Source organism: Chelonia mydas, chromosome 12 (assembly GCF_015237465.2).
Source record: "Chelonia mydas isolate rCheMyd1 chromosome 12, rCheMyd1.pri.v2, whole genome shotgun sequence".
Classification (NCBI taxonomy): Eukaryota; Metazoa; Chordata; order Testudines; family Cheloniidae; genus Chelonia; species Chelonia mydas.
In genome coordinates, this window is record NC_051252.2 from 28,139,927 (window position 1) to 28,428,284 (window position 288,358).

Sequence of the window (288,358 nt, forward strand, 5' to 3'; positions counted from 1 at the left end):
GGTTTGCTCTCTTGGTTACTAGTTCATGTCAGGTTTCAGATCAAGAACAAGAATGCCCTTAGGTCAGTTCAGCCATTTATGTATACAGTTTGTGCTTTTGAACTCTGGCTTTCTGTAACAGGTCATCAGCAGGCAATGGTCTTCTCCTTAGGGGAAAGCTTCAAAAGACTGTGTTTTTGCATAACCAGAGTTGGAGAACATGCATGCCAGATTCTGCAGGAAAGCCACCCCCAGTCGGCCAAGAACACACAACTACACATCTCCTGTATTGATATACAGGGCTATGATTATTCCAAAGCCCATCTAATGTAATGGCTTTTTGAGGGTTTTATGCTTTAAACTTAAACTTAAAATACAATTTGGTCCTCAAAGATGCTGCATGTGGTTGCAATGTCTGTCAGAATCCTGATTTACACTAGCTGAGGATTGGCCTTTTTAGTATAGTTCAGATGATCTCATTGTCCTCTCTGAGGGCTTGATCCCGAGATCAGGACTGTGTGGGCAGACCCCTGCACCCATGGAAAGACACAGTGACTGCAGGCATGCTCCATGTGGGTATAAGGATCTTTGGGTGAGGCTCTGATGTCAGAGTCAGGGTCAAAATTTGTATGCATGAAACAAAATCTTTACAGCTGGCTAGTCACATAGTGTGAAGTTTTCAAAGGGCCAGGCATAAAGGGGAGTTTTGTCAGCTTCCAGTGAAAGGTGTCTGACTCCCACTCCCCTTTGCCCCCTTATTTGCTGCCTAGTTTACCCACACAAACCTATTTCGGTACACACATGCAGTGACTAAGATGGCTAAGTTTTCCATTAACAGGATTAAGAGCCACTCTGAAAATATGGCCCTATGCAGGATATTGCTAATATTTTATAATAGACTGACTGTTACACTGGAATGACAATGTAATTGAACAGTAAAGTCATATTTGATAGTACAGAAGTTAGTGTGTGCAGGGGCAAAGCCCAGCTTCAGAGCCAGAGCGTGAGATGGCAAGCTATTTAATGCAGTAGAAAAGGTTTACAGCTCTCCCATTTTGAAGCATAGATCAGTGGTGTATTGTGGAACTTTTAACACACAATGCTTTTTAGCGCCAGAGGTGACTAACCTTCTTTAAATGTTCTTCACAGAAGCAATCAGATACCGAATACACATCTTTACAAAAGCAGTCTGGCTCTTTCACAAAGCAAGCAATGTGCTTAAGAAGGAATGCTATAATAGCCTGCCTGCTAAGCCTTATACAACCTGTCTATTATTACTTGGGTCCTTTTCACTATAGGTATTTTAGCCTTTAAAAAGATACTATCAGTTTAATTAAAAACTTATCAAAGTTTCCTTTTTCTTCCACTGCTTAAATTCAGGAACTCAAAAAACAAACATCTTACAATGTAAATTAGATACTGAAAATATATCTAATTTGAGGTTTATTCATTATAAAAGGCCCAAACTTAGTGAACCAGTGAATGCATTGTTGTTGGAGCTGGAAATTTTCTTTGGCCTATCAGAGATTGAAAGCAAATTATCTCTTGAAGGTAGTGAGCTTAGGTTTCCAGGTTTACTGCTCCTTGCCTAGTAGCCTCAGCTGGTTTTATGGAAGATAACATTAATTATGGGCTAGGCCAGACCCAAAGATTGTTGAAGCCAACTAGAGTCTTTATACTGACTTAAGTGAACTTTGGATCAGGTTCCTAATGAGGCGATGAGTGCCCTCAACTCCTACTGACCTTTCAAAAAAAGCATTCAGTCCCTCTCAGGACCAGGTTCTGCCATATGCGCATGCATGCAAAACAGAGGACCAGACCCTACATTTCATTAAAACCTCTTTAAATTTAGAATGCATGCATGCGGGAAAAAAACCAAGTATTTCTTTTTGAACAGATTCTAGGTGAGGCCTAAGAGGCTCTCATACGGCCCGCTGCTTCATGCAGCTCCCATTGGCCAGGAACGGCGAACGGCAGTCACTGGGAGCTGCAGGGCCCCATACCTGCGGACCGTCAATGTCAGCAAAATGTCTCGTGGCCTGCAGTCAGATTACCCTGACGGGCCACAAGTTGCCCACCACAGCACCAGGTTTTCATTTCCCTTGTCACAGGTGCCTTGCCCCTTTAAGAGGGAACCACAGCAGCCCTCTGTGACTAATTAGCTGCCTCCCATTAGGGCCTATTTAGCTCATTTGGTTCCATCTGGAGACTGCTCTGTTTGTTGTCAGTCCCAGCAGGGAGTGGGTAGGAGCTTCTCATAAATAAAGGAGCTCAGGGTAAAGTAAAGAGGAAACTATAGTGGGAAAAGGGAATTTCTTGGTAGGATCACCTGTATTACAGAGGGGAAGCTGCCTACAGCAGGGAAGCTCAGGTAGGGTCAGCCATAAAGGATGCTAGAGTTCTCAAATGAAGAAAAGCTTAAGAGCACTTTGCTGCATGTTCCTGGGGAGCTGAGAGTTCCCTAGTAAAGGAACAAAAAAGTGCTGGTGGGAGAAACTGAGAAAAGCTCTGAGGAATTGCCCTGAAGTTTGCTGCTCCATCTGAGGGACTGAATAGTGGGGGTGGAGAGAAGCCCAGGTTAGATTTAAAGAGAGATGAGATAGATACTAATTATGTGGGACTATTTGCTAACCCCAGGACTACTTGTTTGGGTTTCTGAATTTATCAGGTGATGCTGGGAGAAATCCAGTGGTCCCTAATCAGAAGGGAGAGCTGTGAGAGAAGTAAGAAAAGACTGGGTGGACAGCAAATCACACGAGTCATGTGAGAACTTTTTAAATTATGCTATTTGGGCTTGACTTTAATGCTATAGTTGGGTGAGCTTGAATCCTGGCTATGGAAAAAAAGGAGGAGGTTTTGGAGTTGTTTGGTGATGGTCGTGTTGGTGAAAGAGCGACTTTGGAATGGCTGACGGGGGTCTGTTGGGGTATATTCCTGCCAGAAGGGTCTGTCAGGAGGCTCTGACCCATTTCACCTCCTTTTTAGAGAAGAAGGTTTATTCATGACTGGGATTTTCATTCAATTGATCTTCCTCAAAGCTGCCCTCTGGGTGATCTGGCCCAGAAACACTGCACACCCTTCCAAAGGGTAAGGGCAAAGTAAGATTGTATAACTTGTTTGTATTGTATTTCTGAGCAATGGCCTGTTTAGGGCAAGATTACAGGCTATGTTATATACTTTCAAGGGGGCATCATTTATAGGGCAATTCACGGGGCTGGTTTAGAGGCAGGTGTCCACGGCAGTTGCCCTAGGCACTGGCCCAGCCCCATTGCCGTGCAGCTTGGTCACTTTTTTCCATCTTGCTTGGCTGCTATAGTGGGGTAGGAGGGTGCAAAAAACACTTCCCTCCCAGATGTCTAGCCCTAGCTGTGTATTCATTTGTTAGTGACTGCCAGATTCTGGTATTCAAAAGTGGATCCCTTTGTGGACTCTACACAAGAATAACTTGGTGAAATTCTGTATACTGTATTCTACAGAAAGTCATACTAGATGATCTAATGAAATTCCTGACCTCAAAATCTCTGAATTGCTTCATTCTTGAAGCCAGGAGCAAGCTCTGACTCCTGATGACAGTTCATTCCCTGGTCTGCTCCTGGAGCTGTGTGCTGCCCTTGGTATGAGCTGAGATTAAAATCTCAACCTCACCATAAATAAGAATATTGAGTGTTAACTGTTTGAAACCTTAACAGATGAGAACTTTTCAGTGTAGGATCTGGCCCTGTGTCCTGAAAACAACGCAGAAAGATTTCCAAACTTATTTCTGGACAACCTAGTTTTAAATTTTAACCATGGTAATGGAAAACTTTCCAAAAGTAAGCAGAGTAATTCACCACAGTCCTGGTTGCCAAATCCTTAACAATGACTTCATTCCACTACTTACCTAGAATTGATTAACTATGTTTTTCTTTTTCATCTGAAGGAGGTGGCGGGGGAATAATTCTTATAGTATAGCAGAGAAACAGCACTAGAAAATGGAATCTAGCTCCAGATATACTTGAATATTATCATTATGCAAGGGTAAAGTACCAGTAGATTTGTCTGAATATAGATTATGCATGTACATACATAGCACAAGGGAAAACATTTATTTCCCTGAGAGTTCCATAGTGTTGATGACATGGGTGTAACCTAATGACTGAATACTAATTTGCATCTAGACTATTTCTTCTTCACTAGCTGAAGCAGTTTGGGTGGTCAACATTATCCTAAGCAGAAATCATTAGCAAGTTCAAAACCAGACTGCTGGGTTTTCTCCTGTATTCAGTATTGCTTTTTGAAATGTTTCTATTCTATTGCTATATAGTAAATTAACAAAAATGTTTGAAATACTAAATATCAGGGCAAATGTCCAAATTTAGCTGTATGGATTTTTACCCTGACTTTAATGAGTTGTGAATCTAAGCTGTCCCTTTACACACTGGCCCTTCCCTGCCTTTTCTTTTCCCTTCCCACCCCCAGCACTGGCAATCAGATAGGTAAGGTTAAGGGGTGAAATCCTGGCCTTTGTGAAGTCTTGGGAGGTTAGCCACTGACTTCACAAAGGCCAGGATTTCCCCCAAGCATCTATCATCTTGGCTTAAAAAGGTATTGTCTTGATCCACGACATCAGCATTATTGGTTCTATCCAGATTTTTTAAAAATACTACATTACCTCCTAGAGCACAGAGGTAATACTATATGTGCAATAATGGTACCTGATCTTTTAAAATAAAGTCTGTAGAGTCACTCTGGATTTTTATAAACCTTTTTAAAATTAACATTTCACTTACTAGTGTACGGACCAATTCTGTTGCCATTGAAGGTGATGGTGAAACGTACATTGAATTTAATGGAGGCCCAGTCTAGTCTAGAATATAAATTCACACTGACGCTGTAACCAAACATGTTTTTCAGGGTTGCAAGGAATCTTATCTTTTTACAGGATTCTAAATGTGTTACACTGTGTCAAGGTTCCTTCCCACTCTGAACTCTAGGGTACAGATGTGGGGACCTGCATGAAAACCCTCTAAGCTTACTTTTACCAGCTTAGGTTAAAACTTCCCCAAGGTACAAACTATTTTATCTTTTGCCCTTGGACTTTAGTCCTGCCACCACCAAGTGTCTAACATATATAACAGGGAAAGAGCCCGCTTGGAAATGTCTTTCCCCCCCCAAATCCTCCCCAAACCCTACATCTCCTTTCCTGAGGAAGGCTTGATAAAAATCCTCACCAATTTGCATAGGTGAACACAGACCCAAACCCTTGGATCTTAAGAACAATGAAAAAGCAATCAGGTTCTTAAAAGAAGAAGTTTAATTGAAGAATAAAAGTAAAAGGATCACCTCTGTAAAATCAGGATAGTAAATAGCTTACAGGGCAATCAGATTCAAAACATAGAGAATCCCTCTAGGCAAAACCTTAAGTTACAAAAAGACAAAAACAGGAATATGCATTCCATTCAGCACAGCTTATTTTCTCAGCCATTTAAACAAAACAGAATCTAACGCATATCTAGCTAGATTACTTACTAAGTTCTAAGACTCCATTCCTTTTCTGTTCCCGGCAAAAGCATCACACAGACAGAGAACCTTTGTTTCTCTCTCTCTTCCCCTCCCGCCAGCTTTGAAAGTATCTTGTCTCCACATTGGTCATTTTGGTCAGGTGCCAGCGAGGTTATCTTAGCTTCTTAACCCTTTACAGGTGAAAGGGTTTTTTCTCTGGCCAGGAAGGATTTTAAAGGTGTTTACACTTCCCTTTATATTTATGACACGCTGTGATCTCATGGAGCACAGTTCATATCATTAAAAAGGAAAACCTACTCATTATAACTTCCATTAAGCAACAAGGCAGTAAAAGCCTCATCCAAAGCCTACTGAAGTCAGAGGAAAGAACCAATCACTTCCGGTTTTCTTTTCCCCCCCGATCAATCTTCAATTGACATAACACCAGCTTCAAAATGGCATTCTCAAACTAAAAACTCAACTGGTGGTTCTAATGATTATCTGGCCTTGAAAATATCAAATTGATATGCACATGCCAATCAAATTTGAAGTGGCAGCTGGAAGTGCTGTTAAAGTAGAAGTCCATATTTTCCTATTTGTGCACACAAATGTTTGCATGCATACTTGTGGCAATTGTGGCCAGACAGTTTCAAAATTATTTGATAACCTTGGCCAGCATCATGATACCATATAATAGTCTTACAGCACCATGGGGAACTAACCTTGTTGTTGTTCTCTTATGTCAGTATGAAGGCGCATTAAAAGCATATTTGAATGTACATATTGCTGTGCTAGATTAATAATCAGTCTTCAAGCTTTGATAACTCTAGCTGATCTCTCTATTAAGGACTGACAACTAAGGCATATGTATTTGAATTCATACTGTGCTTTAGGCACCTGCAGTTGAAAATCTTGGCCTCTTTTATTGTTCAAGACGCTCTACAGTCTGAAGACAAAGATATTGTCACCCTGTCTGTACGTACTCAAACGTGTGAGCATATGCATACACACCTCTTCGTACAGCTGAAAAATATAGGGCTGCAATGAGAGGACTTCTGTAGCAAAGTACTATTTGGTAAGGGTAATATAACCTAGTCTCTAAAGAACAAAGAGTATAAATGTATGTAAACACATCTGTAGATATACACATACTTAGAACCAGATTTTCAATTGGTGTAAATCAGTGTAGCACCACTGAATTAAATTAAGCTGTAGTGATTTGCCTTACACAAAGATATAGCCCATAATTTCTTAAATGTGGTCTCCTGAGCTGAGAGGCTGGAAGATAGACCAAAAAACTTGTATATTCAAATTAAAAATGGAAATAACAAACCGACAGCTTTGGGGGCACTTGGTAAACACCAACATATGTAACCCTGTTCTGTATTTTTGCATCATTATAGGTCTTGCAGTCATGCCATAGTGTGAAATGTTCTGAAAGTGCATGTACAGCTTCCTCTCCCCCTTTTTGAGACTTCAAAAATATTGATTTCCCACCCCCAATATTATCACCAGTTATGTTAATAGGTGGAAACAATGTAATAGCTTCATGTAGTATTAATGCACTAATGGATACTGTTTGCTATACTCCTATTGTCATTCAAGCTCATAGTACATTTCATCTTTAATGGGTTAGAGTATATATTATCCTCAACTTCAAAGTTTACTACTACATATGTGCTCTGTTATATGTTGGTTTGATACTTGACTATACTAAAGAAAAAAAAAACCTGCTATGTAATGCAAAAATGGTGACTTACTGTTGATACAAAAATTGTAAGTGTCTTTCACATAGAGCTCAATACTATGCATTTCTTGTGCAGTGGAAACTAGCGTCAATATCAGCATTGTGATCAGTGATTCCAAGAGCTATGCAAGTCCACTGTCCAAAGCCCTGCAGAGAGTCCATTGCCCAGACCAGATGCTACAGTTTTTGTTTTTTTCAGTGGAGGGGCTCTTTAACTATTTGATGTTCTGGGTCTGAGTTGGGAAGGCAGAAGAAAAGTTCTTCACTGTAGAGCTAATCTGAATTGCTCTTAATGGGACCATTTGGGGCTACACAGAAGAGATAGACAGAGAAGGTTGAGAGTATGGATTTAAGTGAGCCTTTGGAGGTGTCTGAAATGTTCAGAGAAGTGTAGTTGCACTTCTGGTTTCCAGCTGGAATTGTGGAAATGCCATAAGGAAGGCTGCTTTTTGTACAACTTCCACCTTGGACAAGAAGTAAAATTGCAAGCAGTTTTAGGAGAGAGCCTGTTCTCATAAGAATTCCATCCTAACTAGGCAGATACTTATCTCAACTAAACCAGAATCCCAAATCATTAGATGTACTGAGCTCTGCCTCTACCCAAATCTTCAATTGAATGAGACCTGAATTGCAACTGGAGAGCGTGGCAATATTTGGTTTGCTTTCTTTCCATTTTTCACATTCTCTGGTCTTTCTCCTCAGGATATGAGGCGGACGTTCCCCAAAAGAGTGGACTTAGGAATTTCCAATATTTCCTGGAAACACCACAAGAGGTTCAGATAGGCCTCTAAACTTAACTCATTGCTCTTGAACTCTGAATACTTTGAGGTTGACCCATTTTGCTGTAATAGTTTAACGGCAAACTTCCACTCAGACAGCAAAATTGCTCATGGCGATCAAATCCTGAAGAAGGTCCAAGCACTTTCATGCTTGTAACAGTATTTCTGGGTGTGGCTTTTTTGCAGAGCAATTCATCCTGAGCCTGTATCCATATATTGACCTGACTGCTATTTAACTGTGGTCCTTTTAACATTGTGTGTGGAATTTTTAAAATAAGGATTTAGTGTTCCCTTCTGGGTGAATGGAAAGGGAGGCAAGAGGAAAGGATTTCCCTAATGGTACAACAAAAGCACTTAGTAAGTAATTGATCATCATCAAGTGCCAGCCTTATCTGAAACTCGGGCCTTTCTTCCATGATTCACCAGTGTTTGTGGTGACCTGCTACTCATACAGGAAAGGGGGCAGTGTAGTAAATCCAAACTGGTATTCTCCAGCCCCTGTTTCCTTTGTAAAGTACACATTAATAAATGTATTTCTATTCCAAGAATTAAAATGTCAGAATACTCTTCATTTCTGATTTTTGTATCTCTCTATTTGCATATGAATCAATAGCAGACTTTTTTACAAGTAACTGTAAGAAAGTGAATTTACTTATTGACTGAGATTATCAAGCCATCAGGCAGACACTACTGCAGATAGAATTGCCTTTTGTGTTGATGCCTGCCAGCCTTTAACAGAGAAAGTGGTGTGCTTTTTGCTAGTGAGAGCTAATACACAGGAAGGTAATGGGTTTTTAAAAATGTTGTAAACCTTAATGGTGTTAGATCAATAATATGAGTACTACAGGTAAAATGCTCTTACATATATTATTAAGACCTTCTTCAAAATGTAGCTTCTTGAAGGACTTTTTAGAATGTAAGAGTGGCATATCATCTCTACAGTAAAATGCTAATGGCTCCAAGTTTGAAAAAATGTGAATTGTCTGTCTTCAGTTTCAGAAATATGGGAACACGTTTTAAGAATACCTCTGCAGGATTTTCCACAGCAGCTCCCGACTATGGCTCTGTTAAGTCTAGTGTTCCTCATAGAGTATTATACCAGTATCTGATTCTTCAGGGGAAATTGAAACTCCTTTGTGGTTTAGCTAGTCAATTCTACAAGGCTGTATGGTTTGCTTGAGACACAACTCCTTCCTATTCCCTGTTGATTTATAGCCTGAAACAGTGTAGCTAAGCCTTACATGTTAATGTTCATTAAACATGTTCTTTTGGATCTCACCAGGCCTGTGATTTTTCTTATGTATGTTGTGTTAAGGTCAAAAGAGACCATGGGGCTCTTACTGTCTTCTAATGAAGTTAGGTTTTTGTGTTTTTTTTTTTTTTTTTTTTTAACCCTCTGCCTCATGTCTGTGTCCTTTGGGCTTTGAAATTTATTATGCCAAGTTTTAGCCTGGTATAAAAGTGGCTGAGATATAAATGAAATCTTGTGGGGTTGAGGACAGTGAGACAAGGTGGGGATCGGGAGGACCCTAGATCCAGAATACTTATTTCTGATAACTTTTGCATAAGCCATATACAGTTTTTAGCTGAATTTAACCTCAGACCCTTAGAGTTTCATCTATAACTAATCATTCCTTGCTGAAGGAAATACCCTGATTAGAACATGACATCTAATTTAATGGTGATGGCTACAATCACTGAAGATGTTACCTTATGCACTACCAGTGCAGAAAGCCCCTCAATACAATGTTTTTTCTTGTAGAGTGGTACCCAAACCAAAACCCTGGCTCCCAAATCCCTTGAATGTTAGGAAAGTTTCAGTTGGAGTCTGTGGCATGAACTCTGCTCTAGTTTCAGATTTGTCAAAGAAGCACATTACAATTTGGTATCCAAATATCAAGATTGATTTCTGCTTTGCTTTCACGTGCAACATACTGCACACTAAGCAGACTAATAGTAACTTTGGAACTAAGCCAAACCATAAACAGTTCTGGGTGTCCTGATTACATCTGTATTAAACATGTATTATTTGGCCATGATTTTGCATGTCCTCAGTGCAGTGTACACCTCATAAAATAGTTTTGTCTTACCATTGCATATGGTAATGCTAAAATTGAGCATTATCAGATTAACACATGGGAAATGAAATACTGTACCATAAGTATTGTCTATTTTCTAGTGCTGGACAGATGGGCAAAACTATCATTCCCTAAAGACTTAGCTTTGTGATTACATCACTTGTCACAGTAAATATAGGCACTGTTCCATAATATTGGCACAGTGTAACATTAACAAATATCACTTTGGAGAAGTAATCTAGTCCAGATTTTTTCTCAAATACTTTCAGGATATATGTATCCACATAACATGGATTTTAAAATTGAGTGTGTGTGTGTGGCAGGGAAACAATCCCTATAGGAAACTTGTGTATAAACATCCTTGTAAAATGAGGAGCATGTGGACTTCATCTTGTTCAAACCAATGATTGGCACAGATTTCCTGTATGAGGTGCCAGCAATTTTTCTTTGCTCTCCTGTTCAATTCCAGTTGGAAAGCATTAGTGAATGTGTCACCCTGTGTGGGTTTTAAACATAACCCTTTGTCTTACTTCACGTACTTAAGAGAATAGTAGCAGCTTCAGTTAAGTAAATCAAAAATATGGGGTATATTAAAGGTATAGAATTGAAGGATTCAGCCAATGAAAGGTTCTACCACCATCTATAAAAGACACAAATGCCAACTCCACCTGGCTTGAAGCTCACACTAATAAAATAGGCAGAATCACTTGTGACTTCTTACCTTCAGCCTATACATTTTTTCCAGAGTTTCACTATAGTGTTTTCTTTCTGTTATGGCAAGAAGCTAATCTGGGGATTAGCGCCAGGGCTACTTGATTTGCTTTGAATAGTTCCTTACTCCCTACACAATTCCATTGCTATCAACATTTTGAAGTAAGGTCTCAGTCAGAATAATTTACAATCTAAATAAAAATAAAGAGGGTAGAAAGGAAACATGGATTATGCTTCCGTTTCTAACAGCAAGTAAAGTCCTACTCCATCAAAGCACTTAAGCACATGGTTGACTACAGTGGTGCCATTCATATATTTACAGTTAAACACATGATTAAGTGCTTTGCTGGGATGGGGTTTAAGTGATTAAAGGGCTAGTCTACACTAAAGCACTACAGTGGTGCAGCTGTACCTCCTGAGTGACACAAATTATACTGACATAACCTGTAGTGTAGGCAAGCCCTTATTTGCTAAGGTCATACAGGGAGTCTGTGGCCCAGCAGGAGGTTGAACCCAAATCTCCTGAATCCCACTCCAGTCCCTTTTGCCACTGTCCTTTCTTGAGCTTTAGTTCTAATGCATCAACATTCATCACCAATTATAGCATCAGTGGGCTCTCAATGGTTTCCTCAGGTTCTGAGTGCATTCTCTATCGCTATTAAATTGTCCTTTGTCACTTTAAAAACTTATACAGACATACAGTTATGGGGACTGAATTACAATGGATTTCAGCAGTCCTAACACTAATTCTGCATAATGTAATGTGTCAATGTGCTGCAACTATGCGCAGACCACTGCACTGCATACAGACTTACTGCCCCTGATTCTCTAGTGCTTTGCACGCATTACACTCACCTTGCATGGGTGTTAAATGACTATACCTAGAGCTAGGCAGTGGAGGATCCTCAGCCCTAGTACAGTGTGGATCTTGTTCTTGTCCCTGACAGTGCAGCTTCATTAGATCTATTCCGCTTGGGACTCCTATGGTCACAGGCTAGATGGCCTTTAGAACACCAAAGTTATCCCACCATGGAACAGGGGAAATGTAAAGTGGTCTCCAGCTGTCCTGATCGTTCATGAAAAACCAATGGAACCTCTATCAAAAAGAAGAGGCAATGGAACAGAGGGCTGCTGTACAAGTGTAACATAGGAACTAGAATGAAAAGATGAAGGGATAAGTACTGAGAACTTACCTCTTGTCTAATTCTCTGCAGGACCCTTGGATAGTCTAACTTGTGAGACACAATTTACCATGAAGGCATAATTCTACATTAGGGCATGTAATAGAATTATTGGATGTAGAAGATGTACCAGTAATGTGGTGTATGATATATAGTATAAATCAAAAGGAGAGCTAGAAAAATAGCAGTGCATTTACTGACTAAAAAGATAAGTTTCATCCACTTCCAAGAAATGGATCCAACTGGGCTCCATTAGAGCTACATTAAAGTAGTGATAGCAGTAGCCTGTAGTGTCAGGTGTGACAAGCTAATGTCAATATGGAAAATGGAACAAAGATGGCAATGAGCAAAAAATGTCAAAATAGCACCTGCAATTGGCAGCTTACAAGACAGCGTTTTGTTGTTTTTTTTTCCATTTTGGATCAAAAGGATCAAACTTTCTTTGATAGAAGAACACCCACTGTTCTCTTTGTAACTTTAGGCCTTTTTAACTAAAATGAGTAAGAATATAGAACCTTCTCACCTAATGATCAACGCAACTCTCTTTTTCAAACAGTTTTTGTTTCATCAAACTAAGTATGGTGGAAGATGCTTTCTGAAAATAAGGATGTCAAATCCTTAATGCTACAGGATATTCAATGTTACCCTTAAAGGACCAGTGTTAACAGTTTTAAAAATTAAACAAAGATTGAGATTTGAAATTCTAAGAATTATTTTTGTTAGTCTCAACCAAAGCTTCTGTCTAAGATACTTACATGTCCCTGATTACCATAGTACCTGAGACCCTCACAAACTTTGTGTTTATCCTCCTAACACACCTGTAAAGAAGTGAAGTGCTACTATTCCTATTTCACAGATAGGGCAGTGAGGGATAGAGAGACTAAAGGCCAGATTCTTAAAGGTATTTTGGTGCCTAAAAATGCAGATAGGCAATAAGGCACTTTTGAAAATTCCACTAACCTAACTTCCAATTTCAAATGACTTGCTAAAGATCACACAGGAAGCCTGACAGAACAGGGAGTTAAAGCTTTGTTTCCTGAATCCCAGACTGGCACCCTAGACACTGGTGAATTCTTCCTTTCTTCTAACTCTTGATGTGACAGTTTCATTGAATATCATCCTGGTTCTGGTACTGGTGTTATTACTTTTAGATGTTTTTATTGCTTGTGCATCTTAATTACCATCTGCTTGTATTTTTCAGCTGACGCTCTTACCTTCCCATGTCTGATTGTTATGGAAAAATTGCACTTTCATAAATATGTACATATATTTCAAATGAAACATATTTTGCATAGAGCTATTTTCTTGTTTGTTGTTTTGACTTTTTTTTTTCCTCCACAAGGCATTTAGGTAGATGCTTAACTAAAAACAGTCAACAGTATCAAAAAGAAAAGGAGTACTTGTGGCACCTTAGAGACTAACCAATTTATTTGAGCATAAGCTTTCGTGAACTACAGCTCACTTCATCGGATGCATAAAGTGGAAAATTCAGTGAGGAGATTTATATACACACAGACCATGAAAAAATGGGTGTTTATCATACACACTGTAAGGAGAGTGATCACTTAAGATGAGCTATTACCAGCAGGAGAGTGGGGTGGGGGGGGAGAGAAAACCTTTTGAAGTGATAATCAAGGTGGGCCATTTCCAGCACATTTCCAGGAGTTAACAAGAACGTCTGAGGAACAGTGAGAGGGGATGGGGGAGGAATAAACAAGGGGAAAATAGTTTTACTTTGTATAATGATCATCTATCCTTGGAGGAGGACAGACTCAGACTAACATACTCTAAAGTACAGCTATGCAAATAACTGTTCATAGTTGGTCACTTGGTGAACCTAATAATAATAAACAACATTTTGGGTTGCTCCAGAGCAAAAAAAAATGTTTCAGCTAACTGAAACAATCAAAGATCAAGTCACTGCTCTGATTTGAAGCAGGAGCTAGAATCTGTGTCTAACAAATCCCAGCTGAATGCCCTAATCACCAGGCTACAGGATCAGTCTTTTCTGTTGAAGCTGTTTCACATAAATTGCTAAATGGACCAGAGAGAGACTGACTCTATCCTGGTGGTTAGGGCATTCAGCTGGGATGTGGGTGACCTAGGTTTAAGTGCCCTGCTCATTGGTCTATTGGCTATTTTGGGATGTTTCTCTTCCACTTTGAAAAGAAATTCCAGTCTGGCCCTGAGAAACCTTTTGTCAAAAGCAATACATTTTTGCAAAGAAGTTGTTGAGTTTTGCTTAATCAGCATTTTCAGGTGGAAAAGCATTTCACAAAAAAATTCCCAAACAGCTCTAGTTATGGCTTTTTTTTTCCTTCTGGTATATCAAGTTTTGTGTGTGTGAACTGTTATCTCAGAAAATAAGTTACAAAGACCTATTTGTAAACTGCTAAATGTAGGTTGGATTGTTAACCATTCAGATGCATGCTGTTCGGTATTCTGTACAGCACCATTTTCTTTTAGGGTCACTGGCTGATGTAACATTTTTCTTACATTTAAAAAAATCATAACCTGATAGCTCATTACATTCATTGGCATAATCATTACTTCTTCTGAAATCCTATCTCCTATTTGATCACTTACGAGCTTTCACTGATTTACGTTGTCTGTCTGGTAAAACTTTATCATAGTATTTCATTAGTACATAACATAAGAAAGGCCATACTGGGTCAGACTAAAGGTCCATCTAGCCCAGTATCCCATCTTCCAACAGTGACCAATGACAGGTGTCCCAGAGGGAATGAACAGAACAGGTAATCATCAAGTGATCCATCCCCTGTTGTCCATTCCCAGCTTTTGGTAAACAGAGGTTAGAAACACCATTCCTGGCTAATAGCCATTGATAGACCTATCCTCCATGAACTTACCTAGTTCTTTTTTGAACCCTGTTATAGTCTTGGCCTTCACAACATCCTCTGGCAAGGAGTTCCACAGGTTGACTGCACTGTGTGTGTGTGTGTGTGTGTGTGTGTGTGTGTGTGTGGGAAATACTTCCTTTTGTTTGTTTTAAATCATATATTAGTACACATATAGTTTAAAAAGCAAGGGATCTGGTCCCTTTTAATACACAAACATCACTGACACTTTTGGGGATGAGGAGGAAATAATTTGTGTCAAATAAGAATAACACTTTTTCCCTGTAAGAGAGGAAAACCTATTCAGCTGGTAAGAGTGAACGGTCATCCAATATGAACTTATTTTGCGATTGTCAGGGATCATTGAAATAGGAGGAAATTTCTATATTATAACTTGGGAACATTGGTCAGAGCTGAAATGAAATCTGGTTGATGACAAAAATTGTAAGGACCTTTCCAGAATGCTTGGAGGGTAGGGGGAAGGATGGTGTAATTTGTTTTTACTGTCTGGAAATTCCTAACTCATAAAATACTTACCTTTTCTATGCACTTTGTCCATTCACATAAAAACTACAAGGAAATATAATACCTTTTTATTTGTATTTTCTTAAACTTTAATACTGCGAAAAATGATGTATTCCTCCCTGCCAGGCACAATATGTTAATATTTCAAATTTCCTTCTGCAAAACATCTTGGAAAATCAGTGTATTCACCACAAAATCTGAGCATTTTATGCAAATCTGATCATGAATGTAGTCAGTTCCTTACTGAGTGGAATTTATATTCATAAATAAACATCCTCTGTTTCAAAGAAATCCTAGTTTAACTTTTTTTAAAGCGCGCAAACACAGATGTCTCCTAAGCTTTTTCTGTTACATGCAAATACATACCTATTAAAGAAAAATAGCACCAAATTCCATCCTAGCACACACAAGCCAGTCAGCCAACAAATGTGACCGAACCAAAACTTTCCTTCCTCCAACACCTTAGGTCTTTTAAAAATCATATTTCTCTCTACTGATCCCTGTGCAACTGAATTCCCGTGTTTTGTTCTAAAGCAACTTGCATATTCCTCATGCTTACATTGGGCTGCAATGCCCATGGGGGACCAAAAATGTAGCAAGGATCACCATCTGTATAGGCTCCCAGGCTTCAACACCTTTTCCGTGGTATACTGGCAGCAGGGAACTTGAATGGCATAAAAGTCTTTTCATTAGCTCTGTTCTGTGGGAGGATTTCCTCTACCCCCTTGTATGAATCTCCATGGACTAGCTAAACCACCTTTAAAGCCAGATCTCACTGACAGTACAGCACAAAATGGCTGCACTACAGTGAAGAATTTAGACCATAATCTTCAAGTGATCAAAGCGTAGGTCATGGTAGCGAGTGCTATTTCTTGAGCTTTCTCAAGATGTAGTCAACAGATTCAAAGCTACTGATCTTAATTTTCTTAATGGACAGAGGTCAACTGGTGGTTCCTTAAACACAGTCCATCAAAGCATATAAGTACATGCTTAAATTTAAGCATGTACTTATACCTTATTAAGTATGTTACTGGATTAGTCCTAAACTACAAAGGGATTTGAAACTTGTTTAGAGAAGGGTCTGCCCCTTAATCCCAAATTACTCCCACTCTTCACAACTTCAGAGGTCTTCATGTCTGTGTTTGAACTTCAGGACAAGGTCAAAAGAGACATTTAGTAGATTTAATTGGCAGTTATATATTTGTTATTCCTACATAATATTACTGAGGCTACTAAATAGTTCTATTCTCCTCCAGATAATTCTGGTGACTTATTGGACCTGCAAAACTATGCAATGTCAAAAGAACCATCCAAATCTAGTTTATAACTTGTTTGTTGGAATTGCTGATTTGCTTTGTCATAAAAGTGTTTTGCTGCTCTAAAACAGCCAAATGACTGACTGCTAACTTAAAATAACATTAAAGAAAAAAATTGGGTGCAACTCTTCACGTAAACAGGAGATGAAAACAAGTGACTTCACCTTCATAGAATGAGTTATAAATTTTGTAGTAGTTGACACTGAGCAATTCTGCTATCACAGATTACTGTTCGAGAAGCTCAGAAAGGTGCTCAAGGTCTGATTATTCAAAAAATTGCCTGTTGCCAGAATAACATGTCAGATTTAGTCTTTGAATTCAACATGCAAATACCCAAGGAAATGTAATGCTGTCTTTGAAAACATGCTTGATGTTCCTTTCAGAAATAACATCAGAATGATATAGATGTCAATCTATAAAGAAACATTTTAGGGGTATAATATCGGATGTTTAGACTACTTCAAGGGACAATATGGTTCATCATTGACCTTCTCTGGAAAAACACTGTGTATAAAAAGAAATAGTAGATACACTGAAGCTCAATGGAACAAGTTTACAGCATCTAGTTAGCATGCATTTATTGAGAATTATGTAGTAATTAATTTGTGAAATGGCTTATTTAAAGTGCAAGAACAAGCATGTCCTCTGGGATGGATGTTCTTAAACTACCACACTCAAAACTAGGGAGCAATGGAAAACTTAATTGCAATACAATTGTTTCCCTACATTATATTACATCCCACCATCAACCTCAGCCTGGACCAGTCCACACAAAAGATCCGCTTCCTGGACACTACGGTGCTAATAAGCGATGGTCACCTAAACACCACCCTATACTCGAAACCTACTGATCGCTGTGACTACCTACATGCCTCCAGCTTTCATCCACACCACACCACAAGATCCATTGTCTACAGCCAAGCTCTACGACACAACCGCATTTGTTCCAACCCCTCAGACAGAGACAAACGCCTACAAGATCTCTATCAAGCATTCTTACAACTACAATACCCACCTGCTGAAGTGAAGAAACAGACTGACAGAGCCAGAAGAGTACCCAAAAGTTACCTACTAAAGGACAGGCCCAACAAAGAAAATAACAGAATGCCACTAGCCATCACCTTCAGCCCTCAACTAAAACCTCTCCAGCGCATCATCAAGGATCTACAACCTATCCTGAAGGACGACACATCACTCTCACAGATCTTGGGAGATAGGCCATTCCTTGCTTACAGACAGCCCCCCAACCTGAAGCAAATAGTTACCAGCAACCACACACCACACAACAGAACTACTAACGCATGAACCTATCCTTGCAACAAAGCCCGTTGCCAACTGTGTCCACATATCTATTCAGGGGACACCATCATAGGGCCTAATCACATCAGCCACACTATCAGAGGCTCGTTCACCTGCACGTCTACCAATGTGATATATGCCATCATGTGCCAGCAATGCTCCTCTGCCATGTACATTGGCCAAACCGGACAGTCTCTACATAAAAGAATAAATGGACACAAATCAGACGTCAAGGATTATAACATCCAGCCCCCTCCCGCCCCCCTCCCGTTCCTCAGAAGTGAGCTGTAGCTCACGAAAGCTTATGCTCAAATAAATTGGTTAGTCTCTAAGGTGCCACAAGTACTCCTTTTCCATTGTTTAATGCAACTGTTTTTAATATTAAATACTTGAAAAGGTAAGCAGAGTGTGTCCTGGAAACGTGTCGCTAGCAACAGACTAGGCCATCATAATTGTGCAATTTTTCCCTTCTTTTAAAATATTTAAATATTAAGTATAACTCATTTTAGATGTTGCTTGATTACTGAGAAAATCTGCATTAGGCGGTGTTACTTGATTATTCTCTCTGTGGCCCACATGAAGTCTTAATTATTTTATTGGGTGAATGATTAGAAGTATTAATGGGTACTTTGTTAGTGAGAACTTTTTTTCTTCACGAGGCATTACCATTACTATAAATGCCTGATCCCACTGTGATGAGAACATAAGTGTTCTAGGTAAATATAGATAGTTCCCTTTCCTCTTGTTTGTGGTACTTGTTAAGTAAACACCACTGTTCCCTCTAAGCTGTGTGTGTGTGTGTGTGTGTGTGTGTGTGTGTGTGTGCGCATGCACACAGATCCTAAACCCCCCGCACACAGCGGAACACCAGACCCACAGAAATTTGCACAGAAGCACAACAATTTGCACAGAAGAAATTTCTTGTTCACATGGCCTGTCAAAAATTAGAGGGAACATTGGTAGACACTAACCATAATTTTCCAGAAGTGTTGTTATATTTTTTTTTCTTGCTATTAGATATTTTTATAGTTTGTCATTGGTCTTGTGGGGTGGGAATAACTTTTTGGTCCTGCAGGTATAATAAGTTTCACTGATGTTACTTTCAGGTTTTCTCTGTTCCTTTGCAACTAGTTGTAGTTTTCTTTTCTTTTCTCCTGTCCTCCCTCTGTGTGAAGGGCAGATGTGTGTCATCAGTGATGTGCATCAGCCTTAAACATGAAAATGCCTCAAAGTACAAATGAATGAAGAATATGGAAAGATAAAGTATTCTAATATTTCAATCTAGTTAAGTATGTTTATAATTCACTAACACATGGCAGAAAATCCATCAGACCGAAACAGAAAGATTGTCTAATGGCATGATGGGCACAGTTTTGAACTCAGATTGTGGAGGGAGTCAGCACCGCAATGGGAGTGTGGCATAGACTGGTTGGATATTTTGGGTTCGTGAGGCTAACAGGGCAGACTGTGGGTGGCAGAGAACTCTCATCTAACTTTTGCTTGAGGGCCCAACCAAATACATGACACTCCTGAAGTTAGATTCCTGAGTGGGATCTCTCTAATAAATGAGTTTAGCTAGGGAAAAGCATTATCATCTTGGATCTCTAGTTGGCATGGGATTCTAAATTTGTGGGGGAAAATGTGACATCCCTCTGCAGGTGAAAAGGCTCCTTCTTGTGGTTAGCTTTGAATGGGGAGGCAAATTTCCCTGCAATTCTGGCAGATGGTGGCTAGTTCTCAGAGAAGGGGAGGCTGGTGGATCAATATGCTTGGCTGGCCTGATCAGTTCTGTGATGAGAGTTGGGATTTGATGAAATATTTTATTGTGCATTTAAAAGTTACATGTTATAAGGATTTTCTTTAATAAAAAAGCCTTTTATTAGGTCTTTGTGGCCCACAATGACTTTCTGACAGGTTGCTAGGATTAGAATAGACTGATTTCACCATAATTACATAATAAACATAATTGCCGATCTGGAGGTAATGTGTATGGTAGTTCAGTGTGTCCAAGCAATTCTGTTTTGCATGATAGTGTGAGTGATGTTTTAGTCCCTGATTCTGCAGCCAGTGCCATGCGGGCAGAGTTATACCTGTATGGCGCTCCATTAAGGTCCATGGAGCTTCACGCTGGCACAGGGATCCACCTGCATAGGTCTGACTGCAGAAAAGGGCCCTAATCTGTATCCTGTGGTACATCTTCTAATTCTTTTCCTATGATGGTTTCAGTGTTTAACTTTGATAGATATTTTATTGAAACAGTTTTTGTATCCCCTGACTCATTTCTGGCTATGTTATGAGATACCAAGCATATTCACAAATTCATCTTTTGCTTAAATAATTGTAGATTTTATTTTAATATATTATTTCTAAAGAGGCAGAGATTTAATGAAAATGTAATTTTGCTCTCCATCCCCTCTCCCACACCCCTGTGGGAAGAATATCATGCAAAATACAAAGATGAGAGAGGCATTTGTTTTGGTATAATTTACCTTTCAAACCTTAAACCAGCATAACTGAATGGCATTTATGACTTTTATCTTGGATGGATGCAGTAGGCAAATGAGTTATTGTTGAGGATATGGAGGGGGAAGAATTACAGGAAATCCCAGAAAATGCATTTAGTTTTGCTGCTGGATGAAACTATAACCTAATTTAAGAATTACAGGTCTTCTGATACCAGTTCTGGATTTTTTTTTTAACTGTTAGTACAAGCACTGTATTTACATGGTCTGTAAATTTTCCTGGACTCATTGGTGACCATTTTCTGATATATCTTGCACAGGTATCCTACTCCAATTAAGATTTAGGTACTAATAATATGCTGCAGCTGCTTCTAGTTACGTGCTGCTTTCACTACAGCTGGGAGCAACTGAATTTCCCAGCAAGCAATGATTAGCATTTTGATCTTCACAAGCACTTTACTGTCTGAATACCAATGTCTCAGTGATTGTTGTCACCAGACAAGGCATAAGCATATAGCTTGTAGTTAGCTTTTGCTTACTGAAAACACTTGATCAAATACATATACACTCACATTTAAAAGTGTATTAGGAATAATTTCCTCTGATTTATAGCTCTACAAAATGATAGTTTTGCGTCTAAGTATGCCCAGTCAACTAATTCCAGTATGAAATGTGAGAAGTCTGAAAGAGCACTTAGTGTCAGGAGTCATGATCTAATATGTTTGTGGTGCTCCTAGCTACATGCAAATTGACAATATTCAAGTGTAACCAGACAGCATTTATAGTCTGCAGATGAGCATAGCCTGAGAAAAATCCAATTATCCTTTCCTTGGTTGTTTGCCCTCATTATATTTTGTTTCAGGGTAACTTTTGTTACATTTTTAGAATTATTTATAGAACTAATATCAATGGGTTTTACAAATGTAGTAGGCAATATTGTAAAGTCACCACCTGGTTGTATTTGAGAGACCACAGTTTCTCCCTGCTTTTTGCATAGGATATGTGCAAAATGAACTGTAGAACTAGTTGGATTTTTTAAATGGGTGACCACTTTATATTCTCTGTGTGTGATGTAGTGATTTTTTTGGATGGCTTAAATTTTTGATGCCCAATTTGATACACTTTAGAGTGGACTGGGTTTCAGAAAGCAGGCACTCAGCACTTTCAAAAAATCAGACCCTTTTAAGGTGCCTCTAGATAAGCATCCAAATTTAGCATTCTTTCACTATTAACTTTGAAAGTTTGAGGTAAATAGTTTTATATGTGTATGTACAGGTATATAGATATATATTTATCATTTGTATATATGTATTGATATGTACCTTATTACCGCAACTAACAACTCATATACAGCAACCTTAACTCTTCCCCCTCCCCTGGGATACCAGACTTTCATCACCCCTTTTACCAAATGATCTTCTCCCAGACCAACTCACGCATACATGAAACATCCACCATTTAGGAGTATTAAGAGGCTTGTTTGGTAAAGAGCTGTGTGGAAAAGGGAAGGTTTAGGGAGTAGAGTTAAGGTTAGGGTGTGTGGCCTGCGATGTATGGTAACTGTGGTTATGGAGAAGCGTGTGCCTGTGGATGAAAGGGAAGAGAGTATGTACATGAATCCATTTCCTTACTTACGTAGTTTGTCAGTGTTGGTGTGTGTGGGGTGGTGATTCTTTTTTTTTTGTTTGGTGTATATTTATAAACGGAAGGTATACCTGAAATACTGTCTGTTTTTCTTGTCCCCCTATCTCAGGAAGATATATTCGAAATAGAAGGGTTTGGGAGACAGGTGTCCCTTTGATTAGATGCATGAAGAGACTTTGTTTGAGGAGTGTCTGAAAAGATTAGGACAAAGATTTGTTTTTAGTTTGGAGAGGAGGCCTAGGATTTTGAAAGGACACTTATTTTCTCTTGAAAATCCCAGCTGCGATGAATAAGTGACTACGGTTGAGGTACATGGTGTAGCAATAAGAAACAGAAGGCAAATCAGTTGCTTCTGTTCAGTATTTCTCATGACACAAGAATAAAGAGACACTTCTGAAATTTGATACCTGTCATTACTGATAAAAGGAAATACTTTTTTTTTATTTCTGCTAAGCCCTTGGCCTCAATGATATGTTACAGTAGTGAGGTCCAGAGGCTAGTTATGTGTTGCGTCTTAAACAAAAAGTATTGCACACTTTATATGGATTGTGTAAATATCCACAGTTATGACTGAAAATTTAAAAAAGAGATATAACACTCAAGGGTCAGGCATAAGCTAGCCATTAATTGATAGGTAGTAGGATGAGGTTACTCATTTGAAAACAAATAGTATCCTTAGTACAGCAAAAGCCAGCAATGATGTGGTACAGTGGTTCTCCATCTGGGGTTCATGTCCCCTTTGGGGTATGCAAAGGTCTTCCAGGAGGTACATCAACTCATCTAGATGTGTAGACAGTTGTAAAACTAGGCAGGTAAAAAGCACTAGCAAAGTCAGTACAAACTAAAGTTTCATTCAGACAATGACCTGTTTATACAGTTCTGAATACTATACACTGAAATGTAAGTACAATATTTATTTTCCAATTGATTTATTTTATAATTATATGGTAAAATGAGAAAGTAAGCAATTTTTCAGTAAGAGTGTGCTATAACATTGTATTTTTATGTCAGATTTTGTAAGCTAGTAGTTTTTAAAGTGAAACTTGGGGTACACAAGACAAATCAGACTCGTGAAAGAGGTACAGTAGTTTTGAAAGGGTGAGAGCCACTGATGTAGTAGAATCAATGCTAAGGCACTAGAATAGACAATCCTTAGGTGTTTTTAGTGCCCTGCCACAGAAACCTACCCTGAGCTAAACTATTGCTGGTACTTGTTTTAATATGGATTCTAACTTTTCTAGTTTAGACAAGAACTTGGACAAGATGCTGGACTAGATATACCATTGATGTGATCTGGTATGGCAGTACCTATATTTCTATGACAATGAAATGAGGCAGTTAAGTTCCTATGTAAACCACAACAATTAACTAGAATTATAGCAGTCCTTGTTATTATTTAAATGAATTGTATTGATGTGCAGGTCAATATGAATTTGTCTGGATGCTGAAACAAATTTTCCAAAGGGAGCACACGTCTTGTGGTTGTGGACTCCCAGATTCTATTCTTGGCTTTTTGCACTCACTCAGTGTGTCATTTAACTTCTCTGACATAGTCTATCCATATATAAAATGAGCATATTGATACATTCGTTCCTTGCAAAAGTGTGAGGAGAATTTTAAATGATTGATGTTTGTACAGAGCTTTGAGATCTTTGGATGAAAGGTGATAGTTAAATGAGAAACATTATTATAAAGCAGGCCAATCTCAGGAAGTAATATTCACTGGTCAAACCAGTGGAGGTATGTTCAAGTGTACATATAAAGTACAGAGTTAATTCAATAACTTATATGAATTATCATAAAAGTTCACTAAATCATGCATCAAGTTAAGATCCTGGTCTCTTGCTATATTTGCAATTTTTATGAGTCAGCAGCTTTGTAACTGTTACCATCCGAATTTAAAATTATATATTTATATTTAACCCAGCTCCAGAATGCATAAGAAATTATACAAGGTCACCCTTGTGAAAAATTTAGAGAGAACTGTGCATTTGTAATTTGATATATGTAACCATCAGTTATATACCTCAAGTTTGTATTGTATGATTTCATAATGCAAAGTGTAGTGCAAATTTTATTTGCCTTGTTGCCAACAAAGTCATTGGGAATCATAGCTGTGACTCAAAGGTAGAGATCTAGTGCTTCAAGTAAATTCAGATGAGAAGATATGATTTGATGCAAATTACTTAACATCCATTTACAATATACATACCTCTTTCATACCTGATGGCTGGCTTCAGGTCAAAAAAGAATTCTGTCTTAAAATGTCATGCCCTTAATATTATTTTTAAGTCTTTTTTGCACTTGATGAAATATTAATCATTGGGGTCACTATAGAAGTAACACCTACACTCTCTGGAGAAAGACATCATACTGTTGAAGGCAAATAAGAGAAGCAGTCTTAGCCCATGTTGGGCTGTTAAAACTCATCCTATCTGGACACAGCATGGATAATATAAGATCTCACACCTTTAGGAAAGTTTGAAAATATAATGCCAGGATCCCAGCCTTGAAACACTTCTGAACTCCAGAAGTTTTTAGGTTTGTAAAATTATTATGGTCATTTAAAAAAACATCTTTAACTTAAAGGTTTCAGAGTAAAAAGAAAAGGAGTACTTGTGGCACCTTAGAGACTAACCAATTTATTTGAGCATAAGCTTTTGTGAGCTACAGCTCACCTATCTTTACCTTAAAGTAATTGCATAAATTGCAATTAGGAAATGAGCCTAGGAAATGCTCAAGGAAGTGAGACATTTCTTTTAATAAATGTAAGCAACAGCTGGTGTGTTATGACACTCAGAAACTGATTTATCTAGCTTGTGATGAGTCAGATTGTAGCCCTCACTCCATGCATAGAGCTGAGTGATTTATTAATTATTATTATTATTTATTATTGTTTTTGGTTAATAGTTTATTAATTGAAAAATGCAGATTCAGTTGACCCAAAACTATTGGCAAATTCTCAAAATAGTTTCAGACAGAAAACAAAATCAGGCTAGATGCACAAGGGGACTTTGATATACTCAAAACAGGAGGCGGAGGAGCCCCCATTATAGCTGTTAGGCCAGTGGCTAGGGTACTCACCCAGGATGTGTGAAATTGGTTGACCTTCCCTCTCTGCCTGATATGAAGCAGGGATTAGAATTTGGGGCTTCCCCCTACCAGGTGAGTGCCTTAACCACTAGACTAATGGTTATAAGGGGCTGGGGGCTCCTCCACCTCTGGTCGTGTGTCGGGCGCCAAAGTCCCTTTGTGAATCTAGCCTGAAAGTTGTGTCAGAGAATGGCACCCGAGTCCAGTGGCTCAGGCACTCAAGTGGGAGAGGGCAGACTCAAGTCCCTGCTCCACTGAATATTTAATTATTTATGCAAAGCAGAACCGCTTCAACCAGCTTGCTTGCTGGAGTCTAAAGATGATAATACCTCCATGCAGTGAAGCCAAATCTATTTGGGGAACTCCCTGTAATATGTCCCATGAGCCTTTTGTGAAACTCTATTCATAGACTACATTCTCTGCATAAAGCTTGAATTCAAGTGATATGATTCTAAGCTGAGATAGCTGGAAGTCCATTCCTGGATGTTCTCCCCCCCCCCCCCGCCCCCCGAGCTGTGTATTCTATATGCATATGATGGCACTTATAGTGGCTATGAAGAAAAGGCTCTGTAGCAAAATTGTGATGAGGAATGGAGAATGCCTTTGTAACTCTCTCAGACTAGACTGTGTTTTAATAAATGGCTAACAGTTACATGACGTGGTTGAACCATTTCAAATGCTGACTTTTTTTGCTAAAACTTCAGTGGGGGAGGGAGGGACTAATCCCTTTTTGTGACCAGCTGTATTTACTAATATAGTTATATTTTGGGCGGGGAATGAATTAATGGTTTTTATCAGTAGATAATTGTAGATAGTCTATGGAAATATTAATTGTTTCTTTCTAGTCTAAACCAGGAATATGCACAAGAACAAAAAAAATTGCAACTTTTTGAATTGTATATGCGTGTTGTGCAGAGTTACACAAGGGAAACAATGATTATTCTAAACACTAATCACTGTAAAAGTAATGCTTAAAGTAATTGTTCTTCCTGAGGATAATAAATGTCAGCTTTTGACAGAGATGTGAGAAAAGTATGGTTAGCCCTATATATCTGTGAGATTAAAAACTCTCCGATGGTTAAAAGGGGGCTCTCCTTTGGCAAATCATAGTTTCTTTTCAAAACAGGAATAAAAGAAGGCTATAAACAAACCTCTTATACTTTCCTGACTACAGCTATACAAATCCATTTCCAGTTCACACAATGTATCATGGACATTCTTTTCAGAAAGAAGAAAGGCTTCCTTTTAGAAACCTTATATCTAACCTTGCACATAGGGCATGAATTGCAAGGTTTAGGGCACAAATCAGCACTTTAAACACACAAGTGGTCAAATAGTGGGATTACTCACGTGTTTCATGTTACACGTGTATCTCTAGACTACATCCTAAATTTGTAAGTAGTTTGTATGCACAAAATCCTGTGCTTACCTTCACAAGTGCCCCAACTCCTTTACTAATCTGTTACATAAACCCTGCCTGTGAATTTGTATTTGCATGAATTTTCAAGATCCTACTGTTAAACTGTAGCCCACAAAATTAAAGCTGACTGTTACATGCACATAGACAGCACAGGATTGAAAGTGATCAAATCAGAGTTATAGAAAAAAAAATTAGGCTTTCTCCAAAACAGCGTGTTTCAGAGATTAAAATTTGATTTAGTGAAACACGGAATATGAAAAATAAAAACAATAGGAAACTTCAGGGGAAAAATGGGTCATTATGCCAATCACCTCATGTGAAGAAAACTTTTTACATATAAAGGAGAAGCCAAAAACGACTGCTGTTCTGTTACAAACAAAAGAGAAAAAGAATGTGTGTCATACGCTAACTGGCACTGTTGCTCGTAGAACATGCCATGTACTGAAGATCATCTTCTCTTGCTCATCCTGAAATAATACGTAGGGCTCAATCTGATGGGAGAAGAGCATTTTGGTTGGAGGAAATTCCCCTTGAAGAATTTTCATCTGGGTGGGTGAGGGAGTTTCTTATTAACAAGTGGAATTACATAAGGAGTGTGTCTAAAAATAGTACGTTACAGGCAAGATGGTGGCAGTCAGGCACTGGCCAAGTGGGGGCAGCACAGAGCCAGTGTTCCAAGAAGACCTGATTATTGCTGATCTTAAGTGCCCTGATAAACTTGCAGACTATAGCTTTGTTGGCTGTGTAGAAATCAAAATAAATAAGATAAAACTTTATACAAAGTATCTCTCACCCCATGGGCCCTGTCTGCATTCCAACTCTGCACCCAATGAGGCTATCACTGGTTCAACCTCCCTTGGTGTTAGTGATACTGGGAATCCTGGGGCAGATGAACTGCCTTATGCTGCAGACATTTTAACACCATATCGACTGGACCTGATGAGTTCTTTTTTTTTTTTTTTTTAGAAAACTTCCCTAGTGTAAACAGGATCATAGCAGGAAGATATTGTCTCAAACAGTGAGAACTGTCAGACTTGTACAACTCTTTGAGCATGTAAAGTGGTATGTAAGTGCTACATATTAATTATTAATTTCTATTTTATTAGATTACTGAGCATACTTCAAAAGGAAATGACGCAAGACCCATCACTTGAGACAATTATAACCAGACTGGATGAAGTATTAGAAAATGTAGCCTACATTTCATAATCCATTGTAATTTCAGAAGGATGGAATATATAACTTACTAGCAGAAGGTCTTTTCTAGCTCTTATTTCTATGAGACTATGAATGCTCCTTGGTCATCCTTCCAAGCAAATCTGTAAGGATTTTTTTTCCCCTCTAACTGTTTTGGCTCAGTCCTTCTATGTTTGGCAATTTCTCCCAATCAGCTGTGCTGTGCAAAATTCTTTTGCAATGGGCTGACCCAATGAGTGAGAAGACGTGTGAATTTGTATTTGAAGCAGCTCCTTTCCCCCCTCCCCCTGCAGGGGGAAAAAATCCATACTGTATAATGTGTAGCATATAGGCTATATTTTACAAGTCTTTTAGATATAATCCTAGAGCCTTAATTTTCCTCTTGTTCTGCGGGAAGACAATGTCTTTTGGGTTTTTTTAATGGAAATTTAGTAGTATTCAGTGGTTATTCAACTTGTGGGTAAGAAGATTCCTCCCCTGGCAAGGAGGAATTTTAATTCTCTAAGGTTGTCATTTCCTGACCCAATCAGACCATAGCGTACTAAAAGAATAACTTTTTAATATTCAAACTATCTGCTTATTGTCTTTGTGACATGGAGAATATAATTGTCTTTAATCTCCAAGGTTTAAATGGTGAGAAGACAGCATTTATCAAATAGGAGGCAAGGGCAAGGCGCGCACCATAAAAATAATAATAATTTTAAAAAAAGGTGGTAATTAGTTGCAAAGGAAATGTGATCTTACAGTATGCAGATAAGTTAGTGAAATCTTCTTTAAATGGCTATATCTTCACTAAGCAATCAAACGGTGCATTAATTTGATATTCAACTTGTTAAATCTAGCTGTATGCCTATTAAAAATATAAATATTACTTAAAAATTGAACAACCTATATGGAATGCTATTGTTGCTTAAGTAATCGTGGATTAATCACATGAGGATGTGATTATCTCCTTACTTTACAAATCTCTTGCTTTGATATAATCAAATCATAAATATTTAACACACTGGGCATGCTTTGTTGAAATAACTAATTACAAATGTTATCATATATTGAACTTCCTTTACTGGAAATTTAACAGATATATGTACTCCCAAGTAATTTGAACATAGGGTATGTTTGTATTTTTTAAAATTCCATCCAATAGAATACATTTTCTATTCTAATTAATGACAGGTTTCAGAGTAGCAGCCGTGTTAGTCTGTATTCGCAAAAAGAAAAGGAGTACTTGCTCAAATAAATTGGTTAGTTTCTAAGGTGCCACAAGTACTCTTTTTCTTTCAACTCTAATTGTTAACCTTTGAGAAATAGCATTTCAAGGAAAACCTTGCCTTTGGAATACCAAGGTTAGAGGCCAGCCTCCAATCATGGAAACAAGTTGCTAGATAACTCCTCTCCCCCCCCCCCCCAACCCACCCACCCAATCTAGTACCATATCTAATGCATTTTACTTTGTGCTATATCCCCAGAAAGATGTCATTGCTGCAGATAAATTATAGCAAATTTTAGTTGGAAGTCATCAATCCACTCCCCCATTTTCCAAAGTACTTTATGCACTATGTGATCAAAAAAGCGTATCTTATCAAACACACAAAATATATTAGCATTACGAAGTATATGATCCCTGACAGTGCCTTGCAAGCACAAGGTTAAAATCTTATGCAAGGCAACCAGTAACGCTACAGTAGGTCCCAGGAATGAGGTTAAATAGCATCAGGTAACTGATTTTCCTTGGAGGTGGATGATATGAACAAGTAGCAATAGAAGATCTAACAGAATGTTGAAACCAGAGGCTCCTGTTCTGACTTTGAGCTGCAGGAAGCTCATTTCTTCTTGGCCAAGCTAAAGAGTACTATCAGTTTTAGTGTCTGATGCTTCCTCTATCTGAGAGGTGGCCAAACTTACTGACCCTCTGAGCTGCATACAATACTCTTCAGGAGTTTGAGAGCCTCAAGAGACGCACAGCCTGTCCCCCCTTCACCCACAGGGCGACGCCTGCTGGGGCTTGGTGCTTTTGCCCCATGGGGCTGAAGCCCTGAGCTCTGGTGACCCCCTCCCATCCACCCCATGGGGCTAAAGCCCTGAGACCTCCCTCTCTGCAGGACAGAAGCCCTGAGCTCTTCCCCCTGCCCCCCAATCACTCTGGTAGGCAGAGAATGGGGGCAGTGGGGGGGGCTCTTTGAGCCACACTTTAACTGTAAAAGAGCTGAATGCAGCTTGCAGGCTGCAGTTTGGCCATGCCTGCTCTATCTGCTGAAGATTTCCCCTGAAGATCCAAGATGTCTCTAACTTCTATAATTTGATTTGGTTCTGAGTTCATACTGCTGGAGGATCATACCTTTAAAAATGGACTTTGTGGTTGAAAGTGGTAGTTCTTTCTGGACATGTGTGTGTATCAAACGTGCTTTCACTGAAGTTAAGGGATAGAACTTGTGTTTATTTATTCAGGATCAGGCTGAGAATCAAACACTACATGCCAGTTTGACTGCAGAGTTGCCTTTAACAATTTTGGGTGGGCCTGTGAAACAGTATTTATCTCCTGTCTCTCAGAGTAACCCAGTCTTGACCCCAGTACTATGCATAGGGCTTTAGAGTTTTGAGTACAATAAATGTGATAAGATGGGGCTATCCCAAAATTAAACTGTCTCCATTATACTAAAACTGGAGAGAAAGGATGTTCAGGTAACCACCAGACTCCTGCTGCAGGACAAGAGTCAACCTTCTTCTGATGTCCATACATAGATTCCTAGCTCTCAGATAGTTGTATTTGTGTTTTGATGAGTTTTACTATTTGTAATACTTTGGAAACTCTTTTTAGAGTAGCAGCCGTGTTAGTCTGTCTTTGCAAAAAGGAAACTCTGATCATCCCAATCCCAGTTGGGATCAGAAGCCCAGTTGAGAGGTTAGCAATACATTTTATCTCTCTTTTACAGATAAAGAAAATAGGGTAAATAACTTGACTAAAGTCAGAGGGAGTCAGTGTCAGATCTCGGATTGGACTGGTAAAAGTCCCTTGCTCTTAGTCCACTACACACAATAGCTCCTCAGGCTCTGAGCTAGAGAACTGTCTCAGCTGCAAGCAGGAAGCTGTGAGGAAACATTCATGGTGGTAGCGTTGGCAGCACCACCATTATAGCCTTACATTGGCCTGGGGTCTTTGTAGACATCAAGGGATTCCTGGTCATGGGTTTCATACGCCTGGAGCTGTGAGTTAATCATACTGAACCTGAAATTATTGAAGGATTCTTTGTGATTTTTCCTTTAACACTAATGATGGGTTCAAATTTTCAAGGTTCTGTCATAACAAAATGGACTAAACTTCACTCTTAAAAAAACAAAAACAAATTAGATTAAACTTGATACGATAGCTGCCTGCCCCCCAATCAGTAGCAGCTACTTGGCAGGCCTCTGAAATAGGCTCTGCTTAGCTGAAAAATACCACATCCTTTTTCAGTGTGACTAATGGTTCTTAGGGTACCCATATTTAATCCTTCTCAGTTCTGCCATTCTGCAAAAGAGCAAGCTAGGTCTCATAATTCAATTTATAAATAACCACATTAGAAACCACTCCTCCAAGTATAGCATGTGGTTGTGACCCAGGGACCCACTTGTGCCAGCAGGCAGAGGATAAGGGGTGAATAGAGTTTTACAGGGATCCTCTGAGTTGGATATTTGCATCATAGTTCACCAGAGGGTCTCATGTGACGTCTGTACCAAGAGCCAGTGGTCCACTGGTTGTCATAATCATTGCAAAATGTATGCACAGATAGTATTTAAAAAGTTATGTATCTATACTGAAAAATATGTTCTTAAAATCTTGGAGTTGAGGCAGCTCACCAAGAGGTAAATTACATCTATCTCCCTGTTTGGCCATTTGTGTACCTCACAAAGTATATCTATTTGTATACTGAGTCAGATGCAAATTAAGAGATTGCAAAATCTAAAAGAGAGGAAACCTACAGGAATAATCAGCTAGGAGGCGGGTCCTGGTTATGAATAAAGACAAAGGATTGGCCTGGTATATCTGGTAATACAAAAAGACACTGAATCTTTCACTTAGGAGGCAAACTGACAGCATGTTTGTTCTATGAAAGGAGCATCACAGCCCACCTGGCTGTAAAATGCTGCAAGGATTTGGGGTGAGCAATACTCTACAAGACATGAGTATCTTGTTAATTAGGTCTAGGCTCTAGAATGAGTGTTATAATTTTATTTTATATGTAACCACTTGTTTCCAATACTTTTACTTGAATCACAATGCTTTTGTTAATAAAACTATTCTTGAATTTACTGTAAACATATCGAAGTGCTGTGTATTAAGCAGAGTGATGGACTGAGGTGGAACTGGTAAGCTGGGGTGTACTGTTTTGTTGGAAGCAGTGTGTGACGGGTTGGATCACCCCCTGGGAGCTGCCACCTGATGTGCCAAGACTGCTCCTGCTTTCTTGCCCAGTCAGCTTAGGACTTCAGTGCCCTGCCTGGTTTGAGCCAGACCCACTAGCCTGCTGCAAACCCAGACCCAGGTCTGAACTACATCCCCTAACAGCTTTAGGCTTAACTGAAAGCAGCTTACAGAAGTGTTCCTGCCTTTGACACTCAGATGCCCATCTCCCAATGGGGTCCAAACCCTAAATAAATCCATTTTACCCTTTATAAAGCTTATACAGGGTAAACTCATAAATTGTTCTCCCTCTATAACACTGATAGAGATGCACAGCTGTTTGCATGCCCCCCACCCCCCCCCCGAAGGATTAATACATACTCTGGGTTAATTAATAAGTAAAAAGTGATTTTATTAAATACAGAAAGTAGGATTTAAGTAGTTCCAAGTAGTAACAGACAGAAAAAAGTGAATTACCAAGAAAAATAAAATAAAACATGCTAGTCTAAGTCTAGTACAGCAATAAAAACTGAATACAAATAAAATCTCACCCTTCGATGTTTCAAATGCAGTGCTGGAACAGTTTTTGGACTGGGGGTGCAGCACCCCTCTTATTCCTGTCTGTGCCCCTCACCACCCACTACACCTGGGATCAGGAGCAAGGCCATGGCTCCAGGAGGGGGGGAATGTAGACGGGGTAAGGCAGTGAAGACCTGGGCCACAGTTAGGGGTGGATGCAGAGCCCCAGGCATGGGGCCAGCAGCTAGGACCCTGCATGGTCCTGTCCAGCCGCAGGGGCATCAGAGCCCCCGGGGCCAGCAACTGAGCTAGATTCCAGGCCAGCTGTGAAGCCCCTGGGCATGCGGCTGGCAGCAGAGTGGAACTCGTGGCTGAGCAGGGCCAGTGGGAGGGGTGCAGGCTCGGCGGCTGGGCCCCGGGGTTCAAAACCTGGGGTGCTGTAGCACACCCCTACTTCCCGTACCTGTGGACTCGGATGGTTCAGGTAAGCACAGGACCAGATTAAAGCATAGCCACTATAGGCTTGTGCCTAGGGCTACAGCTCTTGGAGTCTCAGGATGAGATTAGAATCTCTCTCATTTAAAAATGTGTACATGTGTTTCTAGCTCTTATGGATGCAAGAAAAACCTTGAAAATATGACCCAGGTTTATGATACTTCCTTCTGGAATGTTTTGAAGAAACTGATGATCTAACCTTTGGGTAAAATTCTCCTCTACAGTCTTCATTACACTCAATCACATGTAGAAATCCCATTGTTCCTTTGTGAGATGAGTTCAGGATAGGCATCAGAAAGCCATTAGTACAATAACTTATGGTGTGAATTGGAAAGAAAAATATTAGTCTAGGAGTGAGTGAATTGTTTCATGTGCGATTTGAAGTTAGACAAAGCTCTATTGCATTTTTAATGCATCCAGCAATGTTATCTAAAAAGAATTATCATGCCCCTTCCACAACTTGGAACAAAGAGAATAATTCCTTTCAAAACTACTTGTGAATATGAAATAGTCTCTTTGTATAGGTATACAATAGGTGTAAACGATGCCTGTCTGTCTGAGGGTATGGGTACACTGTAATCAGAGGTATGATTTTAGTTTGGCATACCCATGCTAGCTTTAATCTAGCTACCAAGGCTAAAAATAGCATCTGAATGGATTGGAACCCTGTATATGTACTTACATTACTAGTCATAAGAATAGTCATACTGGGTCAGACCAATGGTCCATCTAGCCCAGCCCTTGTCTTCCAAGAGTGGCCAATGCTAAGGTATTTCAGAGGGAATGAACAGAACAGGTAATCATCAAGTGATCCATCTCCTGTCCCCCATTCCCAGCTTCTGGCAAACAGAGGTTGGGACACTTCAGAGGCATGGTTTTGCATCCCTGCCCATCCTGGCTAATAGCCACTGATGGGCCTATCCTCCATGAACTTATCTAGTTCTTTTTTTGAACCCTGTTATAGTCTTGGCCTTCACAACATCCTCCGGCAAAGAGTTCCACAGGTTGACTGTGCTGTGTGAAGAAATATTTCCTTTTGTTTTAAACCAGCTGCCTATTAATTACATTTGGTGACCCCTAGTTCTTGTGTTATGAGATGGAGTAAATAACACTTCCTTATTTTATTTTTTCCACACCAGTCATGATTTCATAGATTTCTATCATATCCCCCCTTAGTCATTTCTTTCCCCAGATGAAAAATCCCAGTTTTATTAATCTCTCCTCAAATGGACCCTGTTCCATACTCCTAATAATCTTTGTTGCCCTTTTTTGTACCTTTTCCAATTCCTATATATCTTTTTTTTTTTTTTAGATGAGTGATGAGATCTGCATGCAGTATTCAAGATGTGGTTGTACCATGGATTTAGATAGAGGCAATATGATATTTTCTATTTTATTATCTATCCCTTTCTTAATGATTCCCAACATTCTGTTCACTTTTTTTGACTACTGTTGCAGTTGCCATTGAGTGGATGTTTCAAGAGAACTATCCACAATGACTCCAAGATCTTTCTTGAGTGGCAACAGCTAATTTAGACCCAATCATTTTATATGTATAGTTGGGATTATGTTTTCCAATGTTCATTACTTTGCGTTTATCAACATTGAATTTCATCTGCCATTTTGTTGCTCAGTCATCCATTTTTGTGAGATCCCTTTGTATACCATGCCCAGGTGGATGGTGCCAATCTTCACTGCTATTTTTAGCTGTGCTAGCTTGATTAATGCTAGCACCATATACTTAGAGCTGCAATTATATCTCCAATTGCAGTTTAGATGTACCCTGCAGATGGTGTGAACTGCCTCATTCATCTTAACTCTGAAATCTGCTGCCAATCCAAGAAGCTTTGGGTGGAGCTTTGACAAAGTGGGGGACCAGGGAGGTTCAGCAGTTCAGGTGTGCTTAGGTCCCCAGAGTTTCTTAATTTGGCCCTGAGTAAGCATCCATGCTTTTGGGTGCTTATAGGAATCAAACCTTCTGAGGTTCATTTGCCATAACTAATCTTAATCCCTTCTCAGAATCAAAAGGCTGAATAAAAAAACAGAAACAAAAGCAAGTTACCATTAACTAGAGAATCTGCAAGTCTGAAGTGCTACTGTCCTAAACCGATTTAATTTAGAACTAATAAGGCAGTTGTGTGGAAATTAAATCCCAGTTGATTGTTGGAAGAGGTACCTATTGAGGTATAAGTATATAAAAGATAAATCTACTTTTCATATAATTAATTCAAATCTGAAGAACCAATAAGTGTGCAACTATATTCCTATTATTACATTACACTTGTGAGGAATGCTTAGCAATTTAATTAGCATTTAACCACACAAATACAAAAAATTAGATATTAAGCGTGCTAATTAACTTATGGATATTATATGGATTGCTTGTTAAATAAATCTTACATATCTAAATACTTTGTGCCAATAAAAAGTCTAAACACTCCTAAGGTTTAAAGCATTAAAAATAATATTTTTGTATTTAGGTACTGTGTCAACTCTGTTAATTTATTTATGATATACTATCACAGGGGGAAGACACTGCTTTTCACCAGTTTAATAGTATTATATATAACATTGTCTTCCCATTGTGATCGTCATGAGAACATCAAAACTGTGGTGATATTTTTTTAAGTTAAATCAGTCCAGAAAAACAACCAGTATCTAGGGTTGTGTTCTGCAATTATTACCGGCACACACCAGGATGCACACACATAAAAGGTCTGTAACTCTCAGCACTGGTTTCTCTTAGTAATGAAACATAATATGCATTGACCTCTCAGGTTTTCTGAATATCTTCCCAGCAATTTCATTTTCACTTAAGAGAGAAATCGCTGTGAAATGATACTTCCTTCTGGAATGTTTTGAAGCTCCATACCAATTAGTATGAAGCAAAGAAACTGATCTTCTAACCTTTGGGCAAAATTCTCCTCTACAGTCGTCATTACACTCAATCATGTGTAGAAGTCCTATTGTTCCTTTGCGAGATGAGTTCAGGATAGGCATCAGAAAGCCATAGTACAGATAACTTAGTGTGAATTGGAAAGAAAAATATTAGTCTAGGAGTGAGTGAATTGTTTCATGTACCATTCGTAAGTTGGAAAAAGCTCTATTGCATTTTTAATGCATCCAGCAATGTGTTTTCTAAACAAAAAAATTATCATGCCCCTTCCCTAACTTGGAAAAAAGAGAATAATTCCTTTCAAAACTACTTGTGAGTATGAAATAGACTTTTATATAGGTATACAATAAGCAAACAGATTCAATTCTGATATCTCTCCTTACCCCCGAGAATTGGTGCACACAACTTGGCTGGTTTGAAAAGTCCTTTTTAGAATCAACACTATTGTTGTATCAACCAGGCAAGGTACTAACAAGCTTCAACAGGACTTTATTTTCAAAGTGGAAACCTCTTTACCAAGCTGCTGTTGTACCCTCTGTAGCTTTCTCCCAGCCTCTCAACTCCTCTCCCCTCCTTCCTGTTTACTGTCCTTTCAGACTCCCAGCAGCCAGTGCTCTCAATTCTAATAATTACAAGCAACATCTAAACACCACATACCCTCCTCTCTTAAGAAACTCTCCCAATTAAAATAAACATTATTGTTCTAACCACAGGAACAAGTATGAAACAAGACTACTGCTGGCAGAAATATTACACTGAAAACACTGTAGATACTACATAACATAGTCTCTAGTCCAGACAGGTCATCTCTCAAGGCCTGATTCCAGTGCAATGTCTTGTTCTGTTGGTACTACGGTGAAGTCATCCAATGCAGACTGGGTGTTGGCATAATCTCCTCTTGGTGCATAGGCAGCTGCAAGATATGAAGCATTCTATACCCGCCCATCAGAAAGTCGACAGGTGTAAGGTCCCTTCTTCTCTATGATTTTAAGAGGAGCTGTGAATTTATGGTCCCCTTTGCATAAAATTCCAGGTTTTCGTATTCTAACGAAGGAACCACACTTAAACTTTGGTTCCTTAGCACCCCGCCGCTTGTCTGTGAAAGCCTGAGACTTTGCTTGGTTCTGTTCAACTGTTTTTCTCACATCATCCTCGTTTGGGGCATCAGGTAGTGCCTTTAACAATCCAGCAACGTTCAGTTTGTCTAAATTTGCATTTGGACCTATTGAGCTGGAGGCCTGCTGTGCTGACACAGTTTAGTACAGACTGCAGGTTATTGTCATGCTCCTCAGAAGTATTTCCAAACATGATAATATCATCCAGATAGCACTGATCTCCATGTTGATTCTTCAGAATCAATGACATCATTTTTTGAAAGGCACTTGGGGCAGATGCGAGAACATATGGAACACGTTTCAAATGAAATAGTCCCTTATGTGTAATAAATGTTGTGAGGTCTCTGCTATCTTCATGCAACATACCCTGGTGGTATGCGCTCTGCAAATCAAGAGTAGAAAACATCTTTGCTCCACGGAGTTCTGCAAATACTTCTTCTATGTGAGGAAGAAGATGGCTGTCAATCACAAAAGCTTTATTTGGCTCCCTTAAGTCCACACAAAGGCGAATGCCTCCACCCTTCTTCTGCATCACTACTATAGGTGAAACCCATTCAGGGGAGTCCATCTCTTCAATAATGTCCTTTTGAACAAGTTTTCTAATTTCCTCTGAAACAGCTTCCCTGACTGAAAATGGTAAGCACTGTAACTTCTGTCGTACAGGTGTCACATTATTCTGCATTTTAACTTTATGCAGAAACCCATAAGCACAGCTGAGTTTCTCCTCAACCTGGTGTTGGGTCCCAGCTGAAACTGGTGTGTGTACTGCAAGAGTGCTTTGCTGAGGAAGACCAATTCATCCATTAACTACCCTGAGATTTAAAGCAGCCAATAAATCTCTGTCAAGGATAGGAGTGCCTTTGTGGACAATGTAGAACTCTGCAGTTACACAGCAATCACCAAAAGTAACTATTGCTGGCGGGCAGCCATGTACTGGAATATGGTTTTTCAAATAGCACACCAAGTGAAGTTTGGGTTCAGTAAGAGGCACATCTTTAAAGTAATGCAGATAGATGGAATCAGGTAGTATAGCTACTGCTGAGCCAGTGTCCAACATTAGCTGAATAGAGTGTGATTTGCCTGAAGGTATGGCGGAAATGTTTACCATGCACTTTATTTGTTCTGGAATATGTGCAGTAGTGATTTTGTCCACGCTCAGCACAGTAACATCTGGTATTGTAACTGCATGCACCTGTTCATTGAAATGGCTACTGCGACATACTTTAGCAAAATGTCCAATCTTTTTGCAATGATTGCACTGAGCTACTTTTGCCAGACATCCTGTGTAGCTTGCAAGGTGTTGTGGGGATCCACAGAGAAAACATGCTTTTACTGTATTTTGAATTTGCTGATTCAGTGGTTTTTCATTAGTTTTCCTCTTGCAATTGTGTGTCTGCAGTGGTAGTGAACTTTTCTGCAAAGGAGTCACAGCCTGGACTGTGTGCCTCCTGTATCCATGCTCATTATTTTGGCTTCTGCTGTAGCTGACTCAATCTGAGTAGCAATGGTTATTGCTTTTTCCAGTGTAAGTTGTGGTTCTAGAAGTAAGCGTTCTCTTACATGAAGCATGGTTCTTTTCTCAATGAGCTGGTCTCTAATCATCTCATCTGCCATATTCCCAAAGTCACAAATTACAGTAAGACGACTCAGGAAAGCAATATACTGCATTATAGTTTCCCCTGGTTTCTGCTCATGCTGGCAAAATCTGTAGCAATTAGCTACTACATTCACTTTTGGCACAAAAAAATTCTTTAATGCAGTGAGTGCAGTCTCATATTTATCATCTGCAAGGGGAAAAGGGTAAAATATACACTGCCCTTCTGCTCCAAGGCAGTGGTTTAGCAGAGTACGCTTTCATAATTCAGAAATCTCTGTAGCATTGATTTCAAGCAGATAAGTCTCAAACATATGGATCCAGGTAGTAAAAGCAATTGGAGGCTCACCTGGGCTTTGCAGAAAGGGTGCAGGTGGCTTCAGAGGCAGAAGATCCATCCTCATCACCAAAATGTTGTATCAACCAGGCAAGGTACTAATAAGCTTCAACAGGACTTTATTTTCAAAGTGGAAACCTCTTTACCAAGCTGCTGCTGCACCCTCTATAGCTTTCTCCCAGCCTCTCAACTCCTCCCCCGTCCTTCCAGTTTCCTGTCCTTTCAGACTCCCAACAGCCAGTGCTCCCAATTCTAATAATTACAAGCAACACAACTATGCCATATAGAAAATCACTTTTCAGGAAAATTGTACTTCAAAAGTGCTAGATCTTTGGGAAGGATGCTACATTATCATTCCCAGAACCACCACCTTCGGAGGGTGCAAATTTCAAGGAATCTATTTGATATGGCTCAATTAGTCATCAGGTTTTTGGCCTATGGGTGGGATTTCATTAATTCACTGTTTTCTACTTGAATCTTCAACCTACATTTTTTAACAGGTGCATTTAAGATAGTTCTTGTAAATATCTGGTAAATATGTTACTATATTTATGGTATAATTTTGATCACACTAATGTGTAATGTATTTTGCTAGTCATTACTATCCTGGATATTGGTGCTTAAAATTGAGTTATTTCTAAGCATGAGTTAAATACTCTGAATGTCTAAAGTAACTGGCATCAAGAAACTGAACACATCAATATCTATAAAGAAATCATGCTTTGACTTGCTTTTGTAAAAGGCTAAAGATAAAAATAAATCCAGTGGGTATAGCTCACTAGAAAGGGTGACCGTGATAAGAGCAATGTTTACTGAAGTGTGCCAGCTGATTAATAGATGTGGGTATCAGATTAAATGAATACTTGACAGATGATAAAACCCCATAATGATATGCTAAACCATTTAGAAAATATTTGAGAACCTTTAATTCTAAGGATATTCAGAGGTGGTTCTTGTTACCAACAGATACGGTAGTTTAAACTAACGGTGAAATTCTGGCCCCACTGAAACTAGTATTACTGCTAAAAATTCTCATTCATATATGTGTGTGTGTGTGTGTGTGTAATGGAGTTGACTTTTTTTATGAACGCACACTTAGTAAAAAGAATATGGTACAGTGATAGCACCAAAGCATTGCATTATTGCTCTGGTAAGATGTGGAGCTTTCTACCACTACTCTAGAATATTGTAGCACTTCGTATTTATTTATTTAGGGCAGTTCTTGTTGACTGTAATGTGAATTCTGTACAACAGCTGATGAAAGTTTTCATCCCTTATGTGTTTTTCTGATTTATATAATTTCAATACCTGCAATGTATTTTAGGCAATGTGTTTATCTTGTTAATGATGGAATAAACAAATTAACAGGATAACTTGTATTCAAATATTTACAGGTTAAGAGACACAGCAAAGTTACCACCCACACAATCCATTATATTTTTATCCTGCCAGTACATTAATTTCCTGATGCTAAATTTACTTTTGCAGATTGATCTAGCTTATTGTAACGTTTCCATTTGCCGCAGATGTTGATCCAGAAACTGTGAAGATCTTGCAATGTCCCACCTACCTCTGGGATGGGATCTGGGGAGAGCTGATAAAATGGCTCTGGATATTTTCCACACTAAGAAAAAATATATTGTTGTAATGAGAACCTGAGTGTTGATTTAGTACAAATGGCACTGAGAGACAGAATCTTATAGTGCACCGAGTGCAATTTATTTCTAGGTTCCAGTGAAGCAAAGTGTCAACAGTTTGTCAGTAACACACAGAAGTCTATTCAGCAGTTGGAGTTCTGAAGAATGCTGCCAGCTGTTTAGACTACAGGGTATATTTTTTCCAGGTGGTATGTAGCTGATACTCACAGCAAATGAGTTATACTGGTCAGTAAAGATATTTAATCACACAAACCCTGTATGCAGCCTTCAAACCTGTGTTTATTCCTTACTAATAGCAGATCACCTCTTGTCCAGGCAAGAGCCTGTGAGTTTGGCAAGTAAACCCAGTGTCTGGAATCTGAAACCTTGACATTTTTGTCAGAAATTCATTAAGTTTGAAGAGCTAAACATGGAGCATTGCCAAAGCTGGTGGAGGGGAAGAGTGAAAGAGGTGACATGATCAGTTAAGTAGGATTGCTCACTTTGGCGAGGGGACAAGAGTGGGATTTGGGTAACAGATTTAATTAAATGATCCAAATACATTCAGTGTATTAATTTAATCTAGGTTAAAATGATTGTTTTATGTTTAATGAAATACCAATTTATTAAGGGAAAAACAGGGGCATTATACCTTTTTAATAAGTAAATGTGTACTGTGTAACTATTAATGCATGCTAAATCAATTTTAAAAACTCAATGCGTATTTAACATACAGAAGCGGTCTTGTTCATTGCAAATTAAACCCTATATTTTTTGATAATGAAGTCCTTATTCTCCTTTCTGTGCACAACCAGAATTCCCTGTTGAAGTCAGAGTCTTGGATGTGCAGGGATTGCAAGATTGGAAGTGGTGTCTGCTATCACGATTAGTCTTTGTAAAGGTAGTGAGATACTCCAGCAGTAAGTGTTGCAGGAACAACCCTCATTTCCTACCTTACAGGAGTGTGGAAAGGGTAAATACATTAAAGATTGTAATGGTGGCCATATAAGTACTTTAGATTCTTGTTGACTATAATGAGAATGGGGTTGGGCCTGAAGGGAGTATGAAGCTTGAGGTCATGTTTGGAGGTTCTAGGTGTCAAAGGTCAAATAGAACATTGCTCTTAAATATTCTGGGAAATGATATTGGGGAACCGCTCTGTGTTTGCTCGCACGAAGACCAAACAAACACTTTCCTTCAGTCGGACTTTTGTTTTGGATTAAGAAAACAACAAAACAAAAAGGAACAAATGTGAAGACACCATGAGAGTGGTGTGTGCGCATACATCCCCAGTGGCACACTGCACTGAACTCTGCCTGTTAAAAAGGTTGCCTGCACCTATTGCACTTCTAGACACTCACAGTTCCCAAAAGGTTTCAGAGTAGCAGCCGTGTTAGTCTGTATTCACAAAAAGAAAAAGAGTACCAGTGGCACCTTAGAGACTAACCAATTTATTTGAGCATAAGCTTCCGTGAGCTACAGCTCACTACATCGGATTTCCCAAAAGGCAAATCATGACATATGTACAATTTACCTCCATCCTGAGTATATGCATCCTGAGGATAAAGGCCTGGATGTACACATTACTAGCCAAAATATTTTGGCTTAAGACTGAAATTTTGGGATGAATTGCTAAGGCATTCAAGACTGCCTTGACTTTTACAATTTCTGTCAAGTGCAGCAGCCGTAAGTGTCTTAGCTGCAGGCAGTGCAAGGGGAAAGAAATGTTGTCTGTAGAGATTCCCTTTCAGGCAGGTCCAATGAGAACAGTCCTTAAATGCCATCATTGAGTGAATTCACACAAAGTAAGCAAAGTATAATTTCTCCCCTGAATGACAGAGGAACCCTGCAAGGGAAAGAGGAGAGGGGAAATGCATGCTGAGAAGAATATCTTAGATTTCTACTTTCCAAATGTTGTCAGGTATGCCTTTAAGTCAGATATATTGGGTCTCATTTTTCACTCACTAACACTACTTTTACACCAGTATAACTGTGTGGACTTCAGTGGTTTACAGCAAGATAAGTGAGAGGTTAATCAAACACCCTAATCCTCATGCTCTGGCTGTCTGTTAAGCACAAATGTAATGTACATTTAAACTGTTTGTTTTCTCATGGATGGGGTTTTCCTGTGGTCAGGTTCTTCAATCCCATACTCAAGCTTGGCCAGTTCTGTGGCCTTGAGACACCAGCAGCCTTCTTTCATTTACTCTGCATTTGTGATCTGTTTTTATAAGTTCCTTCCCCACTCTGAACTCTAGGGTACAGATGTGGGGACCTGCATGAAAACCTCCTAAGCTTACTTTTACCAGCTTAGGTTAAAACTTCCCCAAGGTACAGATTAATTTTACCCTTTGCCCTTGGAATTTCTACTGCCACCACCAAACTTTAACTGGGTTTACTGGGAAAATGTAGTTTGGACATGTCTTTCCCCCCAAAATCCTCCCAACCCTTGCACCCCACTTCCTGAGGAAGGTTTGGTAAAAATCCTCACCAATTTGCACAGGTGACCACAGACCCAAACCCTTGGATCTTAGAACAATGAAAAAACATTCAGTTTTCTTACAAGAAGACTTTTAATAGAAGTAAAGGAATCACCTCTGTAAAATCAGGATGGTAGATACCTTACAGGTTAATTAGATTCAAAACATAGAGAATCCCTCTAGGCAAAACCTTAAGTTACAAAAAAGACCCACAGACAGGAATAGTCATTCTATTCAGCACAGTTCTTTTCTCAGCCATTTAAAGAAATCATAATCTAACACATACCTAGCTAGATTACTTACTGACAGTTCTAAGACTCCATTCCTGTTCTATCCCCAGCAAAAGCAGCATACAGACAGACACAGACCCTTTGTTTTTCTCCCTCCTCCCAGGTTTTGAAAGAATCTTGTCTCCTCATTGGTCATTTTGGTCAGGTGCCAGTGAGGTTACCTTTAGCTTCTTAACCCTTTACAGGTGAGAGGATTTTTCCTCTGGCCAGGAGGGATTTTAAAGGGGTTTACCCTTCCCTTTATATTTATGACAGTAGCGCTGCAGGCTTCCCAGAAGCCTTTGAAGCTCTTCTCCTCCCATCACCCAAGTGATTTGTCTCTTTGCATTTTATTGTAACCTTTCAAAGCTACTCAGGATACAGGTTCTTTGGAAAAGCTGCTCCAGAGAACAGCTTCTATCTGGCTTTCCCCTTCCTATCTCCCATCTGCTCTGTTTTCAGCTTTGAAGTTTTAAACACCAGCTAATGGCACTTACTTTTTTATTCAGTGGAATCAATTCTCCTCTGCAGAGAACCCAGTAATACTACAGTAATCTTTGGAGATTCAGGAACAGATGACTGTCCCCCGTTCCCTCTACCACCCAGCCAGGCAGAAAAGAGAGACTGGCCAGTCAGGAAGAAGAAACATATACACTGACTCATGCATTCAGTCACCCATTTATGCTCCCCCACACCTTAAACTCTTTCTGTGTGAAAGTGTTTGGTTGTCACCCTCTCTGCATGCAAGTGAATACTGTTAATATGAATTTTCTGCTCTTGTGAAAATTCCAAGATGCGGGGGGGGGGGGGGGGGGGACTAATTTATCCTTGCACTAGTTCAAAGAGCTTTGGACCTGAGGGCTACCTTAACTTGTGCCCCTCATTGCAATGCTCGTCATGGACATTGTAGAGGACCCCCTCCATGTCTCTTCTGACTTAGAATTATAGAATCATAGACTTTAAGATCAGAAGGGACCATTATGATCATCTAGTCTGACCTCCTGCACAACGCAGGCCATAGAATCTCACCCACCCACTCCTGTAACAAACCCCTAACCTATGCCTGAGCTACTGAAGTCGTCAAATTGTGGTTTAAAGACTTGAAGGTGCAGAGAATCCCATGCCTTGACTTGCCCATGCTCTGTCCCAGAATGCCACATGTTCTCAGGGCTGTTGCAGGGCTGGTTTTCTGCTTTATTTATGTAGGTGCCCCCTGAACCAGGGTATTTGTCCAGTGAGGGAAGTTGTCATAAATATAAAGGGAAGGGTAAACACCTTTAAAATCCCTCCTGGCCAGAGGAAAAACCTTTTCACCTGTAAAGGGTTAAGAAGCTAGGATAACCTCGCTGGCACCTGACCAAAATGACCAATGAAGAGACAAGATACTTTCAAAAGCTGGGGGGGAGGGAGAAACAAAGCCTCTCTCTCTCTCTGTGATGCTGTTGCCGGGAACAGAACAGGAATGGAGTCTTAGAACTTAGTAAGTAATCTAGCTAGAGATGCGTTAGATTCTGTTTTCTTTAAATGGCTGAAAAAATAAGTTGTGCTGAATGGAATGTAGATTCCTATTTTTGTGTCTTTTTGTAACTTAATGTTTTGCCTAGAGGGATTCTCTATGTTTTGAATCTGATTACCCTGTAATGTATTTACCATCCTGATTTTACAGAGGTGATTCTTTTACTTTTTCTTCCATTAAAATTCTTCTTTTAAGAATCTGATTGCTTTTTCATTGTTCTTAAGATCCAAGGGTTTGGGTCTGTGTTCACCTATGCAAATTGGTGAGGATTTTTATCAAACCTTCCCCAGGAAAGGGGGTGTAGGGTTTGGGGAGGATTTTGGGGAGAAAGATGTTTCCAAGCGGGCTCTTTCCCTGTAATATATCTGTTAGATGTTTGGTGGTGGCAGTAATAAAGGACAAGGGCAAAAGGTGAAATAGTTTGTACCTTGGGGAAGTTTTAACCTAAGCTGGTAAAAATGAGCTTAGGAGGTTTTTATGCAGGTCCCCACATCTGTACCCTAGAGTTCAGAGTGGGGAAGGAACCTTGACAGAAGTGGACAACAGTATGGCTGCCCTATGCAATGGGAACCTATGGCAATAATGAATGTGGTCCAGATTTTGACCTAGTCGTATGGCTCATGGGCCTCAGAACATGCCCCAGGTGGATTTGCCATGAGACTTAAAAATGTTGGGGTGAGGAAGGAAGCTTTTTGCGATATAAAGCACTGCATGACTTGCTAATGTTATAGAAACACTTGGTTTCATTATTAGTTACAGGGTTGTGCATGAAGCTCAAGCAAGATGGTCGACACATGGTTACCATAATGGTAACTGAGTGTCAGCTCTGTGATCCGGCTTGGAAGGGTCAGATCATCAGTAAATGTTGATTTCACGATATACGCTCAAACTGATTACAAATATTTCCATGGATGATTATCAAAATGTACAGACAGGCAAAGTAAGAAAAATGCTGCTTGACAACTTAGTTTGATTTAAGGATTTTTACTTTGTATATTTTGTGTGGTGATTGATTTGTGTTTTAAAGGTTATAAAGCTTTAACAATTTGATTCTCAATGTCCACTGTCATTGAATCGTCGTCTGCCCTGCCCCCATAATTTCCTGCAATTGTAAAAATGTAAATTAATTAAAATAGAAAAAAACTCAAAACCCAGAATTTTGCACAATTGTGAAAATGTAAATAGAAAAAGCTTAAAATGAAAAGCAATAGCTATCAAAATTATTTTTTAAAAATTCAAATTCTGTCTGTGACTCGATTACATACAGGCACAAAGTTGAGTGTTTTTTTTTTTCTTTTGTTTGTTTTTCCTTTTTTCTGTTCATGCTCAGAAGGACTTTTGATTTCCTCTTACATTTCAGAGAAACAAAGCAAATTAGATTCCCAGAAAGAGTGGGTTCTTTGTTTTGTTGTTGTTTTGCTGTAAGGTTTAATAATATCATAGAACTACCAATGCAAGCTCTCTTTATTCTCTGCTATTTGCAATAACCCAGAAAGTCTTTAGCAGATATTTTGTTTTGTTTTTTCAAATGAGTACAGCACACCACATCTTGTACAAAGACAATACCTTTGAGCCTAGTAGTAATTAGACCATGTCACATGAAACAGTTTAATTTTCAGCTATTCTCTGTGTATTGATATTTCTCTTTCCCTTTTTATTTCCCCAACAAAGTCTGATAGGACAGAAAGCTAACCTCTGGTATACTGTCATAGCAGTATCTTCTTCTGGTTTAATAATAGTCAATTCCTACAAAATACTTCACTAGGGGAGGTACATCCTTTTGAAAGACTTGAATATGAATATGAGCTAAAGCAGGAACAAATATTATGGTATTTAGCTTCCTTGGAATAGATTTGAATAGAATCTATTGGAATAGACTTTCAGAGTTGCAGCAGGAGCCAGTCACTGATTGCCCTGGATAGGACAAAGGGTTAATTAAACAGCACCAGGCTGTATGTTTGCATAGGGCCCAGTGAAGAGTTAATCTGGCCTTTGTGACGTGGTCAGAGTATCAGGCTTGGGAAATTATCTTTGCAACAGCATTCTGAATGGACATGAGTGGGGCAAGATTGCTTTTGTGAAGGCCAGAGGGCAAGATGGGGATCTTGGGTAAGAGTTTTAGCCATGTGGACAGATATGACGGCTATATTTTAGAGAAATTATGCAGAAAGGATCAGCAAGACTTAGTTAGAGCTTGGATGTGAGGACCTAGAGAGAGAGGTCTAACTCAAAGATGATACCCAGGTCATGGTCCTAAGTGACAGGAAGTTCTCCACAGGTATTGAGAAAGGGGATTGTGAAGGGAGTTTTTTTCTTATTGCAGGAGGGGAGATTAGGAGCTCTGTTTTAGCCAGGTTTAGCTTGAGTTGGCAGCTAGATTTCCATGAGATGTCAGACAGGCCAAGATTTTTGTTTGTGTGCAGTGTAGTTGTAGCCATGTTGGTCCCAGAATATTAGAGAGACAAGGTGGGTGAGGTAACCTCTTTTATCGGAACAACTTCCATTGGAGACAGAGAGACAAGCCTTTGAGCTTACACTGAACTCTTTTTCAAGTCTGGGAAGGGTACTTGGAGTGTCACTGCTAGATACAAGGTGGAACAGATTGTTTAACGTAAGTAGTTAACACATATTTCAAAGGACTGTTCAAGGTGAAGCGGCTTGTAAATACTGCCCTGTGACTGGAGGGTGGTATTGGTCCCTTTATGTTTATGTTAACTATTTATGCAAAACAACGTGTTCGACCTTGCATTTCGCTGTGACACTCGGGCAACTTCAGTTAAGTCGACCTACAGCCACCACGGCAATTAAATCGGCTTTTAGTGTCCATGTTACCCTCTTTCTGCTGGTGGTACGAATCCTCACTAAGAGCACTCTTATCCTTTTTGATTGTTTTTGTTTCTTTGTGTTCTGTGATTTCTGAGGGGGACACACAGAATGCAATGAAGTGAAGCAGGAAAGATGCTCTCATGAAACAAAAGTAAAGAGGTCCGCTTACAAGTAATGTTTTGTGTTTCCCCAGCAGGAGCCAGTGGCATTACAAGCACTGAAAACAGGACAGTGGTCCTCATTTGGATCAGGTATATGTGATGTCACTAACTCTTGTTAGGGAAACACAAATCCTGATGCCTGATCTTGGCAGGCTGAGAGCTAATTAAAAAACATTTTAGTTTCAAAATGTTATGGTTTGTAATTGTAAATGCAGCTGCCTAGTGGGCTTGCTCCTTCTCCTGATGGGTTCCGTTGGAGATTGGTCATTGACTTCTGTAGGGGAAAGAACAGACCAGTTCTTTTCATTCTTTACCAAAAATAAACATTTTTAATAGTCTTTCTGGTTTGGCTTCAGTAGGAACAGTAAATATGCTGCTCTGCACCCACTAACATGAGTACTTACACCCAAGGAAATCTGTGGGGCAGAAATGATGGTAGCTGTGTTTTGCCTTTTTTTTTTTCTGATCATAAAAGAATACATCTACTTTTGTGTTTTAAATTTAACCAGTTTCTTTTATGTATTTTTCCAGTAGGGCCAGTAGACTGTCTTTGTAGTGTCTAGTAAACACTCAACTTGGTACGACACAAAAAGCAACACTATGTATATTCAGGATCACTCCTAAGATTTAACATTTGAAATCACTTTTCCATCTGTGTGCTTTAAAGCCTACGAGATGAATTAGAAAACCTGTGAAGATATCTGGAAGAGGTTTCAAAAACAAATTAAAAAATAATGACAAACAAAATCAAATTTCTTTTGTGGCTGATATTCTTTCACCTGCAGATAACTAGAAAAGCTGTCAAAGAAAAACACATTAGTTTCTAATTTAAAGTGACTTACTGTAGGAAAGTAATCACTAAGCCTCTAATGATATCTTTTTGACAACTTCCTAATCCTTACAAGTTGTTTGTAAGAGCTGCATCAAGCCATCTTATTATCAATGCAGGGCTCACCAGAATAATTCAAAGAAATGCACGACCTGTGATCATTTAGATGAAATTGTAACTTTTAAAAGCACATCTACAGATAGCTCCTTGCAGCTTAAAACAGAATCATACCTGCTGGCTTACTTCTGTCATAAACATCATATTGTGTCAATTGCCCAAAGACCATAAATAATAAACAGGCAAAAATAGCGGTGAACTAACTAAGTATTTCACTTGGAGCAATAACATACCCCATTTTACTGGATTCCTTGTTTGTTGTTTACCTCTGTGCAGTAATCAATGTCATAAATATGTCATAATAAAAAGGAATAAAAAGGCAGAGAAGAGTGTGTGGCATTAAGTAACATTGATGAGTTTCTACTAAGATATTGATAAGCATAACGACAACTCCTACCATTTTTCTCATTTAGCTAATATTTCCCAATGTACTTTACGATAAATAGGATGACAGTATAAGCAGTGGCCATATAAAGTCTTGCTAACTTTACCTAAGACAGATAAGTAGGTTTACTGCATTATTTGCAGTACTCCTTTGCATGTATTTGCTTATTATAGGAAATTGTGACTCTCAGAGCCCCTCCATGTCTGCTGGCAGAGGGCCCACTCTTCTGTAACTCCTGTTGGGCCTGACACACTCACTACACCTAATGCAAGGCGGCAAACATCTGTTTCTCCAGATGTCTTCTAAATGCCCAGCACATAGGGAATCTGATGCCAACTAAAGTAACATATTTCCAGTGATAATGGTTTTTGACTTGAGCTTATGAATTTGAGATGTCAGCCACCAGAAAGTGTCGCTGATCTTCTGAATTTCTCGTTGGATGAAAAGCTGCACCTGTAGGAATGGATTCTTTATTGTTCAGTGTAGTGAGGCAATTCTATATTATAGCTAACACCGAAGGCAGGAATTTTAATTTTCTATATGCAAACAAATGGGTGAGAGATATGTTTTCCTAATTTACTGAAAGAGGGTGAAATCTACAATTTGTGGCTGGAGGTATGAATATGGATTAATTAATCTGACCTGTAAAGAGATTTGTTTTCTCAGCCGCTCCCAACGTAACAAAACATCACAGGACATATCAGTCCTTCAATAAGTGCTATCTGGTAATATACAATGGAGTGGGTAGGTGAGGGAGGGGGAAATAGATGAGAAATCAGAAGCCCCAAAGGAGTTGGGTACCCAACTAGCACTGAAAGTCAAAAAGAGTTAAGTGCCTAACTCACTGGGGCACTTTTGATAAACCCACTCATATATAGGGTAGGATTTTCAAAAATAGTGTCTAGCAGTGTTAAAAACACAAGACCCCTCAACTTGTTCTCCTAAATCATTCAGGTGCTTTCAAAAATCCTCCTCATAATTCTTTTGGGCATACAGTGAGTAGACATGAGTGAATAATGGGGTTTTTCAGTTCAGAGGCTGCACTAAAAAATCTACCCAGAGACTCTGATTTGGTTGAAACTGAAACAAATCTTTTTTTTTTTTTCCCCTTAGCTTTTTGGTTGAACTGGAAAACTCAAACTTCATTTCAAATTGCCCAAAACATTTTGGGTAGACTCAACTTTTTTTTTTCTGGTTTTAATTTTGATTGATTCTGAGTATTTCACATATTTGTGTTGGCCACATTTGAAACTGAAACACTGAAAATAAAATGTTTTGAATCTCCTTAAATTTGTTTTCAACCAAAAGTACTTGCTGAAGGATCCCCCCCAAAATGCATTTTTTGATGGAAAAACAATTTGTTGAGAAAATTTCACCCACTCTAACAGTGATCTTGAGGAACGTTTGTCCCTGTGACATGAGGGGAGATATTCATCATGTATAACTATTAATATAACAAAAAATATAATCCCAATTGTCTGGTTTGTGTCTTTATAACATTTTATGTTTAACTGTGAACCTTTTTACATAGTTTTAATCAGGATCCTGCAAGAGATGGTGCTAGCCCATTGGAGGTCCTAAGCATGAATATTTTGGGGTGCCCCCCCAACATATACTAAAAAAGTGAATAGGAGGCCCCTTGAGCTGCTTGGGGTTGTAAGCAATTGTTTAGTCTGCTTATGCCTAGTGCCAGCTCTGCTGGTAAACACTGATGCATGTACCTAGAATTACTTATGTGAATGTTGCCGCTGAAATGCACATTAAGTGTTTGCAAGGTTGGGGACTTTGGCACCTGTTTGACATTTGACTTTGTTCATTAGTGGTGCTAGTCTAGAATGATGATGATTCTCTTTCCATAGGATTATTACAAGCAAGCATGTATTATCTAAATTATAACAAATAAAAGAATAGAAACAATAAAGAAAATAGGACTATTGGATGATATATAAATCACTTCTGAGATTAATTTACTTTGTAACAATGCCGCTTAAACTCATTGTTCATCTGGAGAAATTATAATTCAAGAGATGTGAATTTTAATTGGCATAGATTAAAGTGCTTTATTACCAAGTTAGCCAAAATGTAATGCCTCATGGGATTATTTAGATGATCATTAGGTTTAATAACTCAAGGAGTGAAATTATCAAGCATATATCAAGGGCTGCAATATAAATTAGTAAAGGCTAGATTCTGTTAGCTATTCCTCCGTAGTCCCATTGAAATCAATATATGGTCTTAAGTAACGGAGTTAAGAAAATATGAACAATTTGTGTAAGAGAGGCAGTTAGTGTGTATGTGCATTTGTCTGTGTGAATATATAAATGCTTTCTCCTCAAAGTAAATCCACATGCAGACCATGTGGAGATGAGACACTCACTTAAATTAGTGATATGCATACGAGTCACAACCTCTATAAAAGTATACAGAGAATGGAACTGGGTGAAATAGCTCAGAAATGCCGAGTCAGTCTGAACTCAGATAAAAAGCTGAATTTGCTTAGCACATATTGGTGCTCCTTTTGTTTTCATTTTCCATGAATATTCTAGTGAGTGACTTGACTGATGGAAAGAGTTTGTGGAAACATTACTACCGGATAATAAATTCTAAACTCCAATTTTGCCTTCATGAATGAGTATTTGGACTATAAACTTAATATTAGGAATTACTTTCATCCAATTAGGTAATGTAAACAATACTATCTGACTGCGTGGCATGTTTCTCATTCAAAACTAGTTAACACACCTTATTTTTACAAATTTTCAATAATTGCAACAAAATGCTAATACACTGCAGGGAACAGACTTTATACTGTGTATCAGTTTCTATATGATTTTCATACACCAATGGTGAAAGTAAACATAATTTTTAAAGTACCAGGGGGTAGCCGTGTTAATCTGTATCCACAAAAACAACAGTCTGGTGGCATCTTAAAGACGAACAGATTTATTAGGGCATAAGCTTTCGTGGGTAAAAATCCACTTCTTCAGATGCAGGAAGATGCATCTGAAGAAGTTTGTTATGCCCAAATAAATCTGTTCGTCTTTAAGGTGCCACCGGACTCCTTGTTATAATTTTTAAAAAAAAAATAGGTAAAAATAATTTATAAGAACACATACATAGGCAGAGGGTCTGGACAAGTATAGATCTCAACCTTACTTTTATCTCATTTCTAAGATATTGGCTGGATGTTAACAGGCTGTTGACTCAAACATTTGATCAATCCTACTTAAATGGAAGAAAAGTGTTTGTTTAGTTTCTTTTTAGCTCCAAAATCTTATTAAACCTTTACGAATGGCATTATGCTTATACCCAATGTATGCTGTTGACTTAACACTCTGGGAGGAGGGAATGCTACTTGTACAGAAATAGAAATGAACTGGTCCCTGATCCTACAAAAAACGTATACATCTGCTTAACTTTAGGCACAGTAAATAGTGTTATTGACTTCACCTTCCTTGGAGTCTTTCTCTCCTAGACAAAACGAAGGGTTTGTTTCGTTGTTTCTTTTCAGATGGTGATAATTGGTGCTGCTTTTAAAAAAAAAATCAGTTAAAAAGAAATCCAGGGAGGGGAATACCCAGTACAACTTTTTTTCAATCAGCCCTAGTGATGACAAAAGTTATTACAACTTTTCTATATTGTTTTAAATGCAAGAATGTGTGGTATTGGAACAAATTTTGGAAATATGGATCAATTAGTCCTAACAGCCTCCAAAAGCTGAAGTCTTCTTATTGCTACTTTATTTTTTAGAGTGTATTTTTCCATATATGTGAGAACATATATGAAAAACTATTGTCAATGTGGGTGTGAGCGTTGCACACTGCATACAACATTCTTGTAGCTTGAAATTCTAAATCCATTCAATTGTGAGTGGATTTTAAAATTTCTTAAGTCTTTCTCCAGCAGGAGATTGAGGGTTTTCTCTTTGCCCTTTCCATTTCCATTCAAAGTATGTAACTCTTTGAAGCTCATCATTCTTGTCATTGTTCTAATGTGACAGAGATCACTTGACTACAGAGAGGCTACAAATCCTTCACTGATTACATTCTAGATCACATGCTGTTGTTTTCCTCATTCAAAATATTATGAATATCAGAATGTCATGAACAATATTAACACTACAACTTAGTAATATTTTGTCATGAAGTTTGATTTGTCAATAGTTTGATTTCTATACAATAAATATACCTATAGCATTCCGCCGCCTGTGAAATTTGAAATGATGCAAATGTGTGATGAAAATCCCAGATCAAAGATGCAGAGGAAAATAGTTCACAAAATGACATGCAAAATTCAGAACTTTACCCTAAATAACATTTTCTATCAAACTAGTTTCATAATTGTCTCTAATGTATATATTCTATAATGCTAAAATGGAGAGCACCAGCTTACTGTTACAGGGATAAATTTGGTCATAGATGAGAGATGTAAATTTTAGAGGGGAGGAAAGGAGCTGTAATTATTGGTGGTGATGGACGTGGCAAATTTGGAAAGTTTAGTTGAAGGTAAAGCCAGATTGATTCTTACTTTGTCCAAAATTCTCCTCTTAGTCTAGATACATGCCCTTTATTGCGATCAGTAGGAGTTGATGAGATTAAAAAACAGAATCACATATTATCTATGGGCAAAGGCTGATACTTTGATACTTGTATTTAAGAATCTAAATATGTGGATGACATTGGGACCCACAAATATATATATTGACTGCTGATTGAATATTGACCATATCACTCTTGTGTCTGTCTTTCTCTCTCTCTCACTCACTCACACCAGCCCCAGTGATTTTTTTTTTCTGTACATGATCTGGACTTCCCCTCCTTCCTGGACCAATTTCTTGGGAGTGGTAAAGGCCTTTCAAGGGGTAATATATATTTCTTTAGGATCAGGGCTCATTTCTGAACCCTTCAAATTAAATGCCAGTGCACAAGTTACAGCAGCAGTGGGAGCAGGAGCCTATTTATTCCTGTTGCTGAATGGTAATGGGAAAGGGGTTGAAATAATTAAATCAGCTATCGGGGAGGATTTGGGGAACACGTCTACCTATCCACCGCGTCCCCTATACTCAGAGTAGTAGGAGTGAAATAATGTTCAGATCAAGATGAAGCATTTCATTGTAGGAGCTGTAGTTTACATACTCCATACAGCTGTAGAAAAGGAAAAGATAGATGTGTTCTGCTTTATTGTATTCAATTTTGATATATCCATCATAGTAGCCTCAGCTGGACAAAGTGTGGATGATATCCAAGATGAACAACACACATTCCTCTGATATGATCATGCATCAGATGATCTGACTACTCTAAAATAGTACTGCCTGTAACCAAATTCAATACTTTTCAGTTTGGGCAGAGAAACTGAGAGCCATCAGAATATAAATCAGTGTATCAAGTACAGAATTATAGGCTGCAGATAGACCCTCTCCAATGGCAATGTGAAGTTTTCTGAAGTAGGTTGAAGAGGAGTATCCTCCTCAACCAAATAAATAATATTAAAAAAAAAAAAAAAATCAAACTCACCTCTCCATTTGACCGGCTAACATTTTCTTATTGAAGAGGTAACAGAAGAATACCTGCATCTGGAAAGGTTTCTATCCAGTAAACAGACCAAAGAGTTTCATGGATACCACAAGCACAAACATCAGAATAGATTCTGTAACGAAATCGAAATAGATTCCAGTGCCATAAAGTGTCAAACATCCATCAAAGCATTTCCCTATCTCTGTTTCAGCAGCTGGAGTATTGCCACTGAGAATGCCTGCTGCGTCAATCAGTCTGATTATTTACTTAGACTAGTCATGATCAGTGTCCTATGAAGAATATGGAAATTGAGTACAGGACTTTGAATACAGCTGAGGTTTAGATACCAAAGAAAGCTGTGTTACAGCCACCTACATGGATGCTTGGCTGCTGCTTTCACAATACCAAGATCATTGATGCACTCTTACAAATTTTAGTGTAGAATGCCTGACTGCATAATACTTTTCCCATAATAGAAATGTATCAGACGTCCATAATTGCTACTCTTGAACCATCGTTCAGTTACAACCACCGTAAGTGTCACATTAGGCTCAGGTGTCTAGAACTTTCCTCCAGTGATAAGTGATTTCAAATGTCCAGTTCAATTGATTTGTGTTTTCCATTTTTTCGTGCAAAGGTACCCATTACGTGTTCCTGCTAACAGAAGGAATACATGCTAGCTAGAAAGTTGAATGAAGAGCAGCTTAAGTACAGAGAAGGAAAACAGTATCAAGCGTAGAGAGTCTCGTAGTTTAAAAAACTATATTTCCTCTTCGTGCTAGTGATTTCAGTGCATCCATTGTGAACAGTATAGATCATACTCAAGAATCTAATTTCCTGCATCAAAGAATAGATATTGATATGTGCAGTTCCTCTTGATAGTTTCAAATAGGCTTTGCTCACTTAAAAATAAGACACTGTGTTCATATAACTTGACCAATACATTATTTTTCAGAATGAGCACACAGTTTATGTCGTTGAAGTTGAGAGCAAGGTTTGAGGTTCCTAAGCCATTCTTTAACCAGACATACCCTGATGAGGCTGCTTATTTAAATATTGTGTTGTGGCCTACAAAGTTCACACACTTGTTTCAGTTGCACAATTAAAATAAAATGTGCAGACCATGTGAAACACATGTGTGTGTAAAGGGGCTATATAGTACTTAATAAGACTGTGCATATAACAATAATTACAAGTAATGCATTGCACAAACTGTGGTGGAATTCATTGTATCATGGAAAGATACTGGAAAGGTGAAGAAAATCTTTTAGATGCTGTATATTTAAAGAAAGTGTAATGCATTTTGAAAAGCCCTCTGAACTACATTGACTATAGACAGGTTTGCCACTTCACTATGGTTTGTTATGCTATATTGTCAGAATGCATCCACTGTGTCACCGAACGCACAGGTAGGGTGTTCTCATGAAAAGTCAGTACTTCAGCTGTTTATGGAATGACTTAATATTAAGCGGCTATTTTAAATTAAAAATCGTGTTCTACTCAGAGCTGAACAGTCAGGACCAGATGGCTGAAGTAAAATAAAATAAAAACCAGACAAATGATAGGTGTACATGTAGGTATCTTGTTGAAAGATATTTTTTGTTTGTATTTTTATTCTGTTAAAGCAGCCATCCCAATGCCTGACAGAGCTTTTAAAAATACCTTAAATTACTAGACCTGTCAATTTCTCTAGAACAAATCAACCCAGTGACCACATACATGTAGCAGAAATGATTTAAACTGCCACACCCAGTCCCCGGAGTCCCATACCGATCTCCTCAAAGGCAAGGAGAAAAGGTGCTTCTTGCAATATATCCTGACAACTAACACACTCAGAATGGTGGTGACCTGGGGAGGAAGGAGACTGCCCTGTCATTTGGCTCCTCCTCTGTCTTACAGAGATGGAACTTCTCCTCAGGGAGCTCTGCTAAGCTTTGGCAGAATGGCACAGAGAGAGACTCGGCCTCTTCAATAAGTGCGTTGGAGATTATACAGCAAAGCAAACAGACCAATACAAATAACACCCTAAAGCCTGCAAAGAAGCTAATGTTACCAAGAAGAAAGCTCTCCATTTTTCAAGGAGAAAGAGGCTGCAGTTGCAGTAGAATGGGAACTAACAGTTTGTAGTAGGAGCTGCAAAGGCTGCCAGCAATGAAAATATAGAGACACGTTGGAAGCATGGTTGGGCAATGTTAAATTGAGATCCTGCTAGGAACGAAATATCCCTGATCTGGCTTCAGAGTTAGAAAGAAGCAGCTACAAAGCTGATGATTGTGTTTCGGTACAAAATGATAAATTCCAAACACCTGTTCCTAAGCATTGCAGGTTTAGAAGAAAATAGGATAAAAGGTCTGGGTTAATTTGATCTTTTTCTGTACACAAAAAGAACCGTCTTTTTGCAGTCTAGCTGACATTTTATTTTCAGATGTAGTGAGAAAGAGAAGGAACAATGTATAATATCATCCTAACAGATGGCAAATCTCTAACATTCTCCTTCTGAATTGAAACACAAAATGGCAGCTGCTTCCAGCTTTCCCTGACATGGAGTTTCCTCTGTATTTAAAGGGGGGAAAAAAACAGAAGAAAAACTTCATTCTCCGGCTCCATAATTACACATTCCATAAGTGTATTCTTGCATTAAAATTTCCCTTTAAAATGTAAATTTGTGCTTGTTTTAACTCTTCTGTGAATCCTCTTCCTGGTACGTTTTGTCACAATCAACCACAAGGCCAGTTCAGCCTCCTAAGCAAATATGCTGTTAGGTATTTTTTTTTAAAATTTTAAATGGATATTCACTTTATAGATGAGAATATCTGAAACAGGTTTACTTCTGTATTTGGGGGTTTAAAAGTAACTGCTTTAACTAAACAGAAAAGAAAAGGGAGTGTAGTCCCTGCAGCATTTTTCTTTTGTTTGTTTGGAAACATGGTAACATTGCTTCTCATCCATGTTGACATCCTCAGTAAACACTTTTTATGTTTATAGGTATATAGTTCTAAAATTATCAGTACATACTTTTTATATTTTATGGAGCATGTTGCTAGACCCACTTATAGTTTAAAAACATATATAAATATTAGACCTGGTTGAAGGATTTTTTTTTAATGAACAAAATGGTATTTTTACTAAATTTCTCTCATAGTTTCTATATGAATTGAAAATTTGGGTAGTTTTGAGCACCCCAAAATTGAATCTTTTGTCAATATTCAGTTTTTCATGTAAATCTGAAAAATGTCATGGAATTTTTTTACTAAAACAAAACATTTTAAAATGTTATTGGAAAATAGAGTTTTCGTCCCGCTCTAATAAATATTACTCCTCTTGATACATATTTTTTCGTTTATTATTTTGTATTATGGAAGCACTGGAGGCCCCAAGAGATCAGAACCTCATTGTGCAGTGCACACATACATAGCAAGAGACTGTCTCTGTCCCAAAGAGTTTATGGTCTGAATAATAGTAAATATTAAAAAGAATAATAACAAAAGGAAAAGAAAAGAGAACCAGAAAACAAAACAGAATTTATTATTTTAAAAGAAAAATTAATAATTTCCTTCTGCCAAATAGAGCCGTAATAACTATGAATGGAGACATATTGAAAAGTTATTGAACGTGGCTCAGTTGAAAAATAAAGGATGTGAAATTCACCCCAGAGGCCTGTAAAATGAGTATGAATCATTTTTGTCTACTTAGGTTCACTAAACAGAGAGAAACACTTTTTCGGGGGGTGGGGGGGGGCGTTAAACTTGGCATGCATATGATCCTAACTGAGGATAAGTGCCTTTCCTCAATTTGTAAAATATTGGCTTTGATATTGCAAAATTAGGCTCATCTGAAAATTGCATATTGAGCAAATCATCCAAGGGTGAAATTCAGCCCTCTGCAGTCAACCTGAGCAAACCTATGTACCACATATGCGCTCCTGAAACAACTGTTGTTTTTTTTTTCCTTTTTAAAATCTCTTAGGTGAGACTTATGTGGTTCACAGGCCTCAAAGTTTTCTGCAAAGGGCTGAATTTCACTCAGACAGTCAATTATGATTTCATTTGGCAAATAAGCAACTGGAATAGAGGAGCCCTCTGGAAGCAAAGATCATGTTTCCAGGTTAGTCTGTGGTGGTGGTGATGATGATGATGATGATAAAAAATTGGAAAGAGAAGCACCAACAAATATATAAGTAGAATTGTTTCTAAATAGAACCTGTTAAGTGAGGCATCGGCTGCTTAATTTATCACATTAACTCAACATTTTTTTGTGTGTGTACGGAAGATTAATAAATCCATCACTCCGTTGCTCTCTAACCGGCAAAGGATGCATCGAAATAATAGATTGCTTAGCAGAGTAAATATACAAAAATGGTATTTAGTGTTTCAGTGAGAGCAATAATTAGTATACCACTTGTCAGTTGTAGAACATTGTGAAATATTATGGCATATTGTGACTTTATTTTTTACAGAATCTGTTACATACCTGTCACTTGACTTCAACTAGAAAGCATTCTTTATGACAATTCATATAATATCATAAAGTCAGGCAGTCATGTTTACTCCTGAATCATTGTATGTCTCAATATTAAAATTAAATTGGAACAGAAAAAGACAGTACTGGAGGATTAAATTGAATATAAAGTGGATTTAAAAGGAAACTGCAGTTATTTTGCTCAGACCTTCTGCAACCACAAAATTTTTACCATTGAAACTTGTTTAAGATACAAATATCAACGGAAATTAACATTACTTAATCTAGTGTTGGCACCCGCTGTCATGCTGAAAAAAAGACAACTCAGTGGGACCACTATGGAAAATATTGTAAACGTTATATCCTGTTTCGTTCCTTAGGCAAATGTAACACTATTTTTATTCAAGGAGATTGGAAAACAGGTATGCTTTTATCCCTGTCAATGGTCCGTATCTAGCATTGTCTAGTAGTGACCGAAATGTGTTGCTATATGTGTAACAGTAACTAATTGCTAATCTTGTTCCTAAATGGATAGATGGCCGCCGACAAGCACTATTGTGCTAATAAAGACTTAATATTGTCCAACATATTAACTTGGGCATGAGAGAAAATTTAGAAGAGATCCAAGTCAATTTGCCAAGCACAACCCCCAGCCTAATTCAACCCTGAATCGGATCCCCATGAAACAGAAGCAGCCCAACTTCTTTACAATGGGAACACCAAACGTAATAAACAATAATTTGTCGACCACCTTTTTACCCTCTTAAATATTTTTGGGGTTGGAGTTGTTTAGGGTTTTGGGGGTGGGGCGTGGGGAGGGGGAGGGGAGAGAGGTGGAATAGAAGATAGGATTGCTCAGGATTTGTCCTAATCTCTTCCTAATCCTTGTGCTGCTAGTTGCACTCTGCTTTCAATTAATGTGAATCAGCATTGATGACCATACAAATCTCAGATGTCAGTCTCTTTTCTCCCTCTCCTTTCTGTATGCACATGCTGTAATCTGCTGCCCTAATAGTATTAGGGCAGTGGGTTTTATAGTGAGTTTCCATTATTTCTTGGCTTGGCTGGGTTAGATGCATTGGAAAAGTAGCTTTTTTTTTCTTTTCTTTTTTTTTGATCTAGGTGATAGCACATTTTGACAATAATTGGAAGCAAGGTAGGCTGTGTTGCACATTTGTGCATGACTAATGTAACTGTAAAGTGAACATACACATCATGTGAAGATCATATTTAATAAGGCAGGGCTCCAGATAACGATTGCTTTGTGCAAGAAATATATGTTCATGCAATTAAACACTATAATGATTATGACCAAGTTAGTTGAGTCTAACTTGCACATACTGTACAACCTTCACTTTGCATCTCTTTTCTGTGTGTTGAGTGCTTTGCCATGTAATGAGAATGTGGGGTTTAGGATGGGATGGTCCTATGATAGATTTCCAGTTTAGACTGAGCAAAGGCACTGAGAGTGAAGTTTATCCCTGTGCAGAATAGCCTAAACTCCACTTAAATCCCTGTTAAGCCTGCAAATCAGGACATCATTAGGACTTAATTGGTACATAGGTATTGTGCTTGTCCTCTGCATGTAAGGAAATTTCTTCCTGAACATAGAGTTGTCAGAGAATTCTGTAAAGTCTTTACAGAGGCTTGATCAGGCAACGTTACGTAAACCAGGCACTAGCGGGCTCCGCAAATCACAGTGTTTATGGAACTAGATCCATGCTGAAACACTAGTCTCTGATGTTTACAGATCTAGCCACAGTATGGTGCTTGGCTGTAGTGGTGACAGCTTGAGTTTTTTGGAGAAGCATGTTGTGTACCCAAGGTGTAATGGCTGGAGAAACAGCAGTTTTCCTTATCTGAAATATCCATTTGCTAGTCTCTAACTCCCAAACCAGTTCTGAACTCCTCCTTCATTACCCTTTCTAAGGCCTACCTCTCCCATCCCTCCACCATTACCAAATGCATATAGAATAAGAGTTTGGTGCATATAAAGAAAGTATTACACTGTGTTTTACATTCTGGAAGCCCAATGTATGGGCTGACAAAATTGTGAGTGCATTTTACAAGCTCACAGACTGTTAGAAATTTTTTTGGAATAGATACCAGTGCCAAATATTAGACAATAGTACCATCCACATATTTTTGTTACCTTATGGGTACTTCTGTACAAACATTGTCAGCCAGTGCCCTGTATATTTTTTCAAATACCACTAGACTTTAGTTCAATCATCTTTTCTTTAGCATTTGTGTGTATTTTATATCCTACGGCAGTTGCAATAAAAAGTATTACAACAACATCTCTCTAAGCTGAATGTTTTTTTAGAAATAGTTTTATAATATCTTATGCCAGTATAAATGAACTATACGTTAAGTTGATGTGTCCTAACAATGTACTCAGAATTTGAATTACCTGGTATTATGGTACAGTTGGGCCAGCTCAGTGCATTTACTAGATGTTTATTTCCCAGTAAATGTATACTTGACATAATTAACATTATTCAATGATCATTCCTGTGTTTTGATTTATTTTTTATTAACATGGCATTGAATAGTAATAGTCAATGGACATTAAATATGTTTATACCTTGTAGATGAAATGCCACTGTGAGGTTATTACTTGAATATGTACAATATTTTATGAAAACACATTATAAAAATGTACATAGAATTGTCTAGCTTTATTCATGTTTTCTATAATGGGGAAGAATTTCTGCTGACCGCTGAAAACAATTAAAACAATAGCTCTGGGTCTACACCATCTCATAAAGGAAGTGCTTTAACCACTTCCTGTGTATTGATTTTATTACACTGTTTCCTAATAAAAGGATGAAGCAGTAACTCACTGAAAGGAAGTCAGCACTTAAGAAATGTTGTATGTTTTGAGTGCTTTAGGGCTACCATCTGACAGTTGTCTAAGTCAGGGCATCTAAATTGCCCTTGATCTTTGACCTTGGGCAAATCACTTAGGCCAATATTTTCAAACGTGTCCTAAGTTAGGCTTCTGTTCTGTTCTTTATTCCATGCCCATCACCATGGTGTATTAGCACAGATACAGTAAACAATGTGATTAACATCTGTCTTGAGTGGATTCTTCTCCATTCCTCTTCCCTGTGAAAAACTGTGTGTAGTATTTTGTTTTTAATGTGTTTTGTCCTGTGATTTGTGAAAGGAAGGTCAAAGAAGTGTCCATTGGACTTCAACAGGATAGTGATGAAATTTTGAGATATTTCTCAGTTCCTTCAAGAGAGTTCTATAGTCCTGGTCCAGACTTGGGAAAGCTCTGTCTCCTGAACAAGTGAGCCTCACCCTTGTGATAGAAAATTCCACTGCACCTAAAGAATGGACCTGGCAACAGTGGTTGTAGTCCCAGAGTGCCAAAAAATCTTTTGGGCATATGGTCAGGAGAACAGTGGTGTGGAGGTGGCTTGGCCCTACCTCTGTATGGAAAGAGGTAGATCTCTCCATGGAGGGTCCAATCTGCATAGGTGGAATTCTGGGACATGATGCAGGCCATTATTAGTAGTACAATTTTATTCTTATAGCTTCCCTGTTCTAGGACAGGGAGCTATGACATTTTAAAAATGGTGCTTGAGATGACACTCTATGTAATTATTTATGAAATGAAGATTAACATTCCATCTAAAGTCCTAACAAGGGTAGACCTGTGCATTGCTTCTAAATATTAGAACCAATGAACCAATATTTTTTTCCCCCTAACAATCTGGCTTTCGTTATGCCTCAGGCCCCAAAACCACAAGATCTGGTCTTGTCACACCATGTCCACATTGGCCAAGATATTTCAAAGTGTCGAGTGATTTGGGAGTCTTAATTTTTGGGTGTCCACCTTGACCCCTTAAAGGGCCTGAATTCCAGAAGATGGATGGTCAGCATTAGTCACTTTTGAAATGGATTACCTTCATCTTTATAAATAACAAAAGGAAGCAAATAAAGCTGATTGGGGGGGAGGAGGGGAGAGAATATACATGTAAAGCTGAATAATTACACCATATCTGTATTTAACTGAATATACCCTGATATTTAAATTTAGTTGTACATACAGATATTTGATTTTCAGATATCATGGTAGTGAACCTACCATAAAATGCCTAGATAGATGGGTGCATGATACTAATGTTACATTTTATCATTTCTTATAGTTTATAATCTCTGTGTATTGATTTTAAGCATAGAAATATGCTATCACCAATAGATTAAAATATTGTGTGGTAAATCATATAAACACATTTCTTTTTCCTACACGGATATTATTTTATTAACGTTATCTAGGTTTGTCTATATGTATATGATCGCAGCTCATGTGTACACACCTGAGATAACTTTAACCTAGCTAGCCCGGGTACTGGAGCACTGGAAACCATGAGCATGAGCTAGCCCCATAAATAACTGTATAGCCTCTGCTTAAACGTGCACTGCCACAGCTTCATTGTTACTGGTACCCAAGCTAGCTAGGTTAAAGCTAGCTCATCTTGGGTATGTCTACCTGAGCTGCAGCTACATCACATGATTGCAGTGCAGACAACTGGGGTGTGTGCACATATATTTAAAAAACAGACCCCATTTAATCAGAGGAAGTATGGTTAATCTTCTCATAGGAGGATGTAAAATGCAGTCCTAAATCTGAAAGGCCAGTGATACTAATCCAGGATTTTTATTTTTATTTTTGTCTTGGCAATCCACTCTGTGTATCTCTTTCTTTACACATGAATGAAAATAATTGGATTTCTGAAAAGAAGATTACTGCCAAACCTTCAGCAAAAACATGAACGTGAAGCTATATTCCGTTCTGATTACTACAAAAGCATCAATGTTTTCCATTAAATCCCTCTGATTTGGCATGAATTCAGAAATCTAAACCAATGAACTACCAGTCTGACAGGATGAAAAATGTAATTGTCTAAATGGCAACAGCATGGGATCTATTTTCCAGATTGGGATGGAAATGCATTGAGGCAGCAACGTGTGAATAAAGTGAAAATGCTGCTGAAAAGTCTTAAATTTATGAGAAAAAGATTATAGTGAACCTGAAAACGGTTCTTCTCCATTTGAGGATTCAATATTTTGGCTTTTTATGTGCTTACTTGCAAGTTATAAAAGTATAACACATCTTGTTATGAATATTCACTTCTTGTTTATTTTTAAAAATGTATTTTAATTAATTTTTGTTGTTTTTAAAATAAATAATTTAGCCAGTAAGTTATAAAATTAATATTTCTAATGCTGCTGCTGAAGCAAGAGGTTTATACCTGGCATATTAATAGGAGCCAACAAGCAATTATGCCCTTTTATGATTTAGTGACAAACAATCCTTTTTCAGTCATGGCCCAATCCAGTACCCATTGATGTCAATGGGCATATTTCTTTTCTTTTCTTCAACTCAAGTGGGAGTTGAATTGGGTTCTCATGGAACATCAAGTACGCTAACCCCTGACAGCATTGCCTGCTCTGCATAGAGTAGTTGGCAATAATGGAAGAGTCCAAACATACTGTTGTAGAGAAAGCTGTGCAATATTATTGCATAAAATTAAAAAACAGAACTTTAAAAGCTATATAATGCATATGTGCAATGGGGCTTTTTTAATGTTGAAACTCTTGACTTTGGAGTGCTTAACTTTGGAACTCAAATATTCTCATAACATAGTTTGCTTTTGTGGGATTTTGTTGCATTTATTAGCAAATAACACTGATACTGCAGCATCTGATAAACTAAGCACAACAATACAAAAAAAAAAATCTAAGTGGGGAACTGTTTCTATGTGCTGGGTGGGAATAGATGTACTGGTCCTGCCAGTAGGGTATAGGTGGGACACTCTCCTATAGATTTGCACTAAGAACCAGCACCTTGTACACTTTAAGTACTGTGTTTAAGCATTTTATTTAGCGTTGGTATCTTCTGTTAGAGAAATATAAACAGAAACGACCGACAACCATGCGCCTCCACCATAGACTTCATTCAGGAGTGGGGCAGGAGAGTGAACCAGTAGAAAGAAAAATTAATTGAGGTTTCATTCCCCCATTTTCTTCTGCCAGGAGGTGAGATTTGTCCTCCAACCAATATATGCAAAAGAAATCAGATCACAGAGAGCCCAAAGGGAGTGAGGACATCACACAGAAACCTTCTGCTCCTGCTTCATGACAGCATTATTCCAAAGGAACTGCCACTGTTCCTGAATGCTGTAACCTAGGGTGGGTTCAGGTGTGATGGTGCCACATAGGAGGTGCACAATACCTGGCTTGATTGATAGAGACCCACACTATGAACCTTCTCCAGATCCTTAGTTGACCTGTTGATGGGGAAGCAAAGCGGTTATACTTCACTGTATGTTGAAGGATTAAGCTAAATGATGGCTGTCTGACAATATAGAAAATATTGTTCATGTCATCTTACAGATGCCTTGTGAGAGAAAGTGCTTAGAACTATGTTTTCAAAAGCCTGGACTTCTTTTGTTTTTATTTATTTACGTATTTATTTATTTATTTTTGGAGTTACATGCCTCTTGTCTTTCTATCTCTTAAATTCAAGGTGCCACTGGCAATTGAATAAGAACACAATAAATCAGTGTAATCTGTATAGGAAGAAAAGTTACTGCATGAATATATGCAAGGAGTACAACACAAAGAAGGTTAAGAATCCCCCATTTTCCCCTGTACTATTCCTCTCAAGTAAGATTTGCTTTCTTAGCATCTCTGTAACAGAGTGAGCTGGGCCTTTAAGAGGAGTATAGGCCCAAGGCTCCCATCTTTGCAGGTTTCTTCCCTCATTATGGGATAGATTGGAAAGTATCACATGACTGTGTGCCCAAGAATTAAAGTCTGCTGAGCATACTTAAAAAGCAGCTTCTTGCTCAGTTTGAGAGGGATCACAGTCAAGGCAAGACCTGGGAAGAGGCTCTGTAGTGGATAACGAGGTGGGCTGGTGATAGAACTTATGACTGACTTAATGTGAAGAGGCCTGAGGAGAAGAAAACAAATCCCTGAAGAAGGGATGAAGTCTGGCCCCTAATACTAGGGGTGGGGTGGGGAGGAAACTGGAGGCCCTAGGGGCACAGTGAAAGGACTACAAGGAGAACAAGATCCTGTGGTCTGGGTCTGACCTATGAGGAGAAGAAAACCAGTACATTAAGGGGTAAAAGAGCATTGTTATCCCTTGGGGAGGGCCAAAAGGACTGTAAAGTCCTTGGATAGGGTCAGAATTGGTTAATCCTGATATGAGAGTGAAGGGTTAGATACACTTTAATAATAAATGAAACCCCAGGAAGGGGGACTTTGTGTTGAACCTCAACATTGGAGTGAGACTGTATTGAGCTGGGCCCTGAGGAAGATGGGAAACTGAGGCATGACAGTCCACACAAATGGGGAGAGAACAGTGAATGTGACAAGTTGTTTTTAAAAAGGTGACCTTCACGGCACGCTATATGCACAATGGTAAATGGAGGATGGGATTGCATTAAGAAAGAAAGGGACCTCACAGCAAACGTTCTTGGTTCAGTTTATACCCAAGTACATAATTAAGCAGGACACCAGCTGAAAATAAATTATTGATTATGAATAGTAGAAGACTGGCGAATGGCACATGTATCCTCTTGGTTCATTGTTCATGCTCATATGATAGTGTAGATTGTAAAAGTTGACTGCAGTTGCTGTGTAAATACTTAAACTCTTAAGAAATCTTACCCATCCCTGCCCCAACCAAAAAAACCCTCCACATTAGTAATATGCAAGTATTTGTTCATGCGTTACTGTCTCTCAGTATTATAGACAAATAGTTTACCTGAATAATGGTTCAGAAATGTCTCCAAACAGATAAAATAACTCGGAGTTCTCATTTGCCTGATCTTGCATTCTCTCATTGATTTCCTCAGTTTCTTCCTGGCTTTTCTTGTAGGGCTTTTTTCCTTTCCCCTTTGGAAGGAGAGAACCTAACAGATCAGTGGAAGTCAAAGCCACATATCCAAGGGTATAATTTGACCCAACTTTTGGCTTCATATAATGACATATCAATAGTACATTTTCCTCTGAAAACACCCTCTTGATATTAGTTGTTAAGACTTCCCTTGTTCTGAATTATAGGACTTGAGTCAAGAATAATGATTAACAACCAATTATTCAATATTTTCAGCACTCACCAGTTTGCCACTGGAGTCAGACAGAGTCATAATCACTGTTTAGGTCCCATTTCATTTATCTCATTAACGTTCTTGTACAGAGATTGGGGTGCAATCCAGACCCATAAGGGATTGGGTCACTTCCTGCCTTGTAACCCTGAGTGCCTCAAATGCTTTGCTACTGGAACTCCATGCCTGGGATGTTCATAGTCAGCAACAAGCATGCAGGTCACATCCTGGGTATCTGTGTATACTGTGCAAACTACTTGTAGGGTGACCTCAATACACTCCCAGTCCCAAATTTTCCCAGAACCATCTGCTTGGTAATGTCTAGCTCTCTCCTGGGCATTTCAGAGAAGAAATAGAGTGAGTTTATTACTCTAAAGACACAAAAGCACATCACAGCTTATTAACTTAACTGGGGTAAATACATTGCTACGTACAAACACAGCACTGAGGTGGTTTATAGTAAAAAGTAAAACAAATTTCTTATCACTTAGCCTATGCCCTATTGTTGCCAAGTAAAAGGAATAAAGTTAGAAAGCATTACAAGCAAATAAAAGTGAAAACATGAATCAAAATTCTAAAACTTAATCTAGCAAGATACAGGCTTCATTTCTCTCACAGGCCTTTCTTCTTCACAGCCATGGTTGGTGTTTCCTGATTCCACAGAAGTACAAGATGCTGGTTTCCCTTTTCTTCCTAAGTAAAAGATCTTTGCCTAAAAGGGTTTCTCGCCTATATTCAGTTTCTAGAGACTTGGTTGAAGGACTCATCTTTCTCAGCTTGCAAGAGCTCTGGCCTCCTGTGTCTGTCTAGTGATGGATGCCACAGATGATTTCTCTTCTTGCTTATATCATCCAAATTTCAATGACCTGGTTTCAATAGGTAGGATGACCTCATCCTGTTCTTCCTTTCCTGTGGACTTCTCATCATCTTGCCAATTTCTATGTTAATCAGGCTTCCATTGTTTCATCTTGCTTCACCCACCGATTGTCAAAGTCTCCAAAGTTTCGGCAGTGTGGAGGGTGTCTGGTCATCACAAGGTACTTTCTGGCAGGTGTGTGTAGTGTGGTAGCTCTTGGGAGGCAACTATCTCCTCCCGTGGTACAACCCACCATCCTGGGTCAAATCAGTCCTAGGACCTTCCCCCTTCTGAGGTAGTCCAAACAAAGTAAAGGGGAATTAACAAAACTCAGACTCCGTAAGTGAGGGAGACGTTACAGAGACAGCCTGAACCAGAACTATTCCCAAGTCTTCCCTTCCCTGAGGGAGGTACCTTTGGGCAGTTGTCGTGGGGAGAGATTCTATCTTTTCCTCAGCTCTTCTCTGCTGGGGTTGCAGGTCTGCTCTATTCCCTTGTCTGCTCCCAAATGAGCTGTTCCCTTGCCTTTTAAATGTTCCATTTGGATCATTTCCTATAGGTGTGGTCGGGCGGGGCTGGCTGAGCCCAGAGCACTTCCTTAACCCCTTGTTGCCAGCTGTGGGTTTGTACACCTCATCACAGTACATACATTTCGCAATAATATTCATCACCAGTATGTCATTTGCCTTCAGAAAATATTTCACTCTAGTCACTGTAATAATACAGTAATTTTGTGTAAAATCAGTTGATTCAATTGCTTTTTCAGTTGAGGTTCAACCCCCTAAGTCTCTATAGACCAGTAAACCTTTGCAATATATTCTTCTGAGGGTTACCCCCCGCCCCCAAAGTAAAGTTCATTCAAGTTGCAAGGTACGCAACTTGGAGTCTAGTGGTGAAGGAATCTCCACGGTCTGTCTTCTTCCACTTGTTAACTTAATAGCTATGTTACCTACTATGTAAAAACTGACCTTCATTGTCTTTGCCTGAAGACCAGACTAATCAGACGGTCAGATACACATTCCTTTGTCTAAGGCAAACCTGTTTAGCAACTCCTCCTGACATGCCTAGTTTAAACAAATTTTAGTCATAATTTCAGCAAATATCTGTAACTTTTTGTACACACCCTGTGTATACCTCATGCAAGAATATTAATGATCAGAGAATTATTAGTTTTCCAGTGATACTTTACAGGACACCTTTTAGATACAGATTATAGTCATCATGATTTGGGGTACACTGAATTAGACAGGCCAGCTGGAACTCATTACCTGATACCAATAAGTCCCTTGCTGTCTGGCACTGGGACACTTTTAGGATCACACCTCCCGCCTTACAAAGCTGCAGAAGGATTAGCTACTAGGTGAGCCAGAGTCAGTCAGACCCCTCTTTCCTGAACAGGGTGTCTGTCACCATATTTTCTTTCTCCTTTATATAGAAGAAATCTCTTTTATCACCTTTTTCTGGGCCTGTGTCTCTGAAGTATCTAATGGGGATTCTGGATATCCAGATCTTCATATAAAGACATCAGGGTTTAGTAGCTGATCTTTCAAGCTCTCTGTTCAGGAAATGAAACCGATTTGTCTTTTTCTCTTCTCTCTCTTCCCAACTTCCACTCCTCCTGAGCTCTCTCCTACCCTCCTTTCCTTTCACTATTTTCCCCATCCCTTTGATCTTCAGCCTTACAAGGATCAAGACCCCTCTTCTTGCTCTGCTTGTCCTCCAGTCTCTCTACTTCCCCTTGGTTCCTTTTACCACTCTTGCCTAGTCTGTCTGATCATCATGAATTGTGGAGTTAGGGGCAGCTGCTGAGTATGGCTTCCTATTTGTGTTTCTTTTCCAGGGTGATACCGAAGGTCTAATATAGTTAAGTTTTGGCCAGCTGAATCTTAACTGATGGGAAGTCATAAAGAATACGCAGCTGGTATGGTTCATGCCACTGCAGACTTGTGTTCAAACTCTTGTAGTTGGAGATAAGGGCAGGAGTGTTCACCAAAAAAAAAAAGTAGTGTTTCCCTTCTTCTTGGCTGGTACAATGAGGTACTCCCCCTTCCTGTTTCAGTCAACTCTAACTACTGGGTGATAGGTCATATGCCCCCTTATAAGGTTAAACAGCACTCAGGTTGAACAGCACTATCTGCATGTGTACTGACTCACTATGTATACCAGGGCCAATTCTCAGCCTGATGTATATTAGCACCTCTGTATTAAAGTCAATGGAGCTATGCTGACTTACACCAGCTGTGTCTGGGGACCAGATTCTCAACCTGATGTAAATTGGAGTGACAGCATTAGGACCAATGTACCTATAGTGATTTACATTAGCTGTGGATCTGGGAAGGTCTATAGGAGCATCAACCAGTTCCAGTTTAAACAATTGTGCAATAGACATTGGAATGGAAAGATATTTTTGATACTACAATAGTGGATGATCTAGATGAAGCATGTCATTAAAGCATGGGGAGGAACAAGTGTAGAATGAAGAGAAAGGTAAGGAAGGAGATTGCTCCCTTTTTTAGTAACATAAGCGTGAGGTATTAAAAGGCCATGAGAAGTCAAGGTAACTTCACCACACAGTCCTTTCTACAGAGAGTAGGTTTGTTATCCCACTGCTGCAAAGTAACTTCACCACATAGTCCTTTCTATAGAGAGTAGATTTGTTATCCCACTGCTGTCCAGGATATGTTCTTAATCCATTAGATGAAGAGAGAAGTGACTTTCCTGATATTAAGGACCATCACTACTTCAATATAGGGCCTCTCTGGGAAAAGATCCTTAAATTAGTGATACACAGAGAGGTTTAATCAAATATCAGGTTTGAATTTCCCAGGTGTGGGAATAGAATCAGGGAGAATGAAATAAACAGCATCATTTGTCATAAGCTAAATGCATAATCAGAACCATTTCACACATCTTTACTTTTAGCTTTCAAGAAGCTCTGATTTTATTGTGTAACTAATGACAGAATGTAGAGGGATTATGATGGATTAATATGCAACAGCTGTTGCAACAACTTCTTAATAGTTTCCTAAGTAAAAAGGTAGGAGATGTTTATTTCTTTTTAATTGTATATATCATGTAATAACTGGCAATAACTCTGCAATGTCTATTTATGCATGCAAGATTACTTAGATATTAAATTGCCTTTCCTAAATGGCTAGCTATGGGGCATGGGTAATTTTGATTCACCTGCTACATGAAAAAGTGATAGCTGCACCTTTGGTTTCTTGAATCCCTCTTCACTGAAGTAGGAATGTTAATCTTGCTCTCATGGTGAAATTTCGAATTGAACCATTGCCTTCTTCCAATCTAAATGCTCACCCTGTTGTTTTGTTGGATAGATTAGTTTTCTGTTCCTTAACTGCTGGAAAGTATTTCTATGTGCTATTCACCAATTACTGGTTTCTACCTCAAAGTGATTGAACTTCAGAAGTGAAAACCCTGATCCTGCAAAGACTTGTTTATATCCTTAACTTTGTTCAGTGTGAGTGGTCCTTTAGCTTAAGTGGCATTGTGCATAAATAAGTCTTTACAGGAAAGGGGCTGAAGTTTGTAGAGTATTTTCATCCTAAATGACATTATAAATATCTGATCTTCTTGATGATGTGTACATGGCTGAATATTTCTAAAGAACTACAAAATGGTGACATATGTAATAAATGCTCCTCAGAAATCGTGGTTAATATGGTCAAAATTGAAATCACTGTCTTATTAATATTCAATCAGTTCTGAATATGTGGAATGAGAATGCAGCTGTTTAAATGTGGTTGGTTTCTACATTCTAAAATAACCCTATTTTGCCTCCCCGTTGAAACATTTATTTTGTTTAGAGGGGGAGAAAAACCACACCAAGTTCTATAAAATGCAGAGAAATTTTATCAGCTCTTAAAACAGCCTATTGTCTGGCATTCTGTAGAAATCAAGTTTGTCAGAACAGCATGACACACAGGAGAATGTCAGATTGTTGGTGCTAAATGTGGGGCTTTCTGAATTAATTACTACTATGTTGGATACATTTTTATTCACCAGCAGTGAAAATGGTTACAAAATTATATATTCCAACAGTGCAGATGAAAGATATAAGACTATGGGGAAATTTAAAAGTACAAAAAAGATCATTGTCAATATGTCTGTGTTTCATGACAGTTTTATCAAGCATTGGCTCCTTTATTTGCTGGTTTTTTGTTTCTGTTTTGAAAGTTTGTTGCCTTTCTCTTTGATAGTTTTGGACTGTGTATTTGTCTCCAGCAAGTCTGAACCTGTGGATAACTTTTTTAAAAAAATTCCTACCTTAGGGCAAAATTAAAACATTATACATAATCTTATCATTTGAATTGTGCAAACATTTACTGTTTTGTTACTCATGTTGGATCAGGTTTTATAAAAGTATTCAGTAGGTTGAAAGGACTATCTTTATTAGCCTCTGTAACTATTCCATCTCTCTCAGCCAAGTTTCTTTTGCCATGTTGTTCCAAAACCCAGTTTCAGGCACGTATAAGAGGTTTGTTTTGTTTGTTAAATGTGTTGGAATATATTACTATATATTTAAATAATGGATTGCCATACTTCATTGTCAGAGTGATGCACAGATTTTTTTATGCAGACATATGCTTTCCACCTGTGTTCAAAGGGTGTTCCGTGGTATCTAATAATGGTTTGCCTTGCTGCTTAAACAATTTGATTAATTGAATGGGGAGGAGGAGGTGATAACAGGTGACCCTATACCTAGCTGTAGAATAATGATTCCAAAATTGGCAGTAGTGCAGTGAGTTGCTTTCTCCCATCTTGAGAGGGTCATTCCTTAAGTACAACTGTAGTCAGTGATTAGACCTGTGGAAAGCACATTCTGAAATGCTGAGATGATAGGTGCTCCCTCTTTCAAAATGTCCCTCTAAGTGTCTTTTCTCCATTTATTTTAATAGACATTTTGTGAATATCTGGTTTCTAAATCAACTGCACTATACAAATGTGTCCAATTTGGTTTGATTCACCTCTAATAAAAAATGTACCTTTTTTTTCTTCTTTATTTACTATACTGGTTTATGCTGTGAATCTAATTAGCTGTTTCCTAAATAAATAGATTGGCATTGACTCTAGATGTAGAATTGTAGTTTGAGATTATATTTTCAAAGATCATGGCAACTTCTCTTCATCACTATTGCAACCTACAGCCAAAAAACTTTCTCCTGCAACCACATTAAAAATGTGATTTTCTATTTAAATATCACTCAGTTATCCTCTTCTAATTAATATAAACAAACACCATTGTATTTGTTATATGCAGTGTTGTTGTAGATGTGTTGGTCCCAGGGTATTAAAGAGACAAGGTGAATGAGGTAATATTTTTTGTTGGACCAACATCTGGTGGTGTGCGAGACAAGCTTTTGAACGTACACCGAGCTCTTCTTCAGGGATACGGAGCAAAGTTTCTAACATCTAGCCAGCTTTTGAGATGGAAACAAACAAGAATTGATATCTAGGGACAATCACAGTCTGAAACATATACAGAACTGGACCTTCTATATGATCCATGAGCTCTCACTGGCCTGACATTAAACTGGTGCTGACAGATAGAGGGCCATCAATTTAATCACCATCAACAGAGATAGAGGGACCAGCAAGTGGGAATACCAGTGAGGGTGGAATGGGAGACGATAGCAACAGTCACAACAATCACATAGTGTAGATGTCTCACATGATAGGCAGCCATATGCTTTTCTCTCTCCCTCAGACAGAAAAAGAAGGAAACGATACTGCCAGGGACTCTGCTGTCTGACCTTGCACATGGGATCTATTCTAAAAAAGTGCTTGGCAGAAAAGGTAATACTTTAGCCTAAAGTTTTAACTTTTTTGGAGAGTTTTTTGCTTTTGCCCAGGGAGTAGAGTTGAATGCATCCAAATGCCCTCTGCCCCAACCTTTTAAACAGAGCCCATCTGCAACCTTGCAGAGTTTCCTATGGTGTCCAGAGATGGCCAGAAAGGTGCTTTGAAAAGGCCGTACCTGTGTGCACAAATATGCTTTATTATAAGAAGGAGGAGAGCAGCACTTGAAAAGCTTTCTTCATGTGTGGATCCCTGCAGAACAATCTGGTGCTTGAATTACTCCATATTATTTTTCCCCCCTCTCTCTAGTGAGGCCACATAGTTGACAATTTCTTCTTGTGTAGCTCTATAACCAGAGGTAATAGAAGGAAGGAAAAAAGGCACATTCACAGAACATATAATCTTTCAAATATTTGTATCTGAGAGTGAATTTCAAATCTTGGAAGCTACTCAAATACATCCTCTCATTGCTAATTATGGGCAGAGTTTGCTGGCCTTGTGTGTGACATTTCAGTGAATAAATGTACTATTTTTGATTTGAGGAAATGCAGAATCACATTACTTTTACTACAACTAATGTACTCCTACAGTATATAAAGCATTTAGCTGCATTTTTTCTTCTTCAATGGAGATCTAAAATGATTTCCCCAGATGCACACTGATGTTTAGGGGAAAGAACTGCATTGACCATAAGTTACTCTTTTTTTCATTTGTAGTTTTACACTGATTTGGAGGAAGAGCTGATCCCAGCTTTACCCCCACATAACTGTTTATCTTCTCCCATGGTATATAGAAATTCAGATGCAAGAGAGGACAAACTGAAAAATATAGAGTATTAAAAGCACTAACTGCTGGCAAACATTTCCAACGATTCTGGTATAAGGAAGTAATAACTTGACATAACACATCATGCCAAACAAATTAGTAGCCCTCACTATGAGGACTGCAAACAGAATTTGATCCTCTGAAAGAGGGCTGACACTTTTGCCATAAATCTTGCTGAAGATTGTCATTGTTTAAAAATTAGCTTACTTCTTGTGGAAGTACATTTAGAGATATCACATGCTAAACTCCTACCTCTCCCCTGATGACTGAGGAGAATGAGAAGAGAATCATGCCCTATGTGACTACAGTGGAATCACTTCTGATTAACATGAGTTTTAACTTTAATCAGAATCTGGCTTTGAGGGACATATTATCTGCCTATAAATGGCATAGTTTATGGATTTCATTGGAACTAAGGCTCTGGTCCAGTTTTGAAGTCTAACTTCCTTTCAATCCCATATAATCAGTTATATGTGTAGCAATATAGTAATGGAGTGACACTCAAGGATACAAATTCTCCCATGGACCTTGTACATCAGCCTTTACTTGAAAAACATGCTCCTTGATTAGGAAACAAATGCAGAAGTGTAAGGCTGAATCCTCCTCGTGCCTTTTGTTGTAACTCCATTGATTTACATGGATGTGAGAGAATAGGCTGGTAGTCTTGCCTTCCTCTTAGAAAGTGGTCTGAATTAGCTTTTATGGTTGTACACAAGAGAGGCAAACCTGGCTAGCAGAATTGGCTTCTGCAGGAAGGTGTCCTAATGGCAGCAAACCACACCCAGAAATATTAATAAACTGCAATGAATCCAGCTTATAACAGTAAGTTGCATATTTGACTCTGGCTTTAGTAAATTAGGAACTTTGATGGTATTTTTTCAATAGGATTAAGATGAGACCTTTCAAGGATACATGCTTCATACACCACTGAAATGGAGCAACTGCTGAAATGTAACACAGCGGACATTCAAAGATGTCTAGTAACAAAGGACAACAATTGAGTGCCAGAAAATAAGACGTCTTATACAAATAAGAGGTACTCAAATTATAGTCCATGGAACACTGGCTAGTGGTCTGTGAAGAAATGATTGATTGCATGGTACTGACTCCTTATTTGCTGTTGATAAATGCTCTAAAACATAACCCCAAAGTACTTTTTTTCCTAATAGCGGTTGGTATATTCATAACAGGGATGTTGTGTGAATGTGAGCAGAACAGGTGGTGGTCTAGTCAATGGAAGGGAAGGTGGTCCATGAAATAATTTCTCAAGGTGTGGTCTGCCTATTTTGGAAAAAAAAATATTTGGAACTCCTTAGTTAAGGAATCAAGACAATCTAGAAGAGGCAGAAGATGATAAGCCATATAGGACATGAAGTGACCAGGACCACAGTTCTACATCTCCTTATTACTTCCTAATAGCTTGCTAGAATATTTGGTTAACTTACCAGCACCTTCCTCTTTTCCTGAGATGTCTCTCAGGGCCCTCACTGTTTATCTTGGGCAAGATTACAGCCTTAAGTGGAATGGTTTGATAGCATATTATGGACCTGATTCTCCACTGACCCAGTTTTACACCAGTAAAATGTGCTCAGAAAGGCTAAAAGAGGTACTTGGATACTAAAGTGATGGAGGCCCTATAAACACCTGCATAGAGATAGAGAGTTACTTTTGATTTACATTGATGCGAATGAGTGGAGATTCAAACTTCCTGTTGGGGGGACACACAATGCAGCGGCGATAAGAGTTAAGTTGGACAGTTGTAGTGTCTGAGACATACAACAATGACTATTGAAACTGAATACATCTCAGAGAGACAGATCAACAAAGACATAATTACTGCTGAAAAAATTGAATGGTCTTTGAAATACAGGGCCTGACTCTCACCTACTTTACATCATTGTAACTCCATTGACTTCAATGTGGCTTGCAGTGTGACAAGGCTTATGTAACGAAGTGAAGAATCAGGCCAATAGTTATGGAGAAACTCAAACATGGATGCAAATGCTGATTCACCTGACTTATAAATGTGAGGAAATTAATCCCAAATGCTATTTATTTCTGGGAGATTAGGAAAATCATGACACAATAAATTACAGTGATTTGCATAATAGAATTGTTTGCTTCTTTGATTTGTCCCCACCATAGTTTGAGGACTTGTATTTAGTCCTATGCAGGGTATTTTCTCAGGTATGTTTATATTTAAATACGTATTATGATTGTGAATTTCATTTTCTAAAACTATTCCTGTCATAGTAAACCATTATCCTTCAGAAGGCACAGACCCAAGTTAAAACATTGTCTGCAGAGACAGCATGCCAATTTATTTTATACTTGCTAGAATGGATTCATTAGCTGTGGCAGGCAAATTTCATATGATAGATTCACTGTGGGCTGCCTAAATCAGTTGTGGGAAAGAGCTCCCTTTGGATGCTCAGCTTGGCCTCAAAGCCTATTTGGGCAGTTAAGCTTGAATATTGGAGTTTGTTTCCTTCTAAGAAGGCCTCTGCTGCTGCACCTTTAATTGCTCATCAGTTGACACCAATTATAGGGCAGTGGCAAAAGCCCTACTGCTGTAGCAGAACAGCTGGTGCTGTAAATTAACTAGGAATGTTTTTCAAAAGTCACATTTACCACAGGATCACACAGTAAGTTAGGCAACGAACACCACCGTAACCTATCACTGTTAATAGGAGATGCGCTTGCAAATGAGGCGAGGTGGCCCGTTGGATCTGGGAATAGATCTTGCTTATTCAATGTGGAAGAGCAGCTCAGCTGCTTCTGCAGTAGTGTCCCACCTTTACCCAGGATCCGACCAAATTCTCCTCGTGCGCCTAGGCATCTGCAGCAGGTGAAGGGAACAGGTAAAGAATATATATGGGTTATTTTGCCGGATTTGGGGGAATATGGAATTCATCCCAGAGACAGGGAGTGGAGCTGCCGTACAGCTGGTCCGTTGCCAGGAATAGAGACCGTTTCTCCCAACATGGGGAGTCTGGATACCATTTGTATGTAATCATAGATCCTAAGAACTTTTCCCTGGTTTGCTCACAAGGCATTTGTGGGAGCAGAACTGAATCTCTCTCCACATTACACAGAAACCCTCCTTAGTAGACCTCTGCTTATACCAGGGATGGATCTGGCCCTAAATTGTTGATGATTTCAGGGACTTCTGGTTGAGATACAGAGGAAGGAAGCTGAAGATGGAATCTAGTAAAGAGGTGCAGAGCATATTTGTAGGTATGATGACATCTGCAAAGTTTTTGATACAGGAGAGGATTGGATGCAGAGTACTGGATTCTACCTGGATCAATTGAGATGGATGCTGCCAGGGTAAAATGTAATTCTTTCGATCTTTAAAAGAAGTAATGTTAAACGTTCCCATGCAGCCATGTTCAGCAGAGACCACGATGGAGAGAGATGCTTTGGGAAATAGAGTTTTTAAAAATGTAACTGTTTGGAGGTCAACAGTTTCAAAAATGAGAAGCCACATCTGCAAAGATAAAATTATTTGAACTATCAAATTACCCCTGGAAAGTTCTCCAGTCATGCCAGGCTATAATTATTTTATCATACTTTGGGCAACATACATGTACTGCCATTAAGGATTTTACATCAGGGTCTTCTCCTTCCAGGGATGAAGTCACACTATATGCCCTTACTTCAACAAAAGGTAAGGTCAATTATTTGCACTTCCACTCAGGAGCGGCTCTAGCAAAGTCCAAGCAGTTGCCGCGGGACACGGACTGCCGCCCCATTCTAATTGCCGCCCCAAGCACCTGCTTGGAAAGCTGGTGCCTGGAGCCAGCCCTGCTGTTCCACTCCAATTAATATGCTAGGGCCTTCTAGTTCAATTTACAGCAGCCAGTTAAGCTCCCTGGGAGGTACTTCTGAGTGCCTAAATAGTAATTAGCCACTTGAGAAAATTCACTAAAGTTCAAATAACTGTCAGATTTTCAAACACATCATACACATTGTACCATTGATTTATTACCAATGTCTGTTAGCGGAAGGAAAAATACGGTGTACTGTACAATGTATAATGATGTAAAGAACCCTGCTGAAATTAGATTAACTATGTGTAACACATACATAATTTAGACATAGAACACTTATGTCAAGTAGCTGTTTTTTCCTCCAAAGAAAGAGTATGTATGTATGTATGTATGTATGACCATAGTAAAACTAGTAAGGCCTCCATGTTTTGTGAAATAGAGATAATCTCTTAAATTTCAGTAATAAAAAATGAGTTTCACTTGAATGCAGCATTCTTCCTTCTGGACAGAACTGAAGATATTATTTGAGGACCAAATCCTGCAACCCACTCAACAGAAGTGGAGTGTTGTGCAGACAGAGCGTTTTCATTAACTTTCAGTGGGGCTCCCTGTAAGTATAGGTATACATCTGTGGTTAATTGCTGTGTTTGCTGTTAGAGCTGAATTTAAGTGTAAAGTGTCAGATCTGGCTTTTTGGGGGTCTGTCTTCTAAAATCAAATAAACTGACCACATAATAACTTTCTGGGCAATTAGTGCATATTTTGGATGCCTATTAGGGTGACCAGATGTCCCGATTTTATAGGTACAGTCCCGATATTCTGGGCTTTTTCTTGTATAAGCACTTATTACCCTCCACCTCCTGTCCTGATTTTTCACACTTTCTATCTGGTCACTCTAATGTCTATGGGCATTAAAACCTTTGGCCTTCAAGCTTATATGACACTCTTACTACATTAGCAGGGTTAATATGTGGTGCTTTTCTTGTTTTTCGGTGCAATATACTGTACCTGCATATTATTCTTACAGTACAAAGTCCTATTAAAATCAATGGTGCATGTATCTATTTCACTTCAATGTGACTTTGTATAGTAAAAATCATATACAGTGAGGAGAATTCATAATGAACTAGCCATCAAGGCTTCTTAACAAACTATTTAATTACTGAGAAAATGAAAAGTGATCTTACCACATAATCACACCATATCACAGCTATGTAATTTTGTTGTTGTTCATGATAAGCCCAATGTGGTACCAGATACCTTCATTTTCTTAGTAAAGTCCTACTGCCTTAGTAAGGAGTTCAGGCCTGGGCTCAGTGCTGACAGTAATATCTGTAGAGGAGTCCAGGAGTGTACAGTACAGAGTAATGGACCACTCTTGCAGGGAAGAGAGGTGGGGGATGGGGGATGTATTTACTAATGGATGTAGCAAAAAGCCAAAGAAGCTATGTAGTGAAATATTCCTGGAATACGCTCTGACAAAATGCTGTAGTCCAGTCCTGTGAATTTTCAAGTGAGATTTCAAGGCATTAGCTTTGACTTTTAAAGCTCTAAATGGCTTAAGACCTACCTCCCTGAAAGCACCTCTCTTAGTGTTCCATATTGTCACAGTTGAGATCAGCTGGGGCACTGGAGCTAGCACTCTGTATGGCATAAATGATGAGGGGGGAGGGGAGGCGGTGAACTAGGGTTTCCAACATGGCAGAAGAGTGCTTAGCCTCTGAGTTACAGGGTTGACTGGGGAGTGGGGAAAGGTTCTGGGAATACCTCCCGTTGACGTTCCACTTCATATAAAATACTTGAATAGTCATGAGTCATTCTATCCCTGGCCCTATAGCCTGATGGCTAGTGGGACAGAGAATTTCATCTCTCTGCTCTAATGGGTATATATTTTAACAGAATGGAACAGCTTCAACAGGAGAGTTTGAGACAGATCCAGAATATTTCTGAATCTTGTAGCTAGAGCATTCTCCTGCAATATGGGAGCCCCACATTCAAATCCCTTTTCTACATCAGGCAAGGGTGGGGGTGGATGGGGTTTTGAACCTGGGTCTACCATGGCTCAGGTGGGTTCCCCAACTACTGGGCTAAAGATTATAATGGCGGCTCTGCTTCCCCTCCAGCCCCTCTGCTCCAAAAAATTGGCTGAAATGATTGGCAAATTTATGTCAAATTATAAATAATTTCAGACTGATCATTTTTCACCTAGTTCTAGTCAGAACTAGGGCTTCTGGCTGCCTTCCTTTTTGGTGACACATACAGAGTGAAGTGCTATTAATAGTCTCCAGTTACCTTCCACATTTCCAGGATATGTCAACTCTAGTGGGTCTTCTAACTGTTCCACTCTTCCACTAAGGGTGTTTTCGTAGTTGCTTTTCACTCATGATACCATATGGTGTTGAGCAATCACTATTTAAGATGCTGGAAAGATATTATGCATAACTGCATGAGCTTTTTCAATGTCTCACCTGGACTGTGTCTGGCAAGCTGAGCCCTTAAAGACATATTCCTCAGTACCACAGTTCTAAAAGGTACTGAGTACAAGAGGATTTGGTGACTCTCACCAGTACACAGGATCAAATCCTTATGTTTCATAGATAATTCTTAAAAAGTAGCAATACTGATTTTTTTAACGTTAGAAATGCAGAGGGCACAACCTGAACTAGTGTAAATTGTAATTTCTATGGAGTTATGCAGATTCAAACCAGTGAGGATCTGGCCCCAGTTCTTGGCTTCCTGTTTTTTGTTGGAAGACTTTGGTAAGATCATAGGAAGTGGAGTGAAGCTTGAGTCGTAACTCTCCTAGTACCGTCAACTTAATTGGGTTTACTTGTGCAAAAATTAAGTAGCACAAAAATGATTGCTTTTTTATGCATCTTAAAGAAGCAATGAAGGGCATAAACTGTTCTTTTGATCTTCCCTTTACAGTTCACATTTGGGTAAAGGACTAGTGAACATTATTGCACTGTTTTATGCTATCTCTCTCTCTGCAATATTCCAGAAGACAACTGTGTATTAGTACAGCATAGCATTCGAAGTCTCATTGAAGCCAAATATCTCAATTATTTTTATGACCAGTTAGATAATATTATGACAATAAATATTTCACTGAAAAAGTTCTTCTGTTCAGGGGTCATGTAACTTTAAAATAGTTTAATAGACTAAAATCAGGTTTTTGAAATTGCTTTGGGTTGTTAACATATGCTTCAGACCAAAGCAACTTGTGATGACATAATTACTTATTACACGTTGAAAACCTGGATAATGGATAATAGGCATTACTGTACACTTAAAAGGTTTCAATATGGTGGTTATGTGAAGAAATGAAAAGCAGGTATTGCCCAATAGCTAACTTTGAAAATTCAACTAGTAAATCTGCATATGGCATTTTTTAAAATTGTCTTAACAAATCTGAACAAGAGCTGGGCAGGAAATGGTTTACCTGTCCCAGGATAATTGTTGTGACTTAAAAATTTTCCTGTTCCACATTGGGACAAAATTGAGATCTTTTTGACAAAACAACAAAGAAAGAGTGGTTGCGGCACTCACCTAAGCTGTGGGTTCCCCATGTTCAAGTCCTGGAATGAATCAGGCACAGCAGGGACTTGAACTTTACTTAAACACTAAGCTATTCTGGGCTGCCCCCTGCCTTCTGGGCTGCCGAGTCAATCTCTCTCTCTTTCTCTGGCTCAGTACAGCGGTTCCAATTTGTTTAATATTCACTGGGCCAGAGTGACTGACTCTCTTACATTGACTAGAAGTTACATTCTGGGCCTGAGAAACCCTCCTTGACAAAAGTTTCATTGAAATTGGTGTCGTCTTGAGAAGAGCTTTGGTTTCAACAAATTGGTATTATGAAACCAATTTAAAAAAAAAATTCCTGACCAGGACTAATCCTAACACTTGAAAAATATCTCTGAAAATTATGTGTTTAGTTGCTTTCAGCATATAGGCTGTAAATTAAAATATGGTACTTGGTAACATTTATGTAACGTTAAAGTAGTATCTGTGTGCCTACAAGTTTCATTTATAATGTTCTTGGTTCATCCGTTTCTCCAACTTGTAAAGGTAACATGGAACAACTAGATGATAAATCAAATGTTTAGAATCCCACATTTTGAAGGGTCTTTGATTTCACATTCTGCTGATGCATTTTTATACCTATTTGTACATGCAGAGTCTCATTTTTATGCATGCAAATGGACACCAATATACATGATGACCCACTGTGCAAACCTAAGTGATCCTTTATATGTACAAGTGGCCCTTGTGTGTGGGCATGCACATGTTCACATCCTTTGCAACCTCAATGGGGTGTTTGCAAATATTGCATTCATGTTTTTGGAAGCCTGACTAAAAAATTCAAAGGTTGAATCCAGAAGCAGTCACACATCCTTGATCTTCAACTGGTGGCTAGCAAATCTGACTCAGATTACTGACATCTCCATGTTAGTGGCAAATATTATTCAATCTGGGATTAACTTTCAGAAGAGTAGACACATGAGGCACAGTACATGAGTGTACCACATGAGTCACCTGGCACTCTTCAATGTGATTGAATTGAAGAGCTTGTATGACATTGACTGAGTAAATATTTGCAACTGAAGTACTCGAACAACAATGTGAGAAGCAAGAATTCTAGTTCTGGTACAATAAATTCATGGAGCCTGCTGGATCTACACGATACAGTTCAGCTCTCTGGGAGCTCTCAAGGGAGAATGCAAATCTGGAGGGTAACCTACATTTTGGCAGAATAACACTAGCCCAGGATTTCTTTCCCAGAGACCTAGGATCCTGCCCCTCCCCCTAACTGCCCTTTGGTCATGGAATAGAAGAATGATGTCAGAGTAGACACTATCAGACATGCCAGCTTTTTGGGCAGCCCTCTCTGGTTGGCTTTCAGTCAGGAGACTGTCTGAGATGCATTACTCAAGATAGTGTCTCTGTCAGCTCCAAAACTGTTGTTATACAGAAGAGGATGGGGCTCACAGTGATGGGAAAATACCCTCTTTTCTACCCCCATAATAGTGAGGTGGAACAAATGGTCCCTCAATTCTCCCATCACCAAACTCTCATCCCTACAAGGAGAGATCGATGGCTCCATCCAATCTTTCTCCTCTGTGTATTTGTCCTGAATGCCTATCTCAAAGATTCCACTGGCATAAGTGAGGTTTTACACAGTAAATAGTTCATTGCTGAAGCCAATATGAAGTATTCTCAGACAAAACATATACCCATAATATGTAGCAGTAGGGGGAATCCTGTGTCTGTCTGCTTTGCTCCAGGCTGGCTGCTACTGGTCCAATGTTATTTTGTACCAAGTTCAAGATTAGGATCTGTTCCAAACCCATTAAGATCAATGGGAAAAAATCCTGTTGATTTCAGTGGGCTTTGGATCAGGCCACTAGCGTGCATGTATTAATGTACAGCAAAATATATTATGAAGACTTTGGTGCTACATAACTGTTACTAGTATTTTAACACACTAGATTAAGCTTCCTTAGCATTTAGTAAACAAAGAAAACTAATCAGAGTAGATGTATTTAGAGATGTTTCTGAAAATGTAATGTTTGTTCATTACAACAAAGTTTCGGTGAATGAGATTTCAATTATCTGCAGAAGCAAAAATTTAAACAAGATAAAATCTTCATAGAATGCACTAATTTGACAGTTAATGACATTCAAAATAATGTCTACTCTTTTTACTTTTTAGGAAAAATCACATTAGGACCAAAGAAAAGGTGCAACCATGGAGTTTATTTTTAAAAAAGTTGGCTGGTGTTTTATGAAATATTTGATAGAAAATGTCCAGCGATGAGTGACTATAAACCCTGAGTTTATAGTGGGTAGGTTTATGAAGCCTTTGCAAATATTAAAAAGATGATAGGACAAAAGAATTGCTAACTCATTTAAATGGGATGAATAAATCAATTAAATTCACTATCTCAAAGGGAAAAAGTCATATTACAAATCCTTGATGTAACACATATTAAAGTGTTATGGATAGGGAGAATCTTTCTTATCATAGCAAAGAGCCTAAAACCTTCAAATCTGAATCATCTTGTATTCAGTGTGGACGAATAATTAGATGGTTGCACATTTAATATTTATTTCTGGATTTGGAGACAAAGTATCATATCAAGTAAGAGTTATGAATTTATAATATGAAACTTAGGAACATAATAAAAATATTAACCAGGTGAATTACACAACCATCATGTTAAGCTTCTCCACTGAAAATTTGGTTATATAGGGTAGATAATATTAACCATAGAAATGTAGATATGGAAAGGATCTCAAGAGGCCAGCAAGTCCAGCCCCCTGCACGGAGGCAGGACCAAATAAACCTAGATCATCCTTGACAGGTGTTTGTCCAAATAGAATCTCCCTTGGAAGCCTTTTTCCAGAATTTAAATATCCTTATAGTTGGAAAGATTTTCCTAATATCTAATCTAAATCTCTCACACTCCAGATTAAACCCAATAGTACTTGTTCTCCCTTGAGTGGACATGGAGAACAATTGATAATAGTCCTCTTTATAACAGTCTTTTGCATATTTGAAGACTCATCGGGTCCCCTCTCAATCTTCTTTTCTCAAGACTAAATATGCCCAGCTTTTTAACCTTTCCTCATAGGTTTAGAAAACCTGACCATTTGATCATGTTGTTTGCTCTTCTCTGGACTCTCTCAAATGCGTTCACAATCTTCCTAGTGTGGTGCTCAGAACTGGACACAGTACTCCAGTGGCCTCACGAGTGCCAGGTACAAAAGGAAAATTACCTTGCTCAACTGATGCAATGTGCATCACTGGAGGCCCCCAGTATATATGTATACCCTTATGTGGAGTGTGCGCAATGTGAATTTGGGCTTCTTCAGTCTTCTCCCCTGATCCCTTGCTGTGCAGGATCAGCAGAATTTGGCTTTGAATTAGAATCTGCATAGAGATCATTAGATGAAGTTGGGAGATCTACTGTAAATTCATATTTGAAAGTCCCAGGTGAACTGCGTTCTATATTTGTATGACTGGCATATTCTAGCAACCTTCTTGAACATTACAATGCCACTTCCTTTTAAAGGTCTGTTTGTGTAACCCACACACCTCCTGGGTGTGGTGTTCTGTCCCATCTAGTGGCACCAAGACCACTTAGCGAGAGATATTAATGATTCTGCTCTACAGTCTTAGCTAAGGGCCGTATGGCTTTTAGCTCATGCGGTAGAGGCTCATGCACTAAGCGACAGAAGCCCCAGGTTCGATCCCGCCCGCCGCCAACAGGAGTCTCTGTGTTACATTCACACTAGGTTTCTGCCATAAAAAGGGACAGAATCATAATTTTATCCTGAACTATCAGAGGCCCAGATCTGAAACGTCCTTTTTCATTTTAAAAGGGTATATAAAGCTGGCCCAGAAATGATGGACCAAATCCTTGGTCCCATTGAAATCAGTGACCGTTCTAACTTTGTTTTTAATGCAACCAGAATTTTGCACTCTATTGCCTGCTAAATGTTGCTCATTTGAAATTGTCATGCTTTTTAATTAAATATCTTTTAACTTTCTAAATTAAATATCTTAACTTTCTAAATTAACTGCCAAAAGCCTGTCTGCCTCTGTGCATTCTCTCACTTGTCCTTTTTTTTTAAAAAAAAAATTATCCTTGCCAAATGCAGATTAGAGATGCCAAGACATAGAAATATATATATTTCCCCAGCAGCATTGTCATGTCTCTCCCACTTTCTTTCTATCTCTCCTTGGCAGACTTCTCAAGCAGCTGTGTTGGCAAACGTAAAGGAGGTATTACGTACGAAGGCTGCTGATAGGCTTTTAGAGCTGCCTTATTATGCTGCATAATATTTTCTTTGTACTCACCTTAGTGTCTGAGGAGTTCATGAATAAAATCCCACACAAATCCCTCATGAGATCTCTAGGCAGGAAAGTATACTTTTTTGTCATGCAAATATTCTCATAGACCTTAGGATCTGCCTTCCCCATTGGTACTGAATATCAATTTTTAAACATGAAGGCCTTTCTGAAAATTAGTGTTTTTAATCATTCTCTATAGCATATTGAAATTATATTTTCTTTCTGTTTGCATAAGTAAATCTTGATTTAATTTAATTTGCTTAAACTTTGCATATAGGAAGTGTTTGAAATTAACAATTAAAAACCCCAACATCCTGTTTTTAACTGCAAACTGAATCTGTATTATGCATATTTATAAAAAGTAGGCCTGGCCCTAAATGTTATGAAAAGCTTGGAGCTCTCGAACTAGCTAGCACAAGCACAATCCTGTAGTGAGGACAAATAGCTTTATTAAGGCAGTCAGTCACTGGAGTGGGAGTCAAGTAACTGGGGTTCCGTTCCCAGCTCGGCCTCGGACTTTGAGCAATATATTTTTCTTTTTAGCAAGTCATTTACTTTTTCTGTGCCTCAGTCCCCCATCTGAAAAATGTGGGTCACAGGAGCATTGTGAGGAGAGATTCTTGGTGTAGTGCTCAATACTACAATGATGGGGATTATTATATAATACTTATTAAGTCCTTAGTTGCGTTGACTTGAGTAGTCTGTAACACTGATCCCTTGTGACACAAAATTTCTTGGAGGGGATATATTTCTTCAGTAACAGAGACAGCCCGTGGGAGATAATTGTTTTCCCTAACCCATATGTAGTTCCTACGGAGAAAACTTTTTATACGTTCATGTTTGGGTCTTGCTTTCAAGCTATTTTTGGACCTAAATTTGGTTCCTAAGAAAAAATAAAATAACTGATGATCTAGTGTGTTTGGTGACCAAAAATGTGTTTGATAGCTCCCCAATGGGAGCTGCATATATCCATGTAACATTGGCAATATGATTGATCAACAAAGAGAGAGAAAATTCAGCTCAGAGCGTCAATTCTCTGAGACTCATTTTGCAATATATAAGTATAAAGGACAAGATTCTCACTTGGGATTAATTGTTGTCGAGCCTTTGAGGTCAGCAGATTTTGCACCAACCAAGGTCCTGGCCCCAAAAACTCAGAATCTCTACCTCAAGACCCAGTTCTACAGGCCTCACTCACATAAGTTTTTCCAACACTTGCGAACAGGATTGCTGAAGTCATTGTGACAAGCAGTGTATGTACACACACACAAGTTGTGTCATATATGCCATATTGTCCACTGAGTCACCTTCTTCTTTTGTATGGCTTGGATAGGTAGCAACAATTACAAGTTTGATAGCCAGCACATTGCCGCAGCAGTGATCTGGTGAATGTCTTTCAGGCCCCTGGCAGAAGAACAAAGGGGACATTCAGATATGATATGCTCTATCATTTGTGCCTGGTGACCACAGTTGCATACAGATGATTGCATCATTTTTCATTTAAACAGGGTTTGTCCACATCTCCCCTGAGATCTCCTGATGCGATTCAATCTGCACCAGTCTTTCCGACATAAATCAAAACTTGGTGGTTCCTCAACAGGATCAACGATGAGCTGTTTGTTTTGAGTAGTCAAAGTGCTCCATGTGGCTCTCCACTGAGCTTCAGCATCAAAGTAGGGTGTAAAGATCTTGAAACGGTTCCATAGAGGGTTGTGGGCTTCTAATTTCGTCTTTGGCAGGTTCTGCAGGTCATGATGCAGTGGGATCCTTGTATTTGCATTGACATGATTAAGAAAGTGAAATGTCTGAGCAGATTTTCTAATCTGTGGAGGCTGGATGTGCGATAGGACTAGGAGCCAGTCAACTGGAGTAGATTTGAGCGTCCCTGACACTATGTGCATAGCATTATTGAGTTGAGTGTCAAGGAGTTTAGTGTGACTGCTATGAGATCACCCTGGTGCATGATATTCAGCAGCAGAATATACCAAGGCAGTTATTGCGATTCATAAGGTCCATGGATTGGAGACCCATGATGTTCCGGGCAATTTTCTGGTAAGTGTGACATAAGATCTGATTGCGGGTGTTCTCAAGGTGTTGTTGAAAGGTCAAACTCCAGTCCAGTGTAACGCCAAGATACTTTGGATTAGCTTTGTGTCTGACGCTCTCACCGCAGAACTGCACATCAAGTTTGGTATTAGCCAATTTACTGTTCAGCTGGAAAGCAGTTACCGGGGGGGGGGGGGGGGGTGTGTGTTTTTGTTTTTGATTAGGCCTAAGTTTCCAGCATTGGAAATAATCAGCCGTGTGCTAAGACCTCAGGTTAGGGTGCAGCCAATGGTATTGAGGCTTGTATGCTGAACAGCTAGGGCAATTTAATCTGCATACATTAATTTCCTTGACTCAGTCACTGATATATCTGTGGTCTATAGATTAAAAAGTATTGGGGCCAGGACAGAGCCCTGAGCGATGCCTGAGTTAAGAGTTCTTGTTCTACTGATCTGGCCATTAAGGTATGCCTTAAAGCGGCGGTCCCCAGTCATTGCCATCAAGTGGCAGATTGTTCGGCGACAGTGAATGACGCAGGAGACCTTGAGGAGGAGGCCCTGTCTCCAGACAGTGTCGTATGCTGAGGATAGATCAACAAGGGCGATCCCTGTCTTCAACTTATGTTGGAATCTTGCTTCAATGTAGCTGGTAAGTGAAGCTACTTGGTCACAGCAGTTCCTCTTCAGGTGAAATCCTGCCTGCTCCACAGGGGAGGATGTCTTCAATAATATCAGACAGATGGTGGAGCAGCGCCCATTCCATGAGCTTGCTGGTGGTTGGGAGGAGAGAGATGGGGCGGTAACTGGATGTGTCCTCTGCAGGTTTCCCAGGCTTCAGTAGGGCAGCCACTGTTGCCTGTCACCAGCTTGTTGGCATTTCTCCAGTTCTATGCACGGCAGTAGAAAGCGCCACCAGTCATTCCCGTCCCTGTCTTCCCAGATTCTTGAGAAACTCTGGAGGAATACCATCAACCCCTGCAGCTTTCTGGCTTTTGGTTTCCAACAGCTCAACCTTGATCTCCTAGACAGAATATGGGGAAGAGAGTGGGGATTCCTCCAGGCATTGTTCAAGGTTTCTGCGGAGTTCCCACTGGACCTCCTGGTATGTAATCTTGTCTGTCGGTGTCTTGCTGTTAGAAAGAAGATGAGAGGCAACAGCATTTGCTGTCACCTTTGCTGAGCATTGCATTACTGGCTGGGATCCTCCAAGTTGCCACAAAAGAGCTCATGTCTTAAGGCTTGAATGGGTGAAATCAAGGCTTTCAGCGGCCTCTTTTCACCTTTCCAGGAGCACCCAATTCAAGGACTCAAGCAGCGCAGTGGCTTTATCTGGGTTGCCACTCTTTTCACATTCCCTCAGGAGAGACTTGGATTTCTTTGTCCAGCAGGGGGTGACAACCTTGTGGTGGCCACACAGGATGTACTTCTTAGTGGTCGATTTTAGGATGTTTGTAAAATGACTGAAGTTTTTAGGCATTGATTGGAAACGTGGGATCCAAGATTCTGTTTCTGAAGTGTAGGATGATTGGGCGATGTTGGCTATGCGGGAAGTGACTTGGGATGGTTCTTGTTGTGGCCAGTGGGACACCTGCACTATTATAGATTACAAAACACAGGTCAGGGTTGTGATCCGTTGTCCATCTCAGACCAAAAAGATCCAGGTTGCTTCGGATCATAGAGCAGGTGGAGGCCTTCAAGGGAGGCCCATTCTGTGATCTTCTCCCCCACTGTGTCATTTGAGCACTATCCCCAGGCTTCGTCATGGCTGTTAAAGTCACCTATGTAGATGGCTAGATGGGGAAGGTAAGGTAAGATGGGATCAGGCCTCATGTTAAGTGGGATCAAAACTACAACCTTCACGTGGTGCTTCTGTTAAGTGCTGGTGTTTTTTGTGCTCTGTGTTTTGTGCAAATCCACCAACACACCAATGTCATCAATTGGCCACTGTACATCATTTTACCGACCTTCCAGTGAATGTAGCAATAATTATACTTCTTCAAACTGCCCTTTCCAGGACCAAAAAAGAACAGTTGGGTCAGTCATCTGAATATACCAACTTAATGTAGAAGGGATGTCCAGGGAAAAAAGCAGATTACCTTTTGAGGACCCTCAAAGACCATCACATTGACATTGACATTGTGGCCCTCCAAGAAACACACGTGCCCACTGAGTGACCGTATAAGAATGAAATGTGCATACAACTTGTGAGAGGGTTGCAGCATCGTGCCCCACATTAATTAGGAGACAGTGCTGTACAAATTGTGAAACTGAGCCAAAGATAAACTGTATCAGAGCTCAGTGCACCCCCCTCTCCTTCTGCCATTTATATCCCACTGGGTCTAACTGTGCTTCAGTTACACTGGTGCAAATCTGAAACAATTAAGCTGATGTTAGTAGTGGTTTCTGGTGTAACTGAGCAGAATTTGGCTCAGGGCTGTGAAGAGAAATTCTTAATGAAACCCACATACTCTAGCGTATTAACTCATAATAAAAGTTGGTTTGGCTAAAAGGCCTGTGTATGGAATATTTCATCCCAACACTTTTTCCAGTATTAATAAGTAATGAAATTGTATCAATTCACTATGCTAAGTGGCATTGATTATAGAAGTGCTCAAGTTACCACACAGAATATATTATGGATTAAATTCAGAGAGCTATGTTAATGCAATATTAAAAATTAGATTTGATTTGCACTTAAATCAGAAAATTCAGTTGAAGTTCAGAAAGCATCCTTAATTTTGGGCAGTCCAGCCCAGAATATCTAATATAATTAAACTGCACTTTTTTACACTGTTGTAACAGCATTGTTACAAACTTCACTCTCACACTTCCAGGATTTATAAATAGGGCCCTACCAAATTCACAGCCAGGAAAAATGCATCACAGACCATGAAATCTCGTCTCCCCCTGTGAAATCTGGTCTTTTTTTTTGCTTTTACCCTGTACTAAACAGATTTCATGGGGGAGACCAGCATTTCTCAAATTGTGGGCCCTGACCCAAAAGGGAGTTGCAGGGGGATCACAAGGTTATTTTAGGGGGGTCAGAGTATTGCCACCCTTACTTCCACGCTGACTTCAGAGCTGGGTGGCTGTAGAATGGAGGCTGTTGGCCGGGCACCCAGCTCTGAAGGCAGCGCCCTATCAGCAGCAGTGCAGAAGTAAGGGTGGCTATACCATACCACGCCACCCTTATATCTCTGCTGCTGCTGCTGGCTGTGGCTCTGCATTCAGAGCTGGGGTCCTGATCAGCAGCTGCCACTGCTCTCCAGCTACCTAGTTCTGAAGGCCGCGCTGCCTCCTGTAGCAGCACAAATGTAAGGGTAGCAGTACCGCAACCCCCCCGCTACAATAACCTTGTGACCCCCCCCCCCCCCCAACTCCTTTTTTGGATCAGAACCCCTACAACAGAAAAATTGTAAAAAAAAAAAAAATCAGTGAAATTTAAAATTTAAATATCTGATATCATGCAATTTATTATTTTAAAAATCCTATGACAGTGAAATTGACCAAAATGGACTATGAATTTGGTAGTGCCCTATTTATAAACGCAAATCATTGTGAACCTAGAGTGAAGTTTGCTGTACTCCTCCTTTTATTAATAGTTAGTAAAATTAAAGGAAATTGACATTTAAACCAACACTGACATCCAAACCAATTTTAACTCACATTGTATCACCCAATGTCATGACATGCAAACACAAGCTCCTCAGCGCCACGATAAATTCCATAGTTCTAGACTATAACCAGCCACAATAGGCTCATTCTTTTTCTCACAGTCAGAAGGTAACTGCTTTAAAAGTTATGACCCTTAAAAATAGGAGCTAAGGTTTGAAGTGATGTCTCAGCAACAACAATTAATTACTAATGAGTAGAGGTGATCAGAAAATGGAAGTTCCATTTTGTGGGAAACTCCAGCACTCTGAAATGTGTTTTCATTCTGAATTAGAACAAAAAAGTCAATTTTCTATGTGCTGGAATTTTGAACTTTTGATTCAAAATATCAAAATGATTTGTTTTGATATCAAAATGTTATGCTATAAATATTAAATATAGAATGTGTATTTTCGTATGGTATAAAATAAAATATAAATCAAAATGATAAAGTCAAAACAAAAAATTCTCATGGTAATGTAAAACATTTTGACATTATTGAAAAGAAGAAGTTGAAACAAATCATTTAAACATTTTTTCAGGCTAAAATTGTCATAAGAAACATGTTCCTGCTAAACATTTCTTTTTTTAAGAAAACCACATTTTCTGCCACAATTTTACACTGGGGAAAAAAAATGTTGACCTGCTCTACTAATGAACAAAAACGATTAAGAAGGAAGGAATAAAATTCAAGGCAGAAAGTTGAGAATAAAAAAATCAAGTAAGGGCGTGTATGTGTGTGTGCACTTGCGCATGCATGAAATTCAGGATTTTATCCTAATCTGTGGGGCAACTGGAATTCTGCAGCAAAAAAATGCCTAACTCTTTGGGGTGAGGGCCGAATCTGCTTTTTCAGTTCTTTAGCTGTACTTGGTCCTATCTATGTTAGGTTTTCTTGAAACTCCACCAGTATTAGCAAGCTCAATAAGATGCCAGTGGCCTCTACTGTGTGGTGTGTATCTGATTCCAGCAGATTTAGATGATACAGTACTTAAAAATATCAATGGCTGTCTGGAGCCTCGCCTATGTTAGTGCTTTCACCATTGCTACCACTGTGAGAGCAGCAGCAGTCTTAGTAAAGGTGGGAAATTTTTCAGAAATGAAGTCTTGTGGTGAGGTTCTTTGAGGCCTGAAAGCAGAAAAAAAATTATAGATTGCTATTCTACTTTGAAAGGTAAAAAGGGATGGGTTTTGTGCTTAAAATGCGAAACATATCTGTACAATATCTTAGGGTACGTGAGGGGTAAGGGAGGAGACAAAGCCTCTTTTCCTACATTTAGTTAACTCTAACCTTAACAAATTGATTTATTAAACTTTCCAAAAATTTTACTCTCAGGCTTATGTTAAGAATATAACTATAGTTACCAAATGACAACTTTCCAGAAAGTTGTAAATACCTAAAAATAATGGAAGTGCCTTTTTCAGCCTGTGCTATTGAGTCCCAAGATCCCTTTAATGCTAACTAGGAAAAGGGTTACAGAAATGTCCTAAAAAGAAAAGGAGTACTTGTGGCACCTTAGAGACTAACAAATTTATTTGAGTATAAGCTTTCGTGAGCTACAGCTCACTTCATCGGATGCATTTTTCCACTGAATGCATCCGATGAAGTGAGCTGTAGCTCACGAAAGCTTATGCTCAGATAAATTTATTAGTCTCTAAGGTGCCACAAGTACTCCTTTTCTTTTTTGTGAATACAGACTAACACGGCTGCTACTCTGAAAGCAGAAATGTCCTAGTTCTTGTAAGTATGTTCTGGTTCACCAGAGGATGTCATGTGAGGTCTTAAATAAAAGCCAGGATCACACTGATCACTAATATTGTTGCAAATTGTATATGTGTATATATAGAGAGAGAGCGAGAGAGAGTGTTTGTGTGTGTGTGTAAATACTGAAAATATGTCTTAGTCTGTATCGAGTCAGGGTTAACAAACAGGTTTTCTGTCAGACAAGCAAAGTTTATTCACCTGTCTGCATGTTGAGATGTAAATTAAGAATTGTAAGTTACCACAATGACTAGCCATTTACATAACAAGTCAATGGGGGGGAAACGAGTGATGGGGCTTATACTATCTTTGAGTACAGACAATTAAATTTGGGGATAAAAGAAAACAGCCCCCCTATCCTGAACCTAGAAAGTAAATGGGCAATTACATTCATGAAAAAGGATCACAGCCGGCCTTGGTTGGAAACTATGCAGAAGACTTTAAGTGTGACAAGACTTCTTTAGACAGGAGGTTAGTGTAAGTTAAGTTTAGTCTCCAGAAAACATGTTATTACTTTGTTTTATATCCTTTTTTCACTATCTCTTGAATATTTGGGAATAAACTTATCCCTGTTTTAACTATGAATATAGGTAAGTGATGTGTTATTAAGCAAGGTGCTGATCCTGAGCTGAATCATATAAGCTAATGTGCACACTGTTCACTCAGGTTTCAGAGTAGCAGCCGTGTTAGTCTGTATCCGCAAAAAGAAAAGGAGTACTTGTGGCACCTTAGAGACTAACAAATTTATTTGAGCATAAGCTTTCGTGAGCTACAGCTCACTTCATCGGATGCATTCAGTGGAAAATACAGTGGGGAGATTTATATACACAGAGAACGTGAAACAATGGGTGTTACCCTACACACTGTAAAAAGAGTGATCAGGTAAGGTGAGCTATTAGCAGCAGGAGAGCGGGGGCGGGGGGAGAACCTTTTGTAATGATAATCAAGGTAGGCCATTTCCAGCAGTTGACAAGAACGTCTGAGGAACAGCGGGGAATAAACATGGGGAAATAATTTTACTTTGTGTAATGACCCATCCACTCCCAGTCTTTATTCAAGCCTAAGTTAATTGTATCCAGTTTGCAAATTAATTCCAATTCAGCAGTGTCTACTTGGAGTCCGTTTTTGAAGTTTTTTTGTTGAAGAATTGCAACTTTTAGGTCTGTAATCGAGTGACCAAAGAGATTGAAGTGTTCTCCGACTGGTTTTTGAATGTTATAATTCTTGACGTCTGATTTGTGTCCATTTATTCTTTTATGTAGAGACTGTCTGGTTTGGCCAACGTACATGGCAGAGGAGCATTGCTGGCACATGATGGCATATATCACATTGCTAGATGTGCAGGTGAACGAGCCTCTGATAGCGTGGCTGATGTGATTAGGCCCTATGATGGTGTCCCCTGAATAGATATGTGGACACAATTGGCAACGGGCTTTGTTGCAAGGATAGGTTCCTGGCTTAGTGGTTCTGTTGTGTGGTGTGTGGTTGCTGGTGAGTATTTGCTTCAGGTTGGGGGCTGTCTGTAAGCAAGGACTGGCCTGTCTCCCAAGATCTGTGAGAGTGATGGGTCGTCCTTCAGGATAGGTTGTAGATCCTTGATGATGCGCTGTAGAGGTTTTAGTTGGGGGCTGAAGGTGACGGCTAGTGGTGTTCTGTTATTTTCTTGGTTGGGCCTGTCCTGTAGTAGGTAACTTCTGGGTACTCTTCTGGCTCTGTCAATCTGTTTCTTCACTTCCGCAGGTGGGTATTGTAGTTGTAAGAATGCTTGATAGAGATCTTGTAGGTGTTTGTCTCGGTCTGAGGGGTTGGAGCAAATGTGGTTGTATCGTAGAGCTTGGCTGTAGACGATGGATCGTGTGGTGTGGTCTGGATGAAAGCTGGAGGCATGTAGGTAGGTATAGCGGTCAGTAGGTTTCTGGTATAGGGTGGTGTTTATGTGACCATCGTTTATTAGCACCGTAGCGTCCAGGCAGTGGATCTCTTGTGTGGACTGGTCCAGGCTGAGGTTGATGGTGGGATGGAAATTGTTGAAATCATGGTGGAATTCCTCAAAGGCTTCTTTTCCATGGGTCCAGATGATGAAGATGTCATCAATGTAGCACAAGTAGAGTAGTAGCATTAGGGGACGAGAGCTAAGGAAGCGTTGTTCTAAGTCAGCCATAAAAATGTTGGCATACTGTGGGGCCATGCAGGTACCCACAGCAGTGCCGCTGATTCACTCAGTGGATACCAGATCTGCTGTCCTCAAGGGTTCGGTGGATTAGCGGTTGGACGCTACAGGTGAATGCTTCAAAGGAACTTGAAGACTGGGCATATCTATTGTTAACCTGCAAGGTAAAATAAGGCTAGCATAGCCGGAGGAGAGTGCTTGTGTGGCTAGCAGGCTGGGGGTGTCAGGGAACTGACGTCTAGTTAAGCATAAACATATCTCCCTCTCGCTGGAAGTGGGGTGAGAGGGAAGAGCAAGGTGACTCTCAGTCCTGGTTATCCTGAGAACCATCACAGCTATTATTTCAATATTAATCTGAATCCTTCCCTTGTTATCAGACGTTGACTACCTCTGCCTGAAGCAATAGATGGACCATGGGCCAAATCTGAACCACCAAATGCTTTTGAATGGACAGCAAAATATTTTCATTTACTTATTTTTGTCATTTATTATTATTGCGGTGCGAAAAATGTTTCTCTGGAGTCTGGACCTTGATTATACCTTGACAAAAAACAATTGACTACCACTGGCTTAGGGCATGAACAAGGCTCCGCCAACCCTGTCAATCATGCTATTTGCCAGAATGGTTAACTTTTTGTGCTTATAAATAACGGAAGAATTACTACTTAGGCAGTCATATATATATATATATATATATATATATATATATATAATACACACACATTTTCTTTACAATGATATGCCAATAATTTATCATTCTATACCCAACAGGGAAGACCAGTGGACTGATTTTCATTTGGTCCCTAACCTTTGACCTGAGCAGCTTGAGTGTCCCTACTAGGAGTTCAGAGTCCTGTGAGCAATGTTCTCAGGATCATTGGAACACACAAGCCTTCCTAAAACATCAAGGTTCAATCCCCAGGGAAGAAGTGTAAATAATAAAACAACATTATCAAAATCTGTGTATATCCTTCACTGGAATGACTTTCTTCACGTAGAATCATGAACTGGAAGGGACCTCGAGAGGTCATCTAGTCCAGTCCCCTGCACTCAAGGCAGGACTAAGTATTATCTAGACCAGTGGTTCCCAAACTTCTTCCAGCGCTTGTGCAGGGAAAGCTCCTGTCGGACCAGGCTGGTTTGTTTGCCTGCCACGTCCGCAGGTTCAGCACATCACAGCTCCCAGTGGTTGCGGTTCATGGTCCAGGCCAATGGGAGCTGCTGAAAGCAGTGGCCAGTATGTTCCTTGGCCTGTGCCACTTCCAGCAGCTCCCATTGGCCTGGAACAGCGAACCATGGCTACTGGGAGCCGCAATCGGCCGAACCCGTGGACGCAGCAGGTAAACAAACCGGCCTGGCCTGCCAGGGGCTTTCTCTGCACAGGTGGCGGAACAAGTTTGGGAACCACTGATCTAGACCATCCCTGACAGGTATTTATCCAACCTGCTCTTAAAAAATCCCCAATGATAGAGATTCCACAACCTCCCTAGGCAATTTATTCCAGTGCTTAACCACTCTGACAGGAAATTTTTCCTAATGTCCAACCTAAACAGCCCTTACTGCAATTTAAGTCCGTTGCTTCTTGTCCTAGCCTCAGAGGTTAAGAAGAACAATTTATCTCCCTCCTCCTTATAACAACCTTTAATGTACCTGAAAACTGTTATCACGTCCCCTCTGTCTTCTCTTATCCACACTAAAACCCAATTTTTTCAATCTTTTCAATCATAGGCCATGTTTTATAGACCTTTAATCATTTTTGTTGCTCTTCTCTGGACTTTCTCCAATTTGTCCACATCTTTCCAGAAATGAGGCACCCAGAACTGGATACAATACTCCAGTTAAGGCCTAATCAGTGTGGAGTAGAACAGAAGAATTACTTCTCATGTCTTGCTTACTATACTCCTGCTAATACATCCCAGAATGATGATTGGGTTTTTTGCAACAGCATTACACTGTTGACTCATATTTAGCTTGTGATCCACTATGACCCCCAGATCCCTTTCCACAGTACTCCTTCTTAGGCGGTCATTTCCCATTTTGTATGTGTGCAACTGATTGTTCCATCCTAAGTGGAGTACTTTGCATTTGTCCTTATTGAATTTCATCCTATTTACTTCAGACCATTTCTCCAGTTTGTCCAGATCATTTTGAATTTTAATCCCATCCTCCAAAGCACTTGCATCTCTTCCAAGCTTGGTATCATCCGCAAACTTTAAGTGTATTCTCTATGCCATTATCTAAATCATTGATGAAGAACTGGACCGAGAACCAATCCCTGTGGGACCCCACTCACTATGCCCTTCCATCATGACTGTGAACCACTGATGATTACTCTCTGGGAATGTTTTTCCAACCAGTTATGCACCCAACTTATAGTAGCTCCATCTAGGATGTATTTCCCTAGTTTGCTTATCTAAAACCTGTTTGTCTAATAGCATTTAGAGGGTCTTGCATTTCTTTCAGCTCCTAAGAATCTAATTTAGACACAAGTCAAAATAAAAACAATTTCCTGAAAGTTCCATTAAAAAAAAAAAAACATATGCCTCCTTTTGGTATTTATATGTTATTTTCATCCTTCTGCTGAGCTTTTCCAAAATAGTGCCATATGGAGGATTGTCACAAAATCAACAGGGATAGGGAAAAGTATTTTTAAACCTCTTTTATACCAGCATAAAATTATAGTGAAATACAGTAAACTGGTGCATTTAACCACTATCTGAGCAATAGTAAAGAGCTTCCAAATTTCACGAGGGGCTGAGCTCCAATTTAGGCACCATTTAAATTAGTTCTCAATGGGAACTGCTGAGTCCTGAGCACTTCTGAAAATCTGGCCCTAACTTTGGGTTCCAAGCACTTAAAAACATCCTGGCTCTTTGTAATTAAAAATGAGATATTGTTCCAATTTGCAAAAAGATGGACAATCAGAATCAAATGTAGTAAAATTCAACTTTAGGAAATACAATAATATTGTGTAAACTGATGGCAATGAAGATTACTTATCTGGGCACACCATTCTTTGAAGAGTGGTAGGTATACAATTTATAGACACATGGACTTAAATCTATGTATCTATAACAGGTTCCTGAAGGGAAACAATGATTTCCTTGGACAATATTATAGCCTCCTTACACAATCCCTGTTTATTATATGTATATTTCAGATAAAATTGGGAGATGAAGGTATAGGGGTGTTCAAATCTTCAAAGAAATTTCTATCCATCTTTATATAGACATGCTTTAATTGTTTTTATTTTCTTAATTGTTAACTTTAGAAATTTACACCACCAACAACAACAAAAAGCAAGACAACTTTGACCAAAGTTACACAAATTTTTCCTTCAGTCTTTCATTAACTATAATTTAAAATTTATAATATGTTTTCACTTCTAGCAGCTTTAACTGATACATGGAATTCTGTCTAGAATTTCACAGGTTTCTTTCTGCAAAAAATCACTGTTCATCTGGTTCCCCTCTTCTTGTCCAGACATGGTTTTCCATAACATTGCAGTCCTGCCTACGTATATTCTGCACAGATGGAATTTTAACAGCTCCCAGGAATGAAAAAAGCCATTGGGCTTCTGTGCTCACCACATATGTAATTATGATTGGAGGCAGTATATCAGCTCTAAATGATTTTCTTCACAGCTGTCTTGCCTTCCTCAGTGCTCTTCTCTGCTGGGTGCTTTCTTTTTCTTTCTTCAGCCAAGTTCCTGTGGCTTGATTGTTGCCAGTCCTTGTGCTTTTAGGACGCTAGGCCTTCTTGTATAAAATCCTCTGTTTTCTTCTAGACTCAGTTGCCTAGTTGTTCTCTCCCTTGCCTCCTCCATAACGTGGCCTTTCGCTTTATTTCAAGCCTAGGTTTTCTGATCTAAGATCTCTTCCCTTATCTTGCTTGTTGATTGACTGCAGTACCAACACTACAAATATTCTAGACAGTGATTGATTTGTAATGAATGAGGTGTCAGGGCACAATGCAGAGGTGCCAGGGCTATGAACTGCCAAGCACAGAGGTGCTGGGTCTCAGCCCTGAAAAGTCCTGGCACAAATTAAGCACTTACTTTTACCGTTTGACTTGATGAAGTTGTCTTTCAGTTCCCCTGAAACCATCACAATGCATGCCTCTTTCTAGCTTCTCAGCATCCGCTCTGTTTGCTGACTCTTCCTCTCCTTTTTCATCCTGAACTCTTACTATTCAGCCCACCAGTTTCAATCTGTTTGGCTCCCCAGGGTGTATAAGAACTATCTATTCAAACACCCACTCTCCTTGGGAACCTTATGGACCTTAACATATTCATTCTGTTTGGAAGACTGAGTATGTTCACAATGTACTGGAACAAATCTCTTCTCCCCTCACCCCATTGCTACTTTAGTTCCAGTCTGAGACAGGTAAACAAAGGAAGTAGAACTGACAGATTGTGAAGATAATAGTGACTGAATACAACACCACATTGAGCCAGCAGAAGATGAACATAATATTACTAAATCAATCAAATGACACCACACATAAATAAAACATTTATTTTAAATGATTTCAAATCATTTTACAATGGACTCTACACTCTCCTCTCAGTTACACAAATGCTATGGCTCTTGACTTCAGTGGATTGAATCTGCCTCTGAATCACTTCACTCACTTCTGTGATGAAAGGTGAATCTGTAACAACAAACCTACACTAAAATTTTAAGAAAAGGAAATAATGAATAACTTCTTCAGTTACAGAAGGGATTTAGGTAGGCAGGATTTGATTTTTCTATGTTGGAATTTAGTCAGGACACTTGTTCTAATACTAGAGCCTTGCAAAACCTGAAAGTGTTGACTCCCTGAGAATTCAGCACTATCTGTTTTCTTTGGTAGTTTCCCGTCCAAAAACTGACCAAGTCTGATGAGAAAATGTGTTATGAGATTTCAGCCTAAAAGGTGTTCAGAGTAGGCTAAGGAACACATCCAAAACTTTATCGGGAGGCTAACAGAGGACATCGGTACAGATAGGCTACTAAAAGGCATCTTCTGTATAGGCAGGTAAAATCTCGTATGAGATTGGGATTTGACTGGTATGTGACAGAAGAATATAATACTGTGATCTGTCAAACCTGTGAATTCTATATTTTTATGTCTGTCAGACTGTACATCGGCTGATCCTTAATCTCCCCATCTGAAATGCTGTCTGTTGCTCCATATCTGCTGGTTTTCTAATTTTTAGTATTTATATAAGCTCGATAGAACCAATTGCTACCTGAAAAATTTCAGAATAACAGCCGTGTTAGTCTGTATTCGCAAAAAGAAAAGGAGTACTTGTGGCACCTTAGAGACCAACCAATTTATCTGAGCATAAGCTTTCGTGAGCTACAGCTCACTTCATCGGATGCATACTGTGGAAAGTATAGAAGATCTTTTTATACACACAAAGCATGAAAAAATGGGTGTTTACCACTACAAAAGGTTTTCTCTCCCCCCACCCCACTCTCCTGCTGTTAATAGCTTATCTAAAGTGATCACTCTCCTTACAATGTGTATGATAATCAAGTTGGGCCATTTCCAGCACAAATCCAGGGTTTAACAAGAATGTCTGAGGAGGGGTAGGAAAAAACATATGCATATGCAAGGTAACCTATTTCCCCTTGTTTTTTCCTACCACTTCCCCCCCCCCCCCCCGCCCCAGACGTTCTTGTTAAACCCTGGATTTGGCTGGAAATGGCCCAACTTGATTATCATACACATCATAAGGAGAGTGATCACTTTAGATAAGCTATTACCAGCAGGAGAGTGGGGTGGGAGGAGAGAAAACCTTTTGTAGTGGTAAACACCCATTTTTTCATGCTTTGTGCGTATAAAAAGATCTTCTATACTTTCCACAGTATGCATCCGATGAAGTGAGCTGTAGCTCACAAAAGCTTATGCTCAAATAAATTGGTTAGTCTCTAAGGTGCCACAAGTACTCCTTTTCTTTTTACCTGAAAAATATATAGGTAGCACCTGTCATGGTTGCAGAAACTATTTAATGCACAAATATGATGTTAGATGTCTCTCTCCCTATCTGGGCTAAGATTGTGCTGCATATATACTAAGGTAGAAAAGAGGGGAGATTAATACATTGGTCTCAATTTGCACAAAACTAGACTGGATCACGCACTACAAAACATTGTGTAACAATTCTCCTTTACCAGAGAGAGGTAGCGTGCATAATACTATGTTTTGTGTTTGTACAGCACCTAGCACAATGGTGTCCTCGTCAATGACTGGAACTCCTGGGTGCAACAGCAGTACAAATAATAACAAGGATATTAGGACTCAGCCCTCTGGTTTTGGTAGGAATACTTGCTGGAAATAAAGGTGGCAGAATCTAGTCCTTATGGATGGATAGATAGGATCATTGTATCCACAAAGTTAAATTAAAATATTATCTTGATATTTTTGTGTGTAATTTTAGAGACATGCCCACATTTCTTTTTATATATATATAGTTGCTGCTATGTAAGAAATAGGTTTGGTGGTTGCAAGAGTAATTTTTGAATATCAGGCATTGTATTAAAGTCAGCTATTTTATATTCTTTAAAAACAGAAAATGACACATCAAGTACAAATGACAAATCAAATACTAAACAAAATGGTATGATTTAAATATACAGAGTAGCCTCCAAACTGAGAACATCTCTATGGGGTGACCAAGTTATATCTGGTAGTATTTTAATATTTCTTGTTTTATTTTAAATCAACAAAGATAGGTCTAGAAGACTGAAAATCAGGTAACAGAATTCACCTTTGGAATTGTGCCCAATATTTTGTTTAAAGAATAGTTCATTTTAATATAATCAGAAAGTTACAATAAAATCTCTTATTTTTCTGGCAATCTGATAGTTTAATTGAGTCTTTTATTACAAAATTAGAAAATTGTATACAATAAATATAGATGATACACAATACAAACAATTAAAGTCACTTAAAACAAAATCACCTCACAATGTGATTTTGATTAGATTGCATATCTGCAGATTTGTGATTAGCGTTATGTATTACAGCTATTTTCTTTGGGTGAGCTTTTAAAGAATTCAAGCAGACCATCTTTTTTTTGTCTACCAGCTGTTTCATTTGCAATACAGATTTGTTTGGGGGATTTAAAAAACAGCACCACCCCAGTGATTTCCTTGGAAACCAAATGTATCAACATACCAAATAGGTTGCGTGAATAAATGTATCTACAGCAGGTCTATACATATACTGTAGCTTAAAATATCTTTGTGGGGCTAAGTCATTTAGGCCCCCCTCTCCAAACAGTCTCGTAACGCCATATGATACCAAAAAAGTCAATTTCTACTCTCATTTCCCACACTCATTGCTCAAGAAGGCCCTTCTGCTTGGTTGCTAAGTCAACACAAATCAAACATAATCATAGAAGTTTGTCCTTTATGTTTCATTGAACATGTTTCACCCTATTACCCAATGTCCTTTTGCTGGTGCTCGAAGCTTTTAATCTTGGCAACTAAGGCAGTTTTTGGTCCTATACCTGATATTAAAGCCCAAACTAATAACAAAGATGTACAGATTTAAGGTCATTCTAGATTTTAAATGCTAATTGTTCTGCCAACAGAATTCATTTACTAGGCTTTTAAAGGCCAAACATATATTCCATTTAATGCAATTGGCAGACATATTTTTCCTGAAACCAATTAACAAATATAACTGCTCATTAAAAAAAGAAAATCATATGCAAAGTATGGGCATTCTTCTGGGTTTGCTTTTTCGGTAGCAACCACAGTCACGCTGAAGCCATTTCACCAACCTTCTGAAGCTAGTGTGTAATTCCATTTAGGTTTGGATATTTTTGCTTGGAAGAATGTATTTATCTGGAGCAGGGAACTACATGTCCTGTGCAATATGTATGGACTCCTCTGTTTCTCAGTGACACTTATTACACCTCCTACAAAATTACTGAAGTTGTTTGACATCGCTCATTTGTTGCTTGTTTGTTTTTTTATTTCTCTTATTTTTAATGATTTTATAAAGGATTATCCCTAAGTTGTTAAATATTTCTAATAGTCACACAGTTTTAAATCATCTTAAGATTCTTACCTTTTCACATTCCAGAAATGCTGCTCCAGTATATTGGACATAAATACAGTTTTAGCCTGTGAAATATTTTTAGGTGTCTAGAAATTGAGTATACATATGAGATTTTTCTTACTCATTCTCTCTAAGTTCACAGTAAATCCTCAGAGAGTTGACATGATACCTAACTCAGTAACATTTAAAAAAAAACTCTGTGGCACTGTGGGAACTTGTAAACCATTGTAAAAACAGCACACTTAATGTCCAATGACGTTAGAAAATATTTGCCCACTTAAACGTTACTTTCTATTCATAGTCTTCAGTTCTAATTTTCTTCAGTGTGTTGTAGGCCTTTACTAAAGCTTGTACATGATTTTCATGAAAGAGATAGATAGCACTATGCTATGGATAAAAAGTGCTTGAGACTTTAAATTAAAAAAAAAAAAGTTGAGTTGCCAATGTCACTTTTGGTTGCCATTAAAATATTTGTAAATGTCTATGGAATCAACTAACTAGAGCACCATATTCCCTGCTCAAATGGTAAGGAATGCTACAAATGCAACAGCATTATCTGTTTTCAAAGGCAAAATATCAATTCCTGTATTTGAAATGTGTTGTCAAATATGATCATAAAATAGATTTTGATTTTAATTCCTTGAGTCACAATATGATGCCTGGTCTGCTCCTTTTCTTACTCAGGGCTTGTGGCAAAACCATATTTTAGCTCTTATTTCTCTATGCCTCTGTTCTTCATCACAAAATGGGGATAATAGTATTTCCTCTGTCTTTTCTATGTAGACTCTAAACTCTCGAGGGCACTCTGTTAACCCCATGAAATATTCATGCAGTAAAGAGCTCCATAATTCCTCCATTTTAGGAAAGAGAAGGCCTGCCAGAGGTCAGACGAGAACTGTCTGAGGAGTAGGCTTGTGAGTAGGAGCAACAAGCCAGAGGTAGCAGCCTGGGAATTGGTTTTGGAGAGAAGGCCCAGCAGTTGGGAGCTGGGACTGAAAGGCTAAGCGCCAGGCTAGGAAGGAGCCTGTAGCGGGCACAGGTGCGGCAGTGGCTCTGGAAGACAGATTGGGATTGGCCTGCAAACAAGGGGCCATGTGTATGAGTTGAAACAAGATGAGCTGTGGTGGAAGACTCTGCAGATGGCCTGAAGAGTTCCCTTGGTGCTTAGGTGAAGCATACCTGTACTGGACCTTCATACTCCTGTATTGGACCTTCATACCCCTATACTGGACTGCCCTTTCAGGCTAAGTTAGGACTCTTGATTAATCTTTTATTTGTAACTTAAAGCCATTGTTTCCAGGCTGATTGTAACATTTATTTCTGACAGCCCTACTAAAGAATCATTTGGTAGTCATTGGACTCTGAGGGTTTGTCTACACTGCAGCCTGGTGATGTGATTACAGCTAGTGTACACATACCTGAGCTAGCTTTAATATAGCTAATTTGGGTACTAGCACCAGTGAAGCTGCAGCAGCTGATGCAAGATTTTTGTGGTCCAGAAACTACAGGTGTGAAATCCTGGCCTCACTGAAGTCAATGGGGGTTTTGTATTGACTTTACTATGGGCAGGATTTTACCTTATTATGGCAAAATTATGTTCTAATACTTGGTGAGATAATAGTACAGCATTCTTTTGCTTTCTGTGGAAGAGGAATGGAAGTGATTCCCTGAGGTTTTTGAGTGCATCTTCAGGAGAATGAGAACATAATGAGAATCTGGATCAATGTCACAAGAGATTGAGAACAGAAGCCAGAGTTCAATATGCAAGTGATAATTGGCTGACATCCAGAAGGTCAGCTGAGGAATTTTTTGTGAGTGTACTGGATTACTAGACATATAATATGTCAGTTAAGATTCAAAGGTTAAGTAGATTTTAAAAATCATCTGATAATTTTGTTGTTCACTGTTAAAATGATTCAGCTCTTTAGTTTGCTCTCTCTGAACATTGCCAGGCTAATGTAATGATCTTGTGTGACTGCTTTATAATAAAATGCAGATTTGTATTGAAACCCATAATTTCTAACTACTTCCACTAATTAGCAATTCCTAGTGTTTAGTAATAAATTAAGCTTTATCTAAAAAATGTAGCAAATTACAATTGCCAATTCTGTCAGTTTAATAGGACATTTCTAACAAATGCATGGTTAAAATAAGACCCAGTGAACTACTTTTCAAAGTTTTTTTGGAACTGCACTGGGAATTAGATTTCAATTACTGTGTATGATGTGCACTTTGCTGTAAGCTTCTCTCTCACATATGTTTTTTCTCTGTGTCTTATCATAAACTCCACACATCAGATATCCATTAACACTCCTTGTGAGTATGATGTCAACAGACCTCATTCTTCACTGTGTCAACCATTGTTATGTAGCCGCAACTCCATTGACATCAGTGATGCTATTCTGTGGAGCAGTGCTGGTGTATCACAGCTAGAGAATCAGGTCCTCTGATTATTAAATTGTATTTGCCCTGGTTGCCACCACTGGTAGAGACCCGTAGTATTCACAGACAAAGCTGATAAAAGCCACAATTTGCACCAGTGCAGCATAATCCTCCTTGAAACCAGGCTAAGGTGTCCCACTCCATGCCATAGTTTAGTTTGGCTTGGCCTGTGTGCTGTAACGGTTTGCACTGGGTTTGCTACACGTACAGCTGGCCACTAATTACGGAAATCCCCACTGCATGTAAGGCATTATTCTGCCCTGCCTTACACATCAAGTGAAAGTAAAATGCTGGCAAGTCAGAATGGTAGCATCTTACACCCTCTTTGCATTCACACTGAACAGGTGCAAATGACTCCAAAAGGTGGAATGTAGTGGAGAATTAGGCCTCCTCTGAATACAAAAGGAATTACATTTTATACTAACTTCAACTTATGACTTATAAGTTAATGAAAACCATTCAAGTTCAGTACTTTAATCTCACAAATTGGTTTATCACAGCCTTGTGGCCACTTCTTGTTTTATAATAAGCATAGCACAAAATATCTGTAAAGGCTTACAAAATTAAACCAAGGAAAGTGTGTGCAATTTTGAGCTCATTAGGAGCAATTCATATTTTCATCTGTCTCATTAGAGATGTTTTCATGAACTTTCAAGTACTTTTGAATCTGTGATTTTTAATTTTCCTGCCAACTGGCATGAGCTTTTTGGGATTGTTATTTTCCTTTCCTTTTATTCAACATGCTAAAGGAGAGAAGGAAGGAGAAAAATCACACACAAGAGATAATAAGAAAAAGGAAGGCACTAAAAAATAAGTGAACTGCAAGAAAATGATAAAGATTGCTACTTTATAGTGGGATTATTTAATATATATCCCTTTTCAGTACTCTGACTTATTGTAAAGAGACAGATATACTGGAAATTGACTGAGAAGATGAAACTTAGAGTTTAACACATACAAATGAAGTATATGGTCCTGGAGATTAATTGGCATTCCTGACAAAAATAATATGTAACAGCTTTATGGTCAAGAATTGAAAAAGTGACATTGGATTCCATTAAGCCCCATATAACTTCAGTCAAATGTAGTACTCTTACCATACAAAACAGAGCTGTTTCATTGTTGATAATGACTATAGTAAACCATATACAGGATTTGTGTTTTAATAATATAAGGCACATAAATATTTATTCTTGCATGACTGTATTTAGTAAGTTGGTTATACTCCTGATCATTATTATATAAATGTTCCGGGGGCAGGGGGAGTTTAAGAGAGATGCATGACCAAGTATTTTCAATGTTTCAAGAACATATTAAGGGGTTTTGTTTGGTTGGTTGATTTTTTTTTTAAAGGCTAATGTAGTGTTTGAGATAGCCCTGGAAAAGGAAATTCTGATAATCCATTGAGCCACATACCATACTGCCCATACTGTAGAATGAGCTTCCCCAGGCTGAACATCAGTCCTAACTAAATCTGACCTAGGAAGGACCACTAGAGAGCTAGAAAGTTAATTTAGTCTCCATGTCATGTTAGTCATTGTTCTTGGTACTGAGTCTGATAACAAGAGTGCTGATTGTTTCAATAACTTTTGTGATGTGAACACCAGTAACCTGCACAGTCTGAATGAAGGCTGGAATCCCTCCAGCTGCAAAACAGACTTGCCAAAACAATGTATGATGATTGTGTGAGGCTGAACTAGTTGGGGTGGGATTTTCAAAATCATGTAAGTGACTTAAGGGCACAAATCCCATTGACTTTCCCCATGCCTGGTGTTTCTAACACAAGATACTTGGATCCCGGGCACAGCATAAAATACAGCTCCAAAGGGAGCCACATAGAAAGATCTTTATAACCATGATGTGGTTAAATCACTAGAGGTATTTGTTTAAATCATTAGAATTTCACAAAGATGTAAAGTATATCCAGCCAGTTATGAACATTTAGAGCCAGTCTGAATGATTTGAAATGGTCTTAACAGAGGAATAGGTCTCTGTATTCCTTAAAGATTTCAGACCATTCAGAACAAGTATTTAAGACATATCAGCATGTAACAAAGAGGCATGGCCACCCTCGGAGATTGACAGTGAGGGACAGCCAGATGCCCTATGGTGGTTGGAACCAGGAAGGACACGCTCACCACACCATAAGCAGAGAGGCGGGACAGGAACAGGAAGTATAAAAGTCTTACCCTGTAGCTCGGTTGAATAGCAGCTGCCAAAGGAGATGGATGTGTACGCCCCACTGCTGATGCAGGAGCCTGCAGAAGACTTCAGTTACACTGAGGACTCGCCTGAGCTAACAGAACTGCCAGGCTCAACCAACGCTGAGGAGCTTCTGGGGTTGCCACTGACAGTGTACCCTGAGGAGACACGAGACGCTCACCACACTGAGGAATCAAACCTGGGGAGAGTAGGAAGTAGCCCAGGGAATCTAGACAACTGTCTGGTTGAGTGCTGGCCTGGCGTGTTGTGGGCAGATCCCCTCTGATCCAGTGGCAGACCATTCTGCCACTGTTAGGGCCCTGGGCTGGGACACAATGGAGTCAGGTGGGTCTGCATCCCCCTACCCTCTCCCACCCCATCCTTGGCCAGAAGGCTTGTGTCAGTCTACTTGCTGTTCTACCTTGCTTGAGGGCTTGAGCCCTAGAGACAGCTAATTTCCCCCTTGTAGAGACTGCCGTTTCAGGTGCGTGACAGCAAAGAGGCATGGCCACCCTCAGATATTGACAGTGAAGAACAGCCACGCAAGTCTACATCGCAAAAGAGCATCTTTATGATCTAAATTATTTATTATCATATTTTTTTTATTTCAGTAAGCCTCTTTAGTCAACGGTTGTAAACTTTAAAAAGAGGGAATACAGTTGGGAACAGATAGATTTTTATCTATTAAATATACCAACAAATACTTTGTTCCACTTAGAGGAATGAACCTTAAGGTAAGCAATGCTCTAAAGAAGAGCAAACACTTATAAAGTAAAGTAACTATGTACACATAAATATTCCCATTGCACTTAATACCAAAGGCTCATGATAAGAACGTGTGTAAGCACTTACGAGATTGGGGCTGAGATACAGACAGTAATGTCTATAGTTAAGGTTGCCCAATATTTTTCATTGTTAGCTCCTGTTTTCAGTTACATATAACTTCACCAAACTTACTGTTTGGCCTCAGATTTTCTATGTCCAGTGTCTGCCTCAGGCTGAAACTTTTTGGGGACGTTTCAACCATTTTTAAGATCAAACTAGGGAAAATATGTTGTTTTGCCCATGTTAAAAATAAATCTTACAATAGTTGATTTAAGAAGCTCAGATTGCCCCTATGGTTTTATAGTAGGGACTTGAAATTTGGCAGATGCTCATGTTGGTGGCAGGGATGTTCCTTTTGCCATCCCCACAATAATCACCCAAAGTTGGACAAGTTATAACTTTTGAAAAAATTTGTGTTTGCACTTGTTCAGTACATACTTGTTATTTGACAGCTAAATACTTTGAAGATTTTGTCTTCATTGAGCAACGCTCCATTCCCCCACAACTCTTATGTGCCAAATGAATTGTAAACGTGTCATTCATACAGAGTGACTAAGCATGATCTAGTTAAGGCTTACAGAGGTAGAGCAGGACTTTGCTTGCAATTACTCCTCCTAGAGGCTGCAGAGGTGCCAAATACCAGAACTGAGAAAAGGGGTCTTGTAGACAACAGCCTCATTCACTACATAATTGATTCATTCTCAGAGAATAGTCCATCCTGTGCACTGGACGAGACAGGGTCTTGTGGAAACAATAGTCTGTGGTTAAAAAAACAAAAACAAAAAAAAACCCTGTGTCATAATGTGTATGGGACAAAATTAGGTATGCATCAATAGAAAATGTCAAAATTAAGGTTAACTTTTCAGGGCTTGACTTTGCAACCTTAATATTATTTTAATGTAGTGTTTTGGGATGTATGTAAAGATTGCATTGTTTTTATTTGGCTTTACTACTATTGCTACTACTAAAAAAAAACCACAAATGAATTTAGTCCTCATGAAGGCACCAGTGACACTTCACTGGAAAACAACTCTCTCTCTCTTTCGGTGTGTCTCAAATATGGATGGGGAGACCATCACCTCAAGCTATCAGTGATTAGTTCAACTTCCATTCCTATTCAATCCTCATTTTTCCTGCTGAGATTGCCAGCAAGGGTATCATTTAGAGCAAGTCATGATGGTGGTTTTGTGATGCAGACATCCTTCTGTTACAAACTGAACTGAGATGGCCAACAAACAGCCATCATGTTGGTCACTGATTTTTGCATGTGCAGTTGCAGACCCACACACTATATTATATAGAAATGCAATATTTTCTTTCTCTTCAGATGTATGACTTGCCATCACTATGTACCCCAGCACATGCTGGAAAACTCTGAAATATCATGCTGTAATCGGTAAATGTCAATTTTTTCATAATAACAAACCATCAATCTGTGTCTTCACAAGTGTCCACACGTAGTAGAACAGCCAGTGAATGTTCTGCTTTTATTTACTCATCATTTAGACTTAGGGTGGGGGCTAGTGATTTTCTGTAGGATAACCAATGGACAGTACGCAATATAATTTTAAAATGTTGTTCAAAATATACCTTTTGGTAGATAGAGTAAGGCATAAAATAAAAGTTAAACACCTCTTTGTAATATACTCCAGTTCTTAAACTGTTTACTTTATGAGGGCTTGCCACAGAGTAGATTAAAATGCCTGCTATTCTGCAGTTTTGTAAAAATATCTCAGCAAATAGTCATAAATCTGTCAAATATTGCAACTCAGTTTGGTATTCTGTACTAGGAAAATGAACTCAATAGCCCTATAATCCTACTTTCCAATATAACTGAACTCTAGAAAACATTTCAGGAAGCATGCAGGCCTAGAGATCAAATAAAAACTAAGTATCCTAGATATGAAGGAGTTTATGATGGCACAACTTTTGAGATTGGTATTTCTCTTTTTATTAATTCTTGTAGAACTCCTCAATATTTTTCTTTTTACTTTGGTTTAGTATCTCAGCTTTCACTCTCTGTACAGTAATATTACATTTTACAGATTTTTTTCCTCCAAATAGGCTGTTCGGAGTTATTCTTTAATTTGAAGTGTCTATGAACTGAATCATAGTGATATTTCACTTTATAAACACCAATTTTCTACTTTTTATCACTGTGCTTTATCAAACAAGTGTTAGCTCTTTCAGCAAATCTGAAACTATATTTAGGTTTTAGAAATCTTGATATTTTTAAAATTTGAATTTTATCCAAGTGGAATGCACCTGCCCTTTTGTCTCGATTCAGCAGAACACTAAGCACATAATTAAGCCCCACTGACTTAAGCACATGCTTAAACTTTAACATATTTCATACCTTTACTGAGCTGAAGACACCACCACAGAAGTGACAGCCTGGAGGGTAAATTGGCCTAAATACTGAAGTCAGTGGGTTTCCATAGGAGTAAGTGTGGGGCAGAATTTGGCTCAATAACTGTATTTTTCAATTATATATTGCTGAATTTTTTTGGTATAGAAGAATTTATTCTAAATACTACCAAAAACAGAAGAAACTGTTGGCCAGATTCTCAAAGGCTCTCAAAGCACATGCACAACACTTGCACTTGTGCACACAAAATATCCTATGTTTGCATGTGCAATGGCTAATTATATGCAGAAGTATCCATTTTGTGGGTAAAATGCACTCCGGTACAGAGAACAAATAATTTGATGATAACAGTGAGATTTTTGCAATCTCATATTAAAATAAATGTAAGGGTTTTTGTTGCCTTTTTAGTCAAAATAACTGTATTTCCAACAATAGTGGCCAGTTTATTTTATTTCTAACCAAACTTAGTAAATTCTCTTAAATCACAGGAGAGAAACCTATACTACAAAAAGTATGCCTTACAAAACATCCAAGTCACTTTGCACTTGGCATAAAAAGAGAAACCATCAATGACACTTGAAAGATTTTTTCAAAAAGTGGCTGAAACCCGTTTCATCTCAGGCAAGAACCAGCTGGTCATTCTTACTGAGACCAGCATTACAGTCTGCCCTGAGTTAAGGTGCTTCCCCCAGCAGCAGATCAGGAAGGGGATTATGATTCTGGGCCCTATTTCACTGCCTGATTTCCTGCCGTGTTCGAGGTGGAAAGTGAAAAGCCACTAGTATTCACCAGTAGCAGATTAAAATAACGAAACTGGCTGGTGCATTAGGAGGTGGATACAAGGCACTCTGCCCAATCCCCTTGCATATAAGCAGCAGAGGGAATATTGTTAGTTCCATTTTATAATGTGGTTGTCCTTAGACGCTAACCAAGTGGGGGCTCCATTGTGTTACATGCTGTTCAAACACAGATGGAATGATAGTGCCACCCCAAAAGAGCTTATAGTCGAAAGGTCAGACATGACAGGTGAATCAGACAATGAGGGGAGGGGCTGGGGTAACAAAAGTAGTAGGATATGAGTTATTCTGAGCCAATAAGGAACAGTCGTCATAACTCTAAGCCTGCCTAGCTGCTCTGAAATTGAAGTTATATGTGTTCATTATAGCAGAAGTGATGCACAGCATCAGCCTTGTGGTGCCGGCTCTCCCCATTGTGCTGTGACTGGTGAGCCAGGTAGTACACACTTGTAAGAGCAAGTCATAATTCTGCCTCACATTGTTCCTTAGCTCCCACTGAGACAATGTTTAACATGTTTCCCCCAGTGGAATGTCAGGGGGAAGATGGTAAGGAGAGGAACCGTTAGTTAAGCACCACCTGACTTCCTGTGGGAGTATGTGCCCCTGTTGGTGCATAGGAGTGACATTTTCATTGCCTGCCCAAATCAGGAGTGAATTGAGCCCACAGACACTAACATGTTTTTAACATGAGATGTGCATGTTAAAATTAGTGCACTAATCTTTGCCGCAAATTGGAATATACAAGTATACATAAGAAAGGCAGAGCACCAGCTGACTCTGCTAGAGAAGGTGCCCTCATATAGAACGGAATAAATTTGCCAAATTATTAAAACATCCACTATATTTTTTTCATCTTTTAAGACCTTTTCTTGACAAAAAGGCTGCTCACATATAACCAGGTAGTAGAAAAACCTACACAACTTTTATTTATTTATTTCCACCACCTAATTGTGGTGCTGTACACCGTAGTTGTGTACAGCAGGTGTACAATTCAGTGTTGCTGAAATAAATTCAGAGTAAGAATGTTGTAAAAGAGTCAATGTCCTTATCTGATAAACTTTCCCTAAGGGATTATTGCAGCTTTGAACACAATCATCCCCCCCAAAAAAACAGCAGCAATATACATTTTGTTTTCAGGATTTGAACTCTAAAGGCTAAACTTCTGGCCCAATCCCCACCTATGAGCACACTGTTAAGGCAGAATGTACTCTGATAGGCCATGTGAGTTGTCTCCATCTGCCTCTTTCCATACAATGTCAGGGAGTGGTAGGTGGGGTCAGCCCAGCATGCTGCGGGTTATTGCAACATGCAATGGAATTAGTGTGTTCTGTATTAAGTTTACTGATTTCCCTGTGCCCTGTGTCTGGTGATGCCATTGACTTATTCTGTGACCTTTGCCAAGTCCATTAATATTCCCCGTCCTGAGTTTTCCCAGATGTAATGAAGATAATAACTTTTATCTCAGTACTGAAGCTAATGATACTTGAAAAACACTTAGGGTATGTCTATACTGCCAAGTAAGTCTTGGTTTGAACTGGCTCAAGCCTAACCTGCCTTCTGTCTATACACAAATCATGTTAACCCAGGGCCCCAGAGGTGAAAGGTCTGAGTTTGAGTCAAGCTAGGACCCAAGGTACAAGCCCTACTGCTTTGCAGTGTAAACACAGCTTCGCTGGACATATGATCAGGGAGTTCACCAAAAGTGTCCTACGGGCTGACTTTCTTTGTCCTCTGGACAATCAACTTTGGTGGATCGTCAAGTTCCTTCCCCTCACCACTAACAAAGTGCTAGAGCAGCCACGTTTTGGGAGAGTGCTAGGAAGGCTGGGATATGAGTGGTTTGACTCAGGGCTGCATAACGTAATGTAGACGAAGAAGCCCCAGGTTGCAATGTAGGGTTCAACAATTCCTAAACTAGGATTACAAATGAGTGTTGGCACTCAAGCCCTAGGTTCATAAACCCAGGTCTGCTAACTAGACTTCTACTAATCCAGGGTTTACTCTGAAGTGTAGATATATCCTTGGAGACATCCCTTGGGATGAAAAATACTAAGTATAAAGCTAATGATAGCTAGTACTTGCCTGGTGTGTTACCGTGGTTCTAAAAACCCAACACTTGGTAACTTACTCTTTGGGAGGCATGCGAGGAAATAAATCAGTGGAGACAAGGCCGTCTGACCGGTAGATAACTGGAATAAACAGTACACTACAAGAGTGCTTTCACTTAATTTAGTGTCAAGCATTTACACACATCCAGAACAGGTTAGTAAAACACCCCAAAAATCAATAATTACCAGCCTGGAGTGGTCTTCAAGTGGTACGACAGCTGTCTGATTGGCCAGTCTTTCAGCTGCCTTGGGTCCCTACAATATGTCTACAGAATGTTCCTGAAGAATTCAAATACCCAATACTTTCTCTCCTTACTTATTTGGGTTAGTGTAACAATAACATGTCAATTAAAAAAAACTTGTTAATCAAATAATTTCAAAGTTTAAGCCAGAGGTTTCCTCAAATCATTAATTATACAGATGAGTTTTTGCAGAGTCCACATTTCTTGAGGGCCCTGACAAATGCACCCCAAATGGCAGATGTAGATAAGCTTCCTGTTTTTCTAAAACACATGCCTCAGCAATTTCAGCAGAGATCTTATCAGGAAAGAGAGAGGGTCAGGGTCTCCTCCTGACCCCCTCTCCCATGATGCTTGCTTATTTATGCTAAGGCTATTGTAGGCTACTAAGACCTACTGATTTAGCTGTTTTTGACCATAAGCATGATGATCGATATCCCAATTATTGACAGAGGTCCAGGCATTTTGCTGCTCTGACAAAATCTCCCTGTACAGGTGGATGGTAATATACATACTTACTTGACTGCAAAAGTGTCATACCCTTTGTCCAGTCAACCACTCCCATTTTGGTCATTGTGTGCATCTGATCAGGTTAAATGGGGGTATCAGCCAGGCTAGTCTCCCAGATGACCATTTAAATGCTCCATGCATCCTGACTTGAATGGGAATTTGTGGCTGTGCTCCCCCCCCGCCTTTTCTTTTTTTCCCTTCCCCATAAGCATGTATTTTCCTGGGCAAGATTTAGTTTTAGGAATATAACTCCATAAAATATTAAATCTAACAATAATTATATGTCGAATGGAAACTTTCCACTTCTGTTAAGAAATAAGGGACACATTAGAGACTGTGAATGAGTAAGAAGAGAGGGAATTACTATATAACATTTCTAAGCAAAACTATCAGTGGGAAATTTGCCTAAAATAGAAATTCAGGTGTCAGTAAAGAACTTTTAAACATTAAAGCTAGGATTTTCAAAGGGGCCAAAGGGAATAAAGCATCTAATTGTGTTGACATTCAATGCAATTTCAATAACCTTTCTAAAAGATACTCTAGTATGACCACAAGTTACAGGATTTGATGCAGGAATTACTGGATGAAAATCTGTGGTCTGTGCTATGCGGTGTAACTAGATGATGATGATAGTAGTCCCTTTAGGTTTTAAAATCTATGAAAAATCAGCCTAATTTCCTGTCTCTCTCTTTTATTATTATTATTACTATAATTAAATGTGCAGGCACTTCTTTGAAGGAAACTGCATTCCCTAAATAAGGATTGGGTATAGACTCTACTATTGAGCCCTCTATAAAATTACTTTTTAAAAAAGTACCCTAACCCCTTTACTCTTTTGTTGTTTTTGCATCTGGAAGCAAGTGGAAGAAATGAAATTGAATTAATTTGCCTAAAACACAAATACTTATGTTGCTTCTTCCAGTGGATGACATCTCTGACTAGAAGAGGTAGAGGTGCTAACTGTGGGGAAAATATGCAAGTTCAGAACAGGACAGAACACAATGGCCAAATTGTTCAAATCTGAGATGCCTTCAAAGAGAGACATTTTATTGGGGCCTGATTTTCAGTATCAGCAGACACTGTCCTGTAACAGCAGCCTCATGTGTTGATCATAAAGAGATGCAAGTTTCGATCCTGATATTAGTCTGCTTTCCTGTGTTTAAAGGAACTGTGTGACATTTTTTTGGCTGGCAATGTTATCACAGTAGTGTTGGTGCTTGGGGGTGGGGGAGATAAGGGGTATGGGGTTGAAATATGGAATCTCACAAAATCCCCATGAAATAGTCATGAAAGAGAATTCAAAATCTACAGTAATGTACAAGGTTATGAATGTCTTTGTACCTCTAAGGTACACAGGAGTAGACTAGTAATTTCAGAGGCAAACCTTGCAGATGCGGATGAAATTTCTGCATCAGGAATGAACCAAGACAACCTCAGATTTTGTCTGTTTTAGGCTTAAGAAACTATAAAGGTATCCATAACTGAATAATATAAAGGGCAGTTGTGCATCCGATCAATAGAATAGATTTAAAGGATCTATAATGACTGACTAGAATATCTTGGCATTTTCCATGTATGTTAGAAATGTTATATTTTATAATTGGGGAAACATTAGAAGCTGTTGGATCCAAGCCTTCAGTGGAACAAATTTCATGTGTTTGAGTGAAACAGGGTCTAAACAGTTAAAGTACACGGGGACCAATGAAAACACTGCAAAAATCATACAATAGAGAGGAGAACAAGTCTCCTAGGACTGTCAGTAGCACTCTTCTGGTTACATATACCATGACTGACCCCAATGCAAAATTCCAAATAAAATAAAAGGAACTTATGGGTGATCTGTGGTGTCAAGCGCTGACAAAAGATACAGCAACAGCATATACTGTCTCAGCAGCCACATGAAAGACACTGCGCACTTGCGTGTAATCAACAGTGGAATTGTGATGGCAGATTGAAACTTGCTTTAAAAAATGAAGTAGTTAAAGAAACTGGCAAACTATAATCATCTCAGCCACCTTTTGAAATAAAAAAGCTGGAAAGAAATGCAATGCAAGTTATCTCGCTCTTTGTGAGTGAAACTTTTTTCTTCTGAAAAGTAAGAATTATTTCAGTCTTTGTAAAACAATATAAAAGGTAAACTTGAGTTCAGAAAAGATTAAATATGTTAGGGGCAAAGGGGGGGTGGTGGGGAAACCTGCTTAGCCTTTCGTTTTTGGAAACCTGAATTAAAAAAATCCTGGGTCTCTTGCAAAATGAGTTTCTTGAATTAAGCATAGTCCTTGGTCGATGTTCACATTGCGAAACAACCACATAATATTGTATGAGATAAGTAATGTGTCCGAGACTAACTCTTTAGTATTCTAAAGCCTAGTAGTACAGAGGAGAAATTTCAAACTTGAGTAGTGATTTGGGGCCCAATATGAGGCACCAAAAATCACTGGTCATTTTTGCAATTCCTGCTCATTTTTGCAATTTTTATTATTTTGCTTTAACTTGTATGAAGGATGTCAATCACGGGCACAGTCTGTTTAACAAAAAGCACACAAAACAAACCAACCTGTAGAAAATAACAGCGCATCCCACATCATACAGCCCTTCAGCTGGAAACACCAACAAACACCCCCATCTTTCAGCTCCCCCCAAACAGCCCTACCTTCAGCACACCTCAGCCTTCTCCTAATTCCCAGGCACAAGTCTGAGCTTTGCAGCACATCCTGAGATCAATAGGTTCAGGCTATTTTGGCCGATGAGAGGGCCAAAAGTCCAAAGGCAAGAGGCCCTTAGTGAGAATCTCCTGTCAGTAGCTCCTTTTCTTCAAACCAAGGAAGCTACAGCTCAGGGAACTCCTGTTTTTGAAACAGCAGTGCTATGATTTGGGAGGAGAGGAGGTCTTTTAGAAATTAATTTAGGTCTTTTTAAGCCAAAATCAGGTTTTCCAGGTTAACATTATAGGAAGTCTACAAACAGCCAGTGTATATCATATGCTTTCAGTGAGACTCACTGAAGAGGCAAGGTGTTGCATTGTGGACTAGCTTCATCCTCTAAAAGGTTTTAAGGGGTAGCCCCATATAGAGGATACTACAGTTCTCCACTCTAGAGATGAAAAACTAAGATGGTAATGAGGTTCAAAATGAAAGAGAGTTGCATTCTCCTGATCACACTCCCATGGAAAAAAAGCAGTTCAAGTCACTTCTGTGGTATTGGGGTCTGTTCCTTTAAGGATTGATCTTCCCAGACAGAGAGACACTGAAGCTCTTGTTACTATTACACTCAGGCATTGGAAACAAAGTAAAGGAGATCTCTTGCAAGCGCCTTAAGCACTGAGGTGATCACTGAACACCACAGTTGCCAGTTGATCATCTAAGTGCAACTGAGATCCTAACACGTGAGTGACAAAGTGGTCAATATAAACTTTGCCGTATCATCTGGCTCCTTCCCACAAACTGCCCTCATCACCTCAGTGTTTTGGGGACAGAGTCTAAATTTAGACCTATACAATGCGTGTAAGATAGGATTGACTCAGTGGGTAGAAAGAAACAGATGCTGGATAATTCTTAGCCCTTATAGTCAAGAAAAAAGAAAATGAAAATATGCCAAATCCTACTCATTTTTTGTGAGGTGCATCCCTGTGGGAGGTGGGTAAGTATTCTTCAGGGGCTTGGCTTTCCATTTCCTTGTTTTTTTGTGGGTTTGGGCTCTGCTAAACCAGGTAGGTAGCAACCTTAGCTGTGAGTGAGTGTACTACAAAATTTGTGACTGTACTACAAAGAGAGCTCCCTTCCCACAAAGTAGAGAGAGACTAAGAGGGAAGCAGATAGGGCCTATGGGTGAAATTCTGGCCCTGTAGAAGTCAAAGGCAAAACTCCCATTGGGGATGATTTCACACTGTCCCACTCCAGAAAGCTCTGCCAGGTTTCTGTTTATGCAACTCTTTTCTTTGTGAAGATTTTGAGGCAGCTACCTCTGATGAGAGTTTGAAAGACTGTGGAGGCTTTATCACTAGTTTAGGCAAACTGTGATAAAGCCCCTGGCAGGGGAAACTTTTACTTTTGCTTACAAATCCTATGGATGTTCCTTTTATTTATTCCTCCCTTCTCTCCTCATCTACCACATAGTGCGATATCCATGGTTTTAAAACTCAAATATAGGGACCAAAATTGCTTAGCTATTTCAAGTTTTTCAAAATCTCCCCTACTAAGCAAATACTAGTGCTCACTGCGTAAATCCATGCACTGGTGTTCATACTGGGCCCAACACACCCAGCATTGAAATCAATATCTCCCACTGACATCAATGAAAACAAGATCTGGTGTAATTATGTCTGGCATTTCTTTTTATATTGCTATGAGATTAGATACTAGAATGCAGATTAACTCCCCGGTCTTGTATGGTCTTAACTTTACGTACTGTTAGCAGTCCCATTGAATTCATTCAATGCATAGAGTTAAAAATGTGTTTAAACTTTTGCAAGAAAACATAGCAGTTTTGGTGCCTTGCTATTGTTTCTGTAGAACAGTGTGTCATGTACAGTTATTTTCTTTTTTATTTAAAACATTGCATTTGATGTATAGTATATGAATAAAGATAATGTTGGTATGTATTTTATCTATTTCGAGTCTGATGTTACAGCCTTATACGCCAGATTCTGATCACAATTAAATGAGCCTAATTCCAGTCTGTCTGTCTCTAGTGTTTCCTTATCATGCATCATTCTAATACTTAAGGACTGACTTAATTCACTCTAATAATAGTTACTCAGTTGATTTAAATAAAATTACAAAGGTCTAAATCAGAGTAAATTGAGAGCATAATTGACCCAATCTACTCACATAAGCAAGAGCTGCAGTATCAGGCTTATTTATTTATTTATGTTTAAATCACAATGGAAGTCTTACTATTTCAGACACTTACTGTTTCAAAGACTGTAGACATCCTTCCAGCTTATCTACTAGATTCAGAAATGTGCAGTCTGGAGGCAGGAACCAGTATGAAAAGTTTGAACTATTAAGATCTTTACCAATGATTTCTCAACTCTGTTCAGACCTTATATTGATCACTGTTTGTGGCTTTGCTGTGGGATTCCTTTTTTCTAGTTAAACATACCTATTTAGGCCCTCATGCTCCACAGCCTTTCACTGAACTGATTTCGTAGTATTTTACATCTTCTTTCCCACAATGAAAATGACAACACAAGAAAGAATCAGGGCTATATTCTTCGCACACTGCAAGTCTAATACCCTAGAAGCAAAATGTGTAGAAACTCTAAAGATGCTCTTACTCTACCACAGAAAAGTCTCCCCATTCATTTCAGTGTATGTCACCATTATTACTTTGTTTTTTCTATACACCATCTCTGTTGTTCATTTTGTGTATGCCTCATTGTTGTGATTATTACCATGCAGCAGGAAAGTTACTTACAATTCAGTACCAGGTTGGTTACGTCTGAGTGAGAGCAGTAAGCAAGCCCATTGGCAATCTGACTGAAATACTATAGTTTGTGAGTGGGTGACAGAAGCTGTGTCGCATAAAACTTTATACTTGGCAGAGCTCCCATAGCAGCATGTTAGAAATTGGCTAATCAACATACCTCTGCTCAAATACAAAAAAGCCACAGTGTGTTGTTAGATTTCAGAGTAGCAGCCGTGTTAGTCTGTATTCGCAAAAAGAAAAGGAGTACTTGTGGCACCTGAGAGACTAACCAATTTATTTGAGCATAAGCTTTCGTGAGCTACAGCTCACTTCATCCGATGTGCTACAAGTGCTCCTTTTCTTATTGTGTTGTCAGTCTACAGAGACAATAGTCCAGAAATTGTGCCGGCTGATTATCATTCCAGAAGTTATAGAATCATAGGGCTGGGAGATGGCCTCAAAAGGTCAACTAGTCCCGTCCCACCCCCCAGGCCACCCCTTCCAGGGCTGAGACAGAATTAAGTATAACTAGACCATCCTGACAGATGTTTGTCTAACCTGTTCTTAAAAATCTCCGAGGATGAGGATCCACAGCTTCCCTACGTAACCTGTTCCAGTGATAACTATCCTTATTAGGAAGAAAATTCCAACTAAATCTCCTTTGGTACAAACTAAGCTGATTACTTCTTGTCCTATCCTCTCAATTGCTTACTGTCCTTTTTGTAACAACCTCATGTACTTGAAGGCTATTATCATGTCCCCCGCATCTTTCTCTTCTGTCAACTAGACATGCCCAGTTCCTTCAGTCATTCCTTATAGATTAGGGTTTTTAAACCTCTTATGTGTTTTGTTGGGATTTTTAGTGATATATCTGAATGTTACAATTGTCCCAGTTAAGCAGCAGTGGTCAGTAAAATATCCATCCTACTGTCTCTTAACACAGGGGTTTTCAGCTGCCCTTAATTTTTCCAAATCTGTTTATAAGACAATATTGTCAAAAGTGAGTAGTGATTTAAGGTACCTTCAGTTCTTGATGCCAATTTGGAATGCCCCAAAATAGAGGCATCTAAAATGACTAGCTACTTTTAAAACTTTTGAAAAGCAGACTTCTTTAAGTTGGGCATCTAACAATCTGTGCGTATTTTGAAATCCGTTGCCATAATTTTTATGTGACCAAACTATTAGAAGAATTTATTACCTCTAAGACTACAATCAGAATATCTAGAGTGGGAGAACTGGAAATGGAGTCAGAACTCAGAGTCCTGGATAGCGATGTGGAGATGATATATATATCTCCCTTGTTGAACTTGTAAAGGGTTGAACTTGTCTCTCTTTCCCTCCTTCCCTCCCCCCACATTTCATAGTTACACATGGGATGAACTTATTTTGCATCTAATTCATTATATAGAGTAGTTATATTTAGTATTTTTCTAATTAGCTGTATGTGAGATGGGTATGGGACTAGTTTTTGATGTCCACCCTGTGGAGAGCCCAGACTTGGCTCTCAGCACAACTCAAGCCCTGTAGAGGGGGCATTATGCAATGGCTGAAAGAGGAATAGCCTGGTGGAGGGCTCTCTGCAACCTTCCTGCTCTGTGAGAGATGGTCCTAAAGAGGTAGGCATGATGGGAAGGTTTGAGGCTAGACATTGGGTGGACCCTTTTGGTTCACAACTACATGGATCTAGTGGCCCTAGCACTCCATGCAGGGGTGCAGCAGTTGCCACTGTTCTAAGTTATGTGCTGGAGCATCAGTATTGCAGCTCCTTATATTGACTAAAGAATAGGGGTGTGTGAATTTCAGATTTCTCAGTCTGGTGACTTCCATGAGTTTCCTTTATACACTGGCCATCTCCTTAAAAACATGCTAGTAGATGAGCTTCCCTCAGCATTTATATTGTTCCCTATATTTCCTATAGGCCATGCCTAGGGGCTATTTCATTTGCCAACGTCAAGTTATTTAATTAATAATTTTTTTAACAGAAAGTGATACTCAACCTTAACTAAAGCAGAGCTGCTGGTCTGCTTTAATCCAGGGAAACTGACACCAAAGTGCAACCACTGTACAGTACATTTAAAAATATATATATTTTTTCAAGAAGCACCAGACTCTACTCCCCATAACCCGTTGGCAAATAGGGAGTGGAAAATGTTCTGACTCTTTGACTTTACTCAGCATTGTTCCACCTTGCCTGAAGAGAATACGTTAAGCTGCCCACTGAGTTTCTTGTTAAACGCACTAAGGGTTGAAACTAGACAAAATTAACCTCTCCAGTTGCAGCCTCTTGGCTTTTACTGCAACCCCCGTGAAGTGCACTGCTCAAGTTTTAGGTAACAATGAATAATGGTTGCATTAAAAATTACTGGCTCTGGCTCTTATTTTAACTTGAGCTTTCACTTTTGAAATAATAAAATAATGTATGTAGTTACAGATAGCAATCAGGGAATACAAAGATCTGTAATTGGTGTCTTTTCATCTCTGTTTGTACAGTGTCCAGCACAATAGAATCCTAGTGTTGTGTCTGGCAGTTTTGGGTACTACCATAACGTAAATGATTAATAATAACAAAAACATGATTAAAAATAAGTACCACAGGCTGGACATTTGTTTACTAATCATTGTAGGGAACTGTGGAAACTGGGTAGTTTTAACATCTTTCTTTTTACTTGCTCCTATTTTATGTTTAATACAGCTTTTTAGTGTTGCAAATGCCACAGTGTCATTTGTATATAGTAATGCACTGGTATAAAAATTAACGCAAAGGGATTGCACTTTTTCATACAAATTGCTTCCCTGCAGTTTAGGCAGTCATTTTATAGCCTTGATTCTACAGGCCTTAGACTTCTTACTACTCTTACTTTGTCTTAGTATAGATCATATAGAGTATGCAGTTGTTCTCTGTTTTGTTTTTATTGCCTGAAATGATATGAAGTTTAATCTGATTTCATGTATAATTAAATTCTATGCTAGATGTTTGTGACCCAGGGCAGCATAAATAAACAAGCCAATAAAAGCTGGAGAGTATGGTCTATGAATCCAACCCTCAGGTAGCAATATCTAGACACGCAGACCCACATATTCAAAACCCTGTAGGATTGACCTCCTCTCTGAGTAGTGGATATGTTAATTTGGGTATTGTGCCATGTTTATTTTAGTGGGGATTAATCATAGAACAATAGAACTGTAGGACTGGAGGGGACCTCAAGAGGTCTTCTAGTCCAGTCACCTGCACTCAGGCAGGACTAAGTATTATCTAGATCATCCCCAACAGGTGTTTGTCTAACCTGCTCTTAAAAAATCTCCAATGACAGAGATTACACAACCTCTGTAGGCAATTTATTCCAGTGCTTAACCACCCTGACAGGAAGTTTTTCCTAATCTCCAACCTAAACCACCCATGCTGCAATTTATTCCTATTGCTTCTTGTCCTATCCTCAGAGGTTAAAGAGAACAATTTCTCTCCCTCCTCCTTGTAACAACCTTTTATGTACTTGAAAACTGTTATCATGTCTCCCCCAACCCCCACCAGTCTTCTCTTCTCCAGACTAAACAAACCCATTTTTTTTTCAATCTTCCCTCCTAGGGAAGAGACTTAAGTAAATCTCACAAGACATGAAGGTAACATTCATGATGAGACAATATGTATAAGCATGCTTATAAACAACATTATCAGAGCATCATATGAACCACGTGGAAATAACAGCTGGGAGGGCAAGATAGCAGAGGGTGAGAATGGGCCCTGCTAATTTCTGGATCTGCCTTGAGGGCTGATTATTATAAAAGCACCAGTAAAGACTTTTCCCGTAGATCTACATTTGTTGATGTGATACCTACCGAGAATCTTGGAGGAAGGCTCTGCCATGGAGTAGTTGGGCATGGAGACCATAACGCAAAATTTAAGCAGTGCCAAATTTGAAAACATTCACCAGGTTCCACATTGAAAAAGCTGTAGTTATTTAAAATAAATATTTTTTTTTTAAAAAAAAGGCACGGACGGTAAGGATATATGTTCGCAAACAAAGGTTAACCAAAAAAACCCCAACCCATAAAATATTTAATTTGTTGTTTGAAGTAGATGTAGGATCAAATTTAATCGCTGGAGTAATTTCACTGGAATTCTAGTGGAATTACATCTAGGATGCATTTTCCTCAGAAACATTGTCAACGTGGAAGCTTTTTCAGTAGTTTATCTGCTATGGCCCTGTGGAAAAGGAAGAAGAATTACTGCCTTGCAAATTGGGGAGAGACTTAAATAAATCTCACAAGACATGAAGGTAACATTCATGATGAGACAACCTGTATAAGCATGCTTATAAACAATATTATCATAGCATCATTGATTTTCTTGGCTAGTACTAATAATTCTTTGCATTTCAACTACATCTTCTATCTACAGATCTCATACTATTTACAGACATTAATGATTAGGTCTCACAACAGTGCTATTATAGCATATCTAAACTTAAATTGGAGGTGTGATTGGAGCACATGTAGACATTCCCAAGCTAACTTTAATTTAGCTATCACAAGAACCAATAGCAGTGAAGTCACACAAGCACAGATTTCAACATGGGCTAGCCATGAGAGCGAGTGCCTGGGGTGCCAGTTGGGCTTGTTTAGCCTATATTGAAGCCCATGCTGCCGCAACTTCACTGATGTTGTTACTCATGCTATCTAAAGCTAGCTTGGATATGTCTACAAGTGCTGCAATCACACATCCAATTGCAGTATCAATATAGCTTCTACAGGTAAAGTTAGAAATGACTCATGATTGTCTTCTCTCCTACACTAATAATTTTCCATCCATTTGGGCATTGCCCTAGCCTCTTTTTTGTGTGCAGGCCTTTAATATAGAGAGGGCCCGACCAAATTCATAGCCATGAAAAATGCATCATGGACCATGAAATCTGGTCTTGTGTGCTTTTACGCTGTACTATACAGATTTCACGGGGGAGACCAGCGTTTCTCAAATTGGGGGTCCTGACCCAAAAAGGAGTTGCAGGAGGGCCCAGTTATTATGGGGGGGGTCGCAGTATTGACACCCTTATTTCTGCGCCACCTTTAGAGCTGGGCAGCCGAAAGGCGGCAGCTGTTGGCGCCCCGTTCTGAAGGCAGCATCCTGCCAGCAGCAGCGCAGAAGTCTGGGTAGCAGTACCACAATCTCCCTACAGCAGTAACCTTGCGACCCCTGCACAATTCCTTTTCGGGTCAGGACCTCTACAATTACAACACCATGAAATTTCAGATTTAAATAGCTTAAATTAAATGACATTTACAATTCTTAAAATCCTATGACCATGAAATTGACCAAAATGGACCGTGAACTTGGTAGGGCCCAAAAATAAAGTAATAATAAATAAGCAAACCTGACCACTTGCTAGCAGAGTGATATTGAGTGCTGCGGTTAGGTCAGCACCTCTGTTTAGCAAAAAACAAACAAAAAAACCCACAACTTTTTTTTAAAAAAGTCTCTAAATTATATAACAGAACTGATGTTGCAGAAGAAATACATCTAATGGCAACACTATGGGTACATTAGTTGCTCGTTATCTATTATCTTTCATAACTTCCATTTCACTGCCTCTCATGGAGTAATAAGGGCATCAGTAACAAGTGAAAATGAATAATATATCCTTTAGGCAGTCCATTAAATATATGTATAAATGGTAAGAAATGAAAGAGCAAACTGGTTTGCCAGCATAACTATAGGCCTACAGAATCTTGCATCTTTGTTGTTGAGATTTGTTAAGCTTTTTAACACTGTGATGGACTCTTCCAGGCTGGTTGTCTATTTCATCAGATTCCACTTAACCGAGGCAGTTTCATAATAAGCAACAAAAAAATGTTTCATTTAAACACAAAAAGAGCCTTTAAAATTTAAGGAAATTCAAGTGCCCAATGAGTTTATGCACTATGCTGCTTCCTCTTTGTAAGGCATCAAGAAAAGGACAAAAAGAAAAGGAGTACTTGTGGCACCTTAGAGACTAACCAATTTATTTGAGCATAAGCTTTCGTGAGCAACAGCTCACTTCATCAGATGCTTATGCTCAAATAAATTGGTTAGTCTCTAAAGTGCCACAAGTACTCCTTTTCTTTTTGCGAATACAGACTAACACGGCTGCTACTCTGAAACCTGTCATTAAGAAAAGGACAGTCATTCCCTGGGAATACGCTAAGGCAAAACCCATCCTCTATCTATGGCTGGGGAACGTACCTCTGAGGAGAAGAGGAGCTGAACAAGCCACCCATGTCAACGATGAATCTCCTGGGACCTTGAAACCATTGAGCTTTCACCAAAATGCTTCATCTACGTGCTCAATAGAGAGGGCTCACAAACTGCTTCTGTCCATTCCTACAAATGCTTCCCTTGTAAACAACCATTGCTTTCTATTTAACTGGACTGAGCCCACGCTACTTGATTTTCATCCAGCTTGTGGTGTTCGTCATCTACATTTTTTATCTCTGTCATGCACCAAAGCATCTGATGTTGGGCTGAGTATCATGAGAATGTAGCTGAGAATGTCTTTAGGTCTCCACTAGTTATATGGATAACAAGATTGAACTATGTATTTAAAAGTCTTTGAGGAGGGCTGTCCATGTCCCTTTGCCTGCACTTTTGGGCTTTCTTATTCCCCATGTCTTCTTATTTTTTATTGCAATAGTGCCTCCAGGCCTAAATCAGGATCAGCCCTGTTGTGCTAGTACTGTGCAAAGAAGTGGTCCCCATCTCACAATCTAATCAAAGGTGGTATGGCATAGCAAAATTATTTTTCCACTAGCAGGGCTTTGCTTTTTTTTTATTTTTTACACATACACATTCACTCACTCATATACACACACACTGCATTCTCATCCCTCCTTCCCACAGTAGTTTCTAAATCATAGGGAAACACAAACCCAAAAGGAAAAGGTATTCACACAGAAAACCAGGGCATTAAGCCTAAAAATATTTTACAAACAGAACAGCAATCACCTCCATCTCCCAATCACACACAGATAGATTTCCATAAAATTTAATCGAAAAACTGAGTTTTGTGTGAATGTTTCTGGAGTAGAACCTTCCTGTTGGTATGTGCTGCAATCCCTTAAGAACTGATAATTACTTTCTCATTGTGGCCTCAAACTAATACGGTATTTAGGAGAATCAAGACCAAACTATTAAACCAATGCCAACATTAAATTCCACCATCTTCAGAAAAAGATATGCTCAAGAAGTTGTTGATCGGCTTTAAAAATTAATCAAAATTTGCACCACTGCCAGCAATGCTTAAACCTAATTGATCTGCAACATGAACCTCAAATTATGCCAGCAAAAATTAATTTATTATGTATTAAATATCAGACATGTTTTATGAGAAGGTCCTGAAAACAGTAAATAGAATAGCATCCCTGTCAGTAATATTTAGATTTAAAACACACTTGGAATTTCAAAACAAAATTATCAGGAGCATCTCTTGGTTTTAAAGCTAGCTAAAAATAAAGCAGGTTTCCGATCAATCATTATAGCTGTTTAATTCTTCCAAGAGACAGTTCTGATCATTATGTTTTAAATTACAGATAATTGAATTTTTGTTTTCTATGCACCCGAAAATTATTCTCACTTTCTTTTTTCTTATCTGGTTCCAAATGTCCAGTGAATCAACTTAGTATGTTACTGTCAGTCAATCCTGCATTCTTGCCGAACTTCTCATTGCAGTCAAAGGAAGTTTTTGATCTTCCAGGAAAACAGACTAAGGTAACATTTTGAAAAGTGCCTAAGGGACTTAGGCTCCCAAGTCTCATTTTTTTTTTAAAAGAAATAGTTGCTTGGTTCCTTTGTGATGAAACAGACCAATAATGGACAACTTTGCTGGAATTAGGATGCCAGTTGCCTAATTATCAATTAATTTTAATATAGTTTGCCTAAAGCAGTCACTAAAAAGTCTTCTGTGAACATCAGAGTGGAGTTTCCCCCAGTATTTCTGGGGTATGTTGATAAGTAAAAAATTAATTTTCCAGTGCAAATAAGTGTGAAATTAACTACATATAAAACACATTTTTTACAGCAGAAGTATCTTTATTGGCTGCTTTCATTTAAAGTTTACTCAGCAATCTGTTTAAAACGTCACTTTGGGTCGATGCTTACAGAAAATACAGTGCAGTGGATTAATCCAGTTTGTAGGCTGTTTTCCAAAGAAATGCAGTAATAAAAAGAATTTCATGCAATAAACTATTAGAACTTCATTTACATTAATAAGACTCTGTTCTCAGACTATTAGGCAAACTTCAAGATAGAAAAACAAGGGACTCGCTGTGTTTTGCACTAAGCACAACCACAGTGATTAGAGTTTCTGGTGCTCCTATACTCTTCTGAGCTCAGTGTATGAGAGAAAACATTGTTCTTCTTAGAGCTGAGATATCCTATATTCTCACTTACTTCTATATTGGTCCCCTCAAGCCAAGTAACAAAACCAGAGAGAGGAGCCAATAATTCAGCTATCCCTAATTGCATTACAAATACAGTAGCAGTTATGAAAATTAATCTGAATATTAAAAGTACTCTGCTTTATTTGAACCAGTGTCATGCTGTAAAGTACCCACAGAAAATACAATTTATATGCTATCTAGATATTCCCTCCACATGCCATTCACAAATGGCTAGATTGTGATTGGTGCTTGTCTAGGTGCATGGGATGGGGAGGGCTCAAGGATCCTCTCTCTCACCTTGTGCATGCCAGGATTCCTCCCTCTTTGTGCCTCAGGAGGGTGAACATCTCCTCAGTGGGGGTAAGTCTTCAGGGTTATGACTTTGCACCCCCTTTTGGTCTAGCCTGTGGAATGGTCTAGGTGCACTGGAAACCGCAGGCTTGACTAGCTTGAAGACAGCCTCCATAGTCCCTCTGGAAAGTGGGACAACTGGGGAGTGATGGTACTTTCCCATGCTCTCCCCGCAGCTCTGCACCATCCCCAGTGCAGGTCATTGTTCTATATCTGTTCTCTGGCCTTGAGTGAACCTTGCAGTCAGCTTTTTTGACTCAGATATTTCTATTTTACATTATCATATGGTAACCAACTGATTATTCTAGGCACTGACTTAGCACACAAATAAAACAACCATATATTGATGAGAATTTTCAACATTTAGATCACACAGGAACTGAAAGAGGAAGCCCAGACTAGCATTTCTGCTTAATCCCTTATGAAAATCATATAATTTTCTTGAAAAACATGACAACTATTCAAAAGACAATTTTGGATCAACATAAATTTATGATACTCTATTAAAGATAAGCCAAAACCCACTGGACATCTTCAAACAATAGGGATGCTTCCCTATTCAGGAGGAGACTAAGTATGGTGACTTGTGTGCCATCAAAAGTGATTCTAGTAATTCCGATTACCTTCTGAATTTAATTACCAGTAATCTCCCATTGGGTACCTAGGGGCTGCCATACTAAATTAGGAGGGAGCATTAGAATGACCAATGGACTATTTCTGGCAGTACTTTGAAACCTTAACAGGAAGTCAAAGAAAATGCACCTATCCAATTGTGCAATGCTGCAGATGGGTATCAAGGGGAGGGATTGCAATCCTTTCTGAACCCCACAACAATCAGCTTGACATCACCCATGTTTCAAAAAATGAAGCTACAGTACATCCTATTTTATCAGAAATGAGAGAGATTTTGGCAGACAAGACTGGCCTATGGGCCTATGTAAAGAGTGCCAAAAGCAATAGCCACTATGTCTGGAGGTCCTATGCATTGAGAATCTATGCTCAGATCATATGCATAGGACCAGTTCAGGCTAACCAGTTGTGCAACTAGGAAGAGCTGGCCATACCTTGACACCAGTTCCTACTCTAACAGGAGTATGCAGTGGCCTGTTGCTTCTGGTTGGTTCTGTGCATAAAGCCAGCTGAGTCTTCACACTCTCATAATTGTAAAACCTGTTTTATAAGAGAAGGAACACTTGAATTTTTAACTTCTCTAAATATGTCATGGGACTGTGTGTTTCCAGCTACCAGAGCAGGGCCAGAGATATCTCAGTTTAACGTCTCATCCAAAGAATAGCCTCTCCAACTGGATCTCGGTGAATTGAATGTAATGAACAACTTCTTCTAGGAAGTTCCTCCCTTTTCTGGTAACAAATTAACCTTAAATAGATTCCAGGTTTTAAAGTGTTAGTTATTTGAAATGATTTAATAAACAGTTTGTAAATTATGTCTACAAATACCTACACCGGGAAGAGATTACTGATAGTAGAGGGTAGAATAAATATGAGATCCAATGGTTGGGTGCTCTGCACTAGACAAATTCAGACTAAAAAAAATTTTTTTTTAACACTGATGATGTTTAACCTTTGGAACAACTTACCTAGGGGTGCAGTGAATTCTCCATCACTTTCAGTCAAGACTGGATATCTATTTTTTTAAAAAATATGCTATACTCAAACCGAAATGCTGAAATTACTGGATGAGGTTTTTTGGCCTGTGTTATGCAAGATGTCAGACTAAATGATTGTAAGGGTCCCTTCTGCATTAAAATTTATTAATATATTTCAGCCTTGAACTGCTAGTTACAAGTGTTACAGGAATACTCCACGAAAAAGGAATTTCTGTATATATGCAAATAGTTAATAGATAAGATGTCAGTAGCTGGCATTCAACAATATGCAGCTTTTTTCCTGAGTTTTGTAGGATCAGAAAAAATTTCTTCTTGTTATGCGCTGAAAATGGATTCCTGTGATGAACTCTATTGGTTTGAGTATTTGCTATTTCACAATCGCTATATATGCTGTATGGTTGGTCAAATGTTATTGTTTCTGCTCTCTGATTCGATAACTGCCAAACACACACAGTGTTTTCAAGATGGCCACCAAACACTACTAACACAATATTCATGTTAACATGTATTCACATAAGTGTTCCAACCTTTAGTTTGGAGGCACGTTCAACAAGTTCTTCCAAACTCAGGTTCCCTCATGCATCTGTTTGTAGAAAGTGAATGAAGAAGTCTTGTGAATAGTGTAAATGTGAATGTTTATGACTGGTTTTGTTTTGTTTTGGGTTTTTTTTGTTTTGTTTTGTTTTTTGGTAGATTTTGCCCAGTTCTCTCCATAGCAGTGCAGCACCACTTAATACTGCAAAACCACGTCAGAAATTGTTAGAAGTGTTTGCTTCTCTGACCCAGAGGCGAGCTCACTAACAACTATGTCCCCTGACATATATAAAAGGAAGCCACGTTAGTCTTTTTTTATAGATGGAATAAGGGAGGCACATGTGTGGGTGTGAGAATTATTACAAATTTCCACTTAAGGCCTGGTTGCAACTGGTGAAGCTAGCAATTAGATTAGTAACACATCATATGAACTGCTGTGCTTAAAATAAGCCTTTCATGGAAATGCTTTAAAATTGGTATTGCTCTTTTATGCAACCCAGCTAGCGGAGAGGGCTATAGTTCTTTAATAATTAAATATATATATATATATAGGTTTGGCAGCAGCTACTGTACTGTCTCCCCAAACTATAGAACCACTGTGTCCAAGATCGGGCACAAGAAATAACATTTTTTTCTCTTTTATCTTCATGATTTTAATAAGATTCTGATGGATTCTTTATCCATAACATTTGGCTTTCGAGATTCCTGAATTTTGTAATATGTAACATGCATCCGGACAGTTGCACACAAGAAAACACTTGTAGTTCAGTTAAATCCCCTGTGTATAGAGTGAATCAGGTATTCAAAGAACTTGCACTAGTATCAGAATAGTAAATGGAGAGTGTGTGTACTCTATGCAAAAATTCGATGGTTAAATGACAAACTGGTTAATGTGAATTTCAAAATGAAGTTTGAGGATGTAAGGGGCACACTGAGATCCTACTAAAAACAAAGACAGTAACTTCAATGGAAGCAGAAGTGGGACATTAGCCTGTCCCCAATGTGTACTAATAATAGCAAGTTTCAGAGTAGCAGCCGTGTTAGTCTGTATCCTCAAAAAGAAAAGGAGTACTTGTGGCATCTTAGAGACTAACAAATTTATTTGAGCATAAGCTTTCGTGAGCTACAGCTCACTTCATCGGATGCATGCAGTGGAAAATACAGTGGGGAGATTTTATATACACAGAGAACATGAAACAATGGGTGTTACCATACATACTGTAACAAGAGTGATCAGGTAAGGTGAGCTATTACCAGCAGGAGAGAAAAAAAAAAACCCTTTTGTAGTGATCTAATGCTGATGAGAAGCTGCAGCTGTGTATCGCGAGAAGAACAGATAGTTTTAATTTCTCTCTATCTATATCGTGTAAGCAAATGTGAAAAAAAATTGGGAGTATTGTAATGTTTGTGGATTTAAGATTATGAGGCCCTGCATGTGTGCTCTAACGCCTATCAAAGTCTTGTATTGCATTCTGAGATGAAAAGAGAAGCTTTCCAGCTTCCAGGTTTCATGTAGTTCGAAGCAAATGGTTAAGGGGCCATTCTCTTTGTGCTGGTCTTCAAACAAATGTATTGTGAGTCTACTCCTTACAAAAAATATCCTTAATTAGACAAGCTCCCCTTATATGATGGGCATAAGATTCTTTAGAATTCCTATAGAAAACTCTGCTAAAAGATTGTTTGTCTCTTGGTGTGAATAAAGATTTGTTTAAGCTTCTGTAGTACTTTTTCAGGTGCTGACGTGTTCTTTGATTTCAACCACAGAAGACGACAAACCTATGTAGTTGCTGAATCAACTTGGCAGCTTTTCTCCCACACTGGCTGAGCTAGATATAGCTAGCCTTAGGCTTACCCAGCACTAGAGTGTATAAATATTGGTTTTCTGATTTTCATTTATTTTATTTTCTGACCAAAGAATAATTGTTTTGTCAACTTATTAACCCTTCAATGGTTTAGTCAACACCATACATTCAGTGAGATGAAATTAGCATGGTGAGCTTTCAAAGCATTGTGCTCATTTGTGTTACAGTATCATCTAGAATCACAATTTGAGGATCAGGGCCCTCTTACTCTAGCTACCGTGTGGTAAAAAGACTGTCCCTTCCCTGAGGAGCTCACAGTGTAAGTCATGATGAGATGCAGAGGAAGGTTAAGTTAATAGTAAAATGAGAAACTCAATATACAATAAGGAGGAGGTCTCAGCTCATAACCTGCTCAGTCTTTGTAAGCTGGTGGTGCTTTGTAGTCCCTATGGCAGAGGTGAGTCCCAAAGGAGAAGAATGCACTGGCTTTGTAGATATTTGTAGAGCTTTTCTTATTCATAATGAGTGGTTTTGGCTTCTTCCATCTTTACTAATGTGTTTTCTTTTTCTAACATGTCCTGAAATACAGGAAGTACAGTATCTTTCATTGTCTATGGTATTCATTTTTAGTTCTTCACTATATCATTTTTAGTTCTTCACTTCATCATATGTGGCATATCACTATTAGATCAGAGTGAATTACTGGTAGTGAATACTTTACTGAGGAGATTGCAGATTCTTCAAACAATATATTTATTGTTTGAATTTCCTATTGGAATGTTTATTCTCTGGAATAGTCACAGTTTGCAAGTTTTTATTACTTGTATCAGAGTAACTGTACCAGTGTTCCTGCTCCATAGTCCCTCGAGGGCACTCACTTAAAGTTTATAGTTCCCGGCCATCACCTCTCTTGGGTGGAGATCTACGTCTCTCTTTCTCCTGACTGGGGGCTTTAAGGCTACACAACTCCCTGTCTTATGCTGCAATATCCCCTGCAATCCAGCCAGTTTAATGTCCGGCACCTGTGCTTTGCTTTCTCTCTGAGGGCTATGAACAGTGTGTTGCCAGTGATTACAAATTACTGCACAGCTGTTGCTGTGTGAACGCCTTTATTCTTAAGCTAAAAGCATTATAGAGAAAACCTATTCAAAATGATGAAAGACCTGCGTATAAGAACATCAGTCTTATGGAACCGTAGTAGGCCAAAGTCTTTCCAGTCCTTCCACAAGGGATGGGTTCCCCCTTGGTCAGATAGACCTGTACTTTTTCTGGATCAGGAAGACCCTGAATAAGTCTAAACACAGCATTTTCATACCAACAGCCCCTTCCTGTTCTGTCGGTCTCTGGAAAACCTATTTTGAGACAGTATACACAAGTGTCCCCAGGAGTAGTAACTATCTGTAGTGTTTACAGCCTAAGTGATTCACCTTAATCACCCCATACTGTTTTGGTTCCTGAAGGAGCTGTGGTAACCTTCCCCCATGGAGTTGCATACTGTCCCTGGCCTAAAGTGATGCATAAACTTAGTACAATATGGTCCCCAAAGATACCACGTATGGGGGGGCAGTATCTGTCACAACTTGATTAAACTTCTAGTCGGGTTAGTTTAGTTGTGATTGGTCATGTAATATGAAGTTTCTTTTCCCTAATTGGATGAGCATAACTCTTGTATTCAAGAAGGGGGACTAAAGAAGCCACAGGGCTTCTGAATCTCACAACAAGGCACAACAATCAAGGGGATGGTAGCAGATAACTGATGCTAGAAAATTTTGAATCTTTTCCTTTGTGAGCTATGCTGACCTTGTCTTCTCAGATATCATTCCTCCAAATGTGGAGATCACAAGATTATGCTAGTTTTGGTTAGCAACATTTAAGTTTCCACACAAAGTGTGTGTTTGTGTTCACTTCTGGTTGTGAAGGGTGTCTGGCTTTCTGTCTGGCTCTCTTAATTTGCCTTTATGTTAAGATTTACATGAATATTTGGGGAATGCTGTCCCCTAGCTGTGTTAACAATCAATGGACCAGCCCATAAAAAAACAAAACAAAAACCCATCAAGTACATTCTTGCATCTATTGGTCTGTCAGTATCAGAAAACAGATTTACATGGAAGTTTTTCAAAACATTTACCAAGATTTAAAAAAAAATAACTGGAGCATAGATTTAGGCTCAGATTCTTACTAAAGCACCTAAAGTATCAGCTCTTCAGAAGTACTAAGAACCCAACAGCTCCTGATGATTATTTGTCACTTAACTTCCACTTTATCCTCTGTCTCTGTTTATTGCATGTCCTTGAGGAGATTGCAGATTCCTCAGATATTTTGAAGACTTTGGAAGTTCTGCAAATGGGAAGGAATTTCACATAGAGGGATTTTTCTTTTAGTGTTGAAGGCCTACATATGTCCCCTTCTGAAGTGCAGTTACTAGTCCTCCTAACACAGGAAGGATATTATTGCCTTGGAAAAGTCTAGCATAGGGGAACCTAAAGGAACCCCTAACTCCTTGAGACTTTAATACAGTAAATGCTGATTTTTTTTTTCTTTTATGTGGGAAAGAAAATAAGCTAAATGTGTCTACAAAAATTTGCAGCAATATGGAATGAATTGAAAAAGACAAAAATGACCCCATTTAATAATGGACACAGGAACTTAAGGATAGAAGGAATGGCTAAATTGAATGAGGAGCTTATTCCTGCTGCCTTGAAATCAATGAGAGTTTTAACATTGGCTTCCAGGGGAGCAGCATCAGACCTGGAAGGTCCATTGAAGCAAAGTATAGTAATACATTTAAAGAACTTCATTTCATGAGAAGATGAAGATTGAAGAAAATAGTTTAAAAAAAAAGAAGGAAGATGGAGTTGAAATCGGCAAAATGGGTTTTATTGTGTTGAAATCTCTCCTTGTAACGTACCATAGATTTCTAACAAGGTAAAGAGATGCGTACTGTCCAGTACAAATGGAATCTTTTATATTTGCAGAGTTGATATGGTGAATACCTCAAGATCATGCTAATTTTGGTAAGCATAAAATAAACAGCTATGATAAATGGTTACAATCTAACAAACATGCTCTGCAGGCATCTTCTGTATTGAGAAGTTCTCTTCTCATCCCTAAGAGACTTTACAACATTCTTCATCCTTCTGAGTTTACAACATTAATTTTGTTTGCACTGAATCTGGAAGGTGAATATTTTACAATTCTGGTAATCATTTATAAAGTTTGGCTCTGTGACAGGGAACACTACAGCAATACTGAAATGTCTCAGACTCCTGTAAAATTTTCCATCACTTGGTGTATGACACTGGAGTTCATGAGCTGTGTGAATTCTGTTACACTCAATAAACATTAAATTGTTTGCTATTATTGGCTGAAAATGAAAGTGTTAAGGGCAATTATTTTGGACTGGACAATATCCTCTGGATTCATGTGCAGACGGGACCTATTATGCATGAATCTGACCCTGCCTAAGCTCTATGTGTTTGTGTAAATTTGGGAGATTGCCACCACCCATATCTCAAGATGGAAGACACTGCAAAATTCTAGTGTGGGTTGGGTCAGACATACAAAGAACACCATGTGGAAACCATCTGCAGTACACAACCACAAAGTTTAACTATTACTACAAAACCCAGGACACACACATATTACGCATTCTTCAGTACCATCTACTGGCAACTTGTCCATTAACCACACATATTCAGCCATGGAGCATTCCTGTAACAGGAGGGGCCTTGCATCATCTCCTCCTACCCCATCAACAGAGAATATTCCATGAAGTCCCTACAGCCTTAAAGGTGATTCCAGAAGCAGACTCCAGCTGTATAGTCCCTGGAGCACAGCATATTGGAGTTGCACTGCCAAGGAGCTGCGGGTGAGGGAACATAGAGAATTCTAGAACTTGTTGGATGAACATTGCCTCTGCACAGATGAAACAATGAGGAGTCCTTGTGGAACCTTAGAGACTAACAAATGTATTTGGGCATAAGCTTTTGTGGGCTAAAACCCACTTCATCAGATGCATGGAACGGAAAATATAGTAGGCAGGTATAAATACACAGCACATGAAAAAATGGGAGTTGCCTTACCGAACGGGGTGGTCAGTGTTAACAAGGCCAATTCAGTTAGGGTGGATGTGGCCCATTTCCAACAGTTGACAAGAAATGGACCACATCCACCCTAATTGAATCTAGTTGGTTTTGCTGATACAGACTAACACAGCTACCCCTCTGAAATCTGCACAGATTGCCATTTGCCTACAGAAGATCCCCTGAGATATTCAAATTCTTGGGACCAAATCCCTGCACATATAAGGGGAGGGGAATCTATCTTCTCCCAAGTTTTCCTCCTTTTACTTCATATCAGTTGTTCAGATACATAGATATTCATGGGCTGTTTTCAGTGACTTTACTTTTAATGAGGTTGCGGGGTTTTTTGTATTTCAGAATGTAAGGAAATGGAGTAGGAGGTAATATAATGGACAATGTCACTTACTTTTCACACAACTACAATATACATGGTCAATCACAGCAGTCTATGTGCATTTCAGATTCAATATAGTGGAAAGCATTAAGTATATACCAATAAGCTACAGTGGCCAAAAGTCATGCATTACAAGAATGTGCATGTTAAAGATCTACAATATTATTAAATGGTAAGAGAGGAAAATATTGTTTTCGTTTAACAGACATGTTAAATGAGGCTTTCAATGGCTTGTAGATATTAGACACTAGAACACTTTTGTTTTTCATTATCTGTGATTTAAAATCTATCTGCCTGAAGTGTATTAAGAACATAAGAATGGCCATACTGGGTCAGACCAAAGGTCCATCCAGCCAACTATCCTGTCTACCGACAGTGGCCAATGCCAGGTGCCCCAGAGGGAGTGAAACTAACAGGTAATGATCTAGTGATCTCTCTCCTGCCATCCATCTCCACCCTCTGACAAACAGAGGCTAGGGACACCATTCCTTACCTATCCTGGCTAATAACCATTAATGGACTTAACCTCCATGAATGTATCCAGTTCTCTCTGAAACCCTGTTTGTTATAGTCCTAGCCTTCACAACCTCCTCAGGCAAGGAGTTCCACAGGTTGACTGTTGAGGTGTTCTTCCCACCACAGGAATGTTAAATGTTATTATATTATGGTCACTATTTCCAAGCGGTCCTGTTTTAGTTACTTCTTCGACCAGATCCTGTGCTTCTCTCAGGACTAGATCGAGAGTTGCCTCTCCCCTTGTAGGTTCCTGTACCAGCTGCTCCAAGAAGCAGTGATTTAAAGTATGGCACCTAAATGGCCTTTCCCTTTGCTTTTTTTTTTTTTTTTTTTTTTAAGAACTTAAAATGTTTTTTTCCACTTAATGATGATTTATAACATGAAGCTGTAATAAATTAGCTGTACTGAAATTATATTATATAAAAATCATACCGCAGCTCATGATGCACTGTATGTAAAATGATAGGTTCCATTTTAAATTTTTCTCAGATGCTCAAAATTATTTCATCACTCATTTGAAGAATACATGAATGTGCTAGCTGACACATGGACTTTACACAGAATGAGCTTCAGTGGACAGTATTCATTTTTGAAAGTTTCAGACATTTCTTAAAATGTGTGCTTCTAAACAGAGATGGGTGAATGCAGCAGAACAGCACTCACAAGTGGTGAAATTCACTACTGTGCAGAAGACTTGCACCATAACCTGTTTTGGAGCATACAGCTTTTCTGTCTCTCCTCTACTCTGGGGTGAATTTGATATAAGCAATCTTCTAAATAACACCCACGCTCACTTTACTGGCATTTGCAACCTCTTTCCTATCTATTTATCATAGATATATAAATTATTGAATACATTGTTTGCAAATAGTTTGCCTAGTTCTACTTCTAAACACGATGTTACTACCTCTCTAATTGTTTGCACTGGATGCTGAGTATGGTATGTTTTGGGGGTTCTGAGATAGCACGTGAATCACACTTTCCTGACTGCAGAATTTCCGCCCACCTAGTATGTGAAGACTGCAAACTTCAAAGAATGATAATAACAATTTAGTTTGCATCAAGGGAGAAATAACTGAAAGGTATGGGATGGAATGTTGCTAAATATGAGATTGTAGAATACTGCCCCATTGAAAATAGTGGAAGCTCCATTTGTGGGTCTTTTAAAACCAGATCGGACAAAATACCCAAAAATATACTTTAGGAATCAATACTGCCTTTAGACAATGTAATGATATTTAAAGTGACTGAGTAGGTCTTTTCCGTCTCTAACTTCTGTTGTTCCATATTCTTGGTATATCTAATTTGGATCATATAAACTGATCATATAAAAGGTATATAAATATACCTTTACCTTGGAGGACTCCTGAAAAGGCAGGTGTTAGTAATGGGAGATTTGATCATTAGAAACATAGATAGCTGGGTTTGTGATGACCAGGAGAACCATATGGTGACTTGCCTGCCTGGTGAAAAGATTGTGGATCTCTCTAGGCCTCTAGATAGACTTATGTGTAGTGCTGGGGAGGAGCCAGTGGTTGTGGTACATGTAGGTACCAATGACATAGGGAAGGATAGGAGAGACGTCCTGGAGGCCAAATTTAGGCTGCTAGGAAAGAGACTGAAATCCAGGACCTCTATGGTGGCATTCTCAGAAATGCTTCCAGTTCTACACGCAGGGCCAGGTAGGCAAGCAGAGCTTCAGAGTCTCAATGCGTGGATGAGACGATGGTATAGAGAGGAGGGGATTAGATTTATTAGGAACTGGGGGAACTTTTGGGGTAGGGGGAGCGTATACAGGAAGGATGGGCTCCACCTAAACCAAAGTGGATCCAGACTGCTGGCACTTAACATTAAAAAGGTTGCAGAGCAGTTTTTAAACTAGGAGATGGGGGAAAGCCGATTGATGCAGAGTAGCTTGTGGATTGGACAGAGACGTCTCTTAGAAGAGAGTCTATTGATAGAGATTCTCTAGGTTTTAGTCAGGAGGAGAGGATGGAAGAGGACAAAGTATGGGCCAGATCAGACAAGAAACATTCACATAAAAAAGAATCTGACACATCAGAAAAGGTCTGACAAATAAACAAATTTCTAAAGTGCTTGTACACAAATGTTAGAAATCTAAATAATAAGATGGGTGAACTAGAGTGCCTCGTGTTAAAGGAGGATATTGATATAACAGATATCACAGAAACCTGGTGGAGTGAGGACAATCAATGGGACACAATCATTCCGGGGTACAAAATATATCGGAAGGACAGAACAGGTTATGTGGGGGTGGAGGGAGTGGCACTATATGTGAAAGAAAATGTAGAATCAAATGAAATAAAAATCTTAAATGAATCCACATGTTCCAGAGAATCTCTATGGATAGGAATTCCATGCTCAAATAGAATTTAACAGTAGGGATCTATTATCAACAACCCGACCAGGACAGTGATAGTAACGATGAAATGCTAAGGGAGATTAGAGAGGCTATCGAAATAAAGAACTCAATAATAGTGTGGGATTTCAATTATCCCCATATTGACTGGGTACATAACCTCAGGATAAAATGCAGAGACAAAATTTCTCAATACTTTAAACGGCTGCTTCTTGGAGCAGCTGGTACAGGAACCCACAAAGGGAGAGGCAACTCTCGATTTAGTCCAGAGTAGAGCGCAGGATCTGGTACAAGAAGTTACTATAACAGGACCGTTTGGAAATAGTGACCGTAATATAATAACATTTAACATTCCTGTGGTGGGAAGAACACCTCAACAGCCCAACACTGTGGCATTTAATTTCAGAAAGGGGAACTATGCAAAAATGAGGAGGTTAGTTAAACAGAAATTAAAAGGTACAGTGACTAGAGTGAAATCCCTGCAAGCTGCATGGACACTTTTCAAAGACACCATAATAGAGGCTCAACTTCAATGTATACCCCAAATTAAAAAACACAATAAAAGAACTAAAAAAGAGCCACTGTGGCTTAACAACCATGTAAAAGAAGCAGTGAGAGATTAAAAGGCATCTTTTAAAAAGTGGAAGTCAAATCCTAGTGAGATAAATAGAAAGGAGCATAAACACTGCCAAATTAAGTGTAAAAATGTAATAAGAAAAGCCAAAAAGGAGTTTGAAGAACAGCTAACCAAAAACTCAAAAGGTAATAACAATTTTTTTTTAAAGTACATCAAAAGCAGGAAGTCTGCTAAACAACCAATGGGGCTCCTGGACGATCGAGATACAAAAGGAGCACTTAAAGACGATAAAATCATTGCAGAGAAACTAAATGAATTCTTTGCTTCAGTCTTCATGGCTGAGGATGTTAGGGAGATTCCTAAACCTGAGCCGTCTTTTGTCTGTGACAAATCTGACGAATTGTCACAGACTGAAGTGTCACTAGAGGAGGTTTTGGAATTAATTGAGAAACTTAACAGTAACAAGTTGCATTCACCCTAGAGTTCTGAAGGAACTCAAATGTGAAATTGTAGAACTATTAACTATGGTTTGTAACCTGTCCTTTAAAAAAGTTTCTGTACCCGAAGACTGGAAGATAGCTAATGTAATGCCAATATTTAAAAAGGGCTCTAGAGGTGATCCTGGCAATTACAGACCAGTAATTCTAATGTCAGTACCGGGCAAATTAGTTGAAACAATAGTAAAGAATAAAATTGTCAGACACATAGAAGAACATAAATTGTTGGGCAAAAGTCAGCATGGTTTCTGTAAAGGGAAATCATGTCTTACTAATCTATTAGAGTTCTTTGAATGGGTCAACAAACATGTGGACAAGGGGGATCCAGTGGACATAGTGTACTTAGATTTCCGGAAAGCCTTTGACAAGGTCCCTCACCAAAAGCTCTTAAGTAAATTAAGTTGTCATGGGATAAGAGGGAAGATCCTTTCATGGATTGAGAACTGGTTAAAAGACAGGGAACAAAGGGTAGGAATAAATGGTAAATTTACAGAATGGAGAGCGGTAACTAGTGGTGTTCCCCAAGGGTCAGTCCAAGGACCAGTCCTATTCAATTTATTCATAAATGATCTGGAGAAAGGGGTAAACAGTGAGGTGGCAAAGTTTGCAGATGATATTAAATGGCTCAAGATAGTCAAGACCAAAGCAGACTGTGAAGAACTTCAAAAAGATCTCACAAAACTAAGTGATTGTGCAATAAAATGGCACATGGCATTTAATGTGGATAAATGTAAAGTAATGCACATTGGAAAAAATAACCCCAACTATACATACAATTTATGTATGTATAAATACATACAATGTATGTATGTATGGGGGCTAATTTAGCTACAACTAAACAGGAGAAAGATCTTGGAGTCATTGTGGATAGTTCCCTAAAGACGTCCATGCAGTGTGCAGCAGCAGTCAAAAAAGCAAACGGGATGTTAGGAATTATTAAAAAAGGGATGGAGAATAAGACAGAGAATATCTTATTGCCCTTATATAAATCCGTGGTACGCCCACATCTTGAATACTGCGTACAGATGTGGTCCCCTCATCTCAAAAAATATATACTGACATTAGAAAAGGTTCAGAAAAGGGTGACTAAAATGATTAGGGGTTTGGAACGGGTCCCATATGAGGAGAGATTAAAGAGCCTAGGACTTTTCAGCATGGAAAAGAGGAGACTAAGGGGGGATATGATAGAGGTATATAAAATCATGAGTGGTGTGGAGAAAGTGAATAAGGAAAAGTTATTTACTTGTTCCCATAATATAAGAACAAGGGGCCACCAAATGAAATTAATGGGCAGCAGGTTTAAAACAAATAAAAGGAAGTTCCTCACACAGTGTGCAGTCAATCTGTGGAACTCCTTGCCTGAGGAGGTTGTGAAGGCTAGGACTATAACAAACAGGGTTTCAAAGAGAACTGGATACATTCATGGAGGCTAAGTCCATTAATAGCTATTAGCCAGGGTGGGTAAGGAATGGTGTCCCTAGCCTGTGTTTGTCAGAGGGTGGAGATGGATGGCAGGAGAGAGATCACTTGATCATTACCTGTTAGTTTCACTCCCTCTGGGGCACTTGGGATTGGCCACTGTCGGTAGACAGGTTACTTGGCTGGAGGGACCTTTGGTCTAACCCAGTATGGCCATTCTTATGTTATTATGTTCTCAAATCATAGAAAATTAAGCTGATATTAAAATGTCTATCTTCAGTTAAAAAATGTTTTAGGATTTTACATTTTTGAATTTAAGATTTGGAAAATGAACAAATGTTGATAAGTAAAGTGTGATGTCTGTAATTATATGGATTTTTTATACTTGTTCTGTGTGAAGGATTAATGTAACTTTTAGACAAGGATTGTTTTTCTTGAGACCTTAATTAGCTGCCATTTTATTCTCTAAATTAGTTCTCAAAGGTCAAAATGCAATCAATTATCCAGTAATTTAGATACCTTAATTGGCATGGTTGTGCTTGAAAAGCAATGTGAGCTACTGTTTCATTCTATTACACAAATCTGAAAGAAGGCTAGAAAACTAGGATGATCTTTAGAAGGACATCATGAATTGATCTTCAAAATTAGAATACTTATAGATAATTGTTCTGGTGGCTGTTTTTCATACCATTTGATGAACTTTTCAGAGTTCTCATTTTCTTTCTAAAAGACATCAAAAAGTCTCTAATATTAAAAGTCATATGTTTGAAACAATCTTTTGAAATACCTTCAGAGCAAGTGCTAGGAATTGTGAAGCAGAGTAGCAATGTGGTGATTAGAAGAGGAAGTAGGAAAGGATCAGAGATCCGATTGGACACCCCCTTGCTCACTCCCCACCAGACTGCTGTAAGAGGAACCCAAGTCTCTGAGTCCCTGGATCTCCGGGTGTTTTAAGCCCCCAGAGTCTGAACGGAGTTCATCCACTGCCCAGACTTTGCGTCCCTAGGCACATGCTCGGGGCACAGATATTCTGTCTTGCCCTCCCTTTTGAAAAGTGTTACCCATTGTCCAGCTGCCTCGCCCCTCTGGACACATTGCTGACCTTTCAGGCTTCACTGTATTTAAAAACACCCTCTCCCAAGGGTGTGAACTATTTCCATAGGCAGAAGCATTTAACACATGGACACTCTTTACCCATGGTCCAACACAGTTGTTCTTTTACTTAATTATATAAATCACAAGAGAATACAGATCATATAGAACATAAAACACAATCTAAACCCAATGCCTCTCCTTAGGTCATCCTTGGGCAAGGTCCCCTGCCTCATGCAGCTGCTACATACCAGGATGTTTGGCCTTCATGGACTTCTCTTCCTCAGTTCCTGTGACCTTGCTCTCTCCTGCCCAGTGCTTCCTTTTTCTATCTGGCTTTCTTGGGTTTATAGGCCTTCCTTTCCAACACCTGGCCACCTTTGTGCTGTCTGTCCGGATCAAGCCCTTCCAACAGGGCTGATCTACAGTGAAATAGTTAACCCTTTTGAAATGAAAACTAAAGTTATTTTATTTAAAATATACATGATGATTTATAAAAAGTGATGGATGATTTATTGCTAACATTTTCATTGCTGTTAAAGTACAATTAAACAGGGCTGTCTTGAGAACCCTGGTCTTTAAATCTGTCAAGTAAATCGGAAAAAGGAAAAAAAAACCCTATATTTTATCCATCCTCTTCTTACTCACTTGAAAAGAGAGATCTGTTTCTATTGTATTCAATACAATCACATTCATTTTGTGACACAAACTAACTTAAAAAAAAACAACCCTTTCCCACCCTCTCTTCAGAGGGGTAAAATAAAACTGATTTCCAAGCATGCAGCTACTCTTTAGCATGAGCTTTCATGAGCTACAGCTCACTTCAACTGATGAAGTGAGCTGTAGCTCACGAAAGCTTATGCTCAAATAAATTGGTTAGTCTCTAAGGTGCCACAAGTACTCCTTTTCTTTTTGTGGATACAGACTAACTCGGCTGCTACTCTGAATCCTGTCTTTAGCATGCTATTTCGACCAAGTACCATCATTAAAAGTTAAGTACCTTCCTGTTGTCCCCAGTCTGAGACATGGGGGAGATACATACAAAGAGACTTTCATGATGAAGTAGTTTAGATAGGTTTCAGAGTAGCAGCCGTGTTAGTCTGTATCCGTAAAAAGAAAAGGAGTACTTGTGGCACCTTAGAGACTAACAAATTTATTAGAGTATAAGCTTTCGTGAGCTACAGCTCACTTCTCACGAAAGCTTATGCTCTAATAAATTTGTTAGTCTCTAAGGTGCCACAAGTACTCCTTTTCTTTTTGTAGTTTAGATAGTAACACTTCATGATACCTTCATAATATCAACTAGAATACATAAGTCATAAGGACAGATTCCCAAATTGTCATACCCTTCCTTCATCAGAAAGCACCAATGCAATTCTTTTGAATAAGTGGTCACAACAAGAGAGTGAGGTTCAGGATTCTGAGTTCCATTTCCTGTTCTGTCACATATTTATGTGTCAAATTTGTATTATGCAGCATTGTTGTAGCCATGTTGGTCCCAGGATGGAGACAAGGTGGATAATATCTTTAGTTGGACCAACTTTTTTTGGTGAAAGAGACAAGCTTTCAAGCTTACACAGAGCTCTTCTTCAGCTCAGAGATATTACCTCACCCATCTTGTCTCTTTAATTTTTTTTTTATTTTTATGACATTTTATCTGAATGTGACTAAAGTGAGTGGTCACTGTGTCCATATTTTCCAAAGAACATAGAACAATATGAAAAATGGCAAAGCAAATTATTACATTCCATGTCATAAAGTTAGCCTACTCTCTAGACTTGATTTTGAAAAAGTCTATTGTCTTGCTTTTATTATGAAAGACAGAATTTGCCAACAGTTGCAAGAGGATGATTTGCATAGGTATCTATAACAATAGTAAATACTATTGTGTAGCAGCTATTGGCAGATATTCTCCTTTTTATAATCACCATGTATTTGATGTTTCCTAATAGTCTTCTGTATTCAAATCTTTTTTTTTTTTTTTTTACATTATGTGTACTGAAAACAGTATCTTATACAAGAGATTTGGAGAAATTGGAGCATGCCCCTTGTTTAGGAACCTTGTCTGTCTTCATTTTAAATCCATTACAAAACTCCCACTGACTTCAACAGGAGGAGGTCCTAGATGTGTATCTTAATAGCACACACCAGGATACTACTTGTGACATGGTTCCGATAGAGGTAAATTCTTCCCATTCTAGCTGCAATTACTGGCTACGCTTTTGGAGCTTGTGTCTTTTATGACTCATTCTCCCCACCACTCACCCCGTTACTTTTGTTTCTTGTCCTAGTCCCAGACAAGCTGCAGATATTGCATGGTTGTCCCCTCTAGTTGACATTTCTCCTTATTATCTGCAAAGTGTTTCATTTTAAGGTAGGAGCAGAAAAGAAATCTTGTTTCTTTCATTAATGCTCGGAAGGCATCCGTTCATTTAACATCTGTGATGGTCCAGATGTTTAGGAGAGAGGCATGTTTCTGAAATTCTGAGGCATCTGGAAAAAATGGTTTGCTCACTGCTGACTTATTCCATTTCTTTAATGTGTCCTTTCTCATATTAGAAATATAAGCAGATAAAAGCAGCTGATCAAGTTAGCTGGGCCAATACTTCCATTAATCTCCTCATAGCACAAGATGACTAGAGAGCTTTTATTCTGTAGTTCACAAACATAATAGACTATGTTGATTCAGTATTATCATGGTAAAGGCTAATCACAACATGTCTTTTCTCTAAGCATTATATGAATGTTTATCTGCGCATCCCAGTGGATGAGTTCCAAAGCACACGCAGTAGAATACTTCTGCCATAGAATAAATGAAATTCTTATGACATCACAAGGGATTTTCTGTTTATGAATCTCATGCCTTTTCTTTTATAAAACTGTTAGTGATGCAGGGAATGATAATAGGGTATCTTGGAGATCTATGCAAATTGATGCTTGAACTTTATTCTAGTTGATAGCTAATGGCAAAGGCATCTTCCCAAAGGAATGATCTACAGCAAAATATTTGACTTTTTGAAATAAAACCTAGTGTCTGTCTGTCTAGATTTCTAAAAAGTGATTTATTGCTAACATTTTCATTGTTAAAGTACAATAAAACAGTTGAGAACCCTTGTTTCTAAACCTGTCAAATAAAACAGAAAAAATACTATATTCTTCCATCCTCTCCTTATGTGCTTGAAAAGGGATCTATTTCTAAGGTATTCAGTGTAATGAAATTCATGTTGAGTGATAAACTGCTAAAATGCTAAAAAAGAAGAGAAATTCAAAATTACGGGATAAGGTTTAGATTTAGCTTGCTTCTGATTTCGCCCATTATGTTTGGTCCAGTGAGTAAATTACTATGTCATGTGAAATGTAGTTTCTTAGAGTCTCATATGTTTTTTCCTTGAGCCGGATTCAATGAGAGTCTTTTTATTGACTCAAATGGACTTTAGATCAGGGCTGTTTTTTCATTTGTTGACACAAGGAGACACCAAATCATGTTGAATATAAGGAGAAAGCATCCCTTTAAATATTATTTGCCTTAATTTTTTCATTGAGTTTTGGAAGAGATTTTATTTTTAAGAGAGAGAACCTGTTCAAGAAAATCAATTGACGTGATGGAATGTTCACTAAATACCTGTGAAAAATAGATCAGCACATTCATATTTCAAAGTTCCAGAAAGAGAATCCAGGGACCAATTGAATCCGCAAAACAAAGCAAGATGTATTTTGAATACAAAAGGCTTTAATCCAGGGGGCTTGTGTTTATTTTTCTTCTGGGAATTCACTGTTTAGTTTTAGAAAAAAAAATGTGTTTGGATTATGAATTAAATCCAGGAATTTAAAACTGAGCATTTGAAGACTAACATTCTATTTTCTGCAAATCTTAAATTTTATTCTTAGGAAAGCTGAACGGGGGTTTGACCATTGAATTAAAAATTTAATGTCCTTAATATTTTGCCTCCAACAAGGGGTTCAGCTGCTTGGAGAGGTATAAACTGAGTACTCATGTACACATGAAAAGATGAGTATGGGATTATAAATACAATCCATATGTACAGATACCACATTATCTCATTTGTAGTTTAGTATCTTACCCTTTCCATTTTTGTTTGATTTCAGAATTTCACAAGTGATTACAATTTGGGCTAAATTTGTAGCATAGATCTAGGCTGTTTTTTTAAAACAGAGTCCTGTAGTGTGGGGTTGTGGAAGCAGACTGACCCTGTACAATCTCCTGGAGACATCATACCATGAGTTCTAGGGGATTGCAGTGCCTCAGAGGACCTAGCTACATCTTTAATAGGGTGCGGCAATAGCTCCTCTGTGCATGGGCCAAGCTCTGCTAACTGGTACAGAGAAGGAGCAGGGCTATGGACTTGCCTCAATTTCTTCCGAGATTCTGTAGCCATTAAATAAGGTAGCCTGCACCTGCCGTTGACTCCATAAAAACAAAAGGACTGGGGTTATCTTTGGTCACTATTAGAAGAGCAAGGGGGAGAGGGGAGGAAGGGAAAGCTCCCTGGGCCCCACCTCTTGGAGACCTCTGCACTCTATAAAAGCAAACAGAGCTGCAAAGCAGACCATGTTGAGTAATATGACTGGGTTCCCACTTCAAATACCTACACAGTATAGCTAATATTTCTGTGCGCTGCACCAGAGTTTTATATCTGTGTGTAACACCTACTTTGCCACTATAGTTGTTTTTCTCTGTATGAATGTATTGCTGGTGAAGGGTATAGTAATGGGCTACCAGCCACAGGAACTTAAAGCTTTTCACACTGCAGGCACAAGGTGGGTAAATTTAGTTGAGGAATAATGACTTTTGGATGGGCCCCAAAGCACTACATAAAAGCGGGATCCCCATCCTCCACACACACATCCTGCCATGTACAGTGATTCACATACACACACATTGAACCAAGGAGGGATTGAACATAAATAGTATGAATCTATTGTCCTAATCAATGGCCTCTCTTCCCACTGTCAGCTCCAGATTTCATTCAGAGCTGGGGGAAGGATCTGACACTTGAGAGTAGAAATATAGGAGGCACTGACCCTGCACTAGGCATTCAGTGGTAGGCCTTAGCAGAGGGAGGCAAACATGACTAAGAGGCCTCGATCTCTGAGAGTATTTATGGTGCTGCAAATGATGATGAGCATGCAGGGTTAGAGACCATAAGGTGGAGTACCCTAGCAAGCAGCAAAATAACTTTCCTCACATACCCTTCCAACAACCTTGACCTGACCTGACCTCTGAAGAAAGAAGAACTCTGCCCCCATACCCTTCAATCCTTGGTTTCCGTGCTGAGATTACCCTCTAAGGCCCCAATTCAGCAATGCTTGGCATGACATTCTGTATGGGCCAGCATGCAGCATCAGGGTCAATTGTGGAAGAGGTTTCTGTTATGTGGACCTTTGTCCCCAGGGGACTGAATCGAGTTTCCAAATTTGGAGCCCAGACTTGCAGTCCTTATTCAGACAAAACTCCCACTGAAGACAAAAGTCTATGGGTGTTTTGCCTGACTAAGGATGAGACAAATATGACATTCATTTTAACATTAGTATATATTTTTAAAAAATCAGAACACTGAAGAAAAGTTGTCAATTAACTTTGATATTATTTTTTGAATATTTGGTTTATAACACTTGCCTTCTAAGTCTTAGGGATATATTCTCCTCTAGATGCATGTGCATAGCTCACCTAAGCATTAATGTGAGTTACCCATGTGCATCAAGAGGAGAATAAACCTTTTTGAATGCTAAGTGACAGCTGGTGTGGAATTTTTGAAGCTGCTGTAAGTTCTAACCCTGAAAACATGCGTGTATAATTAAATTCCTAACATAAACTTAACTGCATTGTGGTAAAATACAAAAATGTACCATTAAATAGACATGATATTTAAGATATGAAGCTCCAGAAATATATAAATAACAGAAGACTGCATCTAATGCAATCACTTAAGTGTCTGAATGGAACAAATGTATACAATAAATTCTCTAGCTTTTTTTTCCCTTCCAAATGCCAGATAAATTCTTTACTTTCCTAGTCTAAACGAAGACAAACAAAACCTCTTTCACATCTAGAATAACTGCTACCTTCAATCTTTTGTATGTGTTGTAGCATAACTGTTCAATATTAAGGCAGGCACTTAAAGCATTTAGGATTGACTGAAAATGTTCAGGAGGATAAAAGCTTAGTGAACTAATTCAGGAAAAAATCATATTTATCTGAGCCAATTTCTGTAGCTTGACATTTTATGATTTACTTCTAAGCTGTTAAAAGAGCTTAAAAAACCTTTTCCTCTTGGTTTGTCTGATTTTTTTTTCTTATGCTGCCTAATCCTGCCTGAAATTTGTGCAATTAATATTGAAGCAAACATCACATATATTGACTATGACAAACCTACAGATGTGCGAGATTAGAAATGGTTATGTACTCCACGGTAGCTGGGTGATGCATGATAACATTAGCACACCATCCCAGAGAATTGAAAGCCTCTGTATGATGTTCTGAAAAATAAAGCTGATAATGTACGGTGGTGTTGAAGGGAGGGATTTGAGGGCTTCTAATATTTCTGGCTTTAAAAATGTTCCAAACCAACTATCCACAAAAAATAAAATTCTCAGAATCTGTTTATCATTCAAAGTTCAGGGCAAAAAGAAAATGAAAATTATACATATTGTAGGTACTTGGATTGTGACGGTACTTGAATTGTGACTAAATCCTTTAGGAAATCTCTTCGGAGTCTGTGTGTGGGGGGGAGAGTTGGATTTAAGGGAGAAAATGTTCTTAAGTAATATATATACATAACCAAAATTGTCAGTGCACTGTATTGGTAGGCTTCTGCCTGGAAACCTAAACCAAGGTCAAGGGGCATAAGTTCTATGTTTTTAAATAGTCACACAATGATCTGGCAATGGGTCCAAAACACACATGTGCGCACACCCCAGTGTGGATTAATCCAGTTTTTAGCATAATTGATTGTACAGGGGAAGGTAAAGTTAGGAGGTGGGGAAATATGTGATTACCAGCAAAATATGCACACTTTAGCAGAGTTTTGATATGACCTTCTGTTTTGGAGGCATCTCTCCATGGAGAAGAATTTGATCCATAAGCATATCTTAATAACTTAAGTGAGACTGAATATCCTTTTTCTGTTTTAGGGTTTTCATTATATAAATTGAAGATGCAAAAGACATAATACACCATCTAAGAGAGAGAGAGACAGGATAGTGTCATGGGAAAGGTACAGAACTGCTGAGAGTCATGGAAGTTGCATCCTCTGTGGTTCTGCCGTAGTCCAGTTGAGTGACTTTGCAAGTGCTGAGTTTGGTGCGTCATGTTTGTTTGTTTGTTTGTTTGTTTCACAACTTGAGACACCTTTGGGGGCATCCAGAAACATAAGAAACCAAATTCAGAGACAACATTTGAAAATATTGGTTGTAACTCCCCTGTTCCTCACTTGGTCTTTCTGTAAATGGAGATAAGACTCAACTAACTCACAAAGGGTATTGAGAGTCCAAGTTCATTTCTACCTGAGAGTGGAGCTGGTCAGGAAATGATTTCCCCATCTCTCCCAAGGAAAATGTTCTACTACAAAAGAAAAAAAAATCAATTTCATATGAATGTGTAACATCCATAAGTGTTGCATCAATCGCCTTTTCCAAGTGATTTTTCAGTCGTAATAGGAAGGAAGATGACAGTCAGCCACTGCTGACTGGTGTTCAGTTATCTTTTTTCCAATTAAAACTGTGACAACAATTTGAAAAAAGTGCAAAATATGTTTGTGTGTTAATTATGTTTTTATGAGCTAATCTTTGAGTGTTTCGTTGAAGGTGCTGCGTATATGTGTCATAGTACTGACATGCATTTTAAAAAAATAACCGAAGTGCCGATTTTTAGTGAGTTAGACCAACATCTGTAACACATACAAAGAAGAAAGGACATCTAAAAGTAAGATCAGGGTCCAGATTCTCAGTTTTGATCACTATGTGTTCAGCACCGGCCACTTGTGATAACTTGATCCAGTTCTATATCATCTCAGTCCCCAATATAGTTTAGATCCACAGGATGCTACAAATTATGCAAGGTGGTTGTGCCTCTGTGGGTTGATACTACTATGTCATGATTTTTCACAAACTCAAAACTGAACAAATTTCATTGGAAAAATCCAAAACCATGAACTTCTAACAGTGAGTTTTCAGATATAATTCTGACTATTTAAGTGTTCATTGTATTCAATGTATGCACTTGTCCTAGCGGCAAATGAGAGCCATAGAACATCCATATTTTAAATAACAGTTATTAATGATAGAGAGTTTTGGTAAGTTTGGAAGAGACACAAAAATTTCGTTTGTAACAAATCCAGTTTGAAATGTGTATAATAATCACTCCTTTTTCTGAAGGACTGCCAAGACAAAAGCATACATTTCCCATTTCTCCTGAGCATGTGTTCTCCTCTTAGATAACAAAAAATAGAGAAATATGATTCTTCAATGGTTTCCATTTCCAGAGGTATCAGAATGGGAAAGATGAGTATTGGCATCTTTTGTTTTGTTTTGTTACTTACACAAATATGTCCTCTATCCATTGTTAGCAATGTCATATGAACTTTGACATTAATATTCTGGGAGGAGTATGTATACAGGCACACATTGTTTGTATGTGGAAGTTGAGCACTTATGAGAGGTCGCTGGGCATTGCAGGACAAGATGGTAACTTAAAAATTCCAATTTTTAATCGCTCTGATAATAAAAGTAATATATTTCATAAAGTCCTTTCTAAATTCATTGTTCCTCCCTGCCAGCCCAGGTCTGATATTATTTTCTTTTATCTCTGTGGTTTTGCAAATTCATATTGCTTCATATTCAGTTCCATTTGCACTTCCTATTCCACTTATTGTAGGCACATGCTACTGCTTCATCCAGACACTCTATTCATTCCCATTCCAAGAGCCCTTCCAGGGCTGACAAAGAGAGAATGAGCTTATTAGCACCTTGCATTAACTTTCATGGAGCAATTTGTGTGACCCTATAAAACTTTTGCTTTTTCTCATTTTAAAATTCTAATGTTTTATTAAAAAACTGCCTGATTGAAAAGTGACCACTTTAGTCTATAAACTAGAGAGCTTGGGAGTTAAAGTTACCTGTAAATGGAAACATTTTGTAAAATTTTTGCATTTGGTGCATATGCATATTGACCAGTTTTTTCCAGAGGTATTTTTAGAAGTCCAGGGTAGTGATTTAGCTCACATAGTCAAAATACCCCAAGTGTTACATGCCACTGAACATCCTTCTGTTCATTGGGACAAGTTCAGTCCCTGTGGGGGAAATGTAACTAAATAAATAAAATCCAATTTTTCAGGAATCCTGTTGCAGGCGTTTTTTTGTAATTATCAGCACTTGAAATTTTAGCTAAAGCCTTACAAAGATTACATTAACATAAAATGTTGTGTTCTTTTGATTTAATATATTCTTTGGGATAAAATATTCAGCAATACTAAAGGTAGGGATAAGAAATTATTACCTGCCAGGTGATAAATAGTACTCTATGTTGATGAGAAATATTTTTTAAAAATGCAAATGACTCATTTGAAGTTGACACTCAATCTGGTTAAAAAATATGCCTAAAATTCAGAGTTGAAAATCCACTATTAAAGTAATGGGGCTTTTTTGAATTGTAGCAATTACTGATTCCAAATTAGAAGGTTCTCCTTTAAAATTTTCCTGTCACATTGCATTTGTCACATACTGTTGTTCTACTTCATTCCACATTGACATACAATCCTGATGGCTAAAACTAAGTGAGATGTTGAGACTCGTGCTTTTACTTTGGAGTTTGTGATTCAAAAGAAGCCCAAAAACTGTACAATGGAAATAAAACATGTTTTACTGATTACACAGCTACCTTTTCTAAAACTGTAATCCAGTCCCTCTCTTCAGAGAGTTTTGCACCTTGCTTATTCCCCCTACGTTCGTTGTATATTATGCTAATTTGTTTTATAATTCTATTGTATTTACCGTGTATTTTAAATATAATGGTGCCTGCTTCTGATATGACTCCATCATTGCCATTAAAAATGCATATAGTTAGTTAAATATATATACACGTGGGATTACCAAGCTTCTCCAAGCATGAAAGTTAGCTATTGCAACTCAGCTGAACAGCAATCAGACTACCAATGTTGCAAGCTAATCCTGCTTCCCTTTTTAATGTTGAACTCCCATGAAAATCAGGGGGAGCTTTAGAGATGGAATGGCTGCAGGGCTGGGCCTTTGAAAGGGTTTTGATTATGGCAGGTGTATTAACCCGTAAAATATTTTCTGTGGGTGAAGGAGTAGAAACCTCATCTCTTGACATATTTCAAATTAGGCTAGCCAAAACAATAGTAAATGCAGAATAGGGAACAATACTTCAGGATGTAGGACCAGATGAGCTAATAGGTCTTTCTGTTCTTATAAAAGAGCCCAGAAGGGAGCAAAATAATGGGATTTGTTCATTCTCCGCTTCCCACTCCCACGCAAGTGTGTTGTGGGGGGTGTGTGATTGGATGGGAAGGGGAGTAGGGCCATAAAACTTCTGTGGGGTTCCTACTCCCAAATCCCAGGAAGTGTGCCCAGCTGGGGAGAGATGCCTTCTTTCCACATTGCCCTGTAGATCCCACCCTGAGCCTGGTTGGATGTACTGACACTGGCTTGCTGAACCTGCTGCACTCAGACTCTCTGGAGAGGAGCAATTTAGAGGGGTTAATGTTGCCTCAGACAACTCTAACATTCCACTGCAGTTTTGAAGGGGAGATACCATTTAACGTAGCTTCTCCTGCATAACATTACTCCTGCCCAACCCTGAGTTCCACGGGTATTCTGCAGAAGGGGGCAGGTGGCCTTGTGGATCATGTTAGAAAATATTTTGGTTAGCAAACTTTCCCTTCCTGAAGGATCTCCCCATGGTTTTCTCTACAGCTTTCCTTCTTCCCAGAGAAATAATAAAAACCTATGGGGTTTAAGATGGCAAGATCTACCACATTTCCGTATTAAAATGAGGAATTTGCATTTCATTTGTTAATTTTCTGCACTGGAAGGAGATTTCTTATGCTCTGTATTTCAGGGGAAGTGTCATTTGGACAAGGAAAGACGTGTATAACAAAATGTACTCCAGGCAAAGTCTCATGACATAAGAACATGTATACCATGTGCAGCCCCTGGGAGAGACTGAGATGTGATGGTCTCTGATACATTCAGCATATGAAGGACATCCAGAACTATGTCACCTTCTAAATAATGTGCACAAAGCATATCTCCCTGCTGAACACAATACTTGGGTAAATTCACATGAAAAGCAGTTGGCTTAAGGTCAGCTCAGGTAAGAGCACGGTAGTAGAGGAAGAAGAAACAAATTCCCCCATTGAAATTATCTCTCCTTTATTGGTCAAAGGGATGGGCAATCTCAAGGTCCTATTGAATTATTTGGTCTTGCTATTATTAGATGCCTAAATTGCGATAGTGGCCAGAAAAAAAAACCTTTATCTATGTCTGCCTAACTGCATAACTGTTCCCTTTCGCTACTGATGTCACCAATAGTCATGATGTTCCATGTGTTGGTCACCTTCTGGCTAGACTATCACAGTGATGCAGACTATGGTGATCATCTAAAAATGAAAGATGGTACAGCTTACAGTAACCTGCTTCCTATATGTATAAGGTTGAGGAGAATGTATTACAGCAGTGCTCTCCACTACCAGTTCCAGTTCCAGGTCTGTTTCAAGATCCCAGTCCTTACATGTACTAGGGCCTAGTTATCTCAGAGGTTGCGTCTTTCATAGCTGCTTCCATGACCAAGAAGGGATCCATCGCTAATAAAACCGAGATTTGAATATATATGGTGCTAAGAAAAGGGTGCCCTCTCCACAGAAGACCCATGACTATGGAATTCATTATTACACCAATGTCTTCCGATTTTTAGAGTGCAATGAAAATTTTCACCTACGTACAGTCTGAGAATCTTAAAAATCCATCTGTTCTGCTGGGGAATTCTTACCCATACATGATTTCCTGAAAACCCTTTTTTCCTGCCAGACAGCTGGAAATTTAAAGTGCCAAGACATATGCAGGAGTTTCCCAAATAACTGTAGTGAGTCTCCTGAGGACACACTGTTAGGCCATATTAAAAGTCTGTTGAAGCCAGTGAGTGTTTTTCCACTGAGTTGAATGGGAGTTGGATGGTACCCTCCTCAGTTATACGGTGGGATTTGTCAACTATAAAAATCAGACTTTAATTGAGGTTGGGAGTGAATGCAGGACGATTCTTCCTTTCAGAGGAATGATATACTTCTTAATTTGTAGGGTGCCCAGATACTACAACGAGGGACTTATTAGAAACCAATTTATAACTCTAATAATGAACTGAGGAAAAGCAGTAATAGGATTATAAATCATGAGATCTGGATTCTGTTCCTGGCTCTGCTCCAGACTTCCTGTTTGCCCTTACACAAGGGAACCTATATTTTTGGGTGCCCAACTTGAAACACCTTTTAAAGAGGCACTCAAAATTGCTGTCCTCTTTTTAAAATGGCATCTTTAATCTCCTTTAACTTTAATTTTCCCATCTGTAAAATAAGGACAATCACTCTTTGATACCTCACAGGGATGTTTTGAGGCTTATTCATCAATGTTTGTGATACAACGGTGATAAATAAATAGAGAAGTATAACAAATTGTTTTCCAGTAAATGTGCCCCGTGATTTAGGCCATATACCATAGGACTAGTATTGAAGGTGCACTCTCCCAGATTTTTTTAAATGGTGCTTGTAAGCTATGCTTTTAATATATGAGCCTCCTCATATTATAATTAAGCTACAAATAGTGTGGGTGATAAAGTTTTAAATAAGAACATTAACCATGACAAAGAAAGAAATGAAAACGAAACAAAGACATTGCCCCATGTGTACTGTATAATGAGTTGCTGTCCTCATTTTTCACCTGAAACTAATAGTTACGGTGCTGCAGTGAACAGTGCCTCATCTATACATATATATCATTTCTCCAAAGGATGCTCTAGAGAGGATGTAGATCAATATGAATTCATTTTTTCTGGTAATGGAAAATATTTGAACTGTTCAGTTATCAGATGCCAAAGAGGACTACAGGGGGTATCATGCTTGTGTTTCTCCCTATTGCCCTGACAATTTCAGGCGCATGTAAACCTCCAGCTTCACATACACTCTTGACAGGTGTGCTAAAGACACCTGAATTATTTACACTGTTGAGAAGGTAAAATGATATGTGATTAGCAAGTGAGCAAAAATTCTCATTAAATACAACCTGCTCCCCCACTCCTGCCAAAAAGCCATTCTACTGAACATTGTGCATGTATCTGAAAACGCCCACAACTCTGAAACAAGGAAATAAAGCAAAAAAAAAAATGAAGTTTAAAATGTTCTCTCTCCTTTATTTCACATTAAAACATATCAGAAATGTTCTCATGATTACATAGGACTCAATGGTAAAATAATCCATAATATTTTATTTTAAACGTTATCAAGCACGCAAGGTAGACAACTTGCCAAGGGAATTATTAAAAATGGCTCGTGACCACACTATTGATCTCCTGTGGAAAATTAGCAGTGATGTACGAATGAGTAGAAATTGGCTAAACAACTGGATGAAAGGAATCTTTCTACCCTTACCAAAGAAAGGAGACATAACAGAGTGTAATAATAGTCAGATAATCTCCCTGATATCACATGTGGGTAAAATTGCCCTACATAATCCAGGATTGCATGACATGAATGATAGAAGCAGAACTACCAACACAACAAGTAGGTTTCAGAGCAGGATGAGGTCCCTGTGATCTATTCAGTAATGACCATCCGTCACATCATTCAAAAATGCAGAGTATAATCACCCGTTTCACTGACCACTCCAAAACTCCAAAAAGACCATCCAACATGACTATTTCTGGAGAATGCTGTCAGACATAAGGATTCCAAAGTACCTCATTTAATTCATTGCAAATCTCTACCATCACTAGCGGATCCAGGTGCAAGCAGCAGCAGGTGATAGTGAGTGGTTTGCCACTGTGCAGGGTATGAGACAACTGTATTCTCTCCCCTAAGCCTTTTCAGTATTCACACAGAATTTAGTATGAGACAGTCTCTGGAAGGTTTTGACAAAGTGGAAGGAGTTGAGATTTCCATGGATTGATGCCTCTTAACTGACCTCACATACATTGATGACACAATACTTTTTGTACAAACACTGATGCAATGCAACAACTATTGGAGTCTGTAAAAAACGTTAGTAAGAAATATGGCCTATCCCTGACTGTGCCTAAAACTAAACGCATGCTTGTTGATACAATTAACAAAAATATGATGCAAGTAGTCATCATGATTCATGGTCAAGCTGTAGAGGCAGTAGATCAGTTCAATTATCGGGGTTTATACCTAGCTTAGCTGTTCCAAAGAAATCTGGAAAAGACGAGGAATGGCTCACTCACCCATGGCCTGCCTTTCAAAAGTTTGGAAAAAAAAACATGGAATCTCATAATGTATGAAGGTTTGACAGGCAAAAAGCTTAATTTTTTTCCACAGTGATTTATGGATGTGTATCGTAGGAAATTAATGCTGCTGATAAGAAAATGGAAGAGATGTGGTGCTAGCAAAGAATCCTGCACATGCCCTGGATGGAAAAGAAGTTGAATGTTTATATTAGAAATATTACAGGAAAGAGGCAGACCGTGCTGGCAAAAATCAACAGGCACAAACTTATGTACTTTGGTGATATCAGTTGCAGAGATGGACATAACCTCAAGAAAATTATCATGGAAGGAATGGTTGCAGGTCATCATAGCGGAGGATGACCAGTGAGGAGATGGACTGATGGTGTGTGGCAGATCACAGGACATCAGAAGCTGAGTGCTTTAACCTAGTGATGGGCCAAGAGGTTTCCAAAAATTCTTCTTTGATATCACCAATATTCAATATATGTATTTTACTTACTTCTCAGGAATCAGATTGTTAATAAGAAATCATTATAATTGCCTTAATAAGTTTGGAAAAGGTTGAGTTCTAATCATATCATATATTATTTGCTAGCTTACAGTATTATCTTATTAATTATAAATATCCAGAAACAGACACATTTACTGGAAGATATTTCTCTTTGTGAGACACTTTCAAGACATTTAAAACTATCAAAATAGGGAATGAAGCAATAATACAATATTTATACAAATGGAAACACCAAGAAAATCTGAAGTACATTAAAGTAGCACTAATATTTGCCACAACTATGAGCACAAATACTAGCTGTGTTGCCATTAGAAGGCTTAGACAATTAGAGAATACTGAATGAGAGACAAAAACAGGATACAATAGAATTAAGTACCTTTCTGTTCCCAGTATCATGTACATGGTTTATGAAACTACCCAGTAGTGCAACTCCAACATAGACATATGAAACAGTAGTCTACAGAGTTGCACACTCAAACCTCATTAGAAGTCAATGGAAATTAAGGTGGGGTGCCCAAGTCCCTTATGCCCCTTTGAGAATCCCAGAAAAGAATGACTCTTAGACATATGTCTATGCCACACAAATGGCTGTTACATATGCTATTGACATTTGTTTACAATCTTTTGAACACACAGTCCTGGATTCAAGAACGTTTTAAAGAGAGAGTGTATTGGCCATAACACTTTTTTTGGTCTACACTTCTCATGGGACATGAACAGCAGGAGTAGACAAACTCCTCAAAAGATTTTCATGACAAACAGTCTGTAGTAAAGTATAGATACAGGTCTGAGCCAAAAAGGCTGTGTTTAAATACCCTCAGTTTTGAACCTGTTAATATCTAGACCCAAACTCTGATTTTAGTAATGAACTGGGGGGTAGAATAATTATATAGCACATATTTAATGGGAGCAGAATTGTCTGCACATAGGATTTTACAGGGCATATTTATGGTTTAAATTATAATCATTTTAATCTGTTCGTATACATTTTATTCCTAACTAAAACTCAGCATTCATGCACCTCCTTCAGCAAATCAGAAATCTGTGATTTCCAAAAGTCTATTTTATACACCTGGACTCTTCACTATAGCAGAGCTTAAAATATGAAGATATGTTTATGAAATGACAATTTATTGGATTTGAATCACTGAAGTTGAAAATTGGCTTGGACCTACCTCAATGGAATGTCATATGGTAGAGGGGGCTACTTATTAAATGTTGAAGTATTTCAGATTCAGTTTTAGCAACTTGAATATCAGTTTTAAATTATCTAAATGAAAGGAAAGGTTGGTAACTCAATTTGAATAGTAACATTTCACTTCCCTGGGGGAAAGGCCTATAGAAATGGAGAGATGAAAACAAAAGGGTTCTCTAGAAATTATTCTGAAAGCTTGAGGAATGTTTTACCCATAGTTGTTGTTTTTGTTAATCATCCCAGAGAAATTCTGTAAAGGAATAATACTACTAGTTACATGCTATGTTTGGTTCAAAAATCCCAAAGTGGGGATAACAATATCATTCTATGTTAAATTCTACAGGATTTTTTCCATACAAGGAGAAAACAAAAACAAATCTTGTTTTTGAACAATAGATGTTTTAATCAAAAAATGTTTAGTCTCAAAAATGGCTAAATTCTTGCTTCATTTACATGCATGCAACAAGCCAGAAAGGACACTGAGGCATTTAGGGCCTAATCGAAACCCCAATAGAAAGAATCCCTTATGGCCTAATTAACAGAAGTTCTGAGCACCCAGAATTCCCACTGAATTCTATTTAGTTGGTGGGGAGGGGGGGGAAGTGAGAGGCTGCTGGGACTCAGTAGGGTTGTTATAGAAATGACTCTAAAATCTTACACAATTTAATAGAGAGTGAGCACCTTTCTATATTTGTGTCCCATATTACTCTGTATCAGGAATATAATTTTCTATTTAATTTTATGTGATGTTTCTTTAGAAAATTTAACGTTTTCTTTTAAAATTGATGAGGCTTTTTCGAAAAGGATGAGCCCAAAATTTCCAAAACACCATCAGAGTAAACTATAAAAAGTTCAACAGTAGGTTTTGGGTGGAGACGAGGAAGCAGAACCCCTAAATTATACATGACTTCAAAGGAGATACAATTCTTAATGTGTATTTATGGCTGTTGATTTGTCCAGTTGCCTAGTGATGTAAGATACACAGTTCCTCATTGATCTGAATGGGATAAATTACCTTTCTGGAGACATCCTATGTTATTTATTAGAAAATTACATCCTTTGAAGAGTTTCAGATTTGTTATTTTTTTTCTCCCCTCCATTCATTAGAATTGAAATGAGCATGATAAGCCTGTTGTTAGATCACTGCTCCCCATTGTGGGATAAGACTCAGGGAAATAGGGGTGACTATGGACTCCCTCCATAGTTCCAGAGTGGGAGGCTGAGCAGAAGAGTTGCTCTCAACATAGCTTCCAAGGCCCAGATGATCTGCCTAGATCCCAGGGATATAGAACCTAGCACAAAGGACTTTTGATCACTGCACCCTGGGAGTGTGCCTTTTCAGGGAATCTTATAGCTGCAATTGCCCTCAGAGGTGTGTGTGTGTATCTGTAAATCACCACGTATTATCTTTTCCTAATTACTACAGGGTCAGGGGTGCGGAGGGACAAATATATACACCATCCAACACAGTGCCAGTTTGTCTATCCTTTTCTCAGCCCACCTAGTCCCTGCTCTTTCCCCAGAAGAAGTCCCGGGACACATGGGTGAGTCTGCATGTCATCTGGATGTCACACAACAAGGCATAGGTGGTGCAACCTAGTGGTTGGAGCAGGAGTCTGGCCTAGCAGTAGGAGCAGAATCAGAGGCCAGAACTGGAGGCATGGTCAGGAGGCAAGCTAAAAGTCAGAGCCAGGAGTTAGGAATCAGGGGTTTAGAGGAGGCAGGGACTAGGGTGGAGCAGAGCAGGCAACGAGTGGAGCAAAGGCTGGAGGGGAAGCAAGCCTGGCACAGCTGCAGGCCTGGACCATATTGAGCAGCCGCAGTGCTGCTGTTGCTGCTAGGCTTAAAAAGGGATCCGGTGGCCCTTCTGTCCAATCAGAGCACAGTCACTGAGTGAGGGTATTGGGCCCAGTCAAGCTCACTGGGTTGCTAGGAAACTGCTGCCAGCACCTGCTGAGTTCCTGACACTGAGGTTGGAAGATAGGACTGTGCCACTGAGACAACTGTTTGAATGAGATGGAGAAATCCACATGTAGATGGTACCCTTGATGTGTAAATCTGGAGGGGCATGACCTTCCCATCTAGAATTCTAACAGATATTTCAAAAAGAGATAACAAATATTTGTTATTACGTTCTACAGATGTTCTGAGTCATACTAGAGAACCCTGTTAAATTTCTATGGACCCATTAAATTCTATTCTATGCAACTTTTTCAGTAAGTTTAAATATCTACATAGTTGAGTGAAAAGAGTCTGTCTGACACCATATCTGTGACATTGGTTTTACGGCTATCAAATGAATTCAGAGAAAGCTGATTGAAATTTATGGAAATGAATTAGAGGTAAAAGGATTTAACTGAAGGTTTATTGAAAGTAATTGAAATTAACAAAGGCTATTGATAGAGATGCGAAGTAATTAAATTAATGGAAATAAATTGCATTTAATTGAGATTTAATTGGGAACTACTAAAATTGAATGCAATTCAATGGGGGAAAATTGATAAGCTCTCTGCTGATTTTGCAGAAGATTGATATTAATGATTTTCAATACTAAAAAGAAGCCATTATCTAGGAGAATATACTAGGAGAATACCAAATGATACAAACATATATTTTGTTGTCTACTTAGAGGAAATATCAGCTTTAAACTTCATATAATTTCTAAGAACAATATTAAGTATCATTTGAATTATCTGAATGAAGAATAATCCTGCTAAATATAGATTCAGAAGGCCAAGCAATGGGGGGAGAGGAAAAATGCTCCATACTCCTTAAATTTTTGTTATAATTGGGCACTGAAAGAAACAAGGTATAGACAGCCATAGGACTATAAGAGCGCTAATAATTCTCAGGATCATCTTTTGAACAAAATAATCTATCATGATTATGGTGTGACATTTTCTGGTTGCATTACTTGCAAGGGCTATAAATTCTTATTTCAAAATGACTCTAGTTTTAGATGGCAAATCAGAACATAAAGCTCTAGTTGTCAGATCATAAATATATAACTCCTGACAAACACCGAGTCTTTTGTGTTTAAGTTTTGGCTGGTGTCTATCACTGAGGTTCTGGAAGTGCAGGGTGAGCTTCAAGCTGCAACATGGGGATTGAACCTATGTCCTGATGATAGGCTTGTGAAGGCCAGGGGAGAGGCATCATGTACATTGCTAGCTGGGATTGTCAACATTTCCCTGTGCGGGGGAGAACGTCACCAATTCTTAAAGGATTTGTGAGGTTTCTGCTCAAGAAGGTACTCTTAATGTGCATTATGTCACTAGTTACCATCGCATGTCTAAGATCTTCCCATTTTGTGGGGGCAAGCTGTTTCAAAAGGTTGTGACAGGTTAACTGTGGAAGCATTTGTGGAACCCTCCCTGAATTAAGAAGGGTACAGTGACAGAAATTGCATTGGTTGATTATGCCTCTTGCCAACAGAGGAGGATAAAAGCTCCATGAAAATTATTTTAGATCTCTGTGGTTTTGGTACCACAATGTGTTATGGAATCCTTTGGCAGTTACTAATGGTGGAGAGTGGTTGGAGTTGCTTTTTGTGTGAGATATATGAGGTAGATTTGTACAATTGCTCATCTCAGCTATGAGCTCTGTCATGTGGGGTACTGCAGACTTCCATTTTGTTGCCCCTTCTGTTTATACTTGTGCGGTATATGAACTCAGTGGGAGAGTTGTCCTCAGCAAGTTGATGATACCCAATATTACATCCCCATTGTGGCTACCCATGCACACCTAACCAGGTAAATCTCCCAATGTGCAGATTTTTCCCATGTGTTCGTTTAATTCCTAAAATGCCTGCTTCAAGGGATGGTCGTCTTGGGAATGATGTATTACCAGCAACATATCAGTGATTCTGAAACTATAAAGTCATCCTCTGGCATAAGCAGTGCAAAGACATGAAGGTACACAATCTACCTGTGGGTTAGTGGGTACCAACATGTTTAAGGCATTCACTTAAGAGTCTAAAACTGGACTCATTCAGGAAAAACTCTCTCTGTTCAAACTCTCTCTGTTCTCTCTGTTCTTGGAAATGACTTCTGGAGCAGGTCTTCATTTCATGGTAAACAAATTTAGATTTATTTTTAGTTATTATATTATTACTATATATACGTGTGTATATGTTTTGCACTTTCTACATATTTGATCCCTTAACAATAATTTCAGAAAACAGTACTTCCTAGTGCTTCTTACAAAACAAACATCTTCAATTTTAGAACAAATAAACTCCAGGGGTGGCAGTTTCATAATGCAATGTATGATAAATCTGTGTATCTAAAAAAATCACTTACTCTCTTTATTTTCTAAAATTAACCTTACATTGTTCAGATTGAAATTTAAAGTTATTCTTCAACCAAAGTTAAATAATTAGGATTTCCATTACAGTTCTTAAGGTGATCTGTATTAGCCTTGAGACTCCTGTGTGTGTGCGTGTAATACACACACACGTTCTATAATATGAACACACAAACATCATTTTTTCCTCTAACGAATTAAGGTAATTGTGGTCTATCTTTGAGGTTAAATGTAGAAGATACATTTTGTGCTATTTATTAAGATAACAAGGGAAATAGATATCTTGGATTCTATTCTATAATTATATATATCTTTAAAATTGAGAAATCTGTTCTGTAATCTAATGTACACAAAGCAATAATGTGTTCCTTTTTTAGACTAGCTTTTATGTAAGCAGGATTTGATTGTAGTGCAATGTGCTGCCACACTGTGGGACTTTTTTACCCCATGAGCTGGTGGAGTTTGTATCAATAAGGTGATATGGTCAGGTTCTGAAAGGAAAGGTAATACTAGTTGTGTCTAGAGATGCCACCTGCTGTCTAATCCATGAACCAGGAATGTCATTCTCCTAGAAAGCCATTTGGTTTACTTCCTGAATCAGAGAAAATGATGCTGTGTCAGTCCCTTGGTAGAAGGTTTTAGAGGTATAGATGTATAAAGTAATTCCACCTGAATGAAAAATATTTGTCAGCTGCCCTTTCCATTGTAAACCCTGGGTCTGTTAGCTTAAGCATCTTGTTTTGTTGCACTCTGTTCTGGTACCATAAAAGAAGGACTCTCATTGTCAAAACCAACACCTTATTTCCCCTTGGAACATAACTGGAAGCTAGTACAGATACCAGAGCAGCAGTGTAATGTGTGAAGGGCCACATACATGAAGGAGTTTTCTAGTCTTGGGAATATCACAGTGCTCTGCACAATAAGATTTACCAGTCCCCATTGGATATATGATCGGATATATTAGATATAGAGACATGGGGCTAACTTCTGTCCTCAGTTACTTCCAGGTAACCCCTGTGACTTCTAGTTGCCCAGGTATAAGGAAAAACAGAGTTTGCTCCATGATATAGACTACAATAGAAAGTATTTGTGTCTTTATTCTCTAATGTCCAAATCCTCCATGAAACCTGACTAAATTTGTTTTTGGTAGCCATTCTTCATAGAGGTTGGGACAATGAAAACCTCAGCCTGGTATGACCACTTGACAAAAGAACAGAGCTGAGGTATTAATTGATGCCCATGCAATCTTTACTGCAAACATAGGCTATACTAGTACTTTGCTGTCCCAACACTCATTGGGTTTGACCTGTTGATTGCCATAGTCTCTAGAGCTGTATACAAGGAGGGAAAAAAGATTAAAAACTTACACTTCCTTCACATTTTGTTGTTGTTTTTATGTTTTTTTAAATCAAAACTCACAATTTCAATATTAGAAAAGTTTTGACCAGCGGTATAGTTGGTCAGAAGATGGAGATTTTATTTTTCCATTTATGTTTTCAATTTTAAAATATATCAACCACTTATAATAATCATAGTACACTGACCAGACCCTTCCCATGTGCCTGCGCAAATCTACTTCACACTATTGCAGATGGGGTCCCATGAAGCACAGTTTCATGGTGGAACTCCCATATGTTTGCTTCCACTGAACTGTCCTCTATGCACAATGAAACTTCACTCCGGCCTCTACCCACTTCACTCTCTTTTCATTTCCCCTTATTGTAACATATCTATGTCAATGTAGGGCATTGTGGTTGCCACTGTAATAAACATCTGGGACTTCAGTCTCAAGGAGGGATAGAACTTGTGCTCCAAAAATAGGGGTGGTGCTATAGCAGTTGCACTAAAAGGAAATCTCCATTAGTTACACTTGTGGGGCTTCTGATAGACTTTCCCAAATCAGGGTAACTGTAGAATAAAGTGTTAAAATGAGTCACCTACTTTTGGGGAGTTCATAGATCCCAAAGGTTTTACAGTCACCACACTCTGGCAAGTTGTTTGGGACAATTCATTTCTTTGGTACTGTTTTCTTCTTCTATTTTGGGTGATATCTTTCCATAGCCTGCAAAATTGAAACATGGGGAAAGTTAATACAAACAGTCCTACCCTATCAGACTATGCTGAATATGAAGAGTTGAGCATTTTCCATTTAATCTCTATTCAGATTTATGCCACAGCAATTAGTTTAGAAGAATTTGTTGTGCAATCCTGAGTAGAATTTCCTTTCTGCTCAACCAACCTATGTATTTTACTCTAATAGAATATTGTACAATACGCTGGGTTATTTCAGTTTTACCAAAGGTATCATGTTGGTGTCATACCCAAAATTAAGCTGAATGGTCGATTTATCAATGGAAGTTGTAGTCAGAATGCCTTTATAATAATGTGTATATATACATTTTAGTAACTAGTCAGTCCATTCACATGGAACATACCCTCAATAAAGAAATAGTTAATTTATTACATCCATCTTACTAAGTGTAAAATATCTCCAAAGAATATTCTGTGCCAATTTATAAATGCATAACCACTTCCTTTGAACTCTGCCACATGAAATTGCCTCACTCCTCTCAACACTTACAGGCTTGCTCCAACCTCATTTTTAATTCAGTGTCAGGAAGATGAAATAGGTTTTAACATTCTTGCAAAGCTTAGCTTCAGCGCCTACCATCTATCAAAATTTTTGTTTTCAGACTTTAGCTGTCCTTCCCCCACGTCCCATACACACACACAAATCCCCAAACCACTATCTTTAGTTATTATAATAATAAATTAAAATCTCCTGCAAAACAAAATGAGGAGCAAAAGAAACCAAGTGCAAAAGATGCAAACTGGTACACTCTATATACCTGTTAATATACAGGTGTGCAGTCCATTGGAACATGACCATGAGGGCAATCTGCCTGTATTCCCCCACTGTATTCTGAGTGGTCACTTCCAGCGGTACTGCCTCCTCTGTAATGTTCAATCTATTACATTTGGAAACTTGTTCTATTCAATTCTGAATCCCATAAATGAGTAAATGTTTATATTTTCACATGAACTGAACTATGAGAATTTTTATAGAAAAAAACAGTTGGACGTACAAATGCAGTTTAGAGCCCACAAGCAATAAAGAATGTTTACAGAAGGTAGCTAAATTATATTTCTCTGACATTTTATGCTGTTGAAATATAATTTTCAATGAGTTACACCAAGCTACGGGTTATGTTAAGCAAATAGCTGCTATAGATTAATTGTCATCTCTCAGCTGTATGGCTTCTGTAATATAATTCATTTGCTTTAGCTCACATGAACTAAGGCAATCACCATAACCCTTTTATTAGTACAGCCTGGGGCTTCCCTCAGTCAGCCCATTCCCCCCTTTATATGTTCTGGACGCTAATCAAAGCAAAGGTATAATTCCTGTAGCAATGCAATTTATGTATTTCTCTTTTTTTAATACTGATGGGTGTATATGTGTATACAAAGTTGATAGGAATTTAATTTGTGAACCCCCTTCCATTCCAAAAAACAGACGGTTATATTAAGTATTTGAAAATATCACTTAAGATATTCCAGCTTTAGAAAGGAAGGCTGTTTTTAAATATTTTTTTTCTTATTTTGACACAAAAATCATACCATTTTCCTGATTACACATAACAAATATTAGTCAGTAATTGCTGATGGAAGGCAGGTGGCATGAGTTGTCTTTTGTTTATAGACTCTAACATCACCCTGTTGAGCTACCAGATTAGGCCCTGGCCTGCAATTTGCTGTGTGCAAGCAGACTTCTGGCCTAGAGCCCCACTGAAGGGGCCATAATCGCTATTATGGTTATGCGTGCTATAATGCTTGGTCATTATTTGCCAAGTGTGTGCACACCTGTTTCATGTTGCTGTTGCTTCCCCTTTCATATATACTGTTTTCACATTGCTGGTGGTCTCTTATTTAAAGAAGGGCTTCTCAAAAGCTGTATGTATTTTTGGGTAAGTGTGTTTTTTAGAAAGAAGGGTACGATTTAACCCTCTGCATTTGGCAATTGTTCTTAACTTTTACATTTAGTAAATTAGGTAAGGAAGCATATTTGTCAACTGTATGTGATTTTTTTTTAAAGAGTGGCCTTTTAAATAATGTTGCTGAGAAGGGGGAGGTGAGTGTATTGCCCATGGATTGATAATAAGATACATAACTTTCTGTGTCTGGATCATCAGTTGAAATACAGTACGGATGGGTAGTGGATAAAAAAATTATCTTCTGATGGCTTCTTGATGGTTTAGACAACATGGATTGATGGTCTCCGCCTATCTTCTAGTGGATTAATATCTGTATTCCAGAAGCTCCTCTGTCACAATTCACACTAAAGTTCATTCTTGTTTGGGAGCAGAAAGACTAAGAACTGGGTATAAAGACAAATGTCTTTAACTCTCTCAAATATATCTGAGTCTTGGTGTGTGGAAGCTTGAATTGTTACTGCTAGAGCTGTACTGAGATGGCACTAAAGTAGAAGACTTCAATTTTCAGAGTTACTCCTTCAAGTATTGCAAATATTAACTTGATTTGGTATTTTTTTAACTATGATTTTGTTATCTTTGTATCAAAACTCTTGGGTAGTTTTATGTTTGTTTAATAATTCTGTTTTGCCTGCTTGATTAAACAGGTAAATAAAAGAGAAGATTGAGTTCAGCTTCATTACTGAATGGTTAAACAATCATTGAATAAAGCAAGTGTACACAGAAAAGTTATCTGACTTGGTTCAAAGGCCTTAGTATCTCTTGACATTTACCATATTTTGAGCTATTACCATCTGGCCTAGCAAATACTTTTAAAAATACCTTCACAAGCAAGCCAATATTTAGTTAACCAAATAAAATGATAAATGAAACAGTTCTGTATAAGCCTAAAATTATTTGATTTAGTGGAGATTGAACACACTGTAGGAATAGCAAGTGTTGTCTGGTTTAGACTGTCATATCCATAGAGTGTTGCTTCTTTAATGGTAATTTATGATTAGATGTTTATGTCCAATATAGAGCAGCCCTAGACTGGAATTTTCAGGATGCTTAGGAAACAAATGTTCTATCTAGAAAAAAAGATCGTTGTGTCTTCTTGAGCATATGTAATAGCTTGGGGAAATGAAAATACCAATACAAGTTAAAGATGTTAATAATGGTGATGTATGACTGATGAGAATGCAACTTGGTTAACTCTAGGACTCTGGAAAGTTAGATTCTGTATATGTAAATAGTTAATGAAGTGTCAGTAGTTGCTTTTCAAGAATATGTAGTATAATTCTGGGTTTTGTAGGACAAATGAAACTTCTTGCTGTGCACTGCAAATGATATCCTCTGGCACATATTTTTCCCATCAGGTCTTAACAGGGTGCACTTTGAAAACTGTACTCAGAATCAGGTGGCTGGATTCTCGGGAATGGAGTGCCCACAGCTCCCATTCATTAAAATGGTGTTTAATTCTGATTTACACTGGTAGAACTGCGCGGAGAATCAGGCCCAGGAACGTGATTTTAGACCATTAAGCAAGCAGTTATAAGAGGCAGATGGAAAAAAGCATCTTGTTTTCAGTCATGGATTTAACTTCTCAGTTCTGCATACAAAAAATTTAGAGTAAGCATAACTGAGTCATTTAAAGTGTTTTAACTGTGAAGTTCTCCTGTAAGGAACACAAACAAAGAGAGAAAATAGAAGAAATAACACTGGAGAACAAGGGGGAACTTTTTCCTCCATGGCAGCCACATTCTAGCAGAGGCTGGTGGGTTGAAATCTCTTTAATTATAACTATTTCAAATTTAAGAATTTTGGATTGAGACAGGAGGTGGAAAGCTGCTGCTTCTTGCGAAGAGATGCTGTCAATATTTATTATTAAGTGTGGAACATAAATGAGCCCTGACAGCCCATATATTCCAGCTGCGCAAGAAAAAAAATCATTCTTCTGCACAAGGCCAAAGCAAACCAACTGGCTCCATGCTGGAGAGCTGAAGACCTGCTTACAAACTGCAATTTGCTACCTTGAGTCTGATCCTTTTTATTTTATCCCTTTCCAGTGGGCAAGGAGTCTTGAGGTGTTCTCTATCCCCGGTGAGGTCCGTAAGATATTTTAAAAAGAAAATGGATAACTTCAGTGAGGTCATGTACAAGGCAGGTTTGAGGAAGAGATCTCACACCCTAGAAAATGCCTCATTATGTGGCCAGCATAATATGTAGCCTCCGACAGATAAACTACTACTTGCCTTCTTGTGGCAGAGGTTTCCTGAACTGAAGGTGGAAGTATGAAAAGTGGTTGTCTGGTGCCTTTTAACCAGATTATCCTGGGCAGATGCGGCTCATTAGCCATGGTAAGCAGTCCATATAGGAGAAGAATCTCCGATTTCAAACCAAGAACATCAGGCCTGGCCAGCTGGTTTGTAAAAGTGTGCCAATCACACATGCTTTATGGGTCTTTGTCAGGGTTCCCTCCCGACTCTGAACTTTAGGGTACAGATGTGGGGACTCACATGAAAGACCCCCTAAACTTATTTTTACCAGCTTAGGATAAAAACTTTCCCAAGGCACAAACTTTGCCTTGTCCTTGAAGAGTATGCTGCCACCACCAAGTGATTTAGACAAAGAACAGGGAAAGGACCACTTGGAGTTCCTATTTCCACAAAATATCCCTCCAAGCCTTTACACACCCTTTCCTGGGGAGGCTTGAAAATAAACGAGATGAGCACAAACCAGCCTTGGATTTTTTAGACCCAAAAAAACCAATCAGATTCTTAAAAATAGAACTTTATTAGAAGAACAACAACAACAAAAAAAAAGATAAGAGAACAACTCTGTAAGATCAGAATGGCAGATAATCTTACAGGCAGACAGATTCAAAACATAGAGAATCCCTCTAGGCAAAATCGTAAGTTACAAAAAGATACAAAAACAGGAATACATATTTCCTCCAGCACAGTGAATTTCACAAGCCAAAACAAAGAAAACCTAACACATTTTCTAGCTAGATTACTTACTAACTTTACAAGAGTTGGAGGTCTTGCATCCTTAATCTGTTCCTGGCAAAGGTATCACACAGACAGACAAAATCCTTTCCCCCCTCTCCAGATCTGAAAGTATCTTGATCCCTCATTGGTCATTTTGGGTCAGGTGCCAGCCAGGTTACCTGAGTTTCTTAACCCTTTACAGGTAAAAGGACTTTGCCTCTGGTCAGGAGGAATTTTATAGCACTGTATACAGAAAGGTGGTTACCCTTCCCTTTATATTTATGATAGTCTTAATCTTTAGGGAGTATACAGCTACAATGCCATGGTATTCCCCTGGAAGTGACATGTGACTAATTTGCCTGAGAGCCATGGAAAATAGGAAAAGGCTACTGTGTTCTGGGTACATGCAGCTAAAGAAGCAAGCCCAAGAACTAGGTTTAGTTTCCCTGAAAGTGGGAACAAAGACTGGAAAATCAGGAGAAGTAGCTGAGACACTGAAAAGAAAGAGTGCACATTGACTAGCTGCATAAACAAAATAGAAGGGGTCAAAATCCATGAACATAAGGAAGAGTTACAAGATAATATATCATGGCTCAGTAGAAATGAGGAATGGATCAGGAATAATCGTAGCAGAAATATTACAAGATAAGATAGTGAACATCCAAAGGAGGCAAAGAGTCCTGCGGCACCTGATAGACTAACAGACGTATTGGAGCATAAGCTTTCGTGGGTGAATACTCCAAAGGAGGAGTGACCAGCTGATGAAACTTAGAATAGCACTGAGCAGAGAACAAATATTTAAAGTTATATGTGAATACATACCAAAAGTTGGTTGTGAGATTGAGAAGGAGGAATTCCAGTAATAAGTGAAGTAACACAAGCTGAGTGCTATATTATCAGAGTAGATTTCAATGAAGATGTGAAAAGAAAAGGAGTACTAGTGGCGCCTTAGAGACTAACCAATTTATTTGAGCATAAGCTTTCGTGAGCTACAGCTCACTTCATCGGAGAACACAGTGAGGGCTAAGAAAATTGTCATGGAGGGTGAGGCTTTGAAACCAGAAAAGAGTCCAGTGAAGATATTTTAGTTATCTACAATCGGGCCATGGACTCTGACTAACATATACTTTTGTAAAGAGTGAGGAGCACTTAATTATATACAAGAACTGTGCTAACAGGTCCCAGATCAATTACTTCCTGACAAGAGGAAGAGATCTAAAGAAGGAAGAGACTGTAAAGTGATCCCGGGAGAGCAGATTGCATAGCAACGTAGTTTGCTCTTAATAGACGTCTGGGTGAAAAGCCCATCGTGGGGACAAAATATGGGTTGTGGAACAAATAATAAAGTAGTGGAGCCTCACAGATAGGGAAGTTAGTCTGAGATTTAAGGACAAGGTTAAATGGGGCTAGGACCAAGCCAACCATGATGATACCAATTAGATTGGGAGGTGGGGGGGACTGGAGAAAACATACTTCAGAAAGTGCACAAAATACCAGTGGCAAAACCAAAGGTGGGAAATGTCATGGCAGGGAAACATGGTGGTGGCCAAATGAGGTGCAGGAGGAAGAAAAGAAGGAGGAGGAAAGGTTTAAGAGACAGCAGAAAATAAGAATGCTGCAGGAGAAAAGGAATTTTTCCCTCACTGCTAGCATGTTTTTGTTTTTTGTCTTCCCCACAGTGGGTTCAGGGGGAGAGGCTTAGTTCAGGGGAGCATGGAACAAGGCTATGATGTTGCAACTCACTATGCAAGTGTGGGGTGGGTGTCCAGTGCAGGTATTGCATACGGAAGGGATACAGTGACCAGATAAATCGTATGGTAAAGAATTTAAAGGAGCAGAAACAGGGGAGGTTGAGGTTCCTATGACTGACATGCCAGGGAATCAACCTCCCCCTCAACCATCATTTTGAAGGGGTGGAGATGGTAAGGTCCCAGAATCAGGTTTGTCAAAAATCACAGTTCTTAAACATTGATCTACAGGACTCTTAGGAGTTAGCAAGCTCCAACCGGTCACGCAGGACCTGCTAACAGTTGCAAGGGCAAAAGCTGAACCCTGGCAAAGGACTGCAGTTCTGAAATCTGATTGGCAGAATGCTGAGTGGCGTGACTGGTCCACAGCTTCTATATAAACCCAGTACTGGAACAGGAAGTTGTACATACATCTGAGATCCACCCTGTCCTGTAGCTTGACTTTCTGGCATCCCAGCCCAGCTTGACTTCTGGTGTCTGAATTGTGGTTCTGATCTCCCAGTCCTGACCCAGCGGACTCTTGACTCCTGTCCTGTGACCGTGGACCCTGGCTCTGACCATTAGGCCTGGCTGCCCACAACTTGACTGTGATAGGGTTGGCTGGGAACCAGGATGGAAAGGGGGTTGATGGAAACTCTCTGTGTAGATATTCAAATGATCATGGAGTTACCTGTGCTGTACACTTTTTGTCTGCCAGGTACCCCCAGAGAGTTAATAAAGCTGAAGCCTAATTAAACCACATCCAGTATCCCCAGCCCTCCTTCCAGTGCAATGAATGCAAGAGCTTAACTGCCCTTAGGATCATCTGAAAATCCCAGCCTGAACTTTTATGAGCATGCTTACTCTACATTATTATATTAGTTTGATTACATCACATTATGAGTTCATAGTCCAACAGTAAATTAAAAATATATGCACAGAAGGCCCAATCCCATTGACTTCAGCGTCAAATGGTTGGGGTATGGTGCCTGCTAGCTGCTACAAGATAGCAGGTGTTCAGTCAAAGTTGTTAATGTATTTTCAGTGGATCTCATATACTTTAAAAGCTGGTAATTAGAATTATCCACAGATACTTTGAAGCTATGAATAATTAATTTCCTGCACATCAATAAAATAATTATTGTATATTATCATTCTTAGCTTTCCACTTCAATAAAATTACTCACATCATGTCACTGTCATAGTAATATGCCTTTTATTTCTCATATTAATGAATATTACTAGTAGAATGTGGAAAATTGTAATAAGATTTAACATTACCTATAAGGTTTTCTGTTGTATTACAATATCCACGTTCTGACCAATTGTAGATTTGCATTCTCGCCCACCTTGGCCTTCTTTCAGCACTGTCTTTTTATGATAATTACCAAGTATTTCTCAGAACTTTTGCTTAGTTTATCTCCATTCTCTACATACTCTTTCCCCACAAAATTCCATGTAGTTTCTATTGTAACACTTCTTCAGATCATGCTAACAAGTTTGTTTAGAGTATCTTGTAGGGATTCATTCTGATCCTGATCCTGGAAAGATATATGGCTGTGCTTTACTTCATTAGGACTATATATGTGCTTAAAATTAAGCATGTGGAGAATACTTTTTTCTACCAGCTATAGCCCAGATCTGCATTTTTTCGAATATAATTTTTTTTTCAATTAAAAATGGCTTTTCAACCAAGATTAAAATGTTAATGGGAAAATTTAGTTTTGGCTCATGTTGTTGAAAAAACAGCCCAAACCCATATATGTGTGTTTTGATAAACAAAATGCATTTTTAAAAATTAAAATTGAAATCTCTTAATAGAAACTGAAAATTTTGTTTTTTCTCAAAAAGTTTTTGAAAACATGTATTTATTGTTTATTAATTTTGCTAGATTTTGTTTTAAAATATATTTTCACAAAATTTCCCACAGACAACAACCTGGTATTTTTGACTAGCTCTAATCAATGCTTATTGTTTTAAGGCTTTGTTTCATACATATCCAAAATTTCTGCTGATATCAAGGACTTAAAAATATCAGATTATAGCCCTTACCTCTTTGGGGGTGCTTGGAGATCCTAATCTGGCCCCACGCCCTTCCATAAATACAATTACAATATAAAACATTAGACAAGAGAAGCATCTATTTATTGCTGATTATTTGAAAGACTTTCATGATCAATATATTTTTAGGTCCTAGGCATATAACTCCTCTGTGCATTATTCAGTGGTAACCACCTCCATTGTTAGTTACAAATGCACAGTGGCCACTGGATCAATCCCTTAATTAAGAAATTTGATCAGCTAACCATATAAAGAACATTCTGTTCTTGAATGTACTTGCTCAGTTCTAAGTGATTTTAAACAGAGCTGTGCATTAGCTTCCAAAGGCAGAATCTGGCATCTTTTACGTCAAAGATTTATCACATTTCTTTAGAATTTCCCATTAGAAGTCCAATCCATTGAAATTCGTGGCAGATCTCCCATTGATTTCAATGGCAACAGGATAGCAGCCTAATATTTCCTTTAAGGATGCTATGTTAAAGCCACTGAGAGCTATTTTCAGATATCTTTACTCCCACTGCATAGTATCTTACTCAAATTGAAATCAATGGAACTGCTCATTCAGAGTAAGGGTAGCAGAAAACAGATCTTGTTCTCTACACTACAAAAGCAATTTCCCCTCTCTTAGTATTGACACCTCCTCATCAATTATTGGGAGTGGACCACATCCACCCTGACTAAATTGTCCTTCAACATTGGTTCTCCACTTGTAAGGTAACTCCCTTCTCTTCATGTGCCAATATATATTTATGCCTGTATCTGTAATTTTCACTCCATGCATCTAAAGAAGTGGGTTTTTTTACCCACAAAAGCTTATGCCCAAATAAATCTGTTAGTCTTTAAGGTGCCACCAGACTCCTCATTGTTTTCAAGATACAATATTTACATTTGATGTACATAGTTTTAGCAGCTAGAAGCTGCAAGTCCCTTTAGTGATGAGGACAAGAGGTAAACTGAGGTCTGGAGCCTGAGTCATTCCATTAAAGCTCAGAAAGTCTTTTTGAGGAAAAAAATTGAGCATTTTGTTTATCATTTTTCATACATCAATGAATCTTACATTTTTAACAAGGGCTTTATTATCTGTTCATCCACCCTGGCAGATAATGTTTTCTAAGAGCAGCTGTCATGCTCTTAATCCTTGACGAGGTATTTTCCAGTGCAGTAACCCTTACATCAAGCTGCTGCAGATTACTTGGTATTGTCTTTGTCTTTCTTGTCTATACTAGGCCAGGATTTGTGCTCTGAATCCTGGTGTTTTGTGTAAAAAGATAAGGTCACACTTTTAGAAATCATGTAAATCCTAGCATCTGTGGATAGACCCCATTGATGGAGAAATAATATCTGGTACAATGTTATCAGCGGTTGCAATTAGTACTGATAGACAAAGCTTTGCATAAGTATCCTTTATGTTGTGAAAATGTGATGTTTACAAGATAAGGAAAATTAAGTTAAAGCCTACAATTATGGTATGAAGAGGGACTGAATTACACTTTAGAAAGTATCAAAATGTTCACATCTTTTGCCCTTGGTTCTAGGTCTCAATCCTGCAAACTGTTCCATGTATATGAACCTCCTGCACCCATGACAAATGCCACTGAAATCAATGGAGCTCCATGGTCAGGGAGAATGGCCTGGGACCCCTGTAAAAGCCTGAACAAAATTACCCTTCCCGTTATGGGTAAGGGGAGGCCTAGGGGGTGGAGTAGAATGAAAAATTGAAAAGCAACTTCAACGTCCTTCATTGGTAGAAACATGATTTCTCTCCAGATTTATGAGCTGTGCCAATTACTAATGCCTCTCAAAGTACATTTCTGTGCTTGCCACATATGGACTACGTCTGGAAAAAATGATCCCTTTCTAGTTGGTTCTGGATTTAATCGCACAGCCTTGAGGCGTCAAAGTAACAACAATCTGCTGGAGGCATAAAGATTATAACCAAAACTCTTCCTTCAGAAGAGATGAAAGAATATTCTGTTTAGCAGGGCCGGATTAATGCAGGGCTTTAGGGCTGCAGCCTAGGGCCTTGAGCTAAGGGGGGCTCCGCAGGCCAGATGTGGCCCACTCCTTCTTTTTATCATCCGGCCTGCGGCAAGCCTCCGCACCACGGGCCGGACACCGGTCCCCGAGCTTCACCCCTCCACTTCTCCCCCGGGGCTGGAGCCACAAGTGATGTACCCGTGTGGCCCCTAGGCGAGGGGCATCGAGGGAATCTCTGTGCGCTGCGCACGCCCTCAGCGCCAGCTCCGCAGAGCCCATTGGCTGGGTACTGCAGCCAATGGGAGCTGTGGGGATGGCGCCTGCAGGCACGGGCAGCATGCACTGCACAGACCGGCATAGCCCCTCTGCCTAGGGGCTGGACATTCCGGTCACCTTGGGACACAGAGCAGAACGGAGCCAGGAGAGGCAGGGATCCTACCTTAGCCCTGCTGCGCTGCTGACCAGAAGCTGCCCAAGGCAAGCGCCTCCCAGCCAGAGCCTGCATCCTGCACCCCATCCTTCACCCCAAACCCCTACCACAGCTTGGAGCCCCCTCCTGCACCCAAACTCCCTCCAAGACCCCACACCCTCACCTACACCCCAACACCCTGTCCCAACCCTGAGCCCCCTCCTGCACCCAAACTCCCATTCAGAGCCTGCAACCCGAACATCCTGCTGCACCCCAACCCCCTGTCCCATCCCTGGCCCCACCCCAGAACCCACCCCCCTGCCCACCCAGCTGGAGCTGCACTCCCTCCCACACCCCAATCCCCTGCCCCAGACCTGAGCCTACTCCCCCACTCCAAACCTCCAGGAGCTCCACAAAATCTAATAGACAAGCACAAAACCACATCTTGAGACCAATTCTCTAATGTAGTCATTTAAATCTGTAGTGTGCATGGGAACCTGCACCTTTCTGATTTGCTAATGTTTTACACTCTCACCTCACTCAATTTACGCAGGTATAAATGAGTGCAAGAGTTGGTAGAGAATCATGTCCCAGGGATCAGCTCTTTAGCTGGTGTAAATTTATTTAGCTCTGGTTGAAGTCAATAGAGCTATGCCAATTCACACCAGGCGAGGATCTATAGTCAGGGATTTGTGACAAGTTTCCCTCCACTAAAGCACTCTTGGAAAATGTAGGCATCGAGGTATGCAAATTGATGGACAACAGCATGGAAACCTTGTCAAGAAAATGTCTTTGAAAGGCTCTGCTCATTTTTCCCTTTGAGGGAAAGGTGAAGCTTCCAGCAGTTGTCTTTCATTAATATTAGGAACAGGATTTTTATCTTCCTGTTTGCCTATTGCAAGTGTGTTGAACAAAGGATTCTTCTTATTTGATGGTGAGAAAAGTGTGTGATCTTAGACTTTGCAACTGGTAATGGTGTGCGTGTGAAACAGGTGCTGTGTGATTGAAGTGGAGCCGTGTAACTGAGGAGACTGAGCTACAGAGAATAATCAGAGCAGAAGTAGTGCTAGTGAACAACGGAATGAGCTCACCAAACCTAAAGTGATCACCACACAAACTGAAACGTCAAAAGAAAGGAGTTTAGCATATTGTTTATTTGTCTGGCTATGATCTGGATTGCCTGACAGTATTTACAGCTGGTGCTGCAACAGCCAGACTGAGGGTCTGATCCTACAAACACTTATACTTACCTATTGAAACAAGAGGAACTACTCAGGTGAGTGAATTTACATATATGCATAATTGTTTGCAGGATCAGGCCCTGAAGGAGTAGGGTATTTTGTGTATTGCAACATCATTAATCTCAATTGCAGATTCATTTGCTGCTTTACTTTACTTTCATTGAGATCCGTTACATTTACTGGACTTCTACATCTTTTCCAAGTATTTACAATGAAGTTAATAGACCTCAGAGACTGAGGTTTTTCACATCTTGTTTTTTGATTTTGAATAAATCTTGAATTTCACAAAAAGTTGTGCCATCTCATGGAGTGCTGCAATAGTTGGAAGAAAACAAATCCATATTTCAATCAGATTTATTGCTGCTGCTTCTCCTTAACCCCCAAGGGGAAAAAAACCCTAAGATGTTCTCATGACCATTCTGTTCTAAATACTGGCCCCTCTTCTGTGAGACTGGCAACAATGTTTAATGTATAATCCCAAACTGGACACACGTTTTGGGATGGCAGCTGGGGATCATCGAGACATGTTTATATGTCTTGAGAGTGGGGGTGGAGGCGACAGAAGAAGATACAATCCCTTTGAATGAACCAATGACTTCAGGCTATAATTATCTTTATCAACTGTACATTCACACTGTCATTTTCTACATTTGAATTTATTTCTGCTCTTTTAATATATCAACTTCAATTACCTTGATGTATATTTACTACCAACCAAACAAGAAATGTGTTTTATTTACCAATGGATCAGCCAAGTGTTTACAAACCTCAAACTTTTTTTTATTTGTATATTTCACAAACTTTTGAATTTTTCACCAAACATTATCTTCTCTCCCCCCACCCCTCTTCCATGCTTTGCTTAATCTAAGGAATAATTTATTGCACAAGAACTTAGTTTTTAATAATTACATGTTTTTAACTCATCAGAAGTTACTACAAAGAATCTGCTTTTAAAAAAAAAGGTTAGTATTTTTTGTTTTGTTTTTCCCATGTCTAAGAAATAGGGGCAGAATTTGAATCAGTAATTAAACAAATACAAATTCAGCATGTAGCATTATAGAAGTTGCAGTTTGCCAGAATTATTCAGAACTTCGTACTCAAAATGTTAAAAGTCTGTCCGATAAGCCAGGATTCACAGGTTTGGTTTGGTTTGGTTTGATATTGTTTTAGTGAGACTTAAGCTTGGTGTGCAATGAATAAAATCCTATTCCTTGTTTTATTAAAATATTCACTGAGGTTCTTTTAATAAAAAAATGTTGTTTAAATTAGCGAATTTTAATATGCATTTGAAAATCCAGTTTCAGTGTGTTTTTATTTGAAACAAAAAGTTATGGTTCCCTCATGTCATGTGCAAACACGCATTATGTTTAGATCAGTGGCTCTCAACCTTTCCAGACTACTGTACCCTTTGCAGGAGTCTGATTTGCTTACATTTCACCTCCCTTAAAAATTACTTACTTACAAAATCAGACATAAAAATACACAGGTGTCACAGCACACTATTACTGAAAGATTGCTTACTTTCCCATGTTTATCATGTAATTATACAAAAAATCAGTTTGAATATAAATATTGTACTTATATTTCAATGTATAGTATATAGAGCAGAATAAACAAGTCATTATATGACATTTTAGCTTGCACTGACTTTGCTAGTGCTTTTTATGTGGCCTGTTGTAAAACTAGGCAAATATCTATATGCATTGATGTACCCACTGGAAGACTTCTGCATACTCCCGGCAGTATGCGTTTTCTTGGTTGAGAGCCACTGGTTTAGACGGATGTCAAAAGAAAAAAACAGGGATAATATATTAAAGGTCACATGCTGCATTTAGTCATTTCTGTACTTGGTGGTGCTTTGTCTCTCTAATTCTCCTTTTCCCTAGAGAAGTTTCTTTCATAAATCCATCCTGTGGATCTATATATTTCACAACTGGATGTTCTTCCACTCTTAACACTTATTTATTTGAGTCCTTTCAAACTCAATGAATTAGATAACAGCTGCAGGCTTACTTTACCTTTATTCACTGCATTTTCAGTTAGGGTGAAAATCATCTGAACCCTGTGTAAAAAGCCTCTGCAATGCTAAGGTCCAGATATAAATGATGCATATTTTCTTATACTATACCTTTGCAAGGGGGGTGGGAGGGTGAACTTCACCTTTAGTTATCTTGTTTCTTTTTGGTAAAACAATCCTGATATCATTGAATCAGTGGATCCTGTCTAGGTGGTTATTCATCTGCATTTACACTCATGTGACATTACCAAAGCTCGGCTAGTTTCTTGGTACTTTGAAGCATTATTGAGAAGCTGTTGATTTTTAAGTACATATGTTTTCCATGGGGAGAAAAAAAATGGTCTTTCTAATTTTAGTGTGCTTATTTCTGTGCTTGTCAGATCATTCATTATTTTCAAACTTGTTTCGTGGGGGGGAGGGAGAATTCTCAACTTTCTGCCCTATGCTTTTACATGAGATGTATCTTGATTGCTTCAAGAGTCTTTCACTACATGACTTTCTCTTTAGATATAAAGTACATTGAATCCATTTTCAAGAGAAATGCAAGAACTTCAGTAGTTAAAATACAACCAGCTCTTGGGACAAAGCCCAAGTCCTGTTAACAAATCTTAAGTTCTGTGTAAGGGACACGTATTTGGAGCGGGCATACGAAGTACTGGATAAGACCTATACCCCCCTCTTGAGAATGAGGTACAAAACTGCTCAGGGACAGAGAATGTTCAGGCAATTGATCTTTCACCACCACAAACATTTATTAGTGGGTTAGAGGGTGCTGGAAACTTTCAGCTGACAAAATGAAAATGTTGCTACTAGAGAATTCCAACCATTTCCCTGTCCCCCATTTTTATGATCAGCTTCCTTTTGGAGTCTAGTCCTTTCCTTTGCATCCCATTTTCTGATGCCATAGAACTTTAAGCCCCAGTACTACAGTAGTTTCTGAAGCAAGATTCAGAAAGACCAGGACTGTCCCCCTAACACTAAAGAAAAGTAAAATAACTACATCTTGGTCAGAGTGGGTCGTGGTCATGTTCATTCATGATTTTGTTAACTCTAGGTTAGGTTAGAACTTGCTCTTTAATATACTTCCATGCTACTCAGCAGTTTTAGATGACACCACGAGGGTCAGACCCTCATTAAGTGTAAATCAGCATAACTCCATCAACTTCAGTGCACAGACATTAACCTTTTACTTAAACCACTCCACTGGCTACCTGTAAAAATCCAGGTGTATTCTGAAATCATAGTATCTTTTCAAAGGTATATAAAGTAGTTCCTCTGTATCCCCCTTTTTTTCTTTTCATGCTCGGCCTCAATGATCTCTTGTTGTTAGGTTATTAAATATCCCATAAATATCACTGTCTGTTTGGGAGGTGTGCATTTCACTGTATTGTTCTACAGTTAAATGAAAGCTTCAGGGTTCTTGTTCTTAGATATTTTAAAAGTTAAGAAGAAACCTAATTCTTATGTCTTTTTCTTGAGCTCCAACAGCTTTTTTGGTATACTCAGTTATTTTAGTTTATTTGATAGTGCTCTGGGGTATACAATAAAGGGTATTATATATCTTTCATGATGGATTGATATTTTTAAACCAACTTTGCTTCTTTCATTCTTAGTGATTCAACTTCCTTCAGTGAAGTGCAGAAGCTGAGAAATGCCCGAATGTTAATTCAAATGGAAAGAGATGGAAAACAACTGCACCTGGGGGGGGAATGGAAAGACACCTGGAGGTGTTCCAAATGTGCATTTTCTTAATAATTAGCACATCATACACCTAGTTAGCATCTCATAAATAACCATAAAGTAGTCACTTAATGAATCATTTTGCTTTGCACTATCAGAGGTTACAGGAAAAGCAAAATGGTTTGTTTATTTTAAGAACAGGATGCAGTTGTTCGTTTGGTCTTGTTAGAAAAATATTCCAGCACAAGAATTAATAAATTATTTTACAGAGTTACACCATACAAAATGGTGAATTAGCGACACTCGCAGATATTGACTGCATGTGCTATGTAATATGCATACTTTGATCTTTAATGGTTTGACCAAAAACCAAAAAGTCTCTGCAATTCACTTATAATGCATCTCCTGTGGATGTAGGAATCAGAATATTTGACTTTTAATGGTCCAGTGATGCGATAAGCACACTCAGTGTTCAGCTTGCACTGAAGTGACTTAGGATTGAGGGTAGTAAGTACCTCTTGAGAGATGACCTTGAGCAAAATATAAGTCCTGAGAGATGCCAAAGAAGGTGATGTCAGTGGGAAGTGATAAAGCTGAGAGTTTTGCTTTGGAGGAAGGATGGTCTTGCAGTTAAGACGTCAGACTGGGACTATTGAGATCTGAATTCAGTTCCCAGCTTTTGTCGACTTCCTGGAGTATGTACTGGCTGGGACTAATCCAAAAGCTAACTGAAGTCCATAATTAGACACCAGTTGATTTAAATGGACTCCAGATCAGGTCCTCTGCTCTTTAGTTTCCTATGTGCAAAAATGGGAATAATGCTTGCTTGCTTGCCTTCAATGGGGGTGTGAAGATAAGTCTATAAAACGTATGAGATGAGTTACTCTGCTGATTAAGTCCCTGATTCAGCAAGGTACTTAAACATGTGCATAACTTTAAGCAAATTTGTCATCCCACTGAAATCAACGAATACCATGATGAATCGGGTCTCCGTATGTGTGGAGGTGAATATAGGTATTTAGATAGACATACCTCACGAAATTGGGTCCATAAACTGGCTATGCCTATTTAAACCCTCTGTAGAACATGTACAGTGATAATGTGAGGCTTTGCTAATGGTTGCCAGAAATCTGAGATCCTACATGCAAAGCATTAGCAGTATCTGTAGAACTTGTCTAAACCTGAAAGATAATGCACATTTAAGATAGAATTTAAAGATGATTAACTATTCCTGAATAACTGCACATGTGGACACACTGATCCTCAAATAAATTAATGTGGCATGTAGTATTTTTAAAATACTTTCTCACCCCAACTTCTGTTTACACCATTGAAATGTATGGTATTTATTTCCTATCAATGCTAATTTGAATGTATTAGGAATTTCACCCACACATAAAATTCTCATTTCAAATTACAATGATTTTTTTTTTAAAAGTAGGAGTTAAAACACAATTTAGTCTTCAAATTAGTATTATGATTAACAGAAGTTATGAGTTATATGGCCTAGTTACACGTATTTTCGTCAAAATGATGGGTTCTAAAAAAAACAAATTTTAAATTTAAGCATAATAGCTAAATGACAATCACCATACTGGAGAATGATTTTTAAAATTATGGATGGTAGTAAATGAGTTTCATTTTAATATTTGTACCAAACGAAAAACAAAACAGAAATAAATAAAAAACAGACACAAACTGGAAATCTCGTGACTCAGGTTGAAATGGAGATCATTTGGACAAGGTATTAATGAATTATGACACCCAAAAGGAAGAGAGAATTAGGAATCCAAAAACTTCTTCTTATGCTCTTTAGCCACTTTTGTTGTTTTTGCTAAAAACACCTCTGATAGGATTAGAGAGAGAGAGGTACCAGAGCTTTCCCCATGCATCTAGTTTGTTCACGGGTCTCTGCATAGTCTATCCAAAGGCTTAGGTGGTGTAGGTGGTCTTCAATCAACCTTTATTGAGATAAATATTAAAAAGTCAAAGTTTGCAGCAATCTGGTTAACAACTTGAAAGCTTGCTGGTACGTCTTTATATAAAAAGCAACTAAAAATCTTTTGAATAATTTTTAACGGAATAAATAATCAGTAAATTATACTTTAAGGGTCTTTGACATCCATCAACCTTCCTTAAATGAGAGGTACCGATAATATGTCTTTGTGAAAAGAATGCCTGAGCATAATCACATGTGGTGATCACATAGGATGTATTTTTGGATTTCTTAATGTAGCATGCCACCCTGGAATGTATCATTAGATGTTGTCAACAGCAAGGAAAACTGCCAATCACATTAACAACTAACTACTTTTAAAAATCCGTCTAGTGACTTTAATTATGATTAAGTATTTATGAGATGAGGTAACATTGAATATACAAATCCTTCTGGTAATAATCTCAAAGAATTTATTTTCCCCATGGGGCTATGCCTTATTCTTACAAAGCACTTAATGTGAGTGTGTAACTTTGAAGTCAGTGGACTTTTGTACATAAGCAAAATTTGTGCTTGAGAAAGAGTGTTAGCTATCCTGAAAAAAAAAAATCCTTGAATCCACTTGCTGCTCCAGCAACTAGCCATAATCACATAACCTCTAAACTCATTGAATGAACTGTCTAAAACCTAGAGTTACTTCCCTTGAATTCCATCCTGCATTTTCTCCAGTCTGACTTTTGTCCTCCTAGAAGAACTGAGACTGTTCATACCAAAGTCTCTAATGATATTCTTTTGACAAATGGCCATAATCCAAATATATTTAGTGCCTAAAGATGCATATAGGCACCTGTTGGGATTTTCAAGAGAATGAAAGGAGTTTAGGTGCCTAACTCTCATTGAAATCAAACCGAATTTATTTAGGTGCTTTTGTAAATCCCACTGGTGCACCTATCACAATCTTCATGCATCAATATACCTTTGGAAATCTGGCCCTAAGTCTTATGACCTCTATTCCATCCTCATTCTCAACTTCTGTTACTTTCACCATTACTGATCACATCCAAAAACTGACTCTATGTGTGTCTGTCTGTCTGTCTCCTTACCGTTGAAGTTCAGGACCTCAGAATCTCCTGTCTTATTTACTTATGTACTGCAACCTTCTTCTCTCTGGCTACCTCACCCACACATTACCCATTTCCAGATCATACAAAATGCAGCTGCTGAGATTATCTCGCTTGCCTATTGCTCTTACCCCTGACCTTATTTGAAGTTCTCCATTAACTCCTTGTTTTCCACCACATCAAATTTAACCTTCTTGTTTTCACCTTCAAAAAATTTTCTGTCCTTACTTACCTGCTCTTGTCCTTTTTTTTGAGCAATTTGTGCAGGTGAATGGTGGAGTAGTTTATTAGTCACTACTTTCCTGGCCTGGGTTTTGTGGAAACAATGCATGCATTAAAACATTTTATTGGTTAGCTTTTGGAGATTAATGGGCCTAGTTTAAAGGTCAGAGATCTTAAAGATCTTATTACCTAGTTAGTGTGCAGCTGTGCCAGTAGTTTGGTAAGATTCTGTACTCCTCTCTTGGTTTCAACTATTGATATTGGCCAGGATTTTCAAAAATAGGAGCTCAAACGTAGGCTCCTGAATAAGTAGGCTGATTTTCAGAAGTGCTTAATGTCCACTGATTTTAGAGGGAGTTTGTTATGTGTTTATGTACAATATAAAATCTTGGCCAAGATTGTTTCTAATACCATATCCATAAATTCTGTCTGTATAGGTAATCCTGGTGGTCTGTGCCAAAGAAAGTACAAAGGTAAGTAGAAGAAATCACACTCCTAATCATGAGAAAATTTAAAAAGTTCCACGCATTAGTTAGACATTTTCTTTCGATCATAATATCTTTTGAACTCCAAACCAGAGGAATTGTTGTAGGTGGTAAACAGCCGGGTAGATCTTGGCTGTCTTTAGTCAGAAACACAGCTGAATGTTACCATGAGCAATTTTTAATTTACATCCTAATTAAGACTGATTGAATTGACTGGCTCTACAATAGCAGATTGGTATCCATGGTGTAGGAAAGCAAATGCAAAGTCTGGCTGAGTTTTGATTAGAGTTGGCTGAAAAAAATGTTGTGTTTTTTTTCATTCTGTGAAATTAATCCCTCCCCACCCACGCCAAATCTCATTCAAAGCTTTGTGGTTGAAAAATTTCTGCTTTCTCGTGGGAAGTTTCAAACTGATTCAGACTGAAATTTGTTTCAAATTGATTTTCTGAAATGAAAATTTTCTGTTTGTTTTGACAGAAAATGTCAGAATTGTTTGTTTTTTTTAAAAAAACTGATACAAAATTACATTTTAATCAAAACATGGCCAAAAGTTTCATTTCACGTTGATTTGAACCAAAAATGTTTTTTTTAAAAATTACTATTGGAAAACAATTTTCCCCATCTAATCTGACATTTTCCTGTAGAAAAAAATATTAGTTTTGATTAAATTGTGTTTTTGGCAGGAAAATAATTCATGTGAAAAGTTTTGACAAGCTCTAGATTTAAAAAATGGAAATCCACAAAGCACTATTTGTACTGATTTTCTGAATAATTTAGGCCATATAATTTAATCCAGTTATTCCTGTTTTGAGTCCTATAACTTGCATTTGAGTAAAGTATATCTTCCAGAAAAGCATTCATTTTGACTAATCTCCCTCACTGAGGTCCTACAGATCTGAGACAGTTCACCATATCTTGAGTCCAACAATCTTGCTGTTCTTTACTCTGTTTTTGATCTTGGTCCATTTTGCATTCCAAACCTTGGTCCATTTTGCATTCCAAATGTTGTCCAACAAACACATTAATATAAATTTATGCTTTTGATATAACTTGCTTCAAGTGAGGTGTTGAGCTTCATGTGATTAGAAACATAACATTGTGTTATTTTGCTCTGTGTGACATTTTCATAAAATTTGTCGGTTACTAAGAATTAACTGTATTTATAGATGTAAAAATGTCCTTTATTTGCTTTGTTTAAAAATGAAACCTCTTCTAAACAATGATTAATATCCAAATTCTTTGTTTCAGCTGATTATAACTTCCAATTTCTGTTCCACAGTATTTCAAGTCAGAAAATTAGCTCGTTCATTTCTTGCACTTGCTATGTGAAGGAATTTATATAATCTTGTCATTACATCTAGTTTCAGTGGTAGAAGAGAACCAAAACCCCAAGTGAAACCATCTGCTTCTTTTTCTTCCTTATGACTAATGATCAAAGGACTCAGTAACTTACTTCTGGACATGGTTTTGATTCAATTAATCAATGTGTGATGCAATGTAGTGAAAGATAGTGTGGGATAAGATTGGGAAAGATAAATGAATTGCTGTTTGTGTTAATACCAGCAGAGTGCAATGTCAAGATTTTGCAATAAATATGGCACAAAAACAAATGGATAAGAGAAACAGAATGCACATTTTAAATGTTATGTTATAAATGGTATATTTATATTTTATATGTCTGCACTTTAAAGAATTGTATAAGGAGCAAGTTATAGTCACATGTGTATTTGGTATAAGACTGTCCAATCGGAAATGAGATAAACAAATCTTTCCTTTGTGGTTAATGGTTGAATTATTAATTGGACTTGTTTGCTTTTCCCAGTAATTATTTGAAGAACAGAATTGAGACTGCATTGTCCTAAGGAACATAGAGAATCTGTTTTTAATTCATTGCTGAATTAACTGCACTCAAAAAGTCAGCATAAAAACCGGCTGGCTGTCAGCCAACAACAATTGCCACAAGTCAAAAGAGCTGCAAGAAGCAGGTCAGATTTAAGGAGCAGAGAATGCTAAACCTCAATTATTTAAATAAAAAAACCAATGCAGATGATCAAATAAGCCACTGACAGTATTTGATCTGGAGTACAGGAGAACCATCTGTTCTTCTATATGCTAAACCATAGTAATACAGGCAACAATATGCAGATAACAGTGTAATGCAGTTTACATTTTGGATAGTTGATTCTAATGCAGTTCTCTGGCTAAATTTCTAGAAAATACTGCGGAATATCTATATGCAAAAAAAAAAAACCAACAAAAAACAAACAAAAAGACTCCACCCAAAATATATATACATTATCTAAACTATAAGTGCAAAAATGATTTGGTTCAATATTTTGCTTATCTTGGTGTTTTACAGAAATGTTAATGAGTAGCATTCAGCTAAATTCTTTTAGTAATATACCTGTTACCTTATGAATGTACATTGTGCTGTGGTGAAGATTGTATGAGGATTCTAATTCCTGACTGCATCCTGCTTACTTTGCTCAAGGGAGTCATGCTATTGGCTTCAGTTTGGGACACTGATCTTATGCATCAGGGTTTTAATACAAAGAATTTTAACAAGTTTTCTAATTTTAGAAGCATATGACCCAGAGAATATCTTCTAGATTTGTGGGCCATATTTTGCTTACATTGCTGATGCAAACCAGCCACTGAAGTCTTAAAGCGTTGTGTGTCAGTGATGTGAGAAAGATTTGGCTCTTTTTTATAAAGAGGATGATCTATCAAGCAACAGCTAGTTTACAGCAGTTATTCCAATGAATTAGACACTTGCACAAATGCAAAAATCTTACTAACTATTCTAATTCTGACTTTGCATGAGTAGTTTTTTTTTAATCAAAGTGTTTTTTGTTTTAGAGCTAAGGATAGAAATTGTTTTCCATGCTTTCTAAAAGAAAGTAGATACCGTATAATTATAAAGGACCTCATCTACTTGAGTATTGACATTATGTCATCTGTAGTTAGCACCATATGTTTATCTAAACAACTTCCTAGGTGGTCAGCTTTCCAAAGCTTGCTCTTTTTTTTTTTTTTTTTTTTAATGTTTAACAAGTTTTTAATGATGTGAAGCCATTCATTACTGATTTAGAGCCCAGTTCTACCATGAGAGCCACATTGCACTTATCTGAAAAGTGTGTCATTTTATGCATTATGAATAGTGATGGGAAGAGTTTAATTAAGTGTTTGATGCTTATTCTTCCTTTATGTAAACTATCAGAATATTCTCAGTCTGCAAAATCGGACTCTGATTGCAGGGAAAGGCTTTTTTTGCTGTTTCATGGTGAGCTCAGGCAAGACCTACTGTGACAAATCTCTGGTTCATGAAGTTGTCTTCTGCACCAAACAATGAGGCTGATCTAGCATGAGAAATTGGACAGGATGCTTCTGTTAGAGTGGCCCAAATGTTTTGAGTGTTGCAGGTTCATAGCCTCTGGGAAGTCATTCAGTTGAGGCCTCCTAACCCTTGTGTGATTGGCACAGTACAAACTTACAAGGACATAACTACTCTGCCTCAGGGAGCTTTCACTCTGTTACAGACGCAGACACTACACACCTCCTTTTTAAAGTTAGTTACACATTTGCATTTCTGAAATGCCTGAGCAATAGTGTTACTGATATGTAGGCATGATCACGGTAACAGAGAATACAGATGACTATTTCCACAGGCAGTTACCACAGTTTCAAGCGAATTAGATCTGCATTTGTGCACCTTCTCTCTTTAAAATCAGGTGCTAAGATTTCAGGCTGGTTTAAAAAAAATCCTTTGGAGTGTTCTGGGATTTTTTGTTTTTTTTTTTAATTAAAGGCTTTGAAGACACACCTGTGTTTTAATGAATGATTTTGAGAGAAGCAATGTCACATGAATGGCACCAGTTCCCTAAGCAATTCAGATCTCTCACATTTCCACAAATGGCACAAAACCAATTTCACATGCATTCTTATCCCCTCTAATGTTTTCTGGGGTTATAATTTTTTTTATGAGTACTAATTTCACAAAATAGATTAAGAATATTTTCCACTCATATAATGGAAGGACAAACTGAGATTAAATTGACTTTGGGAAACAAGCATAGTGAGTCTCCTGATTTTCTCCTGAATACTCCCAATTTTCAGTGCATAAGGAGTAGATTCCTGAATCTCCTGTTACTTAGTTACAGTTATTTAGACAATCCTAAGAGAGGGCTTATGCAGTGGAGAGCATGAGGACCATAGAGAGTCTCTGAGTGAGTAGAGAGCAGCCATGCTAACGTCCCTACTCCAGGAAAGAACCGAAGGCAGCTGGGAGAGGGGCCCGTGGCAGCTGCATCTGAGGCAATGCAATTCAGCAATTATTAATAGAGGTAGCTGTGTGCAACAGGGGTTTCTGAGTAGAAGGTTGCTGGAGAGCAAAGGGGATAGTTAACCTCAGAGAAGGGGAGATTGAACATCAGGGTCACAGGGAGCTGAGTGGGAGACATCCAATTACTGCTGAAATTGTGGAGGGAATTATTAAAGCGATGTGGCTATATTACTGGCTGAGATTTGACCAGAAAGCCTGGGTTTCACTGCAGTCCTTGTGCAGAGGGGATCAAAAGACCCATGAGATATGTAACATCCATTCCCCCATCCTTTGTGTTGTATCTTGGTTTTATATCTCATCGGCCAACACATATTTCGTGTATCTGTTAATTTTTAACATGCCATCATCTTTTGATTAAACATCATTGTGCTTAGCAGAAGCCATGACTTCTGCTACAAAGATATGCAGGTGCAATAGATAACATGGGGCTGAACTCCCCTCCCCCCACGATCACCAGTTACTTCCTCAGGGCCTTCAGATCACTCCATGGCTTTCAGTTCTTTTAAGGAAAATCATAGGGTATTTACAACTCAGAGAGAGAGAGAGAGAAAGAGCTCATGACAGGCAGCTAGTGGGTGGTGTGTTCTGAACTTTAGTTACACTCTGTTCCCTATGTAAATGAGGTAATACGTATTCATGAGGTATGCAAATTAAAGTATCAAGTAACTTGCATAGAACATCCATATTTCTGGACCTTCAGCATTAAAAAGTGTACAAAACAAGGCGGAAGGATTCCCATCAGCTTATTTTTTTTTCCTGCAACTTCCATTACTGATGAAATTTTCACCACTCTTCAATAACTTGTAGTAGAAGAACTTGGCTGATGAAGGTTGGTAGCTGAGCATAATTCCAGACAAACTTGCCATTCTAGCTTCTGGGCTGTAGAGGTCTGCATGCAGAAGCAGTGTCATTTCATGCAAAACGATGAGCTTCTGCATGCCAACACGACCATGTGGCCAGCACACAAATTTCTTAAAACTACCAAAATATATGTGCATGTTTTTCACTTTTCTTATGCTTCTCTACATTTTTTGAGTTTTATGTGCAAGGAAAAAGTTAAAGTACAAATGACTATAGTCATAATCTTCCTGCTGTAGAGCTTTGTCTACAAGATGTTCCCTTTTTTTCTTCCCATTGTTCATGTTTCATTTCTTCCGACTGATGCAACAATTAACTTACTGCAAGAGTGTGTGTGTGCGGGGGGGGGGGGGGGGGAGGGGGGATCCCATGTAACCTCAGTACTTTGAAGTAAAAAAAAAAATCATTAATTCAAAGTGACTTTAAAGTGGCTTAAAAAGGCAGTCACATTTATTTGATGGAAAATAAAATTACTTTTTAAAGAATTCTTTAGCTATTCCACCAAAATGTTTTACATAATAAAAGTCACAAATTTAGAACAATGGGAATTTTGCCAATCTCAGATGCCGATCTTTTCAAGGATGACACATGATGTTTTTCTTTTGATACAGTGCTTTTAGAACCTGTATGTCCAGCTGTGGAGTTATGAATATTACGTCATATTACTGCCAAACAATGCAAAGCGCTTATGGGCCTGCAAGTAAATATACTGCATCAAACATATGCTTTTCTTCAGTGGTTATGAAGAGGCGGTAGTGCAGAATGTGATTCTTTTCGTAACCATGGTTAGCGACCTAATTGCAGTGCACACTATTTGTGCTGTTCCTGAATGGCTTCACAGTGTGTAGCCACATCAGTTCTTGTCTTGATTTTTGCAACTTCAATTATTGCTGATAAAAGCTGACTTTGTTCAGGGACTCTAAAGTATGGGAAGTGCACTATTAAAATCTCCAGGGATCCTATTCTAATTCAAAACTGAGTTTTGTGGTATCCAAAAATCTGAACTTTCAACAAATGGCTGAATAAGAAAATGTCACCTATTAGGCAGAGTTCAAAACTGAGAATGTTAATATTCCTATAGAGAGTCCATTACTGACTTATCTGGCAACTGTTTTCTTTTCTTTTACAGTTAAATTGCCATGAGATTTAGTGTCAGAAGACTGTTCAGCAATCTCTGTTGTAAATTGTCTTATTTTGAGATGTGAATGAAAGTATTTTGCTTATTGTGAAGAGCATACATGTTATATGCTCTTAGGAATAAAATATATATGAAAATATGGTAGATAAGACAGTGTAATCATACATTTGAGGTACTCTTTAAAAATAAACACCATATCTGTGGAAGATGGAGGGAAAATGTCTAATTTATTGTATGATTCTTAAATAACAGATAAACTATAAGGATCTGAGGGAGTATGGAGCCTTGACTCAGGCAAAAATCCCATTGTAACTAGTGGTACATATTCCTGAGTGATTACTGCCAGATCTGTCACTTAATTTGTATCACTTTATTGTCATTCATTTATAATTTATGAACAAATATAGAACATGATTTAATGGAAGATCACATTTACGGTCAATTTGATTAGGTTGGTACAGTAGATATAGGACTACTTCCCTTAGTTAGAGACAGGTAGTTCGAAGTTTGCTAACATGGCAGTTTGCTGCTCTTCTTCATTCATACCTCAACCTCTACACCAGGAATTCATATACCTGGGGACCAGATTATGCCAACTCCATTTGTGTCCAGGATAACCTCAAGTCCTATCATCATCTATTCTATTCTATACAGGTTCTTATACAGCGCTTATTACATATTTACCTGAGCACCTTGCAGTAGTCCATTAAGCAACATAACTTTGCATCTCTCGTGTGTTGCTTGTTCTCTCATCTTCTCCCCAGGTGACAAGTGTATGCAGGGCAGTGTATTTTTGTGTGATGTTTTTAATATGTATGTTGCTATGTACTGTTTGAAAAGGCAAGGCAAAAGGTGCACTTGCAGCAGAAGGTGGTGACGTTTGTGATGATCCTGGGCAAAGTTCACTACAGTCTCAAACCCCCCTGGACAAAGTTCTGTCTCCAAAACAGATGAGTTTTATCCTTATTGTAGAGAGAATTTCATTGTGCCAGAGAAGAAAAGTTGTCAAACACTGTCCTTGTCCTGAAGCTTTACTCAAACATTCAGATATTCTAAGCCCATACCACGGGCCACCTTGAATATAAGAATAGAGACCTTGCCTTTGATTCAATTTTCTATGGGAAGACGTTGTAGAGAATAGAAGACAGGTAGCCAGTATTTCTGAGGAGACTCACTGTATTGCATACCAGTTAGAGTTTTCTAAGTGCCCAGTTAAAAAAGCTTCTTGCCCAGTTATATTACATTATCCAGCTGAGAGGTGATGAAGGTGTGAATAACTGAAGTCAGGTCACTATGTGTCAAAATGGGACAGAACTTCCTAGCCAGCCAGAGATGATAGACTTAAGCCTTGTCTACACTAAAGGGAAACGTTGATCTAAAGTATGCAATTTGAGTTACGTGAATAGCATAATTCAAATCAACATAGCTTAGATCGCAGGGTCCACACTGCGATGTCGATGGGATTTGGTCTCCCGTTGACTCCCCTGACTCTTCTCAATCCGGTGGAGTACAGGAGTTGATGGGAGAGCCATTGGTGATCGATTTAGTGGGTCTTCACTTATGAATGATGTGGGTAAATATATGTATCTATCTCTATTCTTACATGGTAACCATGGCATCTGAGTACCAAGCTCTGAGGTAAAGGTCCAAATTGTGCCTTTTCAGGTAAAAGACCCAGTTTGGGGTAGTGGGTCGGGAATCAGGAGTTGCAGTAATCCCTGGAGCTCCCAAGAACACTTGAAACCCAAAGAGCTGCTGAAAAATGCTCCCTTCAATGACCAACTAGCAATGTTGACTAGTGTGGAAGGAGGTTAGAACCAAGACTACTCCTCGTCCCTGCTCCTCTCCATAAATTTTGAACTCTTTGCAGAAGACAAATAAATAGTTCCAGGGGAAGAAGTTTACCAAGGAGGAGAAGAAAAAAAACCAAAAACCAAGAGGCCAAATTCCTCTTTTATTACATTGATGCAACGATCATTAATATGCACTGTACTGTACTGGTGAAACAGAATAAAAACTGATCTGGAATATTTCAAGAAATGTCTTCCTACTTGTAAAGCAGAAGTACCCTGGGTAGATTTAGCAGTAGTATAGGAATTGGAAATAATAATGGAAACTTCACCCTTCCCTTTAGTACTCAACTGATGATGCCTCTTGCTAAACATCTTACAAGATGTAGAAATGCATTGTGTAGAAGGCTATTTCACAAGTATAATCTCCTGTTAAGCTTTCTAACATCTGTTCTGAACTTTACATATATTTTCTTCTGTTCTTTTCTGTGTTATCCTTGAGGCAAAATTCTCTTCTCCGATCCTCACTGCAACTCTCTTATCCATACTGCAGATCACTGTATATTTTACATTCATTTTGCAGACTGAACGTCTGTTGATGTGAGTTCCACAAGCAAGGACAGAATATATATATATTAGGAGTCTTTAGTTTAGATTGCAGGTTCTCACTGCAAAACACAGAAAAGGGAGAATGTAAAATCATCCTTTATTGGTAATATTTTGTTAATGGCCTTTGATTTTGCCCTCACTTTTTTTTTAACTGCACACATATTCATTTTGCAGGAACATAAAAACAAACATTAACATCTAACATAATAAAAGGCATCCCACACATATGACTGCACCTATCAAATCCCGGAAACAGCAGTCCTCAAATTAGCAAATGAACGGGTTGATTCAAAATTTGAGTCTCAATATTTTTCTATAATTTAGAATGTATAGTGTCAGCTTATTACCTTCCTGTATAATTTTCACCCTTTTAATTCAGCAGGATTGTAAATACTTTTTGTCAATTGAGATATAAGTCACCCTCCAGCTTCACTGTGACAATAATGCTCAGTACAGTCAGTATTAGATTAATTGCTTCATCAAAACAAGCTAGGCTGCTAAATGTTATTGCATTCAATGTTCTTCATCAGTGTGATATTTTAACAAGATTATCAAGAACAATCTTTTTTGTCTATCCAGCATTTTGGGGTAGAGTGAGGTCTCAGATTTTTAGAGATCAGTGAAGGAAAATGTCCATTAAAAGAGTTTGGTTCTCCTGTACTTTCCAAAGAGAGATTTGTTGTAGGAAGAGATCTCCCACAGAAGAGTTGTTTAATTAAGAATAGCTAGCTAAGCCTTGGAAGCATTAATTATCTCAAGGATTTTGCAGTTTGATTATTTTCTGATGAGGCTGGGAGTATTCCCCAGTTAGGCCTATTCAGAGAAGGATTTTTGTCTTGTTTTTTGTGCATTAGGGAAGATTTCCTGGGGAGTATACAGAGAGGGCTCTGAGAAAGCAAAGCAGAGATGCTAGAAGAGTGAGAGTTTGAGTGGGCATTTACAATGTGAAAATACTTATGTTTAAAAACAGGTAGGGGTATCTTAAGATACCAGCAAAAACTTTCCTAAAGGAAAAGTTAACAGAGGTGTACAGGAAATATATTGGTTGCCTTTAAATTGTCAAGTTAACTATGCAGGATAAGGTGGGTAAGGTAATATCTTTCATAGGACCTTGGTGAGAGAGAGAGAAGCTTTTGAGCTAGACAGAGCTCTTCTTCAGGTCTGGGCTAATCATGCAATAGTTAACCAGAATAGGAGATAACAAGATGATGAGTGAAAAACTATGTATTGTCAATTAATGTTAGTTGTTATTTGCTACAGATTTTTATATTTCTTTTGTTACAATAACATTGAGAGGCCCCAATCAGGATTGGGGATCTGTTTTTCTAAGGGCAGTACAAACTTGCAGGAAGACATTGTCCCTGTCCTAGTAGACACTGATACTTAAGAAAAAATCCTGAAAGCAAAAGGTACTGCCCTGGGTGATTTAAGCTATGGTACTGGAGAAAGTATCTTGTGTGAGTTCATTGGGAGGCATAGTACAAGGGCAAAGTATCTGAGGACTTGGGGACTCACATGAATGTAATAGGTTTATATCCTTTACCAACTTGTAGTGGCTTAGTCCACCTACGCTCAGTTCTTGTTCCAATTTATATTATCAATGGTGAGAATTCTTTGGTCAAAAAATGTAGTGTCAACAACATCTGTTGCAGAGAAAGGGACAGAATGGAATGGCAGTTCAGTTACTGTACAGATAGAGGAGATGCCACCAAACAATCACTGAACAGGCTCATGAAACTAACATGGTTAACTTCCAGATGTATGTGGCCATTCACCTGGGACAAACCCTAAATATGCATAACAAGTCTCATGAGTAAAACATTAAAGCAAGTCGCTTAATGCATGCTGGACCTGATCCAAAGCCGGCTAGAGTCTATGTGACCCTTTCCACTGACTTCAGTGATTATCCCAGTAGGACATTGCTTCCTACTACGCACTAGCTCAGCTCTACTGCCCAGGGTGTTGAAGGGGTAGGGTGGATCCAAGGCTCTGGCAATTCCCTGCCCAGCTACCTGTACAGGAAGGAGCATAGTAGTCCTGCAGAGTACCCTTTCTCTTATGACCTACAAGGCACATTTCCCTTGCTGTGGAGGGAAGAGGGTGCCTGACAACCCTGTGTGGGCATTTGGGGAAGTGATAGTCTTGCCTCTAATATTAAATATTATGTAAACCTAGAGCTGGAACAGTTTAGCTTCTTTCTTTCTTTCTTTCTTTCTTTCTTTCTTTCTTTCTTTCTTTCTTTCTTTCTTTCTTTCTTTCTTTCTTTCTTTCTTTCTTTCTTTCTTTCTTTCTTCCTTCCTTCCTTCCTTCCTTCCTTCCTTCCTTCCTTCCTTCCTTCCTTTTTGGTAAAAAGTAGCATTTAAGTTACAGGAGTGCAAAGGAAGTACCTGTAACCACAGACTTAAGGTATCTGAAATCAACGACTATTTGTAAAGAGTTTGTGATCCCAGGATCAAAAGGACTACATCAGTGCTGCTCCTGTTTAGTCATTTACGATTTCATCTATGTTGTACTCTTGTAATTGAAATATAGCTTAAATTATTATTTTTCTTTGAAAATATTGTAAAACAGATTAATATAATCATAAAAAGGTAGAATTAGCCCTTGGCTGAGCTCTTCTATGTTCAAAATCTTCCAGCCAAATCATTCTCTCTCAAATTTGGGACATTTAATGAAATCCGGACTGGACAACAGTCCCTTAACTATAATAATAATAATGGAAGCAATAGAGAGGGGAAGTCATTGGAGTGACACCAACTTCTGTCACTGGTAAATTTGGCCCTATTCATTCATGAATTTTGAGATTCAGCATTATCAAGTGAACTTCCTATTACGTTGTTTGTAAACGTTCTTACTACTCTTTTTGTGAAATACTCTACAGACTGATTCTTGTCAGCAGACTTATGATTTTGTGCATGGTAAAAATCTCAAGGTAGAATGTTGTTGACACATAGGATTGTACTTTTTTATTTCAACTTTAGGACATGTGAAATATCTTTTGAACACTGTGCATTAAAAAAATATCCTCCATTTTTTTTCTTGACAAATATGCAGGCTTCTTTTATAATGGCCTTCAAGATTGTCTTAAATGCAATGAAACTCCGTCATTGTGTTCTAGTCTAGTTCCCATAATGCGACCCAAAAAAATATTTAATTGAATGCAATTTTTTGTTCCTGTTACTTTTAAACAGGAGGATAACTCACCAGGCTTATAATATCTAATAGGGTCAGTGGAAAAAGACACTGCTATATTTTGATGCTCTGGGCATTTGTATTTTGCTGGCCTAAACTCCCACAGTTCCGGGCCATCATTTATTGGATTATAAAAGCTTTGGGAGAGGTGGTGTACACACTCTTATTGTCAAGGATAAAGAATAAATATGGATTGCCTAGTATTTAAAAAACTTTTTAAAGGACCAAACTTCTGAGGCATACCATGTGTTGCTGCTCTGAAAAGTGATTTTGTGAAAACAGCATCTTTTTTTCTAACCGATCTGTGTTTTCAACATAATATCTGTTACTGTTAGTGACCAAAATATGGTTTACTTTGGTTGTTGTTCCTGTTAGCACTGTTGAGTCAACAAATCTGAGAGAGAGTGCTGGATTCCATTCATTCTTGTCTATCATCAACCCAATATTTTACTAAGGCTTTTCCACACAGTGCACAACACATACCAGAAATGTGTAAATTGTACAGTAATCTAAAGTGTTGCACTCTAACTGCCCTGTGTAGGCCCAGCTGACACACTCTAAAAGCTATCTAGTGCACGTTGATGGAGTCCCATTTGAAACAGGGCTACGTTAATGTGCATTAAGAACCTTTTATAGTGCATCAGCAAGGTCTTCACGGGGCAGTTAGAGCACAATACTTTAGCACACTCTACAGTTGGCACCTCTTTGATGAGCATTGCTGCACTGTGTAGACAAGCCCTAAATTCCAATTACAAGACTAATCAGTTACGCCTGTGAAAATTATTGAAAGAAATAGGATTGGCTAGGTATTGTCCAAGGTATAATCTGCAGACAATTAAAATGAACAGGTTTATTTTAAGGTAGGATTTAGTCTTCGGAATCTTGCTGATGATGCATGACTAGTGAAGAACTCAATTTGACTTTCCAATCTCAGACTGAGTTTCCATGTCTGGGAGTTAGAAAAAAATTGTAAGCTGAACACATTTGATGTGGAAACTGGGCTAATAAATATGGAGCACGAAATACCATTTTACAGAGTCACTTCTCAGAGTAGAGCCTTATTTTAAGTAAATACTTAAATTTTAAGTAAATATTGTTATATTGTACATAGTACATCATATATCCAACCTAAAAATACATTTAATATGTCCCTACTATATAGGGCTCTTCTAAGAAACTCCCACTAGCCTTCCAACTTTATTCCATTTTGCTTTTTAATTAATGTAACCACAGCCTAGTGAGCCTACTGTTAATGATAACCTAACGGTTTGTCAGACACATCAGAAAAGGTTTTTTTAAACAAATGTAGGATAAAAACTAACATCAAAAGAGGTATTTTAAATGAGAAAATTGCTGTGTGTGTGTGTGTGTGTGTATGTGTACACATGAGGGTTTGTAAGCAGATGTTATTTTCTGCTGTGTCTGTTATATTCTTTAAAATATATGATGAAAATAGACTGGCTACTCTGACTCACAAAGTCCTACAGAGTTCTGGGTGAATTAGGGTGGCCTAAAAGAATTTATTTCAATTGCAGTCCCCTTCAGTAGTCTGCAGACTCAGCGGATCTGATAACAACAAAAATGCTAGTTGAGTATGAAGTGCCAGAAAATGTCTTCATTGTTGGATGTGTCTACTTGGCTGTTTACTTTCACTAACTTAACTGTATTAAATAAGAAAATTATATCAGGGATACGTGTAAGAGAAAAGAGAACTTTCACATGCCTACTAATGATGTGAATGATCTACCTGTCAGTTGATTATCTAGTCATGAAGACGAACATGTGCTGTCCTAAAGTGATTTACATGGCTCAGTATGTTTGGAGCATTATTTGCCTCAGTGAAGATGTCATTTTTCACTGCTGTTACCAGATTTGTATAGACAGATTACTCTATAGCTAGAAATCTCTATTGCTGTGGTGAATTGTTGTAAAAGCTTGCTGTCTATATGGCTTATTATACAGTGCCCTACAGCAGTGGTTCTCAACCAGGGTTACATGTATCCCTGTGGGTACACAGAGGTCTTCCAGGGGGTACATCAACTCATATAGATATAGGCCTAGTTTTACAGCAGGCTACGTAAAAAGCATTAGCAAAGTCAGTACAAACTAAAATTTCATACAGACAATTACTTGTTTATACTGCTTTATATACTATATACCAAAATGTAAGTACAATATTTATATTCCAATTGATTTATTTTATAATTATATGGTAAAAATGAGAATGTAAGCAATTTTTCAGTCATAGTATGCTGTGACACTTTTGTATTTTTATGTCTTTTATGTATTTTTGTGTAAGTAAGTAGTTTTAAAGTGAGGTGAAACTTAGGGGAACACAAGACAAATCAGACTCCTGCAAGGGGTACGGTATTCTGGAAAGGTTGAGAACCCCTGCCCTACAGTGCTAACACTCATCATGAACAATATTGAATATAATGCAATTCATATGCAAAAATATTACACTATCTGTTTAGAACATAGCCCCTCCTTTTTTTACTGCAGTGTTATTTAAAATAGGCAAGAGCTGGACCACAGTGATCAAGACTCCTATTCAGCAAAACGGTTAAGCACATGCCTAAGACCATCCCCAAAGCTAAGCACATGCGCAAATGTTTTACTTAGTCATTGGCCCTAGTCATTTATTATTATTATTATTATTATTATTCTCTATCATTGTACCATTTTCCCTTGTCCTTGCTCATTGATTTGTGAACTTCCTTTCATTTCAACAGGGAAGAATACAATACCTGGATTTGTTAGTTTTAATCTTTGTCTTACAGAAAGAAAGTACCTGCCTACGTTGTAAACCCCCATACCAGAACTTGTTAAAAGAGTCATTCTAACCTCCTGCATGTAATTGGATTCAATAGTAAACACTGGCCTTGAGGGACAGTTTATTTTTGCTTGTGTAAATCTATTTCTCTGATAAACTGCTTCCGGACTCTGAGAGACAGAACTTGCTCCTTTGTGAGGGAACATGATCATTAGAAATCAGTACTGAATGGCCCTCCTCTTGTGAACTATGGCAACTTCTGGAAGTGAGCAGCTACAACACAATTTAAAATTCAGTGTGTGATGACTTTTATTGAGCTCCATGTCACTAACTCCCTTTGATTCTTGATGCTAGAAAATTGGTTAGTCCCACTAACAGACAGGCACAACATTTCAATAGACAAATATTATGAGTGAGACAGTGATATAAATGGTTTCAGAGTAGCAACTGTGTTAGTCTGTATCTGCAAAAAGAACAGGAGTACTTGTGGCACCTTAGAGACTAACAAATTTATTAGAGCATAAGCTTTCGTGGGCTACAGCCCACTTCATCGGATGCATAGAGTGGAACATATAGTAAGAAGATAGATAGATAGATAGATATAGATATACATACAAGAGAAGGTGGAAGTTGCCATACAAACTGTAAGAGGCTAATTAATTAAGATGAGCTATTATCAACAGGAGAAAAAAACTTTTGTAGTGATAATCAAGATGGCCCATTTAGACAGTTGACAAGAAGGTGTGAGGATACTTAACTTAGGGAAATAGATTCAATATGTGTAATGACCCAGCCACTACCAGTCTCTATTCAAACCCAAGTTAATGGTATCTAGTTTGCATATTAATTCAAGCTCAGCAGTTTCTCCTTGGAGTCTGTTTTTGAAGCTTTTCTGTTGCAAAATTGCCACCCTTAAGTCTTTTACTGAGTGGCCAGAGAGGTTGAAATGTTCTCCTGCTGTTTTTTGAATGTTATGATTCCTGACGTCAGATTTGTGTCCATTTATTCTTTTGCATAGAGACTATCTGGTTTGGCCAATGTACATGGCAGAGGGGCATTGCTGGCACATGATGGAATATATCACATTGGTAGATGTGCAGGTGAATGAGCCCCTGATGGCATGGCTAATGTGATTAGGTCCTATGATGGTGTCACTTGAATAAATATGTGGACAGAGTTGGCATCAGGCTTTGTTGCAAGGATAGGTTCCTGGGTTAGTGTTTTTGTTGTGTGGTATGTGGTTGCTAATACGCTCCTACACATCTACCAATGTGATATATGCCATCATGTGTCAGCAATGCCCCTCTGCCATATACATGCATGCTTTTTTCTCAGGGCTTTGGAGCTGTGCTCTGGCTCCGCTCCCGCTCCAGGCAAAAACCTGCAGCTCCACTGTTCCGGAGCTGCTCCATGCTCCAGTTCCGGGCTCTGCTCCAAAGCCCTGTTTTTTCTCCTGCTGATAATAGCTCATCTTAATTAATTAGCCTCTTACAGTTTGTATGGCAACTTCCACCTTCTCTGTATGCGTGTGTATATATATATATCTTCTTACTATATGTTCCATTCTATGTGTCCGATGAAATGGGCTGTATCCCATGAAAGCTTATGCTCTAATACATTTGTTAGTCTCTAAGGTGCCACAAGTACTCCTGTTCTTTTTTTAGTGATATAACCATCAGGATTTCTATAACAGATTTAAATGCATCTCCCTGGCAGTTCAAAGGGGTGCTGTGACAGAAGTGTGTTGTGCCCAGAGGCCTATAACTTGATCTAGAAAAATTCTTAAGCATATGCTTAACTTTAAGCACATGGTTAAGCCCACTGAAGTCAATTTAAGAGCATACTTAAGTTTGTCCATTTTTAAATAGCTTCTTGAAGTCACTGGGACTGTTCACATACTTGAGTTAAGGACTTGCTTAAGAGCTTTGCTGGATTGGGACTGTAATAAGCAGCTAGCATGCTCTTCAGCAACTGCTCTGGTCAGCTTATGGAGTGAGAAACATGGATGGGTTTACAGATAGCTATGCCCCATTCTTGTTAACAGATGATAGATTTCTGTGTGGTGACAACTTTTGGTTTTTGTTTGTTTGTTGTTTATTAATGTGCTGGAACAGGTAACTGCCATAACAATAATTGTGTTATATTTTTATATGGTTATGATTGGGTTACAGTTTCCATGTTTTTCTATTTTTAAATATATGGTGTTTTATAAAAAATGTTAAAGATGGAGGTTTCAGTCACCTAAGCCCATGGTTAACAAGTTGTTGAGAGGAAGGATGGTCCAGTGACTAAGACAGCAGCCTGAGACTCTCAAGAGCTGAGTTCAAATCTTGGCCACAGCCTTTCTATGTGACCTTGGGCAAGGTTCCTGGATTTACACACTTCCTCTTGTGTAAAGTGGGAATAATAACACTGCCCCATAGAAGGGCATAGTGAGGCTAAAATGATTGTAGGGTAATCAGATAATGGAATGATAGAGACCAGGTATGGTAGATATCTAGACCTGAAGCATTCAAAATGTCCATGTATTAAAGGATCACTGGTATAGTGAACCCATACAAACTTTAAACTCTGTAACACTTTTCTAAGCCCATTATCCCATGATCTTTTTCCTGTGTACCTCTCCTATCACTGATGGGTACCATTTTGTGCGTAATAGTAACTTACAACTCTCCTCTTCATTCTCCTTGAATGATTTCATTTGATGATGCCATAATCCAACATTTGGATATCTGTCAACTTGCAATATTTTTGCTCTGGACCCTCCACTAAGGTTCTCTAAATCTGATTTCAACCTGAAACTAAATAAGAACCAATGAAAATGCTTTATTTTGTGCATTCCAGGCCAATTGTTTGTTGTGTTTTCCCCCTTCTTTGATGGCATTTGCCATGTTAACCACTGTTTTGTCACTGACCTATAAATAACACATCTTTTGGTCCAGTTACAAAGATAGCTCTTTTACAAAGATGCCCCTCTTTTGAAATGTGCATTAAACATATCATTGAGCAAAACATTCCTGGCATCAGACTGGAGAGCTTTAAATTGATACATTCCTTCCATTGCGGAATGCAAGCAAGAATGATTTGGGGTGTTATATGGGAAAAGAGAAGTAAGCATCTTTCAATTTTATTGCACAATGCCATTTCACATTATTGCAAGAGTTCCATCACTGAAGAGGCCACTTTAAATCACCCCCTGGACACTGAGACCAATCTATGAAACGTTTATATCTAGAGCTTTCTTCAGGGATGTTTGTTGGTGACACTGGTTGTCTGTAGCTTTGACCTGCATATCCTCCATCGCCCAGAGATTAAATTCTGTTAGGAGTATTTCACATGGTACTCATGTGAAAGATTATCTCTTCTCCACCCTACTTTACTATATGTTGTTTAAGATTTAGATTGCCTTCCTGCCAAATGTTCAGGCTTCAAAAAGAACTGTAAAAGCAACAACACTGACACTGTATGCAAATGCCATGCTTGAGGAAATGTTCTCAGCAGTCCATAGGAAAGAAAAGTGAGAATTAATTCACATTCAAGGCATCACAGAGACTGAATAGCTAGAAATCAAGCAATAGATAAAAGAAACAAATGGATCTGATTTATTTATTTCAGTATCAAATACATCCTAAAAAGAGACCAGACAGAAAAGGAGGGAGGGGAACATTGTGCATTCTGCTGGCCTGCCTATCATTTCAGGAGCTTCCCAAAAGCCTGTCAATATCAAAAATAAACCTTTACAAATGGTAGGCCTGTCACTTTAATCTTTTGAGACAGTAAAGTTAGTTGCTGCTGTAATTTGATTTATCATCGTGTTCAGAGGTGTCGTAACACTGATGTGCAGAGAAAACTCCTGGTACAGTCCCTCCAGAAATGAGAGCTCTTCTCTTCTCTTCTCTTCTCTTCTCTTCTCTTCTCTTCTCTTCTCTTCTCTTCTCTTCTCACCATGGTATCTGAGATTTCTCAGGTATTTATCTCCAGTACTTGCAGAAGTGATCCAATGGCTTGGACAAAGTTCTCAAAAGCCAAGTCTAAATGCACAGACATACAAGGCAGCTGTTGCCACTGTAATAGGGTCTCCGAAAGTGCTGGCTTCTGGAAGTTATGCTTTTATTTGTGGTATGCAATTGCAATAAATTAAATTAATATATATATAGGCACCCTGTCAATTTACTTGACGATATCAGGCTGGAGAGGAGCTTTAAGTCAAAGCCCATAGTATGGTAAAAGGTGTAGCAGCACCCATGGGCATTGTGTTACCTAAAGTGGTGGGGGAGTGTGATCCTGAGCATCTACTACTTCATATTTTAATGAGGTTCATCATGAAAGGGGACAGCTGGCAGTCTGCTGGGTCACAGAATCTGGAATTTTCTCCTCCCCACCCTTCCTATAAAATAGCCTGAAACTGATGACTTTCGGGACAGGCTGAAGAAACTGATTAATTGACAAGGTTCTGTGGAAGATTAAAGGTACACTTTTGGGAGGGAGGGAGAGATATGGAAGGGAGGGTGGGTTTTCTGTTGCTGTGATGTACTGGATAGCTGAGTTATCTGCAGAACCGGTCAGCAAAAAAATTCAAGCAAAAGCATTGTTTTCATCAGAATTTGCTGATTTGTCAATTTTGGACAAATTTATAATGGAACCCAGGCAGAGTCCTGATGCATGGAACCCTGCTTGCCAGTCAGATTTTGAAACCTGTTTCACAGGCAGGGTTCAGTTTGTTCAGCCAGGTTTCCTGCCAGTTTGCCCACCTGGCTCCTTTACAGTTGGGGAGCCCACATTTCTCAGGTGCATGTGCAGACTCCTCAGCACTAGGAGTTGTGAGAGACTCAAGCATGTTCACTGAGGGTGAAATCTTCAGAGGTTTTATCTGTGATGTTTGAGAGAACCTCTACTTGAACATGGGCAAATAGCAATTTTTCAGTGTGTGTCAATTTTCATAAGAATGGCAAAAGGCAACAGCCTAGCACAGAGACATACACAGAGACTCTCCTTCCTGCCATACTTCAAACCCCTGCACCAAAGCATGGAGGTGCTAGACCATTTCAAAGAAAAAGTCACCAGAATGTTTTAACATAGGCAAAATTTACTTTTCTCTAGCCTTATTCTCAGAGCTGCTGAAATGTTTTACTGGAAACTTTCAAAAAAAGAAAGTAAGTAAAAATAAAAAAGGAAATTCACTCTGAGGCAGGCACCCACCATGGAAAATTTCAGTCTGAATGGTTAAAGTGTGACAAAATTATAAGCAATAGAAAACAAGGTCATATAATGGGTAGTTCTGGGCTGATTAATAGCTGGTGCCTCCAACACTATAAATAATGGTTAGTTGTTATGTTGTGTGTGTATGAGTGTAGATGGTCATTATTATGTGGTTGTATGTTTAATTGTCAGGGTACTTAGAGATCTTTGCTGTTTAATCAATTTACTTTATAAAAATTCCTTTAGATATTTTGAAAACCTCCTATAGCTGTGTGTTTCTTTCACTGTGGACTCCTTTAACATCACTTTTCCACACTGAAATATATTTGTCTCACAGAGTTCACCAGAAGTTTAATAGCTATCTGATGCAGGCATAAAGACTTATATTTTATTTTACTTTTTAACTTTATATTCTGAGTCCTTCTTAAAAATGTACATTAGATTAGCCTCCGAGATATGCACATTCAATATGAAACAATCCAAAGCTCCCTCATTTGTCAGATACAATTAGGCTGCCTTTTAACAAGCTTTGTAAAATGTGCTGAACTGGTGTCACTATGGAAGTATTCCCAGAGGTGTCTGAGGGGATATGCAGAAGTTCCCTGGCTATTCCAAATTGATCAGAACTACAGAGGTCCACATCAGGCTGCACCAGGTTTGATCATTCAAATTTCCATTAATTTTAAGCCTTTCTCTAAAATCTGCTTTATAAATTATTTAGCATATTCTTTGTTACAAAGACATGTGGAGGAAAATAAATGTGTTCAGATTCTTCTTACTCATTTTACTGTGTCAGGTTTTTTACCCTACATTATTGTCTACTGCTAATACTCCCAGATAAACTGAAATGCCTCTTAGTTCCCTAGTTACCTGCCATACACAATAAATGCACAAGAGGAGAGAATCAATATAATTAATTCAAACCATGGCTGAAATTTAGCTTGTGAATGATAAATGCCTCAATGGTCATTATAGCTGGAGAAATCAGAGATTACCTACTTGTGTTTTGATCTTGACAAGTCAACAGAAAAAGCGGCCTAGCCAGCATGGTTCATTGACCACAGCTGCTTGAAGATATTACCACGTATGTATATGAGATATCAATGCAGCCTCTCTGATTACATGACAAGGAAGAAAAGTTAGAAAGTGGTGGTGGTATTTGTTTTTTAATATAGTAATAAGTTTCACCAAAGTGAAGTCTTAAAGTGAGAAACATGGAGTTCTGGCTATGTTGCATCACTCTGATTGCATGCAGCTATTGTTGTTGTCAATCACTGGGCCGATGCCTAAGCACAGCAATGCAGTGCTATTATTTGGGTTTGAGGTGAGAAAGTTACCAGCACCACACATGGGTAACCTATTTCCCCTTGTTTTTTTTCCTACCCCCCCCCCTCAGACATTCTTGTTAAACCCTGGATTTGTGCTGGAAATGGCCCACCTTGATTATCATACACATTGTAAGGAGAGTGATCACTTTAGATAAGCTATTACCAGCAGGAGAGTGGGGTGGGGGGAGAGAAAACCTTCTGTAGTGGTAAACACCCATTTTTTCATGCTTTGTGTGTATAAAAAGATCTTCTATACTTTCCACAGTATGCATCCGATGAAGTGAGCTGTAGCTCATGAAAGCTTATGCTCAAATAAATTGGTTAGTCTCTAAGGTGCCACAAGTACTCTTTTTCTTTTTGCAAATACAGACTAACACGGCTGCTACTCTGAAACACATGGGTGGTGGGAACTGGGAAATCTTGGCTTCCCGATCTCTGGATTCTATGGATATTATCCTCCTGTAATGAGCAGGAGAAGAATCGGTGAGGTGGGGGGGAGCGGAACTATTGTTTCCCTGAAACAGAGAGAGTCCTTCTCTTCTCTGGGCCCTACACAAAGTGCATCCTTAATTATTTGGACTCTGTGTTGGCTGGACTCCTTAAGAAGTAGATCAAATGGCCCCCGAAAATTCCTGTAAGTTGATTAAGTTAAACCAAACAAAAAGCCCGGCAGTTGAAATAAGCAAGGCTGTTCAAACACTATTTTGGTGAAACATGAACAGGGTTACGTTTAGATCTCTCATCTCACTGTGAAGAAGAGATGGGAGAAAATAACCCGCTTCTTTTCTGTAAAGTTCTTATATGTATCTTTGATAGATCATTCTCTGCAATTGTACTAAACTATTGCCGATTTGACATATTTGATCTCTGTTTTGTGCTTCATAGATCCATTTTTGTGATCTATCATGAGTCGCCTTTTATTCCAAGATTGTATAAATGTATATACCCCTTGAGACAATACTGAAGGATTACACCAAAGAGGCTAGATTTTTTCATTTATGTATGTGTCTAAAGATGCATATTGTCACCTAGTGGGTTTTTCAAAAGCACCTAAGCATTTAACTTCTATTGATTTGAATGGAAATGTTTAGGTGCTTTTGAAAAACCTGTAAGGTGCCTATTTACAGCTTTAGATATGTAACTACTGTAGAAATCTGGCCTTAACTCCACAAAAGACAGCCTCTCTGTTATTGTGTTTTATTTACATTCCCCAGCTCTAATTTTATGATAAACTTAAACTCCCCTTTTTATATTTGAACTCCTATTCTAGGGGGATTGTATATGTTCCATCATGCACTATAGCCAATGTTGCTACATGCACTGATTTTCATAGAATGTTGAAGACTCAGTTGTATTTATATCATCCCAATGGTCTTTGAAAGAAACATAGACCCTGACTGTCAAATCTACTTGCACTAATGAGCTTGCGTACTGTTTTGCACAACCAATGCCAGATGGGATATGCATGCACAAACACAGATGAGTTTTTGCATAACACAGATTCTCGTTTACACTCAGATCCTTTTACACCATTCTGGCAGTGAAGGGCCCTTATAGGAATGAGAATTAGTCTTTAAGTATGTGTTCATTGGAGTTTATATTTGGATACAGATATCAGAGCAGGCTTTGCACATGTGCAAGCTGGGGCATGTTTGTCAAAATATCATCAGGAAGTAACTAACTCACATATGGTTAGATGCTGCTTGCCAGTTATGCGGCTAGAGGGAAGCCAAAGTAGATGAAATTAGACCAGGGGAGTAGAGAAAGGTGAACAGCTGGCAAGTTTCATATTTGTTTGGTCTGTTGGGGGATAAACAGGGGAGAAGCTTCTCCATGTGGCAGGGCAGTTAATGCTACCAGTCATAGGGACAGTATCGTAGATACTCTACAGGTATGTAGGATGTCAGGGTCCTGCACTGAAGAGTTTATAATCTAAGTAGAACATATATAGGGGGAGGTGGGGGAGGATGCAAATCTAGACTTCATTTTTTTTTCATTTTGTTCCTTCCTTTGCTTTATAGTATAACCCATTTCTGCTTCATGCCAGCCCCTATCTGAATTGAGCCCTCTCCACTCCTTATGGGGTGTTCTTTGTGTGATTCATTTTGTGTGCTAGAATCTAGAATGCTTTTCCAGTGCTCCTCCTTTTACCAGAAGGGCTGGTTTGTGAAGATCTGGGAAGAAGCTGTAAGATTGGTGTGTGCTCTGTTCTTTTCTACAGGGTGTTGTAAATAATTTACAATAATTTGGATTTAAGCAAAGAGGAATTAAGAATCTGACTGCTTGTCCATGTATAGCGATGAGCCCTGGGAACATGATCAATGTGAAGCAGATATTAGTATTAAGGATGCCCTTCTTCAACTTCATTAATCACCCAACTACCTAGAAGAAATGAGATTTCAACAAATATCTAGTCATTTGCCAACAGTCCAAGAGCCTGTTATATTCTTATATTCTGTTATAAGTATTAAGGATCTGATTCTGATCTCAAACCTATGTAAATTGGGACATAAGTAAGTATTTTGTTGATGTAGAACCAGTATAAGGTCTTGATTCAGCAAAATACTTACGCGTACGTGTAATCCCATTGAAATCATTTTGGTCGTTTAGTTACCTGTGTATATAATTACCTTGCTGAATAAGCCCAAAAGAGTATTCAGCTAAAAATCATAGAATCATAGACTATCAGAGTTGGAAGGGACCTCAGGAGGTCATCTAGTCCAACCCCCTGCTCAAAGCAGGACCGATCCCCAATTAAATCATCCCAGCCAGGGCTTTGTCAAGCCTGACCTTAAAAACTTCTAAGGAAGGAGATTCCACCACCTCCCTAGGCAACACATTCCAGTGTTTCACTACCCTCCTAGTGAAAAAGCTTTTCCTAATATCCAACCTAAACCTCCCCCACTGCAACTTCAGACCATTACTCCTTGTTCTGTCATCTGCTACTACTGAGAACAGTCTAGATCCATCCTCTTTGGAACCCCCTTTCAGGTTGTTGAAAGCAGCTATCAAATCCCCCCTCATTCTTCTCTTCCGTAGACTAAACATCCCCAGTTCCCTCAGCCTTTCCTCATAACTCATGTGTTCCAGTCCCCTAATCATTTTTGTTGCCCTCCGCTGGACTCTTTCCAATTTTTCCACATCTTTCTTGTAGTGTGGGGCCCAAAACTGGACACAATACTCCAGATGAGGCCTCACCAGCGTCGAATAGAGGGGAACGATCACGTCCCTCGATCTGCTGGCAATGCCCCTACTTATACATCCCAAAATGCTATTGGCCTTCTTGGCAACAAGGGCACACTATTGACTCATATCCAGCTTCTCGTTCATTGGAACCCCTAGGTCCTTCTCTGCAGAACTGCTGCCGAGCCATTCGGTCCCTAGTCTGTAGCGGTGCATTGGATTCTTCCATCCTAAGTGCAGGACTCTGCACTTGTCCTTATTGAACCTCATCAGATTTCTTTTGGCCTAATCCTCCAATTTGTCTAGGTCTCTCTGTATCCTATCCCTACCCTCCGGCCTATCTACGTCTCCTCCCAGTTTAGGGTCATCTGCAAACTTGCTGAGGGTGCAATCCACACCATCCTCCAGATCAATTATGAAGATATTGAACAAAACCGGCCCGAGGACCGACCCTTGGGGCACTCCACTTGATACCGGCTGCCAACTAGACATGGAGCCATTGATCACTACCTGTTGAGCCCGACAATCTAGCCAGCTTTCTATCCACCTTATAATCCAAAGTCTTGTTTTAGCCACATTGGTCCCAGGATTTTAGAAACAAGGTGGGTGAGGTAATATATTTTAATGGTCCAACTTCTGTTAGTGAAAGAGACAAACTACACACAGCTCTTCAGATCTGGGAAAGGTACTCTGGTCTGGCGGAAGAGATCCGTGTAGCCTGAAAGCTTGTATCTTTCATCAGCAGAAGTTGGTTCTATTACCTCATTCACCATGTCTCTTTATACAGCTAAAAGGAATGTGTGTGAAACCATTTCCCCCATAAATACGTTCCACCTTTCCAAACTCCAAATCATACAACCCCCCCTCTCAAAATCAACACTAAGTACAGGAAAAATGAAGATGACAAAACATAAATGCATGCCTCAAAAGCAACATTCTTGTTTACTGATTAAACTTTATTATTTAGCAGTCCTTCTAATGGCTACAGCAGTATTGCTTATCTTCGTACTTTAACTTTCATCCCTCTCAATATGTTCCATGAAGAGTTTCCATATTTTAAAAAATGTCTCCCCTCCCCACCCTTCTCCTCTATTTTATCAATCGCTTTCTTAAGAGATGAAATCTGAGTATGGCTATTCCACTTCTGCTGGGGGCGCACTGTTTTAAAATTGCTCTCCTTTTTATCTTTAATGCATAAATCATAAATATCATATAATCTATAATACATCATAAATCATACTATCATTAATCCATGCTCCCTTCTGCACCCAAATCATTTTGGGGAATAAACTCCTAGAACACATGACATTGATTCAGAGGGGATAATTGTCTCGGAGTGTGGGGGAGTCCAGGCCCTGCACCCCACTTCCTGGGATTCACTGAGACTCTCAGCCAGCCAGTAAAACAGTAGGTTTATTGGACAACAGGGACACAGAGCTTGTGGGTACAACCAGGACCCCTCAGTCAAGTCCTTCTAGGGGAGCAGGGAGCTTAGACCCCAGCCCTCGGGTTCCCTGCGTTCCACCACCCAGCACCAAACTGAAAAACTAAACTCCCCCTCATCAGGCTCTCTCCTGCAGCCTCTGTTCACATTCCTGGGCAGCGGTGTTACCTCCCCCTTCCCCTCATGGCTCAGGTTACAGGCTCTCAGGTCTCCCATTGAAACTCCCCTGCCACATTCCCAGGTCAACACTCCCCCCTCCCTGCTGCGTCACAATAATAAAGTTGTTATCATACATGGAGTACATTATACACTATTCTTTCCTTTGAAGTGCCAGAGGGAAGGATCTTGTTTATAATGGAAGTGCCAAGAAACTTTTCCCACTTCCTCTTCATAGTGCCATGTACTTAGCTTCTCTCTGGGCATGTATCACATTTGTAAGAACAAGGATGAGGTTAATAGATTTTAAAAGAAAAACACAATTTGCTGATAGTTTGGGGCCATCATCCAGGTATGTATAATGAGAGTAAAAAGACTGCAAGGAATGGACTTAGTGATCGATTTTGTGCCACTGGGGATACTAGTGAATGTACGGACATTATTTTCTTTTTCTGTTTGCTGACATTTCCCTATAGATAGTGCAGCAATATTAAAACTCTTTCACAAGAGTTCTGAATCTTCTAGTTGAGAATTATAGAACTTTAACAAAATGCAATACACTATTTGCTTTGGAAAAAAAGTTTCAAAGGGGCTTGGCATTCAGAGGTGCTCAACAATTCTCAGTGACAAACTGGAGTTGTCCCTGTTCAGCACTGCTGAAAATCTGGACAATAAAAACACTTTTTATGATCTTTCTCTCAACATATTAGACCATAAAAGGCAGAAGATTTTTTGTTTGTTTGTTTGTGTCTACAGCATTACAAGCATTGCAATTTTCCTTTTTTCCCCTCAGAGAGCATTTACTAAAGTATATTGTCCATATGCTGTCTTTGAGAATACAGTATTTTTACAGTCTCCTTGACAGCATATGCAAGGAGTTACACATTTATTTTCCAGTTCAACCAGTTTTGGGGGGGGCGGGGGTGATTGGTAAAGAGGTGACTAAGCAGAGATTGAATATTCTATGCAAGGAAGGATTAACTCTGCTCGACATCTAAGATATTTTAAACACATATTGCAGCTTGTTACTTTATACATTTAAACAAGACTTTGCTAGTGGTGTTAACAGCAAGATTGCACCATTATGCTTGTTGCATTGAATATTAATACACATATGTCTATATAGTACAAAATACTAAACCCTTTGGATTAATTATTCCAAAGGACATTCAAATAAATATGTAGCACCAGGTCTTCATCTGCTGTTAATCAGTGCAGTTCCGTAGAAGTAATTGGAGATACTCCGGTTTACATCAGGTGTGAATCTGATCCATAGATTATAATGCTGCTATACAAGGCAATGCAGCCCTCTACTGTAAACAACCAGTGCTAATAAACTAGCGTTAGCCATGGATTTTATGTTAATTAGATCAGAATTCCTTTTAAATTTAGCAGTGCTATCCACAATAAAAAGACTGAAGTCCAATGAGTATTACATCTAAGCTTGTAATCCTACGTACCAGGGGGTCTGGTCCTTTTCAGATGTTTCAACTTCATCACTAGCATGGTTATATTTTAATTTTATCTAGCAAGTATGTTGCACATTTAGGGTAAAATGTTGCTGCAATATTGCCCGCATTAATAAAGTTCTCATTAGTCTCGTTAGGTTGCTTTCTCCTGCATTGTGTTGCCAGGCTGTGATTTGAAAAGATCAACACTGAGAATCTTTCAACTGCAGGATCACTTTGTTTGTGGAATCTTGACAATATCTGCTGTTGGTCTCCAGGAATCCAAGATTATTGCTGGTGGTGTAATCTCTATTACAGTCTGTCTCTGTTTTTTTTCTGGCTAGGACAAAAATACAAGTCCATATTGTGATGCTGTATGGATTCTGGGGGACCCTTGAGGATGTTATGAATATTAATATTGTAAAATTGTAAATGAGTTGTGCCAGATATGTCACGTAAGATATCTGCAAAAACATTATGATTTTCCAAACATGATAATCTCATTTATGAGTTTGTATCACCTCTGTATTATGAGTTACAGATATGTATGTATGTATGTCTGTATTTCAAACTTGGGCCATGCTTCTGGGGGATACCCCCAGACAGTTTGGGTGTCAGCTACCTAGCCTGCTTGATGGCCCATTAAGGACCATTAGCTATACAACTGACCCACTGAGAGAGGGCAGATACACTTTATGACTCAGCAAGGCATGCAGGGCATGCCTATGGACAGAACTTTAACGTCTCCAAGCCATTTGCTGGGCACCTTTTCATTTGAAACCAAGGAAGCACAGGCTACATGGCAAAAGACTATAAAAGGCAGCTGCATCTTCTCCATTTTGTCTTCAGTCCTGCTTCTTACCTCTGGAGTCACCTTTCTACCAATGAGGCTCTGAAAAAAGGACTGAATGACCCATCCAAGCTGTGGATGTGATCCAGAGGGACTTTCGAGCCAGCAAACTCATCAATACTGCTAGAATTCTGATATATGGACTTTGAAGTCTTTGTATGTATCTAACTGCTTTACCATTTAACATCTCTCTTCTTGTTCTTTCTTTTTTCTTTATAATAAACCTTTAGTTTTAGACACTAAAGGATTGTCTGGCAGTGTGGTATTTTGGGTAACGTCCAAATCTATACTGACCTGGTAATGTGGCTGGCCTTCTGGGGTCAGAAGAACATTTTGTATATGTAAGCAGAGTTTAAAATAACTTCTCACTGAACTGGACCTACGTGCTGATTGGGAGCCAGAGACTGGAATGCAATAAAGTCTGATTTCTTTTTTTTGCTTCTTGATAACCAGTGTAGGGGATCAGAAGTGCAGTTTGTGACTGGTTGGGAGGTTTAACTTCAGTATTATTCCCAAGACTGGTGGGTATCTGCTCTCCCTTTTGTAGCCTACCCTGACCTTAGCATTACCAGTGAGGGCTGCCCCAGACACACCGGGTCACACATATAACTTGATCTTCTTTTGTTTCCATGTGCAACTGGTTTGGGATCATATATTCAGTCCAGTAAATCAAATCCATTACTTCCCTTTTTTTGGCATTCCTCAAGGATTCATACATTCCTTGATTTTCCATCCCCAGTTTACAGCTATTCCTTTGCTCTTATGTCCATCAAGTTGGTTGCTATTTTTTCCCAGGAAAGTCCTTTCTCCTTCACCTCTTTTAGCCTCATTGGCTTGAAGCTTTCCATCCAGTATGAATAGCAAGTAGCCCAAATTCTATATCAAGAACCTCAGACCTCAAAACCAGGGAATGTCACATTATGTCTGATTCTCTGCCTAATTCTTCAAGCAATCCATTTATTGACTGATATTCCCAGGGTGCCACAGACTATGTTCAGGCATCTGTCTCTGTTGAATCCTTTTGATGCTGAGCTGCTGTGGTGAGTTCTTTGAAGATGTTCATTTTTACCAGGCATGATTCTCCCTTTTGCACCCCCCGCCACCCAACCACCCCGCCCCAAGCTTTCTTGTTTCTATTTAAACTCCGCACAGTCTACTATCTTGCAGGAATGCTTCTGAATCTGGGCACTTAGATGCTCAAATAAGATTACATTTCAGCCAGTTTGCTCGAGCAAAATCAAAGTGTGGCAGTTCTAGTTGTACTCCAAGAATCCCATCCACAAACTATTCACATGTGGGGTTGATGTGGGGATGAGGGGCAGAGAAAAAATAGACAAAGGACGGATTTCTTTGCACAGGACTTCTGCAACTCACAGTGGGCTAGATTATGGGAGCGCAGTGGGCATGTGCACTTTGTGTTATGTCATGCTGCATCACTATGGCCAGACAGTTCTTGGGGGGAATGGGGACCATGGCAACACCTCTTTCCTTTCCCCCTTTTAGGATATTTGTGCACAGAATGAGCAGCCTGCATTTGCCCCTAGCTCTTAAACAATGTGTATGGAAGGGAAGGAACCCCCCCTCCAGAACCTGCCCTTCGAATACAGGTATTCATGCTAGGCACATGGCCAAAACAGTCCAATGTGTCTGACCTGGACAACTTTGTTATAGTGTACTGATTTTAATGTCTAGACAGAAGTGTGTGTGTCTACCATTGAGGGTGTGTGTCTGCTCTTTGGTAGCCAAGTTGAAACTTGGGTTTCCATTGGATCCCCAGCTTCTGTGAAATGATCATATCACAGCAAGATCAAGGGCACTATCTTTTTATCTGGTCAAGAGGCTGTGACCATTTCTTACACTGTGGACCTTGCTTGCATGCTTCATGCTTTTGCCACAGTTTAAACAAGAAGGAGCTGCTTGCAAAGGGTTCGGTGTGAGAACTTAGGAATTCACTCCACCATTTGATCCAAAATAGTGCAGATCTTTGACCTTCAGCCACACTGTGAGTCCCTCTGTTCCCAAACTTGTTGAGAGGGACAAGTGTGCTGAAGGCTGAAATCTGTGCATCAGGGACTTGGATCTGTGGCTGGAGGAGGCAAGAAGTTGCATGTTTTAAGCCATCCTGATTTGAGGAGGCAGATGAATTTATTTGTGTTGTACTGGACTGATAGTGTATTATTATTATTTATTATTGATTTTATTTTATTTTATTTTATTTATTTCCATTACCATTGCACCTAGGAGCCCCAGTCATGGATCAAGATGCAATTGTGTAAAATTCTGTATGGCTAAAATGCTTAGGCTGTGATTTCCAAAGGCTCCTAAGTGAGTTAGGCACCCTGCTTCCATGGAATTCTGGTTGGAGTTGGATATCTAACTTCCTTATATACTTTTGAAATTCCCAGGCTTAGTGCTTCCTTAAAGTCTTTATACATCTAAATAAATAAAATACAGTCCGTTTTTTTAGATCAACAGTGATTTTTTTTAACTAACTCTGATGCTGTCATTTTCTATTGAACTAATGAATGGCAGTCATGAATTTCCTAATGTGGCACCATTATTCTTACTTATGTACAGTCTGACGTAATTAATGTCAGTGCAAAAAGATAAGAAAATGGAGTGATTATGGTTCACAGCATTTTACTATAGACAAAATCTTCCTCAACACATCATGGTCAAAACTTGTCACTTATCTGTTTCATAATATTAAATATTGAATTATTGTATAATTAAATATTAACTTAATACAATGATTATGCCCATGGTGTAGCATAGAAGTAAAATTTAATTAACTATGAGTTATTTAATATGAAACAGTTAAGGTAATAAAAATATGTTTCAAGATATCCATGCAGAAACATACTCCTGTGGAGTAAAATGTGATAACCACATGCATGAATCGTAATAGACTTGCAGAGACTATGGCAATTTATTAGTATGTACGTGATATAAGGGAGCTGTCTGGAAGTGTTTTGTGACATATTTGTTGGGGTAAAACACTGTGCAACAATAAGTGTACTGTAAAGATTGACTGGATGGCTACTAAGTATATTCAGTGTAGTATGATTAACATGCATGCAAGCTCCCTGTTCCTGAGACTTAAAAGACTTCTCAAACAAAAGGGCGCAGTTATTAGGTGAACATTAGAATATGTTCTGCTCTAGTTTTATTTCATTTAAATGTAATCAACTTTTAGGTGAATTTGACGAATGTCAGAGTATTGGCAAGAGCATAATATAGCTGTCTATTCCCCTATTTATGTGGACCTCTAATGTGAATTTTTACAGGGATTTTTCATGCCAAATGAGAATATACTTTATAGCATGAAGAAATATGATGGAAGCTGCTCTAAATGGTGTACCTCTGTTTTCACATGCACACTGCCACCATCTCACCTATCATAGATTTAAGCTTCGAGAATCAAACTGGTTTTTATATCATCATAGGGCATATCTGAAATCAGGTCTCCTAAAGTGAAAGCTTATTGGAGTGGTTCAAAAAGCTGTGTATATACAATTGTGTTTTGAATTAGTATGCAATTTATTGTGAAACATTATTTTCCCTACCCTCAACTATATATGTTGTTTTTTTTCCCCTTTGAAAGTTTACTCTGCCTTGTTAACATATATTATATCATTGAAGAGAGAGCCTGACATGACATAAATCAAACTCACATGTTATCTAGGAAGTTATTAAAAGAAACCAGTTATTTCAAAATAACCTGCTGTTAAAGAAATTATAGTTTTTCCCTCTTTGTTCATCCTACTGTATTTCAGATAGACATTTCAGATGGATTATATATCAATGCATAGTATTTGTATCTATATAAACCATATCCTTTTTTGCAATGCATTGCATGACTGAATTCAAATACATGTCCAAGTTACTCACAAGGTTGTCTTTGGAATATTTTACCCTGCAATACCTAAAATGGTAGTTGTTGTTTTGTAATCTATCTTCTCCACAGTTTTTTATCAATCTGATGCAGTCACATAGTGTAGATATGAATGTTGGAGGCTCTTTTCAGTGCACTTTCTGAAAGGTCAAATACCTTAACCTGTGTCAAAGTTTTCATTAATAATATTATTTCCTGTTTTAATACTGTTTAAAAATATGCCAAAAGCAGCCTCTTTTGATGATAATAATAATAAAAACTCCGTCTTGATCTGTGTTTGATCATTTGTCCATTAAGTGCCCCAAAAAGAGCAGGCACAGTAATTGTTTTAGCTATAGATATTTTATCTGGTTTCAGATATAACAGCCTTTACATCACCAGCATAGTCAGCATTCCTGATACATCCTAAATTGATTAGTAATTTATTTTTGGAGCTGCAATAACCACTATATATTGAGAAGACATACCAATCTTGATTATTAATATCAAAAAGTTAAGGAATTAATGAAGAAGAAGTAAAGACTGCAGATTTTGAAGCTAACAAAAATACCAAACCATTATTTTGATTTTTTTTTTTACAATACAAATGTGAAAGGATTTATAAATGATGGTTGAGGAATATTAAAATATGAAGTATGGTCCAATGGTTGAGACTCGGGAGACTTGGGTTGAAGTTAATGGAAGGTTTTTTTTTTTTCATTGACTCTAATGGGATTTATCTCTGAGGCTAAGACAGGGACATCCCCTACTTCTAACATACTTACAGGGAAGATACCAGGAAAATGCAAAACAATAAATCTGTCATTAGAAAAAGAGCATGTATTATAGGTAGCACTTGTCAAAAAACAGTGGTGGAGTGAAATTCTGTAGAAACTTTTTTTTTCTATTTTTTGTTGAAATTCTCCACAATAATTATAAGGGATGTGTTCTCCTCTCCAATCCATGTGGAAGGTCTCCATGAACCTGTGCTGCTCTCCCCACATGGATAGAATCCCATTCTCTTTTAAATAATGTTCAGGTGGACTCTGCAAAAATATATATATATTGTAACTCAGGCATGAAACTTCTGTGATATGGGGAAGTCCAGAAAACATATCTTCAAGATTCACTGCCTCAATGAGGAGTAGTAGACTCCCATCCCTCAAGCTGTAGCGGATGCTTTATCTTCCCTCCCTTACTATCCTTGGTATCCGATAGTGGGAGAGGTGGTAGGGAACAGGAGCAGAGGGACTTTTTTTCAGTAAGTGGGAATGGAAGCACAAGACCTTAGCCCTGAAAATCTGTGATTTCCATTGTTACCATTTCAAAATGGAAGTATCATGTCAAGGCATCAGACCTGTCAGTCATATAGGAGAAGCTTTCTCCTTCTTTGAGACTTATGTCACTCTCATGTGTGGCTGTTTCCTTTCCCTGGGGGGTATACATCCAGGTAGAAATTGTGTATGGATAGAGAAGACTGCTAAGAGAATCTTGCATCATACTCTGTATTCTGGTCCTCCACGCTGTTATGCAGTTGTGGTGGAGCATGTGTCCTGTATGAGTAAGATTTATCTCTTAGTTATATTAGAAGCTGGGCATGTTTACGAAGTGTGTGTATATGTGTTCAGGGAGAGGAAGAAAGATTTACAAAATTGTATACCAAAGAGAAATTACTGAAAACTAACTGAAAGTTTGGAATGTATATAACGTGGGAATGTGGGAACAAGCTCTAATGTTCAGATCCAAGTCTGATACTTCCCAGAGTTTGGGAGTGTTTGATTTGGGGGCTTGCTTCTGGTCAATCTCTACTTTTAACATTTGAAAAGTAGATCTCAATCAATTCTTTCTACTGGCAAAGAACATAAAAAGAGAACAACGTATACAGTGAGAACATTTAAAATTCTTGTGCGAGTTCTGCAGATAAGACTAGTTCTAGCTGTATTCCACATTTTAAGTAGAGGGAATATCTCTTAAACATTTCATAGTTCTAAAAATGGCATAAAGTGCATCAACTGCATATAGCTTAAAATAAAGCCATTCAAAATCAGTGGAAAAATGTGGGCTTCTGTATCTCAATTTGGGCACTCAAAATTGAGGCACACAAAACCCAGTGACAACTGCTGAAAATTTGCCTGCACAAGTTAGATGTTCATCTATGCAACTCCTGCAAGCAGGAAAGCAGGCAGCATTTGGGGGATGAATCTTGGAGACTGGCGTGGGATTGTCTATAAAATCGAACCTATTATTGAAAGGATAGCTCTCACACTTCTAGTACAGGAGTGACTATGCTAATACTGTGTTAAGCCTCTGAACACCTGCAGTAAAAAGTAGATATTCATAGGAGCACGCTGTGAGTGACCAAAGCGATGCTTCATTTTATAAAGTGTCTTGTGTCATCTCTTCTGACAAACTTGACTCTTGAAGGCTTACTAAACGTTACCACTATCTTTACCCACTTTTTAGGGTGTTTAGGCGGTTTTAACGCACCACATCAAACCCTGATGTTTATGTGGAGTGGGTGTATCTTTTCCCATTTACCTTTGCAATTGCATTTGTTTAATGAAAATATCTTCTAAGGAAGCACACAGCAAAGATACAGTGCCACATTCCATTATTTCCATCAAGATTATCTATAAGTGCTTCCATATTAATTGTCCTGGGATTTAAGATAGTTCTGCAAACAGTCACCTTCCCACCCCAGAATTCATTTCCCATATTAAACAGATTGCCCTTCAGCCTTTAATACATTAAAAGCCTGGTTTACAAAACCATAAACAGTAACATGAGTGAGTTAAATCTCACTAACAGTGCAATTTACATCAGTTGTTAGTGTTAATTTATGAGCAGACTTTATTAAACCCATTTAGTTTTCTAAAAGGACTGTAAATTAATTCTGGGATTTGGGACACACTGAAGTTATTATTGCACAGCACCCTATTAAAACATTTTAACATCCCTTGTCTGCACAAATACATTGTGATGCTGTGAAAACTTCATCAATTCTTTGGTGTATGTACTGCTGCAGCCATACAATGGTTTTCTTTAACATACAAGAAAATTCAGGTGCTAATTAGATATTTCCTGTTTAATTACATTTGATTGCACTGATACAATTGAGCCCCATTTGGGTGTTATGGATAATAGTTAAGGGGATTGTTTCTTGACAGTCCCAAACCATGTATACAGTATGTCCATGACTGCTTGCTGTTTCCATTTAAAAAGAATTGCCAATAAGTGCATGCAACACATTCAACAATAGAAAACAACTATATACATATATTAAAAAAAAAACTTGGTTAAAATATATTATTGGATGAACACTTCTGTTATTTATAGAATAATTTATTTTAAAAAATACTGCAAAATGCTACTTATGGAATAAATTATTCAATATAAAATTGGAAAATTCTCTGAATGAAATATTAAAAAATCAATTTTATTCCTTTGTGTTCAAATATCATCACTAGTGTAAAATACAAGACACTTATGAAGTGTGATCAAATACCTTCCAGAGCAGAGATGTGAAAAGGTAAATTTAACACCTCAGAGGTGTTAAGAGCCATAAATAACCAATGTTCAGCTGTAATTTAATCCTTTGTCAGTCAAAGTATTCGTTACAGAGAAAATGTCTTGCTGAGACTATTTTGTTTAATGGAAATGCTTGTTTGTTTGAGTAGCAAACTGTTATTTTATTAGTATGGCAAAGAGCATGGAACCCTTTCCCAACAATGCACAAACCCACAAATATGATTAAAGATGATGGGTTTTATTGGTAGCAGTAGCAATAATAATGATGTATATTCCATCAGCAGTGTTACACAAACTAAGCAAAGACAAGTACACAGGGTCCTAATCCTGTATGCTGTCTTGGTAGCACTTTATGTAATGTTTGTGAAGTGGGTTACCCTACTGTATGTTAGATAATTAAATAATTCATAGTGTTAGCATTATAGTATCTTGAAATTAAATGGGGGAGAAAATTGATGAGCCAAATCCTGTGGTCCTTACTCAGTTTTTACTGAGTCTTTGCTATTTATTTCAGTGGGTGTGGAGAATAAAACCCAAGTAAAGCCCTCAGGTTGGTATTTAAAGAGAAAATATATCATTTATGTTATTGTATCTTACTAAGTGTATTGAGAGCTCATATTAATTGAGGCCTTGGTCATGCAAAGACTTACACATGGGCTTAACTTGAAGCACATACTCAGTCCCACTGAGTTCAAAAGGACAGTTTATATGTTTGAACTTATGCAATAAGTGAAATTCCATGTAGGATTGGGGGAGGGAGGAAATGTGTAAAGATATGTAGATTTTGGTGAACTGGCTGTAGCATGATAAAGAGCATTTAGAATATTTATCAAAGAGTTAAAGGTAGAAACTACGAATGTTTTGTTTTGTTTTTGGTGGGTTTTTTTGCAGCTAAATGATAAGTAATGAATATAAGTTTCATGTTTAATTGGAAATGGTATTTTTTTTAATTGTGTAAGTAAATACCCAGAGCCCCAGAAATAAACTAAAAGAAACCCAAATGTTATATGAAGATGGGAAAACATAATGGCATCTATTTAAAGAAAGAGAAACAGGGTGTATTAAGTTAACATATAATTCACCACAAAGCCCTATCACCTTGTTATTTCTTACCACTATGCATTCTTAATTTCTTAACTTAACATCTATGAAGGACTTTTTTTTTTTTAAGGAATCTTTCAAAAGCTGTTGGAAACAGTATTACATCCCCAGAGTCTAAACTGGCCATTGAAGGACTATTTATTGTCCGAGGGTGCTTGTTAGATATCCTACTGGCCAGTTTTGGGATATGCAGTTCCATAGATGCTCAGCCATCCCTTTCTCTCCTCCCCTCTGGTGTTCAGTTAAATTCTTATCAAACGTGGTTGTTATTTATCTAAATCACCTTTAATCTCTTTATCATTGCTCCAAACATAAATAGTTCCATTTCCTGGGAACCCTTCTCCCAATATTCCAAAGCTGATACTGTAAGCTCATTCTGGTTTCATTTTCTACATTTCAGTTTAATAGTTCTTCACATTTTTCCTCGCTTGCGGCACACACCAAAACTAAATTTTCTTAAAATCAGTTGAATCCCTGTTGGAAGAGAGTGTCTGTGTGATAGTGCCTGTATCTTTAATATGTTTGGGCCCTCTCCTGCTCCCTTTGAAAATCAATGAAAAACTCTTATTGATTTCAGTGGGAGCAGGATCAGAGCCTTGGAGACACAAGAATATTAAATGCAGCTTGTACTGTGACTTGATATGCCAAATTTTGCTTCCAGCTGTACCACTGCAACCTCTGTGCAGATTAAATTAGTATACTTGAGAAAACCTTGTCTGAGATAGGTAATGTTACCTAAAATGGGGGTGGGAGGGGGTTGGTGATATTTCTGTTCTATTATTTTATATAGTGTAGAGCCAAATGGTCTGATTTGGTCCCCTTTGCTCACATTGACTAGTACCGTGGTTCTCAAACTTTTGTACTAGTGATCCCTTTCACACAGCAAGCATCTGAGTGTGACACACACACACCCTAAATTAAAAACACTTTAAAATATTTAACACTAGTATAAATGCTGGAGGCATAGCTAGGTTTGGGGGTGAGGCTGACAGCTCACAATCCCCTTACGACCTGCTGAGGGGTCATGACCCCTAGTTTGAGAACCTCTGGACTAAAGGATTAAGAGTGGGACTCCTAAGAAAGTAAAGAGCTTGTGTGCAAGGTCCAGGTCAATGCACATGGCAGTGGCATGCTTTCTAAAGCACACTAACATGTTACTGACTAACTGGGCCATGTGGTCCCTTCTGGTGCACACTAAAAGTTTCCTAGTGTGCCTTACCATTGTGCTGTTTGAAACCATACTATGTTAAACCACACTTGGGAACTTTCAGTGTGCACCAGCAAGGTCTACACAGACCAACTGGTGTGGTGTACTTTAGAAATCACCTCTCCCTCTGCGGAAGGACTCTCAGCTGTGCCACATCTCACCCCTGAAAAGGGCAGGAGAGAGGGTCCTCCAAGCTGCCTAGAGTGACTGTGTAGGACTCAGCCAATCAGAAGAGGCTGCAGGGAGCAGCCAATCAGAGCCCAGCAGGCTAGTCTAAAAAGAGCTTCAGGGCTTGAGTGAGTTCAGTTTCTTGCTGGAGGAGTGTGGATGGTGTGCCTGGCTGGCTGAGGGAGCTATAGGACCTTGGACAGAGCAGTGCGGGCAAGGGCAAGAAGGAGCTCCAGGCTGGCTGCTGACTCAACCAGGACAAGGCCCTAAGATAAAGCTGCAGAACATGCTGAGGACACAGGAAATCATAGCAGCTTAGTTAAAGGGACATAGCAGATGGCTGCTGTCTTTAGGGTCCTTTAGCTGGGACCTAGAGTACAGCACAGGCCTAGGTCCCCCTCCAGCAGCCACTATTGAAGTGGCCTGGACTTGGATGCTCCCCAGAAGGCGAACTGAACTTTTTAGCAGCGCAGCTGGAGAGCTGGGGCCAAAAAGGCACAGAGAGGCGAAGAACCTCCAGGGGGGTCCCACACCAGAGCTGGGGCTGCTTGAAGAGCAGGGGCAATTCAAAAGAAACCAGAAGGGGCTGAGATGGTATGAACCAGGGTACTGGGATACACCCTGCTGGGCAGATTGAGGATTGAGTCTAGGGATAGGGGTGCAGCTAAAGAGACCTTACAGAGGGCACTGAGATAGGCTCCCTATTGGACTTGTACCCCAGAAGGGAATTGATTTTATCTGACAGGGAGACTGTGTATTACTCGGCTGGAGGGCTGAGTCACTGAAGACTCACCACAAAGGAGAGAGACTGTGCAGGTGTAACGCCGACAGATTCCGGTTGTCGGCAGGCGGGATCGAACCTGGGGCCTCTGGAGCTTAGTGCGTGAGCCTCCACCGCATGAGCTAAAAGCCAACTGGTTCTTAGCTAAGGCTGTAGAACAGACCCATTTTAACTCTCTAAGTGGTCTCGGTGCCACTAGATGGGACAGAACACTACACCCAGAAGGTTGTGGGTTGCACTTGGCCAACAGGGGCACTTGCAAGAGGTGATTGCCACCTGGTACAGAATGTAAGGATGACAAAATGTGCCTCTGAAGTGCTTTGAGCACCTGGATCTAGAGTCAACACCCACATATAAGCAACCAATTTGGGTATGTGGTATGTATGTATTGATTTTTATAGAAGGGGCATTTCAGACCCAATTTCTAATGTCTACATCTGTGTTAAATGAGACCTTTGTTTAAAATGCACACACGTACTACAGGGATGGTTGCCAGTGCAAAGTCCTAAAACAGAAAATAGATCTGGCTGTATGGAGGCAGTCACACTATATGGCTGTGTGGGAGGTATATGCAACACTGATACTGACTGCACTGTGGTCAATAACTTGCACTTTCTGTAGTTCAAATTGTACAAATGCAGGCTGTCGGGTGTCACATTTTATCTGATACTTTGTGACAGATTCAGCACAGTTCTTAGCTGGAAGATTGAGTGTTTGGACCAAATGTTCCAACACCAACGCTTATGGCAAAGAGCCAGTGAATGTCATGCAAATACAAATAACTGACATTGCACTGGTGGCATTTTGCTGCAGAAAAGTCTGCTTTACTGTAGAAGAAAGTTAACAATTTGTATTTCAGGTGTAAGCAATACTGCAACAATCTCTATTTTAAAACTACGTATGCAAGTAGCAAAGTACAGTTAGCAATTAGACGTGTGATTCTAATATTACAAGTAAATATAGAAATATGTCATAACTACAACCCATTTTAACATTGTAACAGTGTATTTTATAGCTGTTTTCTTTTATTGCTTATGATCCTTTTATTTTTAATGTGGTTACTTTTATCCTGAAGTTTACAGGCTGATTAAAAAAAACAATTGCAAAGTATTTACAAGCTGATATGCAAACTATACCAAGCGAACATTTCCTGCCTCACTGAAATGGAGTTCTTCGGGGGCAGAGACTGTTATTTACTGTATATTTGGAAAGCACTTGGTACTATTTGGCTCTGACTTGGTGAAGGCCTGTTGCTGTTACTGCAACATAAATGTTAAACAATAATAATTCTCCCCCTGATCCCGCTTCTCAATGGGGGAGGAAATGTTCTATCAGAATAGCTGTGAAGAGAGGGCAGCGGGGGGCAGGTTGCACCTTTCCCCCTCTTGACCCCTACCTAGAATGCATATGAAGAATATTCCTGGTCAGGGTTGGGGCAAGGAGAAGGATTGAATTCTCTGCCTCTCCCTTTGGCCATTGACTGGATTGTGGTGCAGGAAGGTAGAGATGTTTGTCTTTCATGATCTGCCCCCTTCTTGTGTGCAAAGCCCTCAAGGGATGTCGTATTTCCTGTCACTTCTGCCCCACCCTCTCTGCCTAATAATGGAGAGAGAGTTTGAGCTGCATTTCCAAGATTCCAATTTGGGGGATCAGTTTTGCCTTCCTCACAATACCTTGGAGGCCCAGGATTTAGAATAGGATTTAAAAGTTGTAAATTTATAAAAGTGTGTCATTTTCTCACAACTTGCGTCCTGTGTCTAGTGCTCAAAGGGGCCAGTTCCCAGACGTAAGCATGAGACCCAGGAGACAACCACCGAACCTTATTAGCCTGGAGGAAGAAGGGGAGATTTAGTCTTTACAGACAGAGGTTATGTCCACACTTCAGTTAGATGCCAGCTGACTTGGGCTCGTGGGACTCAGGCTGAGGGGCTGTTTAGTTGCAGTATAGCTATTTTGCCTCAGGCAGCAGTCCAAACTCTGCGACCCTTCCACCTGGAGCGCGGGCTCATCCCAAGCCCAGAAGTCTGCATTGCAATTAAAGAGCCTCTCACCCTGAGCCCCTGCGAGCCCGAGTCAGCTAGCATGGACCAGCCACTAGTTTTTAATTGCAGTGTAGATACCTTTAAGTAGCTTTCATTTTGTTCCTTAGTGCCCCGCATCCCTTGTCTAGGGAGAGTGAGAGGATTCCGAGGGGGGATGAATCCTAGGATTTAAGCTGAGGAAACTAAACCCTCAATGCCGGTTATGTGGCATAGAGGCCATTTAAACTCCATACAGGACCCAAATAAATGCCGCTTCAAAATCTACCCATGTCTGTGTCTTATTCTCCTGCATGTCCTTATCAACAGAGATTTCTTCAGGGAAGTGCAACAACTGTTTAACAGCAACCGTGCTACAATAAAAGCATAAGGGAGAGATTATAATTACTGTATATGATATGAAATTTGGCCTAAGAAAATTGTAATGGAATTTTATATAGACAGGATTTGACTTTAAAAGTGCATGTCAGAGAGTACAGAGCCTCTTAGTACCACACACAGTACTGACTCTGAGGAAAAAGCCACAGCTTACTGATTCCATTTCCTACACAAACTGGGTGTTCCCAAGAGAGGGTCCCCATAACAGCACTGGTCCAGTCCAGTCCTACTTAGTTTGCGAGATGTGACAGGATCACAGCTCAAAGTGATGTGCATATATGAGCATCTTCAGCATGGGACTGCTCCTCAATTTCAACCCTCCTCTTCCTTTGAGTGTCCATGTCATAGCAACCTCCTAGGCTAAAGAAGGCTATGAAAGATTCCCTATGGAGTTAATCAATGCTACTGCTTTGCTTAACTACAGAGACCACTATAGATTGACAATGAGCTCCCTGCTCTAGGGACTAAATGTGTTTCACATTCAGATCACTTTCAACTCTTGATGATAGAACAAAAAAAATAGGTTCAAGGGAAATATCACCCCAATGACATCAATGTAAACTAAGTGGGGGGAGTCATATAGTGTCAGGCAACAAAGAAAAGGAAAAATGCTTCTCAAGAAGTGTAGGAAGCCATAGGATTTCCCCTTTTTCTACACTGGCTGGCTGAAGCCAATATTGGGGGTACTGCCTACTACACTCCATTAAAGAGTCATAAGCTCATACACCAAAAAAAGGGTACATCCTGCCTGTGAGAGGCATTCCATCCTGGCACTGAAATGTCGTGAGTTCTGCCAACTCTAATTTAAACAGCTTCCCTACTTCTGTGTTCTTCTGATGGCTGTAACGCTGGATTCTTCAAAGCCCTGCATTTCTCCCAATATTAACCTTCCTTCTCTATAGTAAGGCAATTGGATTCAACTCTCGCTTCCCCTAAATGCTTCCACATTCAAACAGTCTTCCTAAAATGTGGCCATGGTGTCACTCTTCACCCTGCCCTACCACATCTATAGATCCTACAACCTGTTTACACTGAAAACGTCTGTTGAGCATTCTGTGATAGCGTAGTGTAAATTGGACAATACAAATAAATTAGAATAACATAGTTTTTATTCATGTAATATGAGTGAGAAATTGCATTTGTTATCACAGAAATCAACCAATGCATTTGCTTCCCATTGTATCACATAACATACCAGTGTAAACATAAACTCTAGCCTTTTTATACTTGCTAGGATTAAAGGTCACATCTTTCCCGACAGATTGGCTCCTATCAGGCAATCATGGGAATCTACTCTCCTGTCTGCATCAGATTCCAAAGGTTACTTTACTTCCGATTTCTGTGTGCATCTTGTCATTTCTGCTGAGCAAGCTTCCCAAATTCTGAATTACTTCTATACCCTGGAAAACTTAATATTTGCCATGAAAAGAAGTGAATCCTCTATCCCTGCCATCACAAAACAGTCCCTGATACTTCTCCTGTGGTGGTTGTTTTGTTTGTTTCTTTTTGTTTTAATAAGGATGCCTGCAACACCCTTAAAAACTTAAATTTGGTGTCAGTCATACTACCATTGGTATCTCCTCTTTTTCTCTTGATCAAGTGGCAAAGGAATTTCATAACCTTTGTGACTTCCTTCATCCCTTCTCTTGCTTCAGGTCTTGCATTCATTTTCAATAATATAACTAGGCCCATGCTATCTAACTGCAAAGCCATTAACAGCTAGTGTGCAAAAACTAATTAGCTTGGATGATATTTCTCTCTGACATGTTTCTCACGGTGTCTAGTCAATACTTCAGCTCTTTGTTTTTTTTTGAAGTATTCCAGTTACCTCCACATTACACTTGATCTCCTTGGTATTACTCTGCATCTTGCTCTCCACCCCTTATGTTTTTCTGCATTGTACTGCAAAGAATGACAATGCTGGCTCATCAGAAGTAAAGTGATGGAAATGTATAAATACATTGCTATTTGGCATCCTTCTTAAAACTATAATCTCACTCTCTGTCTGAAACCAACATACTGACAGACGCATAAAACATCTGTACTAGTAATCATTCAGTGCCAGAAAACATGGCCACTCTAACAAGCAAAACATCTTAAAACGAGAGTAAGCTGAAAAATCCATTTCACTAATTGAGGAGGGAATTGCCAACAACCATCTTGACAATAAGAGGCTCACAGGCTTTAATCACCGAAACAGAAATGTGCTGAACAGGCAACTTCTATAGTATATTATATAATGCAGACAGCCACAACACAGAGCATATCATCTTGATTTCACGTAGTCAAAGTGGATAGGTAGGCTGTACCATTCCTTCTGTATAGCAAGAAGCTACTTCTACATGTTCATGAATTTTGTTCATTTAGCTGACTGTACTGGTACCAGATATGGTCAATCAAAGTTTCAGCAATGTTGGATTGCACCAGTGTGATTGTACATCAATTTAATTTCAGGAGCTCTCCACAGGGAGAGGGATAGCTCAGTGGTTTGAGCATTGGCCTGCTAAACCAAGGGTTGTGAGCTCCATCCTTGAGGTGGCCATTTAGGGATCTGGGGCAAAAATTGGGGATTGGTCCTGCTTTGAGCAGGGAGTTGGACTAGATGACCTCCTGGGGTCCCTTCCAACCATGATATTCTATGGTTATTTATTTAACTTCTCTCTCCTGTTTTCAGTGGCATTTGTGGAGCTGCTTTGCACTCTCCAACTAACACTAATTTTTAATTGAGTAGTGGTTTAGTAAAAATTGCCTCCTGCTCCCAGACTCCCTACACTTTACACAGTATACAGCTGCATTTCATTATTCAGTTCACCTTATTGTATCTATGACATAACGGGGATGAAAACTGGACATGATGGAGCTGGTGTGAAAGGAAATGACTCTTTGACGGGGTTGACTATGACTCTGGCTGTTCCCAAATCATGAATGTAGGACTACTGGCTCCATTAATAGCTGGAAACCCACATTTCAATACTGAAGTTGTCACTCTCACAGACCCATTTCCTAACCTTTCTAAATAAAGATGAAGAATTATGCTTGGCCTAACTCCTCTCACTTGCATCAAATTTATTTCAATGACAGTTCTTCTAACACACTTTTAGGCTGAGCTGATTGGGAAATTGATTTTAGTTTTCATGACAATTTTGAACACAAAAAATGTTTCTTTTTCGTCAAAAAAAACCCTGCATGGAATTGTTCAGGCTTTCATCAATAATGCAAAAAACAAAATGTTGTTAGTTTTTGAAAGACCCAAACCTGAGCATTTTTATTGTTTGGAAACCAGAAATGGCTTAGGTGTGTTTTTTTTTTTTTTTGGGGGTGGGGGGTGGGTGGGGGTGGACAAAAATCCTGGGGGGGGGGGGGAGAAAAGGAAAAGCAGTATTTCTTATGAAAATTTTTTAATTGGAAAAAAGCATTTTTCATCATAAATGTTTTGAATAAATTTTTGATCAGTTCTTTTGAGTGCTTAAAAATGAATATTAACTAATCCATCCTTATAAATTGTAATATAGCAACATAGTTATCATCTTCTGACCACTCAGTATTCTCATTCAATTATTATTTGTTCTCACATCTGTTCATTTTGCTAGGCTATATATTTTGTACATAGTAAAGTAAAATGAATGTTTGTGAAAAATGCTGCATCATCAGCTCTGTTGACTTAAGTCTGCGACTTATCCACAGAACAGGCAGCAATAGCGCAACTCGCTCTAGCTGCACCATCTGTGTGAATCTGCTGTGTGTTCTGAAGGGTCCCTTAAGGGGTGAGTGTATGCTTGTGTCCTATTCGGTATACGTTCTGACTCCATGCTCATCACCGTCATATCTGAGCATTTTTTAGTAGTGCGTGATGCAACGTCTAACATCTGGCACATGTTTGTTCTCACATCCTTTCTCTGGGGGAAGCAGTGTTTACAGGGAGTGTTTTGTTTTGAACTATTTTATTATATAGATGTAATTCCGGTATATTCATGTTGCTCTGTGTTTATGTTAGAGAGGGCAAGGTTAAGAAATGCGCCTTGCACTTACAGTGGGAGGTGGTCAGTATTGTGATGGTCCCTAGTTCCTTTGGTAGTTCATTGCACAGTCCTTTGCTGGCCCCTGAAAGAGCTCTGTCTCCTGCTTCAAACTTGTTTGCCTATTCAAAGACTCATTCAATCTTCTGGACTATGACTGCTGACTAGAGCAGAGTAATTCACAATACATAACTTGATAAATTCGACCCCTTTTTCTTTATCTGCAAACAGTTTGTAATTTTTTTACAAATTTGTTCTCTATTCGTAATTGTCAAATAAATCATTTTGTGTTCCTGATTATCAAGAACTATCTGGTTCAAGCAGTCATTCAAGTACTGGCTATTTGTGAGTCACTGTTTGTGCTCTGTGATTGGTCACCTAAATCACAAGGTAATGTTTTTGTGGCATGAGTGGCTGACTTAGCCTTTTTATACCATCCATGTGCCTGAAGAAACTGTGATATTGAAACCTCAGGAAGACAGTGAGAAGAAGCCCTCCAGTGAGGGCAAGTAAGCCAGAGAAATTTAAGGACATTAACACTATTTTCTTGTTCTACTTTGCCCTCAAAAGACCACTGCATTTGGCTGTACTCATAGACCCTATGTATAAAATCAGCAGGATTTTTTTGCCTAATTGAAAGAGTGAATGTGTGTTTACCAGACTTAATATTCTATTTTTCCTCTTATCACATTAATAATATTTGATAGTGTTTGCATGCATAGAAATTGACCTCAGCTGCAAATTTTAGATCTGGATCCAAACTCCTCCAAAGAATGGGGAAGTTAGGAGTTTATGATCTTAATAAGACCACGTGAAATTGAATTATTGAGAAAAATGTTTTTTTTTAATATGAAGAAATACTCAATCTCTCTCCTAATTAGAATGTTGTTCCAATCTGTTTAGACAAACCCAGAGCGTACCTTTGATCCAATGGAGTTTATTATGAAATTGAAAGAATCAGTTAATAAACCACAGACAGGCCCTTGGCTCTTGTGTGTGTGTGTTTGAGGATAGATTGGAGAATGGTGCAGTAACAAATGTGATTGTGGTTCTGGGTGTCTATGGGGGAAGTGTCTAGTGAATTGTGAAAATTAACTTTTTAAAATCAAAATCCTTTGTACACTGAAATGTTAGCTAGAAAATAGAAATTCCCTTCCAAGGCAAGTGCATTCTTATTCTTGCTGGTCTGCTCATTGAGTGGCGGGTATGTTGGGAACATAGCTGAAACAAGTTGTAAAGTTATTTCTCACAGATCCCCATGTGCAGTCATATTTTGTATGGTTTTGACATGGAATATGTCTCATTTGGGGGTTATAATAGCAAATCAAGGGAATGGTTCTCTGAAAAACAATTTAACCGAAGCAGAGGAAATTTCTTTTCAACATAAATGGCATGTAAAAGTATTAAGAATAATATACTTGAACAAAAATTGTTTCCATCTATTGCACACACTTTTGAATAATAAAAACTATAGAAAGAAAAATAATTTATCATCTAAGGATATTATTCATCAAACCTTCACAGAATCAGTTCTTGTGTGTTGTGCATATTTTCTTATGAAAGAACTGTTGTCCTGAAGCAGCAGTGTGGGGTAGAAGTTTAAATAGTGATAAATTCAGGAAGTAGACATTTGAACTTGCTAGTCAATTCCCTTCCCCCACCAAAAATGGTTGCTAGTTTTCATAGCTCTTTCCCACTTCTTAATTTTTATTCTCCTCCTGTATGACATTTTGCATTGAGATACCCAAGGCATCAGAAAGACAACCTCACAGAGTGCTTAAAATAAAATATGTTTTCCCATTTTCCTCTTTTGTTCAGGGCATATACTCAGAATTAAATTTGGTTGCAATGTTTTGCTCGGAGTAAATATTTTAACTGCAAAGTATGAATGGCAAAAGTGTTTGTCTTGCTCACAAGTCAGCTGTTGCCTACAGATCAATTCTACTCAAATTAATTTGGACCCTACAGCATGTCTTTGCTAAACATCACATTATAAAAAATGCAAAAATGTGCCGAACCAGCCATTAAGAGAGTAGCACTTCAGATGAGTGGAATCAGCTGTATTTAATCTTTTCTTGGTACATAACTATGAAGTCAACTACAAATGAAAAGCAAAATCCTCAAGTGCTTTGAGTATAAGGTAAAAACTGACATTAGTGGGAAGCCAACCAATACCGGCAGAAGTTTAGTTGGCATACAGACTGCAGGACTGAATCTGCATATAGGACACAATTCTGCACTTCTTACTGAAGAAAAATTCCATTAAAGTCAATGGGAATTTTGCCTGAGTGTGGCATAAGGGCCATACTGAGAAAATGTATAGAAGACAATAATGGAGAAAAGTATGTACTGGAACTCATGATTAGCAGAGAAAAGCAGGAACAATATGTGCTAGGTTCTACAAACAAATGGAAACTCTGCAGTTTCTCTTTTTATGAGATTTTATGGGAGGCAAAAGTCTCTAATCATAAAATTGATTGAGAACCTGATTCCTTTTCCCTTCACATGTGCTCACCTCTCTCATTTACACCATTAAATATGTGTGCTAGGTATATAATATCTATTTTAATTGATATTCCGTACAGTTGTGCATTAGTTCAGAAAAGTTACTACAGCACAACTGTGATCCCTGATGGGCAGCCACTCTGTCTAAAATATTGGACTGAATGCATTGTTGAGATCTAAGTATGGATAGCAATGAATATTCACTTTATTTATTTGGGAAGATGGTTTTCCTATACATTTCCAGGAAGAAACCAAAATTAGATTTACCTGCTTTGTTTTGGTTTTTGTTGTATCAGATACGAATCCCACTGAACTCAATTTAAATTATCCCACTGAAGGAAGTGGGATTTGAATCTGGCCTCTGGAAAGAAAGATGCTTGTAAATTTCACTACTGTGTCTTGGTCCGCTCCCAGGAGTAGAACAGGCTTTCTGTGTGCATAGCTTGTGTCACATAGCCATAGAACTTCACTTCCCCCCCACCCTCCCCAACAAAGCCTTGTATTTAACTGTGGACCAACTCTTTATTAGTATAGCTGATGGCTTTTCAGGATCAGACAGGGATAAAATTACAGGTATACACAGTGGATCTTATCATGAAGTCCAGTATATTGAGCCTCTATTTTATTGTGAAATAAAATTAGTTGCATTGTCTAGTGTACAAATTATAAGTCTGTTGATAGCGATCTGCATACAGTGCATTTATTTATCCGAGGGGGTGGGAATGACTATGCTCTGAGCGCTCCATTTACGTTTGGGTCTATTTGCTCAGGGTCCCTTCCTTACTATAACAAGGATAAGTCTACTCCTTTTTGTAAACTAATAGAATTACTCCTTTAGCTCAAGTAGTGTGCACCAGGCGATAGTGGTGAAGACTGGGGGAATCTGTCTGAAGATGACGTCAACGGTGTCTGCATGGATGTCATCACAAAGTACTTTGATTGTTCTGTCGTTACTTGCAGTCCACCATTTTATCTCTTTGATATCAAAGGCAACTACATTTCTATTGGTATAGTTTCCTGGTCAGTAGACAGTTATATGTAGTCCTGCTTTTCATCATTTTAAGATTTTTTTTCTTCTTAGCAAAGCAATTAAACCTTAAAAATCAGAAGGATTAAATGTACTGGGAATATATATTGTAATTGTAGTCATTGGAACCACTTAACATATACATTTCTTATATGTTTGATATTCCAAATACATGATCACAAATGTATGGGAAAGAGGTTTTGTTTCTGTTAACAATTCTGCTCTGGTAGTTCACGTGTTTGATGTGAATTTTCCTATGGTAATAGGATACTTTTTAAGAAACAAAGCAGGAAATATTCTCCCTATACTTTAGAGACTTGCATTTTGTCATAGTTGATGGCTCTTATGTTGGATTTAGTATAATTCAATTATCTTTCCAAATTGTATGTTACCTATTTGAGAATAGCATTCCTCTTAATAAATGCATCTGAGGAAGTGAGCTGTAGCTCACGAACGCTTATGCTCAAATAAATTTGTTAGTCTCTAAAGTGCCACAAGCCCTCCTTTTCTTTTTGCGGATACAGACTAACACGGCAGCTACTCTGATTCCTCTTAATGACGTTCAGTACAAGGCAACCCAGTGTGGATTATTTTATCATAAATATTTAAACAATATGTGGGGTTTAGGGTGATTTGTTGGCTTTGCCTCCATCCTGCATGGTAACATGCATTGATACAGGTTAACTAAATCAGAGCTAGTGACGTTTATCTATTTACTGTCCTAGCAGAACTACTTCTCCATTTCAGTCCCATTTGCTGCTGAAACTAATTGTTAAGTCATGTGTAAATACTAATCCTCATCAAGAAGTGGCATTGAACATTATCGAATAGACTGTGCAATGTGCTGTAAACTAATGCTGTGTAATAAGTTCAAAGATGAGCTGTGGCTTAAAGGGAAGAAGTATATTAAAGTCTCCTCCTAGAGAGAGGCACAAAGGTCAGCTTTGTGTGGTAGCAGTGGTTTTATAGCATTTGCATTCATGCCCTTTTCTCCCCCATGACTTGATTCAGTTGCCATTTGACAACACTGCAGCTCTGAAACCACTGTAATTACTCTGATCCAATAACCGAGCAACATTTTTCTGAGACAAATGGCAGAAGAACACTAGGGAGGATGGGGACAGGGAATTGAAACCCCATGTCACTTTAGCTCTGAACCCTGTCTTTTCTGGAGCTGTGCGCAGGAAGGGAGAGCTTGAGAACAGGTGGGGCGGGGGGAGGATTTGCAATCCCAAGCTGTCACTGCTAAAACAACTATAAAGCAAATGCAGCCTGAAGCTGCATTGGCTTTATGCAGTGAAGGCTGACGTCAAGGGCCACCCGCAAGCAGCGGAATCCTTGACACTGAGTTCTTCAGGTCTCAGCAGAGTCTTGCAGCTTGAGAGCTAAATTCCTTTCATTTGAAGGAGACCCTGTCTCACCCCAGAAACAAAAACTGGAACACTATTTGAAGGAAACGACTTAAAAGTTTTCTTTCCTGAGGCCTGCTGCTCCTGGTTCTCCTCTTGGTTCTGACCTGAGGTGGTTAAGGTGAAGGGCCAGAACCTGCAGTGCTTATGTCAAAATCCTCCCAGTTGGCTTCAGAAGGGAGTGTTGTAAAGACTTCAGGACCAACCACTGTATATACCCTCATGTGTACATTGTGTTCTGAGCACCGTCTGTCTCCTCCTTAAAACCTGCTTCTGACATGGCACTTTCCCCCACAGATTGTCACACATTCCTGCACTATTAACTCATTTCTCATAAAAATGGCCATACTGGGTCGGACCATTGGTCTGTCTAGCCCAGTAACCTGTCTTCCGACAGTGGTCAGTGACAGATGCTTCAAAGGGAATGAACAGAACAGGCAAGCATCAAGTGATCCATCCCCTGTTGTTCACTCTCAGCTTCTGGCAAACAGAAGCTAGGGACATTCAGTGCATACTGGTGCATCCCTGACCATCTTGGCTAATATGATGGACCTATCCTCCATGAATGTACCTAGTTCTTTTTTTAACCCTGTTACAGTTTTGGCCTTCACGATATCCCCTGGCAATGAGTTCCTCAGACTTACTGTGCATCGTGTAAAGATATATTTTTGTTTGTTTTAAAGCTGCTGCCTATTAATTTCATACTTGATAATGGATGGACTTCTTGTCTCTCACTTGGGAGACCCAGGTTCCGTTTGTAGCCAGTGCAGGAGACCATATTTTGCCTGCTAACAATGGCTAGGTAGGTGACAAGCTATGCCTATTTCTTATTCCATTGTTACCTCATCCTTCTTGTTCATTCCCCAGTGAGTTAACATCTGTTTACCTCATCTAGTACAGCACCTGGCACCATGAGTTCACTGGGGCCTCTTGATCCCTTCCTGGGACTTTTAGTTGATGCTGCCATATAAATACTAACTGGAGCAAGCTGGATTGTGAGCTCGTATTTCCGGATTGTGAAATACCCACCTTCCTTCCACTGTTCACAGAGCTGGACAGAATAGTGCAAAATATATGGAAATATTTGATCACATTTTACAGTCAACTTGCTTTGCCCACTCCTTTTGTTTATTTTCTATGTATGTTCTAGCAGAGGAGTTCCCTGGCAGGAATATCCATGGAAACAGCACAGCATAAGTGAATGTTAGAAAATATTCATGGAAATTTTTTTTTGGAATTCATAAATGTGAGTGTTTGCACCTGAAATTGGATTTTAAGAGTTAAACTCATTCAGTTAGGGCACAGAAACAGTGTCCTGTGACCCATGTGTCCACCCAGAAATAACTAACATAGATTGATATCTATTTGAATATCAAACTAAGTAGAGTGTTTGGGAGAGTATGTGACCCTAATCACCCCAGGTCCACACTCTATACACTATTATAATAAATCTTCATACAAAATATGTCTTGTGAGGTATCATTTGAAAACTAATAACCTGGTGGTCAATAACATCATGGTGAAATGTTTGTGGGAACATTCATAGATTCATAGATACTAAGGTCAGAAGGGACTATTATGATCATCTAGTCTGACCTCCTGCACAACACAGTCCACAGAATCTCACCCACCCACTCCTGCAAAAAACCTCTCACCTATGTCTGAGCTATTGAAGTCCTCACAGTGTGGTTTAAAGACTTCAAGGAGCAGAGAATCCTCCAGCAAGTGACCCGTGCCCCATGCTACAGAGGAAAGTGAAAAACCTCCAGGGCCTCTTCCAATCTGCCCTGGAGGAAAATTCCTTCCTGAGCCCAAATATGGCGATCAGCTAAACCCTGAGCATATGAACAAGATTCTCCGGACAGATACTACAGAAAATTCTTTCCTGGGTAATTCAGATCCCACCCCATCTAACATCCCATCTCAGGCCATTAGGCCTATTTACCATGAATAATTAAAAATCAATTAATTACCAAAATCATGTTATCCCATCATACCATCTCCTCCATAAACTTATCGAGTTTTATCTTAAAGCCTGATAGATTTTTAGCCCCCACTGCTTCTCTTGGAAGGCTATTCCAAAACTTCACTCCTCTGATGGTTAGAAACCTTCATCTAATTTCAAGTCTAAACTTCCCAATGACCAGTTTATATCCATTTGTTCTTGTGTCCACATTGGTACTGAGTTTAAATAATTCCTCTCCCTCTCCGGTATTTATCCCTCTGATATATTTATAGAGAGCAATCATATCTCCCCTCAACCTTCTTTTAGTTTGGCTAAACAAGCCAAGCTCCTTGAGTCTCCTTTCATAAGGCAAGTTTTCCATTCCTCGGATCATCCTAGTAGCCCTTCTCTGTACCTGTTCCAGTTTGAATTCGTCCTTCTTAAACATGGGAGACCAGAACTGCACACAGTATTCCAGGTGAGGTCTCACCAGTGCCTTGTATAACGGTACGAAAACCTCCTTATCTCTACTGGAAATACCTCGCCTGATGCATCCCAAGACCACATTAGCTTTTTTCACGGCCATATCACATTGGCGGCTCATAGTCATCCTATGATCAACCAATACTCCAAGGTCCTTCTCCTCCTCTGTTACTTCTAATTGATGCGTCCCCATCTTATAACTAAAATTCTTGTTATTAATCCCTAAATGCATAACCTTATGCTTCTCACTATTAAATTTCATCCTATTACTATTACTCCAGTTTACAAGGTCATCCAGATCCTCCTGTTTGATATCTCAGTCCTTCTCTAAATTGGCAATACCTCCCAGCTTTGTATCATCCTCAGACTTTATTAGCACACTCCCACTTTTTGTGCTGAGGTCAGTAATAAAAAGATTAAATAAGATTGGTCCCAAAACTGATCCTTGAGGAACTCCACTGGTAACCTCCCTCCAGCCTGACAGTTCACCTTTCAGTAGGACCCGTTGTAGTCTCCCCTTTAACCAATTCCTTATCCACCTTTCATTTTTCATATTGATCCCCATCTTTTCCAATTTAACTAATTCCCCATGTGACACAGTATCAAACACCGTACTGAAATCTAGGTAAATTAGATCCACTGCGTTTCCTTTGTCTAAAAAATCTGTTACTTTCTCAAAGAAGGAGATCAGGTTGGTTTGGCACGATCTACCTTTTGTAAAACCATGTTGTATTTTGTCCCATTTACCATTGACTTCAATGTCCTTAACTACTTTCTCCTTCATTTTTTTTTCCAAGACCTTGCATACTACAGATGTCAAAGTAACAGGCCTGTAGTTACCCGAATCACTTTTTTTCCCTTTCTTAAAAATAGGAATCATGTTAGCAATTCTCCAATCATACGGTACAACCCCTGAGTTTACAGATTCATTAAAAATTCTTGCTAATGGGCTTGCAATTTTGGGTGCCAATTCCTTTAATATTCTTGGATGAAGATTATCTGGGTCCCCTGATTTAGTCCCATTAAGCTGTTTGAGTTTCTCTTCTACCTCAGATATGGTAATATCTACCTCCATATCCTCATTCCCATTTGTCATGCTACCATTATCCCTAAGATCCTCTTTAGCCTTATTAAAGACTGAGGCAAAGTATTTGTTTAGATATTGGGCCATGCCTAGATTATCCTTGACCTCCACTCCATCCTCAGTGTTTAGCGGTCCCACTTCTTCTTTCTTTGTTTTCCTCTTATTTATATGGCTATAGAACCTTTTACTATTGGTTTTAATTCCCTTTGCAAAGGTCCAACTCTACTTGACTTTTAGCCTGTCTCACTTTATCCCTACATGTTCTGACCTCAATAAGGTAGCTTTCCTTGCTGATCCCTCCCATCTTCCACTCCCTGTATGCTTTCTGCTTTTTTCTTAATCACCTCTCTGAGATGCTTGCTCATCCAGCTTGGTCTACAACTCCTGCCTATGAATTTTCCCCCCTTTCTTGGGATGCAGGCTTCCGATAGCTTCTGCAGCTTTGATTTAAAGTAATCCCAGGCCTCCTCTGCCTTTAGATCCATAAGTTCTTCAGTCCAATCCGCTTCCCGAACTAATTTCATTAATTTTTGAAAGTCAGCCCTTTTGAAATCAAAAACCCTAGTTGCAGATATATTTTTGTTAATCCTTCCATTCAGTTTGAATTGAATTAGCTCATGATCACTTGAATCAAGATTGTCCCCTACAACCATTTCTTCTATGAGGTCCTCACTACTCACCAAAACCAAATCTAAAATGGCATCCCCTCTAGTCGGTACAGCAACTACTTGATGAAGGAATCCATCAGCTATCGCATCTAGGAAAATCTGAGCCCTATTATTATTACTAGCACTCATCCTCCAGTCTATATCTGGGAAGTTAAAGTCTCCCATGATCATGCAGTTTCCATTAGTATTTACTTTATTAAAAACATTACAAAGGGCTCTATCCATATCCGGTGGTCTATAGCACACCCCAAGCACTATCCCAGGGGAGGCTCTAATAATTTTCTTCCCCAATGTAATTTTTGCCCAGACGGACTCAGTCATATCCATTCCATCATTTTTATTTCTTTACATTCTACCTCATCATTGATATACAATGCTACTCCACCACCTTTACCTTTATTTTGGTCTTTCCTAAACAGCACATACCCTTCAATACCTGTAGTCCAGTCATGACTACTATTCCACCATGTTTCTGTTATCCCTGTAATATCTGGTTTCACTTCCTCCACCAGTAGCTCTAGTTCCTCCATTTTATTACCTAGGCTCCTCGCATTGGTGTACAAACATCTTAATTTTTGCTGTTTGGCCTCGCTCACATTCTGTACCCTATTAGGCATGGTCATTCTACAGCCAGTATAACCTATTAGACTGGTATCCACACTGCCTTTCCTCCTTATATACATTCTTCTACCCAGGGCTGTATCCTTTCTTACTTCGTTTTCTTCCCTCTCAATGCTAAAATCCGGCGTGGAGATTACCTGGACATCTCCCAACCATCTCCCCCAAATTCCTAGTTTAAAGCTCTCTTAATCAGTTGTGCCAGCCTCCATCCTAGAAGTCTATTTCCTTCCCTACTCAGATGAAGTCCATCCCGAGAGAATTGTCCTCTGTCCATGAATGCATCCCAGTTGCCATACATCCCAAAGCCCTCCTTTATAGCACCACTGCCTAAGCCATCTGTTGATGGTCATAATCTTGTCACACCTTTGTTGCTCTTCTCTCGGAACAGGCAGAATCCCACTTAAGATTACCTGAGCCTCGATTTCCTTAAGCGTCTTCCCCAGCCTAGCATAGTCTCCGTTAATACTTTCCAGGGAGAATCTAGCTGTATCATTTGTTCCCACATGAAGGATAATTAGGAGATTCTTTCCTGCTCCCTTTAGGATCCTTTTCAACCTCAGGTCTACATCCCGTATCTTAGCACCTGGAAGACAGCATACCCTTCTATTCTCTGGATCAGCTCTGGTTACAGGCCTGTCTATTCTTCTCAGTAAAGAGTCCCTGATTACATAGACCTGCCTTTTCCTGGTGACGGTGCTAATCTCTAGTCTATCCCCTGTTCCCTCTGGCTGCAAGTTCTTTCCATTCCTATTCTCCCTTGTAATCCTCTTCAACCCATCCTGTATCCTCCTGGGGCTCATATTTGGTGTAGTCTCCATTGACTCTTCCCCTTATCCTATAGGACATTCCCTTTGAAGGATGTCACTAACATATGTTCAAGGCCAGACATCCTTGCCTAGGAAAAGTTGTTAAACTGGTCTATCTGAAAGGAATGTAGTTTCCCCACCTGGAAGTTACTTCCAAAGTACTTTGAAAGACAATGAAAATGTATTTATGTATCCTAACAGACCTATCCAGCTAACAAGGAGTGGAGGCAAACCTCACACTATGATGGCAGGAGAGGAGATTGACCATCACATATCTAATGTTCTTTTCCTTGCACTCGAGGGTGCAGGAACTAAATAATTTTCATTTTAGCTGACACAACTCCAGTGGGAGAAGCAACAGGGCCTTCAAGACAAACTCCATGTTGCTTACCTCACAGCTGAAAATAGACATTTGTCTGGAGTTATCCTTCAGAAGATTCAATTTCAAAGATTCATTGGACTATAAAAGAGGGGCAAAGTTACCTTTTTCATCTTTGGTGGAAGACAGATATGAGCCCTTTGACTTTGGGAGCCTAGATCCTGATGCAGGAGTTGGGTCACCCTTCTTGATGGAAACATGTGATGAAGCTTTTACCTTGAACCTAGTCTAGCTTAAATTTTAGTTACTAGAAAGCATTTTATCTTTATTTCTCTTGTAACCATTTCTGACTTTAATCCTTATACTTGTACCCACTTAAAATAGATCTCTTTGGAATGTAATACACTTGATTTATTTTTGATCTAAACCAATCCAGTGCTGTGTTTGAAATGAACTATTCGGTAACTCCAGTTAAAGTAACAAACCATTTGATATTGACTCTTCAAAGGAAGAACAATCCTTAACATTCCTCTGTCTAGTTCTAGGGCAGGGTGGACTTTTCAGAAAATGCATTTTGGGAGGGGGGAGGGGGAAATTAGGGACTGGGGAGAGTGTGGAGTCACTTTACCAGTTGTTAACCAAAGCTGGTGGAAGCCTTTGGAAATTTGTGGTATTGTAGGCAGGTTCCAGGATCCAAAGCATTGGACTAGGGCTACCCAATACACAGAAGTAGGCCTGTATCACACTGAAAAGTTAGGTCAATCCAGTGACATTGCCATGGGGTGTGAAAAATCTACACCCTTTATCGACATAGTTAAGCCGACCTAACGCCTGGTGTAGACAGCATGAGGGAGAACACCTCCCATTGGAGTAGTGTCTACCCTGCATTACAGTGGTGCAGCTGCAGTGGGGCATCAAGCATTACAGTGGTGCAGCTGCAGTGCTGAAGCTGTGCCACTCTAGTGTTTCAAGTGTACACAAGCCCACAGAGTGCATGCTTATTGCTGACTGTGGGCCTTCCACACAGAGAGCTACAGTAGCAAGGCATTGTGAGGCACTCAGAGTTACAAGGTAAGAGGTGACACAGCCCTTCACTGATCTGGATTGCACCCCAGAATGTAATAGAGTATAAATGAGGAAACAGACATATTAGTTTAAGTGTTTATTAATAGATAGTTTGTGGTGCTTAAAAAAGCAACACTTACCCATTTAAAAAAAAAACAGAAATTAACTTGATAGGCCCAATTCTCTCCTTGCATTCTGGTGTTTCCACTGTGAAGTAATCAGTAGTTTCTAGTGGTAGAAAGTCTTCCCGAGCAACTTGTGGTCTGCTTTGGGCCCTGAATCAGCTTTGAAAGAGGTTTGGAACAGTGAGGGAAGGAGAGTGGCTTGGGAATGAAGGGAAGGTGCTAGAACAACACATGTGCAAGAGAACTTCCATTGGCAGATTACCTATGGAGCTCTGGCTGAAGTTTAAAGCTGCCTTAAGTTTCCTTTAGTGGATGTTGATGATGGAACTTTAGAGTGAACTCCTCTTCCTCCCCACCCTCCTCCCATGGTGCAATGAAGGATCAATTTATGCCTCAAGACCCTTGCTATGTAATAGGACATGAGGACAAGTTGAAGGAAGAAGTGGGGTTTTAAATTCTGGAAGTTCTTATGTATTGCTGAAATATGTTATACACATTTGTCATTCTAACATAGTGTTTGCACTTGAGCCAGACCTATCAATCAAGACAATATCTTTGCTTATGCACTGTGTACTATGTGCATGCATCTATAGAAATGAGAAATCTTTATATCAAATTGTATATTCTGGCAGCAGCTGGATGGTGTAAAAATATTACCCATTCTTTCGATAAGAATTGATAGGTACATCAATAGATATTTGAGATGATAGATTAGGCAGAGTTTTGTCTGATAACAAATGCCCCTTATGAAATGTATTATCTTCATCCTAGAGAACAGTGAAAAAACCAGGTGAAGATAAAGTATATAAAACTTTCCTATTCACCCCCTACCATCCAGGGATTGTGCCTCCACATTTAGCACTTGTCACGTTGCCCCAGATGCTTTACAACTGCTCACAAAGGGTATAAGTCTGTCTAGATATATTTATGAATAGAGTTATATCATGTGGTTGCCTGCAGTAGCAAGGGGCTGAACTGTATAAGCCAAGAGGTCTTTTCCACTGCTATGTTCTCAGGTAGATGTTCAGAGACCTTTGATCTTAACCTTTGACCTCTCAATTACTTTCTAGTTACTTTGACTTTTGTTGTTTAACAAGTTTATCAGGAACCATTTAAAAAACACCACTACCACTACTCAACTCAGTAGATATACAGGATGAAATTCTGGATTCACTGAAGTCAACAGCAAAATTCCTACTGATTTAGAGGAGTTCATGCTTACCTCCACCTCCCTACCCTTTCCCCTTAGACTTGGGATTGCTCACAAGTAAAAATACTGTCCTGAAAAACTTAAAACCAATAAATTAAAGGAGCTGATCTCCTGTATATGTGGTAGATAGAAGGAAACTGTACATTTGCCTGTTTTCATGTATTTTATAATGAATTGCTTTGGGGGAAGACTTGGGATTTCCAATTAAGAGGTTTTTTGGAAAAAAATAACCAAATTTTATATCCAATCATAAAACAGCTTATCACTTTTAAAAGACTCTGCTGATTAGAATGGTTAATGAGCAGAAATAGCCATTTCTCTTCATATCTGGCGAGCTCCAGAGTTAAAATATTTAAACAGCAAGTTTAAAACACAATTTTAATAGTTGGCAGTGCAAGAGTGATAATGGTAGCCTTGGGCTCTTGTCCCTCAGCAATAATACAGTTTCCTTTTTGAGCTAAACTGCTCTGTCTTTGGTCAGGGAATGCACACTTATGGGAATTATAGTATGTCCTTGTATAGTAACACAAGACTACCTTAACAACTGAGTTATCCTGTAGATCGGCGTTCTCGACCAGGTGTCCAGGGGCCACAAGCAGGTTTCATGGGGTCTGTCAAAATAAACCAGAGACCAGGGCCAGTGTTAGACTCGCTGGGGCCCAGGGCAAAAGGCTGAATCCAGAGCCCTGCAGCTCCGGGCTGAAGCCCGAGCAACTTAGCTTTGCAGGGGTCCCTTGTGGTGTGAGACCCTGGGCAATTGCTCTGCTTTGCTACTCATGGGCCGTGGAATTTTTATAGCATGTTGGGGAGGGCCTCAGAAGGAAAAAGGTAGAGAACCCATGCTGTAGATGGTTCAGACACATTACAAATGAGCAATCTTTCCCTACACTAATCAGTACTAATGATCTGAAGGGTCTGAATACTGTAAAACTTGTGAGGGTATATATGTGTGCAAGAAGGGGAGGTGTAGATGGTGTGTGAAGTCTAGGAATGAAAGATCCCTGGCCTTTGAACCACATGTCAGCTATTCATATTCCCCACTTCAGTGACCTAGATGTTACTGTACCATCTTCTTTTTTTGTTCCCAGTCCCCAATGGTCTCAGCTTCAGTGCCACACTCTTGAAGGTGATGGAGTCAGGTATTTCTTTGGTGTGATCCTGTTTATTTACAGAGAATGTGCACAAAGTTCTGTTTCCCTGAACACACTAGGAACAAACAGAAGGATGCAGTTTTCTTGCTTGATGTTTGCTAACAAACATTATTGCACACTTAACACGTTATACCTTTTCTGACAGCACTGTGGTCTCTTGGTTTTCTGTGAAGGCTATTCTACCAGCACTTCTCTTCTTTTTCCTGACTTTTCTGGCTGCTTTTTGCTGGCTGCCCACTTTTCACACAGACAAACCCACACAGCTGTAATCAATCAAAGCCCTAGCCAATGTGTTAGCAATCAATTTCCAGGGAAACCCCTTTCATTCTCCCTAGGTTAGAACTTGCTCAAGCTTTTCATGTGGATAATACTTTGGGCAGTGGCTTCTTTTTGTTTCAGCTCTCTTCTTCCCTAAAAAAAAACCTTAATTCCTTTGCTTGTTCAACCAGGATGAAGGGCAGCTTGCAGCCCATCAGCTTCAATGTGGTCTTTGATTGCCCATAGATCAAAGCAGTCACCAGCACCCTCCAGCATAACCCTATGATATTTGGTCAAGTCTTTTATTTCTTGGCATTGAAAGGATGTGAGACATTACTGTGTCTGATTCCCTTTCTGACCCAATCACTAACACATACCATTTACATTTCCATAATATTTATCTGAATTAAATATGGAATGTAGGGGTTTTTTTTGTTTTGTTTTGTTTTAAACTGGGACATTAAAATGGACAAAAAGGACAGCCAACCCTGCTGTCTCTAAAGGATGAACATTATAGAGGCACACATTCCCTTTATGAGATATCAGTAATGCACCCCACCACAGCACAAGGAAGGCTAGAGACAGATAATAGAGGATAGGCATTTATTAAGATGTCATCTGCATTGCCTGTCAGGTATGATTCCTTTTGACATCTACTTACTCTGTTGTGGTTTTTTGTTTGTTGGTTGGTTTGGGGCTTTTTTGTTTTTTTCTTTTCTTCTTCTTTTTTTAAATAAATGGAATTAAAGTCCATAAGAGCACCCAAGAGTCTTATTGAAATTATCTGAGCATTGTAGATCTACTCTATGGTAACCAGACAAAGGATTAAAAGATTATTTCACACTTTGTTTGAGAGAACTAGTTAACAATGCAGGGGGGCTTCAAAGTCTGACCTCATTTATACCTGGTCAGCCTCCCTGACTTCAGTGCCATCAGCCAGAGCATAAGCAGCACCAAATTTGTCCTTGATCTGTTTGTACATTTAATTGCTTTGTATACTGTATTTTTGCATATGTAACATGGTCATCCCATGTACATTGATTAACTTAAGTTATATCTTCCTTTTTCTTTGTATTATTAAACAATAATAACCTTAGAAAGCTGACTTCTTAGGGGAAAATGAGTCTTGTGAGTTCAGTCTTGTTAGCAAACACTCTCCTTTGACATCCAAAACTCGCACATCTACAGGGAAGTTAAAGTTATATGCTTTTCTTTTAAAAATACGACTGCTGCCACTTGGATACTACTTGTGAGGCTCTGTCTCTGTGGCATCACGTCACAAGCGACAAGTATAAAAATTACTGCTCTCTTTAGGTGCACTCCTACCAGCTACAGATTCCCACATCTGTTCCCCAGTTTGTCAAGACTAAAACTATGTTAAAATATTTAAAAACAACTTTTCTCAAAGATGTATCATTCTGGTGTATATATTTCTTTACCTATATTCCTTCAGCTGCTCTAAATAGGTTGGGAAGGTTACCCTGCCAAATTGTCCATTCAAGGAACTAATACGCTATGAAACCGTTATTATTGTTGTGGTGGTGATCGTAGCACCGATGAGCCCTAGTCATAGACAAGGGCCCAGTGTGCTAGGACTGGTGGGTTGGATGTGAGATCTGTTCACAGAAGTGAGTCTGATACAGGCAAAATAGAAGAAAAATACAGATAAAAGGAGAGTTTTAAAAAGAAGAAGAAAAAAAGCTAATTCTGCCCTAAGAGACACTCATGAACCTCCCATTGAAATCAGTGGGATTCATATGTGCATATCTCAGGACAGTATCAGTCCCTCTATCACAGTATTAATAAGCATTTTCCTCTTTAAAGCCTCTTTTTTTTCCTTTTTTTTCTTTTCTTTTTTTTTCTTTTTTATTTTCCCTCTGTCCCTGCAGTGGTGCTGGTACCGTTGAATGCTGATGAGAACAAAAAACAAAGGAACATAGAGTTGTTTGAAAATCTGCACACCCAAATCAAACTGTGTATGCTTGAAACCAGGATGCCTTTTTAGGTACCTCGTTATAGATTTGGGTGCCTATCTCTAGGCTCCCATGCTTGAAAATTATTTTCAGCTGTTTCATTAATGGAACAGACACACTCTTCCATTGTAGAGGACATTGGCTGCAAGCCACGGAAAAACTCCAGCTCTCTGGACTTCTATCACAGCATCACTTTCCTGGAGATGAGGAGGGAGAGAACCTCTGTATGAAACAAAATATCCTTTCTTCTCTAAGAGGCCTATGCTCAGGGACCATTGCAAACTTCCAAACTGTTGTGGGAGGGGATAAATAAGTAAACTCCCAGCTGGGCTTGCAAATAAATCTCTGAGAATACTGTCACCTTTCCTCCTCTTCCAGACCATGGACACCTAAAGAAAAAGGGTGGCATCTATGAATTCACATCTGTTTAGAATAAAAGTATATCTCAGTGGGAAATAAAGGAAAAGGGAGGAAAAAGAGGTCAAAACAAGTTAGGTGGCCATCAAATAAAGATGACAACACTTTCTCTTTTTAAGCTGGTAAACCTCCATTTAAATGTAGGGAAGGAGGAAAGGTGAACTACTGCTTTAACCGTCTACATCCATAAATGGGTGTGTGAGTGCCGAGGCATGGGCCAAGTGAGGGAGCTTAACTTATCCCACCCCATTCTGAGGTCTGCCCACGATGGCACTGTGTAGTGCAATGGACTATAACTCACACCGGCCATTGATGGAGGAGATTGAAACTTTGCTTAAATATTGCATTAGGTTAGGTAAGCATCAAATTGCAAGTCCACTCTGAGCAACCCATTTGTAGAAATATGTCAATGAACGTCTCACTTAGTTTTCCAACTCTTTGTTGAATAAGAGCCAGATTCTGATACCCTTTCTCCAGTTCAATAGTATTTTAGTCCAGAAATAGTCTCATTGATTTTGATGGGTCTGTTTGTAGAGCAAGGAACTACTCTCATTAATAATGTACACATATTTATACATAGCAGAATCTGGCCCCACTTCAGGAAGTGAAGTCTGTGGAAAGACAGCTGAAGAGAGGTTCTACAGGATTTTGAGAAGGCTGGTTTTAAATTCTGATGAAAACTAGTCTCAAACCTCAGATAACTTTTCAGCTGGATGTGGAATGCACCATTTGATCAACTGTTCAAGAAGAAAGAACATAGTTTAGTACTAGCCCAGGAACTTAATCGTTAGGTAAAGGATTAGAATACCTAATAACAGGCCAGCACCCTTTCATGTACCAGATGGGGCAGGTGTAACCTACCAGTAAGAAAATCTGATGGGTTCGCTGGTGGGTCTGATATCTATCCCCCTCGTTTTAATCTTTTCCCTTTGCCATGGTGCTTCCTACTCCTTGTGGAGTTTTGCACTATGAGTCTTGTTTTGAAGTGCTGTTTGTTTAAAATGAAAATCCAAATGAAAGAAAATTCAAACATAATTCTTTTTTCCGTCCCTATTTTCAACCATAACTCACAGAAACATTGCATAGGAGGGAAAATCCACCTGTTCTTCCTACATGCTTCTAGTTTGTTGGTTGTCTTGCAGTAGTGGTCAGTAATGATGCCAGGAGCAATCTTTCCATCACATTCAGCTGAAGCAATAAATGTACATTTAGTACCAAGGGGCAATCCTGAACTAAACATAAGCCTAAAAGGTAAAAAAAGGGGTGAAACTATAGTATTCATGTGCAGCTCCAGGGATTTACTCACCAGAGTTTAGGAAGAGATTAGACTTGATTTCTCCATATTCATGACAAATCCCACAGCAAGTGAAATGAAACTAAGTAGTTGAGCCTAACTTTCCTCAAACCTCTCAAGGGAAATATAAGCAAATTGTTATTCAGGCACAACAAAGGCAAAGAGTTTTCTTCATTTTCTTTCATTCTTCAGCATAGATGACCTTGGAAGCATGGACATATTCTGTTGCTAAAAGAAAGACCGCAGGTGATTCTGTTTGGAATTCAGGCTGAGAAGATGTAAAATTCCTCTTTAAAACTGTATTGATTCGTGAGGCAGGGAAAAGATTCCTGCGTCATTTTATGGATCTGAGGAAAGAGTTAAAATGTATAAATACTCAATGTTGTAGAGACACTGGATTTATGATTTATTACAGTAATCTATCACCCAGGGACACCCCCCTCAGCTGCCTTTTTTGCCCTCCCCTCTCTTCCTTTCCCACCCTATGACTGGTAAGGTGTTAACTGGCCACTTTACCTTGTATAGTCCCTTGAAATATGTGTTAACTACTTACACTAAACAGTCTGTTCCACCTTGTATCTAGTTGTGACATTCTGAGTGTAAATCTGCGGGCTTGTCTACGCTGGCAATTTACAGCGCTGCAACTTTCTCGCTCAGGGGTGTGAAAAAACACCCCTGGGGCACAGCAAGTTTCAGCGCTATAAAGCGCAGTGTAGACAGTGCACCAGCACCAGGAGCCACACTCCCAGTGCTGATAGCTACGCCCCTCATGGAGGTGGGTTTTTTAGAGCACTGGGAGAGCTCTCTCCCAGTGCTTTGCCATGACCACAGAAGCCAAGTTAAAGCGCTGTCATGGCAGCATTTTAGCGTTGCCAGTGTAGACTAGCCCTACACTTGAAACACTACAGTGGCACAGCAGTGCGGCTGCAGCCGCTCCTCTGTAGCGTTTCAGTGTAGACACTACCTACGGCAACAGGAGGGGTTCTTCCTTCTGCATAGGTAATCAACCTCCCTGAAAGGCAGTAGCTATATTGACAGAAGAATTATTCTGTTGACCTAGCACGGTCTACACTGGATTAGGTTGGATTAACTGTGCCATTCAGGGGTGTGGATTTTTCACATCCATGAGTTGCATAGTTAAGCCAACTTAATTGTCTAGTGTAGACCAGGTCTGTGTACATTTCCCAGACATGAAGAAGAGCTCTGTGTAAGCTCAAAAGTTTGTCTCTCACTAAAATAAGTTGGTCCAATAAAAGATACTACCTCACACACTGTGTGTCTCTAACATTCATATAAGGGATTTTTAACAGCACCTCCTATTCCTTAGAGCTTGTCCATGCTTAAAACACTGCAGCTGCACTGCTGTAGCGCTTCAGTGAAGATGCTGCCAACACCACTGGGAGGGCATAGGTAGTCTGCCTCCCTGAGAGGCAGTAGCAAGGTCAACTGACTACACTAGGAAATTAGGTCGGTTTAACTGTATCACTCAGGGGTATGAATTTTTCACACCCCGACCGACGTAGTTATACCAAACCAATTTCCCAGTGTAAACCATGGTTCAGTGTTTGCCTTAGAGCTGGTTATTGTAATTAAATTAAATAGACAGATGGCTAAATTGCTGTGGTCTAACTTGTCATTGCACTGGGCCCCAAGCAATGCAGCTCTTTCATTTAGTTTTGAAGTTCTATCAAAATCTTTAAGCTATCAAGTAATGATTATTATTCATTGTACACAGTTTATAACCATCTTAATCAGCACAGTTGCATTTCCATATATAAAGATAAGACTAGATCTGTCCATATAAACATATAGGTACCTTCTTTAAAATCAACAATTGCAAAACAGAAAGAGTCAGAAAGCCAAAAAGTTGCTCTTCCTCAAAACTTAATCATGGGGATATTAACAGCCCCCCTCCCGCCCCCATCTTCCCTTCTCTCTCCCCGCCCCGCAACTTAAGGATAAGGATTGTCTGGTTCACAGGCCAAGAGAGAAGTTGAAGCAAAGGGATTTTCTAGGTAGCATCTCCTTGCTCTTCTGAAACTTGAAATGCAGTTTATTTTTTGCAAATCAGAATGAATTGTGTGTGTAATCAATCTGTTGTGGAAAAGGAAACTATTTCCAAAATAAAATACTTCTCTGGTCATTTGAAAAGGGACAGGAGCTTCCAACTTGAAACTTATTGCACTGCCTAGCAAAGAGATATTAATTTTCCTTTTCCTCTCATCAAGTCTCTCGGCTTTTCAACTTTCTTCCCTTTCTAGCAATTGATTTTTTCGCAGGAGCAAATTTTGTATTTTTTATGTTATATCTGTCAACTTTGAGGTCTCTACTTTTTCTTTTGTTGTTGTTTTTACCCAGCTTCCTCCAAAATGCATTCTCAAAACTCAAAGTTAATAGCCGCTAGTTTTTTTTATTGAAACAAGAATAGAAATGTACATGCACATATGTATATCCTGCAGTAATGTGCTCTCATTGCTGATGATTCAGCAAAAAAGATCAGTCACTTACCCCAGATCAATTTGTGCCTTAGATCTCACACCACAGACGACACCTGTAGCCAATCCTGTAATAAACTAACTAAAGGTTTATTAATTAGGGAGAAGAAATAAGAGTAATTTACATGTTAAAGTTAGCAAGCATGTACACACAAATGAGTTACAATCTAGATCCTAAAAGTGACAGAGCTGTTGCATTCTGTCTATTCAAAGTGTCTTTCAGGGAGAACCATGGGGTAGGGTGACCAGATGTCCTGACTGTATAGGGACAGTCCCGATTTTGGGGTCTTTTTCTTATATAGACTCCTGTTTAGCCCCCCCCACACACACACACACACCCCGTCCCGATTTTTCACATTTGCTGGCTGGTCACTCTACCCTGGGTTAACCCTTGGGATCTCGTCTTTAGTTCAGAATCTCTAGCCTTGTGAGAGTTCAAACAGCAAAGAAATGAAAAAAACTTCATGGAAGCTATTTTTATTTTCCCTCTTCCAGCATTCAAACCAATGGGATGTGGCCTTCTGCATGTACTTCTCCATAGGTGGATGGGGCAATTAACAAAGATTTTGTCCTACAATGTCAAAATATCAATTTTGATATTGCTCCTGGTTGGGCAGATGGAGCCACTGTTCCTGCCTGAGTTCACAAGTTCAGAGCAGGCATTTTTACAATTATAAAAAATATATATATTATATTTTGCCTTGTAGCATGGAATACAGACACTACAAGTAAGACTAATGCATGCAGCAACTTACAAGCATTTTATAGAGTCTGCACACTTCCTTACAAGTCTAACACCTATCTTGAACAATATTAACATATAGGTGAGCTGGTCTGGTTCCCAGCTATGAATTTGTCAGTGCTCAGGTGACACCTACAGATTTGGCAAGAGTTGCCACCTTGTTTACCAGCAGGACACCTACATTTTCTTAAAATACAGCTCTTTGTGTCCCACCAGAATGAGGGACTGATCTCATGAAAAATGGAAGGAAGGCCTTCCTGTGCTTTTATTAGTTAATTGCAAATAATGGCAAACAAAATACAAAAAATCCCCAGTGTCCCTTGTGAATCAGAGTACTCCAGATTACAGTGCTACTTGTATCCAGTTGGGGTATCAATATTTTTAAAATCTTCCCTGTAAATCAAGTTATGAAAAAGTGAACAAGGTTGATAGAAATGCAGACAGTCATTAAAATTAAGTGCAGTTACTCTCTATTTAATACACCTACTGACCAAATCTGGAAGCACTGAATAAATATTTAAACCATACATACAAAGGTGAATAATCAGTGAGTAAAACACTAAGATAGCTTCTGAAGCTCAAAGATTGTACTGCAGTAAGAATTAAATGACTGATTGTGACAGAGCCGTAGAGCTGCTAAATGACCTGGAAACATCCCAAGGCAGCCAGTCAGTAGTGTACTAAAAAAATCTGCATTGACAATCCTGCATGTGCTCTTACTGGTCAGCTAGTGCATTCCTCCCATCCTCTCCCTCCTCTCACCCAATCATTTAATATTGTCTTCGGCATTCATTCAAATGTATGCAGGACACATTACTTATCCAGGGCTTTGAGTTTCACTTTAAGTGACCATTTTCATGGTGAGTTTGACATCTTTAAGGGAAGCTGGGAAAGAACATCATACATTTTAGAAATAAAACTGTCTGCAGTCCTTGCATTTCAGTGGATGAGAACCTGTAGTAATAGCAGAGATACTGCCTAGAATGGTTGGGATCTCTTTGATTCTTATACTGTGTATTCCAATAGATGCCCATTACCAATACTGTGGCAAATAAAAACAGTTAATGCAATGTGGAAAAAGATAAAAACAATCTCCATGTCTTAGCTAATATTGCTGCTGCTCATGTCTTTAGTTCTCACAAACTAATATTATTTGATATTTCTTTATTATTTTCTGTAATTGAATTGCTATCCATTGTTGCTATATGGACAATCTGAGATTCCGTGGCTGATGTTTCATGGATGCCTACTGCAAGTTCCAATCCAAAAGAGAGGAAAAAGCAAGTATGAGACCCTTCCTCATGCACACAGAGTGGGGCTGCAGATTCACATAACACATATCTAAGTAAAAGGGAATGTATGAGTTGTTTGCCTAATTTCTGACAAGAATATCTCTTGGCCAATTTTCATTAACTCACATCAAAATTAAACTTCATTTCTTTCCCATTGACTTGGCTTCCCATAATACTCTAGAAAAAATCCGTGAACGCCTAACTGGATCTCGTGCAGCCACCCATTTTGTTTTGTTCTGGTGAATATCCCAAAGACGTAAAACAAAAGCTCTACACCACTTGCTATGGACACCCAATCTTTGCCTGTTGAGCATTTGCCTTGCAAGCAAGAGTCTGTTGTTTGTCCATGTGATGCATTCTCTGTTTCTACTGGGCAGCAAGATAATCATCAGCTGTTTATCACAACCTGCTTCTGTGAAAATTCTTAGCCTTTCCTACTGTACTTGCTCAGTTCATAAACAATATTTCATTGCACCAAAGAAGGCCACTAAATATTAAATAAAGGATGTTGCACCATTGTGGGACATGTCCATTACAAATCTAAGATAAAATTAGTTCTTTTTTCAGTTTTTAAAAAAAAAAAGCAGTGCTCTGAATCCCAGTGAAATTTTAAAAGCATATAATGATTTTTTTTTTTTTAAGAACTATGCACATGGACACCTGGAGTTACTGATGATATGGCAGGGCACCAGCAGTTTATGTGCTCTTATGTGCAATGCCTCTTACTGATTTTTTTTTAAAGTCACAGCCCTTTCTTCTAGTTCCAAGCTCTACTCTGTTTAAATTAATTGTTCCACGGCAGGAAAAAACAGATCTCTCTTTCTCAATGTCTGCAATTTCTCTGTTGCGAACTCCATGTGTGTGTGTGTTACTGCTGTGGCTTTTCTCAACAGATACTGCTGAATTGTGTGTTAGCTTTGTGATGTGGACAAATCTTCTAAGTCGTGTTTGGGGCTGCACCACAGTGATTTGACTAGTGTGACGTGAACTGGATCTGATCCCAAATTACAAGATTGCAGAGGGGAAATCACTGTTGTTTAACCCAATGTGCCACCTAGCCATGAGGGGATGATACTCTATTTTAGATATAATAACAAACTGGGGCTCAAAAAGACATTCACTTTTATAGAGACAAGCTGGGTGAGATATTATCTTTTTTTAGAGGACAATTGTTATTGGTGAGAGAGACAAGCTTTTGATCTTACATTGAGCTCTTCTTCAGGTCTGCTGAAGCTCGAAACCTTGTCACTTTCACCAAGAGAAGTTGGTCCAATAAATATTACCTCAGCCACCTTATATCTCTAATATCCTGGGATCAACATGGCTACAACTAACACTGCATATATTCAATTTTATGTCCATTTCTCTCACCCTGTCAGTGCCCAAGTTGAGGGTAGTCTTGCCGAGTGGTTGGAGCAGGAGTCCAGCCTACCAGAACTGTTGCCGGCACCCAATGCCGAGAGGCAGAACAACAGCAGGGGTTTGTTACCCGGTATTTTACTCAATAATCACAACGGGGTGGAGAAGCAGAAACGTTTATTTGGAGCTGCAAACAAGGTACAGGGAGAATAGAATCTCAAATCCTGCACCCCAGAGCAGGTCATTACACACACTTTTATATTCCTTAATGCTACTGCACTACACATCAGCCAATTAAAACTTTGCACAAATACTCTGCCTTTCTTATATGGGTTTATTTTTAAATGTTTATTTCCTGCAACCTCTAAAAAGCATTCCTAGCAACTTAAACAACCAGCACATTCTGTCTGGCCTTGTAACTATCTCCTATTATCTTTAACTTGGCGTCAGCAAACCTTACACTATAAGGCATTATCTGCAGCTGCAACATTGTTTTAAGAGCAAAAGAGCTTACTCAAACCAGCCAGGCCTGAATTCTATTAAGGGGGATTAAGAAGAAGCCCTTAGGCCTTCAGCAGGGAGAGCTCCTCGACCCTTATGGCCTTCCATCCCCTCGACTTAACTAGTGGCCATGCCCTGGGGTCTCCAACAGAACTGAATTCAGGCAGGGCACATCCAAGCAAAGCCAAAGGTCATAGCCAGGTGTCAGAAACCAAAGTCTGAGGTGAAGGGTTAATCAGAGTCACAGTCAGAAGGCAGAGCCAAGGGTGCAAGTCAGGAGTCAGCAATCAGGAAGAAGCTGGGGGCTGGAATAGAAGCAAGAGGCTAAAGCAAGACTAGAGACTGCAGAGAGAGGGACAGAACCAAGCACAGCTGTGGGCTAGATATGCATTGAGCAGCCACTAGCATGCTGCCGAGCTTAAGGGTCAGCCTGCTGACTCTGCAACCAATCAGGTGGTATAGATCATCAAACAACTTCTATCCGTCTGCTCAGTTGTCCATTCTGTTGGTCAGAGTAACAAGGTTTCGAGCTTTAGCAGACCTAATAAAGTGCTTTCAACTGCTCTTTGCCTTGACTTTTTTAAAGGAGATGTACTTATTTTGATTAATTTGTATTGGCTTCTTATTGCCCTGATCCTGTGCAAGAGGATGTAATGACACTGAATTGTGGGGGAAGAAAGATGGGCTCACCCTCAGTGCCACACCTGGCCAAAGGGAAGTGCCTAGGGTGGCTCACCCCTTTATGGTGAGATTTCCTCTTCGGGGAGTGAATATGCTTGCATTATATAATTGTAGATTTGCTGGTTGCTGTGCTAATTCCACACACACAAATATGCAGTTATGTTCTGCTCATGTTTTGAATGAATATGTGCTCATATATTAGACTATACTTTATTATTAAAATTGCAGTAGTCCCTACAGGTCCCAACTAAAATCAAGATCCTCCCACCCCTCACTTGTGCTAGGTGCTGTATATGCCCATAGTGAAAAACAGTTCTAGCCTTGCAGAGTCATATAATCTAAATAAAGATTGACTTTTGTTCTCATTTCACAGCTGAGGAATTGACGCTCAGAGAGACTGAATATATTGCTTAAGGTCACACAGGGAATCTGTGACAAAGCTAGGAATTGAACCCACATCACCCAAATCCTACACAGTGCCTTAGCTACATCATTTCACTTATGTATATATGACTTATATATGTCATAGTTTTTATCCATGTCCTTTTTATGGCTGTAGTATGATACACATCCAAACAGTGTTGGGGAAAACAGGACACTCTAAAAAAAAGGTTTGGTTTGGAAGGTAATGAGAGGAAAAATACTCTATGAATTGACTGCATAATAATAATAAAAAAAATCTGTGAAAGAAAGTCATCAGGAGAGGACATCTCATACACTCTTGAAATAAGATCACCACACAAATCTCCAAGCCTTTTCTGTTTTCGTTTTTAATCTCCAGCATAGGTACAATGGCATTATAACGGACAGATGGAAAAATCCTATGGAAGAGGTCATCTAGCACAACCTTTTTGCCAGATTGGCTGCAAATCCATCAAAACCTACAGTTGTTGAACTACTAATGAGTTCCTAATTAGGAATTAGCCAGCCATATTAATAATATATAATGTTCCCCAAGTCTGTCAACCAGGAGAATGAAACTGTTACCAGCCTGCCTGCCAGGCTGATGCATGTTTATTTAAATATATGACCTTGACCATGCTAATTATACTTCACTCTTCTCCCACAATAACCAATGGTATAACAAGCTTTTAAAAAAACGTACAGCTTCTTTGTAATGATCCAATTTACTTATTCAGAATCCTCAAGTGATACCAGGTGCTATTGTCTGTTGTACAGTTGTGCTCCGTAGACCTCATTAGCTCAGTGCAAAAAAGGTCAAATTCTGTTTATTTATTTAGTGGTGTCAGTCATATCAAGAAAATACCTTGTATTCCTCACCAGAAGTTTAATGGGTAAAACTATCTATGGATGTTTAGAGAGACAAGGTGGGTGAAGTGATATCTTTTATTGAACCAACTTCTGTCCAGAGACACAAGCTTTCAGGTCAGGATATTTAGGTCAATTATTAGTGTGCTTGCATCATGCAACAGTATGAGTCAGTAGGAAAAGTCTGACTTTACCTAAATCTCTTAGAGATTTGCATGGGGTGGACCAAATAACTATACATAGTCACTTCTCAATTAGTCAGTCTGAGAAAATTGCAGTCGTGAGCGATAGTCTGCAATGACTTATGACTGTGGCTACAAGGAGAATAAAATTAAGATAATAGGTAAGGTGGGATTTTGAAACTGCTCAGCATTTGCCTAACTTTGTTTCCCTAGGAATCAATGGGAGTTTTACTATTGACTTCCGTGAGAGAAGAGTTAACCTAAACATTAACAGCCAAACTACATGTAGAAACATACTAAAAAGCAAATTCAGCCTCAACATAACCAGCCTACATAAAAATCTAGGGTCAGGGATACCTACGGAAGGTTTAAAGTCTGGATGCTTCTCCAAACTGTGAGCCTATAGAAGACCTAGACAGGTTTCACACATTTTTCCACCCTTGCTGTTTGTGTCATCCTGGGGATAGAACGCTGTCCTGCAGTGTCAGGAGGTGGGTGGGGGGAGAGCAAGGGGGCTACCGAAATAGCTGGATGGATCTTACAGAGAAGGAGCAGCAAATAACCCTTTTACATGTCCAATGCTGTAAGAAGCAACACAGATCCATTCACTGCTTCTGTTTCTGTTTACTGTCTGGCCAAGAGAGAGTACACATATTACAGTCTGACCAAGCTGAGCGAAAATGCCTTCCATTTATCTTTCAGAATACATAGGAAAGGCTGCCTCAGCCTAATTGATACCATGTGACATATCAACCAACCCAGTTCAACACACAAGTTTTGCAAGTTTAACTCACAGATGACTGTGTGTTTCAGGTCCCCCTTGGTAGCAATCCACAGAGCATATGATGTGTTACAACCACCAACTACAGAGCATGCTGTAGCAACTCATGCTTCTCTCTCTGGAATTTCCTCAGTTCAATCCCTTATGTGTAGACCAAGAGGACGGCCATCACACAAACTTATTAGTAAATGGCATTTATGGATTTATTTTGAAATTTCATTATATTTTCTTCTTTACTGTACATCTTGTAAGATACTTATAGATGTGGGTGACTTTAAAATGTAAGTATTCCTATTTAAGTTAATTGCTGTATTGGTGCCCTAGTTGTAAACTATATACAAAAAATCAGATTGTATATAATTTTCCTAGCTGTATGTTGTTAAACCCATATGGATTTAAAATACATTTAGTTAAAAAGGGACTTGGAGCTATTACTTTTCTATAATTTAAAAATCAAGAAAAGCCCTTTATGAATCAGAAGAGGGGGAAAAATGGGAAATACTAACTCCATTTGATGAATGTTGCTTATAGTTTCTTTTTGTCCTGCTATTTCCAGGAAGGAAGCACTTTGGAAATACCATGCAATTGGAGAATTGATTTAGACATTTAGGTGAGCCCAGAGGAACAAATGAGAGTGCTGTGGTCAATATTTTAGCTTTAATAGGAAATTGGGTATTCCAAAGCTCACTCAGTTCCTTTAATGAGGATTGTAGACTTCACTAAAGCCGAAAGTAATGTTCTCTAATTCTTTCAAATAAATATTTCACTTTTTCTCTTTCCTAATGTGAGTGCTTGGATAATTGAAGCAAAGTGTTGGTGTTGAATCATGGCAATTAATTTTAATTGTAAATGTACATTTCCAGAGGGGAAAAATATTGAAAGCCTCTAATACCTTTTGAGTTTTTTAAAAATGTGAGTTGTAAATCCTGATATTGCCTAAAATTCTAAGAACAAACAAACAACAAAAAACACCATAATTGTTTATTTAGGATACACTAAAGTTGAATAAACTGTTAATGACTAAAAAATAAACTAAACTGACTAGGTCATTAGTCTTATTTTATATAAAAAAATACTCTAAGAATGTGTTGTGTTTAAACACAGACATTAGGAAAGTGGTTCTGTAGTCTTTTGTCTTGGTTAGAGCATTGCAAGTTACATCATGCCGAATCTATCTGAATATCACTAAGAGAAAAATAAATATTTCGTAAAATGGTGCTGCTCCTGATAATGCAGAAAGGTTGTTACTAAGAGTAGGCCCGCTCAATTTTTCATTTGTTGTTTGCTTTGTTCTCTGTGACACTCAGGGGTTTTGAATGAGAGAGAGGAAACATCACAAATTAAATTAATAAGTAAAGGTATTTGTGTATCTACCTCCTAAGCTGCACTCCTGTGCCAATGGATTCTGTCATACAACTATCTGTATCCAGGTCACCAGGGACAGAGTCTTCACTTGTTTAATACAAGTTCAAACAGCTTAACCATTGAAGTGACAGCAAGAGGTTGACCAAAGATTTGTTCTTAATGTTTATAGTATTCGCTTAAAGAGAAATGCTGCACTTAAAGTTGTGAAGCCATAATCATTCTAAAAAAAATTACCTTTCTCTCTGCAGATAGCCACCCTTGGTCCAAAAGATGGTCTTTAGTGGGAAATCCTTTGGGCCGTTGTTCACATATGAGCCAAAAAATAAACCGAAGGAAAAAGATATTGCTGGACTAGACAGTGTGGAATTTGGCATGTGAATAAGGTCACTAGAATATATGTCTGTGATCAAGTCTGAAGAAAATGATAAGAGACTGATAAATTACTTTTGAGCATGGCTAAGTGTTTAGCAGAGCCTAATGAAATCCCCACATGCATCTGTATTTGTATTGCAGAAGTGCCTAGTAGCCCATTGTGCTAGGTGGTGTACAAACACAGAACAAAAAGACAGCCCATGCCCCCAAACAGCTTACAGTCCTTAAGACAGGAAATCACAGGTGGATACACACTGACGATGGGGGGCTGGAGTGCAAGTGAGACAAAACATGTCAACATGATAGGCTGTGGTCTCTACACCACCAACCTAACTGTTTTCAAGTTCTTTGTAGGCATCATGGCAAAGGAGAATTTTATGGAAGGATTTGTATAACCTTTGTAAACGTTATCAGCCAAATCCTTTTGGCATTCATCATGCCACTTTTGAAATCCAATTGACTTCAACAGGCCTAACTCTCGCTATCAGTGTCGCCAGAAGGACTTTGATATTTTTCTCTGTGGGGTTATGGGTATCGGGGGGTTCTGTTCTCAAGAGGCTGGTGGAACAATTATGCTGGGTGTGCTTCAGTGAAATATCTATAATCCTTTCCAAATAACATTTGTATTCCTCATAATAAAACAGAGAAGCATAGGGGTGGACTGGGCATGTCAATTTTATGCTGTGTGCTTGCAAACCTGAAGATGTCTGTCTTAGTTGCCAAGACACAGCTGTCACAATGTCAATACGTGTTCTGCTGCACTGTTAACCCAGCCTTGCAGAAAATGCTGTTCAGCCAGACAATGGTATCAGCAAAGGTATGAATGTGTCAATTAGGAAAATATTAGTTTGCTCATCAGGGTTTATTTGTTTTCAAGATTTCACAGTTCTAGACGAAACACTGTGCCAGGTCCTCACTTTTGAGCAATGTGCAAATCAAATAGATCATTAACCCTAACTGAGACATCTGCATCTCTTCCAAGCATAGGTAGTTTCTATGAGACACAGGAGAAAATTCAGCAGGTACAACTTCATTGAATACAGAGGTGAGTTTGGTCCCAAATCTACAATAGCCTGAGATACCCCTGCTAGAGATAGAAGTATCTCTATCTAAAAGCACATCAAAAGAGGTAGAAAAACCAAAGCAAATACTTACTATTCTCATTTAAGGATAAGTCTAGACCAGTGGCTCCCAAACTTGTTCCACCGTTTGTGCAGGGAAAGCCCCGGGCGGGCCGGGCCGGTTTGTTTACCTGCCGCATCCAAAGGTTTGGCCGATTGCGGCTCCCAGTGGCCGCGGTTTTCTGCTCCAGGCCATTAGGAGATGCTGGAAGTGGCGCAGGCCGAGGGACGTACTGGCCGCCGCTTCCAGCAGCTCCCATTGGCCTGGAGCAGCAAACCACGGCCACTGGCAATGGCTATCGGCCGAACCTACAGACGTGGCAGGTAAACAAACTGGCCCAGCCCGCCAGGAGCTTTCCCTGCACAAGCGGTGGAACAAGTTTGGGAACGACTGGTCTAGAAAGTATCTGTGGGTGTGATCAAAGCCCATTAAAGTCAATGGAAAGCTTTCCATTGACTTGAATAGGATTCGAAGCATGCCCAAAGTTAGTAGTCAGTAGAAAGACTCCCACTGACTTCAATGGGCTTTGGATCAGGCCCTTTGTGTGCTCTCTAATTCATCTGCAGATGGGTAGAATCTTCTTTTAGTAACAAAAAATAATAATTACAAGTTGATAAGAAAGTGCAGGCCAAATATTTTTAGTGGCATTAGAAAATATTATCCCAAATGGCTGTGTTCCTTCTTGTGGTTTTTATTCTATGTGAGATTCATGTTCTGTTCTCCTTTAGTTCTTTGCCCAGTTTTCAATCTTAGGGCTCAGGAAACAATTTGGGATAATACAAACCCGCCCAAATGATTTGCAGAACTGATATCAAAATATGTAGGAATGTATTGGGTCAGTGTCCATGCCAGCTCTGGGCAATAGTTGGTCAGATAAATGTCATCAAGGAGTCTATCCTTGGAGAGTAAGTCTGAAAAGGGAGACAAAGTCAAATAGTCTAGGTCAAGAAGAGTCCAGTTCAGACTCAGTTCGTACACAGAATGAGGAGGCTGAGTCTTAGTTTGGTTTTTGTCCTTTCTAGGTTTTTTTTTTTTTTAAGAATTCTGTGATGAACAGCAACATGGCAATCAGTGCCCAAACTCTTCCAATTCTCTCCCTCCACCTCTTGAAATGAATCTCTAAGATTGTTCTCAAAGATACACCACAGGTTTCTGAAATATCCTTCAAGATTTGTCTGCCTTTTTTCCTTTTTCTCTCAAAAGAATAGTGTTTTTTCCCCATTTAATCACCTTCCAGTGGCTCTTCTTTTTTCTCCCCAATGTATTAGCAGAAACGGCATTAGAAGCATGGCATGCATTTTGATTTTTTTATGAGTCTTTTGATTCTTTCACCTTTCTGTTGACCTAATAGCTTGTCTGCTGTATCTTATCTTTCTTCTTTTACAAAATCTTTAGTATCATCCACTTTGAAATAACAAATATGTTCACTGGGCTCTAGACCTGTTTGAACTGTGAGATATCTGCCTTCACTCATATAATGCCTAGTTAGCACGCCAGTGGGAAAGTACATTCAGCTTGGTTGCTCGCTAAATGTATTCAAAGAAGATGAAAGGATGGTCAGAAAAATAAAAACAATTACTTTTTATACATAGCTTGGGAAATCAGAAGCCCTCCCAGGTAACTTCTAAAATCTCTAAGGAGAGTCATTATTGCCTGGGCTTGTTTTATCCTCATTTGAATACGTTTGTGTGCTTTTTTGACAATCCCACTAGAGGCCTATCTGCCTCTTTAGGTTCCTAAATACCTTTAAAAATCTGGCCTCAGGTCCACAGGTTTTTGATAAAATAGAATGTGCTTACTATCCGAAATGCCAGGGGACCATCTGCTTTGTGTAAATGGAACAGAACCTTAACTTACCATTTTTCTTCTATCCAATAATAGTCTCGGGACACCAATGCTGGTATTTTAGGGCTGAGTTGGGAGGCTACCCTCCTGCTCCTCTTCCTTGCTTAGGACTACCCTGCTCACCCTGTATTCCCTTCTACACAGACTGGTGGGGTGAAGACTCTGGACTCTGAGATGGGAGTAGCAGGTAGAACTGGTGCCTGGCTGGGAAGATGCTGAGACTCCCAGTATTTCCAGCTGATAGATGAAATAGCAGCACTTGATGGGTCAAAGACGTAGCCCATCAGCCTTCTCTCTTCTAACAGATTTTCCCTCTGAGGATAGATAGATAGAAGGGGATCCCCCCCTCGATGTGCCATCTTTCCCCCCTCCTGGACTGTGCACAACATTTCTCTTTTGCAATGACCATAAATCTTCTAAAATGCGGGAAATTTCACTCAGGTTTTCAAAATTATCTTCCCCCACCCTTACTTTTGTTTTTTGCATCAATACCAATTCTCTGTAGTGCTGAAATCTAAACAGTGACCTTTAAAGAAATAGGAATGGGGAAGAGATATACTGGGATGATACTCAGGATGGCTATAAATGTGTACACACACAAACACATGCTCTGAGTGTTTGGCCATAGGCCTGCTTGGGGACATTAACTCCTTTGAGATAACTTCCACTCTTGTCCCAATTCTTTCCCCTTTTTACAGCCCGTCACCTCAAAATGATAGAATGCTCTTCCATTGCATGTGGTTGAGACTTGTGAGCCACAAAAAACCTGGGCACTCCCCCCTATTAAAAGTTAGATTTAAAAACAAAAAAGTTAGCAAAAGACATTTTGACTATGTTTAAAGAGCTTCATAGATATTGAATATCCCAGCCTGTATCAAAGGTAATTGCCAATCATCTTACAAGAATCTGGCTGATACAAGTCAGCTGTACATGGCTACTCTTTACTACAAACTCCATTATTCAGTAAATCATTTTGTTTTTCCAAACATGTCAAACTTCCAGGCAGAATCATCTCTGAAGGTAATTGTCTCATAGCATGCAACTATATGTATGAAAAGCTCCCAGCTAGCACCATCCTAATCTCCTTTTCTAAGGAGTAAAGACTCCTTTTCTAAGGAGTAATCTCCTTTTCTAAGGGGTAAAGACTCAAATGCTCTCTCAAATCATGAGGTCTAGCCATGTTTTCAGAACTGTTGGCCTTCCCTGACTTTCCCTGCATGCCACTTACCTCTGGTACAGCTGTGAGCAACACGACACCTTTGAAAAATATCTGCACTGAATATAATTTTGCTGCATCTTGGCAGATCTCATGTTTTCACTTTCAGATCTTTGGAGAGACTATCACAGCAGTTTAAAACATTATTGTTTTGATTATAATTATAGAGAAAGAATACATGGCAGTGAGGTGCAGTATAAAGCTTTTATCGGATGAATTTGCAGTGGTGGCATTACTCACAAGTGATGAAACCACAGATTAGTTATGCTGCTCATCACAAATGAATACCAATCAAGCTTGTATGATACTTCTTCATACAATTTCTGTGTACCACATCTTTTACAGTAAATACATCTGAGAAATGTTAGTTTTAAACTTTTTTCTCTCCACATTAGCTGGAGTCAAATGACTAAGGCCTCCAACTAGGATACGTTTCAGAATGACCTCTAAGAATGAGCTAAAAGAGTTGCGTATACCTCAATTCTATAAATGCATACTGTATTAGATATAAAGTAAAGTGAAACATTTAGAATCCAAAACATGCTCCTCATCTGTTTTTACTAGTTTTAAAGCATATCACATTTGGGGCCTCAATTACTTTTGTCCCTTTAAGCTGTCAGTAGATGCAGACTCAGTTAAATAAATGATTTGCTCAAATTAACTATGGTGCCATTAAATATAAATACATAATATTTAAAAGGGATAGATCCTCAACTGCTGTAAATCACTAAACTGGGAGGAGTGGTAGATACGCTGGAGGGTAGGGATAGGATACAGAGGGCCCTAGACAAATTAGAGGATTGGGCCAAAAGAAATCTGATGAGGTTCAACAAGGACAAGTGCAGAGTCCTGCACTTAGGATGGAAGAATCCCATGCACCGCTACAGACTAGGGACCGAATGGCTAGGCAGCAGTTCTACAGAAAAGGACCTAGGGGTTACAATGGACGAGAAGCTGGATATGAGTCAACAGTGTGCCCTTGTTGCCAAGAAGGCCAATGGCATTTTGGGATGTATACGTAGGGGCATTGCCAGCAGATCGAGGGAAGTGATCGTTCCCCTCTATTCGACATTGGTGAGGCCTCATCTGGAGTACTGTGTCCAGTTTTGGGCCCCACACTACAAGAAGGATGTGAAAAAATTGGAAAACGTCCAACGGAGGGCAACACAAATGATTAGGGGACTGGAACACATGACTTATGAGGAGAGGCTGAGGGAACTGGGATTGTTTAGTCTGCGGAAGAGAAGAATGAGGGGGGATTTGATAGCTGCTTTCAACTACCTGAAAGGGGGTTCCAAAGAGGATGGATCTAGACTGTTCTCAGTGGTAGCAGATGACAGAACGAGGAGTAATGGTCTCAAGTTGCAGTGGGGGAGGTTTAGGTTGTATATTAGGAAAAACTTTTTCACTAGGAGGGTGGTGAAACACTGGAATGCGTTACCTAGGGCGGTGGTGGAATCTCCTTCCTTAGAAGTTTTCAAGGTCAGGCTTGACAAAGCCCTGGCTGGGATGATTTAGTTGGGGATTGGTCCTGCTTTGAGCAGGGGGTTGGACTAGATGACCTCCTGAGGTCCCTTCCAACCCTGATATTCTATGATTCTATGATCAGTGTTGCTCAATTAAAATTAATTCCTATTTGGAATATTTGTTGCACATTGACCCCCTTTTTTGTGAATTGTTTATGAACTGGTCTTGATTGTCTTTAAATCAATTAATCCATACTACTAGTAATAATTATAACAACTAGCTCTTATATAAATATTGGATGAATAATTTTTAACCTGTAGATTATTCCAAACTGTTAGTTTCATTTACCCGCTATTTAATATCCATGTTGGGTAGTTGATCACTGAAATTATCTGATACTGATTGTTCTTTTTGATTGGATGACTAAATTTTACAATGCTGAATAACAAATAGTGAATAATGGTATTAATTGTTAATGATTAATCCTTTTTCTCCTAAAATTTTTGAAACTTTTAGGATTCAAAACATTTTCACAAATGGAGAACAGTGATCCAAAATCTGCAGGTACAGCAAACTAAATCTAGCTCTTTAATTCATGAAAATATTAGTGAACAACTTTTTTTTTTAAGTATTGGCCCAGTTCTAATGAGAATAAACATGGAGCATTTGATTATGATACAAGAGGTAAGCAAGCCAAAGCCAAAAGGTATTGTTAACATAAGAGCCAAGACATAATGGTATACAGCAGAACAGTTGTCACAATGCATTTTTGTATTCTCAACCCACAAAGAGAGTAACATTGTGTTAATAGAAGACATATGCTTAATGCATATTAAATAATGACATGTTGTAGCTACAAGACTGCTCATAGCTGAATATGACAATGTTGACATATCATAAGGAAGAACTTTAACACCAGGGTGAAGGGTGAAAATATGAAAATCAGAGAATATTTCACATGCAAAAAGTAATTTCCTTTGCCAGTGATTCTTTGCATTATATCTGATGCTAGAAAACAGCTTTTTATTTCTGAATGTCAGCTTCCTCCATCACAGCCCAGTTTCTTCTCTTTTGAATCTGCAGGCAATTTGAAGTCCTGTGTTGATGATGTCAGTCATAAGGTGCCTATTCCCTGTCTAATGCATCTTATGAGTACAGCATCGAATTTCCATTGAGGAAGTCATGTACTCCCATGTCCAATGTTGGCCAAATCTGCTTTCCACATTATAAGTTTAAGAAGGGAGTGTTCCATCCAAGGTGATATAGTCCATGTGTTTTAGAAATCTAGGTTGTTGATGGCACACATTCAGCCTTCTCACTTAACTGCAGAGTTAGGAAGGAGAAGTGGGTGGAGGAAACAGTGATGAAGAAAATGATTGATTTAAAAGGTCTAGTAAAATTAGTGGAAGTTTGAGAGTTCTCATTAGGCTGTGCTGTGAACTCTTTAAAGGATTGTTCTGTATCATCACTGGTAGCAGAGTTAAATCTTCAGCCATGTCAGTGTGAATATACTTGAGTGAATATACTGTCAGGCGTGACTCCCCGCTCCTGTGGTAAAATCTATGGGATGGGACACTGCAAGAGGAATTCTCCACTAAGATCCCCTCACAGAAAGCCTTTCATGTTACCCCATTGTGTAGGGGTGATTTTCACCCTCCCCATAGAAAAGACCATCTGGCCCATCCCCAAATCTGAGAAGGATCCTTAGGAGTACACTGCAGGCCAGAGCTATCCACATGAAGTCCCGTGCCTCTTGGCTGGCTCTTTGTCTCCCTTTCTCCCTGTGTGCTCTGCCAAGCTGCCTGGCAGCATAACTCCAACAGAGATACTTCCAGGATCCTTGGGTAGCAATCAGCAGAAATGGCTCAGCCAGGATTTTTTTTTTCTTTCTAATTAAGCCATGCAGGAGATAGGCCAATGTGTGCCCCCTACCTCCTCTCCTACCTTGTTCCAATTCCTTTCCTCTTTCTGGCCCACCCAGTCTCCAAACCTTATCCTAGCATGGTCTCTGGATTTATGGAGCACCCTCTGCATCAGCCAGGGGTGGAGATGACAGGGCTGTGGAGGTAGCCGAGGCCACATCTATGTGGAAGTTTTCCCTCTGCATGCTGATCTTTGGGACGCATCCACCAATCAGAAACAGCTGGATGTTGAGATAGCAAATAACAGCTTTGGAAAGGGACAGTCTTACCACAGAGAATGTTAACAGCTGGATTACAAGGGAAATTGTCTTTTGGCTTTTGCAAGATTTTCTTCAACACTGTCACTGCCAGTGTCCCATTCGTCAAGATGATGTAGATATAGTCAATTAGATTACAGAAACACCATGAATATTTAATCTTACCCATTTTTACAAACTCTGTGATTTTAAAGGCAGCACTTTACATTTTGCCCTTTTAATACTATCAAATAGAATGATTCTGTTATCTGAAAAGAGAAATAAACACTCTGAACTAGACAGCTTGGTATTTTAAATGTTTTGTTTTGTTTTAAAAAAGAAGCCTGAACATTGGTGATTTTTGCCTAATTTAAAATATCTTGGTTCAAATACTTGACTTGAACACAATCAGCTTCCTGTTCAATTTAAGAGCAAATTGAAATGTAAAAAAGATCCAGATCAGAGGAAGTGAATTGATTAATTTAAGTATTGTTTATATAGATCATGAGCCAAGGCTTATTGGAGTCAATGGAAGGACTCTGACTTCAGTGGACCTTGGGTCAGGCACTTCATATGTAATGTATAATGACACCTTTCTGTGCCAGATTAATTTTTTGAGGAAGGAGGGGTGATCTATTACGTACTATTTATTTAGTAGCAAGGGGGAAAATGTGTTCAATTAAATATCCCTTGTGGACCCCTGCCCAGGTAACATTTCAGAAAAAGATCTCAAAGCTAAATAAGCTTTGCAAAACCAAAATAGAGTTTCAGAATTTTTCAGAACCTTAAGTCCAGGGAATCTAACTATGCTGTAAATACTCTGATTAATTTGTGTTAAATATATGTTAGGATAAAGTTTCAGGAAAAGCTATTGCATGATAGGAGAAGAAATGTTCATATGGAAAATGTCCATGGTCTTGGTATTATGGTTATGGCAGGCCTTAGTGTGTGGCACTGTTACCCATAGTCATCCAGGCTATCTTTGAGCATGTAAGCAAATGTCCAGTCTTAGGAAGACATGCTGGTTATGCAAAACTCTGTTGGAGGCAGGTTCTGAGTAGAAGGACTTGGGTCCATAGCAGAAGACTTTTCTCTCTACGTTGGTCTTTGATTGGAGTCAGTTCTTGAAACAAAGCTGCTCTCTGGGAACTCTGTTGAGCCAAGATTCCTGAAAGAAGGGATTGTCCTCCATGCTATTTGACCACCTCTGTTTTAAGACTGGTGTGTATGAGTATATAAAACAAGTTGCACTTACAGTATACCAAGATTTCATGTCACTGATTTCTCCTCAACTGGGAAAGCATCTTGCTACTTATGGTGCTACTTATGGTGTCATAAGAAGAGACAATGCTATATACCTAAAGTTCTTTAGGGGCCTGATCTAAAGCCCACTGAAGTCATTGAAAAGCCTCCAAGTGACTACCGTGAGCATTGGATTTGGCTCTAATAGCAGATTACAGAGATTTAAAAGTATAAATAAATATTCTGATCACTTTCAATGTTAATACAAACTGCTGTGCTTATGATAGCAGCAGCTGCTCCACCTTAAGCACATGGAAATGAGACTGCCAAAGACATTATTACATGGTACTGAATTTATTGCCATAGGGAAGGCAAGAAGGTGTACACTCCTGGATTAATTTGGCTGTAGCAGCACTAATTGTCTGGGATAGGACCTGCTGTGAAATCTATGCCTCAGACCACAGATGATGACAGCCCCTTGGAGCTGCCTCAGAGCACGAGATTGGTAAACCAATCCATGTTCCTTTCCAGTTGATACAGATGTATGCCCCACTAGAAGCAATAAAATGATGTTGCATTGAAGTTAATGGAAACAATGGAAGCAGAGAACTTTCAAGGACTGATCCCAAATGGACCAGATTCATTCCTGGTGTTAACCGTTTTAAATGGGTTTAAACCAAGGAAGAACTTGTTCTTAAATATCTATTTAAGATCTATTGAGAGAACAAATGGGGGATAATGATATTGGCTTTCTTTGTAAAGCACTTTGAGATCTACCAATGAACAGTGCTTATAGAAGAACGAGATGTTATTTATGATTAAAGTGTGTATTGTAGGGTTTGATATCACTGAAATCTTCTGGTAGAAACCGAGAAATCCAACAGAAAGCAAAGGGGGTTAAATTACCTTTACCCAGCCATTGTCTGGTACTGTATTTTAAAACACATTTTCATGCTTTTTTTGTGCAACATTAGGCCTTGGAAACATCATCACTTCAATTCTTTTATATTACTTGAGATGTGTAAGGCCAAATTAACTTTTACAAGGTAAAATCTGGCCCAAAATGCTCCTTTAAACAATGCCCGTAGGAAATTGCTCATCTTTATTGTACACGTGGCTAATAGAGATACTAACTTTTTGACCAAAGTGACCTAGTAATTAGCTACAAAATGTCTCCCAAATTTCATTCATCCTGAAATATTTTTCATGCAACTGCATTTTAATAAAAGCTTTGCTTTTGCTTCTACATTTTTGACATAATCTAATGTGATGTTCTAAAATGCAGTATAGCTACAGAAAAGGAAAATTGTTTCAAATGCAGTGGGTTAGAAAAAAAAGTGTTTTCTCAAGAATTTAATTTGTAATCTTTTACAAACAGGCTTAAACTGAAATGTTTTGTGCTGTGATTGATAATGCATGTATTTGAATTATCAAAATCAGTGTGCCTGGACACACTGAAAAAATTCTCACTTATCTAGTATTATAATTTTGTTCTACTTTTTGAGTCTGTGGGTAAACCTGTATACTGTCAGGAAACCAAAAGAAGGAAGAAATTCTGAGAGAGATTTTTGTGTTTTTCTCTTATTTTTAGACACTCTGTGTACCACAAGGCTCCAACCCAACAAATCATTTAAGTACACACTCACTCTCTAAGTACGTGAGTAATTCAATTGAAGACACTGAAACAGCTCATGCTTAAAATTAAGCTTGTGCTTAAATGTTTTGTGGGATTGGTGTCTAATTAGGCACAATCTTAAGAGTTGCTGAGTCCCCTCAAGTTCCATTAACTGTGATACTGCAGATACCATGGTGTGTGTCTTGAATGGGAACCACTGTGTCTCCGTTTTGTATATAAGCCATGTGTAGCTAATCTTTCTTCATCATTTGTATTCTTGAATCTTGAATAACTTTGGTTTTCCTGTGCCACTCCCTCTACTACTCTCCATCTCTCTGTTAGAATAAATTGTAATAGCGCCCTTTTTATTACAAATATTATTTGTCCTGTGGTTTCCAAATATAGGAGAAATTCAGGAACTCTGTCTTTCTCTTAAATATTTCAATGGCTAAAATGAGATAGAATTAAAGTACTAACATAAATGTATTTAAAAGTGTGTTCATTTAACTTACCAGGTATTATTTTCTTTCTGATTAATCCAACTACGTTGACTAACTGACCATGCTAGCGAGTATTTCTCTCTTTCTCCCTCCCTCCCTGTGTGTGTTGTAGTAGTACCCTAGCAACTTCAGTGAAGAAAACTTTAAATGATAGCAAGGAAAAAAAACAGTTGTTACATGCAGGTAAACATTGGATTAGGACTCGCTCTTATTGCTGGATCGCTTTCTTTTTTCTGCATTTTATTTTCATTCTTTCACACAGTCATTGAACAAGTTGGAAAAAAATGCATCAGCCCAAAAAAAAGAAAGCATATCTATTCATCATCAATCCAAAAATTGTCACCACTCTTACCCCAAATCAGCAGTGTACTGTTGGTCCTTATGATTCCCATAGCTGTTGTTGTATGGAGTCCTTCCACTGGTTGCTAGAAAGGTTGTCCTTGCCAGTCTAAGCTATTGACGCTTTGAGCAAGTACACTACTTAATCAAATACTAATAAAACCAAAAATTTTAGTTCATTTCTCTAGATAAATTCATGCTGTAATGAGAGAGCAAACCAAAGGATAGAGTCAGAAACTTTAAGGTCAGGAGACCATTGTGACCATCTAGACTGACCTCCTGCACATTTGCAGGCCACAGAACCTTACCCACCCACTACTGTAATAGACCAATAACCTCTGGCTGAGTTACGGAAGTCCTCAAATAATGATTTAAAGACTTTAAGTTATGGAGAATCCACCATTTACACTAGTTTAAACCAGCAAGTGACCCATGCCCTATGCTGCAGAGGCAGGTAAAAACCCCTGCCAATCTGACCAGGGGCAAAATTCCTTCCTGGCCCCAAATATGGTGATCAGTTAGATCCTGAGCACGTGGGCAAGACCCTCCAGCCAGGCACCTGGGAAAGAATTCTCTGTAATAACTCCCCGTCTAGTGTCCCATCACCAGCCATTGGAGATAGTTGCTGCTAGCAGTCACAGATCGGCTAGATGCATTGTAGGCAGTCTTATCATACCATCCCCTCCATAAACTTATTAATTTCAGTCTTGAAGCCACTTTAGGGTCTTTTGCCCCCACTATTCCTCTTGGAAGGATGTCCAGACCTTCACTCCTCTAATGATTAGAAACCTTCAAGCCTAAACTTGTTGATGGTCAGTTTATAGCCATTTTTTCTTGTATCCACATTGGCACTTAACTTAAATAACTCCTCTCTCTCCCTGGTATTTATCCATCTGATATATTTATAGAGTGCAATCCCATCTCCTCTGAGCCTTCTTTTGGTTAGGCTAAAAAAAAAGCCAAACTCTTTGAGTATCCTTTCAAGAGTTTTTTTTTTTCCATTCCTCATATCATCCTAGCAGCCTTTCTCTGCAAATGTATCTTTCTTACACATGGGAGGACAGAATTGCACACAGTAGTCCAGGTGAAGTCTCACCAGTGCCTTTTATAATGATACTAACCCTTCCCTGTCTCCACTGGAAATACCTTGCCTGATGCATCCTAGGACTGCATTTAGCCTTTTTCACGGTTGCATCACATTGGTGGCTCAAAGTCACCCTGGGGTCAACCAATACACCCAGGTCTTTCTCCTCCTCTGTCACTTCCAACTGATAAATCCCCAGCTTCTAGCAGAAATTATTGTTTTAATCCCTAAATGCATGTCCTTGAACTTTGAGCTCTTAAATTTCATCCCATTTCTATTACTCCAGTATACATGGTCATCCAGATCTTTTGTATGATATTCAGGTCCTCCTCCGTATTGGCAATACCTCCCAACTTTGTGTCATTCACAGATTTTATTAGCACTTGCCCACTTTTTGTACCAAGGTCAGTAATAAAAATGTTAAATAAGATTGATCCCACTAGTAACCTCCCTTCACCTTCAGTATGACCCCTTGTAGTCTCCTCTTTAACCAGTTCCTTATAAAATCACTAGCAGGGATATTGAGCATGTGAGACTCTGTGCTGGATTAATGCATATCAAAGATGTTTTGGGGTTAATGATGCAAAGTAGAAGTAAGTGAAGAGTCCCAAAAGGAGATTATAGTCATGGTCTCACACTGAAACAAATTATAGAGTGAACACAACCTAAGAGCATCTTTAGTTATGTGGCCAGAGAAGTAAAGATGAGGAATTAGCAAAGGAAGTTCATTGAAACAACTTGGTCTGGAGAAGAGGGCAATAGAACACAGCAACATTAATAACTGAGTAAAAGTACCTTGCACTTACACTTAGGGAATACCTTGGATTTGGGGAGACAATAGTTAAAAGTAGCAAAAAGACCAATGGTACAAATCAAAGGTTCTTAAGATTTTAGTTATCCCAAGAGTGGTCAAGTAATTAGCAAATCCTTGCATCATAAATTGATTTCTGATTGTGGATTTCTGAATTAATTTGCAGTGGTTTCAAAAACTACCTATAGCATCCGTTTACTTATGACTTTTGTGTGGATTTTTCCATTGCTGGATTAGGAAACATTCTAAAAAATCACTAACGATTTGAATCAAAGCACATTGATTTCACTGGGGTTTGGATCAGGCCCTAAATTTACAGATCATTTAGGCTCCCTAAATTTACAGAGCTTAATCTATCTCCTTCAATTAAATAAATTTTGTTCGTGAGGAGAGCCAAAAACAGGGGGGAAGGGGGAAATACCAGTATAATAAAAGTTAGTTTGAAATTTGAATAATGTTCCTGTCCCGAGACCAAGAAAATTACAGAAAGATCTGGACCCTATTTTTGATTTGGGGTGGAATTTGTTATGTGAGCCATAGTTCATAACCATTATCACCATAAGATTGGATGCTCATGGAAAAAGAGTTATCGTATAATTTATGGAGAACATCCTGTTTTATACAGAAAAAGGATGAAGAAATGCAATTTTAAAGTCTACAAAGCCCATTGCCAACTGTGTCCACATATCTATATAGGGGATACCTTCATAGGGCCTAATCACATCAGCCACACTATCAGAGGCTCGTTCACCTGCACATCTACCAATGTGATATATGCCATCATTTGCCAGCAATGCCCCTCTGCCATGTACATTGGCCAAACTGGACAGTCTCTATGTAAAAAAATAAATGGACAGAAATCAGACGTCAAAGAATTATAACATTCAAAAACCAGTCAGAGAACACTTCATTCTCTTTGGTCACTCGATTACAGACCTAAAAGTGGCAATTCTTCAACAAAAAAACTTCAGAAACAGACTCCAACAAGCGACTGCTGAATTGGAATTAATTTGCAAACTGGATACAATTAACTTAGGCTTTAATAAAGACTGTGAGTGGATGGGTCATTACACAAAGTAAAACTATTTCCCCATGTTTATTCCCCCCCTCCCCACTGTTCCTCACACGTTCTTGTCAACTGCTGGAAATGGCCCACCTTGATTATCATTACAAAAGGTTCCCCTCCCACCCGCCCCCCTGCTCTCCTCCTGGTAATAGCTCATCTTACCTGATCCCTCTTGTTACAGTCTGTATGGTAAAACCCATTGTTTCATGTTCTCTGTGTATATAAAATCTCCCCAGTGTATTTTCCACTGAATGCATCCGATGAAGTTAGCTGTAGCTTACAAAAGCTTATGCTCAAATAAATTTGTTAGTCTCTAAGGTGCCACAAGTACTCCTTTTCTTCATGCTGGACTAGTAATGTAGAAAAATACTATAAATTGGGATGAAATATTAAAGAATCACAATAGACAATACTGTGCTAGAGGAAAAATATTTCTTCCTCTAAACTAAAATAGAATTTTCATTTCTTAAATTTGAACTAAAATGACAATTATAATTGGATATTTACAATGAAAAATATGTAAAAAACCTACAAGCAATAAGTCAGTGATTATGCACTTGCTGAAAACATGCACTGCACTTAAAAAAAACCCCCAAACTAATTAAATCCTAATTAGAATGTGCAGTAGAGTGTTAATTTTTGCTAGATATTCCTCTAGGGCCTTCCCTAAACCTTCAGGAACATAAGCTTACTCAGATATGTAAGAGATAATTATCAATAAATAGGACCATCACATAGCATGTTCACTGCATTACTTATCTGTGGCTTACTATCTGTTTTATCAGACAGAAGAGAAAATGTAATATGGAGGATTTTTGTTACAGATGAGCATTTTCAGCTTCATCAAAATGTAATTACTGCACCACAAAAGGCTGGTCATCTTATCATTGTGTAATAATGTTGGCACAAGCCTAGATTTCACAAACCCAAGTTGAGATGCTTGTGCGTTTGAAAAGTCATCCTAGATCTTGAGATGTGATGAGGGCAAAGAAAAGTGAGGAAAAACATAAATTCTCGATTAAAAACATTTGGCCCATTTTGTAGTGGGAACTCTTTCTCCTTGGAACCAAGAAAAGACCACTTCAGAGGGTCTCAATGTACGTTGTTGGACTTTTTTATTTTGAGGTCCAACATTTCCCGGTTTAAAGCCTTTGAACTGTTCCACCCATTATTTTGTGTTGTTTTCATACATACTTTCCCTCTGACGCCTCTGGTATTGGACACTGTCGAAAGATAGGAGAGGAGGCTAGATGGACGATTGGTTTGATCCAGTATATATTGTATTTACTTAAGCACCAATCCATTGTGGAAAGCACTGAACAATAATTAAACATGCATTAAAAAATTCAACAGGTCAATCAGGCCATAAAAGACTATTAAGGAGAATGAAGAGTGACAGGCAGCCACCAATAAATCAGCCAGCAGATTTGAATTAGAAAAACAGATGGTTTTACTGTATGAGATATGCTTTGAACATCATCTGCAGAGGACTGCAAATCTTACCCCTGAAGCCATGCATAATCTGTTTTATTAGTGTTTGGAGAAAAATGGGGGTCAAATTAGTTTACTTGGCAGCTTAATAATTTATATGAACAAATCATTGGAAAAAATCTTTATCCTTTTCATGAACTGGGTGTAAATTATCAAATGTTCTAAACCTTGAAACATCCTTATTGTTAAGGACTTCACTTTGACTATATTCAAATATTGAATTAGAGTCATTAACAAAGTGACGAGGAAAGGTTGTTTTCCTCCAATCGCTTCTGTCCCTCTTCCTACAGCAGGGAGGCTGTCACCGTGTGTGTTCATTACATTCTTGTCCTGATGTCAAAGGGGATCATTTTCTCCAGCTGAAAAAGCTAGTTTTAGGTCTTTTTGCCCAAATTACTAAACTTTGCACATTTTTCCAAAGCGCATTTAGCATTTGAATTAGGTTTAAAGCCCTATTGGACAACACAAGCTCAACTCTCCTTCCCAGTAAGTAATTTTAGCTATGGTTAAAGGTCCCATTTTTTGAAGTAAAATCTATAGACATGAACACACTGTCAGTATGAAACACCATCATGTTGGACATCTACTGGGCCTGAATATCACATTTAGATCTGGCTATCCAATTTTTGAAGTGTGTTTACTTTTACTGAAATTGGCAGGGTCCACTTGTTGCTTGAAGCCTTATTTGAATGAATTAATTGTCCTATGTTTTCTTGAAGGTCATTTTGGTCAACTGTTCACTTCTTTTCATGCATATATGATAAGTCATTAATGTATATTTCCCTACTTTATTTTCTTGCTTTTGTTGATCTTAATTCTGAAGACTTAATCCTAAAAATGAACAAATGGTAAAATAAGGTGTTGAAGGGATATAATGCTTTTCCTCTAAGTATCTCAAAGCAGTGCAGTGATATTAATTAAATTTCAGGTAGGGAGGTGGTATTACAGATACCATTTTATACAAACTTTGGACAACGAGGTTATGACCCAGATCCTCAACGCTATTTAGGTTCTGAACTTCCACTGAAATCAGTAGAAGTTTGGAGTCTAAATACCTTTGAGGATCTAGGCCTAAGTGACTTGCCCAAGGTCATTTAACATAGTACTCAATCCAATTCCACTGAAGTCAGTGGAATTAACTGAATGGGTGTAAGGTTGGGTCTTGAGTTAGAAATAGAGCTAGAAATGAGAACCTTGAAGTTTTTTTCAGTTACCACTCTTCCTACTAGACTACGTTCCTAGATCATCTTCCATTGAACATTTGCTGAAGCTAGTGGTGGTGGTAACATGTGTAGAAGTCTCTGGCATTGTTCTGCTGTGCACCTGCTTCTTTACAATAACTGAACTTCAAATAACAAGTTTGCTGCAATATAGCATTCGAAATCACTATTTATTCCAACACATGAATTTTAGAGATGACTCTTGCTTTCTCTCTCTTCACAAATTCATAATTCTATATACAGTCTGGTTTTTAGAGTCTGCCTTAAAATAGGTTAGAAAAACTCAGAATACTCCTATTATATGGCCCTATTATATGGCCCTCTCCTTCCCTAGATAAATGTTTTTTAGCCAAGAGATTTTCAGTAAGCTTGAAGTCTTCTACAATTACTTCACATAGTATGCTTTGACCTCCAGCTGTTTTTTCCCCCTCAGCTGACATTTCACTTTGAATGCAAGCTAAAAATTAATCCTTTCTCTGTCTCTTTATGAAAATTAGCAAGACTTGAAATGTATCTTTGGACTCCTATGTCCATGTTTCTTTCAGGATTCGCTCTCTATTCTCCTATAGCTTCAGAGGTTGGTCCAATAAAAGAAATCACCTCACCACCTTGTCTCTCTAATATCCTGAGGCTGACACAGCTACAAGTACACGGCATAAGAATAATGACATTATTCACAGAAGTATTCCTGTCAGAAGATGTTGCTTACTATTAATATATGTTCTCTGAACTGCCAGTGTTGACATAGCATCAGTCCATAGACAATTTTCCAGGAATGATGCTTCTGGGAGTTGAATTGGCGCACAGGAAGTTACTAAGTACAAAAGTACTCTAACAATAGCCAAGGGTAGATACTGGTATCAGGTGCTCTAATATATGTGCATATTTATCACCTACATACAATGCATGGGCCGGATTTTTATAGTTGTGTGCAAATATCCGTGCACACACTCGAACACCAGATGTAGCTTCTACTGAATTAGATATCTACGTTAGCGATGTGTGTAAGTAGCCATGTGTACATGCACATCTGGTATTTCATGCCTAAATTAGATACATGCAGCAATTTGTTCATGCCAAATTGAAAGCCGGGCTTTGAGTTTTCCAAGGAGAATCAGATTTCATACAAAATAAAGTCAAAATCAAACACAACATTTTGATCAACCTCAAATCTTTTTTTTTTTCCTCAGTATTTTCCTCACTGGAGAACTTGTGAACTGTTCTGAACTGAACTGAAGTGCCTGGTCAGGTTCCTGGCTCTAGAATTTTAAGCCCATCTGTAAATTCTGCAATCTCTCCTCAAGAACAGGATAGTTTTACAAGGGTTAAAATACCCAGGTTACTTGTAGGTTTGTCAGACAAGCTCATTTCAACATCTGCAAATCAAATAACGGCTATGAGACAAGACATAGGTTTGTTGCATAGGAGGCAAGAGGGGTCATCAACTGGCATCTACACAGGTCTGTACTTTTAAAATATAGTGTTAGCAGTTATTTGATGCTTTCTCTCAGCAGTCACAAGTGAATTATATGCAGTGCTATTGTAGCTATGTTGGTCCCAGGATACTAGCGAGACAAGATGGGTGAAATAATATCTTTTATTGGCCCAGCTTCTGTTGGTGAGAGAGACAAGCTTTCAAGCTACACAGAGCTCTTCCTCAGGTCTGGAAAACACACTCAGACTGTCACAGCTAAATACAATACTCAGTTCATCAGTTGGCAAGAGCAAACTGGACAAATTCACAGGTTTGCCAAAAAAAGTGGAGTGCAACCCACAGCGAGGCACAGAGGAACATGCAGGGATGAGAGGGTGGGGTAAGCAGCATCTCCAGACCTGCCTGGGAGCGATGGATCAGGAGAGCATCTCGGGCTGAGCCAGCCATGTGCGGGCGGGTGGCAGGGGGCCTTGGGCTGGCCCTGTGCAGTGTCTCGTTTTCCATTTGGGAAAATATGGTCACCCTATAGTAATTGACTACTTCCTGTCTCATCAAGAAGCAGAAGTGCAGAAACAATAAAAAGGAATGGAAAAAAATAAACTTTTCAAAACACCAGAAAGCCTTGGTTTGTGCTTTAAGCAATGGTTTAAGGATTTATTTTTCATTTTCTCCTCACTCTTCCTTGTTTTTGCCTCCTTGTAGTTTGTGGGTTTTTTTGATAAGTTTCCTTGTTTTCCACCCAGTATTCCAAGTCTGTGGCTATTTCATGTTTAGTAGTTTGGTGTTCTTCCCGTTTCTTGCTGTTTCATGTTGTTAATTTTCATTAAGGTGCCATTATTATTTCTGATTAGTTGAAGTCAGAATTACAATAAGTAACAGATTTGATTCCTCTTATATTTTAGCCTGTGTTTATGTCAGAAAAGTTACTACAGAATAGATTGTGTTGGGTTTCTTTGGGTTAAAAAAAATCAGTGTGACAACAGTTGACTGGATTGCTGGCCGTGCTTGTGTACTATGCAAAGTTCCAATATCATTCACATGTTTTGTTTCTCCCTTATGACTAGTTCTACTCCACTTGTGTTTGCTGGTCTGCATCCAAAGAGTTATTGCCTCGTCAGGAAAGATGACTTAGATACACATCATAGAACAAGACCGCAGGGAGAAAGGAATATCATCCACGTCTCTCTTTACTACTTTGCTATCTACTATTCCTGTTATAATGCCTCTTGTTATACTTTTAATTACAGTTACTTTTAATTACACTATTTGCTTTCACTGCTTTTCTCAAGGATACGTCTGTCAAAGTACTCCCTTGAATTTTCTATTTTTCTTGCCTCAATATTTGCATTTAGCATTAATATTGTATTCATATATTTAATTAATTAATTTATCATTCTTCTTGATTGCATTTATTAATTCTCAATGCAGGCATCTGCACTGTTCCCGAGCACCTTCTTCTACTTGCATGTCCTATCTCGTTGATATCAGTGTCACCCAGGATCAGGCCCGTAGTACATCAGTGTTTGTGTCTCTTTCTCTCATATGTTTCATTATTCACTATCTATAGAATGCCATATCTGGCCCCGGCCACACATGATCTATTTGAATTCTGGTCTTTTAAATAATTAAGCCCTGGGAGTTAAAGATAAAAGAAAACTTCAGATGGCAAGACGAAGAGTGAAAACAAAGTGGAGAGAAGGTAAACGTGATGGAAACAGTGGAAGATGCTACCACTGCTTCCTGCAAACCAAATCAGGAGGAAACTAGACACCTCCAAAGTACAGACTAGAATATTAATCTGTACCAGTTTCAGTTGGAATACAATATGGCAAACATTTCTCCTCAGACCTCAGAGCAAGTTAAAACAACCCCCCAAACAGCAAGGCTAAACAAGAACAATGCAAATTGAGTTAACATAAAACACGATTGGCAAGCAGAAATGTTAACTTAAAAACTGACACACAGGCAGACTTTGCTGACTCTCCAGCTGCCAGCAAGTTTCTTCCCCTTGGTAGGCTCTCAGCTAAGGAAAGCATACTAATTCTCCCAGCTGGAGACACAGTGGGGGTCTGGGTAAAAGAGCATGCCTGTACTGGATATGAAGTGTAAGAATTTCTACATGCAGAAATATGCCTCTCTCTCCCTCTTATTTATTTATATATAAAAAAGTTATTGGAAGAACTGGCCAATTCCAGCAAATTGATATGGTTACCTTAGGGTCAGCAGTATTCCTTTGTGCTTCCTTGCACTGGACTTACTCCAGTCATAACTTTAAATATTGAGGTTAGTTACCTTACCTTGCAAATTTTACTCCATTATCTAAAATGGCTGGTGAATATGTGAGACTAATGCATCTGAGAGTGCTCGTCTTGTGCAGCCCTTTTGCTCTTGAGGGGGAAGCATGAGGACTGCAGCTGCTTTACTTAGAGAAAATATATTGAATGCAACAAGTACAGAGGTACAAGGTGGGAGGACACTTTGTGTTGTTGTCTTTCCCTTTAGGTGCCTGCTCTGCCTGCATCATGTCTTTGTAGGACCCAGAAGTGGCTGAAGTGAAAGCCGACCTCAGCACTTGAGCAGTTGCTTTCCACGTGTGACAAAGGGACGGTAATGTGAAAAAAAATTTCAGGGACATACATTTTGAAAAAGTAATAGTATAGCTGCACTTGACTTAATTATAGACATCTTTCAGCAAAGCGCTAACCACGAGAGTAGATCCTGAAAATAATTTACCCCTTACACATCTGTAAATACATGTTCCTTACTAGATACTGATGGCAGCTGCCATCTGGTGTCATTCCATTGAAAGGCTCTAAACATGCCATCAGTGTAACCAGAATCTCTCTTAACTGCCTTGTTAGTTATCCTAATGCAATTATGGAGCCTTTTAATCTGTGCTCTGGATAGAGTCAGGAGAAACCTGCCCTGCCAATATGACCACATGCAAAGAGAGGTGATTGATTAATGACTGCATCTGCCTAAGTATCACCCTATTAGCTTATGACATCTGTGCCAATACCTGAGCCTGTCAACAGGGAGGCATGAGTCCATTTTCAATAACTCCAGCATAATGTCCAAAAATGTTTTAACCTTTCTAAAACCCTTTTGTCTTTTCCTTTGCTTAAGGAGGAAATCTCCCTGTATGCTCTCAGTAGGTTGTTGGTACTGTCTGTTAGTGTGTTTTTGTGAACTCACACATGAAACCCCATCCAAGGAAAAGAGAAGGATGTAATAGCAACCTATAAGTTTTCATCAATACGCACCAGGGATAAAATAGTGTGTTGAACACATCACTATTTACGTATAACTGTCTTTAATAACTATAAGCCTAAATGTTAAGGAAGGTGGTGCCCAAACAGTCACTAAATAAATGCGTAGAAATCAACTGAGTACAAAGTTGAATGGGTTGCACAATAAAAACACATTAATCTATGTGTAACTTGCAATCTAATTGAAATTAAACACATGAATTTAAAGTAAACAAATATAACTGTTGTCTTGTCTCTGACATTAGTAAATCTGTATTGTAATTTCTATTTCCTTTTTCTGCTCACTTGCAAAAGGTGTAATTGCAATTTTTAATAACCTCACCTTTAGGAAAAACAAATGTTGTATAACAAACAAAATGTTCTATTGGAAGCTTTTCCATCAGCTCTGCTAAAAACAGCCCTACATTCAAATTAGAAAACAAAACCAACTTATCCCTGACACAAAAATCTACCATTCATCAACCAAATTTTGTGTAGACACACAATTAAGAAAAGAAGATATCTGGTAACAATGGAAAACTGGCATTGTCCAAAGTAAAACACTTCCTGTTAAATGTATAAAGATAAACTAACCAGAAACTACAAAGAAAAACCAAAAAAGCTAAGTCACTTGCTTTTTAAGGAGGAAAAAACAGGAATTTGTGCCCCATGCTAAGCCCATTATAGAATGCGACCTTAAGTATAGAATCATTATCAGGTGCCTCCTTAGCATAGCCTGGACTTCATTTTTACAACACAATTCATGAAGCCTCGAAGATGAAAACTAATTTCTGAGATGCTTATATTCCCCAACATTATTATTAAGGGAAGCATTACTGAGTATTGAGTGTATCTTGCCACCTCCGTCTGCATCATTTTCATCATAACTGTCACTTATGCCTAAAGATAAAATAAAATAAACAAAAATAATTTTAAAAAATCCAAACCAAAATAATTAAAAAATCAGAAAGGTGAACTTTTTCTACCTTTGCCCAGCAACACAGATTTTGTATCTTTTTATACCGCTTGCTTTCCTTTCTTTTTCATCTTTATAAGCTTTAGGAACTGTGCCATTTTCCCCAATCTTGCCCTCAGGAAATCTCAGTATATGAATGTGCTTTCATTTCTTATGCACAAACTATGATTTATTCTAACCTACAGCACACAGTCGATAAACAAAATACTGGGGAGACAATTTGATGGACCGATTACAGAGAGGTAATTGTAAAAATGCACTTTTATTTCCTGTAGATATTTTGTGCAGAAGTCGTAGCATGGAGTGCACATTACTGAAGACAAATTATGATTAATGAGCAGGAATGCCAACATTTGGGTATCATTTTGGCAACTGTAGATTTATGACCCAATTAGAAATAAAAGATGAAGACACACTGCCTGGTGGTTCATGGAGGGGCGGTTCAAATTGTAATAAGATGGAACTATTATTTAAAAGAACTCTGATTAAATCTAATTATATACATCTAAAGTATCACTTTTCTGTCTACAGTCTCTCAGGAAAAAATCATCTGCTGTAATAATATCAATCCTTGTAGATAATGCCATTTTACTTAAATCAACAAAACAACTTAATAAAGTGATCAGCTTATCAGTGTGTGTAAGGAGCCCTGCATTTTAAATCAAGATGTCTCGGAGTATGGTTACTGCACATTAAAGCAGTAGTGATCAAACTATTGGCTGTTGTCTACTTGCTGGTGGTCCACAGAGAGTTGGCCCTCCTCAATCTTGACAGCATCCGGTTCAAAACCTTGGTCCTTGTCTTCAGGATACTCAAGGTGAATTCCTGGCCCAAGTGAAGTCAGTGGGAGTTTTGCCTTTGACTTCAGTAGAGCTAGGATTTAATCCTTAATGATCTGTGCTTAGGATACCCAAAAGATTGCCTGCAATTCTAAGATCAATACGTCATCAATCACATTGCCTCTTTAGCACAATGGAATTGCTTACCACAAGGGTGTAGTTCATGGGTACAGGCGACAGCTTTCTCAGCAGCATATCCAAGCTGAACTCCCACAGTATCTAAGAAACCTCACCACTATCTCCTCCAAGGGAAAGCTCATTCTTTTGACCTTTCCTTCCCTAACTAAACACATAGCACTTTATCCTACATAGACCTTTGCATATGCTCCAAAATGTACATTTGCATACACACTTAGCATCTGGCATGAGCAAATCTTGGTTTTATGTGCAAAATTTGATATTACCACAAATTTTTCAGGTGCAAAAATAGTTTAACACTTTGAAGAATTAGACAGTTGCAGGATTTCCCATAAATATAATTATTGAGTTGACAATTCTACCATTTCTATCTAGTAACAGAGTAATATTTTTTAAGGTTCCTTTTGTTTCTAATATACTTTTAAAAAACCCTCTTTATTATTTTTAACTCTGCTGACCAGAGATTTCTCCTTGTTTCCTTTTTGCTTCCCCTTTCTATTATAGAATGATTTTCTACATATTCTTAGTCCTATTAGACCTTAGATTTTTGTCTTCTCTGCAAATTTGTTTATGGGACTTAGAAAGCATGGAACTCAAATGATCAGACTGTATGACTACGAAGACATACAATCCTGACTCGCTGTGCAGTGTTTTGCTTAACTTACAAAGGGTTTTCTGCCTTTTTTAATGGAAACATCAGCAAAAGCTAATGTCTGATATCTTCTACATCAACTAGAGTGGCTATAAAGAATTCACATCACAAATAACTCCTTTGACTATTAAAATTGAAATCATTTTAAAAATTGGAATCAAGCGAGGCAGGTTCTAACCCTAACTCTGCCACAAGCCCTTCTGTGTGATCATGGCAAGTTACTTCACCTCCCCTTGCCTCTGTTTCCTCATCTGCAAAATGGGAATAATGATACACCCCTCCTTTGTAAATGCTTTGAGATCTATTTATGAAAAATGCTATGTAAGAGCTAGGCATTATTATTTATTACTATTATATTAAAATCACAAATATTTTACTCAAAAATGTCACCGTGTGTGGAGGTGGGAGAGTGGAGCCTCTTATATCCCTATCAGCAAGTTCTTTACTCTCCTCAGCAAAGGTGCTCATGTGAATAAGGGAACAGAGTAATTGTCATAGAACAGAGCAATGGACCTCCTACTTGGCATGTTGCTTCCAGGAGCAGTCTATAATGGATGCTTCAGAGTAAAGATAAATACTTGTTATAGTATGGAGAAGAGGGATTCAGTACTACCTACAGTTGCCAATTATTTTAAGCTATAAAGCCAGAGGATTGAGAATCCTTGTAATGCTGGCCTACCTAGTATAGTTGGCTACACTATTTGTGTACAGTTCATACAGTGCCTAATACTATTTTGAATCTTAATAATCAATTTGTCTCAACAGAGCCTTGTGGTTTTAGATGTTAATTATAGGTCACAAAAAAGGCTTTAAATTTCTTGCTTTTTAGTGACATTGAGTTTTTCTTGCTCTATTAATTTGGGGCAGAGTAAATAGGAGCTCCCAACGGGCTTTAACTGTACTATTCATTTTATATATGTATCTCAATCAGCCAGGCAGGCAGGTCATTATCACTCAACCCCATCAGCAGTAATAGGATCGAAAGGCAAAATGGAGTTTAGCCAAGAAAATATACACACAATTGAACACGCACAAGAGTGAACTTCAGCATTATGCTAACTGTTAGTGTCCCAGCGAGGGTCTCACTCTTGTTCTGCAGCCAAGATATTATTGCATCTGACCTGTGCATTGCATATGGCTTTACAATGCAGAAATCTGAATACCATAAAATAACAAACCCAAGTTGGTTCAGCTGCAGACAAACTGGCCTTTTCCAAGCCAGGATACATCAGATGTTTCTGAGAGAGGATATCTGGGCTGTGTATATAAACTGAGAAAAATGCAAAACAGGATAAAAGTGGAGCCATTATCACCCACTTCCTGGATAATGATGATTTGGGGTTATAAAATCCTAATCCTGAAAAACGCTTAAGCATGTGCTTGACTTTAAGCACATCAGAAGTCCCTTTGACGTGAATGGAACTACTTACGTGCTTAAGTGCTTAGCTGGACTGGGTCCTAAAGGAGCAACTACATAGCTACACTGAAACCCACCCCCCACACAACCCAGGTTTGGGCGGGGAGAGCTGGATTGGTACCCATCATGATAGGCAGTATATGTGCTGTCCACTGCCTACCTTCCACTAATCAACTGATATTGCACGATGACCGAGTTCTGCAAACTTTCACTCATACAGATTGCCCCATTGATTTCAGTGGGACTATTTATTTGTGAGAGTAAGGAACACTCATGGGATAAAATTTTGGGGATTAGGCCCTAATGTCATAAAAAAGGTCTGTGGGACACACAAGACAGCATGTGTTCTGTGCAAACGCAGCTATTCCCTTATGCACAGTGCAGTAAACACCATGGATGATGCCTACCGTGCTACCCTTCTCTTTAACAGTCTCTTTGCCAACTGGCTACTCCTGGAGTGCTCTCATGTCAGCAGCTGCTTGTTCATGTTAACAACAGGGAGAGTC

General features: G+C 38.9%; 2 long non-coding RNA genes across 9 annotated transcripts; both read left to right on the plus strand.

Annotated features, from left to right (window-relative positions):
- Positions 1-2,220: 2,220 nt before the first annotated feature.
- LOC122462594 lies at positions 2,221-195,524 on the plus strand. 8 transcript variants are annotated; one of them, XR_006285268.1, is made up of 4 exons: positions 2,221-2,350; positions 2,648-2,742; positions 187,123-187,158; positions 195,174-195,524. It is a non-coding gene; the product is annotated as an uncharacterized LOC122462594 (long non-coding RNA). The 8 variants fall into 8 exon arrangements; XR_006285265.1 differs by lacking the exon at positions 195,174-195,524 and adding an exon at positions 193,500-193,674; XR_006285267.1 differs by lacking the exon at positions 195,174-195,524 and adding an exon at positions 188,532-189,151.
- LOC122462595 lies at positions 79,485-93,334 on the plus strand. The gene is made up of 3 exons (XR_006285272.1): positions 79,485-79,610; positions 82,238-82,242; positions 93,324-93,334. It is a non-coding gene; the product is annotated as an uncharacterized LOC122462595 (long non-coding RNA).
- Positions 195,525-288,358: the final 92,834 nt, after the last annotated feature.